Below are 281,413 nucleotides of genomic sequence, written 5' to 3' on the forward strand. Positions count from 1 at the left end.
AACCTCACAATCACTCTCCTCACCTCCAAGGGCGGAGAGATTAAGGGTCAAGAAGGGTCCCTTGATCCCACTGAGGTGTTAAGTTTTCATTGGATATGTGTAATTTCTTTGGGAATTTAATTAACTTGCCCATATGTAAGATGTATTCTTGCCCCAAAGAGCAGCAAAAATTACAGCACATTATCCTTCACAACTCATGCTTTTTCGTCTTCTTCTTTCCCAACTCGGGAAATCTCAATTGGGTTTGGCATAGTCTAAGTTCTTAGCTACATAATAGAAAATTTTCCCCCCAATTTTTATAAAATTATGCAGGTAAAAGAATTATACGTCATTGTGTTACTTAGTTGGACCTTGTGATTGAGAATCTTGTAAGAATATAACTTGTGTGTTTTTTTGGCAAGAAGAATTTAATTTGTGTTGTTGTGCATTCACTTGACATCCACAAAATATGAATATTGTTTGGGTCAATTGCAAACCCAATTATACGTTATGAATAGATTTCTACTTAACTACTTTATAAAATGTTTGGCATTTTGGTGTATTTTTTTTGCGGCATAATTGTAGATGATTATATGTTACTTAAACTCCTTTCTATTTGGCATTTCAGTGTATTTTTTCCAGATCATTAAGTACGAAAAAGAGAATTTATATTTTGTAGATAATTGACCCCACTGCAAGTAAATCCTGGCTCCGCCCCTGCTCACCTCACGAACAAAATATGCCGGAGTTCTAAACACTGAAAACAAATGTACCGGCCGGGATGGGTGAAAAATTATGCTTTGCAAGCACCAACTTACCCGAGAAATTTAAAGAATGAACTCTCCGTTTACCCAACGAAGCCCGGAAGCAGTCCAAGACTCTCCCAAAAAGATCCGCTTCCATTCTAGTAAAATCCAGGTTTGAACCCAAATAAATACCAGGTTTATCAACAATCTTGATTCCCAATACATTTGCTATAAACTACTTTTGCCACCCCGACATATTTGGACTTACTTAGAAGATCTCAGATTTGTTACCATTCACCCTCTGACCCGCAAACCGACAATAAGACTCAATAATCCCAAGGACTAAATAGCCCGAACTAGTTAATTCGGTGTTGAATAAGCACACACTCGGACTATCTTATCCCAAGGACTAAATAGCCCGTCTGCGCAGGACTATTTATTTATGGACCATATATGGCCACTTTCAACCTTGTCCATAGTTAGTCTTCCTATTCCAATTACCCAATTATCTCTCCCCGTCACCAAACTTGTATATCAAAAGGAACTTTGAAAGGGCAATATTTTTTGCACAATATCATCTACCTTAGTTTTATTTGCAAATGGAGTGGAGTGTAGTTAGTGTCTCCCTTGTACTTCCATGCAAGCACATGAATAGAATTCGATTCCCATAAGCATCCATCACTCTCCTCAAGTCCCCTAGGATAGAGTAGAATAGGATAAACGGATGGCAAAAAAAAAAACCAAGGTTTTATCCATCCACACAAACTATCAACCAAATCAAATATAAAATAATCTCCGTTCTTAATTAGGCCATGTTTTCCACTAACATTTTTCAGCAACAAATTAAGGCATTTTACCAAATTATTCAAACTAATCAACAAGTTATTGGGTAGAGAAAACAACTTGATATTTTTCAATAATTTTCACTCACATACTCATCTACAACTTAATGGTTAGTGAAAATAATTTGGCATTTTTCAACAACTTATTAATTAGTAAAAACAACTAACGACTTATCAACAACAACAAAATCTCCTCAACTTATTTCCTACGGGAAACACCACCTATCTCCCTCGCATATCCTCCTCTTCTTCACCCTTCTTATCTGATCTCTTAAAACTAGTCCGGCCAACAGACAGGCTCCATAGCTAATATAGTTCATGTATTATACAGACTATCATTTACTTTACATAAGAAGTGTTAAAGCATCCAATTCTAAACCGGCCAATTGGCAAAGAGTGGAGAGGCTGCTTAGGCAAAGATAATTAATCAATGTGGGATAAATCCCAACACTCTCCCGCACATGCGACTCCCGACTCGCACATGGAGAGGTAAACAAATTATCTATAACACAAGAGTGGAGAGGCTGCTTAGGCGGAGATAATTAATCAATGTGGGACAAATCCCGACACTCTCCCGCACATGCGACTCCCGACTCGCACACGGAGAGGTAAACAAATTATCTGTAACACTTGGATCACAACAAACAACAATGCACTTACGGCACAAATAAGGGGGAACAAATTCTCCGAAACCCTAACTCTGATACTATGTTAAAACATCTAACTCCAAAACAATTAGCAAAGAGTAGAGAGACCGCTTAAGCTCATATACTAGTTTTGAAAAAGATAATTAACTAATGTGGGACAAATCCCAACAAGAAGTAGGTAAGAATATCCATTACAGCGAATAAATTAATGAGCAACTTGTCATGACTTTAACTTTGGATAAACATAAATTTTGATTCCATAACTTGCATGAATCTTTCTATGGGTCTGGTGTGGCCCTGTGGGGCCGGGTAGGGCTGGAGATCGGCCCACATACATCCGTGCAATATGATTTGTGAGGCCTTCATATATGCCTCACGAATTTTTTAGGTCCGTTGAAATTGCCAATGAGCTTTAGCTCACTTGGCGTTTCCCTCAGCCTTCCTCTGTGGAGATGTGAGTTCGAGCCCCACGAGGGGCGCAGATGGGATTCAGGGCTATGAACAGCCTATAAGTTTTCTGTGATCTAACTTACTAACTCTACATAACACCCCGTTGATGTATAAACTTGTCCAAAAATAATAATTTTTTGCGGCACGGCCTTGGAAAGAGTTGTTTCTTTGAAGTTTTGCTACCAACAAATTAATGATATGTACATTTTACCCGTGACGATAAATAAACTGGGATGGAGGGAGTATTGAATTTCATTCCTCTTTAAAATACCATACCATGGTAATAACTCTCCAAACAATGGCAGATTCTCCAAACGAAATCACCATTGCGTTACTTGTTGAAAGTAAATTGAAATTATGTGGTTCAAGCACTAACCTTTTGATGCAGAATGGAAATAGTTTATTATTTAAAAAATAGATATTTAGTTTTATTATTTTGGTTGTAAATTATTTTTGAATATTCCGCTTTGAGTGTCATTTGTTTTGGCAAGTTTTCTTTTAATATTTAGTATTTTGAGATCAAATCTTTGATTTTGGTAATATTGAGTCAAATAGCGATTCACCGGGATTCAGCTTCCTGTTTTGCTGATTTCTTTTCGGTCTTTGGTTTTAGTATAAAATAAGTTGTAGGGTGACATTAAAATAGAGTTATTTTATGAATTATTAATGAAAATTGAGAATTTTCTCATTATCGTGTGTTCGAAGAGGGAGTACCTCTAGTTCGTACCCATTTGTGTTTATGTTTCAAAGAGAGAATCTTTAACATAAGCAAGTTCGTGATCTCTTCTTGCAAATAGTTTCGTAAAAGGAGGCTGCCCTGCATTAGTTGGTATCAGAGCTCTCGTTCCAATCCTGACTATGGCCGGAGGATGTGCTGGAGGTCGAGGTGGAAGAGGAGGTCATACAGCTAGTGTTGATGAAGTCTATGAGCGAGATGAGGTTGCTCGAGATGCTCGAATGGAGGAAAGGTTGCAGCAAGTCTTGGCAGCGAGTGGGCTGCTTACCCAACGCATGGAGGCTTTTGAAGTTGCAATCCCACCTCGCCATCGTCCAGTTCAACCTTTGTTTTCGAAAGAGGAGAAGGTGTCGATGATGTTTCTATCACCAAACCTTTGGCTGATAATCATCAGACGAGGGGGAGGACAATGGTGAATGAAGCTACTATTCAGTGGCCATTCACATCAAATATTATTTCAGATCCAGTAATGGATTGGAGTAAACCACCAGTTTTTTATGAAGAACCGGTGGAGAAAATTACAAATGGAGAAAATAACAAAATATTGCAGAAAAAAGTTGTTACGATGTTGGCATTGAAAATTGAATTTTTAGATCCTTTTTGGAAATTTATTGAAGACAAAGGAAGTAGGAGGTTGTGGATTTCGTTTTTAAAGAAGTAAATTGTCCCTTTCATTATTGATCAAGATTTTTTATTTGAAGCCAAGTTTGAAAAAATTAATTTGAGGTACAAGCTTGATGCAGACAAGGTTCGGCGTATTCAACTGTATAAACTCGAGGACGAGTTTCTTCAAGCCGGGGAGAATGATGCAGAATGGAAATGGTTTATTATTTAAGAAATAGATATTTAGTTTTATTATTTTGGTTATAAATTATTTTTGAATATTCCGCTTTGAGTGCCATTTGTTTTGGCAAGTTTTCTTTTAATAGTTAGTATTTTGAGATCAAATCTTTGATTTTGGTAATATTGAGTCAAATAGCGATTCACCGGGATTCAGCTTCCTGTTTTGCTGATTCCTTTTCGGTCTTTGGTTTTAGTATAAAATAAGTTGTAGGGTGATATTAAAATAGAGTTATTTTATGAATTATTAATGAAAATTGAGAGTTTTCTCATTATTGTGTGTTCGAAGAGGGAGTACCTCTAGTTCGTACCCATTTGTGTTTATGTTTCAAAGAGAGAATCTTTAACATAAGCAAGTTCGTGATCTCTTCTTGCAAATAGTTTCGTAAAAGGAGACTGCGCTACATCACCTTTAGTGGAAAGCAGACATTTTGTCCTTATTTAGTGTGCCAAATTTTTAAGAATTAATGATTCGTCTCGACGAGAGGAATCGGCCAAATAACTCTTCTTTAACATTTACCCAAATATACTTTGTAAATTGTTGATCATCTTGCCCACACAGCACATTAGCACACTGTTCACCAGCTATACTCAGGTGAAGGGGAATTGATTGATAAGTTTAATAGTTTTTTTTACTATTAAAAAAATTAAGTTTTGCAAATTTTTAACCAACTATATATATCCTCAGTATGATCTGGCTTTTGGATCAAGGGATTTATTTTCGACATCCAGTGGTCGATAAATTTTGGGCACTGATCCCTCCTGGGGCGGATTGAGGGGTGCAAGCGGGTCCGGCCGGGTCCCCGCACACCTCCTCAGTATTGCAATATTTTTATTACATTTTACGTTTTATTTGTAAAAATGATGAAGAAAAGGTTCCCTCAAAATTACATTATTATTATATGCGGATGATTTTTTGTTATTAATTTATGAATACATGTAGTTCGGCACCGCATCAAGAATTCTGCCTCAAAACCAGCTTGGGCCATGGTAGCTGAACCAGATCTAGTAATAATTACCACCGGATAAAAGGTCATATTGGATTTTGATTCCGTTTTAAAATAAAATAGCAAGAAGGTAGCTACATTCCTACGTTACTTGTTTCAAAAATTATTCAATATTTCCAGAGGTCATGAACAGTATACTCCCTGCTCTCATATAAAATATGGGTCCATCTAAAATTTACATGTCATATGAGAGGAGGGAGTCTACTGTACATATACTCCGGAAGTATTGAATAATTACTCTACTGGTTCAAGCTACGTGGTTCAAGCACTAAATATTGCTCCTTCAAAACTCAAAAGAACATACTGCAACAATTGAATGCCAAACATAGTAAATCTAGTTGACAAAGGGAAATGATTTTGCCACACCCTTTTTTGTTAACGTCACTTCCCTGCAAGTGTATTTTTGCACCAAAAATACACTTTCAGGGAAATAGCGTTAACAAAAAAGGGGATGACAAAATCAGCAGCCTTAACAAAAACTTTTACTTCACTACATTGTGGTCATTATCTACTACAACTCTCTCTCTCTCTCTCTCTCTCTCTCTCTCTCTCTCCGGCTACATTGCTTTAACAGCAATCCTCATTCCAGCTTTACAATGCCCAGGGAAAATATTGCACATGAAGAAGTGGTGTCCCTTGACAAGCTTGATGCGGTCATTGCCGGTGTGATACGCTGTGGCGTTAGGCGGGGCGTTACATGTGCGGTATTGAGCTTGGGTCACAACCACCACATCGTACTGCTCTGCGTCGTATTTGAACACTGCAACCGAATATTCAAAACAGGACGAAGAAACAATTTAAGTTGTTAGTCCATCTCCGACCGTCGGTCGAACGCATATAGCTAGCTATTTTAACGAATTCTAAGATACCGAATTCTTCTCCTGAGCAAGCGCAAGGGTTTCAGGTTTGGTCAAGTGGACGAGAGGGAAAAAGAACAAGTGTTTGTCCTCCATGAGTTCGCATGTTTAAATCTCACAGAGCCTAAATATTTCAAACTTTGGGACTGCAGAAGGTTTTTCTAGTCGCTTACTGCACGGAGACCTAATCAAGGTGCGCACAAAGCTAGCTCAGACATCCGATTATCGACAAAAAAAAGCTTGAAAATAGGGTGGGCATGTATAATGCACCATTCTATCCTTAAAAAAATGGTCCTAACTTCTGTCCTCGTAGTTTTAGTTTTTTTTTTTTTTTTTATCAGCGAGATTGGCATGATAGATAATAATTTCATAAAGCTAGTCCATACGGGACTTTACTCTGACTTTTATTACGGCCCCAGATAATGGATTATCAGATAAAAAAACGCTAGTAGATCATGAATTTATTCTATAAAATTAATCGAGATACATGTAAATTGGGCCGGCCGGTCACCCTATTTTAGGAAAAAAGTCTACTATATAAGAGAGGATCCCGCCAACCCATTGAAACACATTCCATAGCTATATATACTAACCAAGTGTGTCACCAGCCCTGAAGTTCTTCCCTTTCGGCCAGCGAACATAATTGCCATAAGTCCAGCCCTTGGCACCACCAACACTGTAGGCTTTTGCCTCAGCCGCCTCAAAATTAAGCACCGACGACAGGCACACCGCCAGGGCCACCACAGCGGCAACCAATGCACTGCCTCTTCTTCCCTGAGAAGGCATCCTTCAACTACAACGCCTATGGCAAAACAAAGAAAGTAGAAGAGTGTTTTTTTTTCCAGAGAGAGAGAGAGAGAGAGAGAGGGTGAGGTAATTTCTAGTGGAGCTAGGAAGCAGGCCAACTTATAGGGGTCCTTCATGTGTGGGTGGTCGTGTTGATCACATGGGCCACTGTTTGAAAATGGCTGGTTATTGAGGGTCCGGGATCAACGTGGTAACCGATGATTCGTCCCAAACATTACGACGAAAAACTGAATCTTTCATGACACGGTCAACATTCCGCCATTCTGTTTTGTTAAAAGATCGTGAGGGATCAAGGCTTCATAGTCAAAGTTAGGAGTGATTGGCAAAGATTAATTAATGAGCTGTCGAATAGATTATTTATACTATAAAGTTTTAGAAGCAGAATCAAGAAGTTGAATTTCGATTAGTAGCTATAGGCTAGGAGTATTTAATTCGTGCATTTAACTTGGGCGTCGTAACTCGCCTCTCTACGATCCGGGGACAGTGTTGTGCACTGGGTACACAACACCGTGTTCGGATCTTATCTTGGCAATGGACGATTGAGAACTGTTCATTTTCAAGATGAGATCCAAGCCGTTGGATACACGATCCGACAGTTCCGACCGTGCACTGCATGGTGCTGCACAGCATGGTCCACCATTCCCAGCTATCTGTGCACCCCATAGCCTTTGCAATATTATATTGGCCTATATGTTTTCTTATTTTTATTTTTCATAACTGAAGTGTTTCGGCCAACCTACGTGTACATTGACTAACCCTACGCAAAAACCAATCTCACCATCCACTTGCAGCTACAGGGTTCCCAATTACAATCAGTGCAAAGCTATATATGTATAAATGGACCCCAAAGAAGTTAATAACCTTAAGAGGTTTTGAACGTGAGACCTTATGAGGTAGCAAACTCCCAAGTCTCACATATTGACCACTAGGCCAATGTCTAGGGGTTTATATGCGCCTGTTTGTTAGCTGGACTATTTCACTGGGAATTGGGAGGGGCTGTAGTACGGTTGCCGTGTAGTGCGGCCGATTCGACCGTCCATCTTAGTATAAACGGCTTGGATTTAATCCAAACTTCTATTAATCCGAGCCGTCCATTGCCGAGATGGACCGTCGAATTGACCGCACTATACATGTAGTGGAAATGTGCACTACAACACTCCGGATCTGTTTGGTTGGATAGACTATTTGCACGGACTAGTTAGTTCGGTAAGCACACACTCGAGCTATCTTATCACGCAGACTAAATAGTCCGTCTGCCTTTTTATGGCCACTTTCAACTTTGTCCATAATTGGTCCTCCTATTCCAATTACCCATTTATCTCTCCCCACCACCAAATTAACTTGGATATCAAAAGTAACCTTGAAAGGGAAATATCACATTTTTTTCATCCTACCTAATCATATCCTCCTCTTCTTCACCCTTTTAAAAATCTCTCAAAACTATTCCGGCTAACTGACAGGCTCCATAGCTAATATAGCTGATGTATTATACAGACCCACATGTACATTAGGAGTAGGTAAGAATATCCATTAGAGCGAATAAATGAGCAACTTGTCACTTCTAACTTTGGATAAACATAAATTTGATTCCATACTTTGCATGAAATCTTTCTATGGGCCTGGTGTGGGGCCGGGTAGGGCTGGAGATCGGCCACTCGGCCCACATATATCCGTTCAATACTCTCTCTGTCCGGATTTAATAGTCATTTTTTAGAGTTCGTGTTATTTTTCAATCAATTATATCTTTCAATTTATAATGTTTTACGTGATTTCGAAAATATTGTATTATAGAATTAATCAAGATCTATCAAACAAGATCTATATTCGATATGAAATTCATTACGAATTTAAAGATATAACTCATTTTTTAGCCAGTTAGAATAAAACTAGAAACAATTAAATCCGAAGGGATGAAGTATTATTTATGAGGTTTTCGTAACACAGGTTCCTGGGCCAGCCTCACGAAATTTTTAGGCCTGTTGAAATTGCGGTGCAGCCTTGGAAAGAGTTGTTTGAAGTTTTGCTACCAATAAACTAATGGGTCGGATCCAGTCAAGTTTGGTCCATTTTTTCATCCCAGCTGTCGAAAAGTGTTTTAAACGGCTCAGATTTATTCAGAGTGTTTAGAACAATTCTGGACCGTCCAAACTTAAAATGTACGGTTTTACACATTATGATAAATAAATAAACTGGGACGGAGGGAGTATTGAATTTCATTGCATTACTTGTTGAAAGCGAAACTATGTGGTTCAAGCACTAATATCTCCCTTCAAAATACTACTAGTAAAATATTGCGACTATTGCATGCCAAACATAGCATCTGGTAAACAGAAGCTTTTATTTCCTTATTACACATACATATATAGTGCTCATTAATTCTACTCTCTCTCTCTCTCTCTCTCTCTCTCTCTAGATTGCATTAACAGCAATCTTCATTCCAGAATCGCAATGCCCAACGAAGCTGCAGATGAAGTAGTTCTGTCCCTTGACAAGCTTGATCTGATCGTTGCCGGAGGAATACACTTTGGCATTAGCCGGGGCTTTGCAACTGTCGTAGCCAGCTTTGTTCACAACCACCAGATTGTGAGCCTGTCGGCTGTAACTGAACGCTGCAACCACATTAATAAAACAGGAAGAAGAAACACTTTAACTTGTTAGTCCACCGCTAATGCTCCAACACAGCTTCACAAATTCTAAACATACAGAATTCCCTTTGAAAATAATCGGAGTGTCATTTCGTAGATTACTACAACAGAAGTGATCAAGAGGAGTTCCACTAAGCAAAAAGTGCAAAAATTGAGTTTTGTCCTTATTCAAAAAAAAATTCGCATTTGTTAGTTTTGTACCAAATTTTTGTTGATTTCGTCTTGACGAAAGGAATCGGAAAACCCAAAAATTACTACTTTCACCCAAATATTTTGAGAAATATTCACTTTAAAACTAAAAAGTGCCACTTTTTGCACGTTTTTAGCTTAAAAGTGGATATTCCCAAAAATATTGGGTAAAAGTAAGAAAAAAATTACTTTATCAATAATCCACAAAAGTATAACGCAAAATGCATGAACCTGATTTTTTTTAATAAGGACAAAACTTCCAAAAAAATCCTAAAAGTGAAGCGTAAGTATCTCTTGTACGGCCGCATTTTCTGTCCTAAGCACGAGAGTCATTAGTAGGCATGTAGAAAAGTAGAACGGTGCTATAATGCAACTTTAGAACTAAACCTCAGAAAAGCAAGATGCACCACATAACCAAAGGCAAGTAATAGAACTAATGAAAAAGATGCAAATCTAGTACTAACCAAAAGGAAAGATGCAAATCTAGAAATAATAAGAACAACTGAAAGCCCTTTGTGGTTTGAGCGAGGGGGTCATTATGCTAGAAAACCCCATAAGATTTGCCTGGTGGTTAAGGCCTGAAAGTTACAAGTTTGATCTCTCTTAAGTCTCAGGTTAAATGCTACCACCTTTATGAGGCTACTCTAGTACGGGACTTTGCTCTGACATTAGAGCCCCTACTAGTGGTTCTCAAGAATTAGTCGAGACGGACATAAGCTAGTCTAGTAAAACTGTGATTCGAAAAAAGAGAAGTCTAATAGACTAAGAGGAGCCAAACCTATTGAAACACATTCCATAGCTATACTCACCAAGTGTATCACCAGCCCTAAAGCGCTTCCCTCTCGGCCAGCCAACAACGTTAAAGGTCCAGCCGTTGGAACCACCAACCTTGTAGGTGGCTGCCTCAGCCACCTCAAAATTAAGCACCAACAACAGGCATACCACCGCTACTGCGGCGGCAACCACTGCACTGCCTCTTCCCTGATAAGACATACTCTCAACAACAACGCCTACAGCAAAACAAAGAAAGCACAGAGTGTGTTTTCTGGTGAGAGAGAGAGAGAGGGGGTGGTTGGTATATTTCTACTCAAGTAAACAGGGCAATTTATAGAGGTCCTCCCAGTTTGGTTGCTTGGCCAGATGAGTGCGACACGGGCCCACAGTTTGAAAATGGCTGGTCATTGAAGGGGCAGGGTCCATGTGGTTACTGAACTGGATCAGGCCTCTTAGGTGGTGTTCTACCTTCCCTTCTTAAATACTTATTTTATATTTTCACACTCAAATATAATGAAAAAATATCTCAATAAGATCTATTAAACAAATTCATATTGCTAAAAAAATTATTTGCGTAAACATATAATTTTTGAGTTTAAAATTGTCTTTTTAAAAAATAAGTACTTATTTCCGAATCTGGACGGGGCCTAATAAATCTAAAGTGAGAAAGAGAAGACTCATATGAGAAGAGTTTTGACTTCAGACAAAGCATTCAAGATTTATCATTTAAGTAGAAACAACCAACAACCCACCATCTGCACACGTAAAAAAAAATATAAAAAATTAACCCACCATTTATCACCGGCCCATTTGCTCATCAATTTGGACTTTTGTCATCACCTTTTGTTTAGTTATTTCCCAATGAAAATATACAGTATCTTTTTTCGAGACCAGGGGAGTTGGCTTTTGGATACTGTCATCTTACGTAATGCTAGAGTTTCCAGATTCAGTACTTTAGAGCTACAAATATTATTTTCTTTATTTTGCTCCTACAATTGCAAAAATATGTGGACAATGCGATGGAAGTGTGTTGGGTTTCCATGCTAAAACAAAAAATAAGAAATGAAATACAAAGATACTATTGCGAGACGAAACACGAGTAAAACCAAGACAGCGTGATCGGGACTCTACAACACCCTTACTAATTTAGTAGGTGAATTGTAGTGAAAGTTAGTCCTATGAATATTTTATGCAAGTTTTTGTTAGTATGGTAGACAAGACAAAGTGCAAGAAAGTCATTTGTTTGGACCAAATCCGGAGTGCAATGACTTCCATTGCCGAGGAAGTCCTTTCAAATTGGACCAAGAACATAACTTCAGGGCAAAAGATAAAATTTTTTTGAAGCCTATCATTTATTTTTCTTGTCTTTTTCCCTTCTTGCTGGTGTTTTGATTGTTGTTTCCTTTGATTTTTCAGTAGAAAGGCAAAGAAAAGGGGGAAAAAAATAAAAGGAATGAAATAACTTATACTACTTGCAAGCAACTAATTCAACAGAGGAAACCTTTTTCCCACAAAACCTCTTTCATCTTTTCTCTTTTTCCTAACCCCACCCAAAATAAACAATAGCAGTACTTATCCCACATTTTCTTCCAGTATTTCACACTATCTCTCTCTCCTCAATCCGTGGTCATTGGACTTGTGTACTTCAGCTTGAAATAGATACCAAGTTAGGACTTGTGATGGGGTCCACGAGTCTGAAGAGCTGGATATACCTCACATAGTGGATTGGAGAGAAACCTAGTCCATCACAATAATTCTGCATAGGGGGGACTAGGACTTCCTGATACCAGTAGAGGTGAAATCAATGGGAGAGCTGCTTTTACCCCCCCGGCCCCCCCCACCCCGTTCTTGCCAAGAAGACCAAAATGCCCCCAACTCCCACCCTTTTAACTGTTTTTTTAATTCCTTAATTCTATTATCTTATTTATTTAAGTCATTTATTTATTTTTAATTTGGTTTACTCAAGTAATATTTTCAACTATAATATGTTTTTTACATTTAAATTTGACTTTTATTTAAGGCTCCGTTCTCTTGAACTTAACTTAAATTTGGAAACTTTGTCCTTATTTGAATTTTTTTCGCATTTGTTAGTTTTACGTTATTAACTCATCTTGACGAGAAGAATTGAAGAAATAATTTTTTTTTTTACTTTTATCCAAGTATTTTGAGAAATAATCACCTTTTAGCAAAATACTTGAGTAAAAATTAAAAAAAATTTCTTTTCCGATTCTTCTCGTCGAGACGAATCAATAACCCACAAAAGTTTGGCGCAAAACTAACAAATGCAAAAAAAATTCAAATAAGGACAATTTTCATATTTAAGTTAAGTTCAAGAGAATGGGGCCTAAAAATTTTATATTATTTTAATTTGTCTTAACAATGAATAATAAATAAATAAAAATATACACCGTTTATCTATGAAAATTGGAACATTTCCGGAGACAATGGAGAGAAGGAAGACAATAGATGAAACCTCCCCTAGACAAGCCAGGGAAATTGCTTTTTGCAGCAACTGCCATTTATGATTGTTAGTCCATTTTTAGAAGCCTGAATACTATTTACTAGATGAAACCTCCCCTAGTGCAATTAGAACCAAATTTACCTAACATAGCTCATGTCCGAAAAGAGAGAGAAAGGCATGTAAAACATAAAGAAATACTATTAATGCAGCAAGTCCACATCCGCAATAGTGCACCCAAGTGCACACTCAAACATTTGATTTAGGAGGAGAAAAAAACGAGAGATTAAGCCAGTGTTGGATTGAAAATTTGCAGTACTTCCATAAGAAGTTAGTAGTTACCATTAATGGGCTAAGCCGAAAAGCCTAACCTTAATGCCTCATAGAGTTTGAACAACTGATTTCTTCCTTGATGATCTTTAAAGCTTCCCACACTCCATCCTGTAAAATAAAATTCAACTTCAGATATTCTGCGACTCCTGTAGTCATGTCAATAGTTCCCCACTTTTCATCACTACCAAATGCACCTATGTTTTATAGAATATAACAATTAGAACCTCATGAGAGAGTAACTCAGAAATCTCTGATGCACGTGCTTTCACTTCAGGAGCTAATGCGTAGTTGATGGCCCTCGCTAGCATATTCGCTGCTTCCATCACACATACGTCATCATTTTCATCTGGAAGCAAGTAGTTTCTTTTCAATGGTTCTGGAGCAATTCCAAGCCAAAACATCCTCTCAGCCCAATAGAACTGATCCAGCATAAAAGGACATATTACCTGCATCTCAAATATGTAAGTTGACATACAAGAGGAAGAGGAGAGTGGGGTAGTTTAGTTTTAGACTCTACTCCAGAAAGTTTTCCATCTGAATGAACTTATATTCTTATTGCTAAAAAACATGCAATAGATTTTCACAACTCACTCAAAACTAACAGTACAAAAGATTGACTTGTCTACATGAATCTAAAAGTAGTTACCAATGCTTCTGTTGAAATATACCAACTGCTAGCAGTAACTCTGCGCGCGCGCGCGTGTGTGTGAGAGAGAGAGAGAGAGAGAGAGAGAGCTCCACTTGGGTGATAAACCATGTAAAACTGGTTAACCAAATATTGCACCATGTCACAGGCAGTCTTATCAGGGTTCATTACAAGCGTTCATCTTCTTTCCGTTGCACTTCAGAATTTGTATTTTCTTCTTTTAATTTACCGAAGATGGGTTAGAGCTGATCATGGGAGCAGAAAAGGATTCCCTTATGACCTATTATATCTCTTTTTCTACTCCCATGTTTCCATTAGCCAACGAATTTTTAACATTCTTAATTTAATTTGAGGTTGCCCCTTAAGCAACACAACTTCGTATATCCATGGAATGTAAAAGTAGTCTTTGAATGAGAAAGATGGAAGTGAAGATAAAGAAAACTTAGACTTCAGTCTATAAAATCAACCTGTGGAATTCCTGCATGAAGTGCCGCAGCAGTGGATCCACTGTATTGCAGTGAGTCCAAGTGATAAAATCATATTAGCAGCATGGAAGGGTGGATATTATTCCTGTTAATCAAGTACTAATAGAAAATCAACTCTCACCTGCCCCCGTGATGAATTACAGCAGCACATCTCGGAAATAGCCACTTATAGGGTATAGAACTAATCATGTGAAGAAAAGACATCAAAATAAGATGTTAAATCTAGAGTACATTCCAAAACATAAGGTAACAAATCTGTGAACTTAAAGTATGATGATGAAATGGATGGATTTCAAACCACCCTCAGGGTATCATTCAAGAATATTTGTTCCCTTACAGTATTCAGATCCTTTCTCCACGTATTAGTTTTTTTTAGGTTGTCCAAGTATCAAAATATTGTTTGACCAAATGCCATCACCTCACTCAGCCACGTGCCACCCAGGTGACACCTGTCCACACTTGTTTAGTTACTCTTTAGTGGTTTCATAACGCGTCTCCTCCTAATTTGTTTCCACTTTCCAGACAAAGTTAACCAAGAACGCTCACCCAGAAAAGCAAAAAAGCCTCCCACCAAAGAGAAGGGTTCCGTCCTCACTGAACTGTTTTTGTTCTGAGCCTGATGATGCATCAGCAGCAATCTTCTGGATCGCAGCATCTAAAGGATCAAAGCCAGCAGAAAATAGGATGAATCTGTGACTTGTTATATCCACAGCTTTTTGAAGAACCCCAAGAAATGCGTGAGGGTTTCTCAAAAAACCCATGCTGCATGTAACAAAGACCATAACTTAGTAAAAACCTAGAATTAACAAATAAACATAAGACCGTAGGCTGTTGAACTGCACCATACCTTATGTGGAGAAAGAAACTAAGAAAGGAAGAAATAAGCCCATGCAAAAAATCAATTAACAGCTAAAAAGTCGGGTCACCTATGGTCCTATACACGTTCTAGCTATACCTGTTATGGATATAATCAAGGAGTAACCAGAAGCAGTGAGTACCGGAGTTCATGAACTTTGCTGAACTCTAGCCCCCTAACCCAACTTAGGCAGAAATACCGATAAAATGAATAATGGATAGAATGATGCTACAACAAAGTTCAGTTTGCAGAGACATTTATTTGAAAAAACATAAAAAGACGTCAAATGAGAAACTAGAATGCTCCAATATTGCTCATCTTGTTCATTTCAACCTTATCTGCCTAACACCTATCGATTAGTGACACGCTTCACCCAACAAGGTGGCGGTCAAGTACTGATGCTAGTAAAATATAGTACATCTCAAGGCAGTACAATTATAACAACAAACTTGCCTTCCAACAGTGCTCAGACCTATAAAAACAGGTGGCAACGATGCAGGAGTTTTCAGGAAAGACTGCAACTCTGCATGAGCTGAGCACATCATGTCCTTCGGGCTTAAATGGCCTGAAGACAACAAAGCTGAAATTTCTCCACACTTGTTGCACGAGAACTGCCATTCAAAAGGAAGAAACCAAAAGCCACAAGCCCGAACATTTGAAGGCCAATATCCTGTTATTGCACGAATGTTAATATATTCCTGGAAAGAGAACCAAATGGAGAACTTGTTTGTAAAGCATCAGATAAACTATCTTAACAAACACAGGAAATGGGGAAGCTTCCAAACATGAATCAGCAGTGAATAAAAATGTTTGTCTGTAAGCGCCACAGTTCCATTTCGACCTTATTTACTGTCTTTTTTCTCCATCAAAACCACACAAAAACTAAGATAAATTGCCTATGATAACCACTTCAACAGTTTCAAGCCCAATTTTGCCAAGTTCTGGGCTGTGTTGAACACTCCAATACAGATTCCTAATGCACCCAACAATTTGGCCCAGCCCTCTAAGAGATAAAAGGGAAATTTAGGACGTGAAAGGGGTTTATGCAGCTCCCTTCAAACAGATTTTCTCTGATATAGGAAAAAGTCAGTTGGGTGGTAACTTATTATTTAAGATAAAAATTGTGCTTTCAATTCAACAGTAATCCACCTTGCTGAAATTTCAACAAGACTTTGGTTATAACCAGTTATCTCAAGTGCGTACCACACTTTTACTCCACTCAGACTGACCTGTGAGACCTCCAAATCCAAGCAAAACCTACCCTCTTCTATCCAGACCTGATATTTCTCCAGTCTGTTTGATAGGTCAGTAAAAATTGATCTATATCTTAGACTCCAAGACCTGACTTGGTATTGAATACTGAACCTAAATACTGTTAGCAAATACATGAAATAAAATCCAAAATTAGTCCCACAGAAAAATGATTCCACAGCAATCCAAACCTGAACAAGGCTGGTATTATTCTCCACCAACCAAACTCACCCCTTTTGGAGAATCAGACACAGACACTAAGGGACCTCTCCTAGTTGACGAATACCACTCAGATAACAAGAGAACAGGTAAGCCAATCCACGCTCTGATTTGTATGACAACTGAAGCATCCAACAAATACGAAACCTCCAACGAATAAAGCATCCAATAAAAATTTAAACTAGGGCAAATATCAGTAGACATTGAGAAAAAAAATCTCACCCACATGCTTGGCATAGAGAAGACCCTTAAACAAAACAAAAAGGAAAAATATTAATTTGTGGAAGTTACCGTCCACTTTTTAACCTGGCATTCTACGAGTTAAGAGTTATCATGATCCAAGTGAACTATTTTCTTATCAAACTTTAGATAACTTAAATAACAAGAAATTCTTCCTTAATGTGTTAAAACAAGGTGCTAGAATTGATTCAAAACCAAAATATCCCGGACATACAACAAATTCTGAAGGTGGAAATAACATAAACTTACCAGGGCATTCAACTACTTCTTTGCTAAATCCATACCTATCACGCCAAAGTACCACAAAATCAGAAAATTATGGCAAAGACAACATAATATGATGCCAAAGATAATGCATCACATGACATTCATTTCCAACTCTTAATATTAAACAAGATTTGTTGGAGTTTGTCTCACACACTAGTATATGAGCCTGGGCGGCCTCTCCACTCATTGCCAATTGGTTTTGAGTTGGATGCTTTAACATGGTATCGGAGCACGGGTTTCAGAGAATTCGTTCCCCTTGTTTGTGCCATAACTGCACCGTTGTTTGTTGTGATCCATGTGTTACGGATCGTTTGTTTACCTCTCCACATGCGAGCCGGGGGTCACACGTGCGGGAAGTGTTGGAGTTTAGTATATGAGCCTGGGCGGCCTCTCCACTCATTGCCAATTGGTTTTGTGATGGATGCTTTGACAAAGATAAAGCTTTAGAATATCAAGATTCAAGACTTAATTTACAGCAAATTTGATGTCATAGGACATGAGTCAATCCACTCAAACTCATGTCCCCAAGACCTAACTTCAACATACATTTCACAAACTTGGTTGATTAACAGAGTAGGAAATCATGACAGGCTCAAGCACCAATCTATCAATGACCAACAACATTTTAAGATGGACTGTGAGATTAATCTAGTAAGTTGCTATTAATGGCGTAACCTTTCAGTGATGGACAATAAAATCTTACAATAGCAGGGGAGACGGAGATCTATCATGCCACAGTGGAAGGCCTGTAACTGGATCCTGGCAAATGAAGAATCTAGTTGACGAGGTCAAACAAACACAAAGAATCAAACATGGTATAAGTTTATTTGTTGATCACCCAAACATTTAAGTGATGCCTATATCAGTTATAAAATAAACGGCGAGATTTTAGTGGCCATGTTTTCTAACCGTAAAAGGATAGGGGCTTAGCTTCAACTGAACACTTCTCCACAATCCCCAATCCTCGGTAAAAAGTGGCCACATCCAGTGGGTAACATCTTTCCATCCAACCTAATTGGAGACAAAGTATAAGTTGTTGTTCAAATAGATCTATCAACCCTTCCACTGCAACTCCATTACCTGAATAAAAGGAAGGATTTTATATATTCAAATCGTAACTGCAAAATAATCCCCAATCGTGAAGAAACTTGTTACACAGCACAAAAGATAGGAGAAAACCAATAGCATAGGAAACTTTGATCAGAGTACTCCATAACTCGCCTTGTTAATCGGAGCTTCCTGAAGATATTCATATAAAAGTGGAAGCTCTTTCCTGAAGTAGCGCTCAAACGATGAAGGGGCACTGCAAAGAATTTGATAAAAGATTAATTAGATGAAGAAGAATTTGATAATACCGTAAATGCTGGTAATGAATGCTTCTCCTTGGTTTCACAAGAAACAATACAGACTAAGAGTTGAACAGAGAGAACTAGCAACAAAGTGATGCAGCCCATTTTAGAGTCTTCATTTCATTTCTAGTCCTCTAGAGTTAGGAGGGTCTTGAGTCTACAGGTAGGTTTGTGAGTCATTCATTTGGTAGCTTTGATTATCAAGAACATTGATATATATATATATATATATTTAGACGTAGTTTCTCTCTCAACCCTTAGGGGTTCATCCCCTTGAATGGGATTTGCTTATCTCTTTTGAATCTTTGATTCCATTCGGATATTTGATTGCATCAAAAAGGATGAGAGTCATGAGACGCTGTAAGAAAATATAACCACACCAATTAAAACCCAAGCCAGCACTCAATCAGAAACAAAGTTTCTATCCATCTCTCCATAAAACTGCCTTTATCTAAGCCCACACACCTGTCTACTTATTATGTAACCTGTGCATCTAAAAGAAACCTCATAACATGACCACAAGCCATATCCCCCACCTCAGAAAAACCAAAAAAAAAAAATGTCAAAAATTATTTCCCTTCATGCACCAAACTTAAGCAACTGCTGAGCACAGAGGAACAATGCAGATGAGTACATAATACAAGAAGTTTTATCACGTGCAGCAAACTGGAAGCTGTCGATTACCTGTAAGGGACAACGTAAGGAGCAGCAACAATACAAGGGACACAAAAAAGCTCTGCAAGGCTCCAACCTTCCTGGACCAAGCATGAAAAGGAAGTCATTCAGGAATTGCACTTCCACCCTTAACTTAAACTTTTAGTGGTTTCATGAGAGAAATACTAAAAAATAACACACTCATATGTCTTGGATTTAACAGATAGTTCAATGGAAGTTCTGCCAAACTATCAAACTCTGACCATTTTATCCTTCCACAGTTTACAAATTTACCAGACCCAAGCGACCCCAAAGTAAGAAAGAAGAAGTCACATTCTTTCTCCCTCTCCTGATCATTGATACCATTTGTCCCTCCTTCCCTCCCTCCCATCATGCTCATATATACATGAACAGGCATGTAGAACATTTTGATGTTGTTCCAATAAAATGGATAACCTCACAAAACCTCAAAAAAAAATTGAGTTTAAACATTACTCCGCAAAACTCCTAGAGTAATAATTTTCATCTACAAATTTTAGTTTTTCATTCTAATATATTTTTGACAGGATTAAATTTTAGGAAATGAACGTGGAAACTTCAAAAATCATATTACATCACTCTAAAATTCCCAAAGTGAGATCCATTAATATCAAGAAACAATGCCATGGTTTTTAGTCACAAAGTGCTCAAAGGTAACTTCATGTTGTTAGTAATTCGTAAAAAATACCAATGCAAAGAGATTTATCACGATCAAATCACCCTCCAAGCTCGGGCCATCGCCAAATATCCTTTCCACATTATGAATGCATTCTTGTCTATGTTGTCTTGTAATTTCACGCTTCTGGAGCAAAAACTTAGGCTGCAAGGTTCCTGGAAAGTGGAAAGATATAAGGAGCTATTAGAACTTTGAACGGGAAAAAAGAAGAAGAAGAAGGATGCTAACTTGTTTCAATAGGAATAGACAACTTCTCCCACACAAAATTCAATTTCTACAAAAATCCATCACATTAATTGGAATATGTTAAAGAGAAGGTCGACTGATGAAACCTTCAGGACCATCATCTTCATAAGGAGCAACAACAGCTGGTGTTGAAACTGGAAGACATTCCACGTTTTTTGTCGCCAAATGTACACTTAAATTCTGCCACTCAACCAAGAAGCCAAATTACTGAATTTTGCAAAAAAGTTTAGAATCAGATGACATTGTCAATTGCAATGAAAAGGAAAATCAGATTTGGAGGATATGGGCCTATGCAGGGTGAGGAAAATGCTGGAAGGATATTGAGAAGAATAAAAAGGAGAGAGAAACAAACAAGAGAGCCAGAACCTAATTCTCAAAGCAACTCTCAAGTCTGAACAATAGCAATTACAGAGCCTCCTATCTATAGGCTAACAACCGTCATCAAACTAAATGGAAACATTGAAGATGGTACGTAAAAATAAGTGACCAACTACCAAACACATTTCTTGGACCAAAAAGATTTTTTCAAAAGCGTTAGGCCCTTGGGCTTCACTTGAGACTTCCAAAGAGGGTAACAATGTTCTACCCAATCAAGCATTATGCCATCAGAACTTCATTATTTTGCTTGAGCCAAAAAAAAAATTGGTTGGTTTCCTGTTGAATAGTTGATTATGTAGTGTTCGATTTATTCTTCTTAAAAAGATATGGAAATTTTCTTCCCAACAATTGTCAAATCAAGTTTTGAAACCGATAAACAAACAAGTTTTCTGTGCTATCAATAAATAAATCCAGAAAAAAGATACCAAAAACAGTAACCAAACAGAGCCTTATAGTTTTGATTGAGTGCCTCCATCTTCTTAAAACAAGATGAAATAAGCCCAAGAATGAGGACAAAAGGTTAGAAAGAAACCTTTGAGAATAAAAGACATAAGATGAGTGAAACCTAAGTATGGAGGTTACATCCTCATGGACACCCTTACCATTCCCAGCACCAAAAAAACCAACTCTATGCAGTAACCTTTTCATCCAACAGCCCAAAGTGATTCATAAATGGTTCTCTTAATCAATTGACTAACCAATTGCAATATGTTACACTACTATATACAGCAGCAAAGAATAGAGATCAAGTTCAAAAGGATTTTTGGCTAAACCTTGTGAGCAGAATGAGTTATTAGAACCACACTATACTCCTCCTGATCACAAGCAAATGCAGCAGCAATGGCCTGCAAGTAATTGCCAATACAATAAGCAATACGAAAGACATATCAATGAAAAATAATAAATAAAGATATCTATTTTGTTAGGAAGAAGCAATGTTACCACAATGAAGTTCCATAATCGGTCATATGACTATGTTCAGTTAAAATCCCATCAGAAACCAATATACACGATAGCCAAAATGAGGCCCCATTACTTCTCAAGAACCAACTAAAAAGAAACCTATTTTTCAGTTGTGTTCTTCGTAATATCAATTTCCACGTATATTGTATGATAAACTTGAGCCCGTTGGCATGGAAGATACCAAGAGACAATATTGGCCCATAAAACCATAAATCTCAACTTTCAATTTAAAATACTTTGATTCTTTGAACCACCCAGTTTCAACCACCGATGCTCCTTTTTGCATTTAGAGAACCACGAACTAATAGCAGATACCTCAAAGTGACTGACCAAGTTCGTTAACTCATTAGCCTAACCTTTAAATACAAACAGGTGCAGGGATCCACAAAGATGATGTGTTTGTCAAGAGTCAAAATGGGAGGCAGTCTACGCCAAAAATGGGCATGCAGTTGTACATAGAGTTCAATGGAGTAGGACTTGGAACATCGCTTAGTGGGTTTTGCGACTCTATGAACATATTGCTGATATCACAAATATGCCACTGGACAATGTATCAAATATCCTCGATCCTGTATCTTCACTATTTATTTTAGTTTGCCACAAGTATGCTCAATTTCCTACAAAAGTTATATTACTAATTGGCAATGCGAGCTCAATTTAATAAGCTACATCAAGAGGGTACAAAATAGTTCTATACCGTTCTAAATTCTCTATAAACGAAATTCAGCATTTATAGCATACTCCGACAAATTGACCAGATCAAAGCACACTCAGACAAATTCATTTCTGGAATAAGAGTACCATCCCTCCAATTACAAAATAATACAAATCTTCCATCAACGCCGTATACATAATATGAAAAAGATGCTAAACATAAAAAACGGAAACCTTTTACAATCTTCTCTCCAATTGGACTTTCATGAGCCATCTTTTGGGGATGGCGTTGAATCTTTGTTCGAAAGATTCACACAGATGACTTGAGCAGAACTTGGGGTTTGGTAGACTGGTTTGATCATTTGAATAAATGTAGTAAAAATACCGACAGTAAGAACTGGCCGTGCTCGCATTAACAACTCGTAAACATAAATTTACATACAGATCAATATACATGTAGAGAGAGAGAGAGAGAGAGAGAGAGAGCTACAGCGATAGGGTGGACGTCGCCTTGGGTACCGAAGGCCATGAACAGGGCCACTGGTTTAGTCCTCGTTCTCTTTCCGTCCATCTCCATAGCTCCCATCATTTCGTTCGACTTGTTAGCTCATATACCATGGCCCGTATACGGGTGTACTAAGAACCTTTTGTGGTGAAATTAGAATCACTCCACGGGAAGAAATTCTCTTCGCACCTCTTCTTTTACACAGAAAAGCGTGGACCACAAACACGGTTGTTCTATTTGAGTTTTGGCCCGCAAGCTTTTCTCATGGACGCAAACTTTTGTTGGAAGTGGCCGCAACTTTTTCAAAGGGTGATCCGCAAACACGGTTCTATTTGAGTTTTTACCGCTAACTTTTGCTACCCCATTCACGCTTATATAAAAACGCGCCTAGGCAGCACGATGTCCCTCTCACGCCCTCACGTGATAACTTTGGTTAAGGTTGAAGTAAAAAAGTTTCTTTAGGCTACATATGGAAAAGAATAGAAAATAATTTTCCCTTCTTTGATTTGAGAGGAAACAAAAAGAAAAATAACAAAATATAAGGAAGAAATTTCCTCCCTACTTTCCTCTCCACTTTCAATTCTTTTCTTTTCTCTACGTTTCAAACAGGCCCTTAATTCGAGAAAAAGAACAACGGTATTTTAGGAAATGTGAATTCAGTACGTTGAGAACAAATTTAGTTAAAGTAATTGAGTAACTAATTGGGAATCAATTTATTTGTCTTTTCAGAATTTTTTCAATTTCGATCCGCACTTTTATGCTTTTTTTATTTCTCTCTTTGGTTCCAAATATTTATGAGGAAAGATTTTTTCCAACATAGTACCCATACTTTTTTTACACACTTAGGCCTTGTTTCTACTAAATTAAAATTTACAGTACTTTAACTTTTTTGGTTGTCTTTATTCAAAAAAAATTGCGTTTTTTTAAGTTTTGTGCCAAAATTGTATGGATTATTGGTTAATCTCGACATGAAAAATTAGAAAAATAAAAAATTATGACATTTATTCAAAAAAAATTGAAAATATACAAGAAAAATTAAAAAAAATTGTTTTTATGATTCTTTAGGACCTCTTTGTTCACTTTAGATCTCTAAAACCAACCCCTCTTTCTACGCATAGTCCTCAATAAGTTTTCTTTCCAATTATTCCTCTCATTTCTATACATATCTCTCTTCACTCATCACCCAAAAAATCTCTCTCAAAATCCAAACAAAACAAAGTCTTATGAATTTGAACATGATATTTTTCGTCCAAAATTATAACCCACACAATTTAATCGTATACTAAGAGTCAAAAAGAACTTGTTCTTATTTAACTCTCGAAAGGGGAAATAATTCTATCAGCATTTTAAATTATCAATAGGTATATTAAAAATTGAATTTCGATTTAGGAAATGGACTGCCATAAACAATTTAACTTTAAAATCTATGACCCTCCATTCCGTAAACCAAAATTCAAGTTTTTATATACCTATCAATATTCAATCAAGCTGATTTTTTTTCATGGGTATACTACTCTACGTGTTCTACAAGATGAACGGTTCAAATTGGAACAAAAAAAAAAGTTTTGTAAAGCCCACATGCAGTGGTAGAAAGTTAGAAACCATGGGGTTTCCACCTATATATGGGGGATAGACTTTACACTCTTCATCCATATGGATAAAGTGACTAATTGAACTTATTCTTATTACGTTTACATTACGTCCTGAACTGTACGTGCCACCATCTTGGAGATCGAGAGTCTTTCTACCATTATGAGAACCTGTTTGGAATCTCGCTCTCTCGAGTTTACATCAGTTACATTCTGGATATCCGATGCTTTCTATGTAAAATCTTAGGCTAGAGTTTAATTAAGCAACATTGTTTTTTTAATTAGTTCTTATCTGGAAAGAGGACGTAGAAGATATTCAGCCATCATACATATCATTTGCAATCCTTTGCATCTCAAGATTATAGCTTGAATTAGTGAACTGTTGTGGCTGTCCCGGAAATGTCTTCTGTTGGGGTACTGTGGGCACGCGCCCCCGGAAATTTCATTTGTAAAATCGGGTGCGGCCCTTTTTGTTTGGAAAGACGCGGCGAAATGCCTTGATTCAGAGTCGCCACTCGGGTTTTAGCGGTGAATGCACCCAAGGAACCGAACTCGAAAACGTTTTGCCACGTTTGTTTGATTTTGAAAAAGGCTTGTAGACTGGTCCGTCGTCACCTTCGATATCTGAGGTTCGGGAGCCATGTTACGAGAGGGGAAGGGTTTTATGGCACCCCTCTCGCCCAATCCGGAGATCGGTCTCTACTCAGGCATTTTTATAAAGCGTTTGCATTTTTCTCTCATTTAGTCATTTTTTAGCCAGTTAGGGCGGGGGAACAGCTAATGGGGATTAAAATACTGTAACAAGTCGTGATTTATAGCAAAATGTATATGAATGGTTTGATTGCGATGCTTAAATATAGATTGAGAACAAGCACTGAGTATCCCGAGCAAACTGCAGCACGCTGTCACAAGGTGACGTGAGCAGATTCTGCCAGCATGCACTGGTCGAGCCATTGCATGGTGATAAAACCTGCGCACGCCACATATAAACTGGCGTACTCCACTTTTTGGATATCTCAGTCTTTGTTTGCAACCCTCTGGGCTCTGGAAAAGGACCAGCGCACACCCAGGGCAAACCACGCAGTTTAATATAGCAGGACATGCACAAATACAGACAGAATGAGTGGCTTTAGGCCATAAAAGAAAGCAGAACACCCCGAAACAGTGTGGGGACAAAAGATGGGCCTAGATTGCGCTCAGATTCAAGGGCCAGCCACTGGACCCAAAAACTTAATGCCGTACGCCATTATGGTACTACCGCACGCCATTCAGCCCTCGATTCCAGTGTTTGGCTTTGCATCATCTGGGCTCTGGAATATGACCAGAAGGATCCCAGAGGCCTTTTATGACAGAAATGAAAAAAAAAGATAGGATATAACCGCTAAACAGTTCTAAATATGGAAAGCAGTAAACTGGTTATTTAGCATGCTAAGGTGACTGACAGGAATGAAACTTAGTAAAAGAGACGATCCATGATCCCCACGCCAGTATTGCACGTAACACCATAACTGGCGCACGGCATATAATTACTGGCGTGCGCCATGTTTTGTTTTAAACGACTGCTGTATTTTATCAGTTTAAGGCCAGGACTAGTATTGTCTACTAGCCTGGACCTTTCTGATCCCCCTCAGGAGATGAAAACAGAAGAGAACACAAAGGTGGTATACCTCTTAGTATGGTGGTTTTGTGGTGGTTTTTGAACTTGAGGGTTGAAGGTGGTGGCTTATATGGTGACTGGGTTGCAGCAGGAGATATGGGAGTGTATGGCCTTCTCTTATCTTTCAATGGATGAAAGAATAAGAAGTCTTGGAGAATGAAGAAAGGGAGAGATGGCACTTCTTAATGTTGCTAACCCCTTGCAAATGAATGCAAGGGGGGTATTTATAGGGGGGAATGGACTGAGACCAGTTAAGGCCAGGCTTTGTTTGGCTGGTCTTAGGTGCAAAATGGGCCTTCCATGCATTAAATGCATGGGACTAGGTGATGGGGAGTGTAGGAGAGAGAGGGGACGCCCCTGCCGAAAGCTATCATCAGGGACACTGTGGCCGACGTCAGGGTGGCACAAAAGTCCCGCCCAAGTGGCTGAATAAAGTTGATTTGACTGGGTTTGACTGGCGTGCGCCATTTCTTACTGGCGTGCGCCAGTATAAGCTGGACCACTGGTCGATGACTGACACGTGGCATCTTTCTGGCGTACGTCACCAAGACACTGGCGTATGCCAGTTGGGTTTTGCTGGGGCCGTTTGGCTCTGGTTTGAAGGGTTTGAAATGGGTTTTGGGCGCTCAAGGCTTAAGCACACCCTTGTCCTTGATCTGTTTTCGACTATAATCATCATTGGGGAAATAAAAGATCGACAAATAACGTTATCTGGACAGTCCAGAATGGGGTGTCTACAGAAGCCCCCCTTTGACGGCACTTGAAGCACCATTGACTGGAGACAAGTAACGTCAAAGGTTTTCTAGACACCCTCTTCAAGGCTATCCAGAATACGTAAATTTTTAAAGAACCTGTTTGATTTGAAGTTGGGGCGGACAGACCGCTGCTTTGTTGTCTTTGACGGATAGATCACACAATGCGGACTCCCCTGGGGAACAATCTTTTTTGCAACAGCATCGACTCTGTTGGGGAAAAAGACTATGGGACGGATAGATCGTCGTTGATTTGAAATTGGACGGGTGGACCGTCGTTGATCTGAATTTGGACGAGTGGATTGTCGTTGATTTGAATTTGGACAGGTGGATCGTCGTTGATTTGAATTTGGACAGGTGGATCGTCGTTGATTTGAATTTGGACGGATGGACCGTCGTTGATTTGGATTTGGACGAGTGGATCGTCGTTGATTTGATTTTGGACGGATGGACCGTCGTTGATTCGGATTTGGACGGGTGGACCGTCGTTGATTTGAATTTGGACAGGTGGATCGTCGTTGATTTGAATTTGGACGGATGGACCGTCGTTGATTTGGATTTGGACGAGTGGATCGTCGTTGATTTGATTTTGGACGGATGGACCGTCGTTGATTCGGATTTGGACGGGTGGACCGTCGTTGATTTGAAGTTGGACGGGCAAATCGTCGCTCGTTTGATTTGAAAGTGGACGGGCGAACCGTCGTTGAGTTGAGAGTTGGACGGGCAGACCGTCGTTGATTTGACTCTGCTTGGGGAAATGGTTTAATCGCGGAATGATGAACGTTGTTGGGGACCAAACCTTATCCGGCACACAAAGAACTCCAACAATCACGGGTAGGTCGCGTCAGGGAGGTTAAATTCCATCTGTTGGGAATCAGAGCCAATCTCCTTATCAAGGACCATCCGAGACAGAGCAATAGGACTGCTGGAAAATGTGCTCTAAGCTGGTCTGAAATAGAGGTAGTCATACAGAATGGATGGACCATCGTTGAACATGGATGATGGATCATCGTTGAGGATGACTCGGGAACTATCGTTGATTTGAGACGGTGGGTCATCGTTGAGGACGACTCGTTGAACCATCGTTGATTTGAGACGGTGGGTCATCACTGAAGGACGACTCGTTAAACCATCGTTGATTTGAGACGGTGGGTCATCACTGAAGGACGACTCGTTGAACCATCGTTGATTTGAGACGGTGGGTCATCACTGAAGGACGACTCGTTAAACCATCGTTGATTTGAGACGGTGGGTCATCACTGAAGGACGACTCGTTGAACCATCGTTGATTTGAGACGGTGGGTCATCACTGAAGGACGACTCGTTGAACCATCGTTGATTTGAGACGGTGGGTCATCACTGAAGGACGACTCGTTGAACCATCGTTGATTTGAGATGGTGGGTCATCGTTGAGGACGACTCGTTGAACCATCGTTGATTTGAGACGGTGGGTCATCGTTGAGGACGACTCGTTAAACCATCGTTGATTTGAGACGGTGGGTCATCGTTGAAGGACGACTCGTTAAACCATCGTTGATTTGAGACGGTGGGTCATCACTGAAGACGACTCGTTGAACCATCGTTGATTTGAGACGGTGGGTCATCACGGAAGGACGACTCGTTGAACCATCGTTGATTGATTGAAAAGACGATATTCTGATCATTGTTGATTGATTGAAAAGACGATAGGACGACATGGCTGATCGTCGTTGATTTGATTGAGAGGGACGACATGGCTGATCATCGTTGATTTGATTGAGAGGGACGACATGGCTGATCATCGTTGATTTGATTGAGAGGGACGACATGGCTGATCGCCGTTGATTTGATTGAGAGGGACGACATGGCTGATCGTCGTTGATTCGATTGAGAGGGACGACATGGCTGATCGTCCTTGATTTGATTTGAGAGGGACGACATGGCTGATCGTCGTTGATTTGATTGAGAAGGACGACATGGCTGATCGTCGTTGATTCGATTGAGAGGGACGACATGGCTGATCGTCGTTGATTCGATTGAGAGGGACGACATGGCTGATCATCGTTGATTTGATTGAGAGGGACGACATGGCTGATCGCCGTTGATTTGATTGAGAGGGACGACATGGCTGATCATCGTTGATTTGATTGAGAGGGACGACATGGCTGATCATCGTTGATTTGATTGAGAGGGACGACATGGCTGATCGCCGTTGATTTGATTGAGAGGGACGACATGGCTGATCGCCGTTGATTTGATTGAGAGGGACGACATGGCTGATCGTCGTTGATTTGATTTGGGAAGGGACGACATGGCTAATCGTCGTTGATTTGATTGAGAGGGACGACATGGCTGATCGCCGTTGATTTGATTGAGAGGGACGACATGGCTGATCGTCGTTGATTCGATTGAGAGGGACGACATGGCTGATCATCGTTGATTTGATTGAGAGGGACGACATGGCTGATCGCCGTTGATTTGATTGAGAGGGACGACATGGCTGATCATCGTTGATTTGATTGAGAGGGACGACATGGCTGATCGCCGTTGATTTGATTGAGAGGGACGACATGGCTGATCATCGTTGATTTGATTGAGAGGGACGACATGGCTGATCATCGTTGATTTGATTGAAATGGATAGCACAAGCCATTGCTGCTTTGAATTGTATTCTGATTGCCAAAGTGTGCTCCAAGTGCTAGTGGAGTGGGACAGTGAGGCTGTGTGCTTGACATTTGCCATGGAGAAATGGATAGGGAGAACAACATGTGGCACCCCCCTTACAATTGCACTTTCCCAGAGCAGCAGCTTCGGCTCCAGTTCCAGTAGTGACTAGATCCCAGGTATGAACCCCCAAAATCCTGATTACTTGCTGCTTTCGATACTGGACAGGCATGCTTTGACGCTGGATAGATTTTCCCTGTTTTCAACAGTTGATATACAATATGCAATGATATGTACGAAATTGAATGCATAAATTTGAAAATGCAAGGGCAGACTAGGGCGGCCTCTAGAGGATGGATGGCCTAGGATGGCCACATAAACAAGAGTTACAGAAAGTGGTACTGTCACCTTAGCCACAGCTCAGAGACACGAGAGCAATAGATAACCAGTGGCTAGAGGTGTGCAGTTGAAAGAAAAGCCCATAGAAAGGGTGGCTCGCGCCAAAGAGTTTTTTAGAGGCCCAGAGAGAGAAGTCTGAGAGATTAAGAGAGAGTGAGAGAGAAATAGTCCATCAGCGAAAGCCCCCTCAAAAGAGGCGGATGGGATAGGAGCCCCAGGTACTTCAAAGAGATCAAGAGTGACGACAACGACGAGAACGAGGCTGAGCTCTACCACTGAGGACTACCATTGAGCCTCTTTACTTCACTGTCCTTTGCTTCTGAGACGTTCTTCTAGATAGACGTTGAGCGGGCCAGCATGCCTCAGTTGACATTTAGGAGTGGCATTGGGTCGACGTACCCCTTTTCTTTGATGCTGGGGCGGATGAGCCCCATAGATAAGCTTTACTTGGCCTTGAGCCGACATGCCCTCGTTGCTCACAAGACTCCACTGCTTGTGGACCACAGATGGTAGAGTAGCAATGTAAATTGCATTTTTCAGTTTATTTGACTCTCTTTTGAGAATGTCTAAAAGAATGCATAAACCAATCACTAATATCTAATTTGCATTGACAAGCGAACTGAATCGACAAACACACACATATGTACAGACTTGCCTAGCTCAAATGAGAAAGGAAGAAGAGCCCCGGATATGTCACGGACTCCTAAACATATAGAAAACAATGAAATTTTGGGCATTAATGTGCCAAAATTCGCAGTATCCCTTAGACAGGTGAAACTGACACTTGCATAAGATCCAATAAATGTACATTGACCCGTACAAATCGGTAAAATTAGAAAAAACATCCCGATATGACAATGGATTGAGAAACTTGAAAAGTGTCGCAAAGATGGACAAAAGACACAAATGATGACTCATATAGGCCCGGACTGACACCGACACCCCTGTGCAGCCACATTAGGACCATATGACTCGCACAGCATGACAAGACTTGGTAAAAGCCCCTTCAACGAGATTTGAGGTGCTTTGAATTTGAAATGTGCCCCCGAGCGGCCAAAAATCTTTGTTAGGCGTGATGGCTGCCTACTGCTGTCTGATGCAGGAAATGAAGAAGCGCGCGCATGCTTGAGATCAACGCGCATCACTTTTGTACGAGTGCGTGTGAGCCTCAAACTAGCGCGCGAGATTGCAAAGCTGCTGCAGCCGCTTAAAATAAACGTTTGCTGAACTTAGAATAAACTGTGAGCCGTTAGGCCTCATAAGCATTTCGTTCTGTTTTTTATGCTTCAAAATATTTTAAGGCTTTTGCTCAGCTTTAAAATTGAAAACAGCAGTTTGCATTAAACTTGAAAGACGAATGGCATCCCCCTTCTGATTCTCCAATGAATCAATGGACTTCAGCCTACCAGTCAGCACTTCGGCTTGTCTTGTTCTCGACCTTTCTTGACCCTTGATGTGCACCAAAACGTCAACCTTGGATCCAATTGATAGAGTATGACCGAGCCTCGAAGAGAGACTGCCTACGTATCCCTTTCTGGGAATCAGGTCAAAACGTAGTTCAGGCAAAGGTTCACTCGTGTGTTCTACCTCTCCTTTTATGCTCTAACTTTTGCCTAGTACCGCCTTTTCAGGTTTTCGGTCTAGCGAGCTTTCGACTTTTTGCCAACTTTTGCCTAGACCGCCTTCATAGGTTTTCGGTCTAGCAGGCTGCTCTAACTTTTGCTTGGAACTGCCCACCCTTGGGGTTTTCAGTCCAACGAGCTTCTCTCAGGAAAAAGCAACACTTGTGTTGATCCATGTTGACCGAGGTATTGATGTGCTATCGTCAAGGTCGATGATCTTTGATTGTAGCCCCAGATAGAACGGCTTTGATAGTGAAAGGGTCATGACTGCTATAATTGGAAATGCCTCGCTCCAGGCCATTTTTGCACCCTTATAATGTGCGCTTGATGGAACGCTGCTGTTACTGTTTTGCGTATGGTACGAGGCCTGGAGCCTTCTGAGCTGCTGCTTTCTGGCTTGGCATCCAGTAGCCGGGAATTTGATATTTCTTTATCCCATGATCAACGCCAGGCATGTCTTTGTGAGACCATGCCAAGGTATTGTTGAATTCTTTGGACAAGTCTGAACGGGCGCAATACTCTTATGGGGATAGCGTTGAACCAATTTGAACCATCCGGGGGTCTGCCCCATCTTTCAAGTTTATTTGAAATTACTTCTTCTTTTTAGAGGCTAAGCATGCCTTTCGTCTTCCCTTTCGGCGAGGGAACACATTTCCTTGGGGATGATCCCATCGAAATCTATCCCTTCGTCGTCGGGGTCGACACGGTTTATTCAAAAGCCAGCAAAGTACTTAAAAGCAGGATAATGCATATCATAAGAACCCTCGGGGTTGCCAAGTACAGCAAAAAGACTCAAATTGAGAATAGAAGCGACGACATGGAGGGCCAAGAGGCACGAGCTCCGACTCAGAGCTAGACTTAGACGACTTGACAGACACTGCGTCAGACTCAGACTCGAAAATGTCAATGCAAAAGAGACGCGATTTGAAAATGCAACTTTTATAGTTACCCTTGACTTCCTCGCAGAGAGGTGGGAGCTAGAGGACAACAGGCTCAAGCAATAGCACTTCGGTTTCTTCAGCTTCTTCGTCCAAACCCACTTGAGAGAACTCCTTGAACAACAGCCCCAAATTCTCATGATTGAAGGATCCAAGCCAGTCCGTTTTCTCCTTTGATTGATTAAGCTTCCTCTTGAGTTCCTCCTTTGTAGACTGCTCATCACTGTCAACCCAGGTATCGGCGGTAAGGACCTCGATTGCACCTATGGCCATCAGGTTAACCTCGGGTTCGGATGGGGGAGACAAAATTGGCTTGGTTTGATTTTCTGGGCTAATGAAAAGGGTTGGGTTGAATATGGTGGAGCTAGGTTTGATTTGAGTGGAGCTTGAGTTGATTTGAGTAGAGTTGATGGATATCTGGTTAACACATGGGTTTGAACCGTGTTGGAGCATGAAGTTGGATATGACATTGGGCTTTGATGGGAGTGGAGCTTGAATGGTGCCATTGTCAATGAGATTTTGAATTTCATGTCGAAGGCGGAAGCAGGCATCGGTGAGATGGCCGGGCATTTGATGGAAAGCACAATAGGCGTTTGGGTTGTAAGATGCCGGAAATGTTCGAGGCGAAGGAGTTGGAAGGAGTGGCTTGAGGAAGCCAGCTTCGAGGAGCTTCTCATAAACCGAGGACAAAGGTGTGGAGAAGCGGGAGAAGGCCCTTGGTGGGTTCCGACGACCAGATTGAGGAACATGATGCACTCTTTTGCCTTTGGGATTGATTTCTTTGTCGCGCATATCCTCCCTTTCGGCGTTGGCTTTGAACAAGGATTCAACATTCCCCTTCGGGTGAGTCCTGGCTTCATGAAACTCAACCAGGTCTTTGAACATGTCCTTCGAGCACTGCTTGGTTCCGACTGCAGGAGTGTGGTAAGCTTGAGAGGATTCCTTGATTAGCCCCATATCTGGCTGCGGGGCTATGGTGGTAAAGAGGTCAACCAATCCCTGGACCATAGCCATTTGTTTGTCCATTTTCTGGTTCATTTCTTGAACAAACCTCTTCAGCTCAGCCAGCTCTGTTTGTGCTGCCATTTTGGATTGATGATTGAGGAGGGCGATATGGCTTTGGAAGTGACAGTGAAATAGCCCTGGCAGACGCTCCCAAGTAGGTTTGGCTCTCTCCTTCAGTGAAATGGCCTAGAGCTTTTGACAGTAAAGTAAATGAGAACTCAGTGGCGTTCCTGCAGCAAGATTTTGAAAGAATTTGAAGGAATGCAATGCGCATGTCATTGTCGTCGGTGTCCTCCTAGACTCTAGAACCAGAGGGAGTCTGCTTCACGACACTCGGACAGTTGCCATGGAATCCTCGGATTTTCTTTTTGACGGTGTATCCTTGATTGAATCGAATGTTACTAAGGGATGCCAAAACGGCCTAAGTCTTTGACTTCCTCCCCTCTCGAGGTTTCAAAGTTTGATTTTGGAACAACTCGGTGTAGATGTCATGATACCGTAACCGAAATGGCGTAAGCAGCACTGTGCCGGAGCCTGGTGTAAGTGATTAGCACTTTTAACCCGAGCGGTGTAAGCATCATGCCATTCTCTCCGTTGTTCCTAGTTTTTCGGTTTGAAACCTCGAGGGGGTTTGAGACAAGGACTTTAGGAAGTATCGATTTCCCGAAGTCTCATTTAAGGATTTGAAAATTCTGGTAACGTGCAACATCGAGATGCACGACTCGTCATCGGTCCAAGGCAAACGCCGAGTGGGCGCAAGACAGACTCGACAAAAGACATCCTAAAAGCCGCCCTAGCATGCTCCTACGCAAAACGATCATGAATGTATGTACAGGCATGCGATATGGAAAGCGGTAACACATAGACAGGATATGGGGTTAGAAGCAAGTAATCCTATCCTGCGGGTTCCTGTCTTAGGTTAAAAAGTGCTAATGCTTTGTACACGCTGTAGAGGCCGGTTTTGGCTTAAAGGGGTTCCTCTGACTAGAGCCGCGATATACCTCCCATTGCAATGCGTGGAGCAAAGCAAAGGTCGAACGGTAGTACGACTCATCATCGTCCAAGGTTGTTGGGCATTCGAGGACCCCGGGCTCCAGTAAACTGTGCCGGTTACCCAAAACACCTCAACGGGGCTGACCAACCATCGATACGAATGGAGAACGCCGAAGAATGATTAGATGAGAGAAAAGACATGCAACACTTTTTGAAAACAAACGCCTTTTGAAGCTTGGCTCACTTTTGTTAATTGATATTTTGGAGAAAACTACACAAGAGAACAATAGTAAAAGCCCCAGTTCGGATTGGTCGGATGCTGAGATCCTGTTACGTTACCATTCCGTTCTTCAGCAGCGCGAAGCGTATTGCTTTGACAAGCTTTTGAGAATTGTTCTATTATGTATTAATCACCAAATATCAATCAACGCAATGTTCCCCAGCAGAGTCGCCACTGTGGGCACGCGCCCCCGGAAATTTCATTTGTAAAATCGGGTGCGGCCCTTTTTGTTTGGAAAGACGCGGCGAAATGCCTTGATTCAGAGTCGCCACTCGGGTTTTAGCGGTGAATGCACCCAAGGAACCGAACTCGAAAACGTTTTGCCACGTTTGTTTGATTTTGAAAAAGGCTTGTAGACTGGTCCGTCGTCACCTTCGATATCTGAGGTTCGGGAGCCATGTTACGAGAGGGGAAGGGTTTTATGGCACCCCTCTCGCCCAATCCGGAGATCGGTCTCTACTCAGGCATTTTTATAAAGCGTTTGCATTTTTCTCTCATTTAGTCATTTTTTAGCCAGTTAGGGCGGGGGAACAGCTAATGGGGATTAAAATACTGTAACAAGTCGTGATTTATAGCAAAATGTATATGAATGGTTTGATTGCGATGCTTAAATATAGATTGAGAACAAGCACTGAGTATCCCGAGCAAACTGCAGCACGCTGTCACAAGGTGACGTGAGCAGATTCTGCCAGCATGCACTGGTCGAGCCATTGCATGGTGATAAAACCTGCGCACGCCACATATAAACTGGCGTACTCCACTTTTTGGATATCTCAGTCTTTGTTTGCAACCCTCTGGGCTCTGGAAAAGGACCAGCGCACACCCAGGGCAAACCACGCAGTTTAATATAGCAGGACATGCACAAATACAGACAGAATGAGTGGCTTTAGGCCATAAAAGAAAGCAGAACACCCCGAAACAGTGTGGGGACAAAAGATGGGCCTAGATTGCGCTCAGATTCAAGGGCCAGCCACTGGACCCAAAAACTTAATGCCGTACGCCATTATGGTACTACCGCACGCCATTCAGCCCTCGATTCCAGTGTTTGGCTTTGCATCATCTGGGCTCTGGAATATGACCAGAAGGATCCCAGAGGCCTTTTATGACAGAAATGAAAAAAAAAGATAGGATATAACCGCTAAACAGTTCTAAATATGGAAAGCAGTAAACTGGTTATTTAGCATGCTAAGGTGACTGACAGGAATGAAACTTAGTAAAAGAGACGATCCATGATCCCCACGCCAGTATTGCACGTAACACCATAACTGGCGCACGGCATATAATTACTGGCGTGCGCCATGTTTTGTTTTAAACGACTGCTGTATTTTATCAGTTTAAGGCCAGGACTAGTATTGTCTACTAGCCTGGACCTTTCTGATCCCCCTCAGGAGATGAAAACAGAAGAGAACACAAAGGTGGTATACCTCTTAGTATGGTGGTTTTGTGGTGGTTTTTGAACTTGAGGGTTGAAGGTGGTGGCTTATATAGTGACTGGGTTGCAGCAGGAGATATGGGAGTGTATGGCCTTCTCTTATCTTTCAATGGATGAAAGAATAAGAAGTCTTGGAGAATGAAGAAAGGGAGAGATGGCACTTCTTAATGTTGCTAACCCCTTGCAAATGAATGCAAGGGGGGTATTTATAGGGGGGGAATGGACTGAGACCAGTTAAGGCCAGGCTTTGTTTGGCTGGTCTTAGGTGCAAAATGGGCCTTTCATGCATTAAATGCATGGGACTAGGTGATGGGGAGTGTAGGAGAGAGAGGGGACGCCCCTGCCGAAAGCTATCATCAGGGACACTGTGGCCGACGTCAGGGTGGCACAAAAGTCCCGCCCAAGTGGCTGAATAAAGTTGATTTGACTGGGTTTGACTGGCGTGCGCCAGTATAAGCTGGACCACTGGTCGATGACTGACACGTGGCATCTTTCTGGCGTACGTCACCAAGACACTGGCGTATGCCAGTTGGGTTTTGCTGGGGCCGTTTGGCTCTGGTTTGAAGGGTTTGAAATGGGTTTTGGGCGCTCAAGGCTTAAGCACACCCTTGTCCTTGATCTGTTTTCGACTATAATCATCATTGGGGAAATAAAAGATCGACAAATAACGTTATCTGGACAGTCCAGAATGGGGTGTCTACAGGTACGCAAGGAAAGAGTCCGAGATAGTTCAAGAGTCATAAATGCATGTGGGGGACTCACTTTCTTTGGGCTTCTGTGGTTAGTTTCCTGAAGATGGAGCAAAATGGTTTGCGTGGAGTTACACACATAGGTGTTCAGACTCGGATTGTTCGACCTAGTGTCATAAATGGGTTGCTTCTTGCAGTTAAAATAATTGTCGTAGTTCCTTTAATTAGGTCATTAGGTCATGGCATGCAGCTTTTGGGATTGTTGTTCATAAATGCTTCAGTTTAGCTTATTTGTCGTTGCTACTTGGGACTTTGGTGATCGAAGTTACTGCTTCTCATGGTTTGGATTTCATAATGACTAGTAATTTTTTGGTTGATTTAAAGTTCTCTGTATACGTTCTTGAAAATATTCTTTCTACTTTTGTAGAGGGTTTATTAATTCGATCTTATTTTTTTTTTTTTTTTTTTGCGCATTTCTTTTTTCCATGCTTGGAAGTGGCCATGCCATGATAACAGTTGAAGTCATCACTGTTATTGGTTAAAAACTTGTGCCATGCTCGAGGCCCTCATCTGGCACTTAATTTCTATGGCAGATGAATCAGTAGATTTTTTATTTATTTATTGAGGTATAGGGTTTTTTATTTCTCTCTCATGTGGTTATTTGGGCCCTTGCTCAATATTTTTAGAGCTGCACTCTAATGTCTTGATGATCTATTTGTTTAAAATATACCTCTGGGTAAGAATCTTTTATTGTTTAATGCAGTAGGTAACCATAGATCCATATGTTAGAGAGGCATGCCGGCAAGTTTCTTACACCATGTCTGTCTTATTCCTTCAGGTCTAATTCCATTTTTAATGCGGCCCTTGATTTTGCTGCACAGGTGAAAATTGGTCTTCAAGTTCTTGCGCGTGTCCTGTGCCAGACCGATTGCCTACAATCTATCGAACACTTGGTGAGAACTATGATGAAAGAGTCTTGCCTTCATTTATCCAGGAAACTCTGTTAGCGGTGGTTGCTCAATACAATGCTAGCTAGCCAGCTCATTACTCAGACAGAGGTATTGATTTATCGTTTATTGCCACTTGCCAGTTTCGGGTTTAGATTTTTGGTTAAGGGTAGTAGCAACTGGGTAGTGTATAGAATCCATTATGGATCCTTGTCTCTCTCATTGACTGTAAACTGGATGTGTTACCATCCAAATTTTATAAGTAATGAATTCCAAATTTTTGGGTTGTTCGATATAAGTTCAAACAATTCCTGGTGTAACCTCTGTGTTTGTAGGCTGTCAGTAGGGAACTACGGAAGGTACTGACACAGAGAGCTGCAACTTTCAACATCGTGCTTGATGACGTCTCCATCACCAGCCTAACCTTCGGGAAGGAGTTTACTGCAGCAACAGAGGCCAAACGGGTGGCTGCTCAAGAAGCTGATGGGGCCAAATTTGTTGTTGAAAAGGCTGAGCAAGAAAAACAAAGTGCTATTATCCGGGCGCAGGTGAGATTCAGATTTCCATGTGTTTCTGAATACGAAAACGGTTTAACGCGTGAGATGGACAGTTGCTTTCCAAGTTTTGTTCTCTTTTTGGTTCTTAATTGTTCTTAAATACCTTTGGATTTGTTTTCTCCCCCTTCTATGACTGTACAAGCATCTTTAGACATTTTCTCAATGAACATGGAAGTTTGGTTTTGCTTTCATTGATGATGTGTTGCTTCTGTTGTCAATTGAAAACATTTGCTTTTTCTGTGTGGGTTGTAGGGAGAGGTAGAGAGTGCCAAGCTGATAGGTCAATCTATTGCCAATAATCCGGAATTTATTACTTCGAGGAAAATTGAAGCAGCAAGAGAAGTCGCACATATGCTGGCCAACCCAGCCAACAAGGACTTGCAGTCAATGGCGGCTCCAGGATTTTATAATAGGGTGTTCAAAAATTACCTGGACTCTAATAACTCTAGTAATAAATAACACCTTCACCAAATCTCATACTTTAGTATGGCTCCAGGGTTTTGTAATAGGATGTTCAAAAATTACCTTGACTCTAGTAATTTTAGTAACAAATAACACCTTCACCAAATCTCATACTTTAGTACAAATAGTGCGATAAAAAATCATAAGGTATACTTGCAATTTTACAATTGTTCTTGACTACTTTTCATATTTTGAGGCAAATAGAAGGCATCGATGCACAAATATCATTTCAAGAGAAATTATGGTGTGAATAAATTGAGAAAGGCCTATTTGGAGATATGCTCTCTTATTTTGTCCCTTATCATTATGTTGTTGTAGTCTTTCATCGAAATGAAGATTGTGAACTCAACAAGTTTTCGCTTAGAAAAACTTTGAGTGTTGCTATAAGCAAAAGTTTTCGTCAAAAAACTTGTTCATAATTCCATTAACTAAACAAACAAACATCGATAGTTAATTAATGTCCTAAATATTAAATTAGTAGATTTAGATTGAGGAAATGAGCATGGAGGCGATTGTCTTTTAGAGAAAATACAGAGCACGATATTGATATCATTAAATTTTTTTCTCTTCTAAACAATTTTTTTTTCTTTATGAGCGTAAGCTTTGTTTGGGATAATATATTGGGTGTTCAATTACGAGTCACTTGGACTAATGGGTGTTCAAAATATATAAATTAAGTGTTCAAAGAAACCTAAAATAAAATTACTACTAGTAAAAAAAAAAAAAATAGGGTGTTCAACTGCACACCCTTCCATGGGTGTGCAGCCGCCACTGCTTGCAGTTGAGAATTGAAGCAGCAAGAGAAATTGCGTGTAAACTCACCAACCTTGTTGAACATTTAAGGGCTCAATGACATTTTCTTCGGGCTCAAAATGCCATGGAGAAGGATGTTTCTTGTACGTGAGCCCAGTTGGTCCTCTATATTGCCTGCATAAGGCGCATGTAGGTGTTAACACATTATGGAACATTTTCAGCATATTGAAGGGAACGTACTTGTCCGTAGTAGCTACCAGTGCATGATATGTCCGTAGTAGCTACCAGTGGACGATTTGGACATGTCGCTCATGTGTTGAGTCCCACTCAAAATGTGATGCACATATTAGAAAACTCAACGATAGTGGCCTCAGGACACTACGCTCTAAGTATTGGGGAGAAAATTGAAACAAAACGGAAAAGGATTTGGGCAGGCACTTCAAGTAAATTCGCCTGGGGTAAAGGACAAATAATTCAAAGTTACATAATCTGTCTGTCTCAGTGCAGTAGAGAAACCCAATGAATCTGAGAACCTTCTATAATGCACGTGATCGAGATATAAGGAGAACAATTGATCGACCAGTGGAGGGAGGGAAAGGACAAGGTGGTTTTGGGCCTTTCCAAAGCTTTGGCGGGAGTAACATCTCCAACCCGACTCCATTTGAGAGAATTGAATTACTATTTTTCAATCAAAAAGTGGATGTAGAGAAGTTCACATTATTCATACAAATTCCAATCACAAACCTCTATATCTCTATATTTATTTCTATTTCAAAATTTTCTTCATTTTTCTTCCAATCATTATTCACTTTCAATGCAAATCTAATATTTTTTGCATTTTATATTTAAAAAGTGGTTTTGGAGCTTACTTCATTTCTTTTTCCCACACTCTATTTATGGAGTATTAAATTTGATCCTCCAAAATAGAGAAGGAAATAGAGGATGGATTGGAGTGAGGATTAATTTTCTCAACATGTTTACTTCCATTGTGTGTAAGTCAGATTTTCACAATAATTAAAATTTTGAATAGACCGAAACTCTGCAAGTACTATAGGTCGAAAGCATGGGAAGACTGCTTTTTTTTTTGCTCGGCTATGGGAAGACTGCTTGATTATTTCTACTACTAATTTAAAGCCGCAGTTATAGTTTTTTTTTCTAATTTTGCAGTAAAGATAATTTAGGTCCTGGATGTTTTTTTTTTTTTTTTTTCTAATTCTTCTAGGTTCGAGGATCGAATAGTTTTTTTTTTCTTCCTAATTGGCGAATAGACCAAAACTCCGCAAGTATTATAGATCGAAAGCATGGGAAGACTGCTCGATTATTTCTACTACTACTAATTTAAAGCCCCAGTTATATAGTTCTTATGTACAAATATTTAGTGATAAATCTGGACAATTCCCAAGAAGTAACAGTAGAAGACTCCCCAAAGAAAAAAGATTTCATACGGGAAGAAGCATTACGTATGATAAAGAAGTAGGAGTTAGAAAGTACAACTGGAAATTAGTGTATATGCATACGCAGACAGTGCATGCATTCATGCATGCTGTATGGTGAAAACATAAAAGAGTAAAAAAGGAAAAGCCTTTAAGAAAGAGAGAGAAGGGAAAGAGAGAGAAGGGAAAATAGAGGAGATTATTGAAGTTTGAGAAATTATATATTAAAAATATTTTAAATTTTTTATTGAGTTTGTATTAAGCAATAGATGATATTTGAACGATATGAAAAAAAATTCTTATTAAATTTTTCCTAGGATCAATGACTATTCATATTGCAATGCATCATTAATTTTATTTTTTTAGTATACATTTCACCATTGCAAAAATAAAATCCTGGCTCGCCCGTTGTCTTCAGGTAGAAGAGATCAAGAGACCACATGAAAAAGTCAGAGTGGCTCAGTTTATCCTTTCGCCCAGTAACCGTGCCATCCTTGAGTTCAGTTGCTAACTTGCTATCATCATATTTTGCAGGCTTGGGGAGTTTTAGAGCAGAGAGCTGGCTGGCAACTTATCAGCTGCTCGGAGACTATTTAGGGCTTCTCTGGACATAAATTCCCAAAGCTATGTTACGTGGATGACGAGGGCATCTTTGGAGGAAGATCAAGGAAATTCTATCCGTGCTGTCAGTGCTGAGGAGATTTGTAATCTCTATTTCCAGCAGGTATTTTCCACTCAATCTATTGCACTAAATGTGCTCATAATAGAACTCTCCAATATGAGATCATAATTACAGATGGTTGCTTCATGGATTGAAAAATTCTGTAGTGCAAGATCTTGCAACGCACCCTGTAAAACGCACACAGACCATCGATCTTGATAATAAATAATAGAGATATATTTTTTAATTATAACCGGTTTACTAGACATAATTAATTTTTAATTTGAACCGTTGATTAAAGAGATCGACGGCTGGGTGCCGTCCTACACGTGAACTACACAGGGTGCTGTATCCGTGCTTCATAACCTACGGAAATGAGGAAGGGGACAGAAACCAAAGCAATCACACAAGAATGCCAAAGGATGTACATGGTTGGCTTAAAGCCTAATCAACAGGCGAATATTAGCTGAGGAATTTCCCCATGGAAAAAGTCATCACAATGAGCCAACAATAAAACACAGTTTAAGACCTAGCGTTATTTAAGACCTAGCTCCTTCAGTTTTCTGCCAAGAATGAGCTGCAACAGCTGCGTTACCTACATTGGTTTGTGAAGTGATAGCTGCAGAGCTAGAAACTAGACTACAATTTCACTTCGTTATCTTCCGTGGCTTTTAGCGTTTCGTGAGACAGAGTTTAAGACCTAGTGTTATTTAAGACCTAGCTCATTCAGTTTTCTGCCAAGAATGAGCTGCAGCAACTGCGTTACCTACATTGGTTTGTGAGGTGATAGCTGCGGAGCTAGAAACTAGACTACAATTCCACTTTGTTATCTTCCGTGGGTTTCAGTGTTTGGTGAGACAGCATAAGATTAACTATTCTCCACTAGAAACTGTCTAAAACAGAATATATTGTCAGCTAATACGCTGATAAAATCTTCAATTTGAAGATGTGGGACAAGACTTTCTCGGCTTTCAATAATTTCGATGCATAGATGCAAGGGGCTCCTGCGTTATGCATGTTCTTCCAAATTGTGGATCGTACATTTACAAGATTGACGCTGTCCTATAAACCAAACATTAAATAGTAGAAAATGCAAATTACCATTGGATTGTAGACACTAGACATCATCAAATTCCTACACTCTCAGCTACAGGCGCTGGAAATAGACATAGTACTCCGCATGTTGACCATAGATCAAAGTCATAGAGGAACAAAGAACCAAACACAGACGATTAAGTTGTAGACCAAAAGTGCAACAAACTGATTTACAAGTGAAAAAACACAAGTGCATACTTAAAAGACACCGCACCCCAACCAGCTAAAGAAACTAGCAAATTGTAACCAAAATTCTTAGCAACAAAAGAAATAACCAATTCATCCTCAAACACGTTCGAAGTCAAGATTAGTAAGCTCACTGTTATGCTACTCTTGCGGCTACTTACGTTGCCCCTCGTGGAGGATAATGACTACCTTGTCCTCCTTCAGAACCTGGACAACATGTTCCTTTAGGGAGCGAATTTCATGCTTAAGCCCAGAAATCTCATCGATGGCATGCCTCCCGAGCTGAAGAACTGCTTGGAAGCGGGCTTCCTGAATCTCCTTTGCTTTTTCAGCATCTTTCATAATGCCTCCCTTCACCAAGGAGTACAACTCCGCAAAAGCTAAGCAGGCAGTCACTGTCAATCCAAAATTCTTGACCTGTTTTGTGGCATAGTTGTTCAATCCAATCATTATTCACTTTCAATGCAAATCTAATATTTTTTGCATTTTATATTTAAAAAGTGGTTTTGGAGCTTACTTCATTTCTTTTTTCCCACACTCTATTTATGGAGTATTAAATTTGATCCTCCAAAATAGAGGATGGATCGGAGTGAGGATTAATTTTCTCAACATGTTTACTTCCATTGTGTGCAAGTCGGACTTTCACAATATTTAAAAATTTGAATAGACCGAAACTCTGCAAGTACTATAGGTCGAAAGCATGGGAAGGCTGCTTGATTATTTCTACTACTAATTTAAAGCCGCAGTTATAGTTCTTTTTTCTAATTTTGCAGTAAAGCATGGGAAGACTGCTTGATTATTTCTTCTTCTTTTTTTTGAACAGAAGAAATGAAGATATGATTTCATTGATAAACAGAAGCATCATTACAGAAAGACATTGTACCGCTTGGTGAAGGAAGGCATTGTAAACGAAGCATCATTACAGAAAGACACGCAACGGTACAACTCCACAAAAGAAAGACACGCAGTCAGTCACCGTCAATCCTAATTTCCTGACCTGTTTGGTGCCAAAGTTGTTCACCAGACCTAAAACAAAAAAACAATTAGCTGTACAAAGGAATCGATCTTACTGATAGGAATGGTCACTGCTCTCCCTACTTAATTAACAAACAAACAAGCAAGACGGATTCATCGACATGGGATGAAACCGATCGATAAGTTATAAAACTAATATTCAATAATAAGCCACTATTCTGCTTACTTATGTTTAAAAAAATCAAGCTACTTGAGATTGGTAGCTTGGCTCGATGAAACCTCACTTAAATTGACTCATTTTATAAATAACATATTTTCAAATCTTGTTAAGTTTTATGAAATCAACTTAGAACGACTTACAAGTCAGATCAATCCCCTCATTTATCAACCCTCTTTCCAAGTTCTTCAAAAAAAATTGGTTCCATAATTAACTACCAATATCGGATATAGCCCAATAGAGTTAATCAAACCCCATACCAGATCTCTATGTAAAAATAAGGAACCCAATGTACTAGGTCTACAAAATCCCAATGTATTGCAGAAGAAGATGACCAATACACACCAAAAGTCCAAAAATACACACCGAATCCAAAATAATGTTGAAGAAGATTACCATCAATAGCGCCCTTGATCTTCTCTGTTTTGCCACCTGAAATGGAGAACGTCCTTCTGGTGCTAGCAGAGGCAAGAGATCGCAACATTGCTGGCTGCCTTAGATTGAAGAACTTGGAAGGGGCGGATGTTGTCCAGGTAATTGGACCATACTTTCAAGAACTCCAGCCCAATATGAAAATGCAAAACAGACTCACACTTTCCAACCGAGACTTGCAAGTAAAAAAAAAATGGGCCATGCTCCTTAAATGAGAATTAAGAGGCAGTTTTTGGGCTAGCCCGTAATTTATCCAAAATTTAGGGCGTAGTGTTTTACTCGAGGAGTACCCGAATCCGACCGACAAGTGTAATCGGATCCGTTCATTACGTCCGTTATCGGGTAGGATCAGGTTGTGTTTGTGGACAGCCTGTATTTTATTACTAAAAATATATGCTTACCATCACCCAGAAATTGAGATAAATTGAGATGGGGAAGATAGGTAATTGAGAGGTGTTTTTCCTAAAAAGTAAAAATTGGCCTAGGAACAACGAGTAGTGCAGTTCTAGGCCTGATTCGGGCGTGCCAGGACTGGATTGCAGTCCAAATTCGTATCAAGGCCTGGATGCCTCAAATATGACTTCTTCTAGAGCGATTGCGTACGACTTAAGGGGTGAGGCCGTATGTGGTTCGTTGTTTGCCTTGTCGGGATAAGGACTTAGAATTTCCTAACCGTTGTTGAAAATGGAAAGAAAAAGAAACAAGGTGCGATGAAATTAGAAGAACTTCATTAACGGTTTAACGAAGTTGATACAAAGAAATAAAACATCAACTAGGCATGGCTAGTGTGATGAAAGATAAAGACATTTGCTGGAAATGTAAAAATAATTTGAGTAAGCCATGGACTTATAGGTGCTGGGACCCTTTCTAAAGCCTTCAATTCTAGAATTTATAGGCAAAGTGTGGACTTATAGGTGCTAGGACCCTTTCTAAGGCCTTCAATTCTAGAATTTATAGGCAAAGTTCTAGGCCTTGGGCTGCTTTCACTTGCCTTTATGCATGGCTGCCACGTGTCCCAACCCTTGCTCTTTGCTCCAAACCTTCAGCTGCATTTTCAAGCCTAACAGCAACTTTTTCAGGCCTGAAATTGCCTCTTTTTTGCATAGATACTTGCTAAAAGAAGATTTTTGGGCACCTTTTAAGACTAAAAGCTGAAACTTTTCTATAAAAGAGAAGACTTTTCAGCCACTTTTTGTCCCTTCTGGGCCCTTGGAGGCTCTAAGTTGGTTCTTTATGTAAAAAGATTCAAGAAAAAAGGCATTTTTGAAACTTATGCCCTCTTTCCTCGTGCAACAAAGGCCAAACAAGCCTAAATGAGCTGCTTGTAAGCTACTTGTGTAAGCCTGATTGAGCTGCTTGCTAGGGAGAACCTTCTAGACCTTTGAGCTGCTTGTGAATAGCTTGCTTCTCAAGCATAATTAAATAGCTTATGGCCTTTTTGACTTTTCTATTTTAGGCCTGAATAAACCCAAAAAAATTGGGCGAAGACCTGAAAAATGAACCTTGGCCTAATTGGGCTAAATAGGCCTGAAAAACTAGTCCGAACTTTGATTAGTTAGGCCAAGGCTTGAACCTAATTTGGGCTTTAACTCCATTGAGCCAAACAAACCTAAGAATAGGCCCGCTATATATTCGACCAAAGGCCTAAATCAATTGAGTCCTAATTCAACCAAAGCCCAAAATAACATCTTGGGCCATTAATCCATTAACAAATTAATTTTTAAAATTTGGCCAAAAATGGGCGTAAACAAGAGGGGAGGAGTTCTTTCGGAGATCTAAAAGCAAGTGGAGGTGGGGAAGATAGGGAAAATTTTCGGAGGCATAAAAGAGAGACCTTTACATGAGAGAGATTTCTGAGGCCATGAATGAATTGAGAAAGGTCAAGGGTTATTCGTATAGAGAGGGAGGTTTGGTGGAGATGAAATTTCGAAGGGGGAGATGGGAATAGTTGAGAAAGACGAGAACTTTGTGGTTTTTAGCCAGCGAGTAGTCAAATCCGAAGTGGGTTGGCTCCTCCTGATCACGTGCTTTGCTTCGGGAAATAATATTACTCCCTCTGTCTCTATTTAATTGTTCACTACGATTTTGCGTGTACTTACTACAGTATTGAGTTCAAACACTCCCGGTACTGAAAATCATTAACCTTTAAGCCGACGAGTATTGTTTGACCCCTCCACTCATTGCCAATTGGTCTTGAGTTGAATGCTCTAACAAGAATAGCAACTCCGAGCATGGGGAATCATCCAAATTATGCATGGAGAGTGCCAGCCACCTTAGTTCGTAGGATTGGGAGGATTTTAGTTGCTACTAAGATTTGTGCATCTTTTCTTCTTGTTAAAGATTTTGATCAATAATACATTATAAGTTGTAATGTATTCTTGATCAAAAATACAACTTTTAGACACACAAGACTGGCCCGTATTTTTGCATGACCACAAAGATGAAAGCAAAAAAAACCATCTAAAAGTACAGATGCTGACACATACGGGCAATACTGCAGATTTCATCCCCTCTGTAAATCAAAAAAAAATAAAAATCGTACTAACAGAAACAAAACCTTTCCAGCAAGTTCCCGAAACATTTCCTATTCCCTAGCTAACAGAAACAATAGTTCCCAAAATGGAATTTTAAGCCTTGATCACTGGATACATAGAAAATTCGTACTCATTCCCACTTTGATGCAAAATGCAAAGAACTCCTCATCAATGAGTACTGGGATTGTGGACATGGTGCAACAGTTAATAGCCATGACCAGAACCGTCTCGCTCTGAGACATAACCAAATAAATTCATAACTTCTTCTGAGCCATAGTCAAGAGAGCAATGCATCAACAATCCTGTCATTTTTCAAATGATGATGCATTTCGTCATTATGTCCCAGTTCGAATGCAGCAACCTGATAATCCTTGTCATCCTGCCTGTGCGCAGGCAGTGCTCGTTTTATCCGCCTATCTCTCCTCACATTCGGTTGCAGACAACCACATCTAAGATCGGTTGGATATCTGTGGCAAAGAAACAGTTCAGCTAACCAAATGGTTAAATTCAGAAGGTGCCCGTTCAGTCAGGGAAAACCTTAGTAAACAGACTATAAAAATCAGCACTCGGCAAAGAGAAGGAAACGTGGCAGGAACAATGGGCCTAATTCATCTGACTTGAGGAAAAGGATTCATTACTTCTAGCACATACATCTCCACAATCTAAAGTGCTAAGAAGAATTGAGCAAGTACTACCGATATTTAGTTCATGATATTCAGGGAACATGAAGACAAATGAAAAGCATTCAGTACATGGAACCATTTTTAAATTTCAATGAGGAGATAACTCTCAAAAATTTGCCAGATCATCAAAATCCATCCAAAGAGACATCAAATTTAATGACCATTAAATGAATTTGTTAGAAAGACATGTATTGACCATTAAATTGGCAGAATAGAGATGCCATGTAGCCAGTTTGACAGCCACGTAGCCAGTTTGTTAAGCGTTCAGTTCTTTACGTGTTTCGAAATCCTAGACTGTAAGAATGAAAATTTTGCCACATTTTTTCTTCATACTGTAGAATACATTATATCATTAGTTATTAAGGTTTTAGACGTATACCTCAATTGTCTGTGAACCAACTCTTTTGGAAAATATACACATGGCATAACCAACTCAATGAAGAGTGGAATATATGAGTTGTGACCATTCACCGAGGAAGTGCTACATACACATTTAGTGCGTTTGTTGTACAACAATTATAGTCCCTAGCGTTACTGCAAACGTAATATTAGGGAGTAAGCAAGGACCTAAATAGGCTACATAATTCTTAAATCATAAGGTGAATCTCTAGAAGTCCAGCCCATTATATACGGAACCCATACTTCTCCAAATATTAGCATTTTCGGAAATAAGTAAAAAATATTTGAAACTTCATCACCACAGATTCCTTACATAGGGACGACAGAGGAGGATAAGGCCAAACCTTTACTGATGCGTTTTTACACCGGTTGCGCCTTTAGCCATGATGATTTTACCTAAACGGTAGATTACAATAATCCAAAATGACAACTCATCATCTTGAATTGGCTAGATTACTCTCAAGTATTTGAGAAAATTTTAAAGGTAAGTCTTAAAGACTCATGAGCCCATTTCTAAGAAACCTAGACTTCTCAGAAAAAGGCTTCGTCAAGAAAACAACTCAACATTTTCTTTGAAACAAATGACAGCAAAGAACTCACATAGGAAGGGGGAAATCATAACCACAATTAATATCCACCTATACTTGTTCTCCTACTTTGGAATCCCATCAATGTGGCATCGTTTCCTCGTCAAAGATTCTTCTAAATCTCATCAATGAGAAAGAGCCCCCGTTGTGTTTCTTTTGTTTTAGCTTCAAAAGAAAGCCCTTTCTTCTGTATAAAGCACTTGACTACTTCCTAAAAAATTTCCTTGTCTTGAAAGATGTTGATGGAAAATGCAATCAAAAGCAAGGAATTGAAGTTGGAATCTAAAGGTACGTCTATAAATCGCAGGAACAACACCTTAAAAATTTCCATTCTGAAGGTTCCTTTACAGAGTTTTCTTGAAAAAATGCCTCTTTTCTGGCTTTCCTAATGTTTTCAGATTTTTGTAGAACACTGCATATGTTCGAATTTAACTATCCATCGTTCTACTGATTTTGTGGAAGTTATCGCGAGCATTTGAGCCCTTCCCAAAATAAGCTTTAAGAAGAGGATCAATTTGCATGGGCAGAAGGGGACCATGTTTCCATTGTGGAATAGGCCGTGAGTATTTTGATCAATCTTCCTCCTTGCATGTCTTCTCTTGACTCATTTTAAAGTCTATATTTGTCAACCGGTGTATCTTCGCCATTTATGAAACTGAACGGTGATATTGATATGATGCTTAATCAAATGTCATTATGTGCTTCTTGGCTCTAACGAAGAATAAAGGCTTTGTGTCCATAACTGTCCTGATATGTAGTTTTTACTCGGTATGATTTGTATATATAATCAAAATGTGGGACGCATTGCTTCAGAATGTTTCTTTCACCAGTGGTGTTGGGAACATTGGTCTCTTAGTTGTTTACAGGGGGAAACAAGTTTTATTACGCGCCCAAAGTGTCTGTAAACGACCTTTGGTACGATTGTTAGTTCAAAAACTTTTTTTACGAGGGTAAACATTAAATTCATACATATTCACCTTGCCTTCTATTAACGAACATTCGGTAGGAAATATATGCTACTTGCCCCCTGGGCCCCCCTAAGGGGAAAAAGAAACAAAAAGAAATTGTCCAGGTATTCATTTATAATTCATTTACATGATTGTGACCATTTCAATTCCAATAAACGGACTCGCCTTACCATAAGCAAATGTTCATTACTTTCCCAAACATTAGTAAAGGTATTGGTGATGACAACAACAATTAATCTATTTCTTTATCTGAAAACTTTTACGTGTTGACTGTCTGCTACTAACGGACAACCCTCCTCCTTTGTCCAGGGTCTCTGGGCTTGAGACCAGTTCTGGGGTATTTAGACTTTAAGCACGACATAGGCAAAGTAATGGTTATTGGGCTTAAAATACAATACTTGTATGAGATCTCGAACATTATTCTCTACCTCTTGTACCTATATAGAAAAACAATTCACCCTTTGAACTGCCATTACAAACACAAATGTAGACCTAAAACTAACTAGATGGTATTATTTCATGCTTACATAGTATGGAAGTTAAATGTGACCGGTGCCATTACTATTTCGTTTCCACTATCGAATTGGTTGTCTAGACTCTAGAGCTGACAATGCGTCGATTGGTTTGGTGGTTCTATCGATTACACTTACAATTCTTGGAATATTAGACTTACAAATCCAAATAATTGTCATGGTAATGAACTTGCTTCCGTGGTAGCAATTTATTGAGAATATCTTTTTGTTTAATGTTTGTATCTATAAAAGAGTGGATTCTTTATTTTTTTCCGAGTTGTTTTCTTGTACTCGTATTTTCTCTCTCTCTCCCTCATCCAGATGTACAGATTATTTCTGCCACATAAGGGATGTTTATGTGCAGAGCCCGCCTAACCTATTGGCCACTCAGGCCTCTCCCTAAGGCCTCCACATTTAAAAGGTCTCATTTTTTTTTATTTTTCTTTAACATGTTTCCCTAGCCTTATGATAGAAGCATTTAAACGAAATGCATTCATAGTGTATTAGCTTTCTCCTCTCACACACTCCCTCTATACATCCACTTCTTTTTACTCTCAGTTGTTTGAAAAAATGAAAATCTTCCTCCTTCATGCGATTCATTTGGAAGAGGTAAGAAGTTGTGTACAAGTAAACAATTTAACCAATCAAAATATCAATAATAGTAATAGAGATATTTAAACACCACAAGGGCTCGTGTCAATTTTTGCCTTAAGCCCCCATAAGGGTTGGGCTGCCCTTGTTTACGTGCCCTTAAAGCTTCAAGTATTTACGTGGGTAGTGGCTCATAAGATGATACCCTTTGAATTCATGCCTTCGGCGTATGTCATAACTCATACGGTTGAGAAAGGATGCAAAATACTATTTTGCATCCATCCTTGAGTATTGTCCTTGTGGTAGAGAGTATGTCCTATCGTGGGGGTTGATAGGGTAATTCCATGTTGCTGAGAGCACTTCGCATGCATTGATTTCAGAGGATGAATGACAAACCATGATCTCTTCAAAGCTAGATGTATCGTTTGTGCAGTTTTACAGGTTTGGGCTTAGGAAGGGATGCAGCGGATTTTCATGAGAAAAATGAAGATTTAAAACCACTTGGATAATGAATTACCACTACTTGGATTGTTTTTGGTCTCTCTGTCTCCTTTTAAAGGGATATCATCAAACCATTATTTTTACTTCTATAGAATACAGGCCTTTCTGTAGCAGTGATGGCCTTTCTATCTCCTTTCTTCCATTTCCTTGGTGGACTTCTTGCCTCCTTGCCTTGTAACTTTTTACATTTACCTTCTTTTAAATTTTTTTCGATTTTTTGTTTCAACAAAAATGAAATTGGCAAACGGCAGGAGTTGGGCAATCCCTAGTCATGGTGCTTCTTCAATGTGGGGATCTTTAAATGAGCGAATGACAATCGAAAATACACTATGGCCAATCTATGTACAGATAGTAGATACATAAGCACATATACCGCCATTGCATGGAAAGTGAGTCAATTTTTATAGCTATTCCAAGAGAAACTCAATTGACATGTTAAATCTACTGTCCATAGAGACACCCTTGCCAAGCAGAGCAAAACTTGAGGAGCTCTTGATAAAGACAAAGGGATTGGTGATTGATGAAAAAATATGGCAGAGAAGATCAAAGAATTTAAGGACGTTAGTGGGACTGTGGGAGAACTAAGCCAGTCACAATAGAAGATTATGGGTAGATGTAGGTGAGTAGGTCTATGGCTAACAAGGAAACGAAGTTGAAAAGGTTACAAGCTCTAACCTCTATTACTTATGATGCTACAAAAGTGTGCTATAAGCTATAGCACTGTGGGATTTTCGACGTTGTAGGTAGTGAGACTTTAAGGAGAACAAAATTTCACGAAATGTAACAAACAATTAGTACTTTTTTCATTTTATCAACCAATTTAGGAGGCAATTTAAAGAGAAGCATCCAAAAATTACAACCAATGTCGTTTTAGCAAGGCTGGAGGAGACCAACGAATTCCACGTAGGATGCAGAAAAAGCACATTTTTTAATTGTGCCAAATTTTTAGGTACTTTTTGTTTTTGTTGTAGGGGGTTTTGGATTGTAGTTGGGTTTTGGATTGTCTTCTTTATTTTTCCGGTTTCCTTTTCCTCCTAATTGTAAATGGGTTATGCCCCCTCAGCACCTTTCTCTAATACATTTTTGTTGCTAGCCATGACAATTTCTTTAAGCTATTTATCTAAAAAGAAAACAAATGCATAAGTAAAAAATATTTTCACTTAGGGCTGCAATCAAGTTCCGAAACCCGGACTCATACTTATGCCTACTGCTTTGATACTTACCAATTCACAGGTGTGACTATATTGGCAAGCGAATCAGGCAGGTAACAGGGTCGTGTTACGAACGGGTTAAAATTCTCAATTTTCAACAAGTTGAAAGAGTTATTACCGGAGAAAACTAAAAATGATAAATATCGTGCCATTGGCACTCCTAGAGATGTGTGTGTGTGTCCTTATGGATACTGGCCCTAGGCTCCTTACCTTTGATGGTATGCCACAGGGAACCTTCCCCACCAGAAGTGGGATTGTATGCTTTTAGCGTAGAAAACAAAGCAAGAAGCTTGTGTATATTTGCTAACGTATTCCTTATTCCAAGTATACTAAAGTAGTATACTGTACTTGAGATCAATTTTAGTCTATTGTCATCTCTATGGAAATCTCTGCATTAATGTAAAGTTAGTTACCAAGTTTCTCATGTGCCTGTGTCCTCTTTATATCATATGGATCTAAGTTCTCTAAAAGGACTTAAGTTGTCAGCTATTTCACAATGTTATTTATACGCCTATCCATTTTTTTACATCCTAGTCTCAATGGTATATGAATATACATGTGTGTGTGTGTGTCAAAATTTATAAGCATTATATATGCAAAAACATGTCTGTCTGTATCAAAATATATAAGCATTATATATTCACAGATACACCACTATGGAGAAATGGACCACCAGAGAAGCCAGTATTGTGCAATGCATGCGGATCAAGATGGAGGATATGGCGGAATCTAGATGACTATATTCCCAAGCATGGCACTCGAGGCCCTCAACAAGGTAAATTACCTTCCCATCAGAGTCTATTTGCTGAATGTCAAAATATGGAGCTAAACTGCTAAAGTTCGTCAAATGTTCAGCTGACCTTGATGATGATGCGAACGATGGATCCGACTCAGGATCAGCACCACCATCCTCTGATAACTGCATTCAGTTGGAAAATATGAACGAAACAGAAACTTCAGGTAATTAACAATGTACTTAAATACTTTCCAGTTTAAGCGAATAAGTACAATGCATGTAATTTACCATTTGCTTTGTATTTCATTGCTAGCTCTCCTTTCTTAACCAGAGAAATTCTAGAGCAAACATGCTATAGCTCAACCATAATAACTGTTTGACACCGCCCTTATGTTTGACACACATCTATATATCAGGGAGACTTGGCCATTCTGTTTTCTATGGTAGCATAAGATAAATTTATCTTGAACAACAAGATCTTCATGTCAAGTGAATTGGTAAAACTATGAAAAACTAGGAAAAATCAAACCGTACAAACAAAAGAGACCTATAGAGTCAAAAGAACCTTACAAGTGCAAACAATTGACAAAAATCATCTAGCGGGGTTGCGGTTTTATTTTTTGGTCGTGATGTATTGGTCGGCTTCTTGCCTTCCTTTCGGGTTGATTCTCGGGTGGCGTATGCCAGTGTGCCCGTGATCCATTTAATCTTTGTTTTCAAGGATTCATAAAAATATTTTTTGCCCAAAAAAAATAAATCGTCTTCAGACCAACTTCAGGCCAATGTATGGGTAACCACCTCATTTTTCGTGCTCTCAACCACAGACATAAATCACCTCAAATTCTATGCGTGCTAACACCTCAGCAAGCACGAAGATCAGGCTAAGGGACTTTCATCCGGGGAGAAACAATCCCTTCTTGCCTTTTCCCAATGTGTTACCTCTTTTTCTTTCATTCCAACATCCATATTTTTTGTATGTTACAGTGTCCAACAGCTTAACTATAATAATTAAGGAGAAATTATAAGACTTCTCTTTTTTTTTTATCAGGAATAATTAATACTTCACTATCACTTATGATATCTCCAATCCATAATAGCTTCCATAATATCTCGACCATGTTACCAATGCAATGCAATGAACATACATAATGGCACATGACATAACAGAAGGACAAAGCAATATCTCTCTTTACAGACTTAAATAAAACCTATCTTTCAAACAAAACAACTGGTTCCGCTATTAATTCTCAACTTGGAACAATTGTTTACTCCTGACAAGTGCCCTTTACCTTTTTGTCTAGTAATCTAGCCCTTACAAGATCAGGCAACACTCACCTTTTGTTTCCTTCTGAAAAAGAATTATTGATATGATCTTTTTGATTTCCCCAGATACATCTTGCCTGGGTATATATTCATCCGTTAGTTCTCCAGTGGTTAATGGTAAATTTTAAATTCACCATTAGCGACTGAATGAGAAAATTAGTTTCAATAGAGCACAGATTACGAAATCTTTAAGAAGCATCCACGTAGCCGAAATATTTGCTGCTGCTTTGCCACCATCTCAGACGTACAATAATATAACTTAGGTCAAGGTCATTATGGTGTGGAAACGTCGTTTTTATGTCTGTACATGATTACATTTGTTGTCGAAGTATCGTTCTACTTTTTCACTGTTTGTGGCAATTTAACTTGCATTAAGTTCGTCTATCAGCTTTTACCCGATTTCGCTTGAACCAAGCCATCTAATGCCGTCTCAAAAAATACAGTAGTGTGTTTAAATGTTCCAGCTGCAACGATCAGGTACTCATGATTTGCAGGTTTAGTCGAACACAGCTTTTGGAATGCTCATGTTCCAAGAAGAAAGAGGTCAGTGCTTGAACAATACGTACTATCACCTATTGGATGGCTTCATAGACAACTTTACGACACTCTCCAAGAATTAGAATTCTCCAAGCAGTCTTCAGAACAAGAAGATGTGCTCATTTTTCAAAAGAGCCAAACATCATCTGCTGAAATTGGTCTTGGTTGTCTACTACTTAAACCAACTGCTTCTTCAAGAGAAGAGAGTAAAGAATCACATTCTTAAGATGAGGTTTCATGTTGGGTTGGATTCCAGAAGTTCCGTTCTTGACTGCGTATGTTCTTAGTACCCCAAGGTGGAGGGTCTGTATGTTGTCTTTTTCTATAAATGCTTAACAATTCCCAAGTCTTCTTGACTGCTTGTATGGGCTCAGTCCCACAAGGTGGAGGTCTTGGTGAAGGCTTCTATATGAACGCTAATAACAATCCCTGGGTCTTGATAATAATTCATCAATTGAGTTTGATGAACTCAAAAACCTTTGCAGTTGCTCTGTATCTTTGCATCATCTAGAAATTTATTAGCAAAGTTAATAGAATGATCAATAGGTAGAACTGTTTCTTGCTTCTTCCAGAGAAGATGGTAAAGAATCACACTTTCATTACGATACACTCGTATTTTAAGTACCAGAATTATTCTCTTTGTAAACCCATAGTCTAAGTCTAAGAAAGTTGAAGTGACTAATCAAAGTCGCAAACACGGACAGGTGGGACATAAGTTTTTGGTACTTGTGTTGTTCTGCTTCAACTTCAATAGTGTTGCTCTATTGGGCTACATGCAATAGCATGGGAGTCATGCAAATGTGAGAGCATGAAGCAAATAACAGGTATGAAAGATGTTGTATATGATCAGAAAATTTATTGCCAATTTTGTTCAGCACACTTCTTCAGGGGACACATTCATCCATTTGACTCCATTGTCTTGGAATATTATATACAGGAGGACAGAAGATTGAGATTGTGTTGAAGAAAATACCCCCCGCCACATGTGCATGATGTCTAGGTTGTGGGTATTCTTTCACATGATACTCTATTTCCACAAAGAGCATGCACCATGCATGAAAACATAAAGTTATGAAGGTGGGGCACAAAGGTCCTGCTTGAAATAGAGTTTGGGAGGGGTGAGGCAAATGAATACTTTTGCAATCTCACAAAGCTGCCTTTTACACTTGAACTTTGAAGTAGGTAGCAGGTGGGCAAAAACAATCATAGGGAAGCAACACCATATAGTGACTGAGCTTAGGTCAGTATGTATGGCACTGCAAAGCGAAATCCCATGTCGCCTAGGCACGAACGTAATGTGCAGTATATAAGCTTAAATGCACCCTCACACCAAAAAGATTTCGAGGTTGAGTTCTGCCCAGTACTATGTGACATCGTATCAGAGCCGAAATGCCAGATATGGGCAGCCATGTGTCCCTCACTTGCACACTACAAGTACCACCAAGTGAGCATGTTGCGCATGAAGGAGGGTATGAAATGAAGTCTCACATCACAAGGATCCGAAAATACAACAAAGTATATAAGTCTTCGAAAAAATAGCATTCAGGTTTGAGTTATATACCTAAGACCATGTAACAACATGAAGTTCGGTAATGGTTTGAACCTACACTAGCACTCTGAATGGACCCAAGCTGATGCCGGACGTGAAAAGTACGTTCAAGTTAAGCTCTGCATGTTCTAACTAGTCTCATGTCAGATCCTACTAATTGTCGAATTGCAGAACATTGGATTATAATATGACTTAAGAGTTGAAATACGATTCCTTAGGGTAGAAATTATCCACCATGTGAAGTCTTTCTATCTCCCATTTTGAATCCACTTGATGAGAAAGGCAACTACATTAGCTATTAGTTCAATATCTAGTATCGATGTCAATATACGTGTCACCACATTGGTGATAGTACTTCACCCTCCAACTTTCCATGATCTCCAAGAAAAAACAAACACCGTACTCTGCAGCCAATACAAACAGCATAACAATCCCTTCAATTAGACTTGTCCCACACCACTCACCTAAGCTACCCCAACTTGGTCACCATAAGCAAGATACTACTCCACCTATCAGAAATGGTTTTAGGTTGGATGTCTCCAAGAAATTTAACACTTGCCACTTCTAGAAGCTTATCATAGACAGCTAATCTATTTTCTTGGTTTGGGATACAGTGGACTGTGTCTAAAAATGTCGTGGAACTTCTAATCGCTTGGAGGGGAGTTAGAATGGGCAAAAGAAGGAAGAGTTTGTGGGCCATGATCCCACTTTGTTTGATGTGGGTCTTATGGCGTGAGAGAAATTCGAGAGTTTTTGAAGGGGTGGAAAGACCTCTGTCTAGGATAAAATCTTTTTTGCTGAATAGCTTGTATAGTTGGGACAAAGGAGAGTGTTAACATCCCTTGACCAATTTTTAGATTGGTTCGAGCTTTTCCATTCTCTTGGCAATGTATAGGGCCTTTTTTTTCTGTGGCCTTCTTTTGTATACGGGTGGCATGCCCTTTATGCCTTCTTTCTAATATAATTATTTACTTATCAAAAAAAAATAGACAGCTAATCTATGCTTAGTCAAATCAAAATCGCATCGTCTTACATATGCTTAAGGTATGATGGTTTGGAAACACAGAACGTTCTTGTCAAACAAATGCACCTAAATGCAAATACCAATACAATCAGACAATATGTCATCTGCATTAACACAACTACTTAGACAAATTTGTAAGGGGTAAAATCCAACATGCATCCAAACTGTACCTTATTAGCATTCAGTAGCTTGCATCTTTAATGTTACAACATTAACATTTTATTGCCTAAGATGGTTGTATACCGCAACATAAAAAAACAAAGCCTTTACGAGGTAAGCAAGGAGATTCCACATCCAAATGTGCTAGATAATTCTTGAGTCACAATGATTATATCCTCAAGGATCAAGCTCATGGACCTTCTTACAATAGGGCATAATACCACTAGACACTACATAAATTATAGAGCTCAAGAATCAATCTCTCCCCTTATTTTCCGGATAGTAAGCTAAAGAACCAGCCTTGGGCAATAGTTCTAAATACTGAAGAGAAGAACACACTCAAGAAATGTTGATCCCTCTAAATCACATCATTCCCATTTCCCAAAACTAAAGTAAAATGCTGGGAACATCTTATATACCAAATCTTGAACAACTTTATTCATACCTTTCAAAATCTTTCTCATGGATCCATTTTTAATATTCAAGAGCCCCGGTATGGCAGTATACCGATACCGCATGGGTTTTGAACTCAAATGTTCAATATTAGGCAGTAATTATATAGGATGTAGCGAAGCAAGCCGAGGCAAATTAAAGGGTTTGTTTGTTTGACCTGACTAACAGTGAAGAGATATACTACATATTTTCATTAAAAATGAAACATCTCATCAAATTAGAAGTACTCAGAATAATAACTCCACACCCCTATGGCACTATTGTAAAATATTTTACACCGTGGGATTATGCATTGCATCCGACAGATGTCTGATCCGGGCTCACAAAAAATTTACAAACACCGAATAGGTGGGTACCACGATATGTTAGTCCAATCTGATTCAGTCATTCTCATATGAGGTTAAACAAACAGGCCTCCAGTGCTACAACTGTATAAGTCCAAGAAAAACATATTACTAAATGAAACATCAAAATTCAAACATGCACATGAACGTCATCCACATTAAAAATGTCAACGTAAATACGAAATAATATAGATAGACAAAGTTAAACCAGATCAGCTAATCTTTACGAGATCTAATAAGTTCAACAAGATATACAATAGTAGTAATTCAGAGTACGTTGATGAACAGTGATTCAAAGATTACTTGAATGCCAATGGAAGACAGGAAGAGCGCTTTCCCATGTTGTGAATCTCTGTTCATTGCCTTTCAATTTTCAAATGGGTCGTCGGCTTATGGTTCACAAGCACAAATCTTGGACGTTCTTGGAAGGCTATAACCTTACGGGGTCAATCACTTGTAGGAAAAAAATTACATTGGATATCCAGTGTAATTTACGTTAGTTTGTAGCCGCAAGGATTAAAAGTATGGCTGGCGCCTGGCTGCAAGGTTTCTGTGTGTGGGGGTAAAGTTTGGTTAGTGGCCGCAATGTTGAGGCTTGTGGACGCGAGGTTACTGTTTGGCTAAATAATCCATTTGAGTTATTTTATTCTCATGTTTTTATTTGTCAATTTTTTATTTATGAATTATTGTTTCATAATGACGAGATTAATTTAAAAAGTAAAAAATTAACGTTGAAATTCAATTTTTTTGAATAAAGACCAAAACAAACTGCTTATTAGATATGGATCTTAAAAAAGAAAATGATTTTTCCTTAAAAAATACTCATACTCCGTATGTAATATAGTTTTTGATTGATAGATCAATCTCAATTAGTTCTGTTATTAAAAATTCGCAAAATCTTGAAATTATTATATATTGAAAGATATAAGTAATCAATAAAAAAAAATGACACAAATTTTAAAAATACAAATGGTGGTTAGTACGGAGTTCAATCTCTCATGTCTCAAAATTTTTTGTGCCTATATACCAAAGAGTTTTTCAGGGAAGAGGATCCTACTAATACTACTTTATTTCTCTCATCGCCAACATAAGTAGTAAAAATGAAATAAACACGAAAAGAGAGGAATTTAGAGAGAGAGAAATCGCCGCCAAAGAGAGAGAAAATCCGAATCCAGATTTGGGGAGGGGTCCTCTGCCTCGCTCACCCTCCTCCCCCCGCTCCTCCCCCTCTTCTCCCACCCACCTGACCTTCCTACCTTTGTTTCCCCCTTTCGTTCGTTTGATTCCGATATCTGTGTCTTCTCTGGTGGTTCAACACTTGTGATGGGTTCTGTCCTTTTTGCTCGGCGAATCTGGTGCAGCTCAGAGCTGAGTAGCGCGTGGTGTGTAGTGGTCCGGCAAACGGTGGGTGTCGGTATGGCTAATAAAGGTGAGGCTGGTAGTTTGGGGTTTTTATGTTGCTTTTCTTTTCCTTTTCGTGGCTATTTGGCCCGGTGGTTTTTTTCGGCTGGTTTTTCAGTCCGGCTTGTACTGGTCTAGTTTTTCTAGGTCTAGTGGGTGCTGGTGGTAGGTTAATAATTTTAGGTTTAGCGTCGGTTGGGTTGCTTGGCCGAAGTTTTCATTTGCGTTTGGGTTTCAGTGTGTCTGGGTTGTGCCGGCAGTTTGGTCGCGCGATTGGGCTGCAACCGGAGATTTCGGTGTTCATCCAAATTTCATATATGCTTTCTCGGGTTTGAGCTGGAGTCCGTTTGGATTTCTCTACTACCTGGACATAGATTGGTTTCTAATCTAGGTGTTTCATCGGTTTTGCTTCAGCGGGGTGCTTGTGTCGAAGTGTTGAAAGTTTTGGTTCATTCATGTATCATTTGACGAAATCTGTATGATAAAATCTGTATTGCCTTCGAATTTTAATATGAAATGAAATTGACATTTTAAAAAAAAAACATAAGTAGTAAATAACAAATCCAAGAAATTATTACTCGTAAAAATTAATTGAGGAGTGCTAAGTATAAAGAAAATCTATCCAAAAATTATCCCGAATGGACAAATCAACTGTACAGATACAATTCAAAGTAAATCTGTACAATTAATAATTTTCTATTTCGAAATAATTTTCGGGTTAATTTTCTTTCGAATTTCTCAAATTAATTTTGGCAAGACACCACCTCTTTCATACAACTGGACAAGAGTCAACATCACGCTAACTTCTCACCTTCTCGCAACTGCTTTCACACTCGCACACTCCTGTTATCAGTAACAGCTCCATCAAGTTCGCCGATCCCCTCTCTCTCTCTCTCTCTCTCTCTCTCTCTAGAATCGCTATTCTGTCGGCATGGGTTTGGTCCCCTGCTGCCTCATTTTCGCTCTCCTGATATCCGCCACTGGATCCGCCGACGCCTCTATCCACGTCTACGACCGAGATCCCTTCCGAGAAGTCGGCAATGCCTACCTTCTCTCCGGCGGCAGCGAAGGCATCGTCGCCTCTAGCACCGCCGCTCCTCTCCCCGCCGACAATGCCGCCCGCTCTTCCATCGACGACGGCCGCTCTTACATCCGGTACTGGCATCTCTCTTTCACATTTATTCCTGTTTACGGACGGTTTCAAACTAGATTTGAGATGTGAGTCGTGTGATTGGTGATACTGTGTCGGATCTGCTGCCACATTGCGGCGCACGCTTGAATTTCACGAATTCACGTGAGGGCCCTTCTACCAGTGATAAGCTCAGAGAAACACATACTCCAATGCACTTATTACTTTTTTCACTTTTTCTCACCCTTAACACACTTTTCACATATTCCAATACAGTTTTTAAACTTTAACAACAGTTTGTTTTTAGCATTTTCCTTCCCGTGATTTGCGATTCCGAGGCTTCTTAGACTGAACCAGAAGATAGTTTAATGGTACTCATGAGCGGTGGAAGTTTTCTGGTCCTTGGGTTTAGATTTCATCACAGTTTGTTTTCCCGCAGAACTAGTAGTGGAATTAACATGGGATTGCAATTTGTTAAGCTGAATACAAGCTCTCTCTCTCTGTCTCTCTCTAGATGTCTTTTACCTTCCAAATATAGGTGATTGTTCTACAGCCCATAATTCCTTTTCTATATTGATCAGTTCTCGTGACATATGTTCCATATACATATTCATTCCGTTATTATGCTGTTAAACTTGTGTTGGTTTTTTATAGGTATATTAGGCATTTAGGTTTGCTCTTTGCCTAATTCTGGTCACAAGAGAGATTAGAGAACTATGGGACTGCAGAGTATTTTTAGGAGAGCTTCACACTTGCGCATTCTAGTTTTGAGTTTTCTTTTTCTTGGCTTATGCTTTTGGTTAATCAACTTATATCACAAGTTTAGCTATGACAGAGATACATACTCGATGCTTTTGAGTAATCAACTTACATCACAAGTTTAGCTGCAAGTGGTCAACTTCTGCATGACATTGCAACCGGTGGATGCAAAGTATTGCGTGACCTGGAAAACTTGTAAGCATGAGCTGGAAAAATAATGACTTTAGGAGGCATTGGCATGCAATGACAAATGTCATAAGGGTTGAGCCAAAATAGATTATATTATTTTTATCATCATCTGATGCTACTTTTCAATACTATAAACTCGTACATTTTGGCTTCTTCTTTTACCAGCGACAAGGAGAGTAAAGTCCCAAAGACATGTTAGGTGGATTAATTGACTACGTAGTAGAGCCAGCAGCGACATCCGTGTCTTTGATTTGTAAGGTCAGAACTAGTAGTGGTAGAATTGGCCCGTGGCCACCAAATATGACAAGGGTAAGGGTAAACGAGGTGTCCAAGACTTGTACTATTAACACGCATGGGGATGCTTTTCTTTTTCTAATGATGCTTGAAGAAGAAGTATATCCCATTTGATAGAACAATAAATTGCATGTTGGCCGGTCTATAGTAATGGCCCCTTTCTTGCTCGCCAGCTCTTTGGCTTTCAATAAGGATGTAGGGGGGTTCCTAATAATTTATCATTGAGTATTTATTTGCTTTCACACTATCTAGCTGGCGCATAATGCCATATCCTAGATTGTGATTGCAGGGAGGTCTTATGGACTCACAGCTACACGTGGTAATCGTTCTCGAGCCCGTGTAACATTGGTCATGAGAGTTCCAGTTGTTTTGTGGAGTGTCCGTGGAATACGTATTAAGACTGGTTTCTCATTCTAGTGTCTTATCTTTGCCATATATATGATGGCAAGTGAAAATGTGGCTTTCCCTATTGGTTGGGTAAACATGGGGAGCGTGTGGGTGATTTAAATTAGAAGCATTAACATGAATTCTGCTGGTAAGGATGTATTTGCCACTATTTTTTAATTTTAACATCGGGCGCTCCAGCCTCCATTTAATGCTGTAGATTATTTCCACTTGAATGTTGTTTTTGTGGAGTCATGAAGTGTGTTTTTTTTTTCTTTTCTCTTCTCTTGCCCCTCTATTTTTGCATGTTGTTTGTACCCTATTGGCACCTTTTTGGTTTCTTTGTAAATTAGATTTTTGCCATCTGACAATTAAAATTGGATTAGATTTGACAATATCACATTTTGGAGGAGTAAAGATGCGGCTGACCAGCACCGAGAGATGGAACATAGCACCGGCTTGATCCAAGTAATAATATTTGAAGCCGTCGATCGTGATAACATTGGCGGTTCACCTTATGGTGGGCAGAGGTCTATCTGCTGCACTCCCGATCTTGCCAAGCTGGAAGGTTGTAAGCAAGGTGAAGTCATTAGAATACCTTCTGCGACCAATATTAACTGGCCTATCGTCTTAAATGTACAGTTCAATGGAAACTATCTGTCTACACATATGGATAATAAGGTGGTTTACATCAGTAAGACTGGGATGTACAACTTGTTCTTTATATCATGTGATCCCACACTCAAGGGACTGACGATGAGTGGCAAGACTATGTGGAAGAATCCAGATGGATACTTACCTGGTAGAATGGCCCCTTTAATGAAGTTCTATGTGATCATGGCTCTCGCCTACGTATTGCTTAGCCTCATCTGGTTCTCCCAGTATGTGAGATATTGGAAGGACATATTGCAACTTCAGCACTGCATCACTGCTGTTATTGCTCTTGGGTTATTTGAGACGACTCTTTGGTATTTTGAGTATGCGCACTTCAATAACACAGGAACTAGGCCGCTTGGAATTACAACTTGGGTTGTAACAGTTGGAGCCTTAAGGAGAACTCTTTCCCACCTTCTTATACTCTGTGTTTCGATGGGATATGGTGTGGTGCGTCCTACTCTTGGCGGTCTTACCATCAAGGTTCTGCTTCTTGGGGTAACTTATTTCTTGGCATCTGAGTTGCTAAATATTACCGAGTATGTGGGAACCATAAATGACGTAGCAGGAAGAGCGAGGGTCTTTCTAGTGCTTCCTGATGCATTATTGGATGCATTCTTAATATTATGGATTTTCACATCTCTTTCGAGGACACTAGATCAGCTACAGGTAACAATTTTCATGTTTTCTTATGGCACTTGAAATAGTGTCATAAAGCCAAATTTGCATGTTCTTTTCTATTACTCCATTACTCATAGAATTGGCATTTAGACACAAAATTTCTCTATATCCAGGCAAAAAGGAGTTCTGTCAAGTTGGACATTTATAGAAAGTTCTCAAACGCATTAGCAGTCACAGTGATTGCTTCGGTTGCTTGGATAGTATTTGAGGTATGCATCTTATCTGTAGAACATGCTTTGAGCCATTTTCCTTGCAGCTCCATTTCTTGATCTTTTCCCCTTGTAGTTAATTAAAGCGATTCTTGTGCCATCACCAAAATGAATTTGGGCTATTGTGCAATCAGTTGAGCATTATTTTCAGCCATTTTTACAATCCTTGTGAAAAAAGAGGTAAATCGATGGAGGAATCAGGTTTCTACCGTTGCTGCCTGGCATTACAGCCTTCATCTTGAAAATTTGGCCATTTACTCTCCTCTGTTAGATAGTGTCTTGAGTTCTTTTTGCCTTTTTATAAATTCCTGGCCTGTTGGGGATAAAAAAAAAATTGTATCACAGAACCTTCTACATTCTGTTGTTACATAACGAAAAGAACTTACTAAAGCTTGGCGGGAGTTCTGCAAACAAACCACACTGGGCTAAGTATTAGAATGAACGAGTTGAGTTCTTTGGTTCAACGATTTTCAAACTTGGCTCGAACTTGAGTCCAGCCAAGAACTCTATCCTGGAGTTTGGCTGGAACATGACTCGCCAAGCTCTCTAGCCAGCTTGGCTAGTTTTATCTACAGCTTAATGTGAATCTCAGTATCTTGCATGCTTCAATCCTGAGTCCCTGGCAACAACCACATGACCTCTTCTTAGCCAGCTTGGGGCATTACCAATGGCTACCATACAAGTAACAAGCTTAAATCCTGACCACAAACATCACGCTGTGACCAAGTTTCGGAGATTAGTTTTGATTCTCATTCTGAGTTCACTTAGGAGCAGTAGAGGGCTATGGCCTATGGGCCTGAAAATCTTTGCATTTCGATTTGTTTCCCTCTGCAGGTCTATTTCAAAGCAACAGATCCATTCAATGAGAGGTGGCAGGGTGCATGGATGATCAATGCTTTCTGGGATATTCTTGCATATGTATTGCTATGTGTTATATGTTATCTCTGGGCCCCATCGCAGAGCTCCCAACGGTATGTATTGAATGTTAAATAGCCATAAGTTGAACTGCACGTAATGTTTACCAAATCTTGCTACAGCATCTGCTCTGACTTTGTACCATTATCCAACTGTTACTGAAGCTTTTGCGGTTGTCAAATATGCAATAACTGAAACTTTGGTTGGGTTAATCCAAGTAGTACAGAGATGACTGGAAGGAGTGATGGTTATAAGGATGATCCTTTTTACAACAATGATCCTTTTTAGAACAAAGGAAAAGAAAGGAAACAATGATCCTTTTTAGAACAAAGGAAAAGAAAGGAAACAATGATCCTTTTTAGAACAAAGGAAAAGAAAGGAAAGATCACTGTTGAAATTTGGTCAGCTTCTTCTAAAGAAGTGTAGATGCTGTGTTTGGCAATCGTTCCCTTCTGTCAAACTTCTGCTCACCATGCGACCCTTCTGCTCAATACCTATTATTTGTGGATTTTATCTTGTAAAATCTGGTTTCTGCTGGGAAGACATAACCTCATTTTTGTGAGATGAACTGTTTGGTCTCTGAACTCTGGACCATATTCATACTGTAAACTAGTGATGGTGGGATAACCTTTTAACCTTGCTTGGTAGGAACAGCTGACGGACTCAACAACCCAACCCACCCTGAGTGCTCGTGGGCGCCTCCCGTCCTTATTTCTTGGTTCATTCAGTGAAGGTTTAATGTGTAAGATTGATTCTGCACAACATAGAGTGTCCCTAATTGGAAAAGCCGAAAGAAATGAAACAACGTGTTTTCAGATTGTCTCACTTTCTCAAATCACTTGAGGTTAACCAAAATGGGATGTTCCAACCTTTTTTCCTAACTTATGTAACTTCTGTACAGTTATGCCTACTCGGATGAAATGGGAGACGAGTCGGATGACGATGAAGCTCAATCCTTGTGCAAGGGATCTCCAAAAGGTGACATCAGTTTAGTCAAACAGGATAGAAAGGAGAAGAATGGCGAGAGTGCCGACGTTTCCGATCTTGAAGACGAGATGGAAGAGAATAAGAGAGAATGATATCTGCAGAGATCATTACAAAGGGAATTGTTTCACTTCAGTATAGTGGGAAAATAGCATTGCCTTCTTGATTTTGTGTAATTTTCTTCTGCTTTTCTTCACGATTTTGATTGTGTAACTGTACATGTGGGCAGTGGTTATTATCGCCTGGGAAACTCGCGGAAATCGAGATTGACAATGAAAAAGGGGCAGTCGATTAACCCAGAGCCAAAACCATCTAATTCAGCTTGGATTGACATTGTATTAACGACACCTTTGCTTTTTTCTCCTTTTAATGGTATATATTAATTAATCGTTTTTTCAGACTGGTTCTTTGTTTCCTTTTGCAGCTTTTGAACAACGGTTTTTAGGTTAAGCAGTGGTTTCGAATTCGAAAAGTACAAAAATATAAAATGAGGTTGAAATTGTACAGAAAAGATTAAAAAAAATTTGTAACTTGTCAACTATTTTTATTGTTCTGGATTTTAAGTTATAATCATTTATTTATAAAATTTCTGTCCCATGAATGATAAATCTAAAAAATTCCTATGATATAGAATTAAAAATATATATTAGAACTGAGATGATGCTCTTAATTTAGGACAAATGGTATTCCGCAATTGTTGGATTTGTTCCTCCTAATAGTTTTTGTTCATTATATTTAGCCAATTAACTTAACAAACATGATTTTCTTGACAAAGCTTGATGGGAATAAAAAGTGTGCAATTGTATCAAATGGTATCTGATCAACATGATTTTTGATGTGATCGATGTTTTCGGCGAGCTCCATCCATTGTTATGAGTTCGAAAAGGGTTCACAAATGGCCAAAACTAAACGGGACCGGAGGGGGAAGAAGATTGGATGGAAGCTCAGTCCCTCCTCTCGGTACCTATATATAGTAATATTATTCCATATTAAAGTCAAAAATTCAAACAGATTGGGACAGATAGGAGTCGAGGGGTCCCATCTTTTTTCTCTGATAATTGGTCAATTTTCAAAGTGGAATTAGACAGCGCAGAAAAACCAAACTAATCAACTTGTCTAATGATCTTGTGATTTACGATGTTAATGGTGAGTTTTTGCGTTGTGCGTGTGGAGCAATGGCGATTAAGTAGTTGATTTTGCTACTACAAACACACTGTACCAAGTTCCCAACCCCTCTCGCGTGGAGTGTGTGGGTCCTACTCATGGGTGGCGGGGTCCACACACATCCCATGCGAGAGATGAGAGTTTGTGGAAGTGTGTGGGGTTGTAGAGATCTTGTGGAGTAGTTTAGGGGCAATGAAATTCGTTTCTGCTATATATTTCATACATGTGATAGCTTTTGAGTTCTTGACTTTGTATTTGTTAGATAACGTTAACTGTTTTTGGTGCCATGTACAGGTTCCGGAAGGACAAATAGAGGAAAGCGATAGTGACTTTTCTGAGGTAGCGAAAAAGACTCGAGCAAAGGCCGGACTTATTAAGATTGGTTCCATCCCGTTGAGTGAGCTGTGGAAACTGAAAGCATATCTGTTGAACACTAAATCAGTCGGTCAGTTTTAACGAAATGGCAACATAGTTGAAATCGGGAAACTATGGACTAAAGTTTTTCTTTTGTTTTTGTTAATAACTACTATAAATATGGCCTATAGCCACTTAGCCAGTAAATCAAGAAGTGGCATCTTTATATTTCTGTTCACTGTGTTGGAATTGAAGGAGCATTTTTATGGTGTATGCCTTCACGACCACAAACTTGTGCTTGCTGAGCATATTTACCTTCTGTCTTTACAGGTATTTGGGATGTTTTGGCAGACGTTGTAGCAGGCAGCTCTGCAACATGTTGAAGGGTGTATCAAAAGGCAGTGGCTTCTTGATGCAGTGGAAATTAGCTGTGTAACACGTTATCCTTCCACGGTAGGGCTCAATTCTTTGTATATGTTATCATTTCATTTTGCTATTGATTGGTGCCATCCCAAGACTTTTGTCTGTTTGCTCTGTCACAGATGCATGATTATAGTCTTGTTAGATGTAATTTATTTTCAGCTGCTGAAAACACTATCGTAATGAAAAAATATTATACTTTTCTCTCCCTATGCTCTTGTCAATCTAATGGGATGGCAGAGTGCGAAAAATCTATTCTTCTGTTCACGTCACTGGAATGATATACCGAGAGTTGTATGGTGGTATAAATGTTAATGGCATGTCATAAGTTCTCTCTCTCTCTATCTCTCAGTGTCTAGTTACTAATACTATAAGTTGTTCCACAAAGTGGTTAGTTAACTTAGTTCAATGGGTAAGCATTTGGAGTTCGTCGCTCACTTCTAGGTTTCAAGTTTTCATTACTCCAGCCCCAACATAGGTGCAGTGGGTCCCTGCAGATGGCTATATGGTGTTGAGGGCAACAGTCCATAGCGGATGTGTAGACTTTTGCCTATCTGCATCTCCATTTTTGCACGAAAAGGAAATCATACTAACAGTTGTCGAAAACTTTTTGCTGCTTATCTTTGTCAGTAGGCTTACAACATTTTCTTTATGGGGCACTTGTGTAAAAGCAGTTTCTTTTTGTGGGGGGTTTACCTTCCCGATCCACATTTTTACAATAAATTAGCCGCTGCTTTTAACTAAAAGTTGTTGAAAACATTTTTGCGGCGTATATATCTGGAGACCTCCACACACTCAGTAGGCTTATATCAGTTTCTTTATGGGGCCCTTAAAACACAAACAACATTATACAGCAGTTTCATTTTGTGGGGGCTTATTTGCTCAAATTACATATTCACCAATAAATTTTCTTTTTAAGGTGTCGTTGATGTCTTTCTGATGGAAAACTAGGGTACATCAGAGGAATCCAAGTTGCAAACACAGTTATGGTGTATTTACTTATTATCTACTACTTCCTATCATACAAACTGTTAAATCTGGAAAAAGGGGACTGGTACCTACTAATCTCTAGGTCCTGAGTTCAAATCCTAGACACTTCTTGTATCAACCTAAGGTTACTTAGTTTGTATCCTGTCTACTGTCGTAGACACGCACTGATAGAAACCAACTACGCGCACTTTTTCTTGTGATATTTATTTTATGCTAGCACCTCAACTTCTATGCTCTTAAATTTATCCTGGTTCTCTTGCAGGCTCTGCAGTTTCTTGGTCTGCTCTGTGGTAGCTTCTCCTCCAAGTATTTGCCTCTCCTGGTTTTGGACCCAGTAACAGTGCTGCGTGATCTACGTACCAGTTACCCTCTCTTCTCTTTTATTGGATTACAGCAGCTGGGGGGTGGCTGCGGAGTCCCTGGTTTCTTATTTGTGGGCATCCACGGAGAGGATTTATGATCGGGAACGCGGTTTTGATACACCTACGCCGTATCCTCCTGTTTTCGTGTGATGCATTGTGCCTGTGTTTCTTTGAGAGCCTATTTGCCTCCTGAGAAGCAGCTTAAGCTTGCCAACTTGATGATACCTTCAAGTCAATTTTGAGAAACCCATGAGGCCATGCTCTGCATTAATTGTGTTCGTTTTCTTCATTTTGGTTTTTGTTGCTTTTCAACAAAAATAATAATAATAATAATACCCGCTCGTTAACTGTCATAGCTCTTTTGCTTTTCGCTAAATTATGTTTTTGGAAACTTGGATTTGTGTTATCTTTTGCTAAAATTTCCTCATTTTCTTCCCTTTTGATACTTCATTGGTCTGTCTTATGGGCCGAGTTGGATTTGCACTAGCCTAGACATAATGCCTACGGATACATACCGTCTACGAATTTACAGTCCGTCCCCATTAACCGCTTGGACATCGACCCAGAGAGAATCCGGCTTAGATCTATTGATAATCCATGATCAAGATCCTTTAGTAGTACCATATCCCTGTGGAAGTCAAATCTCGCTGCCTTCTGAACACTAGACAATAGGCGCATACTTGTCACGGATTAGGATCCGGATTCCACAAAGTTGAAAGGCAGCATAGGGCTTCTAGAAGAACCAAAAGAACCCAAGTATGAGCTTGTATTTTTGTTCGTGTTATATCCGCAAATTGAGCTTGAACTTTTTTCGTAAGGTTTGTTAAAATTTCAAATTAATCTCAAACAAGCTGTTACTCGACTAATTTGTTTGGTTTACGATATATCTAAAATTCAAATTATGTTAGATGGACTAACTCGTTCGGTCTATGATATATCAAAAATTCTAATTATGCGAGATCAACCCGGGTTTGGCTCGATAAAAAATTTGTTCGAGTCTAGATAGACTAGCCTCAAGTCAAGTTTTTTTACGAATGGTCCCCAATGTATTAGCAAAATTTCAATTTGGTCCCCAATTTACAAATTGCATCTATTGCATCCCAGCGTTTACAATGTGTATTTAAATGGTCCCTGAGACTAACTCCGTATGTGTTCACCGTTAAACACAAAGGGCATTTTCTACAATTCATCTTAACTAACATCACCCCACAACTTCGGCCCCGTTCTGATTTAACCCCTTAAAAAAATAAGTCTGTATTTACAATTTCCAAGCTTAAAAATAATAGACTTATTGAAATAAAAAATACACATTATGAATTTTGTTTGATAAATCTCAATGAAAAAATAAGTCTGTATTTGTAATTTTCAAACTTAAAAATAATAAATTTATTGAAATAAAAAATACACATTATGAATTTTGTTTGATACATCTGATCTATCAAATCCTAAAAAAAAAATTATTTTCGTAAATTTATTGTTTTTAAATTTGAAAACAAATCCTTATTTTTGTAAGTCTTTATTTGAGAATCTTGAAGGGAGGCTTTCATCATCATCCTCAAAACCTACCCCTATCAAACTCTTCAAACCCACCCAACCCACCCAACCCACCGTAGCCCTGTCAAACTCTTCAAAACAAACATCCCCCGCTCATATCCTCAAATGCTCAAACAAACTCTCCCTAATCCTACTGTCCCGCAAACTCCCTCATCGCACCACGGCGTGTTGTCGCACACCATCGCCGCCTTTTCTCGTTGAATCCCCGCTCCGACCCGCGCCCCCCCAGTGGGATTTTCAACGCCTAGTCTTCTAGACCTTCGAAACTATTTGGGTTTTTCCAGATCAGTCTCGATTGACGACTGCGTCGGCGCCGAGTCGGGAAGGACGAGTAAAGCCGAGAGGAGCTCTCAGGGTAGATTTCGCTCGGTAGATTGCTTTGATGATGGTGTTGATTGTTTTGGGGGGTGGTTGTTGATTTTGTTCTTGATCCTCCACCTAGTGAGGAAAACCCAGCCATTTTTCAAAGTTAAACCTCTGGTACCGACTAACCTCAGTCCATTACCCAGAAAAAGAAAAGCAAGCTACTGTTGAGCTAGCTATATCCCTAGTTTGGTTAATTGGTACCCGGAGCTGAAATTATGGGTCTTGTTGAACTCATTTCTGTAACTAGCTAGGCTTGGATCGTTCATAGGGGGAATGGTTATTTAATGAGGGTGCGTGGTTTGCTGCCACATTGCTAGTTTTATATTAAAAGCATGATTAATTACCTACTCGACTAGTTCGGCTATCACCTATAGGCAGCAGCAGCACTAGTTTGCGGCGAATCGCACTTCTCTCTTCTCAAAGAAGACATCCATTTGTGACATCGGAAAAACCAGACAGTTCTTCCGGTATTTCTTCGTTTCCCTATCTTCTCCTCTAATTGCTCTCGTATATTTTCCCTTTCAATCTCAGTAGAGCACCTCTTTGGTTTTTGCTTTTATTTTTGGCAGCAAATGAAGCGATCATTAATCAATCCAATTACCCAAATTCTTCCAACACCAACAAACTCCTTATTAAATTCTAAACCAATCCTCAGTCCCATTTTCACATCAAAGTTCTCGTTTTCTTCGTGGTCACCATCATCAAATTCATCTCTTCAAACCCAAACAACTTCTCTGACCAAATCAATCTCAAACCCACTTTACAGTTTCCTCCCTCCCACCCAAAACCCTAACAACATAGTTGATCTCATTTCCTCAAATCTTAAACAGCATAATACCCATATTTCTATTGCCCACAATGATTTACAGGGGCTTGTTCCTCACCTGGGTCCCAATGAAATCTCAAGGGTTTTATTGAGATGCCAATCTGATTCTTCAGCAGCTCTCACTTTCTTCAACTGGGTGAAAAATGACCTGGGTCTTGAACCCTCGACCCGTCATTACTGTATTATTGTTCACATTTTGGCATGGTCTCTGAACTTTTCGAAGGCAATGACGCTGTTGTCTGAGTTAGTTGAGTTGAATAGAGGGCTTGATGTTGATGTTTTTCGAAGCTTGGTTGTGTGTGTGGATGAGTGCAATTGGGTCCCGGTCACCTTTGATATGCTTGTTAAGGCTTATGTGAAAGCGGGTATGGTTCAAGAAGGTTTGAAAGCTTTTCGGGAGATGGTGAAGCTTGGATTTGTTCCTAATGTAGTTGCTTTGAATCGTCTTTTGGATGGACTGTTGAAGTCGAATTGTACTGATGAGTGTTGGGAGATCTATGAGGAAATGGGGAGAATTGGGATACACCCGAATACACATACTTTTAATATATTGACTCATGTCTTCTGTAAAGGTGGAGATGTGGACAAGGTGAATGATTTCTTGGAGAAGATTGAAGAAGAAGGGTTTGATCCTGATATTGTGACGTATAATACGTTGATTGATAGTTATTGTAAGAAGGGAAGGTTGAAAGACGCGTTTTATTTGTATAAGATTATGTATAGAAGGGGTGTGTTGCCGGATCTGGTTTCGTATACTGCCTTGATGAATGGACTTTGTAAAGAAGGCAAAGTGAGACAGGCTCATCAGTTGTTACATAGGATGGTTCATAGAGGATTGACTCCAGATTTAATGACATATAATACTCTTATATGTGGTTATAGCAAGGAGGGAATGATGCACGAATCTAGGTCATTGTTGCTTGAAATGGTTGGAAACAGGATTTGCCCCGACGATTTTACCAGTTGGATTCTCGTAGAAGGATATGCAAAAGAGGGTAGGTTGCTTTCTGCTCTGAATGTGATTGTGGAACTTCAAAGATTTGGGGTTTCAGTCTGTCGAGATATTTTTGATTACCTAATTGTTGCTTTGTGTAAGGAGAATCGGCCGTATGCGGCGAAGGAACTTCTGGAGAGAATGTCTCAATCTGGTCATGAGCCTAAAGACGAAATCTACAATGAGTTGATCTATTCTCTATGCATGTGCAATTTTGTTGAGGAGGCTTTACTATTGAAAGCTGAGATGGTTTGTAAGGATATGAAACCAAACTTAATTGCATATAAAGCTCTTATAAGCTGCTTGTGTAGATCAGATAGAAGTGTGGAGGGTGAGTTGTTAATGAGTGAAATGGTTGACTGTGGAATGAATCCAGATATTCAAATTTGCAGAGTTTTGGTATATGGGTTGTGCAAGGAAAGGAAACTCGATAAAGCAGAATCTCTAGTTGGTTTAATTGCCAAGGAATTTCAAATTTATGACACAGAATGTTGTAATGCGCTCCTCAAGGTTTTGTGTGAGGCCGGTGATGTTGGTAAGTTGATGGAGCTTCAGGATAGGATGCTGAAAGTAGGCTTTACCCCCAACAGCCAGACGTTCAAATATGTGATACATGGATTCTGTAAATCTAAGACATCAGAAAAGTGCATGATTCATGGGGAATGAAGAGAAGAAGGGAACAAGGATCAGAAGTTTGTTTCGGTTATGTTGTTTTGGTCGTTAAGAAAAGAAAATGTTTCGTACACATATTGGAAATGTTTTGAGATCACTCCAAATACGTAAGTTGCTGTTTTAAAAGGAATACTTCTCGGGTTAAGGTAAACTTTTGGCCATTGAGCTAGAAGATGAAGAGTCCAGTGACTCCGAACATTTCCAACTCATTTGTCTTTCACAACACATTGTTGAGCTGAGATGGCATTTGCAAATGGTTAATGCGGGCAACCCCCGGGGATTGCGGCAGTTGTAGTGACCCGGCAACCGGGGCCTCAAGAGGCCTTGGGCCGAGGGTTCGACTCCCACCCGCATGCTATGTGGTCATGGTCCTATTTAATACAAGGATTTTATATAGAGGTCAAGTATACCAAACTTTTGCTAAGTTACATTATATGTAGGGCTTAATATTTTTCCTTTGATTCTTCACTTTCATATTTTCCAGGATCAACCTTCACTATCAAGTTGTTTCTGTTTGAATTTTGGTTCTAATGATGGAACCAGTATCAACAATATGCACAATGTGCCAAAGATGTGAGCTTCTCAGCTGAGAGAATATGCTCTGTGGATTGTAGAAAGACGAAAGTCTTCGCTACCTATCTCTCAGTCTCAAGAGATCTTCCTTGCAGGTAAATGCTAGCAGTTCTTTAACAGAAGTTTTCGTTTGCAACAGGTGGATAGAATTTTTTTTTTCTGTGATTTTTGTTTTTGGAGTACTTGAGTTAATTTGCATCATACTAACTCTATCTTGTTATTTGGTATGTAGAAATGCCTTTGTTACTAAGTGCAATTGCTAGCGTTTTGGTCATGCACGATAAACTGGGGAGTTCAGCTGTAGATCTCTTGGCTGTTGTCAGCATTATGGATCCTAAGCTCGGAGTTCCATTGTTGCTAACAGTTTTGTACTACAATAACATATTGTCTGGTAAAGAGTGGTAATGAGTGGAGAGTTGCTAACAGTTTTGTTTGGTTTAAGTTTTAGAAAGTTATTTTTGAGAGTTGAGTGGTAATGAGTGGAGAGAGATAGAAAGAGAAATTTATTGAAAATTGTGCCGAGAGTTGAAAGTTACTCTCAAAGTTGGGAACCAAGCGGAGTGAATGATAGTAGCTTCCATAAAATGTTGCTAAGGTTTTAACACATTCTTTGTGTACTAATGATTTCGTGCTAACTTTTGAAGAAATTTTCACTTGTTAATGAAATTGGAAGTCTTTTTCTGCAAACTGTGCTGCAGCTAAAACTTTTGGGGATGCTTCCTTCACTTGCTTCACATCCTCTGATGATACCGCTCATAGTTCAGACTATTTTGCCCATGCTTCAAAAGGATGCAAAACCGTAGGTTACTCATGTCAATCAACTCTGTGTGTATAATTTTTTTTTTCGCTTATTGTGCATATACTCTTCTGATGCTGCTGTGTTGGCATTGTCGTTTCATTTTGCTGTAAATATGTTGTCAATTTGTATTCTGTTAGCCATTTATAGGATTCTGATGGTATGGCACTATGACTAGTAGTTATTATGCTTGGAGTGGTTTCCAAACAAGGTTTCGAGAATGTTCCCATTACACAGTGAAATGCTTGGAGCACACGGTGGGAACATGGTATACAGTAAACCTCTGTTTGAAAGTAATTGTAGCAATCGAAACGTTGTTTCTTATATATTTCTTTCGTGTTTTCAGTAAGAAGATTAAAAAGCAAATAAGAAATCAGTAAAATTGGAACTTGAATAAACTAGAACCTGGAAAGAATGGAGTTTTGGTAGGAGACTAGAGCAACTACAACTCATGTTTTACAGCTTGTGTTCTATATGATGCATATTACTTATTGTGTCTCTTTCTTTCTTTTTTTTGGTCAAACGGAATTATTTATTGTGTCTCTTTAATTGTGAACAAGAGTTACTGATTTGTTAGCATTCCACAAGGCGACACAAAATGGTAGGCAAAGGGCCAGCAAGCCTAAGCAATAGACTTGCAAGCTTGTGGGAAGAAGTACTTGTGTTGCTGACTATTCCTTGATATAGACGTCCAGCCATTTGGTGATTGCAGGAATCATAATGGCTGTTAAACCCTTATAATCACAAAAGGAAATAATAACAAGACTATTTACTAGACCGAAGGAGAACGCTAAGGTAATTATTGTAGCCAAGGTTGTGAGGCAAAGTGTGGCTAGATTCTTCCATAAGCGCGGTATCAGTTTATGGGTGTTGTGGAAACATGACTTCCAGACTGCATAAGGCAACTTTTGCACCTCAGTTCTGGAATGTCTTAGGAACTTGAGATGCACACCAAGGTTCATGTATGAGTCGTCATTGTTATACTGGAGCGGCGTGAGACACTTTCCCACCTGAACGGTCGTGTATTATATGATCTTATTGTTGCAAGAGGTGTGACCTGAACCTGCACAAGTAGTGCCATTGTGCAAACTTCAGTGGGGCCCTCAAGAGTACTGGTTTGCAACTGTTGTGACAGGCACTGTTATGAATGAGTAACATTTGCTTTTGTATGGGAAGGCTGATCTCTTTCTTTTTGCATTATTGCTGAACTAAATCGGCTTCACATCATTGAATTCTTTCCGGACTAAATGCAAACCCTCTGTGTTATTTGTAAGGTATATCTATTCGTTTCATAATGCTTTGGATGTAGGAAACTGCATAAAAATTCAAGCCAGTCAAGAGTCGGCTATCTAATTGACTTTTGCATTTTGCAAATGACTGTTTGGCATGGAAAACAGTGGACTTTAATGTTATGAATTGTCTGCCTCTCTACTCTTTTGGAATTGCACTTTGGTCTCAAATTTTTTATGATTTCAGTACGATGAATTTATTTCGTTGGTAAACACGTTATAGCTAATATCTTGTGAAGCTTATATATATTAGTTGGACTTTTGTCTTACTTTTCCAAGAATTCCTTCTTTTTGTAAAGATTCCATTACAAATCCTTCTTTTTGTGGATTGTTTTGGCCTTGATTTCTCAAACTTGTACGACTTATTTTAAAGAGCTATCAAAACCAGTCCTGTAATATTATATAGATGGACAATGAATGAGAAGATGAAGTACTTCCAATTGAATGAGATTGATTCAACCCTCAAAAGATAAATATCTTTTATCCAGCTTGATATAATTTCAAAAATTCAGACATGTTCAGATCAATGTCGATATTTTGCAGAATGCCAAAGAATGTGTGCTATGAGGGAGTACACGGTCAGGGATGTTTCAAGGTCTATTGATATTTCTTCCCATGATTTGTTATGACGGGATTTCGCAGTTCTCTCCCCTATTTAGCAGGAGAGAAGAGAAGTTTTGATAAGAGAAAATAGAGGAAAAGGAGAGCAGAGACACTAAAAGGATTTGATTCACTTTCTTTGTCTGAGAAGAAAAGTGAGAGTCGCTCAGAAAGATATCTAAAGCCACCTTTAGTGCTTCTACTTCTTCTTTTTTCACATCCCAATTGCCTCTCAAAGTATCCCTCCATTTCACTTATTGTAGTCATGGATAGTTTCTGTTGTGAAAGGAGAAGTTTCTATAACATTTCCTCCCCATACTTTCCCTGAAAGGAAGGAGTTATTATTGTTATCCTATCCTCTTCTCTCGCCTCCTAATGACAGAACCTACAGGTAAGCTTTTGGGTTATTCTCGAGGAAAGGTTATTTTTTAGGTGTTGCTTTGCAGTTTCTGAATGATGTAGGGGAAGAAATTCATAATGAAGATATGATTCTGATTTTCTGGGGATTATTACACGAGCTAAAAGCGTTGGATATTGAATTTGTTAGTTTAGTTTAGTTTTGGAGATGTCAAGCAGAAGCAGGTTTTTAAGGAACAAGCGAGCTTTTTTCTATGTTTGTTTTCAGTTCTGCTTATTTTGTGGAGGGAACTTCTTTCCCACCCTCTTCCTCCTCCAATCGTGTCTTTAACAAAAATAAACTTATCAAGCATGGGACTATCAAAGTACATGACATGTACTGTACTGTAAGCAAATCGCCATTGCAAAAATTTTACAATCGATGGTTGTGCTTTTAGGTTGCATCTTGTAGCAGAAGCACCCTTGTAAAAGGAGCTTGTGGAGTTGGATTGGGCTTTTCATGTCAGGATCTTCTTACCAGGTTTGAAGCTTCTGACAACTCCAACTTGGGAAAAGAAACGTGCAAGATCCAAGAAGTAGAAATACTAGGAAGAATTGTCAGGGTCTTATCTCAGATAATGTGCAAGTTATCTCCATCTTTGGTTGATCTTTTAGAAAGTGTATCTGTTTGTTTCCCACTGGCTACAGATGATACTGATCCATATTTAACAGCTGAATCGCTGGATGATAACTGTAGTGGTTTAGAGGAAGATATATGGGGTATTGCAGGGCTTGTCCTTGGTCTGGGGAGTTCTATTGGTGCTATATACAGGTCTGGGGCTCATCATGTTCATAAGATTAAAGCCTTCATCATATCATGGATTTCGAATTCTAATCCTTTAGTACAAAACTCTTTTGGCAGTGAAGCTTTGGATATAGTACTCTCTGTGGGATCTTGTCTCGCACTTCTCTCTGTAGTGGCATTTTTTTCCAGAGAGTGGAATTAATAAACAATACTGAACTCAACCAACTTGACTTGTGTATAAAATCTTCTGCTTTCAACATTTATTACTGAAAGACTTATTTTACTTTTAAACTAGACAAATGACCGCTATGAGTTCCCTCTACAACTAGATCTTGATGTAGAGAATGGAAAATATTTGTCGCCTGATGCAGATAGGACCGTTCGCAACTTGTATACTCTTCACTGGTATTTTCAGAAATGACTCAATGCACTATGAAGATTTTATTTGGAGATGTCAGGTTGCTTTTTAAATTCACTATCTAATAATCTTCTAATATGTCATATCATGGAGTGACTTAAAAGATGGCATGCACCTTATTTCTAACGTAGCTTATGCTTACCAAATGAAGCTCCCTTCCACCTTGTTTGGTGGGGAAGTGGCCAAAGTTATGATCATTGGATTTCCCTTGCTGGAAATAGTTTGGATAAGTTGCATCTTTGTACTATATTGGCCACGTATGTCAATCATATACTAGAACTCTGGCATTTTAACCCCTCATCCCAGCCAAAAAATTAGAATTAATAAAGATGTATCTTTTTGTTTCCAAGTATCAGTGGAGATTGCTTTATAATTCCTATTTGGGCTTTGTGTAATTCCACCCTCCAAATAGATGGTATTGTCCTGTGCCATCATTAGATTATGCAATCGGTATTCTGTTGTTGTCAAGTCATTGATGGCACATCATTAGATTATGCAATTGGTACCGGCCATGAACCACAAAACCAAAGCTCGTAGATCATGCAGCCTAAAAAGAAATTTAATTAAAACTCTCAAGCCTCCAAAATGACAATTATTATTATTATTTTTTATTCAGAACATTCCCAACCAATAACTTAAACCAACTGGATCCAATCAAAAGCATGAGGAATAAACATCCCATGAACCAATCAATATCTATGAAACAACAATAATAAAGAGGATCCAAATATTAGACAAAAATGTTTTCAAATGTGGAAGCAATAAAAAAAATACTAAGCTAGGATGAGACACCCTAAGGAGGTCAACAAACGGAATCCCCGAAATGCCGCCAGAGTCCTTGCCTAACTTCCCAACTTGCAGTGTTGTTGTCAAGTCATTGATGTTATCAATTTCTTGGATACATTACACAACCAATCATCCTTTACCAAAATCAATGAACATAACATCAAGATTTAAGAGTACTGTTTATCCAATTTCTCGATTGATGGCACATTATTAGATTATGCAATTGGTATCGTGTTGTTATCAAGTCATTGATGTTATCAATTTCTTGGATACATTATACAACTAATCATCCTTTACCAAAATCAATGAACATAACATCAAGATTCAAGAGTACTGTTTATCAAATTTCTCGATTGATCGAAATCAACGGAGATGATTAAAATGAGTGCAATGAGTGTTGGAATGTGGATGTGAAAAAATGGAGTTTGGTTCCTTACCATTTTTAGGACTTCTTTGGAAGTAAACAATGAAGTGGGTGAAATATGGAAGAAGAATAATAAATGAACTTTATTAATCTTCAAAATAGAAGTACAATTGACTAAGACAGTCGAGTGAACGATTACAAGTTATAACTACTCTTAGGAAAAGATAAAAAGATAAGCCGTTGAGCGATTGGATGTGTGTCTTACAATGAGGCCTAAAAAGGCTATTTATAGAAAAATAAAGATGTGCAGGAAAGAACTTTCTAACTTTTTCAATACTCTTCATTCTCCTTTGCTTCCACTTGTCCAAATTAACTTTCCACTAACATCAAAGTGTGTAGAAACATGCCAAGTATTCTTTTCAACCTCCAAGTGTGTAGGACAATGCCATGTGTCATTTAAACTTCCAAATGTGGAAGAGTAAACTAAGTATACTGCACTTCATTAAAATTGTAGCAGGCCGAGCAAAATGGCTCGTGCCATGCCGAACGAGATCCAGCTGTCCAATCTAGTCTAAATCGTTTTAACCTTGAGGTTCGACGTGTCGATGGTCCCACAGTCAAAGTTCTGTCAACAACAATTCGTGTAGTCGGCTCGGTCTCCGATCCTGTTACGGTCGTGAATCATGTTCGGCCAGAGACCCTTCGACGGTCGCACACCACGCTCGGTCCCGAACGAGCGTGGGGCCATCACTCCATCTCACCCACATGGGAATGACAACCTTGGCCACAATGATGAATGTGACGTCATCTGAACGGTTAAGGATAAGGATATGAGAGAACGTGAAGGTGCCAGCTCATCCTACAAACGGTTACAAAACCCTACCGTGACGTAAGGGTGACCTCAGCCAACACGTGTTGAGCGTAGGTGCAATCTTAGAGGCCAAGTCAGGAGCTCTCTATAAAGACCTCATTATGCCTTCTTCGAAGAGGTACGGACAACACAACCCTAAAAACCCTAGTTCTTGGTTCTTCGTTCCTTTCTACAAATATACTGATTCTTGTACCGGAGGGCCATTCCGAAGAACCTCCGGTGTGGTCTTTAGTCGTGCTTTGTTTTGCAGGGTGAGGAGAAGGCCAAGAGCAAATCTCGAACCCTAGGCCCAAAGGAGCGAACCATCTTAACAGGAGCCCTACAAAAATACAAGCAAATAAAGGAAATACTAAAACTAGTTATATTATTAATACGAATTAACAAAATAAAATATGAAGTATTCTCATAATCGCCACCTTCCGATCGATCATGTGGGCATGCGTGCCCCTTTTTCTTTCCTAGGAAGGGATTCCGTTCTCCTCCTAAAAGAGAAAAGTGCCGGTTCGCGGGAGCGCTTTCAGCTGGACGACAAGCGCTCGCAAAAATACAGAGTCGCCACTCCGGTTTGAAGGTCCGACACCCAAGGAACCGTATTTCGAAGCACTTGTCGCGCTGTTTGATTTGAAAAAGTTAAGGAACCAGTCCGTCATAACCATATCTGGGTTCGGGAGCCAGGTTACGAGAGGGGAAGGGTTTTATGGCACCCCTCTCGCCCAATCCGGAGATCGGTCTCTACTTAGGCATTTGCGAAAATGTTTGTTTGCGATTCTGTTTGATTAATCAATTTTTTAGCCAATTAGGACGGGGGAACAGTTAATCGAGGATTAATACTGTAACATGTTTGCAGGATGTGATAGATAGCATAGATGAGCAGTTAGTATAGGATGAGAACAGACTGCTGTGGGAGTTTAAACAAACTGGGAGGCCCCTGTTTTGGAGTGACGTGCGTAGGAAGAAACCAGCATGCACTGAACGAGTCACTGCATGCTGTTTACTCATGCGCGCACAACTCCAAGACACGCGCGCGCCGGTGAGCTCAAACCCACAGCTCTTATTCTCAAACCATCTGGGCTCTGGAAGGACCAATGCACACCCAGGACAAACCACGCAGTTTATAGGCAGCATAATATACAGTTTAAAAGTTGTAAAGCCCTATAAATTAATAAAACACCCCATAAACAGTGTGGGGACAAAATAATGACCTAAAACTAAGCTACCCGTGTAAGGCCACTCACTGGTCAGAGGCATACTATCGCGCGACAGAGCCAGTCTGGTGCGCGAGGATGCGCCCTGGCGCACTGTCGCGCGACTGAGTGAGTCTGGCGCGCGATGGTGCACTCTGGCGCACTGTCGCGCGATGGAGCCAGTCTAGCGCGTGATGGTGCACCCTGGCGCGGACCAGTATTTGGTTTACACATTTCTGGGTTCTGGGACAGGTCCAGAATGATCCCAGGGGTACTCCAAAACAGAAGACATGCAAATTGAACTACGACTAGCAATTTTTAACAAAGGAAAGCAGTAAGCTGGTTTTTAACATGCTTAACAGTGATCTATATACAAAATAAAGCATGAAACAGTAGGACACCAATCCCCACGCGGTCCATCGCATGCAGCACCGGAGTGTCGTGCGAGAGAGTGGGACCATCGCGCGCTGGTTCCTACCATGACGGTTTTTGAAACCTTGCTAGCTTTAGGGCCAGAACTGGTATTGATTACCAGCCTTGGCCCTGCCAGCCCCCCTCAGGGATCAGAACAGAAAACAGAACAAAGGAAAGCTATACCTTCGGTTTTGAGTTTGAAAGGTGTTTGAACTTTGATGTTTGAAGGCTTGATTGAGGAGTTTGAGTGGTAGAAGCAAAGAACAAGCTTTGTTCTTGGATGGTTGAAGTGTGAAAATGGAAGATTGTGAGTTTGGAAGAAAAGCACTAGAGCTTGTGCTTAGCCTTTCAATTTTTGGAACCCTTTGAATGAAAGACCCATGGGGGTATAAATAGGGAGAGGGGGTGAATCTGGCTGGAAAGAGAGGAGTTCAGGCAGTCCACGAGGTCTGGCTGAGAGTTGCATCGGTGGTCAACTGTCCTCCTCAGGAAAAGTTGGTGGCAGGTTTGACCGTCGCGCGACAGAGTGAGTCTGTCGCGCGATGATGCGCCCTGGCGCACAATCGCGCGATGGAGTGAGTCGGGCACGCGATGGTGCGCCCTGGCGCGGGATGGTTGCGCCCTGGCGCACATCAGTAGGGTTTTTGGTTTTTGAAGTGGCTTAGGCTAGGTTAGGTTCAAGGGTTTTGCAAACACTCAAAGCTCAAACACGCTATCATTCCCGGGGTGTTCTTGATCCATTTCATCATCGGGGAATCAAAAACCGTAAGTAAACTAATCTGAAAGCCCAGATTGAGGTGTCTACAGATCATTGATAGACGGTGAATATATGGTATAAACAAGTACATTGTAGACATTTGTAATATATTGCTTGTTTGCAGCATTTTCGTACACAGTGGTGGGGGCACAGTGGACATTATTATGCTTATATCTGACCAATCCTATCTGATTAGTGGTATTATGTTTGGTTTTATGTTTTGTTTATGATTTTTCATGGTTTGCATGTTGATCTCTCTTTACGAGCGGGAGCCAGATCCACCATTCTCCAACAGTTAGTGAGAATACTAAAGACAAGTGTGGCGAACGTGAGTATTTGTATTACACTTGGGCTCCGTTTGTTTCGATGTAAAATGTTTTACAATGTAAAATATTTTTCTTGTAAAATATTTTTTCAAAAAATAAATTTCAAACTTTTATTTTTCGGTGTTTGGTTGGCACTTGAAAATATTTCCAGAAATCAACAAAATAGTGTAGAGAGAGAGAGAGAGGGAACTTAAACGGTGGAGAGATATGAGATTATTGAAATTGAACACAGTGAGAATTACAATAGAAGGCAGCGAGTTTATTTCGAAAAATAACTTACGGAAGATTTAAGGGTAAGTCATTTTTATCCAATTGATGGAAAATGTTTTACATGTAAAATGTTTTCCTCATTTTTTACACAACCAAATACCGAAAAATAGGTAAAATATTTTATCAGAAAATATTTTACTTCCAAACAAACAAAGCCTTGAACTCCTTTTTTTTTTTGACTTGGTACAAAATAGCTAGAATCCATCCTCATACTATCCCATGGAAGGATCTAACACAAAGATATTTTTATACAAGAGATACACTTTGAGGTAATTCTAAAATTACATATGTGACTAATTCTCAAAAAAAAAAAACTCTAGTTCTAGATATTTAATTTAGAATTTCTAAAAACTAGATATTTATATCTTTTTCAATAATATCTTTCAATCTTTGAGTTTTGTGAATTGGAGTTTTGCCAATTGGATTTGTTTAGACCTGACTTTCTTGTGCAAAAATACTAAATTGAGTTTATGCTTCAACAACGTTAATCATAATTAATATACAACTAAAAAATAGATACACCTAATAACACCAACAAACTATGCTTACATTTCAAAAAAAAGTTTTTAAGATGCAAGATTTTTCCCCTTTCAAAAACAAAACCCATTTTGTAAGATTGGCTTATTCTTTGTTTTCTCCTGTAGCTTTTGACAAAAAAAAAAAATTGAGATTAAGCCATGGGGAGTGTTTGATTACCCTACTTTTTGGCTTCTGGCATTTTGATTTTTGGCTTTTTGAATTTTGGTCGGAAAGTGTTTTGAATATGGTAGAGTGTTTAGGAGATACGTGGAACTGCGCCTGGTTCATGCTTAGAGTCTTATCTTTATTTCTCATCCGGTCCCAAGCCCGGATAAAAGAGGAGGGTTGTGCGTTAGGTAATTGACAGCTGCTAGCACGTAAAAAAACCCGTCAGATCTTTATGACATGAATCCAAATATGGAGTAAACGGATTTATGTAACTGACCTCAAGTAATTGAGACGCAAGGCTCGATTTGCTATGGTTTAGGAGATATGTGCATAATGTATTTGCAACATTTAGGAGATAAATGCAAAACATATTATGTAGGTCTTTTTGTTGACTAAAATGAAAAAAGTGAAAAATGATTAGAAGCCAAAAAGCTCCTCTTCCCCTACTTCTTACTTCCATTCTCTAAACCCAAAAACCAAAATCTCATTTTCGCATAATAAGTTCTAGAATGAGGGAGCCAAACGGTCAAAACTAAAAAATGAGAATAAAAATATAAAAATTAGGTAACCAAACAGGCCTTGGTTTTGAATTTAAAAAAAAAAACTAAAATATAAAATGCAGCTGAAAAAGTTACGTAAGAATTTTTTTTTTGTAATTTTTGTTTTTACTGTTTGAATTTTTAACTATAATTTTTTTTTTTTAAATTTCTCTCGCATGGATGTTTTTTAATCTAAAACGCTCCTATGGCATAGAGAATTAGGAGTAAGATGATGCACTTAATTAACAATTGGTATTCCGCAATTGTTCGACTTATTCCTCCTAATAATTAGCCAATTAACTTAACAAACATGATTTTCTTGATGGAAAAAAAGTTTACAGTCATATCATACATTATCTTATCAACATGATTTCCTATGTGATTGATGTTTTCAGAGATCTTTTAAAAATAAACGGTTCCAACAATTGTTATAAGTTCGAGAATTTTTTTTGGATAATTATAAGTTCGAGAATGGCTCAAAAATAACCAAAAACTAAACCCTATCGGAGGGGGAAGAAGATTGGACAGAAGCTCAATTCCTCCTCTCAGTACCCAATAGTATTTCCCAGTAGAACTGACCCCGTTCAGTTGCCAGAAAAAGGACCAGAAAGGATGAGAAAACACACTTTTCCATAACTCTTTTCTAGTGTTCAGTTGTCTGGAACATAGTGGGACCACGTTTTTAAATTTCCTTGCAAAATTTATTTTTTTGTAAAAGTGATCCTGCTAAAAGTACATGATTTCACGTCACGGGAAAGTGTGCCGCCAAAATAATTGGCGTATAAGAAAAAAAGAGAATGACGCCAATTTGATTTATACAAACTAATTATCAATGGATTTTTTTTTTGCAACAAATAAACAACCAAACTTTAGCTTTCCTGCAAAATTCTTTTGTCAAATAAACACTCACGAAAAAACAAATTTATTTTTCTTTTACTGCACTTTTTTCTGAGAATAATTTTTCTGCACTACATTCCTAACGAAGTGAAACAAATCAAACAGATTGCGACAGAATGGGACTCGAGGGGCCCCCGTCTTTTTTATCAGATAATTGGTCTATTTTCTTAAATACCAAACTTCCGAGGGGGGTAAGTGTAAATAAACCCAAATAAAAACCTTGGTCTGAAATCTCGCCCTTCTGAAGAACTCTCATCACTCTACGCCCAAGAAGTAAACAATTGCTTCTCTCTCATCGGCCTTCGCCGTCTCTTTAATCAATCATCAAAATCAATGAAAGCAATCACTTCCTAAGTTTTTTCCCAATTGATTTGCTGCCGTAGAATCTCTCTCTCTCTCTCTCTCTCTCTCTCTCTCTCTCTCTCTCTCTCTCTCTCTCTCCAATCATCGTCTCCACATGGCAATGGCCAGCAGTGGTCAAGAAGAAGACGTGAACCAGTTAGCAGCTGAGCTGAGCAAAACCCTAAAAGACGGGGAGAGGATACTGGCGCCAACGCGGAGGCCGGATGGATCCCTCAGGAAGCCCATCCGAATTAGGGCTGGTTACGTCCCTCAGGATGAAGTCGCCAAGTACCAGTCGAAGGGTGCCCTGGTACGTATCTTTAAACATGTATCTGTATCTGTCTGTGTGTAGGCGTGTATGTGCGTACGTATGCGTTTACGGCTGTGCTGTTAATAATTTTGTTTGTGCGTGTTGAATGTTGATTTTGTGGTAGTGGAAGAAAGAGATGCAGTCGTTGCAGGAGGTTCCGCCGGGTTACGATCTGGATTCGGAACTGAAGCCCAAGACCAAAGCTGCTAAGAGGAACGAAAGAAAAAAGGAGAAGCGACAGCAGGTCTCTCTCTCTCCCTCTCTCCACAGATGCGTGTGCGCACGCGCTTATATATAGAAGATGCTCGGGCACACGCGATGGGTGTGCAGATTATATTATACGAAAGCAGAAATGTGAAAAATCTTCAATTGGACTGGCCTGTAATGAAATCTTGAGATGTGAAATTAGAAAAGACTCAGAGAGAGGAAAGAAGGAAATTAGGGTGGCAGCTTTTTCTTCTCTTGTTCGTTTTTTGGGTGGTTAAAGGGGTAGTTTAGGAAATTAAAAGTGTGAGATGGTTTCATAACTGCCGTTAAGGTGGCAGCTTTTTCTTCTCTTGTTCGTTTTTTGGGTGGTTAACGGGGTAGTTTAGGAAATTAAAAGTGTGAGATGGTTTCATAACTGCCGTTCACTCCAAGAGGAGTGTTCCCTTCATAATAGTAATAGATGATAGATAATAGGAGTATATATAGCTTGTAGCAGGCTAGCAACCAAAGTCGGGGATTGAGCTGGACTTTGGACGGCGAGGGAGCCGGCATATAGTGGATAGGAATCTATAATGTGCTATAATGCATCAATAAATTAAGCCTAAGGGAAAAGGAGTTATAAGTAGTCGATGAAGGAAACTCATAAAGTTTGATGGAGAAGATGCAGATTAACAAAATAAAGTTGGATGGTAAAGATGCAGATTTAAGAACAAAAGTGAGATTTACTTGCAAAAACTGCCTAAAATGCATGAGACCGAAATGCTAATTTGTAAATGTAGAAGCTCGAGTTTATTCTAGCCATCAATGCTTTGGGACCCTAACCATGGTTGAGATAGCACCCCCACATGGTCTCTTACGATTGACAATTTTATTGAGGGCCACATGACATAGCCATTATTTCTTCCGCTAGGAAAGCATGAGATATATTTGTCCATACCGATACCGATGCTCTGGACTATCAATGAAGGAAGCATGGTAATGTGCACATAAATTGATTTAGGTCTCTAGGCCTGCCCTCTCTGATGCCATTTGGCTTTGATTTGGGGGCATGGTTTTACAACAAAACGTCCTTGTAGCTGTAGGAAAGCATGAGATAATGGCATGGGCATTGCCACGATCAACCTCAACCACCACCGATAACTCATGCTTTCCTAGCGGAAAGAATAATGGCTATGTCATGTGGCCCTCAATAAAATTGTCAATGGTAAGAGACCATGTGGGGGTGCTATCTCAACCATGTCATGTGGCCCTCAATAACATTTGTGACTACGTTTTTTTGTTTAATTTGTTATCTTCTTCTGTGCATCAAGATATGTTGATAGTAGTTGAAGTTGTTGATTTTGCTCTTGAAGGAAAAATAACCACAAAGCAGAACTGGTTTTCCAGACTCAATTACCAATCCATTTGAATCCTTGTGTGCCCTATATTTCACATTTTAGCTTTCTCATCAAATGCATTACATTTTGCCAAGTTTGGCCATTAGTGGTGGAAAACACGGATATCCTAATGTACTAACAAGAAGATGAAGAAACCTTGGTTGTGCTATTTCCTTGGGGTTCATCTCTACATTCGTCCACTTCTTCATATAAGATCTTCCATAAATCTGTTTCCTTCTTGGCTTAATTGCATATAAACGGGGAACAAGCACACTTAGAGAGTTGACTGTTACGTTCAGGAAGGATGAATCACTTATGGGAAGGAATTTAACAATTTTATTTTGTTTGGTTGGACCATAGGTGTGATTGTTTGTTTCTCGTGCAAGGCTGAAATTGGAGGTAATAGCAATGTTTTTAAAACAGGACCAGTAAGCGAACTAGAAAAGGGACCGGGCGGTTGAACCGGAATTGAACTGTGATGTCATAATTATGTAAAAATATATATTAATAATATGTAACTAATTAAAATAAGCGTATAAAAGAATATAAGTGTAAAAAAGGTTGAACATTTACATTATTATGTCAAGTGAAAGGAGGAGGAATTTTCTTCAACTTTCTTTCAATCCCACATCGGTGGGAAACAAAACTTCAACCACAAGATAGGCTTATAAATCTTTTGACAATGCTTGAAGACCGAGTGTTGGGTTTGAGCCATTCAAAGGCATTTATTCCCTTCCCAAAGCATATTTGCACGCATGCAATTAAAGCGGTGGTAGTAATAAATTCTTATTCTAGTTCAAATTTTTTACTCCGGTTCAGTTAACCGGTACCGGTTATGACGGTTGAACGGTTTTCAGTATATAGGCCAGCTTTGATTTGATCGCGGTTTCTGGAATTGTCTGGACCGGAGCAACATCGAGTCGACAGTTCAACCGACCGGTCCGGTTTTTAGAACATTGGGTAATAGGTATAATGATGGTATGATCCAAGTTCAATGATGATTGAGGGGCTGGTGGCAGTGGTGTTGAAAGGTTCACCAATGTAGCTAAAATGCACGTTTGTGCGTGGCAGACTTGACTTCGATAATAAATGTATGGGGATTAGGCGTAGGAGTTTGTTCATCCGATGTAGAAGGCATGGCTGTTTATGGCAGTTTAAACTTTGATTGTAAATATCTTTGAAATTAGTTGTAGGAGTTTGTTCATCCACTTACATACTAACAAGTTAGCAAGAATCTTTCTTTTTTGTCTTATTTTAGTACCTTTTCTTTTGAGGGTTGCTATTTTTGTTGTTACACTATATTCAGTATGTTTCTGGTTACAGGCTGCTCTTGATAAGGGTAAGAACTCGGACAAAAATGAAGATTCAGCTGAAGATGCTAGTCAGGGGTCGGAACCAGTTGATTCAGTTGTGTCTCAGATGAATGGCCTTGCTATTTCTTCAAATTCTGCTGTGGTTACACCTCCATTAGACGTAACAGAAAGTTCAACTCCTTCAGATCATATTTCAGATATTGATAAAAGAATTAGAGCTCTTAAAAAGAAGGTATCATTTCTCAGGCTTCTTACATTTCAAGAGCATATTCACAAATCTACAATATTCCATATTCGGTTTCGTGTGCGACATAGATTGTTGTTAAAGGTGAACTGGCACCAAAAAGCAATGGGCTGGGAGACTTTATGCTAGGCATGACCCCCTCACTCAGGCCCACTTGGAGCCTTTACGCATTTTTAGCCGCCTCTAGGCTTAAGAAAGGCCTTCTTTAATGACTCAATCATACCTCTCCCCCTTTTTTCCATTAGTCACTGGTTGGCATGTCATATTCATGGTATTGTCTAGTCAATATTTGGGATTCTAGATTATGCCCTTGAGGCCTACTTGTTGAACTAGACCCTAGTGCTTTATTCTTGGTGCATAAAGCAATACTTATACGTAGGGTTCATGATTGTGGCGTTTTATTTCGTCAATTTGTTATGGTGTTTGGTTTCGTTGATGCATGATTGATTTCATGCATATCTATTTAGCTACACTCTTGGTCTTGGCTGATAATCTTTTGCCACACTGCTTCAAATGTTAAGTTGCTTTCAGTTGGAGTCTTTATATCATGCGTAATGACGTGGCTTTCTGTTAGGTTGTGGGGACCTTGGCACTTCAGTGCCCCTTGAGCCTTTTAGAGGCTGTATTTGGATGAAGGATTTCGGTAGCAAAAAGGAAAGGGGAAAACAGAAAACTTGGAGGATCTAACGGGTTCACAGCGGTTAGATCCTTCAGTGTTTCCATCTATTTCCTTTTCCTTTTCCTTTCCCAAATCTTTGATCCAAATACAGACTTAATAACCACGGTTTTAGGAACTTGATTTCATCTTAAACTTGTTTATGACTAAAAGGTTACTTTCCCATATTGCTGTTCTTGGAATTTTGGTTGGATAAAAATCCTTTTTTTTCTAGTTTTGCTACTCCATTTATCTTATCGAAGTTCCTATACTCTTGGCAGACTAGGAAACACCCAATTGAATATTTGTAGCAATGGAGTTCTAGTGGGAATTTGAATCACTTCATTTTACAGTTTTTGACACGACATCTAGGAACATTTGAGGAAAAATGCCGTTATTATTCTACATCTAAAAATAGAAATATAATTTATATGAGTAAGTTACATGAACTGGGGTACGGGTGTCGAGGGCATGTACAGGGGTCGCATCCATCTAAACCTATAATTGAAGGGTACGTAGAGTCAACAGGATAAGGTTCATGTTTTTGTTGGCATTTCTCTATTTCGTAGGAGAAGTTGATCAATCTTATGTATCTTTTTGCTTTTCTTTTCCAAATGGGGCTGATTTTAGAGTCTCAAAAAGTGTGCTCTACTCATTTTTTAGCATTTGTGAGATAGTACAAGTATATGAAAAGTGTCCGATGGGAAACCATCGGAAGCATTTCCCTCGTCCCTTTTCCGAATGCTATCAGAACCAGATTTATCTTCAAGAGTGCATGTAAATTAGTGTGTAAACAACTATTATGAGTCGTACTGTAGATGTTCAGCGTTCTATGAGCTAATAATTACAAGATGCCATTAAAGTGCACTAATGAACTCCCTTGTATTCGTTTATGCCAACAGATAAGGCTGTCGGAAGCTCAACAGCAGAAAACAATACAGCAAGAAATGAAGCCAGAACAAATGGAGAAGATGACCAAATTGGAAGGTTGGCGCAACGAACTGAAGCTCTTGGAAGATAGAAAAGCTGAGCTATTGACGTCGTAGATTGAGGTTTATTGTAGGGTTAAACAACCATGTAGCTTCTAATTATTGTTGTTTGATGGATTAGCAAACAACACATTTTCGAGCAGATTTTGCATTGGCATTCCTGCTATGAGGGAACCTCTTTAGTTTGTAAGACCCATTAGCTCCTACAGTTAGCTTATGAGGGAACCTCTTTAGTGAGCACAAAGAACTTATTCAAATACTCATTTCAGGTGATTGCTGCTAAAGCGAACTGTTCGGATGTGTTTTTTAGCACGGGACAGAATGCGAAACGTGGGCACAGCCAGGCCCCCTCGGAAGAGTCTAGTCTACTAAACATTCAGTCTCTAGTATTTGTCAAAGTGCTTGCCGTTAAAAAACTACTTTGGTTGGTTAAAATTTTCAGAATCTTTGTTCCGAATTCGGTTTTTCAAAAAGTTGAAAAACTTGTATGGCTAAAAAGTTTTGAAACTTGTTCTTAATTTTTACTAGTTTCTAAACAATGGTGCCTGTAACTAATCAAATGGTATTTCTAAGTTGACCTCGCACCTTTTTCTACACACCGACCTTCTCTCTCCACAGCGGTAGCTTTGTTCTTGTACGGAAAGATATATATAGAGTTTTCTACGGAGTCTGTTTTTTATTCCTCAAACTATCACCACTTTTTTTTTTTTAAACTTCGTACTTAAACTACCAAAATCACTCATTTCATCCTTAAACTAATACTGTATGCTTGAGGAAGTTTACTAATTATTGTCTCCAGATCCCTTCATTTTTGGACTCTAGGCCAATTTTCTGTTATTCTATTTGGTTGCTCATACCAAACGCAACTGCAACATTATCCCATTCTCTCACCACTTCTTTTGAACACGTCCAATATAAGTCACTCTCACCAAGTTACAGTTGAAATATCAAAAGAGTTCTTTCGTCGGCAATCCAAAAAATAGTTGGGCAATTCAGATATTCTTTTCTTGGAAAATATACCCTTCTCTTGGACATTAATCCTTTGGTATTATTAGAATTTAAGGTACAAGATTCTCATCACTGGTAGTCTCTCGAATAGGGTTTAAAACCGGTGACTAGTAAGATAAAATCTGAACGCAAAATTGGAGCCATAGTACAACAAGACCGACACTGAGAAATAGAATTATGCATTATCTGAGTTAAACAGCAGATATCCAGAAGAAAACTGAGATGCCCCTAAAATGCCGGTACTCTATTACTTGGCGAAGGCGTCATCGTTGTGGATCCTTGAACGAACATAACACTAGGAGGATTCAACATCTGAGTCATCATCTAGCCCTTCTTTATAAACTTCAAATCCCTCAGGGCTCCATCTGCAAACTAACCGCAGCCGGAAGGAGGCCATCTTGATACCAAGCAGACGCTGGATGATACATTCAAAAACTCTTTCATTCAAAAAACTTGCATGACTCTGCATACATCACAAAACCTTTATCCCCCCCACCCATACATGTGCAACTCCACAGCTAATGGTAAAAGTAATTACTGATATCAAATGGCAGTAGAACCAACACAAGAATATGAAGGTATTCATCTGTGACTTGAGTATACTAATGGTCCCGAAAAGTATTTGCTCCATGCCAATTAGTACTTGCTCTACAGTAATGGTCTCTAATATATAAGCATTGTGGTACTTTCTTTTCCAAGATAGCCTTGGTTCTGTTGGTGATTTTGAACAGTATTCCTGTAGTGACAACCTAAATCGAATTTCATGTTTACTCCATAAGTTGCCACAATAAAAAACCATTCTGTGGCAAAGTGCATCCATTGGGACCGCTCCTGTATTTGTCCTTTCTTAACACGAACTAAAAGAAAACGAACCAACAGTGCCATCCATCAAACCTATCAACAAATTTGAGCATTTCAACAATATACCCTGACCATTTGATAGCATCATCAGCTACTTCCACAATCCAATACCCAGAGCAAAAAGAACTAGATTGCTCTCATAGGACTTGGGCTGAAATGATCATGTGTGGTGCAGGATTTAACCACATACACATGCCCAATCTATCTGTTTCTAATGGTAACTATAACGAAATCTATCTGTTTCTAATAACTGTAATGAACAGGAAACTAAAAAAACATGCCAGACACAAATTCACATTTGGGAATAGAACGAACCAGTATGTGTGCTGACTCTGGAGACAATGGCTTCCCCTCTTCACAAACAACAAAGTCCGAAACTAGCTCCACCACTCCTGCTCAGCGTGAACCAAGTCCATTACATGAACTAACTAGCAAACGTGTGCGTGTGATGGGGGTGGGGGTGGGGGGAAGGGGATGACTCACCTTTATTCAACCTAACAGGCATCCCCAGCTTGCGCAGGAGGGGCTCCATCTCATGTGTGAACTGGTCCAGAGGACCTTCATTAAGCTCCACCTGCAAATTGGAAGGCGATAATATGAGCCTTTGTAGGAGTTAGGACACAGGAAATAGCAGATTAATGTAATACATACAATATATGTGAGTAACATCTAATACTCGGAACATTAATGAAACTCAGGATCAGGTGGCAAAATTGCGATATTTGCCACGTGTCAGAAGAAAGAACACACGTAACTACATAAGTGTCAAAGATATTTAATGCTGTAATTGTATAATCCTAAAGAAATCCTAGAGCAATGTAAACTCTCCAATACTAATTGGGGAAGTGAGCTTTAGTTGAGGTATGTTCAGTCAGTGAACTTAAGTGAAATAGTATGCAATTTGATGCGCCAAACAATAATGAGTCTGCTTTGGTCATTCACATTTGACCATGAAAATATACTACCTGAGGCCTGAACAGTACACTGGATATTTTGGACAGATATCTAGAATGGTTGAAATAAATCCTAAAATTCACCAATCCTCTCACTTAAGGCAATAACCTAATCTACTTTGATTGAGGTCTACCCCAGCACAACCACCAACAGATAACATGTACAGTAGTACAGCAACTCAAGTTCAAGGGAGCACAAACATGTGCAAAAGACAGAAAGTGGAACAATTGCCACACACCTTCTCTGTAGCAGTGCTACCAGTCCTCGCAAATTCATGTTCCTCATACTCGTTGAATAACCTGCAATAAAATATGTAAGAAAATAGCAATGTGTATGAAAAAACTAGGAGAAGTATTTACCCAAAAAACAAAGAAACAAATAAGCAACTAGCAAGGAAAGAAGGAAAATCATAAAAAATTAATTCGCAGGGAGCAACAAGAAGTACTCATGGATGAAAAGTCCACAATTAGGAGACAAAAATGGAGGCATAGCTGACATATCTTTTCTTCTAGAAAGAAGAGATTGTTATCATACATTTTCTGAAGAGACAGAAGAACAAACATTTTTAGCAGGACATCTTAACTTCTCCAACTTTCATTAAAGTGCTGTCAATTGTTATTGAACATCTCCCTATAGCCTCATTAAAAGCTTCGAAAACGTAAGGCACCTCTTACTTCAGCGTTAATTAACATTATGTACCATGTTTTAATTAATTAAAACTACTAAATCATGATTGAAAATTTGAAACCAAGATACCAAATGGTGGGAAAATATGAACCTCCCATCAACCGTTACAACCAAATAAATGTATCCTAGTATCGAAAACCACGGATGAATGGTGTGCTCTAAACATCCTCAGTCAAAGCTAGCAACTAGAAAGACATGCCATAGTGTGGATCCATAGCGGGAGAAACTGTTGTACATACTTTAAACTTTCAATTCCATGTCATTTGGAAGACCAGGGTGCTATACTCTGTGAAGCAAAACTTCGGGAACACAAATTAAGAAAAAAATGAAATCTCCGAGCACATTTCTGCATAACTCTGAATGCACTTTCATATTCCATTTCCATATGGGCTGCATGCAAAGAAGCGCTTAAATTGCATCCGAGATGCAGTACCTTTGGACCTCGTCATTTGGTAAATTGGTACAACAAAGACCAGAATCTCCATGTAGAAGCTGAATAGGAAAACAAATAAACAAAATGAGTAAAGAGCCTTTACATTAAAAAATCCAATTAAGATCAATGTTGGAACAGCAATATATTTCACCGACTAACATAGAGTGCAACCCTACCTTAGAAACTTTATGAAGGCCAGGTCTAATCTCATCGGCAACAGATCGACCAAGGGACACCTGCATGACTTTGTTTGATCCAAGGAAAAATCTGCCACAATAGAAAGATAGCAATATCAATTCTGACACTATGCTGATTGTATGGGGTTTTTTAATACTTTTTGCTGGGGGAAAGTCAGTAGTGTCAGTTGTAGTAGTGAGATTTGAACCCCGGTCATGTGCTGATTGCAAATTACATATCCAATGTAAGGCACAAATAACTCATCAAATTTCCAACGTTACAGATGAATCAAAAAGCCCTGCCACAAAGATCTCCACGCCCACCATCTACATATGCATTTGACTTCATATGAATTTTCAGGGAGCTAAGTTGTTCTTCTGTTATTGAATCGTTCTTACGTACTTATCTAAGGGATTGTATTCTATGGATGGAGGGATGGAGATTAACACTATCCCCAATAGATCAGTATGTTATGTATACATAATTGCAACTCCTTAATAGAATCAGTTATCCTATGAGGAATCGTTTTCCGTCAAAAGAAGTTTGATCTGGAGAATATTTCTGTTCACATCTGCGAAAGACTCATTTGCATTTGGAACTCATATAAAGTTAGACAACAAACTGGGCCTGCTGCTATTTGGTTGCTTAGATTGGAGAAGGGAAATCCAGGGGATGTAATGGTCCTGGGTAAAAGCTAGGGCTGCAAACAAATGGAACTGTTCTCAAGCAGCTCAAGGATCAGCTTGTTATGAGCTCAGCTCGACTCAATAGTAGAAGAGGCGAGCTCGAGTTAGTTGTAACGCAACTCGTTTATGAAATCTTGGCTTGTTTGGAGCTTCTCGGCTCGTTAAGTAAACGAGCACCGAACTCAGACACCTCGATACTACACGAGCGGAGCTCGAGCTTGATTATTTGCGCTCCATTTGAGCTCGAGCTCGACTAGTCTTGAACGGGCTGATCTTGAGCTATACTAGTTTTGAACGACCCAAGCTCGAACAATTCTAAGTTCCCCTCAGCTCTTTCGCAGCCCTAGTACTTACAACTCGAATGATACTTGAACGAAAAACACAAAACGCAACAACAAAATTCCAACTTTCGTTACGCTTGGACAATTTCTCCAAAGCAGCAAGACCGTGCGTTACCTGCTGGACGATTTGAGCTGTTCCCTGAACTCCTTGAACTTGAGATTCCTCATGTTCTCGAAAGTAAAGACGTAAACCGAACTGTACTTCTCTACAGCCTCCCTTATCGAATTTACAATAGACTCCTTGTGCTCCCTACCCTTTTTCTTCGTCTTCGATAACGTCACTGCAACTCACATACAAATTACAATCACTACAAACCCAAAACAATAAAATCACGCTTCATTTGACCGTTCCTGGTGTATTTCGCTGATTTCCCGATACAATTCGAATTGTGGGAGCCATCATTAAGTATAGTGGAATAATAAGAAGAAGAAGGCGAACCTGGTCTGTTGCGCTTGGACTTCGGCATCTCTGTGTTGAAGGCGAAGGTGGCGGCTCTCTCTCTCTCTCTGGTTCGCTGCCTCTCCTTTCTCTGCTCTTGTTTTTGTCTGTGTTCTGAAATCCCTTGAAATGGTTTGCTAGGGTTTAAGGGTCCCCGTAATCAGCTGAGTATGAAATATTGGGCCGAGCACCGCTCCGGTGCGTGGGCAGTTCTGGGCCAACTTGAAATGGGCCGGTGTTGATATTGAAGGAAGGGAAAATGACGGCCCAAATGACGTATTTTGATAATTAATACATTTTAAGGACATGATAAAAACATTTGTTAATGAATAAAATGTGAACACCGTCATTTTTCCTTGAAGGAATAACATAATCATAGGGATATTGATTTTCACGCATCACTTTTGTACGCAGACGCTCTACTTTGTACATAATCATAAGGATATTGATTTTGATGCTCCACTTTTGTACACGGGCGCTCTACTTTGTACATGAAGTTACTAGTAATTTCACGTTAAAAATGGAAGTGCTTGGGTACAAAAGTGGCTAGTAATTTGTTTCCAATTACTACTGTAATTTATAAATAAATTAAGGGGTGTTTCCGGTAGTGAAAAACTTGTATATTTTTATTTGTGGTTGAAAAGTTGTTAAGTGTTTCCGGTAGTGAATAAGTTGTTGATGAGTTTGTGAGTAGAGTTATTATAATAAAGAAAGTTTTTGTTGATAACTTTTTTATTAGTGGAAACGATATGGTAAAATGCTGAAATGTTTTTGTTAGTGAAAAGGGGATAGTAAAATGAGTTAAGTTTTTAGTATTTTTTGTTATTAGAAACGGGACCTTTAGTACATATAAAAAATTAACAATCATATGCTCCGTTCCAGAACTGAAAATAAGTAATTATTTATTAAGAAGGCAATTTCAAATTCAAAAATAATGTGTTTACACAAATAATTTTTCTAGCAATATGGATCTTGTTTTCATAGATCTTATCGAGATCTTTTATACGGTGCAAAAAAAAAAATTTCTTATTTACATTATTTTTGAGTTTGAAAAAATGAAATAAGTGCTTATTTTTTAAGAAGGTGTTCTGAAACGGGGCCTAGTAAATTGACTGACTTAAGCCTTTCTCGTAACTTAATGCTGTGTTTGGTTTGGTTTTTGAAATTTTTTTTGAAAAATTGTAGGGGTAATAAGTGGAAAGAGATAGAGATAGAAATATTGGAAGTAGGATGAATTTAAGGGGAATTTTTTGAAAAATTTCTTTTTGAAAAATAAAAAGAACAAGGCATTAACCAAATAATACAAAGTTAATTACATCTTCTATTTCTAATTTTCTATAGAAAGAAACGTATAATCAAATAGAATTGGAGTATCAAATAGCAAACTCGGAAAATCTGAGGGGTGAAGTGAAGTTTATAAAAGCTCGTTCCCTTCTCTCATACGCAAAAGGGGCAGAACCCCGACTTTGAATTTTTTCCAGCCTTGGCGCCCATTTGTACACTTCGCTCCTCTCTCTCTCTCTCTCCCCCCGCCACTGCCGCACCCATGGACTCCGACCCCGGCTCCTCCCTCCTCACCAAACTCCAATCCCCCGAGCTCCACCACATCCACCATCTCTTCTCCGATTACCTCCACCCCTTCACCGACCTAACTCCAAACCCCAAAAAGTCCAAAAAACCCTCCAACCTCGACCACACCACCTCCGTTCGCTCCCTCGCCAAAAGATTCCTCCCTTTCCTCAACCGCTCCCTCTCACTGATCCACAAACGCCTCTCCGAAACCCCCAAAATCGACGAAAAACTCGCCCTCCAATTGTTCAGCACGTATAAACTATGTTTGGACTGCCTGGACTGCGTTTCTTCGCAGTTGGAGTGCAAACCCTACGCCGTCTGTATCCAGAGGGTTCGGCTGATGCACTGCTTAGAGGCGTGGGGCCGGCACGGCGAGGCCCAGAGCGAGGGTTTTTTTGTGCTGGAGAGGCTGAGGGGGATTGAGATTGGCGGTGGTAACGGGCCGAAGAAGACGGCGAAGAAGAAGTGCCGGTACGTTCCGGTTTTGGGGGAAGAGAGCGGCGTGGATCGTGATTTCGCTGTGTTGGTTGTGGAGATTGTGGTGACGCTCGTGAATTGTGTTTACGTTAGCCAGAGTAAGCAGGAAGGAGAGTATCGGAGAGTAATTGTTTTGGTGGACGAGGCGGCACCGTGGTTTAGGTGTGGTTTTCTTTACTGTAATGTACACTTGAAATAATTGTGTATTGGTGAAATATATTGAACACGATGGAGCGAACGGATATAATTCTGCAATTAGCTTACCATTTTTTTGCGATGATATGGTTTGAGCCATTAGGCAAAGCTATTTTGTGGCTTCTTGAAGCAAATTTTCACCTTACTCCATGACGGGCGGTGGATCGGTTGAATAATTTAATAGGAATTTGGACTGAACAGGCCATTTCTTGTGCCAAATTTGGTTAGATACATGGCAAAGCCATTTTACTCAAGCCCGACCATTGTACCTTATTTTTTGAGACCTCATGCACGTAATAGATTTGGCTTGATAAATGACTTACCCTTGAAAATGTTCTTACCAGGTTATGTTTTTACTTTTGGGAGGGAGCATCACCCTATTGGATCCCTCAATTATAACTTCTTAAATCTGCAATGGGTAGTTTGCTCAGCAGCCAATGTATAGTAATTTTTTTGATAACTAAGATGATTTAATTAACTGACAAGGTTCTACACTATCCAATTACTACAGGGTCTTAGATGCAAGTGCATATGACAAGTTGCACAGGGTGCTTGTGACATATCTGAATAGATGCACTTTGTTTTTGGTTGGAGAGCTAATGACTTTCAACAATGATCTGGTGCGGGAGTTCTGCTCAGCAACATTTGCTGAGTATTCCAAGTCAGCCGTGAAAGATCAGCTGCAGAAGGTGAACCATTTCAATTATTGAGGGTTCTGGCTTGAGACTGTGCACGATAATGCTTACGGATTAATTTTTCCCTTATTTGAATTTTGTTGACAGTTAACTCGCAGGATATGCTCTTCCTTGTTCTCAGTACAAGGCAACCACTTGTCATCCATCATTGATATATTGACATGCGTTTTGGACTTTTTGGCCAGTGAATGTAAGGTAATCTTGTAAATTTGGGCACTGTAAAATTACAACATAAGTAAACCATCTGGAAAATACTAGCCAATAGGGTTACAATTTGTTTATGTCTTAAGTTTGATTTGCATTGCCGATAAAAAAAGAAGTTTGATTTGCATTGCCACGTTAAAGTTTTTGCCTATACAATAATGTGAACTCCGCATATATATGTCTTATAATCACGTGCAAGCACATAATTATGCTCATTAAGTTGAGGTTACACTGGAGTTCAGACTAAGGTTGAGCTTAACTGAATTCATCCAAGTCTTATTTCCATAATTCCACCATTCTTTATATTGTAGTAACGAGATTGGAATCTACTCCTCTAAGGAAATATACCATCTGCTCTTGTTGCTTCAAGCGCTGGAATTATGGTGTAGTTCTTGAGATTGATTGCTAATACTAACGATGCAATTAGTTGTGCTGCGCAGGTTGAAATGAAAAACACGATAATGGAATTCATTGAGCTTGTGGATTATTGTGCTAATAAATGTCGAACTGCGACAAGAACTTTGTGCAGTCCACTCGCAACATATGTAACTAAACTAGCAGGTGAATTCAGTCAGGTACTTTTTTGTGCACTCTATAATGAGTACCTCCAAATATGGCATTATGCACATCCCTTCACTCTTGTCCCTGTGTTTTGTGGAATATACGAATGTATGATAAAGTATAATGCAACACTTTCCGCAGGTTTTGCCTCCTTTGGATATGCTTCTGAGGCTTTTTGGTACTGGGTTGTTTGTAAGTGACTGCAATGACCAGTCAAGACAGGACAGCAGCATAACCACCAGAAGCATGAAGGATGGATCTGGGATTGCATTATTGCTTGATAAGGAAGATCTGCTCCATGATTTGTCAGCTTTGATTGGAAAATTGAAATGTTACTTTCCTGCTACCAGCAAAGCCATTAGTTTGCCCATTAGTGCAGAATTACAGTATACTGTAGGTTCTGTATGCCAAATAGATTCCCACATAAAACCAAATTATTACACCTCTAGAGTCTGCAAAGTGGAGAATGGGAAGCGGTATCTTCTGTCCTACTGTAATGCACTGAAATTCTTATGCCAGCCAATTGCTGATTTTGTAAATTCAGCAAAGAAAGAGATAGTTGTTGAGACTGAAGGTGCTTCCTTTCCCACCAAGCTAAGCCTTATCCAGGATGCACTCCATCAATTTATTGATGTGTATAATTTTTGCCACAGGTAGAACGAAGAACCAGTTAGTCCCTTGTCACTTATCAACATCTTCTTAACAAACCAGCCAACTGAAAGAGTTATAATAATAATAATCATAATAATAATAATAATAATAATAATAATAATAATAATAAGCGTGGCATGAATTTGTTTCCTTGATCACTTCTATCTTGGCCTATATTGCTGCTGGATAAGAATGGGTTGAGATTATTGGAGGGTGAATTGTTGCTGTTTGATATAGTTGTGTTACAAGTAAAAGTTTCTTCTTCTTTAGAGTTCTTCTTTTGCTTCTTTCAAGTACTTGTCAAGTGTCAGCAGAAGTTTACCCCCTGTGATGAATCTCATAAGTATATTTCAAGCACCCTTGATGAGTACTAATACAGGGCTATATTTTCTGAAGGCTCTGAATCTTCTAGGGAAATTGTTATCTGGATTATGAAGCTTATTTTTTGTGGTTTTTTTGGGTTACTTCACTACACAACTCAGAGAACCTGGGTTTCTTTTGTTTATGGATGCAGTGCATGTGAACGGGAGAGCAATGATTTTGATGATTACGAGAATACAATAGTCAGTGTAGCTGTGGCTGCCTTGACTCTCTCCTTCAGGACTAAACTTTACCTCAAGGTTCCCACGCTTAATTCATGAAATTCTATGATAGCAAGACTTTAATGTTCATTCGATATTAGTTACTATTCCAGTTCAATTGAATTTGTGCTGCTTGGTTTATCCATTACTCTAATTGCTGTCTTTGCTAACTGCAGGAGAGTATCAGTTTCGTTAAGCAAGTTATTTCAGTTGACTGGATTCAAGCTAATGATTTAAAATACATATTTGCCGCTCTTTACAATGTTGGTATTGCTCTGTACAGGAATAAGCAAGTGAAAGAGGTACTTCGGTCATGAACAATATTGCCTATTTCTTGCATAAGTGGCTTGGGCTTCCGTTTATATCATGAATGTTTCTTTGCAGGCTTCGGTGGCAGTGAAATTATGTTGTAGGGCATCGTGGACTTGTGTTTCATTTCTTTGCAAGTCTTTTGCAAACAAATCGAATAGGTTTCACACTGATGTGTCAGAAGATTCTGTCACGATTTCTGTCAGTGAAGCATGTGCCAAAAGTGCATTTCTTCTTGATTTACTTTATCAATGTAACAGTCATGATAAGCTGAGTAAAACAATGAGTTACTGTCTTGAAAACTGGTCTGCTGCTGAAAATCTATTCAATAAGCTGCCAAGTCCAGTAGCTTTGGTGAAGCAGTGGGTAAAGGTAGACATCTGAAACTTCTTGCTGTCTTTACTATGATTTGCATTCATGCTGTCTGTTTTTTGCTTGTTTTCCAGATAGAATGTAAACTTTGTAAGGAACCGAATACAGAGCACATTGCTACAACCTTGTATTCTTTGATGTCATCTTCTGAAAGGGTGTCAGTAAGGTCACTTGGCATAATTTTAGAGCAGGTTTGGGCTACCTTTGTTTGCCTGTAAATTTGCTTATAATCTTCCAATGATATTTGTTTATATCTCCCTGGGAGTTGTTATTTGCTTACTGATAAGACATATTTGTTTCCCTTTCATGCTTAAAATTCAGGAGCTGTTAGCATATCATGACATGAGTCCTCTGTACCCAAGGTTAAGTCAGAAGATGCAAATGGATATCATAGATGCCCTCGTAGAAAAGGTGTATGTTACAGATGATAACTGTTTGCAGAAATTTAAATTTCTTATTGCAAAAGGACGAGTATTAAGGGCCTCTGGAATTGAAGGTCTGAAGGGATGTATTCAGTGTTTATCAGATGTCATATCCATGATGGTGAGCTTGCTCTAGTTTCCTTTTTCTGATCTCTTTATTCTCCCAATCATGAAATGCTCTGTTGCATTGGAATTCCCCCTTTCTCCTTGCTCTGTTTCTCCTGACATTGGTTATGTAATGTTACCTGACTAGAATGTCATGAATGGCGGAGAAGTTCGACAGAGTGTAACAATTTGTCATCAGTTAGCTGTGGCATATTCCTTGCGTGCACTGTGTATCCAGGAGGCCGAACCAAACTCCAAGGTTTTCTTTGCTTAAAAGGCTAGTCCCAATTATTTTATTTTTTTGAGTAGTATGGAGTATGGACGGTGGTATATCTTCAGGTAGACTATTTACTACACAAATGTCATTTTTGTGTTTTCTTGGCTTCTTTTCCAAACAGCAACCTTTTGAAGATATTCAAGCTGCACTTAATCTATGGTTGAGGCCTGATTGCTGCCTCGTGGACAACCAGTGTGATATTGCTTTTGAAAATATGCTGATTTTGTTGTATCATGTAATTGATATCTTATCTATGAAGGTAATTCCTGTAAGGTTATCCTGCCTTTAGATTCTACATGGAATTATTCAGATAAAGTAGTTTTATTGGCTAATTAACTTTTTCTCTTTTGTACCTTCAGGGCTTTACAGAATTTCACGACCACCTGTATGAGTTGTTGATCAGATTGTTTAAAAGGAAGAATGTTCCACTGGAGAAGTGTTTGGCCTTGTTGTGGCAGTACAGAAGGCTTGGCCATGCCCTTTGTGCTTCACCTGTGAGTGAGGGATTCATTACAACTTTTTCAAAGCATTGTGGCGAAATTTCCAAATCTATAAATTTCTGGAAAAGTAGCATGAGTGGATCATTGCCACTGGAAGTGGGGTTTCAGCAGAGCTTCTCCTTCATTTTAAGTAACTTCTCCCATGGCTCTTGTAACACTGAATATCCTTTCCGACCCGAACTCAAAGTTGATGAAGTTAAGAAGGCTGCTTTGGATCTCACTTCAAAGGTAAGATTTTTCTAATAATTGGTATAGTTGGCTTTGCCCTATTTCAGTTTAACTGGAGATTTTTGCACCTCCTTAACTGAATGATTTTCTTATTTTAGGTTCCTCTTTGCACCAGTTCCATTTTTCTTGCCGCGCATCTCTATCATGATTTATGTGGAAGAATGGTTTTGACCGGAAGAATAATTGAGGTTACTTCTGTTACTTTTTTTCTCACTCAGTGCCAATTTTATATAAAGGTTACTCATGGACCTTGATTTACTTTATACCCTGACCAATCTGATCTCTAGAGTTATGGAGAGTTAGAGGGCCAGATTTCGGGGCTTTCAAATCAAACTAGAAGTTATTGGGAGGTCTATACCTATTACGGGACTGTTGGATGTTTGTGGATACCATCCAAAACTGAGCTAGAAATCCACACATAGATTAGTCTTTCCTGCCATTGTAAAGGACTGTTTTTTGTTAATGAATGCTTGTGGGACCGTGTATGTTTCTTTCCTTCCTCTCCTTCGAAGCATACAAAGTGCCTTGCTCGGATGGAGATTTGAAAATTTTTGGGTTTGGTTTTTGGGGTAATGAGTGGAGAGAGAAGTTAGGGTAATAATTAGAGATAGGGGTAATGAGTGGGGAGAGAAATGAGAGTAATGATTGGAAGTATGAGTAATGAGTGTTTTTGGAGTTGGAATTTTTTTTCCAAAAAGGCATCCGAACAAGGATTTTTTGCTTGTTGCTACTTTTCTGACAAGTTTTCCAACAATGTAGGCTCTTTCATATGCAAAAGAAGCACATCATTTACGCAGTAAACTCTTGAAAGAGAAATTTAGATACTCTGTGGAGCAGCAGACTGAAATTTATGATGAAAATGGGGCAATTATTCAGAAGCGTTGTTACTGTCTCAGTAGTTTTCATATGTATAGTACAGTAGCTACATCGGTTTGGGATCCGGATAATATTTCATCCGAAATGGAAGGCTGCCTTCTTACTCCATGGAATGTACTTCAGTGTTATCTAGAAAGCATTCTACAGGTTCTCTCTATTGTCTCTTTAATATTTTGGGTCACATAGGTGGTGTTCCAGTTTACCCCCTTAAAAAATAAGTACTTTTTGCAATTTTCAAGCTTAAAAATAATAGGCTTATTGAAATAAAAAAAAATTGTGATATCGGTCTTGTTTGATACATCTCGATGAGATCTATCAAACCCTGCAAAAAAAATTGAAAAATTATTTTCGTAAACTTATTATTTTTAAGTTTGAAAATAGGTCCTTATTTTTTAAGCCCTTATTTGAGAATCTGGAACGGGGCCATATTATTCTGATTGCTGTGCTTTGCCAATGGTGAAATTTAAGTAGTATGGTTGATACAGGTTGGCATCATATATGAGTTAATTGGTGATGGATCTGAGGCTGAAACTCTTTTACTGTGGGGGAAAAGCATATCCAGCTTTCAAGACTTGCCTCTTTTCAAAGTTGCATTTTCCTCTGTCTTAGGTATAGAAACCAACCTTTTCTTCTATTGTTTCAAATTTTATGCTAGTCTTTTGTCTGTGGATTGTCTTCCTATTCATGGAAATAGAGATGTAACTGTGAAATCTATTTTGTGCATCTGACCTTCTTCAGGAATTCTGTACCGCAAGCAACAGCTATGGGATTTGGCAGAAAAGGAACTTCACAGTGCAAAGCAAATATTAGCAGATTGCTGTGGTACCATTTCGTGCATCAAATGCAGATGGCTCTTTGAAGTTACTATTGACCTGCACTTGGGAGATTTAGTCAGAAGTCGCCATGATAAATATACAATAGAAAAGCGTTCTGTAGATGCAGAAACTCTTTACAAATCAGCTCTGGACAAGCTTAATCTTCCTGAGTGGAAAAATTCAGTGAGTAGTCCTGAGGATATTGGCTTCGAGAACATAACTGTTTGTGATGCTGTTGGAATGAATCATTCTCATGTTAATGAGTTCCCCTCCAAAGTTGATGAAGCAGAAATGAGAATTGAAGCCAAAAAGACCAGAAAGACTAAGAAAGCATTAAACCAACTGCAGGGACAATGTTCGGTGGCAGAGCAAAATTCAAGGATGACTCGGTCCAGATGTCGTTCCCAGAAAACTAATGATAACATTCCCTGTGACGTACAGGTAGGGCGTGCTAAGTATTCAAATAATGGGCACTGTTTTGCTCTCCCTGATGCCCTTAGTCAGGGAGGCCCACTCTCAAAAATTGAAAGTCCTGCTGCGGACTCTGGATGTGAAGTTGCATGCGTTTGCAACAAAATGAAGTGTTGGTATTGTCTTCCTATTAAAGTTATGGAATCTGGCTGTATAAATGATTTTGTGCACATGAAATGGGAGTTTGCCCGGAGGCGTCTTTTACTGAAACTCCTCACAGGCATAGGTATGGTGCTAAAAACATGTAAATCATTTTCTTTTCCCCGAAATTGGTTGTGCGTGCACTAACTATATTCTGTTGCATGATACATAATCTTGCCGCAAATATGTATAACTTAGTAGTTTTTGGGAAATCAAAGAGAAGAATTGTTGCCATGCAGGAAAATGTTTAGGTATTCGTGGTGAAACTCATGAAGCACGTGAATGGTTTTTGCAAAGCATATCTGTGCTGGTCAGCAGGAATCTCTTTTCTGCGAATTCTCGTGTTCCTCCCACTACCTTGCTTGACATGATTGGGGAGGAAATCCCAGGAGACCCTTTAGCAGTTGAACGTGCAACAGTACTTTACAACCTTTGTTGGTTTACATTAAAGAGTTATCCCTGCAAGGATACCAGGTATGCTTAAACAGCCTCTAAACATTTCCCTGTCCATGATACTCTGTAGTGCCTGTGTAAATGCGTCTGAAGACAAAATATTATCGATGTTGCCTGGGTTTTATTAATTGGCATTTCTCTCCTTTTGGTTTTAATGCTTCGCAGGATCAATTCTTGCACTGTTACCTGCATCCAGATACCAAGAATCATATCTTGGATGATGCTAGCCTTCGTTCTTTGTCGTGAAATTCCTGTTCTTGTCCAAAAGGTTTTAAATCTCTCTCTCTCTCTCTCTCTCTCTCTCTCTCTCTCTCTCTCTCTCTCTCTCTCTCTCTCTCTCTCTCTCTCTCTCATTTTGTGTTTCTTATTATTGACAATGAAAAGAGGCAGAATGAAAAATAAGGGGATGGAGGACCCCTCTGAAGTAGGCAAAACCATGCTAAACAATCGGTAAACTGTTGGGGATACTAATGTCCAAACCCACAAGCAAACACACACAATCGAAGAACAAACCAAGAACATTAATCTAAAGGAAGAAAAGAACAAGACACAGAGATTTATGTGGTTCTGACTTAAGCTGATTGCTTAATCGTACATCCACGGGATCTGGGGTGTTTCACTATGATGAAAGCATGAAAAAGTTACAATAGGAGGCAACCCTAGCTTTGCTTTTATAGTCCAAGCAAACTAGTATATCAGAAAACCCTAGAAAACGCGCATCTTGCATAATTCCACGTGTCCGCTCATCCGGACTAACTTGACCTTCGTCGGACGAGCGTCGCCTTCGTCCAGATGAACTCCACTCTGGTACGGACCAGTTTTCTAGAAGTTCCAATTCTTCAATTGCGTTCTCGCTCGTCCGGACCAGCCACACCTTTGTCCGGACGAGTTTTCCAGAAGCTTTACTTCTTCACAATCAACATAAACAATATTCACTAGTTAGTGCCAATCCCTTTACCAAAGTTGATAGATACTAACTCTAGAATTTGAACTAATTTAAGCCCCTACATTACCCTCTTTATGTACTTCGAAGGTTGGCAGACCTGGATAGCTGAGAAAGCCGTACCTTCAAATATGAGGAAGGTTTGAGATAATACCGTTAAAGTTGGAATTCTTCAAACAGACTTAAGGTTAATAGATGTCCATATTCCCTGAAACGATCGCGATCTTGGGCAATGTTTGACTACCTTGGGTTCACACTCAATCAAGCAAAAGTAAAAACTTATAATGTGGGCTTTGAAGGCTTTAAGGACAGCAGGATATGTCAGGCCTTATGGAAAATAGGTTTCCTTGCAAGTTGAAAATAATTTTTGTTTGCGAGTACTGCTTTTTTGTCATTGCCAGGTTTTACAAATGAAAAACAGAGATGATATTTCCTGAAAATGGTAAATAGACTACTTAAGCATTGGAGTCATTCTACTAAAGCTGTCTCTTTTTGAAAATATACTACTTAATTGTAATGATTAGTACTCCATATGTTCATTACGCAGTTGATAAATTTACAATGCTGTCAAGTGAGAGGAAGAATTGGTGATATCGCCATTGTTATCTTCCATAAACTGAGATATATTACTTACCATCTTTAAGATCCATGCCCATTTGTTGTTTTAAATCTGCCAGTGACTTACCAATAAACGTAAAATTTCATTTCCGCTCTTGTTTCACTGAGGTAATTGATCTTTGAAGGAGCCGAATATCTTTCTTCTTGGTAGAGATATATATCTTATGTTTGGGTTTCAACGAGCTTGTGGTGAAAGTAGACAATTCACATATGCTATGAGAATAGGCAGCATGCGTTTGAAGATTTTACTGATAGGTATACTGTTCGAGAACCTTACTTTTGCTGCCGTCGCTTGTTGGCTAAATCTTGCAGCTCCTTGTATGGGTCCCACACTTGGATTGACAGGGTGGAATTTGTTTAATTTGGTAGGGATTTATAAGTAGACACCACCGAGATTTTTTTGATTGTCAAATGGCTGGTTGATGTTGTGAGAGAAAGAAGGAAAAGTGTACAAGGTGTTGTGTTAACTAACCCTAACACAATCAACTCTTATTTAATAAATAATGGGAAATCATAAAGACTACATTAACCAATGTGAGACTAATAGCAATACTATATTCTAACATTCCCCCTCAAGTTGGAGACTCTCCAGCTTGTTACATATCAATCAACGAAACAATTACCTCAACTACTAACATCAATAACGAAAAACAATCAATTTGTTAAAAACAATGGAACAACTTTTAATAGCAACGACCAATGAACGAAACGACTTCAACAAATGAAACGGCTTCAACGACCAACCAACTTCAACGACTTCAACGAAATAATTTCAACGACCAATGAATCAACGAACAACGAACGATTTCAACGGCCAACGAATCAACAAACAAATTCAACGAAATAATTTTAACGACCAACAAAACCAATTTCAACGACCAATAACAACCAACTTCAATTACCAACCAACCACCAATTTCAACAAAATAGAAGACAAAACAAGATATGTCACCATGCTCACCAAAAGCATGGCCAAAAAACCCAACCACGATACCCTACAATATTCAACTGTATGATTGTTGCCGTACAATAAGTGCAATGGCGAAGAACACAACCACGACTACGACTGCGACCGACTTCACCCAGTATATGACCACCTCGACTAGAATCACGGCTAATATTAGGGCCACCATTACCAGACCTACGACGATCATCTCTTCTGGACTTCCAAAAACCATGACCGAAGCTGCGAGAGAAAGGACTACCCAAATGAGGAACTAGAAGCCATTCCAAATCAATCTCAACAATGCACCAACCAGCAGCTACTCCAACCATCAATGAACAAGACTAAAAACAACAAAGTGAACCAGAATACCAACATGTAGTGTTACCAGCGAGTCATAGCATGCAAGGGAGCAGACCATCGCGAGAGTAAACAGCACAGCAGACCAAACAAAGCCAGATCCGAGATCATATCAGCATCAGACCCAAATGAAGTGGCTGGAAAAGAACTGACGAAGGGTTTGGAGGCCTATTGGTAAGTGGGTTAGGGTTTTGGAGATCAGACGAGAGTGGGGGGATTTCTGGTACTGTTCACGACTGTGAGCACTGTTCACTACGACTATGATGATGGATATTCAGGTTAGGGTTAGGGTTTTCTGCTGGTCAATAAGGCGGCGGCAGCTAGCTATGGTGGTGACTAACTATGGCAGCTAGCGGTGGTGTCTATCGTGGGGTGCTCTGATACCATGTTGTGAGAGAAAGAAGGAAAAGTGTATAGGGAGTTGTGTTAACTAACCCTAACACAATCAACTCTTATTTATATAATGGGAAATCAGACTACATTAACCAATGTGGGACTAATAGCAATACTATATTCTAACCGTTGAATCATCAAAATATTTTTGTGGGTCATATTTGATTGACATTTGGCCATCCCTGATTTTATGACAGGTATCGAGATTGCTTGCTGCCATTTTTGTACTTTCTTCCTCAACTGAAATTTTTTCATCGTACATCTCTCCTTGCAAAGCACTCTCTGAAAGCCATTGGGCTTCCTATTTTCATCAAACTTCACTTGGTACACTCTCTGAAAGCCATTGGGCTTCCTATTTTCATCAAGCTTCACTTGGTACACATCTTAACCTCAAGCTATTATCTACTCTGACTGGGAAGCAAAAAGTCCAAGATCCTATCAATGTTGAGGTATGCTCTGGGCTTATGGTTTTGCCTTTCCTTGTTTGGTTATGTCTGAAACCAATCCTGGAACAGCAGTTCGCCCATGTTCTTTCTATTCAGTTGGGTTTTTTTTGTTTTTTTTTCCATTGATTTTATCTCCATTTTCTCATGTGTTTGTGTTTTGTTTTTGATATCCTTCCTGTTCCACAATGTTAGTTCTTTCAATTTGGGTTGTTCTAAAAGGCAAATCTTTTGTAATGTTTGGGAACTATCTTTAATCTTTTGCCTTTAAATGGTCAATGTTAGGGACTGTCCCTAACCACACAGACCAATAATTGTCTTTAATTCTTCTAAAGTTGTATCGTATAAGTTAGCCTGCTTTTGTCTTTCCTTCATATAAAGTTGCATTGTAAACGTTAACGTGGTCAGCAGGAGAGAGAGAGAGAGAGAGAGAGAGAGAGAGAGAGAGAGAGAGAGAGAGAGAGAGAGAGAGAGAGAGAGGATCTCACTGCGCCTAGTTCCCTACTTGACTGAGACTATGAGAAAATATTTGCACTACATTGTTGATGTGTACTTGTACTAGGGGAGAAAATATTTGCACTACATTGTTGATGTGTACTTGTACTAGGGTGGTTGTACAAGAGCAGCTCTAACTTTCACTGCAGAATATGCATCATGTTTAGCAGGAAACTTGTACGTATTAAACAAATCCAACTCTCCTCCTTTTGTGTATTTGTTGTTCTTCGGATTGACATCTTGAGAAGCCTTTCTGCTTTTTCCCCCTTCTCTTGGATACTTTGCCATTACTCAAGAAGTTTACGCTATAATTTCTTACTCAGGGGTTTTGCCTTCCTGGTTCGAGTTCTATTGCTTCAGAAACACTCAACTTACTCAGGTTTTGACTGCTCTTGATCAAAATGTAGCAAATTGGTTAAAAACACACTTGCAGCTTAATAACTGCCTTTTCCTTTACTCCTTTCTGCCTCCTTTGTGCTGCAGGCTTGCACCTGAATCGTTCCAAGATCTTGAAAAATATGTACTAAGATTTTTCCGAAATCTTCCTTGTACAACAATTGTCGGTCTTAGTCTGCTTGGAGGTGCTTTTGCCAGTTTATTGTCAGAACTGCTAGGATATCCTTCTCAAGCTCCTGCATGGATCCTATTATCTCGTTTGCATTCAGATTGTCAACCTGTTGTTTTACTTCTTCCGGTGGATTCTATTTTAGAAGGTAACTTTGCTTCCATAAAAAATTGGGTAATGAAAATGTAGTCCCTCCGTCACCTATTTTTGGTCCTTTCCACTTGTGGTGTCCCAAAATGTATGTAGTTTTTTGTTTTGTCAAAGGATATAAGTTTATTAGTTCCAATTCCAACATTATCCCTTAAACAAAAATGGGAATCAAAGGTTAATACTGGGGATAAATACTTTTCAATTTGAATCTGAGAATTAGTTCATCAAATTGTGCGTCCCCAAAAAAGTTGGAATCCCCAAGGAGGACCAACATTTTGGGACAGAGGGAGTGCAAAGTTTTGTGCTCATATTAAGATACAGCTTACTAAAGTACAAGGCGTAATGTGGACAGAAGCTACTGATGACTACATAAGGTCTGGCTCTGGGATCCTTTTTGAAGACAAATCTTTTGCGAAACGCTGGCACTGTCCTTGGGGTTCCAATGTGGTTGATGATTTAGCCCCAGAGTTTAAAAGGATATTGGAGGAGAATTTCTCATCATCTTCAATGCATCACTTAGAAGATACAAAAGATAACAGGTCATTATGGTGGGCGCAGAGAAATAGTCTTGATAAGCGCCTTAGCAAATTTTTGAGGTAGGTCTTCTCTATCTCAAAATGCTTCATACACTTCTTTTCTAGGCATCCAAAGGTCGTTACTGTACACCTTGGATTTGTCTCTTCTGCTGTTGTATAATTCTTCATTATTATCTGCACAAAATTATGTTGTGTAACAATTTTATGTGTTCATGACCCAGTGATTTAGAAGATTTGTGGTTTGGTCCTTGGAAATTTTTGCTTTTGGGGGAGTTCTCTAGAAGCAAGCAGCAGGAGTCAGTGCTACGGAAACTTGTGCATAATCTGAAGGTCAAATGTAACGTGGATGCACAAGAGGGTCTGGTTAAAGTTATTCTAGGAGGTGCCAAGCATGCACGTGAGCGTGAAGAATTTATTTTGCAGCTAATACTTGGCAAGGGGTGTTTCACTGGATACTCTAATCAAGAGAGGTGCAGTGCATCGTCTGATGCATGTCATGAGGACAAAAGTCTGTCCAAGAGGGTCTTCAAACTAACACTTGAAGCATCCCATGAAGTTGATGAGGGAGAGTGTCTAAACAGGGAACCAGTAATTCTAGTGCTAGATTTTGATGTGCAGGTGGGGCTTTGGATTTTCGTTCCTTACCCTTTTTATTTTTTAATGTGCCATATATACTGTTTTGGATGATTTTGGTATTGAATTTACTGTTTCAGTTTGAAACATTTTGAAGTTAGTGATCAAAGTGTTATTGCTTTCCCTTGTGAAAATGTTATTGAGGGTAAACTGTGTTTAATCTTGAAAGGAAGAATCGCATGTATGAAAGCTGTGGGTGTTATTAACTACAAGTTGCAATGAAGTCCAGCCCAATTGCTCACAACTACTCAAACACAAAATCTCTGGAACTGGAACACTTTGAGAATCGCGCCTTTTATATTCATGTACACACACACACACACCGACGTACATATACACACATATAAGAGTATATATTGTGCCCTTTGTTGAGATGCTTCCATTTCTTAATTTATAAGATGCCTGCTTATGCTTCTAAGCAACTTTGCCGCTAGAGAACACCTGTAGCATTTTTCGTTGTCTTCACTTTTTCCCATGGCACACTCCTCTTCCTTCAAAATATGCTAATGATTGGTTGACATGTGCAGATGCTTCCATGGGAGAATTTACCAGTTGTGAGGAGCCAGGAGGTTTACCGCATGCCTTCTATTGGCAGCATCTTTGCCACGCTTGATAGGTGCCGTCAATTCCAGGAGCATGATGTGAAGAATGCTGGTATCTTCCCATTTATAGATCCCCTGGATGGGTTTTATTTGTTGAATCCCAGTGGTGATCTCAGCGGCACACAGGATACATTTGAAGATTTTTTTAGAGAGAAAAACTTGGAGGTAATTCCATGGTATTGTTTCTTCTCGTAAGAATAAGGAAAGAAGCAGCCGGCTTCTGTTCTCCTATGTAAAGACTTGTTATTGTGCTTACTCAAGCGTTTAGCTCCCATCCATGCGTATACGTGCACCTCTTTAATCTCTTTGTAGGGCATTGTATTGAACATTGGAGTGCAACACTCGATTTCTAATTCTCTTTAAATGACTTCATTTTTCCGTGCAGGGGAAGGCAGGAACCGCACCCACAATTGAAGAGTTAGCTCTTGCCTTGAGAAGCCATGACCTATTTATTTATTTTGGTCATGGAAGTGGTATGTTTGATCAAAACCATTACCACTTCTCCTTTTTATTCTCTTCTCGTTTTATTGTTGTTGTGGGAAGTTAAGCCTTACTATTGAAACCAACCCAACACAAGCTAACCATTGATCCCAACCAGTTGGAAATAAAATGGAACGTGATTTGATCCATTTTTGTTCTATAGTTCGACATCTACTTATTCATTTAAACCATGATTTGTTCTAATGTACCAGTGTTGATGATTGATTGTCTAATTGTGATTCAGGGATGCAGTTTATTCCAGAGCAAGAAATTCAGAAGCTTCAAAATTGTGCTGCTACCCTCCTGATGGGTTGCAGCAGTGGATCTCTATCTCTAAATGGTAGTTACACTCCACAAGGTGCTCCTCTCTGCTATCTCTTAGCAGGTTCTCCCGTCATAGTTGCGAATTTGTGGGAAGTGACGGACAAGGACATCGATCGATTTGCCAAGGCCGTGTTTGATTTTTGCCTAGAAGAAAGAATAACTGATTCCATACGTTGTGTTCAATGCAATTTAGTTGCAGAAAAGTTCAACTCAATGCAGATAACTGGAACCAAGGGAAATGCTAAGAAGAAAACCTCGAGAAAAATTGAGCTGGAAAATTTTGACTCAAGCATCCATAATGACCGTTGTAACCACAGACCAAAGATTGGTTCTTTCATGGGTCAAGCTCGAGAAGCTTGCAAGCTCCCTTTTTTGATAGGGGCTTCACCGGTATGTTATGGTGTTCCAACAGGTATTCATAAAAAGAAAGATTTGTAGCATTACAGGCATTTCTCATGCCGCCTCAATTTGTTTGGAGAAGAATCTTCACGCCTTTTGCCTTCTCTGCCCAGTAGCAGTAAGAAAATACAAGATATCATAGCACTGGCCTACCATAAGTAGCAAAACTACTCATCTCTTGAGCCAGAGGCTAATGAATGGAGGCGAGGGAGCAACTGGACAAAATTGCATTCTTTAACTACTAGAGCCGCCTCAATTTGGCGCGACAAGAATCTTCATGCCTTTTGCCTACTCTGCCAGCAAAATTGCATTCTGTTACCTACTAGAGACTGTCAACATATGCAGCTTACCCTCCTGATTCCTAACAGTGAAATTGATTGATACTCCTTTTTCCTCTCCGAATTTCTGCAGTAGAAGGTAGCAGGCAACAATGCTCTGTAGCCTAAGTTATGACAAGTGGTTTTGTATGTTGTACGTAATGAAACATGGATTGTGGAATCTTCTAGTTCAGAGGACTAGCTTGTCCACAAATCATAGCGCACGTATTCATTGTAGTTTGTTGTATTGCCACTTGTTTTATCTTCCTCACAAAAGTATACAAATGATACGTTAGAACCATCTATTCTCCTGGAATCACATGCTTTAATAAGATTATTCTTTGTATGGTTGATTTTCAAATATACTCCGGTCCATGATTGTTCTTTTTTGTGTGTGTGTGGAGAAAGCGCTAGAAATGCATTGATATATGAGAGAACAATTTACAAGGGAAACATGAAACGAGCAACATAGATAATATATACAACAGAAACTACAAAAACAAAACACCGAGATCCGTAGTTGCCCTATTCCAAAAAGGTGTTCCCTGAGTAGCAGTTGATATACTAGAGGACGTTTGGCAAGATAATGAGCCGGGTGAGCGTCTTTGCGATCAATCTTGGATAACCTGCAAAAATCTAGTTTGGAGACTTCTTCACCAAGATTGCGCAAAACAAAAAATTTCTTCCTATGCTTCCGTGAATGGGATGGGTACTGTGCTTGTACTCATATATGCATGTGAAAGAACCACACCACAACATCTGCCAACCAATTATCCAATTCTTTAACAGGTGATATTTGGCGATTGGAGTGTCGAAACCAAGCCAACAATTGCAGCCTTGTCATGTACATGATGCAAATTGCAATCTGGAAATGATAAGCTGTGACAAACACTATGGAATCTCTGTTTGATGGCCTCCAGGCAGAAAATAACAGCTTCATCAATGAGGCAAAACCACAATCCTAAAATTAACCCATTCTTGAGCTTGTAAATTTGCCCTAGGGCTGCTGGGGGGTACATAACATAACAACAATTCAATTCAGTTAAGAACAAGGTGCCAAATATACACCGTAAAGGTCAGGCCAAATCAAGAGGTGCAAAGACCTAGACGCTCCTGATCTTTAAGTTCCATCTCTTTGTAGCTCCTGATTGATCTCTCTAATTTGGAATCTCTAGGCACCTTTCGTTGATTCATCTCCCGGTACATCGTCCTCATCATGATATATGTTCTCAGCCATCTGCCAGATCTGAAGTATGTTGTCTTCAGCCACGCTAGCAACTACCCAATCTTCACAAGGATTCCATGAGAAGTCTGAAATTTTACTAGTATGTCCACCGTGGATGAATAGCAACTCAGACGGGCCATCTTCAGCATCCTCTGGTGTCTGTTCTTCGTCAATCCTGGATAAGCAAGAAAACAAAAATGCAAAATTAGATAATCTAGGCAAGCGAATCATCTTTATTTGCACGCTTATAGGGATACATAGTTGGACTAATTAACTTCCTAATAATGCGGGTCCAAACATCCATACCACCAATGATACAAGAAGTCGGAAGCAAATTACACCACAAGGGAGAGAGAGAACTAATTGGTTTTATAAAGTCAAGTTTACAGGATCCACTTTAACGCATTTAAATCAGCCTTTTTATCTGGTTCATACAAACGACTAAAGTTAGTAAGTTAGTAACAAATAGCATGTATTATACTAGTATTTATTTAACTTATTTTCCGCATCTCTCAAGTCTTGTAAATAATCTGCTAGTTTCATTTGGTAATTATAGCCTTGATTTTGCATTTTTTGAGGGAGTTTCATGGCAATGATTACATTTAATGACCGATAAAATTTCAATCCAAACGCCACACCTTAGCAGCAAAAACAATACCAAGCTACTTGTATTTAAAGGGCAAACCTGCTTAGATCCCACACCATGAGCCTTCTCCCAAGACAACAAGAAGCTAGGATGGTCTCATTCTTTGGACTCCACCCTACTTGGAAAACCTCTTCTCTGTTTAACAAAACAATAATGAGTTCCATACTGACATCTTAAACAGTTAATCAATGCTTACAGACACATGCATAAAGATATCTAATTCTCTTACGAAGACAAATACTACTCAAATTTGCAAGAGTCCCAAGGGTGCATAGTTTGAAGTAAAACGCTAAGGAGAGAAGTCTCACTTGTGGCGATCAAAGGTATGGAGAGCAGTGGAGATCTTGCGGAGATCAAATAACTTCACAGTTTTATCCGTAGACCCGGTTGCCACGACCCATTCGTTGAAGGGATTGAAAGCTAAGCAGTTAACCTACCACAAGATCAGGAAATAGTAAGTATTTAATCCTCTTCATCCAGTATTAACCTTATAACCCTGTAGCAATAGCATAGATAAGATTGTTTCATTTCATATGACTCTTGCCAACATGACCAACATAATCATGTTATCAATCAGTAGGTAGGAAACCAAGATTCATACGTGATTTAACCACTGGGCTGGTGGGCCCTCACACAAAGTAGAAGCTATTTTTAAGGGCAAATTATTACTTCAAAGCAACAGCCCTTTGCTTCTGCTTTCCTCCAGTTTCGGGGAGTATGCAATACCATGGACCAAGACATAAAAGTCATCATACATCTAGTAGTCCATTCCCTTACCGTGCCCATCCAAACAAACAAGAGAAAGCACATAAATCCGTCTTCCCGTCCCTCCCACCTTCTCCCTCCTAGCATAGTACTCTAAGCAGTCATCAGGTATACACCAACTAGACTTCTGGTATGATTTAAATCAAACACTTCGAAGGTAAGTTAGTCTGTGCCATGAGAACTACAACCAGATTCGTACCAAGGACAGGAAGATAAATAAATGAAAAAGAATACATTTGTGCCATGTCCATGGTAAAGATCATCTGATGCTCTCATGCATCCCAGATATCTAGATGGCTAAAAGATTCACAGGAATTCCATCTAATTCCAATTGATAACTGCAATTACGTGACCTTTTTGTTGTCAGTGAAATATGATCCATGGATGAGATAGCTACCCTTGTCCGACCTAACCCTTCTTTTTAGAAGTAATCTTATCTAATCCAACAAACATTTGGCACCCATGACGAACACAGCATCGTAATCTTCTCATCCATGGCTAGGTACCAAACCAGACACCCTCAAAAGTCATCAAAGGGTGAAAAAAATATAAAATCTTTAAATTTATCCCGACTTCATATGTGTATGGGGCACCCAGGGCTACATGGATGGATCATGGATTTGTGTGCGCAAATATATGTACTCATGAATGCAAAAGGGACTTCTGAAATTCAAAGTATGGTTATCTACCTCGCTTTGATGAGCAACTACAGATTGGATTGGCTTTTCAGCTGATGGAGTCCGAAGATCCCATACATGCAGATATTGGTCATCCCCGACCGAACCAAATAAGTACTCATGCCTCAAATGCCATGCTACATCCTCTACAACACCTTCATGAACCTGTGCAGCAATTATCATTTGTCACATACCATGACAACTACAGAATTTCAATGGAACTGTACAACACATAATGCTCATGAATTCTGATTTATGCATGTTAGTATAAGAGAGAGCAAAACACACGCTTATTTATTTCCCCACGTATAACAACTCGGTCTAGGGGCAGAGCCAGGGTTTTTGAACGGTGGAGGCAGGCCCAATACCTAGAGTGCATTTGGCAATCGTAAAAAAGGCAGTTTTAATTCTAGTGAAGATCTTTCAAACATATTGTTTATATCTGTAGTGTCAGATGGATGATATCAATAAAAATGGTTAAGTTCCCAAAACCTAGATTGCGAGTTCAAATTATGAGTTCAATCATAAACAGCTCACTGTGAAATCACAAATCAGGTCTGCTGATTTGTAAGTCAGGTCTGCTGATTTGTAAGTATGCTAATATTCATTAATGCTATCGTACTTTTAGCTTATAAAAATGCTATGTGAAAGTGGCACGGGCACAAGTATGATAGATGCAACAAATCGGCATTAAGTACCCACCAGGAACATAGAAATGTACCTTAAATATTTGCATAGCATCAAGAGCCTTATTCTTAGGACTAGCATTGATGTCCCACAAGCATATTTGGGCATCGTCAGAACCACTCAACAAATGACCCTGCTTAAATTGGCTCCAAGATAAACCATACCCTTCGGTATTATGGCCCCTCAACCTCAAATCAGGATTGCAGGCGCCATCTAGTGGAGGCTTTGATGGATGTTTACTATAATCAAAAACATAAACTTCAGCACTGACGGTCTTGGTGGCAATAATAAATTGGTTTTGAGGCATGTAACGAGCTCTGTTAACTTCTCCTTCGTGATTTATTTGCTGGATTATTTGAACCTGTGACCAAAAAAAATTAAAAAACTGAAACTCAAGGATTCACAAAATAATAACAAAAGAATTTACAAGTTTACAAGCATTCATGAGACCGATTTAGCAACGAAACACTATTTAGTGGTTCTCAAAACCAAAGTTCCATAGTCACATCAAACTAAACCTAAAAGACTATTCGCCCTAAAATGGAATAACGTCTTTAGACCTTGTAGGCTACACAAATTGACTTATTCCATTTTTGATTGACTGATTATGATGTATTAAGTGGTAAATAAAACAATACCAAAAAAGGCCTAAAACATCGCAGCTGCACAACATAACATGTTTGGAATCTCCAAAAGAGATTGGATAGTTATATGCTTCAGAATATTCATTGCTTATGAAGTGGGCCAATTCAGATTTCTAGGACAAACAGGAGGGCTATCGATCCTTCCCTTTCTTCTATCCTTAATCACGATAAAATAGTATTCATAGTCCATACCAACAGAATAAGAGTTGAAAGAAAGGAAACAAGTTTTATGCTTTTGGCATTTTGAACCCGTCGGCTGTTCCTTCACAGCGTTGTCAACACCTCACCTTGCAGAGTGCCAAATGCTCACTCCAAGCTCCCATTTCTTCAGTACTAACACCAAGTTAAACAACTGATTCAGAAGTGGAAGCCCTGTTCGGAATGCCTAAAAACTCACAAGCCCTTTTCATGGCTATTCTGTCCGGCAAAGTGCCCTCCTAAGCGCAGGAAGGGGAATCAATGGCTGTTTCCCCAAAACGTTTCCTATGAAACTTTTTCGCCTTCTAGCCGTCTTCTATTTTTTATTTTACTTTACCGGCTTGCCTTTTCGAGGGGAACTTTAAAAACTACTAAGAACTTCATGTTGAATTGACATGCGAAAGAACCAATATTGTCGATCTCTTAGTCCCTAATCTTTAAATGAATGAGTTATGAGTCCAACTATTAATTCCGCTAAGTGATCTCTCAATTTCAAAACAAGAGGGAGTTGCAGGTACTAAAATGGAAATCAATTAAATTACGGCCTATGGGGGATTAGTCATTTACTTTTTACTTGATCCAAGATGTGTGACGTACATGCCATCCCGAAGCGATCTATTAATGGACTAAAAAGTCTTTCATGGCAGTTCTAGCCAAAAAAGAAACCTTTAAACACCGCATTCCTTCCATATTGTTATTCTCCTTTGATTCTTTTTCTTCCAAAAAAAAACAGAAAATAAACTTCAACTGGAAGTCCAAAAAACTTAAATTTCATGTAACATCCCAAACGAGATATTTTGCAAGTTACTATAGTCAATAATTACGACCCCTCTCTCTAAAACTTCCCCCTCTCTCTCTCTAACCTTTACAGTTGCCTAGGGTTTCAACTGGGGGCCGCCTCCCTCTCCTCCTCCTCCCTTTCCCCTATCTCTCCTCCTCTTCTATCTCTCTTCTCCTGCTCGTTTTTGCCACTCTCCGGCTTAAGAGATTCGAGGTTCGTAAGTCTCCGGCATCCAGGTTCTGGCTGACGGCTTGTGGCCTGGTTTTGGTTTGGCTCTCCCTTGCTCCTCAGATCTGGTTGACGTGGACGGCAGCGGGGTAATAAGGCGGAGGTTGAGTAGGTAGGGTTTTTTCCTTTTCTTCTTTTGCTGTTTCTTTCTGGCTCCACGGCTGGTTTCCCCATGCCAGTAGTTTCCCCTGGTCTGGTCTCCCCCATGCCGGTAGTTTCTCTGGTCTGGTCTCCCCTGATCTAGTGATTGGGTGGTGGTGGACTGGTGGGTTAATAATCTTAGGTTAGGGTTCTGTTGTTGTGGCTCTGTTTATCTTGTCTCACTGTGGCTCTGTTTTGCCGGCAATTTGTCAGCTCGTGGCCAGTGTTCGCCATGGCGGCGGGGCTCGCACTGGACGCATTGAGTTGCACATGACAGTGAGGACTATTCCATCACAGTTTGCTCGCCGGCGTTTTGTGCCCTTCTGACAGGGGCATGCCGGCGATTGACGTTCGTGGATAGCAAATCCACAGTTGGGATTTCCATCAGATTTTACTGTTATCTCTGATTTGGTTATGCGCCACCCTTAGGCAACTTGAGCATCTCCAATCTTGACCTATTTTAAGACCCAAATTTAAAATTTGGGCAAAACCCTAAAAAACCCATCTCCAATCATGACCCAAACCCTTCCCTATTTTTTGGGTTTTACCCATTTCTTTGCCCAAATCTGGGACAAAGCAAGCCTCTCCCCATTTTTTTCCCCATTTTCCAACAGCTACTTTCCCCTTTCCAACGGCTCTTTCTCCGGTAATAAAAGCCTTTCGTCCATGTTTGAACAAACTCCATTCAAGCTCCTTTGTTTTCATCTGAACTAACTCCATTCAAGGAAGAAAGTCTTTTATTACCCGCTCTTCTACATTCCCCTATCTCTTTAAATAGGCAGCTTTCAGAATCTCCTCATAAACTGGTACCCTTTTTTTTTCCGGTCAAACGGAAATTCCTATCTGGTATCAATTGTTTGAGGGAGATGAGGAGGGAAATGATCTCTCCAATAGAAATCTAGCAAGGGTTTGTCTTGGATAAAACAAAATTGACAAGGAAATTTGTTTGCAAAAAGGTAAAAAATGAGAGAGAAATAATATAGGAGGAGATGCGGGTGAAAAAAACAGGGAAACCAAAATGGAGGAAAATGTTCTCGAAAGCATAAAAAACAATATATTTGGGTAAGAGATCATTTTGCCATTGGAGTGAGCTTGACCCAAAATGGGTTTTTATCCAAAATTTGACCCAAATTTGGGTAAAAAATTGAGTCAGGGCTGGAGATCGGAGATAACAATCCGAATTTTATTGTTGGTATGGATAGAGTTTTGAGGCTCACATTTAAGATTTAAACATAAGTTCGTCTCTTTGTGTTTGTGTTTATTGGATATCGTTAGTCTATCATTCCTAATTCAATTTGTAAGTATACCCTAAACCAAAACCCCAAAAACTCAAAAAAACATGTACATAAATCACTGCACAAACATCTTTAAAAAAAAAAGAGAAATTATTCAATACTCTTAGGGCAAGGTTGAGCACAAATCTGGGGCACACATTGATGTGATGTCTAGACAATTGGGGTGAACCCCATACCAATGTGGTCCAGATTCATGCTTAATAGATCCCACATCGATGTGTGGTCCAGATTCGCGCTCAACTTGGCCCGACGGGCATTGAATATCTTCTCCTAAAAACACACAACAAACCCTATACCTTTCCGCTGCCGCAGCCAAACCCTCCAACATCGGCCCGGTCGTCGTCGTAGCGCCGCGCGTCGTTCTCGGCGTCTTCGAGCGGGAGCTGGACCTGGGCAAGCATGAGGTAATTGGGCTCGTTTTCGGAGGTGTGGGTCCCCAGGATCATCTTCTGGACGGAGTAGTCCTTCCCCGGGGGCTCGCCCCGGTCGGGGAGCCACTCCACGGTGAGCGACGGCCACTCGAGGGCGTGGGTTATGACCAGATCGTACAGGAAAGGGGTGTTCTTCTTCCAGATTTTGTACTCCTCGTTTATTAGCCTCTCCTCGATTTCTCCCCTCATTTCTTCGTCGTCCTTCCCCATTGATGAGAGAGCGACGCAGTCGGTGGAGACGGTGGTGGTGCTGGCGCCGCCGCCTCTGATGTCTCTCTCTCTCCGCGTAATTCAGTCTCTCTCTCTCTCCTAATCCCTGTGATGGAGGTTTTGGAGGGAACAAATTTTATGGGTAGCGGTTTTGGGGAGACAGAGAAGGAGGGTTTTTTTTCCAACGCGGGCACTTCAACTAAAATCCTCTCTCAACTCTTCGGTTTTCGCGTGTCATCCGAACCGAACCGAGCCCTACGTCCCAATCACTTGGAGTTGGCTTATGAATCTTGTTTTCCTCCATTGAGTTCTATCAAAGATCACTTGTTCATATAAAGCCATTATACTCATATTTTTTGCACGCTACAGTATCTAATATCAATTTTAGGGTCTACCTCTCCTCGTAACATTGCTACCTAAAGCTATTATATCTGCTCTTTTAATTTATTTTTTTGCACACCTCACCTTGATAATCGAAATTATGTCAATTATGTGATGAACAAACTCAATAACTAACCCGATTAACCGGAGGGTCTGAGGGAGGGTTTTCTTTATTCTTTTTCCTTTAGCATTTTCAAATTCAGTTACGAGCAATTATTTTGAAGGTAAAAGATTATGTTTTGATTGGAAAATAATCTTTCCGATAATTCGAGTTTTCTCACTATAATTTTTTTTGACCTTTCTCGACTCTTATATCTTTTTTAAATTACACTTTTGCCAATAAATACTGCCCCTTGTTATTGAGTTTCTTATTTTTTCACTATCAAATTTTCTATAAAAAAAAAAAAAAACTCTCTTAAATCTTTTTTAACCTCAGCAATAATTTTATATTCCAGAAACATCTTCTTTTTTTTCTACTTATAATGGTGATGGACAATTTTGATTTGCTTCTCAATCCTTTGAACTCATACACAATGCGTGGATAATTCGTTGGCAAGTGGTAAGGCTTAAAAAAATATAGATGACAATTTTTTTATGGTCAAAGATTTTAGTGGAGGCTGGCTCAACACTAGTACTGATGATGTGCAAGGGAATGACCAGAATAGAGCTCAAGATTAGAAACAAATTGGCATAAACGTAATATCCAAAAGAAAGTGGGTCAATTTGTTCATAAATTGTTAATGAGATAAAATAATCAAATAATCAAATTTGTGAAGTCCGCTGGGGTTCACACATGATGACTCTCCCTTCAAATTTGTAGAAAGATAGCAAAGTACTACAATTTTGATGATAATTTTTGTTATCTCAGCTGAAAATGTTATTAGAACCTTTTTTTAACCTTAACCCCAACGTTACAGGCCCGTTCGGATAAATAAGCCACAGTGGCTTATTTTTTGTCCTTATTCAAATTTTTTTCGTATCACTTGGCTTATTGTCATTTTTTTGGAGATTATTGCATCCTCACGACAAGAGGAATCTAAAAAGTAAAAAATTTTGACCGAAATCTAATTTTTTTTGAATAAAGACGAAAAAATTGGCTTATTGATCTACTTTCGTCTTTATTCAAAAAAAATTGGATTTCGGTCAAAATTTTTTACTTTTTAGATTCCTCTTGTCATGAGGATGCAATAATCCCCAAAAAAATGACAATAAGCCAAGTGATATGAAAAAAATTTGAATAAAGACAAAAAATAAGCCATTTTGGCTTATTTATCCGAACACCCCCGTAATCAATCATAAGTATCAAACTTCTCTCCGTAGGATTTGAATCCGCAACATAGCGCTGCAGTTTCACTAGGCTAATTGCCCTAGTTACCAAATGGGCTTTTTCGAGGAAAAATATCTTTAAGACATATCACAAACAACTAAATTTGCGAGATCGAAAATTAAAAGCAAGAGCGCAATCCAAAATTTTTGAACGAAAGCGCAAGATACATGAAAGATATACGTGAAATTATTCATAAAGACACATGAATAGTACAGATTCAGTAAAGTGAAAATCTAGACCGTTCATGTTTCTTTCACGTATCCTACTGTACTTTCCAGTTCCCTTTTACCAAAAATCGAAAATGCAGTAGTGCAACAGGCGGGAAAATTTTCGACAGCCAGAGAGAGAGAGAGAGCGCTCAAATCTCCTGAAATGAGGCCAACGGGAGCCGGCCGCCGCCGTCCAACAGACTCCACACAAGACCGCAAACCACCGCCCACCCCCACCGCCGCCGACCCATGGCAGTTCTCCACCAACCACCGCGACTCCGACGCCAGCTTCTGCAGCAGCCGCCCCTCCAACGCCTCCCTCTCCAACCGCCTCTCCACCGTCCCCATCACCGACAAGGCCTCCGCCATCCGCGCCATCAACAACTACCTCTCCTCTCACTCCTCCCAATTCTCCCTCAAACCCCCCCTCCCCTCCGCCAAGGACATCACCGAAACCCTAAAATTTATCCTGACTCGTTTGGAATTTCCTCCCGTCAAACTCGAAGACGACCTTTACGTAGTCCTTAAGCAGCTCAATTGCCCCATCAAACTCAACAAGTCCGCCCTTAAAGCCCCCGGGACCCCTCACGGGTGGCCGAGTCTTCTCGCGGTGATTCAGTGGTTACTCCAGATTGCTATGTATAACGATCACTTGAACGAGTCGTCCCAAGTGCAGTCGATTTTCGATGATAACAGTATGTTTGTTTATGCTATGAATAGTTACTTGCATTTTATTAGGGGTGATGATGATAGTGAGGAGATGCTGGATAGGGAGTTCATGGAGAAGTTGCAGCACGAGAAGGACTCGATGGAGGAGGGGGTGAACGCGGTGGAGGAGAGCGTTAGGGTTTTGGAGGAGAAGTTGGAGGTTTTGAAGACGGAGCCGTCGGCTGTTGAGGTGATTGAGAAGAGGAAGGGGTTGTTGGAAGAGGATGTGAGGAAGTTCCACGCGCTGATCGAGAGTTTGAACGGGCAGATAGGGACGCTGGAGAAGGCGTTGGAGGAGAAAGAGAAAGAGTTGGGGGCTAAGGCTGGGGAGAGCACGAGGATTTGTGAGGAGAACAAGGAGTTGAGGAAGAGGGTTGAGGCGCAGGGGATTAATTCGAGGGATGCGGAGAGGATGAAGAGGGAGTTGCAGGCGGTGGAGAGGGATATAGGGGATTCCGAGGTGGCAAGGAGCAAGTGGGAGGAGAAATCTTGGGAGATTGATGCTACGATAGGGCATAAGTTTGAGGAACTTGAGGCCCTTTCGATTGAGTGCAACCAAGCAATCAAGAGGTTTTTGTTCTGTCATATACTCTCTGGTGCTTAAGTTCATTATGGTTTTGAGTATTACTCTACTATTATTCTTGGAGTACATTATGTCTAGTTAATGTTACTTAACACAAAACACGACATCGTTGCCGGTGTTTGAAGTATCTTTTCAAACTATTGCTGGCATTTTGTGGTCTATTATTAGACATTGATGTTCCAATTCTGTTATTTTCTGATATGTCACCATGGGGCTAGCTATGTGAATGACGCTGAATTAGTGATTCTGGGAAAGAAGGTTAGTTGTTGTTCTAGCAAGTTAGACCAACCAGGTCCGGAATAGAAGTCATGTCCACATAGTATAGATGCTGACTGTGTTAAAAGTTCTGCTAATACACATCTGTCTAAAGAATATGCGTGGCATTTTCCGTTTCTTATTTACCTAGAATGAAATACGGAGTAACCAAGTGCTAAGATGGCATTCACTTGTGTTTCTATCACCAGGACTGTGTTGTATGCAATTATGCAGCTTTTGTAAATTTCCGAACCTTTAGGTTATAATGAACCAATGAATATCCAAGGTCAATTAAATTTGTACCCCTTTCTACCTTCACTTGCTTTTGGTAGCCTACTTTGGAGCAAAAACTAGGATTACCATTTCCTTCATACGTGTTTGCAAATGTTATGTAAGTTCCTCAATTTGTTAACTATTGTCTATTGTAGACAACCTGTGGCAGAGGCTTCACTTAACACCTTAGATAGGCAATGTGTTCTTTTATCATGTCCTTTTGTCTTCCAGTGATGTTTGACAGTTTCACGGAATCTCACCAAGTACAATTCTTAAAGCCTGACAAGATGGTTTCTCATTGAGTCTTTCCAGGTTAAAGCTTGGAAATGATTTCCAGTACAAGTTGACTGCCAAAGGATCCACACCTGCTGAGGTGCTGGGGATGGACTACAAATCAACACTAAAGCCTGCACTTGCCTCATTTGATGATGACATTAAGAAAAGCTCAATGGGAAAGTGGGAGGAGTTGATATCTCTTCAGCAACAATCACTTGAAATGGCTGCTAAGATTGAGGCAAAAAGAAACCGTATTGCAGCACTTCAGTCTTGCATTGATGATGTAAGTGGAAGGCTAGTGGCTCTTCCCGTAGATACACGACAGATTTGTTGAATCTGTAACACACATACTGATTGCTATAGTAATTAGTGCACTTATGCAGACCTCTCAACACTCATGAGTCATGCATCCACCAACGCTCCTTCTAGAAATACTTGTAAGCTTTATGGGAGTATTATTGTTTTGTAATATTTTTGAGGACACAAGCCTTTTTGAGGCACTTTGAGCTAACCAGCTAAGTTTTATCTTGGCTTAACCTGTTTACAACTTTACGTACTTGGGCAAAATTCGCTTTTGATGTTTATTATGGATTTCCTTTACTTTCTAGAAGCAAAAAGATCATTCAGGCACCACTCATATGTATCTTAAGGACGCTGCCAATATGTGCATGCACTCACAATCACAGAGAGATACCCTTGTGGATCTTAGGAGAAGCAAGGAAGATCCTGGTCCTAATAAACTAAACCTTTCTTCTCTATTTGTGCATACATGGATTTGGAACTCTACAAATTCCCTCCTTTATTTGGCATGTGACAAGACAAGCAACTGAGCTGTTCAAGTCACAGAACTATTCTTCATTCTTGTTTTTGGATCTCTCTCCAGATGTTAAGCATGAAGCCCTGGTTGCACTCGTTGACTGTCCTGTTTCAATTTTGTCCTAATATTTACACTGGATTGCTATAGTAATAGCTTCTGTTAGGAATGCTTGAGGTTGATCCTTCTTTCCACTGGTGATCAACTTGTCTAGGTCGAAGCTCAATTGAACTTGGTGCAAAGGGAAACACAAGAATATACTTCCCGATGTGTGGCAGAAGCTCAAAAGATGGCAGATACTATTGAAGCAGACACTCACAAATTGGAAATAGTTGAAAGGGAAGTAGCAGAGTTTCTGAAGGTATGGCCTTGTTTATTTTTATAATTCAAGTGGAAGTGGGCTTTTCAAAGCATAGAATGCTGTTGTAAGAGCAATATACCCCTAAAGTATAGTTTCCCCTACCTCCCACTTCCTTGTAGTATTAATCTCTTCTCTGGTTATTAATTTTACCTGTTTTTAGTTTAAAATTCTGGTTCATTTCTCATTAACTTTCTTTTTCCCTTCTGTTGTGCGAAGAATTCCAAACTGAAGTTGCAGGAAGCAATCATACAAGAAGAAGAACAAACTCAGATGTGTGCTCGCGAACTCTTGGCGCTGGTCGATTCAGTTGCAGAATATAAAGAGTATATGGCATCGAAAATTTCAGAGATGAACTGTTCTCTCTCCGAAACAGTTGGTTCTGTGTCAGATTTGCACAAGGGTTCCTTGACAGCAAAGATTGGTAGCATTTTAACACAAGCCTCGGATGCATAGTCTCACCAATGGGTAGATAAAAAATCTGTAACATTATCCCTTTTGCCTTGCTTAAGTGACTGCCAATAATTTCTTACCAATCCAAACTGTATTTTCTTTAGCTTGTTTACTGGTAGTTGCTTGGTGCTTTTGGCTATTTGTAAAAACCGAAGATTGGGTCGTCAATGTGTGTGTTCTGATATTTTTCATCTGTCAAGTAAGCTATTTATTTGTCACAGTTCGGTTTCTCTAGACCCTTGGCCATTTTCCCTGATCTGGAAACATGAAAAAGCAACTGGATGATTTCCCTTGTGATCATCTTGAACTCGTCATAAAGACTGGAGCAAATTTGAAGCTGGGTAATTTGGCAATTGACTGCCAACACATATCGTTGAAAATCTATACTTTTTTTTTTTCTTTTGAATTCCCACATTACGGCCTACATAAATCTTAATTCAGCTAGTTAATGATCAATCTTCTGTGGAGGAAAAAGAAAATTCGTGAGCTTTACGAGATAAAGTCTGCAAATTGATTTGAGCTCGGAATTCATCAGGTTTTGCTAACCATTTTTACGCAACCACTAGCAGGAGGATAAGATTAGGAATTGCCTCCCATGTTTTCTTCCAGTGTCCTGTGGACCAAATGGCCTTGATCAAGTTCGAAAGTTCCCTTTTCCCTGTTTCCTTGATAAAGATTGTAATTGAACAGAAGTACTCTTTTTGTGGGAATCATAAACAGCATTACTATTAATAGAAAACCACTATTCAAAGAGAAGAAAATCTAGATCAAAAAAGACGCATTTCCAAAAACAATTTGGAAAAAGAGGCTCAGCTGAACCTTTTGACTTCCATAAATAGCTTTCCGAAAAGTTTATGTGCGATGCAAGCATCACTATTCACTAGTCAAGAGCGAATGTAATTTTTTTTTTTTTTTGACAAGTCAAAATTAGCGAATGTAATTGTTTCCTAATAAACCAGTATCAAAAAACACAAGAACCATCACTAAAATGAGTCATGAAGACAGTAAAAAATGAGTGTGAAAACTTCAGCAGCCTCGTTCATCTCTCCCTGTAAAATCGAGAACAGCGGTGAGGTGAGTCGTATACGGGATAGAGGTGACCCCTAAATGTGTAACTTTAGGAAGAAAGGAAGTACGATGATCAACAAATATAAAATTGAGAACTTACTTCCTGGAATAAATTACTACTGCCATGTTTCATATTGCTCAGAGCAATCCTTAAAGAGGTAGAAGAAACAACATTTCTTTGCCCATTTGCAGATTTCACACTCATGCCATTCAAAATCATATGTAACGTGCGCACAACGCAGGGATCTCCAACGTGCACATGATCGTTTTAATCTCATTAAGGGAAAGATAGAACACTGATTCATTCTTTCCCTTTCTTTTACTACACCAATGTCGTTTTAGGAATTGGAAGATTCTTGAAACTCCTAGAATCAACTTTCCCCAATCCTTTCATACTTAATCTCGCAATCCGCTTGATACAACAATCATTGCAGTGAAAGCTACTCCAGAGCGTGTATGCGAGCGTGAAAAGCGTCTTTGAATCACGTTACAAACTACTCAAATCCGCGAGAACGGAGGGGATTGAAAGTGCGAGTATTAAAAGAGCACATGACATTTTGGAAGGACTATAGTGAAAGAGAATAAAATAAGGCTGCAAGATTCTTGCTACTTTAATTTTGCTCCTTTCATTTCTAGAGTGGCGGTGAAAGTATAAGTGTGAATAAGTGTGAAGTGATGTGCGTGGAAGAAAAAGTAGTAAAAATATTATGATTATGTTTTAATGTATGTGGTAAAGTTATTAGTACGTTTGAAGAACATGTGTGTTATGAAGTATGATGTAAACAATGACGTTGGCAAGGATTCCCCTCCTTATTTTCCTATAAAAGGAGGGCTCCTCCTCATTGTAAAGTCAAGTTAGTGTGTTCTCAATAATATATCAATTTGTTGTGTTCTCTCTATTGCTCTCTCTTCATCCTAGCTTTAAACCCTATACGCACTTAAAACTAAACCCTAGAACGCTGCGTATTTGCAAAAGAAAGACTGCAAATGCAGTTGACCTCCTGTCCTCCATGGCATTATATAGGTCTTGATATGTCGAAAATGTTAGAATTGTGGCTCATATGTTAAGTATGAAAAGATACTAAGGAGCTCTAGAAAGAATGTCCCGTAATATGATATGGTATAGTACAAGAGTATATTTTTGGGATACAGGCCAAACCTAGTTAAGGTTAGATTAGAATAGGTATAAATACTCTATGTTGTAAACCCTATTCCATATTGTAATAATAAAGAACAGCAGCCGCTCTCGCATCCTATTCCATACTGTGATAATAAAGAACAGCAGCCGCTCTTGCTCTCATGGACGTATCCGATTTTGAGGAACCACATATATCTATGTTGGTTTTTTTACTGTTTATACTCGTATATCGTGCGTGTGTTTGTACTCGTATATCGTGCGTGTGTGTCGATCCTAACACGAAATATGGATATATATGTGGGCTTAATTTGTGGAATTTGATTGAGGGAAGAGATAGTTCCATAAAAACACGATATGATTAGATAATTTTGATTTGATTTCTCTTTTCAAATCTCTCCGCCCCGCCCCACCCACCCCCCCCCCCCCCCCCCCCCCCCGCTGTGTATATGTATTAAGTATCATATAGTAGTGGAGTTGGAATTTTTTAAGACCTGTTTTTTTATTTTAAATTTATTTTGAGTTTTTATGGGAGAGAAAAATGAAGAGAAAAATATTTGAAAAATTAGAAGAGAGAGAATAAACATGGGTTTTACAAAAACTAAAGATGAAAACATAAGTTAGTATAGTATGATCTAAACTTAAGAAAAACTAAAAAAAAAAAAATACTAACTATTATTTGAGAAATTCTTAATCGCACTGTTCGCACACAATATACTGGAACAATCGAACTCATTGAGAAAATACACCTCCAGTTGTGCTGCTCAATAATATGTACAATCACACACTCATGATTCCCACATCCTTTACGCCAATACAAGGTAATTATGAGATTGTGCGCGAGCGTGTACGGTTACACAGACACAGACCACAAATATTACACTGTAACGATCAATATTCAAGACCTGTCCACCATAAGCTTAGACAAAATCAACTCCTCTGCGAGAACAAGAAGATGTGTGTTTCCTTGTAGATGATCCCTGCATAGTAAATTAGACTTAGAACTGTATAACAAATTACAACCACCGACGGAGCCAAATTCAATCAATGGAATAGCCATGTCGATGTCACAAAGGATATGTCAAGAAACTAGCTTCAGGAGTGAAATAATGGACTGTGTAGGCTGAGTTAACGGGGATGCATGAAACTGATAGGTGATGCCTTTTAGGAACTACTGCGCCCAATAAGTATCACTACCAATTCCCAATTCTCCCCAACGCGCACACTCAGATAGAAGAAAACAAATTCACGCATTAAAATGCTTCTATAGTTCCAAGATACTGAACTTTCAAGTCATGAATGTTGAATCTCGCTCTTCCAACCTTTGATCCAACAAATCAGATGAAGTATAATATCTCCATCTGCCACCTCATTCCAACTGCGATGGTGCTAAGGTAAATGATGCCGAACACTAGGAAACGTACTCAAAATAAGAAACGCCATATACCTTGATATCACGACCAAAAGTCAGTCAAAGTTTCAAGCCCTTGTGCCATTACGGTACGGAGATGGGGGCACCGATGAACTTGACAGTCGTCTCTTTACAAAGGGATGGTCCAATAGTTGAGCAGCAGTAGGCCGATCATCTGGGATAACTTGCAAGCATTTGTAGATAAAATCTTGGGCATCAACTGATAAGGAACTAGGAATAAGAGGAAGTTCACCCTTGCCAATCCGAAATAATGCTTGCATCTGCCATCGAAAAGAAGATACATCCTTAGTACCACAACCAACATCAGAGATCCAAACTACCAATTTTAAGTCCAAACTATGATGCCTTTTCTGTATTTTCCTGTGATTTATCGGTATCGACCTCAAATCAACGAGATATATTAATCAGATTTCAGATTTATAGTTAAAGACGACTTATCTATCTTATTGAACCAATCAAAACATATTGCACCCATCACGTTCCAATCACAATTAATGCCACACCCAAAAATCCAGACAGCTTTTCAAGAAATTCACCTTTTGATTTCCTACATTAGAGACTCAAACCACTTCTTGGCCAACCATTTTAATTTACGTCACTAATTTAGATGTACGGCAAACTAAAAGTATTACATCATGTGGTAATGAAGTTAGATAAAAGCAAATAAATGGTGAATTCCATACAAATTTCATCGTACCACTTCCAAGTGAGAATAAGGAATTTTGCAGGTTAACATTTCTAACACTGTGCATCCAAGACTCCATATATCAGCTGCAAGCCCATATCCCTGGTTCTTCATATTAACAACCTGACAATACATAGCTTATCGAATTATTGAACACCAAACGGATGCAAGGATGCAGGAATGATTGTAACCCTCATCATGCCCATGTCAAAGTAACATTCCTCAAGAAAATAATAGAATACGTAAATAACTGCACCGCCATATTCTGAAAGCAAAGAAACATATGATTGGAAAAACAGACTTGACAACAATCTCAAGAATATCAATTTGTACTGTTGGTGTGCAAAATTGATAACGTAACCGAAAGATTTAGGCATCCAAGCTTAAATGGGGCTGGAAAGAAGATAAAGTTGATTGATATGAACTTGTCAAAAAAAAAAGTTGATTGATATGTGACTAATCAAAACTTATCCAGATAACCTCTCATAGTCTTCCTTTGATTTCATTTCAGTAGGACTTTGTAAGACAAAATATAGTGCTATCATTTTATTATGTACAACAGCCTTAAATTAACTTCACGAGAAGAATACAAAACTAAAAACTGATGACATGTAGAATAACTCTCTCTCTCTCTCTCTCTCTCTCTCTCTCTCTCTCTCTCTCTCTCTCTCTCTCTCTTCATACATATAAGATATGTATGTAATTATATATCTATTCATTTTCTCCTCCTCTGCTCTTTATCTTCTCTGCGTCTATGTTTATCCTTCCTTCTATTATCTATTCTCACACATCTTCCTAGTCTGCTTCTTTTCCGTGTCTCACATCTTATACTTCTCTGTTCTCTTCATATATAAGTATCCTCTTTTTCAGCTCGTCTTTGCTCCGGTATCTCTCTTTTTTCTTCAATCCTTTTCGCCTTTATAAGACGAGAATGGTTCAACAAGTGTTATTTGCCTGGGGAGGGGTATATAAATACCATTTTACAATCAATGTATTATGCTTGTCACGTGTAGAAAACACAGCTTCTCTGGCCAGCTACTAGACAAAAATTCTAATGATATTTGTACCAGTACTCATCTCTCCCATACTAAATTCTGCTAACCATGCAACTTTAACCCATTTACTTCAAAGGCCATTTCCAAATGCTGGTCCCTATAGTTGAGGGTAGTGGGAGGGGTGAACTGAACTCAAACCTGACCCCTATTATGGACAAAGTAGCTTCTGTCAGACTTGAATCCGAGCTCCCATGCTTGCAGCCTGAGTATTTCACCAACCTCTGAGCTGTGGTCCGTTACACGCTTGAATACCAGAGGTAAAGGTTCTGAAAACTAGAGGATACTGGAAAAAAAGAGCAATAGTTGTATGATGAGATATTGTGCATACCGATGCTCTGGACTATTAATGAAAGAAGCATGGTAATGTGCACATACATTGATTTGGGTCTCTAGTCGTGCCCTCTCTGATGCCATTTGGCTTTGATTTGGGGGCATGGTTTTACAACAAAACGTCCTTGTAGCTCCTCGGTTCTTGGAGGTTTAGGGGGGGCACTGTTTTAGTGGTATTCTGAGAGCAGCCACTTTGTGCATATATTGCCAAAGGTTAGGTCTGTCTCCAATCATCCCCCGCCCATACCCCCAATGATAGGGGACTAGATGGGTTATGTTATGTTGTTGTTGTTGTTGTAGTTGTCTGACGAGGTTTAAACCAAGCTTATCATGCCTGAGTACATAGGCAAGGCTTCTTTCCATAACAGCCCTAACGAATTCATCTGATTACTTGATAATCAGAATATCCCACAACAGTTGATGAACTCGAGTTGTCACCCTAACAGCTACAACTATCAACGCGAAGATGCCATATTAGGCTTTTCTACCCGGGTGTCATACTTCAAACCAATATTTAATATCGATTATATCAGTTCTTTTGAGGCTGCATTTCCTTCATGCAAAATGAGGGCTAGACACTATTTGCAAGGATGATGAATAAGAATTTAGAAAATTCTACAAGAAGTGATGTATAAAAATTAGCATTGACCAGACTACCTAGTACCCACATAAACTTGAAGAATTAAATTTCTAGAGTCAACATTGTGTTTTTGGCAACTAATATCAACATTATTTAACTATTTTTGTACAGTAATGGCACTTCTAAGCCAGTATAGTTAAACCCCACAAATAAGCCATAGACCTCAGAAAAATTAGAGGCAAACCTCTGGCGCCATCCAGAAAGCAGTCCCTTTGGATGATTTTATGTCATTTAGTTTGGTAGCCTGGTGAATACACAAGATAATAATTATGTATTTCAAACTCTAAAAGCCATAAGAGGGAAAAAAGACCATGTTCAACTGAAAGAAATAACCTTTGCCAATCCAAAATCTGCAAGTTTTACAGATCCACTTGCATCCACCAATATGTTAGCACACTTGATATCCCTTACAGATGAGAAAGAAAGACAAATCTTAGAACAAAGGGAAGCCACAATTACACACTATGACACGTGATTATATTTTGAGCTTCAAAAAGAAAAAGAAAAAATGTTGATCCAACAGAATCTCCCACTCCCAGTTGCCAATATTTCCCCACCTATGGCATCATGCAATCATGCATAAATACTTCAACAGTAAGTCAATTTCCAACATTCTGGCTTCCCCGAGATTGCAAAACCACAGCACAGGAAAGACAATAACATCTTTCTGGCACTCGATACCCTTTAACAGAACTAAATTCCAAATAAACATCTCGAACAGGAAAGACCATATACGTAGAAGGAAGAAGACCATTTCTAAAAAAAAGACCAAAACCCATTAGAACTACTAAAAAAGACCATTTCTATCACCTGTGAACCACATTACGGCAATGAAGATAATTCAAGCCATTCAAAATCTGTCTTGTGTACGCTGAGACTTGGGAATCCCGTAGCTGATACTTTTGGTAGAGATTTGCAAGCGAACCTTTGGTTACAAGTTCTAGAAAGATGTAGAGTTTGCTATCATCCTGCAAAGATCATTTACACATTCCAAAAGAAGAAAAACAACGACATTGTCTCCAATCTTGATAACTTAGTAAGAGAATCAGAACACATATAACCAAAGTAGAATAGGATATTTTAGTCATTTACCAACCAAAAAAAGTGATGACATAACAATGTCTATATTGTTGTATTGCCTTTGCACACAAGACATAGTCACGCAAGAGGGTGGCAGTGTTAGAAACTTGGAAATATTGGTGGACCCCTTTTCAACACTTTGAACTTATAAGATAAATGGTGATCTGACATAATCTTGGTACATTTACTCTTCAATTTGTTGTCTAGCCAATTGGAACCAGAGGCATTGCTAAGGTAATGTGAATGTTCTTTATTATGCTTGAGAGTATTGGTTCAAAGTTTGGGGTTGCGGGTGGAAAAATAGCCAACCCACCAAGTGCAGGTAGGTTACAAATTTATCCCCTTACCCTGCTAAACCAACCCGTGCACATCCCTATTTGGGGATAACCACATGTCAAATAACACATTTTGGCGCTTCCTACACGCAATTGGCATGGAGAACATCGAAACAACACATAAGCACTTCTTTTGTACTGTGGTTCAACCAGGACAAAAGCAAAAGTAGGCATCAGTAGGTTTGTACCAAAAAAAATGTTCCTCACACTAGGATTGTGGATGGCCATATATTTGTGGGACATATTGGCTGGGGAAAATAACTCAAGATTAAGTCATAACATGTTCATAGACTTTTGCCGGAGTTGCAGCTTCCTGTTTCAATACAAGAATGTCGGCATGGAAAAGAACATCAGATTTCAGCAACAAAAGCATTTTTAAGTGCGCAATCAATGAAAAGGTTGGTAAGACGAAGTTGATATCCCACAACAATAGAAAGCAAAGAGGAATAGGAGGAATCAAACCCATTCAAAAGATAGAAAGCATACCTTGTCGGTACCAAGATATTGAACTATGTTCTCATGTTCGAACTGGCTTAAGAGGGAAATCTCCTGAATCAATTAGCAACAGATCAGAAAAAAGGATGCCATGCAACCAAATTTAGCAATGAACTGTATATAAGGATTACTGGACCATGAGAAATTTCCTTTACCTGTTCAAGTTGAAAAATGCTTTGCTTTCCCTGGCTTCCTTGATCAAGCAAAGACACCTCCTTCACAGCAAAGAAAAACCCTCCGCTGCAGAAAACATAAACTGCACAATGAGGACAGAAACAAAGCTAGGTGGGGCATGCACGGAAAAGAATGTGGTCTGCTAAACGACAGAAAAACAGAAGACGAGTAAGAAGAGCTCCACTAGAAGAATACGTAGATGATAAAGAGATAAAAAAAAAATGTTTATATATAAAAAGCCGCAACCATTCGCCGCGATAAAGGTGACCGGAAAAAACAGCAGTGATATTAAAAAGTGCATGCCATTCTGTGGGCTTCAAAATTCTTCCTTCAAAACTAAAAGGAGCCCAACCTAGAACATGAAGAAATCACTAATTATGCACAACAACCAGAAACGCCAATAGTTACTTGCATTTTGACAACCTAACCAATAACATCGGCATAGAGCAGTTTACAACGAAACCTTCAAGGTCCAAACTGCGCATTCATCAGTCCTTGGTAAAAGCGCTACCCCACTAGCACTTGCACTTTGATGATTCACAGCATCAAATTTAGAAAAACCCGAATCACGTCACGATATGATCCCCATGCATGTTACCTCAGCTTCTCGATACAGACCCATCCATCAATATTCAAAACTCGGGGTGTTAGCTTCAGACAAACTCCGATCCATTCCTACTGACAAACAATTAAGTTTTCAGGATAATTGGTGTTCTAGCATAGTGTTAAAGCTGGATTTAAGTATTGTTAACCATTACTCCGATCAATGTGCATTTTGTTATGCGTGTATCCTTGCACCTTGAGTATTTTGTCTCTCTATGTGCGAGGCAGGTCATAAGTGACGGGAGTGTTACCTTGACATGCATTGCAGGTTAGAGTAGCCATTATCTAACAGCCTTACTTCAGGCACCAACCGTGATATAACTTTACCAAAAAATCTTAAAACAGTCCAACTATGACGAAGCAAAGACTGGCCATGCACTTCCAACACTTAAATAGTTATGCAACACTAGCTTAGAAAGCTAACGAAAATATCTCTTGTTCTTATGGAAATGAAATTTGAGCAGAGTTTCCACCTTAGTTGCAGGAACCTTCAACTATGTCCACGTTTCTTCGACGGAAAAGCGTTTCCGCCTTCCCGTCGAAGGAAACTCCAAGAAACTCGTCCCAATGACGACGGGAACTCGTTCCTTACCTGTACGGGACCTTACACCCAAAAAACGGTTAAGAGACTTACCATTCAAGCTGCAATTGGTACCTTTAGAGTTATTTTGTTCTTGTTGGTGTGCACATCTGATATTAACCTTCTAGAGTCATACTAATGCCTTTAACTTTTATGCCTACTTAATATGCACAAGAGCTCTATTGTGTAATCATGTGCTACAATTAAAATGTTGAAATATAACTAGAAACTTATAATTTTAATAGTAATATTTTATGTTGTAGAATAATATTTTTATATTGACATTTAACAATATAAAATTCTAAAATATATTTATAATTTTAATAATTTTTCCTAACCGCTCCCAATGGCGCTCCCACACTTCTATGATCATCCGCTCCCCCGTCCCTGCCCCCGCTCCCGCTTCGTGTAACTAAGGTTTCCACTCATGACTTTGCAGCATTGTGGCACTGAATAGCCCATAGAAATGGAGAAAATGCAACGGTCCACAGGATTCTGAGGTTCTGTATCTTCCGATATCAAATCCAAGCGACCAACTTTTTCAAGTTATTAAAATACAAGGACAAACCTTCCCAAGCTAAAGTTTAACCTACCAAAAAGAAACCAACCCAATAAAGGTTGAGAGGCATCAAAATCAACAAGTGAACGCTCTCATCATTGTCGGTAACTGAAACGTTTGCAAACACCTATAGTATTCATGGAACCCAGAATTCCAGTTTTTTTTTTTTTTTTTGGTAAATTGCTTCATTGACAACCAACCAAAAAACAGGATCTAAGGGGCATACCCCATAACCAACAAACTCAAGCCAAAAGGGAGAGACAAAGCACAACACTCTAGCAGAGAAACTAACCCTGAGCCAAATGAGCACCAATACAGTGGGCCTAAACAAAGACTGGGATCAACACAAGGATTAGCTATTTAGCTTCTTTCTAACAGTGTCCCTTAGCACTATATTCCCAGCTCAGCCTATTGCAGTTTGAAAGTAATCCCTTGCGGCTATTGAGAATGCTAAGGTCTATGTATAAGGTGGATATGGGTCCTGCCTAAGCGCTTGTGGTTTCTCTTTTTTTAAGCTTAACTGGGTGACGTGAATTGCCGAAAGATGACCAGTTGTAGTGGTTTGAAACCCGAGTTGGGCCCTCAAGGGTTGATCGCATCATACAACGAATTGTTTTCCCCAACCAATAGTAAGGGTCAGAGGTTTTTCTATTTCTAAAGATCACAAAGAAGGTTCCTGGAATCTTATTTTGTTGGCTTAGCATTCAACAAACTGGTAGACTTATTAATGAATTCTTTGAGCCAGCTTTGTTATTCCTACTGATTCTAGCCAGTCCAGCAGGAGCTTCATATGGGGGTTTAGATCCAGTCGATACAAATAGGTGTGTCTTCCCTCACCCACCGGTAGAGTGCTGGTAGTGTGGATTTAGCAATTCCTACCCTTTTCAATCAGAGAAAGAAAGCCTTCGGATATCTATCCTTACCCTACCAACAGGAACAAAAAAGAACCCAGCCACAAGAAGACAGGCATAGTGGTGGGGCAATGGTACCAGATGTTAAGGAGAGAGAACTGAGTTGGTCTCAATGAGAGCCCAGGCAAGGTTGCTTAAAGCCGGCCGACCGATAGGCGAAAGAGAATCAACTAGTTTAGTTCTGATCTGAGTAGGCCCATAATAGGGAAAATCCTACCCCTGTTTTCAGATCTACAACGATCCCATCTTGAGACCAAGAATCCTACGTCAATTTACTAAACTTAGGGAAGTGTACGACGACATTCGGACAAAAAAGTGGCACAGCAAGGGACCTTCACTTTGGATTACTCCAGCTTAGATTACACAGTCAAGAACTTGTTCTGCTGAAGAAATTGTTGCTTCAAATGCCGAAGCCAATTCCCTATCGTTTCTGTCAATTATGGCATATGAAACAACTTATGCACAACCACATACTAAAGATAGTTACTTGTGTTCACATATAGCAGTTCTCCTATATCTCCTTTCCCTCAACTTCTATAAGCTGTGCCAATTACCTCTTTCCTTAATAGCAGCTGTGAGGATATTTTGAAATTTAAAGAGAGTAATCCACATATTTCCTATTCATACTCACATAATCACACGGTATCCACATATTGGTCAACACTCAAACCTCGAATATAATGATCCTGAGCATTTGGTTGTCGCGTTGAAATACTTGGTAATTTCCATATGGTCATGTCAACTAAAATGCAAAGGATGTGGTCAAGATGTAATTAACCTGCTAAATAACAGAATTGTGTGTGTATCATCAGTCGAAACACAAGATAAATGCAGCAGTTTTACTCCAGTATGCATTGTGTCAATCATTTTTACTGATAACTCATGATGATCATGAAAATTACTTGCTTCTGATGCTCCAACCAAATCATGCTTCAAAAGGTACTTAGAAGGGGTAATGCACGCCAATTTCAGTGTATGAAGCCAACAGCAAGTTCTAATAAATACAGAGTCAATTTTCCTGTTAATTGCTGATTGTCGTAGTAACTTGCATAAATTTCCACCACCTGTTGTCCAATTCCAAGAAAAACAGAAACGGCAAGACCTCCATCTCATGAATAACGTTAACCAATCACAATACATTGTGACAGAATTGACACAAAAGAATCTAATTCAAAGAACAACGATAGAGCATGTTTTTAAACAAACTGTTATCCATTATAACCAGGTCTAGAGGGGGGAATACTTACTCGGTGAAGCCTTCATACACTGTTCCAAAAGACCCTCTCCCAAGAAAGTCGCCCTTCTGCCAACACTTGATGCTGCGCTCAAACTCCCCATTAGGAGAAATAGAATTCAAAGGTTCCCTAGTCATCGCATTAGAGGATACCTCATCCTTACCATCATTTGATGTATCCGGACAAGATTCCAAACTAACACTATCATCTCTTACCAACACCCTATCGATATCTAATTCGCCCACAATTTCGCCATCAACTCCCTCGACGTCTTCTTCAATTCCCCTATCCTCTTCTTTCGACATTACGCTAGTCGTAATCCCTAACCCTTCTGTTGAACACAACTCCTCGTCGTCTTGAGGTCCAAAAGACCTCAACAAATCCCAAGTTGAGCTAACATGGTCCACTACAGGTTGCGTAATTGCCGGCGGAGGAACAAGTAATGGCGGCCGATCACCCTTGATTCCACATCCACCTACCCTACTGCATCTCACACTAACCCGAGACTCGTTGTCATCATGTCTAACTTCATCAATCTTTCTAACCCTAGCTTGTACCTCTGCTGGATTTTTTAAACCATTCTTTAACCGAGAACACTTGTCTCCAACTCGAATCTGAGCTTGAAAAGCATCTGATAAAGCATCTTCAACGAATCCACTAACACCGAGTCTCTCCAAATTATGACTAGTACCACCAGAACTAGGGCTAAGCAAATGGCAAGAGCGAGACTTACGAGCCTCCCAATCCGCAGCCGGAATAGCGAAATCGTCGGGTCCAGAAAGCCCCAAGAAGGTGCAAATTCGATCGAACTCGCCGTCGGTTCCTCGGATGCGGAGACTACCCCGGTCTAGGTCGTCGAGCGATTTCGCCCGGAATTGAGGCGGAGGCCATTCGCACGCGTAACAGGACGGCTCGTAGTCTACGTTCTTGATCGCGTTTCGTCTTTCGAGCCTTCGCTTCTGCTGCTGCTGCTTCCGGTTAGAGCTCATCTCTCTCTCTCTCTCTCTCTTAAACTGTCACCATACTGGAAGAAATTCCTCCCTCTCTCTCTCTCTCTCTCTCTCTCTCTGGTATTTTTGGAGTCTTTTTTGAGTTGAAAAGCACAGGGAGGGAGAGGGAACCGGGGAAGTGGTAAAAGCGCGACGCGGTGCCACGTGGCCGGGTACAACGGAATGGTGAAGACTGAAGAGTGCAGTCGCGCCAAAATGGCCAAGGACAAACTAATCCATCACTTTCCCCCGTCAACTGCTCGATCCCATCCAAACGTGTCCTCCACGGACTCCGAGTCCCCGCAGTGCTCTAAAAAGACTGCAATTTGCGGCTAGACCTAGGTAACAGGTCGTATCGGATCGTGTTCGTATCGTCTCAGTCGGTTAGTGTCACAAACCACCTAATCCGAATTCGATCCATTTAGAATTCGTATTTCTCGAGTCGTGTCATTTTCGTGTTTCGTGTCAGAAATGCTCAACCCTAACCCGTTAACTTCGTGTCCAGTTTGTATCGTGTTATTGTATCTGTTGTCCGACTCTATATAGAATTACAGATATACCATATATTATATATATATGTTCATGTTAATGGGTGACACAGGTTAGTAACCGTGTTGATCGTGTCAATTTCGTGTTTCGATCGTTCAACCCGAACCAGACCCATTTAGAATTCGTATTCTCGAGTCGTGTCATTTTCGTGTTTCGTGTCAGAAATGTTCAACCCTAACGCGTTAACTTCATGTCCGATTCGTGTCGTGTTATCGTATTTCGTATCCGTTGCTCAACTCTATTTGCAGCCCCATCAAACGACACGTTTTGGACCAAGTTGAGATATTACTGTACTCCCATTTTCACAACACAGACTCGCACATACTCTCTCTCTCTCTCTCTCTCCCCTTCGTCCTCTTCTTTGATTTCTTCTGCAATTTTTCTTTCTCCACTTCACCCTTTCATCTTTGTCCAGTCTTCACCCTTTCTAAAAGGCATACATGAGCAGTTATAATAAATGGTAATACCCAAAGAGGAACAAGAATAATTTGAGTAAAGCTTTGATGAAATTGATTTGGGTTTTTTCTATCGGTTCTTGTGATTCACTCTAGTTTGCTAGAGATTTTGAACCAGAATACAAAACTCCATGGATAAAGAGTTAGTTACTTGGTTCTCTCTTCTCTTCCAGAATTTCTAGATTTTATGAATTGTTTCCTTCTCAAATTAAGTTTTTAGTTGGGAGCATTTTTTCCCATATATGATTTAGAATTCAAGTCTTCTAAGTTTTAAAAAATTTGTTTGATGATCAAAACTGGTCGGAAATTATAGATTTTTAGTTTGGAGTACTCCATCTCTTGGAGAAGAAAACAAGAAACGAGGACAAAATGGGTTTGAGAGAGAGAGAGAGAGAGAGAGAGAGAATGTGCGTGTCTGACCAATGGAAAGAGCTTCTGTGTAATATCTCAACTTGGCCCAAAAAGGTGGGGCTGCAAGTTTCAGTCTTTTCAGAGAGCTGCAGGGACTCGGAGCCCGTCTTCCACGCGGGATCAACTGTTGCGGCTGTTTGTTAGTTGTCGTAGACGTTGCGTGAGAAATAAAATTCACTTGAAATGTTAAAGCCTAGTGCTCCGTTTCGGAACGTAAAATAAGTATTTATTTTAAAAAAAATTAATTTCAAGCTTAAAAATAATGTGTTTACGTAAATAATTTTTCTACCAATATGAATTTTGTTTGATAGATTTTATCAAGATCTTTAATACAGTACAAAAAAATTAAAAAATTATTTTTTATTTACATTATTTTTGAGTTTGAAAATATGAAATAAACTGCTTATTTTTTAAAAAGGTTTCTGGAACGGAAGCTACGTGAAGTAAAAGAACGGAATAAATTACTATATATTTTTGTGTGTTTTCTTAATAAGAATTCTTGCAGAAAACTGAAATTCATTCATTTTGATAAGATCTATTTTTCACGAAAAGTGTTTTTCATTGGTTTAAAACTGTTGGTTCCACAATTTTTTTGGGTAGTCGAACGCACAAAGTTATAGGAAAATTTAAATTTATTTATTTATTTTTGTGCAACTGAGCAAGACCTTACAACAAATACAATCCACAGTACTCCATATTTGATAGTACTAGTATCTAGTTTTTTTCCTCGTATCTGTTTTGAATTTTCTATTCCACCTTTGAATTTCTTGTTTTTGAATTTTCTACTCCACCTTTGAATTTCTTGTTTTTGAATTTTCTATTCCACCTTTGAATTTCTTGTGTAGAGTATCCTGGGTGGAGAAATCTAACTATTTTGGAGGGTTATGAGACACTTCGTGTCACTATTCATATCCAATAATGTGAAATAGAAAGAAAAAAATGTGAAATAGAGAATGGGTTAGAGCTGCTCTTCGATTATATTTGAACAAATAGGTGGTGGGTTGAAGATGCTATTAGGCCTTTGCTTCGCCTTCAAACCTCACCTTCAAATTTAAGGTTGAAAACCCCAAGCGTAGGATTAGGTCGTCGGTAGCATAATAACCGAAAAGTCCGGGATCGTACCCACAGAGAATCGAAAATAGCTTAATCGGATTGTAGGTTTTTTATGGTGGATTGTGGCGTTTAAGACGGGCAACTTGGTTTTGCTTTAAACGGTGAAAAGGCTGAAGTAACAGATTAGATAAGAGCTTAATAAAGTAAAAGAGGCAAGTCTAGGGATCGTCTAAACTTTGACTTAAGCCGTTACCGGTTTTCAATTATAACTCAAGTGAGAGTCACGACTGCGCGCTTATATTCGGAAGATTTAGCTTTAAAAGACTATGTTTATCGAAAGATGTAATTAACCGGAATTAAATCAATATATTCTTGCTAATGCATCTAACACGTAGGAGGCCACGAGCCTTCAATATGTCGCTTGCCAAGACCGCTTGACTAAACGACATACTAAGGAGTTAACACCCATCGCTTAGACCAAAATGACTAGGTTAATGAAATTCCGAAAACCATGATTTTAAGTCCGAAGGTTTGAGAACCAAATAACCACCTAAGTCATTTGGAAAAAGTAGCCAAAAACTTAGCCAAGAGACTACTCACACATATTGAAAAGACTAGAAATTATGCTATGAAATGAAAACATGATTAACCGATAGAAACGGAAATAAACTTGATTTATATGAAGATCCAACTAGTATCTACAACATTAATAAGTAAGAAATTAACATAAGACAAATACTTACTTGAGTTCTTAAGGAAATAACTTGAAAAACTTGAAAGACTAACAATGGAAAAACCTAGAGAGAAAACTAAAAACTTAAGCCTAAAATTACATATATGAGAGAGAAAGACTTACAACCTATTTATACAAATAAATCCACTCTCTACAAAAATATCCTAAAAACATACCAAAAGTAGCAACTATTCCATTAATAGAAAGTCCAAAAAGCAGCAAATATCTGGCCGAGAGCTCCCCGTATCGATACAGATTATGCAAAGTATCGATACCACATCGCTAAGCTGAAGAGACCAATTTCCCCGTAACGCTCCCGTATCGATACGGTTTATGGCCGTATCGATACGGAACTCTCTGCCTGCCCAATTAACCAACGCGTATCGATACGGCCCTTAATCCGTATCGATACGCAGAGCTTATCTCCAGTCTTCAGGCCAGACTCCAAGACTTGGCACCCGACGGCCCCGGAGCTCCACAACATCTTATTTTCATTCTCTAAAGTTAAGTAAAGACTACATTTTAAACCTTTCTTTACTTTTCTTTATTTAATGAAAATAAGAAAGTACCCCCCATTTGAAAATAATGGCATTACCAAAATTTCAAGATTCTATTTAAATCAAAATGTCAACCCCCCACTTTTAGTGTAAAATGGAAAACTGCACATTTTTCTCAAGAGAAAACGGCTCAAAACATGACCTTACTCTTCAAATAAAACCTTGAAACTTTGTAGTTACTCTTATAAAATTTCAAGGATCAATTACCGCCATTTTTAATCTCGAGAATCGATACTTTTTCAGAAAGTCATTTTTTCATACTTAGACAAATTTTAAGGGGCCGACAGGGTCTTCGGGTACTTGGAAGCATCCGGAGCATTTCTTGGCGTTCAAACGTGCCTTATTTGCACGGTTTACCTGAAAACACAAAAAACACACCTTACGTGCAATATCATTATAAAAGCTAAACAAACGCAAGTTAAAGCAACATAAAACGGGACTAGTCACACCAAATATCTACAATATTGAATGCTCATCAGCCTTATCCGCCAAACCCCTCCAAATTCCAAAATTTAGGGCCTCATAATGGGTCCACAACAAAAATTCAAACTGGTTACATTATACTTCTCGTTGATAACAACAATGTTGAAAAATTCAGTTTGATAGGTCATTCATAAAAACATTAAAACTAGAAGGGCACAGAAAACTGCTACACTTCCAACAATAAAAATACAAAAAAAGAGCTAATATCAAAAAGGGGAATGTGAAAATCACTCCTCTACCATAATCAATTTTTCAGATAACACTCCAAGCACTTTTACAAATTCATAATTTTATCTGCATATATCATCAACACTTTCACAGATTCACAATCCACATATTTTGGTTACAATCCAAAACTTATACTCCAACTCACAATCCATAGTTTTGAAAGATTAGCTCCCAAACACCCTCCCCACCTTTTTCCCTCCTCATCACTCTCTTTCTTTCCCAATTTCCAAACAGACCCTTTGGGTGCTGAACTTTCAGGTGGATCAGAGACCCAACCTGATAGTATTACAACAAGTTGGGCTTATGACAACTCTAGGTGGGCCCTAGTATTACATGTAGTTGGGCGTATGACAACTCTAGTTGGGCTTATGTCGAAGCCCATAAAGCCCCAGTATTACATGTAGTTGGGCTTATGGCAACACAAGGTGGGCCATAGTCTTACTCATAAGCTCTTTCCCCTTCTATTGGTCCAACGCCCAGCCCATTTTCTTCCTTGAATTATGTCCCAGGGCAAGGCCCCATTCATTTGAGTTCTTGAATAGGTGGATGAAAATGAAATGAAATAATGCCTGGTGTGACATTTGAGTTCTACTAGTTATTTATCTCCTATTGGTTGCACACGAAACAACAAAAATAAACAAACAATTACTCATCCTGTTTGTTAGGAAACCGCTATTTCAGTGATAAAACTTTATAAAAATAAGTCGCTTTGTGCATTTATTGCCGTATGTAAGACCTATTTCTAGTCTTTTCCCGTACCTACTGCCATCGATTGGGTTACACGGTCACGTAAAATGTTATTACGATGAATCAACGATTTTGACTGATTCACCTGGAGGGTGAAGATTTAGATTTTGTTTTACTAGCAAGGATAAAGAAGATAATGTGTATATAAATATTTGAAACATCAAACTTAAATGGAGGGGATGAGAACTTAAATTTTGATTACAAAAGTGGAAGGGGAGGCCTATGTTTGTTGGAAGGCAATCAATACATTTGCATAGGAAGTAGATTTCAGAATTTTTAAGGGTAGTGTTAGCCCCTCTTAATTACCACCTATACATTTACTATTCTAGTGATAAGTATATGAGAATTCTCTCTGATAAGTCTCACGTTCGAATCTTAAAGGGTGGACCGATAATTAGTTTTTTTACTTATAGTTTTCCCACGAGATTGCTAGTAGGTTCAGTAACTACCTGGTATACAGGAGTCCGGGACGGAGAGCATGTACCTGGGAGATTTATCGAAGCGAAACTCAAAACAGTACTTTCCCAGGGAAAAAATTCGAAAAACGATAGTACTACACAGCTACACAAGAAAAAAAAGATTGTGAGCTAAAGCCGATAATAAAGACCATGGTTTTAGTCAATGTAGGCTTTGGCTTATGTGGGGATGAAGTTAATTATATTTTTAAATACTGCAGCTACTAGTCTCATAAATCATAATCATAGGGCCAACCCAAGTACAGCCGAATGTGTGCGTGCGTGTGTTTTTTTTTGTTTTTCCTGATGCTGGGTGTCTCGGGCCAACTTGAGCGTACATTGGATTAATCCCTACAGTCTTTTTACATGCTCATGAGCAGAGTAAGGTGGCTGCAAGAGTTCATGGTAAGGAGAATTGAAATTAAGATTTTAGGAGGAAGCAGATTCCTAAGTCTCAGGCTAAAACCGCTCAGCCAACCCGGATTCCGAATGTGTCATTTTAGAGTCTACATATGGTTAAACCATATACTAAGTATATTAATAATGTGGATCTGTATTTGGGAGGTGGAGTGGAGGAGGTCAAGTTATAGGAAATTAGAGAAACCAATGTCAGAGGTCAACTCTAAGAACTCAGTTGTTATTTGGCGCCATCCCCAAGAGGATCGAGATTGGTCCTCGATTGCCCCAAATTATAAAATTAACACATATTTATTTATTATTATTAAAAAAATACAATGAAGTAGTAGTCAATTAAACTACTTTTAGCTCAAATTGATCAATCTTTATCATATAACGCCCATTGATGTCACTGTCATTAAGAAACCAATCATAGCTTATCGATCGGGCAGTAATAATCTCCTGTTGCTTGGATTTTAGTCACATAATTCTTCAAAACGCCATGCGTTTGTTCTCTAAACATTTGCATTGCGTTTGCGCTCTCAATCCTCCGGCCCTCTCATAAATTTTAGTAGTTTAGGTGTGATTCAAAGACCCTTTTCCGCTCTCACTTATACACCCACACGCGAATTATGTAACTTTTAGTTCCGGACATGACAGAAGCGTGACCTAGTAAGGGGCTTAGATGTCAATGTATTTCGTCAATGGTTGCAATTCTTACTAAAATAAATTAACGCGTCTAAAAATGAACTTACATAAACAAATACGACATGTGAATTATATTATTTTCTTTGATGCATATTAAAAGTATTTTCTACGGGTTTGATCGTTTAGTTTTTCCACCATAAACTACTACTACTTTATTTTCAACAAGCTAGTACTTTTAATATTTTTCTACAAATTAGTCATTTGAATTTCTGCTAATACAATTTTTTTTGATAATATTGTTGCAAATTTCTTGAGTTCTACATTTTTAGAGTACTTTCAGCACATAACTCCAGCCCACGCACCGAAACAAATGTTGGTTTTTAATTTATTTCAAAAAATTATTTCATTTTCTTTGATGCATATATATTCGAGAACTAGGAGATTCATACAATTGAGAAGTTTTTTTGGTGCAAATTGGGTATCACATGGCGTTCCCAGCGCACATCCAAGCCGTTTAAATGTGTTTTGGACGATCTAGATCAAAACACTCTCCCTCCTCTCCCCCTCAGCCGACCACTCTCTCCTCTCTCTCTCTCAAATCCTTGGAAAGGTTGGCAAGGAGGGATTCGAACCCCCGACACTGTGGTTCATAGCCACGTGCTCTAATTAATCCTCTGAGCTAACAGGCCCCACGCTGTCTTGAAAAGGGTGCCCAACCTACAGAAACTGTTCGACTAAGGGGAGAAGAGAGAGTGTTCGGATCTGGGCGGTCCAAAACACGTTTGGACGGCTCGGATGTGCGCTCGGGTACCACGTGGACTATACCCTATTCGCACCCCAAAAACTTCTCCATGCAACTGCTTTCATGGAATACCCTTCTCTCTCTCTCTCTTCTTTTTTTTTTTGGGAATCACCATGGGTTACCTTATTTGAAAATGAATATAAGACAGCGAGGCTGTTAATTCTGATTGTCGTCATTGAGACAAAAAGCTTGCCGAAAGACTAGGAAGATTAAGTCATGTGATCATGTTGAGGGCGTGCAATCCAAGTTGACTAGAATTGCATAAATGCCTAGAAAAATACAAGAGGATTGGTAGAAAATTGCAATAAAAATATAGACAATTGGTATAAAACACACATCACCATATTGATTTCTTCTTAGTTTTGTAATGGTGAGAGAAAAATAAAAAAAGTATTGCTATTGGTTTAGGACTTGGTATACCCTCAACCTCAAGAGTCCTTTCTCAAATGATCTTAGAGAGGCTTCAAAAAAATTTAAAATTTTCTAGGCGTGACCGTGGACCGAATTTTTTTTCCGATTTGAACGTAACCAGTCTTACGATTGGTGATTTTAAGATGCGGATCCATCCGCGAAACTCGTATATTCAGACCAGTCAAAGTATATTGGACTGAGGTTCGGGTTTTGAGTTCAAACTACGTTTCAATTTTTAAGTTAAAGTAACTCTTAACAATCTATGTAAAGCCTTTGAATTTGCAAAAATTATATTGAAACTTATTTTTTAAAACCAATTCGATCCATTAAAATCAGCGAAAGTCGCCAAAATCTATTAGAAAGTCATCTCTATCGCTCAAGTTGATATAAATATATATCAGTACAGATCAAAACGTACCACTAGCATAAATTCAAGGACCATATATGCCATTTGATTTGATTTTTTAATTTCCAAACCGAGACCAAACCACAGTATTAAAAAATTTGAATCAAACTAACTGTTTTGGACGTCTTTCGGACTACATTAATTTTCACAATTTGGGGATTTTTTTCTCACCTCTAGAATTTTTTTATAGCCACCTCTGATGTTTTTATCCAATAAATGTATTTGCTAGAAGACTTTAAATATTGAGATGTATTTTATTAGTAACAAAGAGATTATTGAAGGTGAAATAGGACAGGGGTCACCTTTTAACTTATAGTATTTTACTAGAATTTATGCATGATAAAATAGTGCATTTCCTGCTTTAATTTATGGCTCAAAATAAGTTAAACAAGTTGATAATATGAGAAAGCTTTGTTTGATGATTCTGAATTCTACTTCTACCAATAAGTTATTTGAGTGCTGCTATTGGTACATATAATGTACATATAGATTTTGTGGGGCCCAATTCGGGTCTCACAAAAATGATCCGAACCGCTCATTATTTTTAAAACATCTTTTTATGGAGCTCTGTAAAAAATCAGCTCAACCCGATATCAGTAAGGATTTTTTCTGAATTTGTAGGGGCGAAACTAAGCAGTTAAGTAGTTTCGCCTCCACAAATTAAGAAAAAATCCTTACCGATATCGGGTTGTGCTGGTTTTTTTACAGGACTCCATAAAAAAATGTTTGAAAAATAATGGGCAGTTTGAATCATCTTTGTGGGACCCGAGGTGGGCCCCACAAAATTGATATGTACATAATATGTACATTTCATATGTACCCCTAGCATTTTTGAAGTTATTTATATAGTATTTAAATAAAAGAGGAGAGTATGGGGCATTTTGCGGTAGCCGCTTCAATATTAGCCGCAGAAATATATAGTTTTTAAATTATAATTTTAAAAATTCTGTTTTAGATTATAGATTTTAAATTTTAAATTCTAGTAGAAGAGAGTGAACTTATTTACTATATATTTTGAAACTATGATTAAATTGTATCAATAATTGATCCAGTTTGCTGCAAAGCCAAAAAACCGCTTTCAAATTACTTGGAAATCCAAAATCTGGTCTTAAAAGCACCCAATTTCTTTAGAATTACTCCAGATTTGAAGCTATTTTCAGCTTCTAAAAATTCCTAAAAATCTCATTATATTTCTTTTGATTAATTTTGGTGTTGCCAAACACTAACAACTTCGTTTTACAATTTAATTAATAGAGCACCAAAATTTGATCATAGAATTGTTTTCGTAAACAAGATTGAGCTGATTACCATCGAGAACTCAATCTTCATTAAATTTTTAACCACCAACTCATCAAAAAGCTTAAGTTGTTAGAGGGGGTAACTTTATTAGTTAATTCTCGACACGCTCTCTCACGTGTCGCCAAAGTTCTTTTCCATAAGCAGGTTAACCACGTCCAAGTATTTTAATTATCAGGTAGACGGTGAGATGCGAATACGAGATATTCTACTGCATACCATATTAGATTTTTAACCCTCAACTCATCTAAAAACTTAAACCGTTTGTGAGAGAGGTGCAACTTGATTACTTAATCCTCCACAACCCTCGACACCCAAATGAAAAGCATAAAGAAATTCCTACATGATGTTACCGAAAAAAGTCAAGGCAGTTAATTTAAGGAAGGTAATATGTCCAAATCCAATGTGGATAATATTACACCTTCGTAAAGTACACCTAGATTCAGTGTTATTTGAGTATATATTCTCTTTCTTTCTTAAACGATTTGGCATTTAATACAAGTCTTGTTTCTTTTTTTGGTAATGCATGGCGTCCCGGGCTAGTTTGCACGCATCTCGATCGGACTAATCTCTACAGTTTCTCCTACAACCGTTTCACACGTTTACGCGAGGGGTGAGATGGCTCCAAGAGTTATTATCAAGTAGAATCGAACTTGAGGGCTTAGGATGGAACAAATACCTAAGTCCCAGGCCAAAACCACTTGGCAAACCCCTCGGATTGCATTTAATATAAGTTGACTCTAATTAAGAACAAATGGCTCAATTTCTTATTTGTTTTGAAGCAAGAATCCATACCATTAATGGGTATCAGACCTTAGTCAATGTGGAGGGTATTCGAGATGTATTGAGGTTAAGAAACATAGAATATCGGATTCAAGAGCCAAAAAGAAAGGAGGGGTGTAGTTTATCTAAACATACACACATATATATGATTGATATATCTATATATCCTCTTTGCCTAGGGTGAAAGTCCTCCAATCTACCCATTAGGAAAGGAGAGCTCATTTGTGTGAGAGACCAAACACTTGCATCTTGAATTTACTTGTTGACTTGAGGGTATGTATTCTTTTTAATGATCTGGGGTTCGAACCAACTTAGGCTCACATTGATTAACTTTTTTTCTATGATCAGCAAAGAAAATTTTCATTCATCACAAGGGAAAAAAAATGAAATCGGTACAATTAAAAAAGAAAAGCATTGTTAGAGTCTCGGAGAGTGCATAATACCCTCCTACTACTGCTACACTAGTGCTACTCAACCTATCTCTCAGCCTCTTGAATTTTTTAGAATAAAAGGGAAAAAAGGTAAGCAAAGAGCAAGAAAATGCTTGAGCCACTACCAACCCGCCCATTGCTGCCATCATCATTCTCAAACGACCAACCGCTACTTTTGCTCTTTGTCGATGCCTCATCTAAACACCCCATGCCGCTACCTCCTCAAAAAATACTAAACAGCCCCAACCACCTCGACTAATTTTTAAATTAGCGACGATGAAGCAAATCTCTAATGACTCCATGAATTTCTTCAGCATAGGTGAAAGTTGAACCCTTGAGTACTTCGAGCATAGAAGTCCCCGTTTAATTACTTGATAATCCTTCCCAACTAACCCTTTGGGGTTGGCTTTATGATGGTTATCTGAGGAGGTTTTACTTCCACATACCATGGATCACACGATTAAATTTATTGGTAATTGCATATTTTTTGATAGGATCCAAATTCATGAATTATTTAATATTTATTGAGTATCTTTTATTCAAGAATTCAACTCTTTTCAATAAGATTTGTTCAAGTATCTTCTATTCAAGAATTCAACTCCTTTTTATAAACATCATCCTATACACTGTGATCCACCCAATGTGGTATTGATTCTATATTCAAAAAAAAAAAACCCAACTGAAATCTTGTTAATTAAAGGCTTGAATCTATCACTCACATATACATATTAGTAAACTTTTCCAAGCAAATAAATATTTTATTCTTTTGAACTAGATATCAAAACGTACCAGCTTAATTACTCATCACACCAGCACTAATTTCAGGAGGACCAATGCCATCGAGTACTTGGGGGAACCTATTTAAATTCAGAAAAAAGCACCTTGGAGACTAACGCCATCAAGAGTTGATAGAGCCAAAGAGAACTAGAAGAGCAAAAACTCTCAAGAATTAGACGTAAATCACCATGCCTACTTGCAGCAAGAAAGGGGAGGAAAATTTAGGGTTGATGAATAAGTCAATGGTTTTGATTTCCTCATTGATGATGAGTATCTCAAATCAAGACAGATGAAGTCACAGAAATTCCTTCATTTCTTGTTTTTACGAAAGCCTTATAATCCTCGCGGATTTTTGGCCTGATAATCCTCGCAGATTTTTATTTGTCTTTATTCAAAAAATAATTACATTTGTTATTTTTGCGTCATTTTTTTGGATATTTGGTCGTCTCAATGAGAGATGTCTAAAAAGTAATATTTTTAGATAAAGACAAAAAAATCCAAAAAATCAAACTGTTTTTTATTATTTTTTCTTTCTTAAAAAAAGTTTAATTTTGGACATAAGTTAAGTTTTTACTTTATACATTTCTCCCATCAAGATGAACAAATAATTCAAAAAAAAAAAAAGACTCAAAATTTATAAATGCAGTTTTTTTAAAATAAAGACAAAATATAAATCCCCAAGAATTATTAGGCCAAAACATATCCCATCTTCTCGTAAGTGCCTTGAGCAAACACTATATTCCTAGTGAGGGTTCACCCTCCTGATGGGTGTAATTCCTTCATCCGTGATGACTTTTCTCCTTTCAATAATCCCTCAAATTCATTGAGGGTTTTCTTTCCCGATCTCAGATTTGAGAGTTTTGTTGTGTTCCTTCTTTTTCTTTCTTCTCGTCTTCCCATTCATTACTGAGGTGACGGTTCAAATTTTAACAATTGTGGTGGTGATGGTTCTATGACGAAAGAAGGTAATGGTAAATATGGTCCAATGATGAATCAGATCGATAGGGTTACTGACCGCGCTGCTACGGGTGCTTGAATTTTTAATTAGTGTGATATTCTTTCATGCATATGAGTGCGAATTGGCCTGGTGGCCCATTCTTTGGCTAGGAGATGTAGTAGTAGTTTGGGTGCCTGTACTTTGCTATCCTCCTTTGTCACATGTTTGAATTTTACGGAAGTTAAATATTCTAAATTTTGGAGCCAATAGATGATTTGCCAGTAGTTAACTTCACAGTCCTGAGTTCACCAAAAAAAAACTCCATAGTTCTGAAATTAATTGAGTGCACACAAATTGGCTCAGACATCCGATTTATTAGAAAAAATAAATGAAATCGGTATAATCAGAGCCGACTGGAGCACAAGGCCGGTAAAGCCTTTATTTTAGGCCCCGTCTTCTGAAGATGTTTTATATATAGTAATAATAAGTACAAGTCTAACTCCATGTTAGTCGATGGCAGCCAACGGACTTGTAACTCAATAACACTTTCTCACATCTTTCACATGAAAGGTGAGGGTTCGTTTTTCGCCAGAAGCGTGAGTGTTCGATGTGGTTGTTGATCCTCTTTAGACTTGCCCCGCCTGTATGCCGCTTAGCAGTACCCCATCTATGTCTTCTTAGGAATAGGCTAGACATGTATCAAGTAACAAAAAAAAATTCCATATTATATTATCCTTGCACGAAAAAAAAAGCCTATTATATATAATAATAAAATCAATACATATAGGCCATACTTTTTCCACAATTTGAAAAGAATCAAAACATAATCACTCACAATAATGATATCTATTTTGTGAGACTTGCAACTAATTCTATTGAAGAATTAAGTTCTTCAAAGATATGTTTGACTACTAAAGATGCAGTGAATTAATTGGCTATACTGTCAAATCAAAGAGACTTGGAATTAGCAAAATAATACCTCAAAAGGCTGAAACAACTAATTTTTAAATGAAAAAAATTCTGCTACGTACAACATTAAAAAATATACATGAGAAGTCTAATTTCACATTGTTGCTTTACGCCTCACATCGTCTTGAGCGGCCGGCAGGCATAAATGATAGTAAAATGTAGGAAAAATGACAGCTCAGAACGTGTTTTGATAATTAATATCTATCAAGGACATGCTAAGAACATTTGTTAATACTGAAAATATCATTGACGGGTATTAATTATCAAAATATGTCGTTGGCCGTCATTTTCCCTAAAATGTAGTGGTGACTCCAGAAATATTGTTTTAAATGGGTCAAATATTTTTCAATTTTTTTGGGTGGAAGAAAAGATGGAGAAAAAAATTAATCAACTTTACGATGTGACCGCGAGAAGTGTATTTTGTCACAAGTCGAAAAATAGCTAGTATGTAAGTGACAAGAACAGAGAAAAATGTGGGTCATTAATAACCTGGAAAAACAGAACATGTTTAAAACAATCTTAGTGAAGACCCACTTGTTTTTTTTTTTATCGACAACAAAATTTATTATAAAATTCGACAAAGAGTACATTCGAGGATTTAGAAACCATACACAAGCCTCAACAAGAAGTGAAGACCCACTTGCTATTTAATTTCGGATAAAAGATGTATGATTAGATTAGTTATAATTTGCACATTTACATAGATTGATACACTATATCTCATGTGAAATACATCACTCTCACAACTATTTTTTCCAATATCAATCGACACGTCTGACCGTGATTTTTCGAGGGTCTAAAGTGAAGATCGATCAAATGTGAGGCCCTTTAGGTGTGTTAAATTTTATGTATAATTGTTTCTAAAATTTTACAATGGGAAGGTGTCCCCATAATTTGCATAAAATTGGAAGTCTAAAGCGGTCGGACTTCAGGCTTTAGCTCAGGGCTAGGGCTAGCGCTATCAATTGATATGACAAATCAAAATACTAAGATTTTTTTGGCCCTATCCAATGGTCTCAAGGTAACCCAAAATTGAACATATTAATTTATACTTACTAAAGGTCTTTGTTTGTACCATAAAAAAAAGGGTCTTTGTTAATACCAGGTTACATGTACTTGACAAAAATACCTATGTCACCCTGATAAGACGTTCTTAATTAGTATCATGATATCATCACCCTCTAATTAATAATAATAAATTTACGAACCTGTTAGAATGTCACTATATATATGCATTGTTGACAATCTAAAATCTCTATCAATCCACCTTAATAGGTCTTTAACCAACTTGTTGGAAAACTATAATTCACCCCTTTAGCAAGCTTTTCATGAAACATATATATATATATATATATATATATATATATACACACACACGCGCGCGCGCGCAGTTCATCTCCCGTAAGGACCACCTCATTTTAATAAAATGCGGACCTCACTTTTTCGATCGAATTTCGATGATCCGAGCCGCTCAATGTGTTCTGAACGTGATTTTAAGGGTACCCTCGAGAAATCAGTAAAAAAAATGACCGGAAAGGGCTTCATCCGAGTAGTTTTTGTATGTTTTTTATCGAACGGTTCAAACAAAAACTACTCGGATGAAGCCCTTTCCGGTCATTTTTTTTGCCGATTTCTCGCGGGTACCCTTAAAATCACGTTCTGAACACATTGAACGGCCCAGATCATCGAAATTCGATCTAAAAAATGAGAAAAATTAGGAGGTCCGCATTTTAACTAAAATAAGGACTCCCTCATTTGAGACTAAGGCTCCGTTCCGGAATCTTTCTTAAAAAATAAGTACTTATTTTGCCACTTCTAATTCAAAAATAAGAAGGAGCATTCCATAAAATTCTTCTTAAAAAGTTTATTTCACATTTTTAAACTCAAAAATAATGTAAATGAAAAAAAAAATTCAATTTTTTTTTGCACCGTATTAAAGATCTCAATGAGATCTATCAAACAAGATCCATAGTAGTAGGAAAATTATTTGCGTAAACACATGATTTTTGAACTTGAAGTTGCCTCATACAAAAAAAAAGACTGTTGCTATGATAATAGGCGCCGACGGAGGGAAATCGTACCGGCGACCGCGCCAGGCCGTCTCCGGCATCATATATACACGGAAAAGGGATGCTCGGATCAAGCACCCTACACACGTCGGATGCCATTGATTCCCACGTCGGCCCCTTTGATTTTTTTTTATAGAATTTTTGGACGGCTCAGATCGGCCGTCCGGTGGTCGGAGACGGCCCGACGCTGCCGCCGGTACGATTTCCCTCCCATCGCCCATTGGTACCTATATAAATTCTACCAAAATAATTACTCTCCTTCTTATTTTCCGGAACAACCCTTCTTATTCAACAAAAAATAAGTTCTTTTTTTGTTTCTGGAACCCAGCCTAACTATATAAATATATGTATGTATGTATAGACACACACACACACACACAATATTTATAATCCATGTGTCTGATCCAGCTTACGCGCACTTCGACTAATCTTGAAGGACCAATTCCACCACACACGGGAGTCAAATTAGAGCCAGAGTTGCATGAAATGTATTTCCAACTATATATACTCCCTCCATTCCATAATTTTGGTTCCATAAGAAACTACATGTAATATTTAAACTTAAAAATAATGGATATATTATTTTTAAGTTTGAAAATTGCACGTAGCTAGTTTCGAAGGGAATGAAAATAATGGGACGAAGGGAGTAACTGCTAAATCCAACACGAATTTGCTTCTTTTCTTTTTACAATAATAACAAGGTGCATAGGTTAGGTTACGTTCACATTAACAAATTCTAGGACCCTAAAAATTAACGATCAAACAAATTTTCAATGTCCTAAGGGTTCTTTTACTGGAAGGCGATGGGAGTCGAACCTGGCAACTCCGGAGAGTTTAAGCCAAGTCGAGATGCTCCCACAAATTCGTAACCGTAACTTTAACCAAAACTATTTGTGATTTACTATACCATTGACAATATGATATAGAGATGATTTATTCAGTTGTTAATTTCTCAGTGAATGGGTATTATTTGATCATCCTGTCCTATAGCCTAATTTCATTCTTGTAAACTTAATTATCTTATTTTTGTTGTTTTGTGTGTTTTGTTAGACTTTTCTGAATTTTTGTTAGATTCAAGTGATATTTTTTGAATTAATCATCCGTCTCGACGAGGGGAGTCTAAAAAGTACGAAATAATAAACGAAAGCAAAAAAAAGTTCACTAAAGACTTAAAAAATATCAAACAACTGTCTTATTTTTCTAAAGTGTCATCTTATTTGAATTTTTTCAACATCGGTTCATAATTTTATACTTTTTCGATTCGCCTCCGTGAGATGAACGATTAACCCAAAAAATTTCGAAGAAAAGCTAAACAAAAGGTAACGAAAAATAAAAAATACCGAAATAAGTTTCAGACTTATAAGTTTACAAAAACGCGACACTATCACACGCACACAAAATTAGCTAGCTAGTTTTTGTTTTTTTGTTTTTGGAATCGGCTAGCTAGTAACTCTGTACGTAGGAGGACAGGACCCTTCCACCTAATTTTGGACTAGACATTGGCTTAATTAATGGTTGACTCTATGCAAATTAAGCCTAATAATAGTTAACACCTATAGAATTAGTAGAAGGTGTACGTTAATTAATTTTATCAAAAAACACTGAAAAAGGACTGCTAATTAGAATAGAAAAAAGACTAGATTCCGGGCTAAAACGAAAAAGATAGATAGTATTAATATTAAGCATTCTAAATTAGGTGCGGTTCTGACATAACCATAATAATTAATCAATAAAGTTGGCCTATGGCCGATGACTATATGACTTAGGGCTACATCTCTAAATACCATAACCTAATGGCCCTTTTTTTTGGTTCAAAGTAATTAAGGGCAAATGATATTTATTTATTTTTTGAACGGAAAAAATGATATTTACTTAATTTGTAGATATTTTAGCTTCTCGCTCTCTCTTTTTCTTCCTTGAAAGGCTAAAAATGAAAGGTGGATATCATTGTGACAACTCTGACAGGTACTTCTGGATACAGTTTGGTGCAATAAAATATTATAAATAACGATTACCAGTCACGCCCCGCCCCGCAAACGACACCCAAAGTGGGCCCGAGTCGGCACGACCACGTGGCATTCCCCAAAGAAGACCAAACCACACAACATAACCAGACAGAATAAACACCCAGCGGAAGACTTATCACCTAAAAATGTAAAAGTGTCAACGTATAACCTCAAATAGAACGTCGGCATCAACTAAACTTAATTACAACATATACAATTTAGAAGCTCCAAATATCCTTAGCTGCAACTTTTTTATGAACAAGTTCTGCACCAGCTAAGACACTCCACAACAACGTAATCAAACCCCACTCGACGCTAGTGAAACACCACCAACGTTGACCAGTAGTGGACTCACTTTAAGCAACTTGCTACCTGGCAAACCAAAAAGAAAGCCAGAGTGTGTGAAACATAGAAATGCTCGATAAGATATCACAATGCCCGAAGGAATATCGGCATAAATATAAAACTCCAGCATAACAGAAACACTCGAATGTATACAACAGTTATATCCATCACATGCTCTAAACATAGCAGTATCATCCCATAAACAACCACATAATAATAATTGAATCAACAACAGCATGATTATAAAATAACATAAGCATGCAGTGGCACGTCTGCCACAATCCCATGTACCCAAGGCATTGTGTCCCTCAAACCATGCTTTCAGCCTCCGTTAATTAGACGGAATGGCATACGACATGGCGTGACTCACTCCACAATCCTTTCGCGAGTACAATCAACATCTAACAAGAATGCATACCATTAGCTAAAACAATAAATAGCATGATATACAATCTCCATCACATATATCCATATCAATAGCTAAACCTCGGTTAGCATGATATCATTGATATACAATCCCGTTCAGTGCATTATCTATTTAACGATAATCATATCAAAATCTAAAATACCATTAGCAAGGTATACACTTACCACCATAGCAATATCTTATTGAGAAGAATTATATCAAACACACTCACCTTCGATTCGATTGGAGTATGCCAAACTTACGGTTTCGACACCTCCCATTAGACCAGCCTGCTACCTAGTCACAGGCTAACTCATATTAGCATACTTCTCCATTGGAATGATCAAACAAAATGTATGATAACACTCCATAACATTTTACCATGCTAATACATGCCCAAAGATTAACAAGGTCACCAAACGTCCATTAATCCATTTTACAACCATCTGATATCAAGTTATAGAGCTAACAAGGTATTAAACGGTATCCAATGAATTTAAACATGACATCTCAAAAGACCTCTAAGTGTCCCCAAGCAAACATAACGCTTAACATAACATAACCCCAAAATCAGTAAAGAATTCAACGACTATTCCAACATATTCTGACCATAACTTCTTTTAGGATTATAATTAGGTCATGAAACTACCACCATTAAAAAGTACGTATTTAGTACATCAATTTCGATATATAATTTGCCCAAAAAGGAGTCCGGATGAAAAAGATATGATCGTCCGAAGTTTCACAATAGTTGCTGAAAATTACCCGAGAGGTACAGGTACCACAAAAACTCAGTACAGATACCCACCCAAAATCGACCCAAATGTTTCAATTATGATCTGCCGGTACAGGTACCACCAAAAAGTGGTACAGGTACCGACTGAGTTTTCAGCGAAAATTTAGCTTGTTCATCCTCCGATTCCCAACCTTTTCTCAACTTAAATCTCATCTAAAACTCACCAAAACTTCACAAAATCATACTCAAACTCATACATAACAAAGAGCTACTCAAGAACATCAAAACCCACGAATCAAATCAAGTTCTAAACACCAAATTCAAGAGATTTAAGACTAGGTTCTCAATTTCTCCAAGAACTCCAACCCACATCCAAATTAACCCAAAACCATGTATTCTAGGCACGAATTCAACCTCCAAACATATGAACTAAACATAATAAACATGAAATCAAATACAAGAAAGCATGAATTACCATGTTAGGACTTCAATTCTAGGAAAGAATGATCATCCCCAAACAAATCCCTTTCTCTTCTCTTCTTCTCTCTCTTCTCTCTTCTCTCTTCTCTCTCTCTCTCTCTCTCTCTCTCTCTCTCTCTCCGTAAAATGATAAGAGTGAGGGAGAAAATATCTCCCTGGATATTTATTTGGTCCAAAGGAAAATTATCGTATGCAAACGAAACCATGTACAGCTTATACTCCAACTTGCAAATCACATATAAAGCCCTCGAGCTTCTACTATATGCAGGTTAACCCCAGAAACATATAATTCAATTAAAACATGAATTTAAAATACTTAAATATCGAGAACGGGTATTACAATTACCATGTGATAGTATCGTGAATGAAAAATCTGAATTATCCTTAACTAATTAATATTACATGGTTTGGTTGATGCCATTTCGAGATTGTCCACTAAATCTTATTTGAAGTTCTATATTACTGGACAATCATGCAAGATAATGTCTCTATTGTATATGCTATATTGGAGTTGTGAACCCTATGATTTTTGATTAATTTGCAACTTCACAGACTATGATGGAATTCGGAGGCGATGCCCCATAAACGTAAATTAACAAGGATACTACGGTAATTGGTGATGTAAAACTTTATTATATAGATCTCGCTACATACACCGACCGACGTATTCTATACTACTCTCTTCTCTATCTTGATACATAGTGAAAAACTAGTATGAACCATCTATTCAAAATGCCGGTAGACTACAGGGGGTAGGAGATTCAACACTACAAGGGGTAGACTCACTCTCATGAATTCTTCTCTTAACAGCCTACCTATTTACTTCTTGTCCATATTCAAAATGTCGGTATCAGTTGCAAAGGTGATAGAAAAGATCCAGCGACAATTTTTCTGGGGTGATACGATGGAAAAGAGAAAGATCCATTTGGGGAAATGGGATATGATCACCAAAAAGAAAGATTTCGGAGGGCTAAGGGTAAAGAATTTGATGATCCAAAACCTTGCTCTTTTGGCCAAGTGGTGGTGGCGTTTTAGCAAGGATCGAGATTCTTTGTGGGTGAGGGTAATCAAAAGCAAGTACAATTTGGAGCAACAATCCTAGTTACCTTCCTTGCCATTTTCTGGTAAGGTCTCAAACTTGTGGAGAGATATTTGTTTGGTAGGGGATATGTCCTCGGGCATCGGTTCCATTATTCAAGAGGGGTTTAGGTTGGTGGTTCAATCTGGCCAAGAGATATCCTTCTGGAATCAAGTTTGGCTAGGGGACTCAACTCTTAAGGAGGAGTTTCCTCGCCTTTTCCTAATCTCTACTCAAAAAGAAAGGATGATCAGTGAATTAAAAGATGCAAGTGGTGATGAAAGGTGGAATATTCTTTTCCAGAGAAGGCTCCGGCCCTGGGAAGATCAACAATTTGAAGACTTGCTTCTGAAATTACAGGCAGTGCAGTTGGATCAATCAAAACGGGATGAGTTTAGTTGGAAATGGGCTTCTGGCAATTGTTTTTCAGTAAAATCAGTCTATCATAAATGGGAGCAATTGGGCTTCGCTAGCAACTTGGTTTTGGGATTGATTTGGAAGAATATTAGCCCCCCGAAGGTGGAAATTTTCTCGTGGTTGGCTCTTCAGGATAGAGTGGCTTCGAGAACGGTACTTCTCTATAGAAATTTGATTCCTAAGGGGCAATCGGCTATGTGCCCTCGCTGCTCATTACACTTGGAATCGCCGGAGCACCTATTTTTACATTGCCAATTTTCTTGGGACGTTTGGTCTTTGATTTTGGATTGGTGGCATGTCCAGTGGGTGTGCCCTGCCTCCCTATTAGATTTGTTTACTTGGTGGCTCGGTATGGGTTTTAAAAATCTAGAGAAGTTTTTATGGGAAACAACCTTCCATGCCACGACTTGGTCGTTATGGTTGGTAAGGAATGATATTGTATTCAACAATGCGTCATGGTGGGTGGAGGATCTTGGGGAGTTAATTAAAACCAGGGTAGCAATGTGGGTTAAGGTGAAGTTTGATATTAAGATATACTCGGTGGAGGATTTTAAGGATTATCTTGATGGTATGAGGAAGGTCAAAGTGTAATTGATTTTGTGTGGGTGCTGCGGTTCAACTTTCGGTTGGACAGTTTCTTTGTTTTCTCCTTGTTCTAAGCTTGAGTGCTTAGCGAGTTTTCTTTGATGTACCCCTTTCGAGTTAATAAAATCTTCTTTTGCCGAGCAAAAAAAAACCATCTGTGCATGTACTGATAAGCACCCAATAATGCATATTCTTGGTGCTTAAGTCCTCTAGTATGTTGTGTTTGTACATATATGTTGTTGTTTTTATGCGATATTGCACGTAAGGTATTTTTGTATGTGTTTTAGGTAAAACGTGCTAATAAGGCCATTTTTTACGCCAAGAGACGTTCTGGAATGATACCAAGAGTTCAAGTGCCCGGCGGCATATGGTCATTGTCACCGGAGCCTAATGGTGTTGCAAGAAGCTTCAGTGGACGGCCGGTGGTTAATAATGTCACGAAGCATGCTAAGGTTTTGGAAAGAAGGCAAATGCATCGGGCATGGCCCTCGAGGGTATCCAAGAGACCAATGCCACATGGCACACTTCCGCCAAGTCCCGTTGATCGAGTCTCGAAGTATTGGAAGGCTGTCGAGACATCACAAGAGCTCCAAGGCCAAGCTGCCATGTTTTGCAGTTTTGTAGACAATGGTACCGGTACCTTGGTGCTGAATAGAAGACAGTTGGATTGGTACCAATACCTCATTTTTGAGGTACCGGTACCAATGCCCTTCGACCAACACTTTTTTGCTGAATTTTTCAACCTTCCATATATGGAAAGTTTCTACTTCTAGTATGTTTTTGAGATATTTTGGGAGCCTTTTTGTCTATTGTAAGGCTGATTTTATAAGCCCTATAAATAGGCTTGTATGCCATTTATGGAAAGGATGTCCATTAGTTAGTTTTTAGGCCTAAGTTTTCTAGTTTTTGCTCTAGGTTTCTCCATAGCTTTGTTTCAAGCTTTTCTTGTTACTTCCTTCAAGAACACTTCTAGGTATTGGTTGTATGTTTAATTTTCAAGTATTAAAGTTGTTCATATGGTTTGAATCTTCTTATAAATCAAATATATTTTCGTTTTCATCGGTGAATCATGTTTTCAATGTTTAACTCTTTTTCTAGTCTTTTTGCTATGAGTGAGTAGTATATAGGTTTGGTCATGGGGTGAGGTTCACTCTATGACTTAATCGTTTAAATGGTTTCTCTTAACTTTATTTGATCATGGGGTTGGTGGCTTCTTTGATCAATGAAGTTTATCGCCTCGTGTTACGAGCTTGATAATTCTACGCGTGCGAACGATTCTTTTTCGTCTCTCACCTGCGTTAAATGAGTTCAATTTGAATCAGAACTTTGAGTTAAGTTATAAGTAGTCTTCAGTTCTTAATTCTTCTAGTAGAATCCGGACGGTTTCGGTCCACTCTTGGGTTAGATGAAGGAATCGTTTGACGGCTAAGTCGTGGGTAATCGATCCCTTTGACTTGACTATCTCTAATCTAGTTTAATTTCAAGTTTAAATTTTGTTATTCAAATCAAATACCAAAGTTGGCCGCTTGAATGTCACAACTCTCTACGCAACATCTAATCCAAATTCGCTAAAGAAGATTTCTCTGTGGAAACGATTCCGGTCTTACCGGTTATTATGCTTTCAACGACCTAACCCTACGCTTGGGGTGTGAACCTTTCCAAAAGGTTAGTTTGCGACAAAGCATGTATCCAGATGAAAAAACCACGTATTTGTTTTTTGGCACTAATGCTTTCTTCGTGAATTTGACTTCATTATTCTTGCGATTACATGTGTGATTTCGGGTCGAATCCACTCAACACACCACCTCATGCCACTTGAAGTCTTGAACATGTCCAAGGGTACCCACTCTTAATCCCATGATACTAGCTGTAACATTATCACCCACGGACATATATATTCAATCTCTCTCTCTTTTTTGTTGAAACGACAAAAATATTATTAAGGAGAAACTCGATAATGGGTATAGATATTCAACCTCTTGGCGTGAAGAAATGATCAAAGAGTCAATTAGTTAGCATCATAATTACTTTTGTTGATCAATCTTTTAATTAGTCTTCTAATAATTAAGTTAACATTGTCTATGGGGTTGAGGATCAATTAATTAATTAAAAATAGGGTTTTGAAGCATGAAGAGTGGAAAATGGGGTGGCATGAGGGTGAGAGGGTCTTGTAGTTGACATTTTCTCAAGATCGATCTGATCCCAAGGCTCTCTCTCTCTCTCTCGTTTTGGGATTTCGTATGGGGCTCATATTCCATGAGGAGATGATGTCAGATTTTAAAACTAATTAATCTTAATTAATCTTTTGTAGAAGAAATTAATTGTGCATTAGTCAGAATAGCTATAGCCAAATTAAATAAGTCTTTTTTTCAATGAGGATGGTATTAAGGGTGCCCAAATTAATTGTGCACTCTTATTTTATCCATTCAAACTCTTTTTTTGTCCTTTGCGTAAACTAATTAGGACACGTTTAATCTTCTTACTGTTTTGTCACACTTGAAATCATCAGGCGTTTAACATGAATAAAATAAAATAAAATGAAAAAGAGAGCTTACGGTGATATATAAAAAAGAGAGTGCAAAAATCATTAGTCGACATGGGGCAATGTCGTCATATCAGCAGATGGTGGTCCCCATGTGAAAAACGGAATGAAAAAGAATGAGTATTCATCAGACCTCATACAAAATCTCTGGTGAAAAATAAAGGACCGGCCTTGCTAATAATTTAAAGTCAAAACTGAGATGCGTCCTTGTGTCTCTAATTTCTATTTACTTGTCTTTGAGACGGGGGAATTGACTTCGGTGCCTCAAAAGCAACAGAGGGAGAGAGAGAGAGAGAGCTAGAGAGAGAGAGAGCTGCAAGTTTTTTGCATTCATGGGTGCGGGTAGAGATGAAAGCAGTGAAATGGAGATTGACCTGTCCCTTAAACTAGATACCCAGAAAGATGGTTCATCAAAGGCAGGCGACGATCAACAAGTTTCGAACGATCCGAACCCAAAACAGGCAGAGAATAATAAAGAAGGAGAAGCAGAAGAAGAAGTACTCGAAGATGATGCATCAGTTGACATGTCTTTGCAAGAAAATTCCAACACAGAAGAGGTATGAATACACCTATGCCAAAACTTCTCTCTCTCTCTCTCTCTCTCAACAAAATTCCAACACAGAAGAGGTATGAATACACCTATGCCAAAACTTCTCTCTCTCTCTCTCACACACACACACCCCCCTATACACATGGCCTTTAGCTGCAAAGAACCAAGGCCCGGCCGTTGCAGGATTCTAATAACCGGTTCAAATCGTTTTACCAATACGAGTGTCATATATCAAGGAAACAAAAGTTATGCGAATATTTTTTTTGAGAGAGAGAGCTCTTACATATACACACATGGCCTTTAGCTCCATAGGAAAGACCCAAAGCCAGTCTCAAGGTTTCAATAAACGGTTCAAATCGTTTTACCAATACGAGTGTTATACATCAAGAAAACAAACTTTATGCAAGTATGTAGAGAGAGAGAGAGAGAGAGAGATATGGGTTATTGATGCATCTAGATGTTTATATTTGGATATAACTAACATATTTTGATGATTTTGATTTGATGACTGAATACTGATGAAGGAATTGTGTTACACTCTTAGGTATCTGTGTTGCAGATGGAGATGAACAAAATGAAAGAAGAGAACAAGATGTTGAGGGAGGCAGTGGACCAGGCAATGAAAAACTACTACGATTTGCAGATGAAAATCGCGGTTATCCAACAAAATAACAAAAAAAAGGTAGCACCGAAAATTAATATAGCTGATATATGCAATTATTTTTCTTATATATAGTCTATGGCCCTTCTATTTAAGTCTTCCAAATGATGACTTTTTCCTTGACTAATCATCAGTTTTTTGGTGTCTTCAACATTTCATCATGTGATCTAGGACCCTAAATTCTTCCTCTCGCTCATCGGAAACGACAATATCGATGAGGCGAACAGAAGTCCAAGAACTTTGGACATGAATAGCCAGACACCGTCAACGCCTTCGCAAGAAGATGATCCCAGAGAGAGTGAACTAGGGTTATCTTTGGGAATTCAGACTAGTGCAAGGCAAGATCAAGAAATCAGAGAAGAAGATCATAGTAATAAAGAAGAGAGCAAGGAATTAGACGCGGCGAGGTTTTCGCAAAGTAAGCTACAGCGCAGCGAGTTGGCCGGAGTTACAAATGTCGCTTCTCCACCCAACAGAAAAGCTAGGGTTTCAGTCAGAGCAAGATGCCAAACAGCCACTGTGAGTTCATCAATATTCAGTACTAACAATATTGTTACTAGTACCATATATATACGAGTAGATGAAATTCAAACTAACGCAAAACTTTATTCTAGATGAACGACGGTTGCCAATGGAGGAAATACGGACAGAAGATATCGAAAGGAAATCCCTGCCCTCGAGCCTACTATCGTTGCACGGTAGCTCCCGGATGCCCGGTTAGAAAACAGGTACGAAAGTAATTGAAGTATATAATTTTCCTCTCGTCAACGCATGATATGTGCTCGGAGAACTTGTTTGGATCATTTGATTAATTGTAAGGGCGAAACTACTTTTCGCACGACACAAACGTAAATTCATGATCCAAATAGAGCCTTATAAGTCTTCTTAAATGCTCAATTAATTAGCTATTCTATATGGGTGTTTTTTTCTTTGATGATAGGTGCAAAGGTGTTTAGAGGACATGTCAATACTCATCACAACCTATGAAGGGACCCACAACCACCCACTCCCAGTTGGGGCAACAGCCATGGCCTCCACAACCTCCACAGCTGCTGCCTCCTTCATGCTGGTGGACTCAAGCAACCCTCTCTCCAATGGCATGAGCAATGCAAGCTTCAACCAGTTGCCATCTTTTCCATACCACAACCCTCACATGATGAACCCTCTCTCTCCCTACACAACAAGCATTAGGAACCTAAACCCTAATGACCCTTCCAAAGGGATTGTCCTTGACCTCACCAACAACAACCCTTGCGACATGCCGCAATTCCACGCGGCGGCGGCGGCCAGTTCCTCTGGCTCGGCGACTCAATTAGGGTTTCCTTGGATGTTCAACAAACCGGGCAACCATATGGGCAGCTACGCCGCGGCCAACAGTCTTTTCGGTAATTCCAAAGGCACGGGCGATCAGGGCGGTTGGAGGTCGGGAGGAGAGGAGAGCAAGTCGTTGGCCGAGAACGTGAGCGCGATCGCTTCCGATCCCAAGTTCAGGGTCGCTGTCGCGGCCGCCATCTCGTCGCTCATCAGTACGGAAGCCCTAACGGGTAATCATCCGGCCGCGGGGCCTTCTTTAGGTGCCAACGATGGGGAAGGCGGCAACAACTGGGTGCTTGAATCTTTTCCGGCAAATGGAAAACGGAAGGGGAGTTCGCCTTGAAGGAAAAAGAAAATTGTTGTAGCTATATGGAAAATACCTGTAGAGTACATGAACTAGGCTAGGAGGCTGCTAGCTTTCTGTTCTAGATTTGGAAAAAATTGGTTTGGTAACGTAAAAGTTGAAATTAACATTGCTTTTGGATTAATGTTGGATCATTTTACCATGTAATAAGTTGTATTTTGGTTCTGTTTGAATGGATTCCACCGCGTTGTTCGATCTTGCAGTCAGGGGCGGAGGCAAGAAGTGGGCGGAGGTGGCATGTGCCAGCCCCGGTCCGACGAAAACAAATTGATTTTAACAGAGCACTTGTATTGTTTTGGATATTAAGTACATAGATGGGTTAATATATTAACCTACGAAAAATAGAGATGGTGTTTTGATTTCGAGGTTAGGCGGGTACGTGGTGTTTTGATTTTTTCGATTTTGCTCGGTGGTGTTTTGGTTTAGGTTGTTTCTTTTGATCGTGGAAATTGATCGATAATAGGAAAAATAGAGGTGTAGTCTGTTACGAAGGTCTCGGTGGATTTTGTTTTTGTGTCTGCTTGGCTTTTTGGGTGATTGATGATGGGGGTTTTGCATAGGGTATGTAGGATCGTTTTGGGTTTTATTGTATGTTTTAGGTTGAGGTTGTGTGGTTTTGTTATGGTGATCAGTTGGTGTCTTGTCATCTTTAGATCTCGGGTGGCTTTTTGCTGATGTGTTCTTGATTCTTTTAATCTTTGTAATCATTTATAAAGATTCATAAATTCTTTTTGGTTAGCAAAAAAAATATTAACCTATGAAAATGTGTACTTGTTTGAGTGTTATGAATAGTTAACCTTTTTGAGGGAGGGCAAGAGGGTAATTTCACCTACCAAACTCACCTAGGCAATTGCTAACTAGGGAGAGGTAGAGTGAACCCTTTAAACACACACACACAAACCCAAACTCCCGATGTGGGTTTGAATAGTTAACCTTAGAACACAACAAAACGTCGTATTTTTTTGGATATTAGGTATGCTGATGGATAATTTACCTATGAAAATGTGTACTTATTTAGTATTACGAATAATTAATCTTAGAACACGTGTATCTTTTTTTTATATAGAATTATATCTATTTTGGGTGCCACCTCCAAATTGAAATCCATGCTCTACCACTGATTTGTAGTAAAACTCAACAAAATGAAATTACAATTGCAAGGTGATATTACTGTGTTTGGTTGATAGTTTTGGAGTGAAAATTTTGAGTTAAAATGTAAAAACACTTGATTGGATGCGAGATCTCAAAGATGAGTGGGTCCCCTTGACTCTCTCATCAGAAGGGGAAAAAAAAAACTCACTCCAATTACTCACTGGTTGCCCCAAGTTTTCAAAAATCTATTCAATTACTTACGGATTGCTCCAAGTTTTCAAAAGTCTGTTCCCAACCTCACTTTTTTAAAGCAAATAGTTTCAGACCAATTTTGGAGAAGAAAAAGAGAGTCTAACCAATTTCAGAGGAGAGAGAGAGAGAGAAGAGAGAGACGGGACCCCCTTACTTTTCAAGGCACCCACTACTTTTTGATTCTTTTACTTTACAAAAAGTTTGCATTCAAAATTAACTTTCTGAAATAGAAGTTCAAAAAGATAAACCAAACTCAGTGATTAAAACTTATTAATTATTTTTTCGTCGATCCAGAAAAAAAATATTCGATAATTTGAAACAAACTTGTATCGAAATGACTCCAAAAGGTGAATCATTCATGGGGAATGATGTGTAGCGTGTTTGGAATTCAAGCCTGTTATTACTGATTAGGCTTGTGAAAGTCGTAGGAGGAACAAGAATGCCAACCTTTCCCATTTGATATTTGGCTCGCTTTGCGAGTCGATGAGATTTGTGCCTGCCGATCTAGTTGGGATATTATCGATGATGCTTTTGACGCTAATTTCCTTTTAATTCATTGCACTTTGTGTTTTCAAGTTAATAAAATAAATTTATGTCACTCAGAAGAAAGAAAAAAAACTGCGAGTGCAGCGGAAGAAATTGTCCAATACATATTCTGGGGGAACACTCACGACATGATGAGCCCTACCGATAGTGACATAAGAAGTCATGTACCCGCCTTGTCCTCTTTCTTCTCGACAAAAACAAATGAATGATCCATTCGATGGAAGACACCACGTGACCGTATCCACAACAGATTAAATTATTTCTAGTGTGACATGCAGCCTATGGCAATTGCTCGACTGCCTATACACAAATACCTCTAGGGTGAAGGATTCATGTCCTAATTGCTATCCATTTCATCGGAATGTATGAAATGAGTCCATTTTTCTCTTCACATCCATCAAAGAAAGAAATGAGTCCAGTTTTGGGCTCTTGGATTGGGCCAGGCCCATGTGGTTATTACGACTGTATTGTTTAGGGTCTGGCCCTTAGGGTGTGTTTGGGCTTAGTACTTACAGCAAGTTTTTTCTTTTTATTTCATCCAATTCTTGGACCTTGATTAGATTCCCCTCTCCTCCCCCAATTTGATGTACCCTGGTTAAGATTTTCTTAATAAAATGTTACTTCTGCTGATTAAAAAAAAGAAAGAAACCAGGCATCCAACTAAGAAAATTATACATTTAACACTTCTGTTAGAGGGCTTTTTGTTTTTGGTCCTTTTTATTCTTGTTTTGCTCGAGCATGTGTGTTTCTCTGTGTTCGAGCCCCTTGATGTAACCTTTTTCAAGGTTTTTATAAAAGTTTCGTATTGCCGAGGAAAAAAAAACACTTGTCCATTATCTTACTTGTCGAAAGCTACCATTCGTATGGCTGATGAAGTTATCAGCCTAGAAAGAAACTTCGAAGTTGATTTTGAAAAAGAATGTAAATCTAAAATACGAATGTATGAAAACATATTTATATACTGGATAATTCAAATAACTTGTTTGTTTTGGGTCTCAAAATCTTTGCACACGGTCCGTAATAAATTTTCTCTATTTATTTTTCTCCACTTATTATTCTTAAAAACCTCCCTAAAAATCCAAACCAAACAGGGTAAGATCTTGAGCCGGTATTACCACTTAGCGATAATTTCCTAGATAAAATGAGAGAGAGAGAGAGAGGATGTTAAAGAAGTGATCCAACCCCAAACAGTAAGTATAACTTATAGGCCATTTGGGTTTCTCTGTGTTGGGCTTCCTTCCCAGCATTCCATCAGACCTGTGGATGTTGGGCCTTTATTCACAAATGGGCTGGGTGTTTCTAACCTAGGCCCAATATTGAAAGCATTTGTATTTGTACCTCAATTCGGGTGAGTTTTCATATTTCCGTTTGATCAAAAAAAAAATTCGGATGAGCTTTTCTAATTTTTTTTTCTCTTCAAACTTATAGTATTAGTTAAGTTATTTCTACTAAAGGGTATTTGTGTAAGAATTTAATGAGTAAAATTCATTGGAGTGTGCGTAATAAATTATGGATACGTAAAGTAGAAAAGCTTTCAATCAAATTTTAATGAAGTTCGATAAGGCAAAAAATACTTGCATTGCCATAATTAGTATTTTTTTATTGTACTAATAATTAGAGTCGGGTTAGTTTACGCGCCTCTCGAATTTGGAGAGGTATAGAGATTTGGTAAAGAGCTCGAGACTAAGGCCCCGTTTCAGAAATCTTTTTAAAAAATAAGCAGCTTATTTCACATTTTCAAACTCAAAAATAATGTAAATAAAGAATAATTTTTTAATTTTTTTTGCACCGTATTAACAATCTTGATGAGATCTATTAAACAAGATTCATATTGGTAGAAAAATTATTTATATAAACACATTATTTTTAAGCTTAAAATTATTTTTTTAAAAAATAAGTATTTATTTTCGGAACGAGCCTAAATAAATCTAGTCGTAGGCAGACAGGCAGTCAAGGGTTTTCGCAGACATTTGCGGTAGAGAGCTTTATTTGCTGCTGCTGCTTCCGTCATAAACCCCCGTGCAAAAATAATGGGTAGCGCCGCTGTGGAGAAGACCGAGGAAGAGCTTCGAAAGGAGATCGAAGAACTCAACCGCCAAAGATGGGAGGTCCCCTCTCTCTCTATCTCTCTCTCCCACTTTGTGTGTGTGTACTTATCGTCTCGTGTATCAATCCGTTTTGTATTCACTGGTACAGATAACGGAGCGGCTTCGCGATCCAAGGGGTCTCCGCCGCGGAGGCTTATCTGGACCCACTGGTCCTCGGAATTTCGCTGCCAACGGCGGCCGTCAGCGAGGATTTGTCAGACCTGTAAACTCTCTCTCTCTCTCTCTCTCTCTCTCCCCCCCCCCCCCCCCCCCCCCCCCCCCCCCTCTCCCTTGCATATATGTGTTGTGTGTGCGCGGGCGAGTGCTACACCCCGGGCACATGCGATTCTTGTGCAAATCGTATATGCGAAAAAAGATGGGAAGATGGAAATCTTGAATTTTGAGAGTAATCTGTAATGAAATACTGTGAAATTAGTAAATATAGGAGAGGAAATTTGGGTTAGTTTTTTTTTTCCCCTCCTTCTTGACAGTTTCTTTGGATTGTTGAAGGGGTGTAGTCTGGGAAAAAAGATGTGTGAGCCAGCCTCAATATCGACGGTCACATGGGTGTTCCTTTTTTAATAGGAAGAGATATACTAGATTCCTGGGCACATGCGACGCGTGAGAAATCGTATTATGCAGAAGAATGAAAGAGGAAAATCTTCAATTGAGATTAATCTCTAATGAAATGTTAGATGTGCAAGTAGAAGAAAGGGTGAAGAAAATTAGGGTGGCAGTTTCTTTAGGCAGTTAAAGGCTATTTTAGGAAACTAAAAAGTGAGCCAGTCTACAGACGTTCACACCAAAAGGGTTTTCCCTTTGTAGCAGTGGTAGCTATGTCTTTGTTTGTGTGCATGCAACTATGGTTTTGCATGTATGAGCAGAGTGCTTGATTGATTTCAGGCTGAAAGAAATGATGTCGAAGAGCAACCCCCAGCAAAAAGGCGACTCTCTTCAGCTATAGTGAAGGTAATCAAAACCCTAATATTCCTTTTTAACTGTTCTGTTCTCTTTTGGGTTTTCATTGAATTTTTACTATGCTTGTGAATTGCGATTGGAGTGAAGGCGGCTGAAGATGGAGAGATTCATGAGGATGCTTCTGCCGTGGCTGAAAATAATGCAAAGAGGAAGGATTTAGCTGTGGAAGTTGGTAGTGGTGGTGGGACAGTCACTGCGAACCTGAGTGAGAGAAAGCCATCTGCTTGGTCAAGGAGGGATGGCAATCAAAGGCCAATGAAGATGGTAAATGTTTGAGTTTCTTTCTTTTCTTTGTTACTAATCTACAACAAGACTTTTAGTGCTCTATTGAATTGTAAGATTGGATCATTATTGACTGTTTTTTTCGTGTGTGTGTGTCCTTAGGACTTTGATATTCCCCCAACGGAGCACGTTCCGAGGGTATTGCCGAAGGATGAGGACCCAAGTTTGGTTAAAAGAAACAAAAGAATGCTCGGACAGCTTTTGGGGACCTTGGAGGTGCTCTTTAAATTTCTTCCTGTTCGTTACTGCTTAGAATTGGCACTTCTTGCTTTAGATGTATGTACAGATATGTGCTTCACGATAACTGTACTTAGGTTTGAACTGTTGGATGACTGCCTTTTGTTGGGAAAAATTTAGAAGTCTCTTGGGAATTTGCATTGAATCCTTAGCTAGTGGTTCGTTGTTATTTCAGCCTGGATATGTGCAGGGCATAGGCAGGTGCTATCCAGAATGAAGCAATTTTCTCAATCCTTTATTTGTGCTAACATTTAGCTTCGTTAAGGGAATCAATGGCTGCGATATGTTTGTCCATCTGTCGTATTTACCATTTTAGTTGGAAAGATTAGTTCTTATGTTTGGGCAATGCGCTGCAGTGAAAATGGAACGGTACTGATACAAAAATACTCTTCAAAACACAATGGCGACATTGTGCCTTCCTTCTCATTTTCTCAATATGTATCCACATAGGTGGCATATTAGGTTACTGTTTGTCAAATGATTGAGAAGGATGGATTATGTGCTATCGTATAATAGTTGGATTAAGTTTATGCGACTGCTCCTTGTGCCTAGATTTAGTATAGTTGTATATCTAGCATGACTTGTTTCAGTTTTCAATTTTTGTTCTTAAATAGAAAGTAGGGGTATGACAATTTCCTTGAATGATGTTTCTGCATACAAAGAAAGCATGATATGTTGGCTATTCTACATGTTTTTAGGAGACCTTGTTAACAAGCCCAAGATTGCCCTCACTCACTAGGGGGTGAAGCAGAACCAACATGCCTGTGTGAAATAACTTGAAGTACTTGGGTTGCTTTCCTAGTGTCAACATTTGTAGTAGTCATAAAAGACTAAAAGTTGTCAATGACACCCCAATACTTCTTTATGTTTGATATCAATTTTTATGAGTTTTCTTTTAAGTATTTGTCTCTCTCCTTTGACATGGATATATCTGTTGATGGATGTATTTCAATTTGGAAAGCATACTCAGACATGTTTGACATGTGGCTGGATAGTGCTGTATAAAATGTATTGTTGCCTTGTTGGAAACTTGGAACTGTTAGGTGCTTGAGCATTTTTATTAGAGACTCTCTCTTTGTTACAGAGTTAGATGCCAATAGGAGGCATAGGAGTCACTTTGTTTGTGAAAGTCACTAGAGCCATTGTGAATGAAAGTTTGACGTGCCTTCCATGGGGGAGTGGAAAGACGGAAAGGCTTTTGAGGAAGTGGATGAGATGATGTTAGTGATAGAAAATCAATTAATCTTCTCTTGAACTCAGCCAATACAATGTTGAAAGTGCCTTAAAGCTTTCAGATTCATAAACAAAAATAAGAGATATTTCAGCCCTTGCTCCCATAAGTTTCAATTTTTTAATCTATCTAAATAAACTCTTAAAGCACAACAATGCCTTGAAGTACTTCACACCAAAGTGCGAACACATAGTAAATCAACCAAAAGATACAATAATTACAAGTGTTCATATACTTCATATGTCTGTCTCTCGGTCTAATGTCCTTATGATCATGTCACATTGTCACTATTGTGCAGAAGTCATCGGTTTTATCCGCAGCTCCATTATCTAAAGTTTATTCTGTTATTTTCTGGGTTAAAAAAATATAGCCCTACTAAGTTGTTGTTGTTGTTGTTTTTTCCTGAAATGGCAATAGCCACACTAAGTTGATTGGAACATCAGGCTAGGTTTGGTTTGATTTGGTTTTTTTTGGATGGTGTATTTTTTCTTCTATTTTCAATGTCATCTTTGTTTTCTTGATAGTGTATTTTGTGGTTCTCCATGTGTTCTACAGTCTTGGCTATTCTTCTCATTTGTCTAAGCATGTTCCAGAAATTCAGGAAAGAAGACATGCAACTTGCAGGAACAGAGGCGTATATGCGGAGGTCGGATTCTTTGCAAAGAGTGAGTACTTTTAGCTCTTGGAGTTAGATTCCTCTGGAATTTAATTCTACTTTCATCACCAAAGAAAAGCAGCTATAATGTCATGCGGAGATATGATAGCTGGATGGCTTAGGAAGCGATTGTTGTTGCTAAGGATTATCTTGTGGTTTGGAACTTTAAAATAAAGCAAGATGTTGTAATTCATTTGGGATTAAACTTCAATGTTCCATTGCTGGTTTTGGATCGCGGACAAACAAATTTGCCTCATTACCACAAGTCCAATATTTGGTGGCTTAGAAAGTAGTGTGAAGTGTTATGTAGATACGCTTGTTTGTCTAGCCTCTGAGAGTTGCTTTGGTTAATTTTCCTGGTTGCTTGTTTGTTTGCTTCTTTTTCAAAATAATAAATTTATGTGTTTGCAAATATCTTGAAAATGTCATGTAGGCCGAGCAAAGGTCACGCGAGGAAAGTGAAAGGCTAAGGCAGCAGGAACGTGAACAAATTGCGGAGAAACGGAGAAGAGATTTGGTTTGTTGTCTTTATGGAACTTTGTGTTCCTGTGAATTAAGCTGAATCCTTTTATACGAGGTATCAATCCAACTTCTCTTATCGAGTCTTTTGTATTGAATCCTTGATTTATATCAGACTCTACGCGCACGTGTTGCTGCCAAGGCTGAGGAAAAGAAGTTAGAGTTGCTATTTCTTCGGTGGAGTGAGCACCACAGAAAACTTGGCAACTTTCAAAGGTGCAATCTTATGGCGTTGTCTGTATTCTAGACGGGCATTCTTCTTATCAAAAGAAACTATTCTATGTTGGGATTCTTTCTTCTTGGGATCTTACTATGTTTTTTCTGGCACAGGTTATTTCTAATTTTGGTCCGCAAGTGTCCATATTCACAATTTTATTGAGCCAAAGATAAGTTTCTGTTCATGTGCATAGTGTTCGAGCAGCTGGATGAGCCAAAATTATCTGCGTTGCAGGATTGTAGGTTGATCAAACATAGTTTTCCATTAAATGTTCATGACTCATTTTTTTCATTTGCTGTGGGTTGTATTTCTTCCAGGACTAAGGCAGAGCCTTCAATATATTATTCGTTTTCTAAGCCGATGGATGTTGATGCAACGCTGATTGAGCAGCAGAAGGAACAAGTGAGTTTCTATCTTTCTTTTTCTCTGCCTCCAAATTGTACTTTTATTTAATGCTTTGGTTGAATCTCCTCCCCCTCCCCTCTCTTTTTCCTTCTCCTAGAGAATACTAATTGGGGGAAGTTGGACTTCATAGAATGGGTGAGCTATTCTTTTTAAAGATTCTGTAAATATTTCATGAGTCAATATACCTTTACTATATGATTATAATCGAAGTTATAGGAGCAATCTCCTTATATCATGAAAGAAAAAGAAAGGGCGATGCCCCTCTAGAAAATGAGCTTTGTCTTCCAGGGCCTGAGATAGGAATGCCTAAACGAAGAGATCACCCCTTGATGCCCTATCCGTGGAATGGAGAGGCCGGGGCCGCACCAAAATTGGGATCTGCCTTCCCACAAAGTCCATTATGAAAAGCCAGGATATAACTAGAAATTGAGCTAACCTTACTTGGATCTTTCTTCCAAAGCACTTGCTTGCGCCTGGCTCTCCCACCCAAGGTTTTTGCTTTTGCGCCCATGCTCGCAGGATCATTTATAGTTGGACAGAGGAGGTAGACATCTCCCCGCTTTAATTGCTCAGAATCCTGCTCTTGTTCCTGTCAAACTGATTCTCTGTATAACTCTGATGGTTGGGTCGGCAAGAACTCCATTTTTGGATTATAGACAGTGTTGACTCGGAAAGACCAAAACCCAAAAAATGATGCCTACCGAATTCAGAAGGGAATTGCACCTTAAGTGAGGTACAACCTTCGTAGCATTTGAAAATGCAGTAGTTGTTAGGAGGGATTAAACCACCGAATGGAGACTATAAACAGCTTGGTCGTCTACCACCATCCTATGTACGATTTTGCGTAGTAATGTTGTTCTTTTATGCATACACCCAAAGAAGCCCAAAATGAAATTTGCTTGGTATTGTTTGTGGTTTGCAAAAGAAATTGTAGATGGAAACCTCGAAACCGTTTGCACTCTCTCCATTGTTGATGGCTCGGATTTTAACGTATTTTTGTATTGATGTAAATACTTAATGATCACCATTTTGCATATCTAGAATTTTCAAGAGTGGAAGGCAGCAAGGAGAGAGGAACTGTCTGAATATCAGAAGCAAATTGGGGAGCAGCATCTTGCTAACGTCGAAAAGGAGCTGGAGAGGTGGCAAAATGCAAGAAGAGCTAGGAAGCCAAACAACGATATGTTGAACTTACAAGAGACAATGGACAAAGAACTGGAGACCCACAGGCTAGAGCATGGCCCCAAGACACGGAAGATCCCTGGCAGAGGAGAAAACGAAGATGAAGATGACGTGGAAGACATCAATGTTGGGGAGGATGACTTGATGGATGATGTGCTCGGTGTTGGTAGGGGTGACGAAGCAGCCAAGGCAGAAGCAGGTAATGTGGACTAGTGAGTGTTTGCAGCATTCTAATTACGCCTTTTGCTTATGCTATCTTTTGTGTAGCCGTTTGGTTTGTAGCTGTAACCATTATTTGCATTTGGGAGTTTTTTTTTTTTTTTTTTTACTTTGGCTGTAGAATCTTCAAGTTATTTGGGGTTGTTAGTGACTACTCCAGTTTTCTGAATCTCCTTTTTTTTTTTCTTTTTTTTTTTTTTGTGGCATTGTTTGGATTTTCATATATGTATATTGTCCGCCATTGTGGGGGGGACGATGATATATTTCTGGGTTTTGTTTCGCATTAAGTTATTATCTGAGTTGTTATTTTGGTATGGTAGTCTTATACCATTGTAAAACTAGACAGTGAATTCCAATTTCCAGCCAAAATGGTACGACAGTCGCCTTCTTTTAGAAATTGTTACTACATCGATATAGGCATTTATAAGTTGAATTGTAAGACTCGATATTGTTTATGTACATCATTCTGTATGGTACACAAGTTTTATGGATTAACTTTTCAGTTCAAATATTATACGTAGTAACGCGGTCGTATATGGTGGCGTTGATCATTCAATGATTAGGGTCTAGTAAAGGTGGATAGTATTGGCTTATTTCAGTTGCTTAGTATTGGCTTATTTCAGTTGCTCTCTCTCTCTCTCTCTCTCTCTCCACAGTTGCTCCAACGTGCTCCCCATGTGTGTGTGTGTGTGTGTGTGTGTGAGAGAGAGAGAGAGAGAGAGAGAGAGAGAGAGAGAGAGAGGCGTTTGTGTTTCTACCCCACATGTTTTTATGGTTTTTATGGATGTTTGCATTCCCCTTCCTTTTTCTTCTCGGACTGGTTGATGAAAAGAGGACTGACTACATACACTTTTAGTTGTGACAGAAATTAACATTGTGACATGCATTTGCCTAACCATCATTCATTAGTGATTGTTTTGGCTCGTTACTGCTACTCTTTTTGCAATACCAACCTCCACTTTGAAAGAAATGCTACTCATTTTGAACTTCCCACTGCTCACAATGCAAATGCGAAGGGCTAAAATTACAGTGCTAAATATATTTGAGTTGTGCAGTATATTAGACGAGAGGTTCCTGGGCGCATTATAGGAGTGTAATGCACAATTCGAGCAGTCCATCTCGGGTATCAATGGTTTAGATATCTTCCCGGCAATGGATGACTCAGATTGGCAAGAGTCGAGATGAAATCTGGATCAATGACTATGAAGATGGCCGACTCAGATCGTGCATTAAACTATTGTAGTTCACCTATGCAGTATAGGTACCCATCCATATGGTGGTCCCCCAAATGTTCATTCATTCATGAGAGAGGTGATTGGGAAAAAATTAGGCTGTTTTGGATAATTAAAAGAGTAATACTCCAATAATGCTAGTTAATGACCCATAAATCTTTCTTTCTGTCCAATATCCGAGTTATTGTTATCATAATCAATTTTCTGAATTACGTTACGCACTGTTAAATCTTGCCTTGTCTAATCGCTTGACTATTTCATAAATCTCCCCACTTATTATATTTCAATTCTTCCTTTTTTTCTTTTCAACTAATTCGCTTAGTAAAAATCAAGAAAATAAAAGTGCAACTTTATTTAGATGTAATCTCCCACAGTCCCACGCCATGCCCAATATTAAATTCTACCATTAAATTTCTTTTCTAGTGTGAGACCTCATTCTGCTAATTAAAATAAATATTTGTTTTTTGAATAAGTATTTACTTTTGAATTAAAGATGATATATAGCGAGAGAATAACATGTTTCATAAAACGAAAAATAAATATTTAAAAAATAAAACCTTAGCAAAACGGGACATGATTCGCTTACTAGTTCCTAGTGGTTTTTTCCCCTGTTAATAGTACTCATGATATGACGAGAATGGTAATATGATGATACTTCCATTGTCATTTATATTTATTATACTGTCAGTTCTTTTGAATTTTTTTTTTTAGGTACAGTAAAACAAAGTAAAACATCCAGGTATGCGCATAGCTCTCTAAAAAATGTTTTCCGACAGATAAACGTGACTAATAATCAATTAGGGTTTTGAAAGAGTATTAGAGATAATGGGTGTAGAGAGATAAAAAGATGATAGTAAATTAGTAATAGATGAATAGAAACCGTGACAAAGAAAGGGTAAAAAGATTTTGAGACCGGAGAGATCACTTCTCTCCTGTCCACTTTTCTATTACATACGTGGTGTTAGGCTCGTGTTTCTGGTTTTGTCGGGAAAACATTTGTCAAAGATTTTTAGCTACAACTACACCGGCACCGATTCCATACCCTTTATTTTTTACCTTTTTCATTTGTCAAGCAAAGGTCCCCACGCCACAAGGTCACCCTCACTTCACTATACTCTCTCTCTCTCTCGAAGCAAAAACACATAAACCAGAGATAGAGAGAGAGAGAGAGAATTAGGTGGGGGCTTTTAGCTTTATCAAATCATTTCCCCCACCTAGCTAGCCGGCGCACAATACCACCAGCATGGCCCCCAGAGCTAACATGAACGGTGACCACCCATCACACAACCAACAACCACCCCCACCACCACAGCCCCAAACACCGCCGCCGCCGCCGCCCAACCGCCGCCACAACCACCACTACTACCCACCGCCGCCACGATACTCCTCCTCCGCCTCCTTGAAAGGCTGCTGCTGCTGGCTCTTCCTTCTCTTCTCCTTCCTCCTCCTCCTCTGCCTCGCCGTTGTCCTCGTCGTCGTCCTCGCCGTCAAGCCCAAAAAACCCCAATTCGACCTCCAACAAGTCGCCGTCCAGTACGTCGGCATCACCCCCAACCCCCCCTCCACCACCGCCTCCACCGACCCAACCCTAACCACCCCAACACCAACCTCCTCCGCCTCGGTCTCCCTCTCTATACGGATGCTCTTCACGGCGGCCAACGACAACAAGGTGGGCATCAAGTACGGCGAGTCGAGGTTCACGGTGATGTACAGGGGGATCCCGCTGGGTAAAGGGACGGTGCCGGGGTTCTTCCAGGCGGCGCACAGCGTGAGGCAGGTGGAGACCACGGTGGCGGTGGACAGGGTGAACCTGATGCAGGCGGACGCGGCGGATTTGGTGAGGGACGCGTCGGTTAATGACCGGGTGGAGCTGAGGGTTTTGGGGGATGTCGGGGCGAAGATCCGGATTCTGGGGGTCACTTCCCCCGGCGTGCAGGTTAGCATTCCTGCTCCCGCCCCATACATACTTTACTCCCACTTTCGCTTTCGTCTCTGCAATTGCTAGCTTACAACACACGCACTGCACACTCACTCTCTCTCTCTCTCTCTCTCTCTCTGTAATTTGGGCACGTTACTACGCTAGCGGTGATCAATCGACCAATTGAACAGACGCCAAGCTGGTCTGAATATCCGGTTATTAAATATATTATGGAACAAACACATAACCCGTTAGCATAATTCAATTGTGTGGTGATCAATCGGACAATTGAACAGACACAAACTGGTCCTAATATTCGGTCATTAAATATACTCCATTACACAATAGAACAAACACATAACCCGTTAGCGTAATTCAATTGTGTGATTGAGTACATTCATGACTCGGCTCGCACTCCGTGTGTACATGTGTGTTTACACGGCATATGTATCTGCGGAGGCAGGGCTGCGGCGGTGGTTGCGGCCTCTGCTAAATCCACTGCTGCTTGTCTGCATTCTTCCGGGGGGTGGGTGCTAACGTGAGCTAGTGAAGGCCAGTCGGTGCTAACGTGGGCCTGATACTTGGGTCTTTGATGTGGATTGTGGACTAACCGCTTTCTTTTAACTTTGGGGAGAAAATATTTTTTGAAAGTTCTTTTAGTAAATATATGAAAATTAGTGAAAGTAATTTGGCTTAAATTAACTAGTTTTTGTCAAGTTTTGAAAATTGATCGTTTGTCTAGAAGGAAACAAAAAAAATTCTATGCTGATTGGAAATTTTTTTTTTTTACATTGAAAAAAGGCTCTTCTTTTTAGTATTATTGCCCGAATTGAAACTCGAAAGTGGCCAATTTGGCTACGAGAAATAATTTTTGCTCTCTACTTTTTCAGACATGCACTTTACATTTTCTCTTCTAGTACTAAAATTACAAGGGCTAATTTATATATTAGACTAGAATACAAATTTAAGAGTGTGGATGATTGCAAAAATCGTTTTTTCTTTAATTTTTTTTTTTAAGAAATGGCTACTAGTGTTATAGAAAAGTTAGAAAAAAATCTGGGCAAAATGGTACACAATGCATTTTGGGTAGCGGTCATCATCCTCGTTGCGTTAAAGCTCCAATCAGCTGGGACCCACAAACTTTTTGTGATATTTAAAACTAATAATGGGTTGCGTAATTTTCACTTGCAAACCACCCATGTTGTCTCCCAGATTTGTCTTCTTTTTCCACTTTCTTCGGTCCCTCTCACCAAAACTAAAGTTATAAAGGGGGAGAGAGAGAGAGAGAATAGTAAAACTTCGGGCTGGTTCTAGTGTTCTAAAATGACACCGAGTCTGGACAGAGTAGATACACGTACGCATTTAGGGTGAGTTTTTCCTAAAAAGTTTGTTTGTAGCTTAAGGACTTTAGACGGGCGGCTTCCGTTATGTAGATTTTTAGTTGATATATGTGAATGAGAATGTGTTTTTGTGAATTTTATCATGTTTAGTCTGTTAAGACGGTAGGGAAATCCGGCCTTATTTTAATTTTTTTTGGTGCCGCTGTTGTCAGTAGTAGGGGTGTTAGGAGAGGGAGAATGGGTTGGTCCGATCTTGTACGGTTTGACCTATTCTGTTTATTATGAGTTGATTCCAGATCTACGAAATTAAACCATTGAGTAATTACATTCCAAATAACCTAATAGTAGATCCGAAGAATGTGATGGTTTTGTTGGTTTCAATTGGAGAAAATTTATGATTTACGAATTACGTTACTAGCAGTACATTTCTAACGCTGTGATATCTGCACTCTTTATGGTATGGAAGAAGTTGTATTTTCTATTGTAACGAGTGTTACGTTTCATGAAAGCTCGTGTACTGTAATTTTTTGAAAGTTTGAACCGTGCCTGGGTATTTTGAAATGCTCTCCATGCGTGTAATTAGTCTCTGTTGAACTTGACGTTAACTTGGATGATGTGCATGTAGTCATGGACCTGAACCGTGCATACTTTAAGGTTTGTCTGCTTCAATTCCAGATGAGCTTGGTCCCAACAAAAATGGACTTGTGTTCACATGAAAACCGAACCAAACTGGTCCATGCATCGGTGGTGAATAGCCCAATTGACAGAATAGATTTGGCTTTTTCTAGACCAATTTCAATTGATAATTAGACTACTATTATAGTATTATTCATTGAAATACCAGCAGAGATTTTGATTTCATTTTGTGGTGGGGGTGGTGGTGGCAGGTATCCGTGGATTGTGCAATCGTGATAAGTCCAAGGAAGCAAGCTCTCACATACAAGCAGTGTGGATTCGATGGCCTAAGCGTCTGACCCTTTCAAAGATTTTCCTCATTTCGTCTCTTTCTTCCCGCGACGGAATCCTCTCTTTTTCTCTCTCTATAAAAAAAAAACAGAGGTGAGAGAATTTGAGGCGGAGAAAAAGGCAAAGGTATAAAGCTAGTTCTAATTTGGAAGAGATTTTTATTTTCTTCACGTTCTTTTAGAATTTTTGGCAAAATTTTTGTTCCTCGTGTAAAGTTTGGACTGATATAGTGTCCTCTACTCTACGGTTCTGTCCATTTCCCCCACTTGCCACTTCTCTCTCTCTCTCTCTCTCTCTCTCTCTAAAAGAAGAAATGGATAGAGAGAGAGAGAGTAGTAGGAGTATTTATTTGATGCCTTGCCTTGAGGATTAGACTTTGGCCCATTAAAAATGTGAGGTGTGTCAGAGTTGTGGAGCTAGCTACTTGAATCAAGATTTAACTGTATACATGGTCGTGAAATGAGAAAAACAGAGATTTAAGTATTTGCAGATTTTTTTATGAACTGATATTTGCAGAGTTTTCTTGGTTGGAATATTAAGCATGTGCAGGCGCTGGAATGTACTTCCGTTCCTATTTGATTGTCCGTTTTTAAAGTTTGTGTCACTTTTCCAATTGTTTATATCTCGTAATAGGCTCGTAATATATCGTCCTTGAACTCTACCAAACAAGATTTATGTTGCATATAAAATTCATTACCGACTTAAAGATATAACTCATTTTTAATCCGGTTAAAATGGAATGAAACGAGATACCGATAAATGGGACAAGAGGGAGTAGTAGTGTGTGGTATTCTAAGGTTTGTTTCCCGGTTTACCTAGGGCCTAGGCAGTAGTATGTTTGTTTTCTTCTTATGACAGCGCCAGAAATAACGGAGGAACCATTTTACAATTCACGTGGGTTAGGTTTGGCCGAGTTCTACTAAGATTTTTGGGCTTCTTGTTTTGTTTTTATTTAAAAAAAAATCACGTTTGTTAATTTTGTGCCTAACTTTTATAGATTATTGATTCGTTTCGTCAGGACAAATTGAAAAAATAAAAAATTATGACTTTTATCAAAATATTTTTTGAAACATCTAAGATAAAGCTCAAAAAGCCGGCGATGCCAGAAATCGCTTTGATATGAGTTTTCATTTACCGAAATTTTCTGGATTAGATATAGAAGGTATTTTCGTCCAATGTTTAAATGGACAAAAAGACGTCACTGGCATTCAAAACTTCTCACTTTGGCCTTGATGTACACGAGTACTACAATTCCTTTGCTTCTTTTTGGTAAGGGAAATGTACTCAAGCACCTCAGCCGGGAGTATCGTCTTGTCAAATTACACCACACTACTACCTGTAAGAAATCTTATTGGCATTTATATCAAGACCGAAATTAAAGTCTCATCACGTATGAATGATATTAGAAGTATATCGAGACCGAAGCTAAAGTCTTATAAAACTCAAACCCGGGCCCTTGCTTCTTTTGGTATTACGCTTTCCCCACTTTGGCCTGTCTATACACTGTGTCACATGGCACTTTCTCTTGGTTAAAAGCATGGCGGTGATCTACACTAGTGGAGTACAGTAGTATTTTTTTCCCGTCTTTGACTCTTTGAATTGGACGGTGATTTCGACCATAGAAATTAACCTCCGTCAATTTATTTGCCCAATCTTAAAACTCCAACTTATCATGAAAGACAAAAAAAATAATTACCGTGGTAAAGCTTTACATTTTCAGAGTGCATGTTTTCCAATGCGTAATAGAGAGGAAATTAATGCAATATTTCAAAGGCAATTTAAATTTAAACAAACTTTTTGGAACATTGTGTAGTAAAAAATGAGACAAATAAGCAGGGACAGAGGCTTATACGTATGCTTCATTTTAAGGTTTCTGGTTTAAAACTTTTCAAGTGCTATCAACTCTTTTGGGATAAATCATACGGGTTTTAAATGGGCTCTTCCCAAGTAGACGGTGAGATTAGTTGATGTGCGCCTAGACACCTTGAGTTATAAAGAAAAAGTGGGTAGTAAACAATCTACTATATATATAGCACTAGAATATACATTATAATTACTTGCACATGAGTATTATTTAGAGCAAGTTTATCAGTTGAAAGGTAATTAAAAATGCTAGTAATAAACAGTGCATTTTTTTTATTTTACCTACTTATATCTCTTTTAACACTACATCAATACTTTCTATTACTTTCTATTTTACCTATCATTTATTAGAATACTAATTCTTTTTTGGAGAGAGAGAGAGAGAGAGGAGAGAGAAAAGAAATAATATTTTAATGAATGCATTGTGAATCATGGTTCGGTACATTTACCTAACATTTTTCACAAAGACAAACTAGCTTTTTCTTTGCCGAAGCTAGTGTAAGCTAATTTTGGTGTCTTAATTAGGTAAAATAGCTTCAAAGGCTTGTCTTACAATAAACTTGCTCTTATACACATGACGAAAGAGTGTGTGTTATCTCATTACAATTTTTTTTCCGGTTAAGTATGGGTTTTTTCTTTGGTTTTTTTTCCCACGAAATGAAAAGTGGATTGCGTTGTTTAATAATTTCTTATTCTAATGAAGTGGGTTTTGGAAACTTTATCGAGACATATTTTATGAACATGTGTCCAAACCGAGATCATCACTAAATATGAGACTCCCTTATTATAATATTATCGATGTGTAAAAATGCAATATGTACACTAACTGATCTCCAATAAAAAGTGTTATTAGAAATCACCCTCGGAGATAAGGATGGATGGAGCCAAGAAAAAACAAGTCATGACGTAGGTCGCTGCTCAAGAAATCAATTAATAATCCGTCGCCACCGAAGTTGGTAGCCTAGGGGTAGATACAAGATAGCTTATTCCCAAGCGATTCGGGCTCAAGAGGTCATGGGTTTGAGGATTCCGTAAGGTGCTCCCCACCTTCTCTTGCAAGTCCTGATGTGATTCATTGATTTTTGTTATATTAAACCCCGTATAAAAAAAATTCAAATGTTGTAGTATATATACCATTTTAAGATCAAACAGAATGTTAGACTACAACGATAGGCACTAGCCACTAACTCTCATCTCATCTCAACGAATTATAAGTTTTTGTCATTAAATTGCGATTCCTTTCTTGAAATTTGTTTAGTCGTTAACTTCGATCAGCATTTGGAGATTGACAGATGTGAATGTAAATTCGTCGAATACCCAATTAGTATAAAATTCCCATGATAAAAAAGAAAAGAAAAGAAAAGACAGTGGCCATGGCTGGGCACATGCAGTACTCTTGTTCTACTCTTGTGCTGCCAATTTGTTGTTACTTCTTTCCAGTATAGTTTTCAAGAAAGCATTCTCATGGCCGCCGATCAAAAACTAGAAAGCATTCTCATGTAGCTGGAAAAGTATGGCTACTGGGGGATTACTTTTCAACTTTTCCGATAATCCTTTGCTAAATTAATTAAGCTAATCATAAAAGTGTTTAGATCTGTTCTCATCCAATCGGTATCCCAAAGCCCTAATTAACAAGAAATTAAGAATGATCTCCTGACTCCTCCTCTCAGCCCCATTTTGGCTTATACTCAGCTACCTAGGTTACTTTCTTTGTTGTGCTCATCCACTCAGAGGCCGAACCAAAATTTTGATTTGAGGGGAGATCGGGTTGAGAGAAATGAATTCATTGAAAAATGTAATCATTCTATCGTGTATGTTTTGCTGTACAATAATGGTACAATTTACGTGAAACCATTTTGTTTTTCTGTTTACAATTGCTAGGTCCATGCAGGCTTAGTTTTGTCCATGAAAGAAATTGGAAGATTTTAAATGAGAAAAAGAAAAGAACTTTTAATTTCTAGCTAGATAGATAAAAACAAAATCATTTTAAATGACAAATGTAAAAAATAACTATTGGGCTAATGGGGGGTGCGGTTGGATCCAGCCCAATGGGCCGAGTAGCGCTCCAAGTCGAAAGCCACAATAGTAATAAGCACCAGGCGGAAGAAGTGACTGAACGTCTCGGCGAAGGAAGCTCGTGGAGTGGTTCCAATGGATTTCTCTCCTCTCAGCGACGCCGTGGCCTCCAAATCGTACCAGAAAATCGCCTCCATCTGCGACGACCTCATGCTTCAGGCACGCAATTCTATTCTCTTCTCCTCTTGCATATTACCAATCTCTCAATCTTTACTCGTCAAAACCTAATTAGCTTTCTCTCTCTCTCTAGGCTGCAACGCAAGGGATTGCTTTCCACGACGAATGGCCCTACCCGATTCATCTTCTAGGGCACCTTTACGTCGACGACATGTGAGTTCGTCTATTGTGTTCATCGAATTTGATTGATAGGGTTTATGTGTTTTAGCGCGGTTTAGGGTTTGGTGCCTCTTAGATTGGTGAGATTTAAGTATATTTTGCTGCAGTATTTTGACATTGGGAGTTCTTTTTGTATTAACGATTAGGGTTTATGAGTGTGGTGTTTTGGGGTTTTTGCTTGCTTTAGGGTTTGGTACGTATAATGAGGAGATTTATGTTCATTTGTGATGAGTAACAGTGCTCCGTTTTGACATTGGAGATATGTATATTTTTTGCTATTATCAAAATTGATTGATAGGGTTTATGAGTTTTAATTTTTGGTGTTTTATCGCGGTTGAGGGTATGATGAAATTTAAGTATATTTTGCTGCAGTATGTTGACATTGGGAGTTCGTTTTGTGTGTTTATTAACTTTGGATAGTTAGGGTTTATGACTCTAGTTTATTGGGGTTTTAGCGTGGTTTAAGGTATGGTATGTAGAATGAGGAGATTTATGTACATTTGTGAATGCAGTAATACTGCTCGATTTTTGTGGAAGTCAATACCTTCTTCGATCAAGGAAACCTCGCCGGAACTGGTGGCTGTCTGGAAAATCGGTCAGCTGTTGTGGATGCGGGATTATGCAGGTGTGCATGAGGCCATTCGTGGGTTCAATTGGAGCCAAGAAGTTCGAGATCTTGTTGCTGCATTCTCAGGTGACTTTTCAATCCTAGGCTTACACATTTGGATGTTCCTGACTTAGCACCATTTGGGTCCAGAAAGTGAATAGATGGAGTGGAAGATTATGGGACTTCTGAACTTAATTCGACCACCCTAGAGGATCAGTTTTTCATTATAATGTTTGATGCTGGTAAATGACACAGTTGCTGCCATAGCTCTATGACCCGAAAGTCTCTATTTGGTTGTAGTGACTAGGTTCTTTGAGTTTTTGTATCTCATTTATTTTCCTAGCATAATGGTTGTGAGAGTATGAGAAAACACAATTCGAGAAGCCCATGTTTTTGTCTCCCAAAAATTCCTCATGCCAAACAAGTTTTTTTTTTGTTTCCTGTAGAGAAATTTAGGGGGAAAATACTATAAATTGCAACTAAACAGGGCAAAAAGGGTTGAACGTTAATTGTTCAAGTGTGTCAAAAATTGAAGCTGGAGTATTTGCTTCTGATGTAGATGCGATTCTAGGAAAAGGGCTTCTTTTCATAGTCTAATATACTAAAATCTGACCTCGAGTACAATTGAACATTTTGTTAGTCATCAAAGGGCTTAAGTGAATTAGATGGAATGTTAACCTACTGGTGAGGTTAAAATTCGGATGGCTGAATAGCGTTGTGAGTCGTCATTTGTTGTGAACACCTTAAGGTGGGAGAAAACTTACTAATGCTATTGTTAGTGTCATGGTTTTGGAGTTTTTAGCCATGTCAGTCGTGAAGTGGAAAATATTACGAGAATGGTCTAGGATACTTATGCTGGGGAGTGGGGACTGTTTTGGAGTCAAATGAGCGGTTGGTGCCCGGCAAACACACATTGTCTCAAGGGGAACCTTGGGGTTGGTTGGGAGAGGATTGTGCTACTTTTTTTCCGTGCATTGTTCTGAATTATTGGAGGCTGATTATTCATCAGTCCTATTGGCAGATTTCTTACCGTATTTCCTTCCATTATCAGTATTTTTCTTTTGAATTGTTTTTCCATTGCAGATCTTTACACTAAAAAGATGTTTGAGCTATTGCTGTCAGCTTATTCAACAATTAGCATTCAAGATACCGCACTTTTCTTGGGAATGAACGAGGATGATGCTACAAACTGTAAGTTTCTAGCCTCCAGTGTCTTTTGGCTCATGACTTCAAAAGTTACCCGAATAGCAATCTGTGTGTAACGTGGAAACCGTTGAATACGCTATACTAAAGTGCATGTGGTAAAGGAGGTGTACTTCTTTAGGGTTTAGGGAAGTAATTCTGGTATTATATTGGAGTTTCCCTGTTACGGGATGGATAGGCTTTGAAATCAAATGTTCATCAACTTTGTTTCTCTACAATCCCAACCCTCAAATGGTAATGGGAGCTGAGCTAGTTGATACAAATGGTAATGGGAGCTGAGCTTTGGTTGTGCCTTGTGCAGATGTGCTGCAACACGGTTGGAGTGTGGACCCAGACTCCCGAATGCTAACTGTTAAAAAGCAGCCTGTTGTGAAGGAGCAGAAAATAGATCCCAACAAATTGCAGCGCCTCACGGAATATGTGTTCCATCTTGAGCATTAATCAGATCTTGAAGAATCCCATACATGACCAGTTTACTAGATCGCCTCCTCCTTTGTTTACGATGGATGGGGGTACAGGAACTCATACTGATATTTGTTCCATTTTCTTTGTTATATAATCTTGAGCATCTGCTTGTACCCCAACTTTTGGCCTGATTCTTTTTGCGCAAACGCAGGGGGATGTGAGAGAACGACTTGGGGGTCCTGGAAGTGAATATCATGGTTGATTGAATTTGATTGCTGTGTTTTTTTACCCTCCCCCCAAAAAGAGAGGGATTACATTTTGTTTGGTATGAAATTATGCAGTTTGCAATACTTAAGCTTCATCGTTGGAAAGAACTTCGATGAAATCTTTTGCCTTTTATTTGAATCTAATTGGTTTCTGGTGAATTGGTTGGCAATGAATTCCCTCGGTTGCGGAAGTTCAGTTGATTGTATGGTCTTGTCTCAGCACTCCCTCCATCGAACTTCTTTATGATTTAAATTTGCTTGGGCATATTATTTTCTCAGAATGGTTGCCAGAAAAAGAACCCATTTTTCTGATTAATTCCAAATTATGGGTGCCTCCCACAGAAAGAAACCTCAAAAAACAAGTTTGGAAGAATGTACTTAAAAATGTTCTGTGGTGGAGAGTTGTGCTAGGAGATGGGTGAGGAGGTTTTGATTAGTTCTGATTCCAATAGTTCTGCTTATTAGTTATTCTTACATCTACTCTTTAAGAGCTTCTGATTTCCCATAAATAAGTAGTAAATAAAGTGCTGCCGATTTGCAACTATAGAATCTGTGATTATGAATGGTAATGGATGGAGAGAGATAGATAGAGAAAGTTATTGAGAATCATGCAGGGAGAAAAATATATTTCTCAAAGATGGGAAAAGAACAAAGGAGAAATCTCTCTGATTTTGGGGATTTTTACAGATCAAATTGCTTGTCTCCCTCCTTTATTCCCCTTTCATGCAAAGTCGTATTGTTACTTAAGAGCCAATTTGTGGGGATTTGATATGAACATTGTTTCTTATAACCGGATGTCCAGGTTAGGTTGCGCACACCTCGATTAATTCCGGAGCCCTAAAAACAACAACCGGATATAACTCTTAGTGGCCCTAAGATTTAGAATGTTTAACCTCTGGGAAAATGAAACATGTGACCTCATGAGAGGGACACGTAGATTTGATATGAACATTTGATTACAAGTCTGCACTATATATTCAAAAGATTTAAATAAAATTCATACAATCCCAATCAAACAACCGTCAATTATATAATCTTACAAAGAGCAACATAGAAAAATTGATATGATCTTCTACTATGAACCACTCCGGTCTCCAATAATTTCTCTCTTTACTTATTACTCTCATCTTTCTATCTCTCTTTCTCTCTCTTCACTTATTACTTCAAAAAACCTCTGCAAGAAGTTCCATGGATGGAGGGATTGCTGAGGTAAGACCAAAGAACCTCTGTAAAAGTCCAGTAAAAAAGAAAAGGTCCTCGTACCCTCAAGACATCTTTCAACACGTAGAAGTACATGGTAAAACCAAAGAACCTCTGTAATAAGTCTCCAGTAAAAAAGAAAAGGTCCTCGTACCCTCGGGACATCTTTCAACACGTATAAGTACATGGTAAACAAAATTACAAAATCAAGGACAATGCCACTATTTAACATGAGATTGAAGACGAAAGGAAGCACCAGCTTTGCCGGGTGCTTGGCAGCATCCCGTTCTTCTACGCACACTATGTTTATGTATTACCAGCCAATAATCGAAAGCACTGTTTACATGGAATGAAGAAGATATTTACAGATACATATAGAATACTATAAGCTAGGAATCAATTGACTTTGTAATTCCGAAAGCAAAATAGTACAACTACAAGTAACCTATTACAAATCGACGATGTTCGAAGGCTTGGTTTTTTGACAACTTTCGGGGGTTAGCTTACACACTCCTCTACTAATCCCGTGAACCGTTCAAAGGATTGGTGATCGTATAAATATCAATCAGAGACCGGAACTTCCTCTTTCTTCTTCTGCACAAAAAATCCGCTAAACAACATTCCTCCTCCATAAAATCCCCTTCCCCTTCTTCCATATAAGAACTAGACAAACCTCTCCTGTTGCTTTTGCTTCGTCCTCCTCCTCCACCACCTCCTCCTTGTTTTGCTTCGCTTTCTCTTTCTTGATCCGCTCGTGTTTCCATGGCAACAGCAGAAGATGCATCTGTTACATAACTCGCCTCGCTAATATTACTACCGCTTTCTTGTCGTCCGCCTCCTTCGCCTTCTTCTTCGGAGAGATGCAGCAACTGCTCTGCTGCCTTCATTTCGTTCTGGATTCCTCTTCTAATCTGAGCCCCAGTACTGCTTGGCAATAACTTTCTCTTCCTTTCTCTGAACGATCCGTTCCTCCTTTGGCCGATCTTCTTAATCGAAGAGGGCGATGGAGATGATGCATACGCAGCAGCAGCAGTAGAACCGTCCTCCCTTTCTTCTTCTTCTTCTAGTTTGAATTTTCCGATGGTTGCGTCGCGTCGTCGGGAACCGGAGGAGATCAGTTGAATCAGTTGTAGAGCGGCTTCTATCTCTTCGTTTGTCAAACTCGAACCTTCCATCGGGAAAAATTTTGAAATTCGAACACACGAAAACCATATATCGAAGGGAGTGCTGAGGAGGCTTTATATAGGGGACAGAGGGAGTGGGGAAGAAGCATCAAGCCAAGACAATTTCGCCAGGGAGAATGGCGGTGGATTTTTGTGGGGCCCACGTCGTCCCATTGATTAGTCGGGTAAGCACTTCGAAATAGGAAAAACAACCTGAATTCGGGGAAGAAAAAAAAATTAGCGGTTGCTCTTGCGGTCACGTGTTGCTCTTCTTTGCAAAATATTTTTTGGAATTTCACACGATCCCAGATATACAATAAATGTTGGGGCACTGCGTAACGATATCTCGAAACCACTGGATAATTGCTCATGAGTTCGAGAGATTGTTTAGTGCCTCTCACGATTGCCGAGACCTCTTTTACACACTACATTTCGGTAAGTTCATAAATATTATGGCTTCAACGCATCACAATATAAGATAAACGCACCACATGACAGTGCTTCGGGAACTACCTCTACTACTATTTCCATAATTTCTTTTTTTCTTTTTCTTTTTTAAATGACAGAATTTCATTTGTTTGTTTCCTTTCTATTCCATGGAAATTATTGCTAAGGCCCGTTCTACTAAATTTTTTATTTTTTAAATACTTATTTTCTGCTTTACGAGACAGGTTATTCTCTCACAATACATCACCTTGAAAAATAAATACGTATTTCTCTCAACGGAACGGGGCCTAAGCCTGCGCTAGCTATCACGTGACTCGACCATGTGATTAGGCCAAATACCGATGTAATGTGGTAGATAGATTATAGAGAGAAGCACCGTGCTGCAGTGCATAAAACCACACGTATTTGCATAAGGTAATTTGCTTTCGCATTCTCTTTTTTAACAATCGCACTCCATTTTTATAAGGTTAACTACGCATGCGTATGCTTATTTTTGTGTTTGTTTACAAAATTGAGTTTGGATCATAATTTTTTACATTTCCTATTTCTCTCGCCAAAAAAACAAGCTGGTTGTCAAGCCAAACCAGGCCTGAGCCTACTGATAAGCCGATACCATCAAATTAGTTACCCAAGAAGCCCACGAAGCCCAGCCCATAGATTATAAGGCTTGAGCATGTTACGTGGGCTGAAGGATAAGGCTTGGACACCTTTTAGAAGCCCGATTGAAACTATAACTGGGTTCGAACATTACTGCAAGAGAAATTGTGCAACCCTGGTCCCTATAAGTGCTAGGAAAAGTTGGGCTGCAATCTCAATGGACACACTTTAAAAATGGAAAGTACAGTAATGCTCTTATAGACGGGTTGGGCTAAAGTTTCGAATAGCGTAAACTCCCTCCGTCCCCATTTGTTGGTCTCAATTACTTCCTCCGTCCCATTTTGATTGTCTACTATTTGTCTTGTTTTAATTGTGTCTATTGCGTATATATTTTACTCTAGAACGTTTTTCATGATTTCGACAATTTTATATTATAGAACAAATTATGTTTTTTTGATCCGCTAATGGAATTCTATTTAATGGCATATATATTGACCTAGTAGGCTAGTAGTATAAATACTACTCCCTCTGTCCCACTTTAAAATGCCCACTGGGTAGAGGATGTCAATAATTTCAAACAAGTTTGAATATCAATGTATATCTCACGGATATTAAATACACTTTCACAAATATCAGTACAGCTTTCTTGGACATCAATGCACCTTTTACTATTATCTTATGGGGAACGGTATGGGAAAATACTAGAAATGAAGTGTTTCTTTGAGGGTTTTTTTTGTGCCAATCGTATGAAAGATTATTACATTATATATGAAGTACAAAGTACAAATCACGGGATACTACATCCATTGTGTGAGAGACCACGAGATAATCAAACTCAACAATTGAATCAACAGGATAAATGAGCCCATCAAATGGATCACAATCACTAGCTAAACTCAACTGTAAGTCCATTAATGGGAGAGATAACTCCAACAAATACAAAGGAAAGAACACCCATACGCAGGTGGGAAGACTCGAACTCCTAACCTCTTAGTGATATACAAGAACCCTGGGCAACTGAACTAGTCCCAGTTAGGGCTGCAATCGAGCCGAGCCGAGCCGAGTTTCGGCATGTTCGGGCTCGGCTCGCCTCGCCTCAAAAACAATGAGCTCTAGCTCGGCTCGAGCTCGTGACGAGCTCCATTTGCTAGGCTCGAGCTCGGCTCGAAAATTAATTTCTAGGCTCGAGCTCAGCTCGAAATGGCTCGTAAGGCATTAGGTAGAGCCCAGCCCAGCAACGAAGAAATCTGCTGTGGCCCTCCCTCTATTTATAGTGTGGTCTCCGTTGCTCCCTTGTGTAAAGTGTCCGATGTGGGACTAGAAGAGAAGGGAGAAAACACTTTGGCTTTGTTCTTCATTTCTCCCACATCGGGAAAACATGCTTGAGAGGCCTTCTTTGGGTCTATAAATCTAACTGGTGGGCTACATGGTTACACGTGCTCCCATGCGTGGAAAACGCTGTGCTCCCATGTTGATAGCAATCATATTTACCAAAAAATATTAAGTATTAAAAATATTATATATATATATATATATTATATTCGGCTCGCGAGCCAGCTCGAGCCGAGCTTTGGCAAGCTCGAGCTCGGCTCGTTTATAAATCGAGCTAAATAATTCAGCTCGAGTTCGTTCTTTTATCTTTCGAGTCGAGTTCGAACGAGCTACTAACGAGTCGAGTTGCGAGCCGCTCGCGAGCGGCTCGGTTCGTTTGCAGCCCTAGTCCCAGTTGGTCGTATTTCTTTGAGTTATCTTGGCTGTTGGAGCATATTTTGCTCTCTCATCACTTAATTCCCGTGGTCAATTTCCTTTATCATTTCCTTTAATCTGAGTGACAGAGACATTTTCAGTATTAACAAATGTTCTCAGCATATTTTCAGCGGATATTAATTATCAAAATACGTCTTGGGCCATTATTTTCCCTTATAATGCTCGGTTTTTGGGCCTGTGATTTGGGTTGGCTCCCATATCAAAGAGCTTGGATTAAGTATGTGCATGTGTGTTTAAGAAAGTTCTCATACCCCTCCCTAGCCAGTAATAGCCTTGTGGAGGTGGTAAATGAGATTACTCTCTTGTTCTTTCGTGTTTAAAAAAAAAACTGATGATATCCTATGAAAAACAAAAACGACATCCACCGTCGATGCCGCAGCCGGCCGCAAATTCAACGGGCGAGATTCGTCCTTATGACCGACAGGCAAACAGCTCTTTTCAACGCCCTTATTTTGCGGATAAAAAAAAAACGCCCTTATTTTGTCTTCTTCCAGGGGAAGGTCTAATAAAATACCGAAAAAAAAAAGAAAAAGACCTCTTTGAATAGCACAAAAGGCCTGGTGCTGGGGAAATATCAAATCAAACTGTTCCACTTTTTCAAATATTGGGTTTTTGAAAAGGATGGTAAATTTTAAGCCCAAAAATTATGTGTTTACGCAAATAATTTTTATACCAATATGAATATTGTTTGATAAATTTCATTAAGATCTTTTATACGGTGTAAAAAAAAATCAAAAAATTATTTTTTATTTTCATTATATTTAAGTTTGAAAATTGAAGAAAAAAAACTTTTATAAAAAGAAAGGTTAGTGGAACACCCTCACCCGTCCCATTTTATTTGGTCTTTTCGATATTCGCATTATTTTTTAAACTCTTATATCTCTTAATTTATAATAATTTTTATAATTTTGTATTATAGATTTAATCGAGAACTATCAAATAAAATTTATATTGCATATTTTAAAAATTCATACTGAAAGATAAAAGAGTTTTAAAAATTTCACGAATATAAAAAAATCCAAAAAAAAAAGGACAGAGGAAGTATTACTAGAGTAACTAGACTAGATAGTGACTGAGTTTGTGTTTGATTTTGTGCGATCTGGTCGTGCCGTGAACTAAGCCGGCTGCTCCCCTGGAAGAAACCGACAAATTGAAAAGAAAAAAATAATAATGATATTGCCACTTCTTTTTATACCAATAGCACTTAGATCTCGTTCTAGAAACCTTCTTAAAAAATAAGAAGCTTATTTCATATTTTCAAACTTAAAAATAAAATAAATGAGAAATAATTTTTTAATTTTTTTTACATTGTATAAAAGATCTCATCAAGATCTTTCAAATAAAATCCATATTGCATATTTTTAGATTTCAATAAATTCATAATTTTTTAGCATGAAATTGCCTTTTTAATAAATAAGGACTTATTTTTTATTCCAGAACGGAGTCTACTTTTTTGTATTGTAGTGTGTTAATTTACAAAATGGTACATGCATTTTGTGAATGTTGATTGCATTCTAATTAAAAGACAAAAGGAAAGTGTCACTGGTAAAAAGAGGAGCGACAATATCATTTTCAAAAAAAAATAATAATAATAAAAACATTGATTTTGGCACTTTACATTTAGTCATTGACACATTATTTTATTTTTGTCTTTCTATTTGAAATTATAATAATATTTTTCTATGTGTGAGAAAGTAGATGAACACTAATTAAAAAAAGAATAATTTGATAATTTCACATATTTTTTTTGAGCAGGATAATTTTACACATGAAAAAGGCGAAAAAGTAAAGCGCCAATAACTATAAGGGAATTGGCTTTTACACTCTTTTTTTTACTATATACATTCTATTTTTTGTCCTTATTCATGTGAATTTACCTATTTACTCTTTCATAAGTTCATTATTTTACACATTAAGGGGCAATAGAGTAAATTCACTCCAAATAAAGACAAAAAAAGTAGTGAGTGTGATAAAAAAGGGAGTGTAGAAGTCAATTTCTAACTAAATGAGGAGTGTCAATAATCACTTTTAAAAAACAACAATGCTACTTACACAACCTCTCACATGCATGTGAGGTCTACACATAGCAGTGTGTGTGGAGCCCACAATATACGAGAGGTTGTATAAAATGTTGTGTTTGAATTATTATTTGAGTATCATTTTTTTTACCGTAAAAAACAAAACAAAAATGGCAAATCCTAAATTTAAGATGCCGCGTGGACTTTTTTCCCATTTCGGGTTTGGTACTTTGGTGTCGGCAGGCACTCGATTTTACAGCGCGTGAAGAGCGTACTCGTATTGGTGACTTTGGCGGTGCTTTTGCCCTATACTCCAGTAATTTGTAGCTTGGGGTCCACTGAAACCGCGGAGCACAGCCCGTTTCAGAAATTTTCCTTAAAAAATTAAGCAGTTTATTTCATATTTTTAAATTAAAAAATAATATAAATAAAAAATAATTTTTTAATTTTTTTTTTATCATATAAAAGATCTTGATGGATCTATCAAATAAGATTCACATTGATAGAAAAATTATTTGAGTAAACACATTATTTTTGAACTTGAAATTGCCTTCTTAAAAAATAAGTACTTATTTAAGGTTGCGGAACGGAGATATACGTCTAGAGATATACTTCCTCCGTCCGGATTTAATTGTCCATAGTTCTATTATAACCGGCTAAAAAATAGGTTATATTTTTTAATCTGTAATGATTTTCATATCGAATATGGATCTTGTTTGACAGATCACGATTAGTTCTATAATCCAATATTTTTCGAAGTCACGTGTAAAACATTATAAATTAGAAGATTTAATCGATTGAAAAATGACACGAACTCCAAAAAATGACTATTAAATCCGAACGGAGGGAGTAAGTCGTTGAAAATGCATGCAAAATTGTAGTGTACAATTAAATAGGGACGGAGGGAGTATAATACATGCACTGTGAATCTGAATTGGGCATTTTTATTTTTATGGATATTTGTATGGACTGAGGGATTGTGCTGTGCAGCTTCACGTTGCTTAATGTGCTGCGCATCCTCCGGCGAGGCTTTTCAGGTATCGGTTCGACGATCGGAGACGTTCACCGCGTAGAGCACTTAACGATATTTGATCGAGCTAATTTTTGGTGTGCTCTACGTGATGAACGTCTCCGATCATTGAACCGATGCCGGAAAAGCTTTACTCGAGGCTCTGCAGCATGAAGCTGCACAGCACAGTCCTCCAGTCCTATTTGTATGTATCGAGAGTCATTTATTCTAGTATCATTTTTGTTCTTTCTTTTGAGACCATTTTCTATGCCGGCACTTTTTTTTATATTTATATCCCATACTTTATACATCAACGGGGGTTGGTGAAGTTAACAAGTTAGTCTACTTAGATCCAAAGATTGTCCATAGTTCCAAACTCACAAACGCCTATTACAGGACTCTAACTCTTGTGTTCCCGGAAGGGAGGATGACCAGGTGTTACCATTGGACAACAAGTCCATTTGGTCCTCCAAGTTCATTTACGACAAGCAAACAAAGGTTTGGAATTGGGGTTGAAAACGAGTAGAGCCGAGCTACGTAGTGTTCGAGTTCTGCTCGTCTGCTAAATGAGTCTAAGACTCTAGCTCCAGTTGGGCTCGTTTATAAACGAGCCAAGCCTCGTTAATTTACTTAATGAGCTTTTTTAAATAAGTCGAGTCTATCCAAATGAGTCAAGTTTTTACAAGCCGAAACTGAGCTTTTTAGCACGAAAACAAGCATAAAACTCCAGCTCGAACTTGGTTCCAGTATTGTTTTATGAAATCAATTATTGCTTTCATATTTTGGCGCCATCGAGGTCTACAAACCTCTAGCCAGTCTTTAAATACAAATTAAGTACATCTTATGGGTCTCGATCGTATGACTTATATATAATATTGAATCATTAATCATTGGAAGTTTCATGAGCCGCGATCCACAGTGTCCACTTTATTAATCTCAATTTTTTTTAAGAAAAATGATAATGTCAAAATGTTTTTGTTGGTGCCAAAACTCCAATGCATAAAAAAATTATACGATGTCAAATATACATTTTTTTTATGCATTGAAATTTTGCCACCAACAAAAATAATTTTGACATTATCACTAACATCTCATATTAGTACATGGTCAAAATTCAAAAACATTGAATTAAATCTAATTTTTTGGAAGAAGCAAAAGAGCGATGTATATAACATATAGTACGTTATTCATTGTTGTGGGCCCAACGAGCCCATCTACCTTTCACAAATATCTCCACAAATATCTTCCACTAGCCTTCCCAATTCTACTATCCACACATGACGATGAGAATTAAGGGTCGTTCGGCTAAATAAGCCTTTTCATTTTTGTTTTATTATATATACAGAGACATCTTGATCATCCGTCTTAGCAATTAATAGTTCAGATCTCATTTCGGTATTGGACAACTTATATTTGGAGAAGCTCGAAGCTGAGATGAAATTCGAATCATTGCCGAACATACGGTTCGGATATCACACTACATACGGATGGAGGTTGTTGCTGCACTACACTGTATATGGTACAACATTGCTAAGAGATACAACATTGCTACTCTTATCGACAAATTATACTGCACTCGTGTGGGGTCCATTCCGGATTTCACAAATACAGAAAAATCCATAAATTTTAACATAATATTCTATGGGGTCATGTCAAAATCAGCTTCAACGAATATCGATAAGTATTTTTTTTGAATTCGTAAAAAAACTGTTGAGTAGTTAAACAGTTTCACCCTACAAATTCAGTAAAAGTATTTACCGATATCTGTTAGACCTAATTTTTATAGTTAGAGCTGATCTTTACAAAGCCCCATAAAAAGATTTTTTTTAAAATTTATTAACATTTTTATGTATTTTTCTAAGACTCGGAGAGAGTCCCACCCACGTGCAGATATAAATGTGCGATAAAATTTGGGAATTGATATTCGCGCTTCAAGATTTACTGCAGGCGCTCCACCTTTTTGTTTTTACACTGTGATGTTGCCACAGTGTAAAAACAAAAAGGTGGTGTCACAGTATAAAAATAAAAAGGTGGTGTTACAGTATAAAAACAAAAAGGTGAAGCGCCTGCAGTAAATTTTAGAGCGCAAAAATCAATTCTCTAAAATTTTGTCGGTAAGATTAGACCTTCTGGTGGTAGTGGTACGTAGTACTACATAAAAGCTCGCTTGCGGCAGACTGGCAGTAGCGTAAATTCGTCAATGAATTGGCATATATACCCACCTCTCGCAGCGAGCTCATTTTCCTCTCACCTAAACCTTTCACGCGAACCGGTAAAAAACTGAACTTCACGACACCACCTCTCTCTCTCTCTGCTTCCCTCTATTTCTCTGTCTCTCTCTCTCCACACTCAACCTCTCCCCTAAACCCACGCTCTCTCGCACTACAATCTCTCAACATTTGCCACCCCACTCCGTTCCGATCCCCAGCTGAGACCCTACTATTCAGCCGCACGACAGCAGAGAGAGAGAGAGAGAGATTGTGAGATTCGGGTCAAAACCCCCCCAAAAATCTCTCGAAACCCTAGGAACTCTGGTGGGTTCACATGGCATCATCGAAGGTGATGATGGCCTCTTCCACGTCACCGTCCAATCCGGATCTGCCGCGCCAGCATCCGTCCTCGTCCTCTATACATTCCCTCTCCCTCGCCGAAGGTTCCATGAACATGGACGACATCCTCAGAAACATCTACGCCGACGACGACGCCCAAACCCCATTTCCGGACGAACCTCCCTCCTCCGCCGCCGTCCAGAACGGCGGCGTTTCAAGCAAGACGGTGGACGAGGTGTGGAAGGAGATCGTTGCGGGAGGGGGAGGGACGAGTCGCGAGCAGCAGCCGGAGATGACGCTGGAGGATTTCCTGACCAAGGCCGGCGCCGTGACGGAGGATGACGTCAGAATTACGGCGTCTCAGTTTCAGGCTCAGCCTGTGGGGTACGGGGTTGATTCGGCGGGGTTTCGAAACGGAATTGAGGGGGCAATGGTGGCGGTTGGGGGAGGAGGAGGGGGCAGGGGGAAGAGGAGGGCGGTGGAGGAGCCGCCGGTGGACAGGGCGACGCAGCAGAAGCAGAGGCGGATGATTAAGAACAGGGAGTCGGCGGCGAGGTCAAGGGAGCGGAAGCAGGTTAGGTTATGTGGGATTTTTGGCTGAGGTGAATTTTGGGATTTGTTTGTGTTTTGGGGTTATGGTTTAATGGTTGCATGTTGTGGAATTTATGTGTTTTCAGGCTTATACTGTGGAGCTGGAGTCTTTGGTGACGCAGTTGGAGGAGGAGAACTCGAGGCTTTTGAGAGAAGAGGTATTTTTTTGGGCATAATTCAGTTTTTTTTTTTTGGGGGGGGCCATACGGTACTGACGATAGTATGTTTTATTACTAAAAGGGGCTGATCGCTGCTCCATTAGCTCGAACCCACGACCTCACTCTTAGGACTCAAGTCTTAAGTCACATAAGGCGCTTCCGTGTGCACGAGCACGTGTGTGAAAGCGTCTTCTAATCACATCTCAAACAACTAAAATCCACAAGAGTGAGGATTGAGAATGCGAGCACAGTGCAAGGATTGAGAGCGTAGGACATTTTGAAGGATTATGTGACTAAGCTCAAGTCACTCACTCAAACCCGAGGGGAAAGACCATTGAGCCAATGCCCAAGGTCAAACCCAAGGCCCAAGGGCATAATTCAGTTCAGGGTTACTTCATTTTTTTATAGTTGATTTCGATGTCGTAATTTTATAAATTAAGTTCGTAAAATGGGAATTTAGGGTGAAATTTATGGTTGTTACGAAGATGTCTAACTTGTCTATTATGTGCTGAATGCACAAAACCGATAAGGTTTCTGTCCATTTTTTTATTGAATATTGGTTTCTGTTATTGTTGATGGCTACACTTTTCCTCCATCGCTTAGATGGAAATTTTTCTAAGGAAGGGTGTATGAGTCATATGTCTTTTGTTTTGGAGGTTGGAAGCTGAAATTTAGTCACTCTTCAACTGTTTAATCTGTGCTGTGAATCTTAATTTCCACATCTACTTCAAACTGTTGAATTTATGCAAGATGGCCGTGGTTATGGTTATGAAATGTAGAAATCAAGTCTGTTAAAGAATTCCTGGATCTTGTTTGTCATTAATTTCCTTTTTATTTTTTTCATTCTCTTCTGCTTAGCTCTTCGACAGGTTAATTTATGCCGCCATAATTTATCCAGCTTACTGGGTACTTACATATTGGGGGGGGGGAGGGGGGGAATGCTATCTGCATAGAGATATAAACTATGAAATGTTCAAACCTTTGTTTGAGTATTTTATTTGCAATGGAAATAGGAAGATGACATTGAGGCCAACATTTACACAGTTGCACACTCGTATTTGTTTCTGCTTTTCAATAGTTTGTTAAGGTTCTCTAAAAAGGAGCTTTTATTTGCAGGCCGAGCAGTCAAAGGAGAGGTTTAAGCAGGTATGTTTTGACATCTCTCATAGTTCAACGAGCTATATTAATCACATGGTGAGATATTTCTTCATTGTTGACGGGTGGTAGAAACACTCTCCGAGTTTTGTCTGTAGGAAATACATACAATTAGTGATCTTTATGAATACAACAAGATGGTGGATCAGTTAAGGAAATCTTGTGCTTCTTTTACGTTCGGAAAATGGTTGGGGAAGGGTTTGGACTTCACCAGATTTTAGATTTCTTCGTCTACTGTAATTTATGGGAATCCTGATGGTATTTCTTTGGAGTTGGTGTTCTTCTAGATGATTGCATGGAAGCAATTGTTTCACGCCAAAAAGGTTGTGTTTTGGTTTTTGATGGGATGAGTAGCCAAAGCTCTAGTGGCGTTGCTCATTTGAAAGTTTGATATGATCGACCAAGCTTTGATAGGTTTTTTTTTATTTTTTTATGGAAAAATCCATGTGAAATGGAATTATGGAGGCAAGGCTAAGTTCTATTTAGTACAGATGGGAATTGGGAGATTTTTGTATATTTAATATTAGGTCAAAATATTTTATCTGTATGAACTAGTTGGAAGGCATAAGAAAAGGATACGAGTGTGTTCCCTAAGTACATTCACCAGATGGCATGAGATGGTTATGGTGATCTTTTTGCACCATATTTGGGGCGGGATGTCCACTTTCAGGACTGGTTTCTCTTCTCCTTAGAATTGCAGTAAATAGATTACCTGAATGGAAATATTTTTCCTAGTGAGGATTTACTTTCATGTTCCTGATGATTGTTTCGTCATATTAGTTGTGGCTGGGCTTGCGAACACGGAACTACTTCATTGCTCTTGCCATTTCCTCTAGACTCCACTCGAATACCAGACCATTGCCTCTCTGCCCTCTGGTGGAACTAGTTCATTGCTCTTGCCATTCCCTCTAGACTCCACTCGAATACCAGACCATTGCCTCTCTGCCCTCTGGTTACAATTTCCAAGTACTTAAAAACTGTACTTTTAGTGGTTCCATTTTCTTGTACTCAAATATTGTACTTTGTGTGAGTGCTATTCAACGAAATCAATTGGTCTGTGCCCCACTACATTTTCAAATGACATTTCAATGAGATAATCTCATTCGCTTGACATCAGATGCAGGTCTAACATCCGAATTTGTGTTTTATACTGCAGCTCATGGACAACCTGATTCCAGTAGTAGAGCAGAGAAGACCACCACGATCTCTCCGACGAATAAACTCGATGTGCTGGTAGTAGGTGTTTCTACCTTATGGTTGACAACAATAAAAGCGGAAGAAACTTGTTTTCTCTTGCACGTCCATTAAGCTACACCCTCACATGAAGCACAAAGACTTTATACAAAAGAAGAATGAAAGAAAGACAGGTTTAGGGTCCGATGTTCCTCTATCACTTGCTCTGGTGGATGACTTAGGTTTGGGTTGGATGTTCCTCTCTCGCTTGCTCTGGTGGATTACTATATCTCGGTTTATCTAACTGTAGGTACCTGTTTGAGGCATACCTACTTGTGAGCGTAATCTAAGAAGCCATGGACTTCTAACAATCAAACATGTGAGAACATTAGATGGTGTTGTTTCATTTCCTCGTCTTGTGGAAGGTTTCTGCGATGGGGCTAGTTAGGTGTTGTATAGAAACAAATTACTGTCTTACTTACCATTCAGTTTCCTCTCTTTGTGATGTTGAAAAGGGAGACTGATAAACCTAGACTAATACTAGGTATACTTAAAACATAGCAATAAAACTTTTTGAGAATAAAGTAATTAGGCCTATGAACTGCTGTTCTCCAGTTATAGATTCTGGTAAATATCCACATATTAGTGGTTGTATGAATTATGCTTGCGAAGATGCTGTACTTTTTTTTATTAAAAAAATATCATTGGCTCTGTTGAAAATATACGATTTTAAAATATGGCGGGTGGCTTTTGATGCCTTTCTATGGTTGCGGAAACAAAGAAAATTCACCTGGGTTTTACTAATGTTTTAGCTTCATGATAGTCCACCCGTTCAATGTACTGGGGCTCGACTGAAGGCATGAAAGCACTTTGGATCGTTTGTCTTCAAACTTGTCGTCCCATTTCACTCCAGGAAAGCACTTTGGATTGTTTGTCTTCAAACTTGTCGTCCCATTTTGCTCCAGCATTGTCATAATCGACTCAAGACACTGGCCTTTGTTGTTAATTCAAGTATGGGAAATTTTGGCCATGTCACGAACTCGAATCTTCTGTACTGAAAAATCCTTTGTACCTCTATTTTTGTGCATTCGATTGAAAATGCACGGAAACAAATGGGCATGTCACAGCAGTAGAAAAATGGGATTTTGGTCGTAACGACTGGCTACTTGACCAAATAACTTCGACAAAGAGTGTGCTACCATGGCCCCAAAAGTTGAGTTCAAATTACCTGTAATAACCGACTCATGTTCATTTACACCTCTGTTATCTTTCTTAACAAATGAACCCGATCTTAAGCAACATTTATCTGGATATCAAAATTTTTGAGCCTCCGATGGCTGAGTTTGTGTATAGGTTTTTTCTTTTTTGATCTCAAGTTTGTACTATATGGTTACTCAATAAATCTTTGCCTCGACGGAGAGCACGAGAACAAACCCCCCTCATCGTGGTTTGAGCAAGATAACAGATTCTTGATCATTGCGCAGGAAAAGATAGTGAAGCAGAATTCCATGCATCCTCTACTTCCCTTTTATGTTTACAAAAATTTCCTCACACTTATGATGCAAAGTTTCCAACGCAATACAAATAATTGAAGTGGAAATCTTCTTGTGTTGGTGGACCTGTCCAACAGCTTCCGAAGCCCTGTTTTTGAATTGGCAATTCCCACCACCCAACTGGCAACTACCAACATATGCGGGCTAACAATAACACCAAACCAAATTGGCACGGCACAAGACGGGCCCGTGCCCAACAAATACTAAGGGGAAAATGACGGGCCAGAATGTGTTTTGATAATTAATACCCGCTAAGGACATGCTGAGAACATTTGTTAATGCTGAAAATGTCATTGGCAGGTATTAATTATCAAAACACGTCATTGGCCGTCATTTTTCCATTACTAAGTTGTTAGAGCATCCACAGTGGAATAATCAAAACTATAAGCTTGGCTTGTTCGGTTAACTGTTTAGTTTAGTTTTTAATCATTACCCTATTTCTTTCTCCAATCATTACCTTATTTTTTCAATTATTACTTTCTTATCTCTTTCTATCTCTCTCCAATCATTACCCATATCTCCAATCATTATTCTATTTCTCTCTCTACCAACTATCAAAACTAAACTAAACTAAATTCTCAACCAAACACATGGTTGCTGAAGTTAGCAATATTCTTTCAAAAAAGTGCTCACAGTAGCATAACCAAACTTAACAACCTCTTAGCAACTCATCAAATTTTGACTAAACAAAACTAGCAACCTTCTGCCAATAACCAAAACCTTCTCTCTCTCAACAATGTTTCTAAGAAAAATATTTTTAAAAGAAGTTTTCTTTTTTGCAAAAATAGTTAAACTGTTTTTTTAAATCTGTCTTCTTTTTTTTTTTTCAAAAACTGTTTTTTAAAACTTTTTTGGAAAAGTGTTTTTTCAAAATAAAAGTTTTCAAAAAATTATTTTCTATTTCTAATAACCTGTTTTTATTAGTTTAAAAATTATTTTTTAAAAAAATGTTTTATATTGTGACAATTTTTAGATTTTTACAAGTTGAAAATGTGATTTGACAAGTTTTGATTATTCAATATTGATTATACCACTGTAGATATCAACATGGCTAACCTCAGTAACCCTTAAATAGATAATCAAAAGGTGATGTGATAATTTTTGATTATCTAATTTTGATTAGTCCACTGTGGATGCTCTTAGTTGTTACACAAATTCTTTTTTTTTTTTCCCCCAAAGAAATGCGGTTGGAGATGGGCTGACACGGCATGACACCGTTAAAAAATGGCATGACACAATGAGTAAAGGGGTCGGCACGACACGATTACAAAAATGACATGGCACAACACGAAGCACGGTTGGCATGGACCCGGCCCGTTTGACACCTCTCCATCTATCGGGATCGAGTAAAATAATACAATTGTCCAAAATCCAAGAGGGCATTCATGAACCACATATTAGGAACATCAATTCCACTGCTCACAACTACAGTCTCAGTGCCAGCTCTGCACCAGTGAATTCCTCGCTGGAACTGATTAAAGCTCTTTGGAAAAGCATTTAATATGTGAAAGCAAAAGAGAAACCACCCTTTTCTGTCATCCCAACGAAATGAAATTCCAGCAAATAAAAAGGGCAAACAGTTTTTGAATAGATAGACAAGACACCCCCCTGGCATTGCAAAACCATTTCATATCCAATAACACACATTGAACTCATGGCCTTCACGATTTCCTTTCACAAATCCTGATCCCACCCAAGATCAATGAGCCACACACGACCGTAATGAAAGTGGCAGATGCAGGAGGTTAACAAAGATGGGTCTAAATGCAAAATATTTTGAGTTTGGAATAATTGGTAGAAAATAAATAATATTTTGAGGGTACTGAAGTAGTATGATTATTATCAAGATTTTGAAAGGGCAACAACACTGAGCTGTACGGTAAATACCATAATGTACATTGACAACTTGAGATCACTCCAAAGTTTAGCCCGCCTGCAGCAGCTTCAGGCCGGCACAGATGATGAACAAGGAATGAAAAATATCCTGCCCTAACAAGGGAGCATAATCACCTGATTTACTCCCATTACACTGCCATGAAATGAGAAAATGGTTCCAATGGGATAAGCTAAAGAATGAGGACAACTTATGAAGTTTCATAGTGGTTATTGCAAGGAAATCATCCCTAAGCAAATGGAGTAACAAACCCAGAACCAGTGAAACATAGACTTGAATCTCGCACCCTAAACATTTCCCCCTTCTGGTGTTTTTTCCTTCCCCAAGTTAACTACGGAAAGCCCGGCATATGACTACTCCAAAAATCCCTTCATCCATTTAGACATTGTTAGCTAAGTAAGATCTACCTAAAGTTCATTGGCACATTCTTCAACTGCAATGTAAGTTCAATCAGACCTCCAATGGGCGGAGGAAATCAATGGATTCAGACAATGAAAGAATATATATGTGTGATTACAACACAAAAGAATGAGAAGGAAATATATATGTGTGACCAGACAAGAAACGAATTTCAGGAATATAGCAAGAAAACAGAAAGAAAAAGGAAACTGTATACAACCCCAAAGCAAGTCTGACAGCAGTTTCATAAAATAGGAAAATACAACAAACTTTTTGTGTTCTCTAAATATGGTCTACCAACAAGATGTTTACCTGCCAAATCGTTTTATTCTTGCTAAACATCTGAGTCCTTCCTTCCATAGAATAAGCATGCGGAAAGCTGAAATAACACCACATCCGCGATTTCTTTACATTTGATCCTTCGCAGCTGTTTCCCGACATGAAATTTACCCAGAAGTGTTCCCCCTGCTCAATAACTCAAGCCCCTCAGTTCGGCAACTCATGATCTTCCGGAACACTTCCCTCACTTCCCGTTCCAACGGATTCAGTCCATTCTTACAAGCATCGAAAACCATCCCTAGTTCGTTCACACCCTTTTCAACTTCTTCCCTCTGTTCCTCAGTCAATGGAAATTGAATTGAATCTACCAAGTCTGTCATCTGACGAATGCATTTCTCCATCTGATAAATCTCCTTCAACAACCCATTGGAATTCCGGCGCTCGCGCTTCTTAGATTCGTCCATAATCCGATCGTGAAGCAAAAGCAATGGACTCCCCCATGAATATTGCCGGGGGAATGTAAAGTGGATTTGGAGGCCTCGATCCTGACAAGGGATCGCTGCAACCAGAGTCCACAGCACAAACATCAGCAAATAGTTCATCGTAAAAGTGGGGACTGCAAGCCCACTGGTAGCTGCAATCTCATTCCCACGCGGAGGGACCAGATTGTTCGAAATAGACTGGAGCTGTTTGGCTGCGGACCAAGAACGCGATACACTCCAAGAGAGTGAACGTGAATGCCCCGGTTGGCGATGGTGGTGATCCTTGCTTGTGTTGTGACGTCCAAATGACCGGTTTCTTTGGGAAAAGACAGATCCGGTTTCCTTCTCATCTAACATCACAAGTGCCAAATCCATTAAAGCTTTTCTTGCTCGACGGAACTGACCTTCACCAATCGTCCTCTGACGAGAATTCAAGGCAGAAAGAACAATTTCCAAGTGCTTCTGCCATAGTCGTATTTTCTCAATCCCATCACGAATTGCGTTACATATATCAAGGGCCTTAATGCTCTTCTCAAAGAATTCAGCAATGAGCTTATCTAGAGGGGGTTTTGAGAGATGTGCTCTATTGTTGCACAAAATAACCCTAAACTCTTCTTGACAACTAAGGAAAGCGTTCAATACCTTTTGTATCCATGCAGCGGAAAGAAATTCATCAGCAGTTACGGCTGAGAGATCGTGAAATCGACTGCAGACCTGCTTTTGAAAAGACTCAAGCTCTGAGTCACGGGCATCAGAATCGTGGTTTGGTTCCATTGAATGCACCTGATCACTCCTAAGACTTAAAATTGGGCGACGAAACGAGGCAAAAGGCACAGAAGAGCCCTGATGATCCGTAGAAGGCATTGTGATGTGACAAAACCTCCTCAGAATCACCAAGACAATACAACTCACGCAGTTGCCATGAACCTACCAATGATCCAAAAGAACTCTGAAAATACAGAAAAGTCACTAATAATGAAACCTCCTAGAACCTTCAATACCAAACAACTTATTAGATGAACACCAAACCAGAAACTAATCTTCAAATCCACCTATGCCGCTACAATGAATCGATACGCGCCACTGGCATATGAACTTTTACAACCCCAAATCAACAATTCAACCAAATTCATTAGAAACAACACCCAAAGCCATGAACTTTTACAACCCCAGACACAAACCCACCATTAGTCAAGCAACTCCACCCAATAATAAACCAAAATCAGACCTTTTTTAGAAAACCCAGATCAATGAATCTTCATACGCGAATCATAATTGGAGAGATTAAAGCCCAACAAAGCCTAGGAATTTTCCCAACCTAAACATAAGAACACACAAAACCCAGATCAGCAATTGCTTAGAATCGATTGTTTTGCATTAGGACAATCAAAACACAGGGAGATCTGCAAATGACAAAACTTTCCAAATTCCAACACATTAAGGAATGAAACAAAATGGCAATTAAATGTCGAGAAAATCCATTCAGCTGTTAAAACAAAAAAACCCCCCGATGAATACGAAGAATCAAAGGGGCGTGAAAGATGAAACGATTACATACGCACGTAATATATGGACGAGAAAGCGGAACCCTCGCGAAGGACCCGCCTTTGGTCTGAAATATTCAAGACGAGAGAGAGAGAGAGAGAGAGAGAGAGAGAGATACAAGTACCACATACCAAAAGGCAAAAGCGGAATATATATGCAGAATTAGAAAACATACATGAAATATTATTGTAATTAAAATATTTCCACTGTCGGTACCATATTTTTGTCTATTTATGTTTCTGCCCCCTTTTTGTCTCAACCTTAGTCACACGATCCTTCAAAATGTTCCGCGCTTCTGATTTCAATTTTCGCACTGCGCTTGTGCTCTTGCAAATTTTAGTAGGTTGAGATGTGTTTCAAAAACGCTTTCACACTCCCGCTCTCGTAAATGCACGCGCACGCAAATTTTGTGACTTAGGTCTTCACCTCCATACCCACCATGAATTCCATTTTCCATTTCCATTATGTTAATTTTGTTTGTTTACTTGAAACAAAATACGGTAGGTATACTTTCTTAAGATTGCAAACGACACGTGTCAAAATATAAGCTCAATTTTTAAAATGTAACGAGTTCAACAATGCATTTCAATTTTATCTCATTCGTATTTTAGAGAAGAACTTGAAAAATTTTGCAGTTGAGTTGATCCCAAGTTGAGTGTGAATAAATTGGTCTTTATATCGTTCTAAAGTTCACATAAAGCTTACAAACCGAGCTCGTCAAAGAAACTTATCAAGTTTTACATGCATTATATTATTTAATTGTTTACATAATATATACTAGTAGTTGATTTTAAGTTATCGAGCTTTTGACAAGCTTAATGTGCATCAAACTCCAAAAAAATTGATTTATTTTGTTGATTTTAATATCATATTTAGTACCCGCCATTAGATCAACAAGTTCAAGAAATTAGGTCTTTAATGCAATTTCTTAGGCTATAGCCTCAACAGAATTCAAGAACCAATTTTTTTTCTCTCCTCCTTTCTAGGTTTTTGTGTAACGACCCGCTTCATCTTTGTACAATATTGTCCATTTTGGACGCCCAAAGCCCATAGACTTCCAAGTAGGTCACCCATCCCTGAACTACCCTAGGATGAACATGCTTAACTGTGAAGTTCCTATGCGTTTTGGCCCGCTTTCACAGCTTTAAAAAGCTTTGTACAAGTAGGATGTATCTTTTCTTATAAACCATGACTTGTCCCCTCCCGTCCGGACGAATCCTGCTATCCTGCAGCACCACCGGCCACCGAAAAGCGGGATGTCACATTTTGTGCCTTTCATTTTCCTCTCTAGGTTTCTGTGTTGTCACGTTAACCATTTAAGCAATCTTGATTCTATATGCCCAATGCTAGATTTCACTTCATGCACGAGAGGAGAAACCTAAGCCTCACCTTGCTTTTTACCAAAGTTAAAGAGAACAAAAGGGCACAAAAGCAAATATTTAAAGTGAACCGAATGAGCATTTACATGATGAAAAAGAAGAAATCTTGGCACTTATTTTATTAAATTCAAACAACTTCCTTGAAAATTGCTACTTTTTTTTCTTTCCGGCATATCCCTGTAAAGCGGTGGAGAGCGGCTGATTTAGCCGTTCATCTCGGCATGGATGACTCGAATTAAATCTGAGCGCATACAGATATGCACCGTCCATTGTTCAGTTAAGATCCGAGCTATCGATTATCGAGATGAGCGGCCGAATTTTTTGGCTTTGCAGGGGTGCATGCTTGGTTCTGACCTCTCCCTATCAAATACACAGAGATGATCGGATGGACTTTGCATGTGTATTCACTATCATTGTCTTAATTTTATTATTGACAACTTAGTGATTAAAGTAGCATTTCTTTTTGTTATTATGGTGTCAGCATCCAATATGGTTATTTAGAAGTGGGAATGTCATTTGGCAGATTTTGTTGGTTTCACACGCAAGTTTCTAATATTCTATCATTTCATTGTGTAGTTAAATTCGCTTATCTCTTAATTACACGAAATTATTATTCTTAACAACCAACAACTATTCTATAATTATCCTATTATTATTTTGCTAAGACAAACTCTTCTAGACCAGCCCTGAAAAACAGAAGAAAGAATTCACTTTAATCATATAGTTTCAAAGTTGACCCCTACTTCATAACAAGAGAGAGAGAGAGAGAGAGAGAGAGAGAGAGAGAGAGAGCTAAATGCAATCTTGAGAGAGAGAGGGAGAGAGCTAAATACAATCTTGAAAATAATGCCTATGGTTCCTTGCGCATGCTAACAGTAGCTTTCGGACCGATTTTAAAATCTATTTCTTTTTTAGTATTTTTGATACGTCGGAAATTCATATTTTAAAATCTATTGTGTCGGAAAGTTGTTTCAGTGTTTGCTAAACTCATGCTTCCGCTTTTGTTTTTGGGGCAAAAAACAAATTCTAAATACCATTTTTTGCTGGTTTGACAAACACTCCCCAGTTTTTTAAGTTTTCACTGTTTGCTCCCTACATATCCAATCGTCGAAAAATTCCATGGCTCTACAAATCTCCATGCACTAACGAAATTGGGATTGGATTTCCTAAGGTTATGGTATTAGTAAAACTTTGTTTGGTTTTCAAAATTGGTCCGAATTGGTAGTCCCATGAAATGAACAATCCAGCCTATGGGGGGTATTAGCAATATCTCTTGGGACTTAGTATTCGTAGTCAAATCTCAACCCCTTCTCATTACCAATTTCTTCTATCAATCCAATCCTGTCATCAAATTCCATCTCAAACAAACATGATATTAATAATCTTATCATCTAATCTCATCCCAAACAAATATACTCATTATCAATCCCTTCTCATTACTAATCTCAATCATAATCTCATCTCCTTACAAATTCCATCTATCTATCACTGTTATCAAATGGGGCCAAGTGGTTTACGCTTCGCTACATCCATAATCTCGAGACGAATTCAAAGACTTCTCCTTTCTATTTTCTTTTCCTCCACAAATTCAAGATTCAAACAGAAATGAAGATATCGAAACCAATTGTGACATCTGTGATGTAAACCCTCCACCTAATTTGATTCCTTCTACCCATGTATGGGCTGGCTATGTTCAAGCATCATTCAAGCTCCTCCCCTTTTGCCTTATCCTTATGGTAGCCCTCTTGAGTCTTGACAGTGGACCTACCTTGTTCTATCCATGGCCAGCCCTGCCATTAGGTTACCAAACCTAATTGATTGTGAGCATTGAACTTCCCTCACCGGCTCACCTCACCAGAAAACCCAGCTCAAAAACATGCAATATGGGTCAGGTCATAATGCATGCATTGCTGTAGAAAGCAAACAGTAATCCTATAGACCTAGAAAATTCTGAAAAATGTGCCAAGTTCACAATAGGAGCTGATAAATGCAGAATGTTGTGGTCTGGACAGTGCCTGGAAGCGCCAACTCCAGGCCTACTTTGCGAGTTGGTTTGTCGAAGGAACAGGTCAGACTTCCCCTGGTCTCCATGATACACTGCATCAAGGACCCACGACCCGATTCATTATGGAAGACCTAGTCTCCACGACCCAGTCTTCCCCCGGTCTCCATGAGCCACCACTTCAAGGACCCACGACCCGATTCACTATGGAAGACCCAGTCATAACCCAGGCAAAAGGAAAAATAATCTGCGTACACCGCATCACCAAAGAATCGTCTTGTGGATTTCTGTGCGAAAGAAGACGCGTCAAGAGGGGACCACAGGACGATGAGTCCCAGGAATAAGAGGGTGAGCAGCATTGCGTAGTAAGGAAACTACATCTTTTCTTCCTCCTCCTTTTCTTCTTCTACAAACCCTGGTGTCTTGACTTTCTCGTCTGAGGGTCCTTGAAGACACCCCAGTGTCCTTCCAACCCTTTCATTTCTCAAAACCATCTACTAGACCAAATTTGGACATCACCAGGAACTATTTCGTGAATCAACTTTTGAGGTTTGCATCCTTTTTTTCAAAACCAAGAGCTAAACCAACTTATCCTGTCCTAGAAGGAAGAAGTTTCACTCGTACACTAACAAATCGAAAATGGACAATGCAGAATGGGATGATGCCGGCTCCCAAACTCGCACATTCAAAAGACTTTGAAATGACCCCTTTGCAAGGGTACCTACTAAAAGACATGGCAATATTCATCCAATGCAAGAGAGCCCATAATTTGCTCTGGATTTTTTGGAACTCACTCCAATTCAGATTATACTAATACAGAGTAAAGGCACATATTGGAAAGATTGAGAGTGAGAGAGAGAAAAGGAACTACGATCGAGTTTTACAATGATATGAGCCAAATTATCCCAATATCACAATGATATGAGCCAAGGTATTGTGAGCTTCACAGCATCACGATGACATTGACACCAATCTCCTAATCCTAAATTCCATGAAAAGGAGAAGAAAATTAACATTAAGGCACAACTTCCAATGCTCTTTTTGTGCCATTTTCTGACCACTCTATTGGTTAATTTTCATACGTTCACTTCTATTCACAAGCCAGCTTTGTGTCAAAGCTGCTCAAGCAAATCGCAAAAGCCTGAAATGCAGATAAGGGATATCGATAATCCATCGTAAACATGTCCTTTCCAACCTTACCAAACTGCAGAATAATCTTGTCGTGCTCTGATTGGGTCGGCGGCTGAGAACCCGTGGGTGCACCACTGGCAGAAGGAGGCGGCGGCGGCGGCGGCGGTTGTGTGGCAGCAATCAACTGAAAGTTCTTCACAGAGGCAACCGTCACCCGCCCACGAAAATTCAAGCACCAGCACTGCAACTGTTCATGCCACCGTGGGGCCTTGTTTTTTAGAATCAAAGGTTTCGCCTTACCATCTTCTTCCTCATTACTCGTACTGCCAGCAACTATCTCAGAGAATCGGGAGCTGCTGAATTCGGTGGAAAAGGAAATGCTCCGGAATGAGTCCTCGAGGGAGCGGGGAAGGAGTTCTGGTTGCCCAGGAACCGTGCCCCCAGCCTCTAACGAGGCGGCGGGGATCGAGTGCATGATGCAGTGCATCCTTCGTGGTCCCCGCGTTCCTAGCACATTCAGCTCATAGGTGATCTGGGCTATGTTGTAGCTGCCTGTTGCGGGGACTTTAGGGGATACTTTTTTGGAGAATCTGCGGCTGGTTCGTCCAGGTGGGGGAACGTGGGCCCCTGTATGTGGGGGCTGAGTGTCATACATGATGAATTTAGTGCCAAGAAAATTTGACCTGAAACAAGCAAATATAGTTCAATCAATACTAAAAGCATCAACGATTAAAAAAAGTAGCTATTTTGAAAACAAAAGGCGATTTGCACCTAAATAATTGGTAGAGAAGCAGTTGGACAACATAATCTGAAGTGTGCATAAGTACTTTGACGGCAGATAAAATAACAAACACCCAAAGAAATTTTGTAAGTTACATATCGTAACGAATATGCATCATTTAGAGGAATGAACACAGGTATCTTGTTAGATCATTCGGAAAAATTTAACATTTTTTCGGTCATTAAAATAGACAATCTGGAAGTGATGCTTCAAATTGCTCTTCATAAAAAAAGAAACGAAAAGAAAAGCGATACTTCAAATTGACTAACACACCAACTACCATTTTGCGTTTCTCCTTCCATAAACATGCCTTCACAAGGCAAACAGATCACTTCTTCCTTAAACAGAGTTCCTCTAAAAGGAATAGGAACATTTATTTTATCTAGCCGCACCATGCCATCCAAATTTTCTGTTTAACTAAAGGAATACTGCTATGGTTGCATGTTAGAAAGCATGAAACCAAAGAAGTACAAAACAAAAGAATCCCTTTATTATTACCTCAGCTTTCCAATGTACGTGCTGCTAGATCTTGAAATATTATCAGCATCCATTGAAATAACATATTCGGTGCATGTAGTTCGTCGAGTTCTCTTAGCAGAAAGAAGGAATTTCCCATTTTCAACAAGCAAAGCTGCAAAGATTGGAAACACAATACACATAAAAATCTCAAGGCTCTCAATTTACAAATCAACAGCCCCCCAATAGATTTGACAGAAATGAAAAAGAAAGATTAGTAGCATTAGAGGTGGAAAATCCCCAGTAAACAGAAACATACTCGGGTTTATACTGATTTTCAACCACCCCTAAAGGATGTCTATTTGCTTCTTTAGAGTAACATAACCAATATATCCCACTTGCAAATATTTGGTTACGTCTTCTCTCCAGTCAGCAATAATCACATTTGATTAAGGTGTAGTTAGATTTAAGGTATGACTTGTAAACTTACATTAATCTAGTGAAATCAAAATCAATCAACTACTGAACTCAATATGCAAAAAGTAACGATCATTTGCGAAAAACAGAAACCAGGACAAGCACTCGAGATAAGAATGCCAGAAACTTGGATTAATTAAACCATGTATAAATGCAGCTTACTTGTCAAACTATTTCCACACAAACTAGTAAAAGTTGTATAACAAATACGTAAAAGCCACTCAATTTCAGTAAAACCGAGCCCTAACAAAGAGTCCAAACAGAATGCTTACCATTGCTAAGACATAGGTAAAGGAGGTATGTTAAGTTAGATTTATCCCTTTTGATGAAGCACTGAATAGTTCCATCACGAGATCCCGGCTGGAGATGGAAACAAGGATAAGACATTAGGATCTATTGATCACCAACATTGTATAACATCTTATTTCACCACTTTGGTTGAAACACAACCTCAATGCACACTTGCAGGACAAACATACAACTTCAAGGTTAGCTAAATGAAAAAACCAAAAAAAACTAGCTACCTGCTTCAGGGAAACAGGAAAAGTGAGCTTCCCACAAAGCTCCGGACTTCTAACAATTTCTTTGCACATACTCCTCCATGACCTACAAACGGCAGCACATGCAACAACGTGCTTTCTAGCAGGCCATGTACTCTCGCTCTCCTCCAATCGTTTAATTACATCACAAAGTAGCTCCGGAGGAAGGTTGGCCCACCGACTGCTTTGAACTACCAATGGCTGGTCATGCAAGTCATGAAACGAACCGTGGGATTTCCCCCTGTGGTGACCCGGAAGCCTGACATCAAAACTCCTCCTTGATAAGCTCCCAAATCCATCTCTTACATCACGAACTATGCTACGGAACGACATTTGACCCTTTAATTGATACGCAGCAATGCAGACACCGGTATAAATTTATCTCTTAGTCCGATATCTCCTGATGAATTAGATTCCTCTTATCGTGTAGATATGGCTGAAAAAGAACAAAAGGCAAATCAGCTTCTGACACGAAGAAAACTAGCCAGGGATAAAAGAAAAGGAAGAAAAGAGTAAAGGCAACCAAAGTAAATAAAAGGTAAAGAAAAGGAAAGTAGAAAAAAGACAGCTTCACATGGACCTTAAAGTGGCCTAGATTACCAACTTTTGTTAAGTTCAACTTTGTTAGGTTTCTAATATCTGACTCTCAACCATGTCAAATTTAGCTCCAACAATCACGTTCACAGTTGAAAATATTCACAAAGCATATAGCAAAAATTAAGTCTATTTGGGAGAAGAATCCTAAGGAAAAACCAAGAGGGATAATGAAGAATCCTCAAAGCTACACAAAATCCACACTAAATTTTAATATCTGAGAATGGAGAATAAAGCAAAACGATTCTTTCATTATGTAGCTCTCCATTGGAATAAGGGTTATCCATGCTTCAGAAACCTTTTGACTTTACACTAGTGCCTCACCCAAAGCAACAAAAAAGATCACCCTCAGCACAATCCTATAAAGGCAAAACGTTCCTACTTAAAATTATCAAGGCCTAATTTCAAAGCATGCCCACATCTAAAATTCTTATAAACATGCAGAGTAAAAACCGACAACAATCCCAAAAAAACAAAAAAAAGACCCAAGGTATCTACTTCTTGCTAGAAAGAGGCTTACAAAGGATTCGGCCATTGGAACTTCAATTGCGGGTGTGATCCTTGTAATTAGAATTTAGTTTAGTCCAATTTCTTCCCTCGTCAATTTCATTTTCTTCTGTATTTTTTGTTAATCTTGTTATTAATCTATATATTGTGAAAGTCTGAAGACTGAATGGGTGTGTTATCATACAATATGTATGGAACAAAGGCATAAGTGTGCAAGCTGATCAAAGCTAACCTATGCCCAGAAAATAAGAGCAATGAATAAGGGCAATAAGCTGATCAAAGCTCCATAGCTTCCTCAAAGACCTGCAACAACACCAACAAATGAATTCTTCTAAAGATCTGTTTTTTTCTACAAAATCAGAGCTTACAAATCAGAAAGGTAACAAATAGGGAAAAAATTACACAAAAATTTCTCCGCAAAACCCAGAAAAAGAAAAATCAGGAAAAACAAAACCCATGTGGATAAAGAGAGGTATTCTCAAAATTACCATATGTAAACAAATCTACTTGTGAAAGCAAGAAATGGAACAGTTCTAGCTTGATATACATGAGATAAACAAAGGAACATATTTACCCATATATACCCCAAGATTTGGAGGATTAGAGAGTGAGATCCAAGATCTATACCTCAGGCTACAGAATCTGCAAATCCAGGCCACTGATTGTATCTATCTGTGTACTGTATAAGGGTAAGTGTATATTCAGAGGGATCTTTCAACTTTCACAGCAAAAAGTGTATAAACAGATCAGAAAAAGATGGGTCAGAAACAACATAAATCACCGTCTTCTTTCTTTTCTCTCTCTCTTTCTCTCTCTCTATCTTTTCTAGCACTTTCTCTCTCATCCGGACTCCAACCGAACCTTTAAATCTAGTTCAACGAACCAGGGAGGAAGAAGGAGGAAAGGGGTGCCTGTATTAAATTATTATTTCTCCCATAGGATAAAGGGTAGAGTAGAATTTAGTTATTGGTGTATTTTAATGCAGGATTTACATGATCAAGCCATGGGGGTAAATATAAAATATAGTAGAAAGCAAAAGCAGACATGAGACAACCCACAACAACCAAAGATGGCTCCGTTTGACTTTTCCTTCCTGGGTTTTCGCTTCTCTCTGTCTGACTAAATAACGGAAACGGAAATTGCAGGAGAGAGAGAGACTTCCAGTTCCATGAACTACAGTGATCAGTTGCAGTTATAAAGGCAAATAAAAATGGTGATATGTTTTTTATACTTTCATTTCCATGGCCATATATGTTTGATTTTGTATTAGCTTTATTTTGGGTAATAGTGGAAAAAATAAATTATCTTTGTATAACCACAAAAAGATCTAAGAGCATATCCAGCCTTGACCCATTTTAAGACTCAAATTTAAAAATGGGGCAAAAATTGCAAAAATTTCTCTCCAATCTTTGACCCAAACCCTTCCCCATTTTGGGTTTTATCCATTTTTTTGCCCAAATCTGAGACAACTTTCGCCTTGACCCATTTCTCCAACTGCTAGTTAGAGGGAGAGAGAAAGAGGGAGATGTGTAAAATTTGGGTTTGATGGTTGAAGATATGTCTATCCAAAATGGATTTTTACCCAAAATTTGACTCAAATTTGAAGAAAAATATGGGTGAAGGTTGAAGATGCTCTAAGGGGGTGTATTTGGCCTAACTTTGTTATGTTGTCTTATTTTTAGTATTTTGTACAGTTTTATTATTTTTCTATTAAATTTTTTGAATTAAGCATTCATCTTGGATATTGAAGAGGGAAATTTTTAAAAATTGTAAATTTGCGATTAAATTTAAAAAAAAGTTATTGTAGCAAAATAATTCAGAATAGGCACATTTTATCATTTTTAGTCATTTTATCTGAATTTTCAAGTTTTGTTTATATTTTTACTTTTTTATTTCTTGTTAAGAGGAATTGATCGATTAAATATTTTAACAAATGACTAAAAAAAAACCACCACCAACAAAAGTAAGTCACTACTTTAAAAAATACGCTAAGTTAGTCCAAACTCTGTTAATTGATACTATTATTCATCCTCCATTTAGGTTGTTACCCAAAAAATTATACTACTCGTATGTTACAATTATTTTGTATAATTAAGACCTTACGAAAAGGATATGATGTACTAAAGACAGTAACATTCTCAATTTTTTGTGACATTTAATTCACTTATAAATGAATGGATAACAGAGGGCGTCACATCAGTGCAATTTTTGTATGTAGTGTATGATTGCATTCATATTTTGGTTAATAAAGTAATACACCAATTTGGAAAATAAACTACTAGTAAACATATTCAGAGCATATTAATTCATCATCTTCTATTCCGGTTCATTTCAAGTTCTACGATCGCAAAAACAATCATAAAATCTCATATAAACATTTTCTTTGTCGTCGATTTTTTTTGACAAATTGAAATTTAAAAACTCAAATATATGTATAATTGGGAGGTTATGGAGGTCAATTAATTTTTCTATTTAACATTTTAGGTTCCATGGATTTTTTTCATTTAGCTGGAAATTATCTTACAAAAGTTATAAAAATATAAAGGAAACATAAAATTATTTTGCTCGTGCTATAAATTCTGTGGACAGGGGTGCTACCGAGCAACCCCTGCAAAGTGGGTGCTAAGCGGTCGATCCGGTCGTTCATTTTGGTACGGATGGCTCGGATTGAATCGGAGCGCATACAAATATGAACTTTTCATTGCTCGATTAAGATTCGACCCATCGATTGTCGAGATGAATAGTCGGATCTGTTGCTTTGCACCCGCTTTCCAAGGGATGCTGTCACCCCATTAAAGGAGAGGGTAAAACGCTACAACATGATAGATGAGTCAACATTCTCCTGTCGTGAACCGCCTTCCAGGCTGATCAGCCAAACAGGGACAATTCAATTTTTGCTGCAAATTGCCCGTTTTCAGGTGTAGAAAAGCGAACAACTGGTCTGACTTTTTGACCCTCTCCCAACGGGAAATTCTTGGGACAACGCGGTTTCCTAAGACCACCATTTTCCACAACACATTTTTGCGGGTTACTGGGTTCTGTACAGGCACTCCAAGATTATGCAATAATTTTTCCTTCCAATAGGCCACAAAAATAAAATTCCGAAAAAATACGCAGCCTTTGGATACATGTACGTGGTCATGTATAGCATATGGTTACGCACAATCGTGATGAGATTGAGAATTGAAAGTCTACAATCATACAGAATTTGAGCAAATACTTACATATTTTTGTGGGATCTGCACACACTCGAATCAAAACCCGATTTAGAAATGGCTCGGGGCCTCTGGCTTTTCCGATGATTTAAGGAGCCTTCGTTTGAGCGGACAAAAGTATCAAAGCAGATTATATATTCCTTCCACGAGTTAGGTTTCTAATGCCCAATTCCGTTAAATTTCTTATTTTTTAAATACTTATTTTTTATTTTACAAGACAGATCATTCTTTCACAATACGTCATCTTTAATTTAAAATATAAGTATTTATTTGAAATTTCCCTTAGCGGTACGAGGCCTAATTGAGTACTACTTCCATCCCAAAATGTTTGTCCGATCCGCAAAACGAGGACTCAAAAATAATCCATTTCTTTCAAGAAAGAATTCAAACTTTTTTCATAAATTAAAAGAACTCATCGATATCTAGTGAATTGTTGAAAAAAATTTAAATTTTTCTTGCAAAAATGTATTATTTTATGTCATCATTTTGCGTACCGAACAAACATTTTGGAAGGGAGGAAATATTTTATTTTGGATTCGATTTTCGTCGGAAATATAATCTCGTGTGGAATATCGATATTGTGAGAGCATAGTATGCCTAATTTCATCACTACTATTAATTTAATAAGATTGCAATAACTTATGGAACTATATATCTTTTCGTGCTCCAAGAAAGATGGGTCCTTAATTATATTTGGATCCAATGTTTACGTTTGGTAGATCACAGAGTCGTGACTACTGGTACTGGTTTCTCATTTTTCCACAATTCAAAGAGAGGTGGGTGGGTGGGTGGGTAGGCGTGGCGTGTTTGCAGGTGAGTAGAATTATGGCCCATTGCATGCTAGTAATGGACTTTCTTTGCTTTGTAATCATGAAAAAGGTTTGACCCCTTTTTGGTTTTTCAAAATTTAGGTGTTCGGTCTAACATACGCGAACCTCGACCAGTCATGGGGTTTAATTCCACCGCCCGCTCCCAATAAGCCTTGTTAAAGTTGGAGCAAATTTCCATATAGACTGGTTCCAAAAGAGTTGATAACATCTGTTAAATTTCAAACCTGAGATCTTAGGAGTGAACAGAACAGTAAATAAGCAAGTTTAAAATGCAAAATTCAAGAGGCTAGATCCCTTTTTTATGGAACCTCAAATGACAATACTGCCCTTTTTACACTACGTGCGACCATGGTTTAAAGATGGTGTTCGTTTCCAAAATTTTGAAGTTCAATTCAAAAGTATCAAAATTGTTTGTTTCTCAGAATTAATATTTGAGCTTCAAAAATTTTATTTAGTTCAAAATAAAGGAGCAGTTATAACAATACACTATAAAAATTTATATTTACGGAAGCATTACTGCAAGAGATATAAAAAATCAGCTTTGAAGGCATCAAAAGCTTCAAATCACCCGAATTCCGGCTTCGGCGGGATGAAGAACGAAGGGGGATGAGTTCATCTTGGAAAAGAATTGGCAGCCAAACGAAGCCAAAGCTGTCACCTCAACCACTCATCCGCCCACGTTAGCTATTTCTCCCTTCTTATGCAGCATCCAATCGGGCCGTAAAGAACTATAAAAAACACTCCAATAAGACCGGGACATACTTTGTGCACACAATTCCATTCAAAGTTTGACAAGACTACAAAGGACATTTTACCAAAAAATTCGACATGGTATTGAGATTGAGTTAAGACTTTACGTTAGAAGTTAGTAGTATATATATTTTTTAAAAATTTTATAATCGGTGAAGTTATAACTTGTAGCAATAACAATTATTCGGGTTAACATTTGATTTGAGCAGTATATCATATTATCAAAAACTTAATGGAATAAATTCTCTATTTTCTCTCTCCATAATCTTATAATAGTACTGAGATCCTTGTCCACTGAGTTGTACCATAAGAAATTTATTGCTCGTAGTCTCAATTTATTTAAAGGACATTCTACCAATACTAACTTCAGCCGATAAAAAAATTATTGAAAGGATTATTGTTAAACTTGCCTCACCCAAATAGGAAGTTAAAGAGACCAACATTTGGAGTCTTGGACCACGAGGAAAATACAGAAAGTAGAAGTGAAATTAAAACCAGTAACAGAGAACCAACTAAAAGACTAAAAATTAAATTTCAAGATTTTGTTATCAAATTTAACTTAAAATATTGGTCTGATTCGATTTTTAGATTTTGAGAAAACAAAGAAACCAGTTCGGTTTTGACCTTGGCACAATTAGAACCGGTAAAACCAAAAACTGAACCGATTTTAGATCAAATGCCTCTGTTTTAAGTTTAAACCCGAACCGTCTACGTGTCCACCGACCCTAACCCTATCCCACCAGTTCTCCGTCCCACTTCTCAATTTTCACTCATGCCTTTCCATTCTCCCTCTACTCCATGCGATACGAGGAAAAGAACCACTTGTATCAAATTCAAAAACAAATTGGTAATATATTTTGAACCCATATATATCATTCCTTCAAAGATTATAAACTTTAATTAACATCCAATAATCAAAACTGCATTCAAAGTCTAGAGGGTCACAGTAGGGTTTTCCCCCTTCGTTATTCTGCATTGACCACATGCTTGGCTCAAAAGTCTCTTCCTTCTTCACCTTAGATGTCCTTCAACTTCAAGGCCTGTGCAAGTAAACAGAAATCACCAAAAAAACGTAGAAGTGGATTAAAACCAACGAAGTCTCCGTGTTTTTTTTTTTTTTTGGTTCCACAATCAGGAATGTCAAGATTAGATTACGCGGACGTTGACTAATTACCTCACTGGTCCGATCAAAAGCGGTTGATTGATGAAATCCCTACTGTTTGAATCTGTACTATTTCGTTCTATAAAGTAGTGGATCACAAATATTCTTGGAAAAAGGGGTCAGTGTAATTTAAGAAGCACACAAATAGTAGTTTTAGGGCTTGTTTGGTTCACCAACGCACCTACTTACTGTTTCACTCATTTCTTGAACTTAAATAGATAAGCAAGTAAAACACAGAATAAGCAAACTTCTGTTTAGTTCCTCTTAAGGTTATGAATATCGTACTGGATAAGATACTGGTTTTGTTAATAGTATAATACGTACCGGTACCGGTATAATACCGGGTACCGTTTCGGATTGCTTGTTATAATATTTTCTAAAAGATAAATTGTATATATGTACGTAAAAATAAAAGAGAAAAATAGGTATATTGTGTTGTACCCTATCAAATCTCTAAAAAATTAGAGTCCCAGTACAAATTTTCTTCTTCCAAAGTCCTACTTCCACCCTCCCTTTCCTCCTTCCCCATAAACCTTTTCTCTTTTCGGTGCTTTTTTTTTTTGTTGTTGAATTATTTCAAAAACACTGCAATAATAAGTCCAAAAAGTCCTTGACACAATGTCCCAAAACACGTGGCAAATACTAATTGGACCACCAGAACTAAACCACTAGTTTCTTCCAAATACTACTCCCTCCGTCCCAAATTGGATGACAATTTTTGAAATTTGTGCCATTTTTTTTATTGCTTATATCTTTCAATTTATAATGTTTTTCACGAATTTGAAAATTTTGTATAATAGAACTAATCGAGAACTATCAAACAAGATCCATACTGCATATTTTTTGAGATTCATATTGAAAGATATAAGAAATTGAAATTGGCATAGATTTCAAAAATTGTCATCCAATTTGGGACGGAGAGAGTACTACCAAAGGTAAAAGCAGAGAGAAACTTCAGATGCGATGAGAGAGATAGAGGCCCGAGTATTTGGAAGGTCGCCGGAGACGAGAGTACTTGGAAGGACGTCCGAGGCGTGAGAACGTGGACGGTCGCCGGAGATAGACGAATAAGGAGAGACGAGAGGTAAGGACAGGGCCAGCCAGGGGTAAGTCCCGCAAGCCGGCCGGCTCGTGGCAACCCCCGGCAAGGGGCAACAAAAAAAAAAAAATTTGTATGTATACAAAAATAAAATAGAAATCCAGCAAAAAATATATTTAGGGGCATCATCCAAAAAATTTTGTACAAATTTTAAAAAAAAAGTAAATATGTATGGTTTCCACCTACTTTAAAAAATTATGATACTTGAGAAAATTAGGAGGGTAAAAGAGAGGTTTTTACATACCTTGGGTAAATAACAGATAAAAAAAAATAGGAGGGCAAATTATTAAGAGAGAAAATTAGGAGGGCTATCAGATAAGAAGAAAAAAAAAAAGAGATGCTATAGCCAAAACGAGAAGGGACGGATGATGTAATTCAAGCTAAATGAACAATATAATCTTTTTTTTGTTCTTTTTTTGTTGTTGCTTGTATGTCTTTTTTTTTTTATACTTAGCACTTGTAGCGACCCGGATTTTTGCCCTATTTTTTTTTAATACAAATTTGAAATGTTAAAACTAATTCAATAATTAGTTAGATTTATTAATTAAATTACATTATTATGTGTATATTTGATATTAAAAAAAAAAAAAAAACCTATTCGAAATATATTATACTTTAGAGATATACATTCATCCATTGTCTTTCGTATCTAAACACTAATTAGAATTCTATTGAAACTATATCTCTCTCTCCTCCCGAATTCCACCACCTCTATACTTCTCCTCTATAAATACCTCTCTCATCTCTCACAATACAACACTCCTAGTCCTCTACAAAAACAAAAAAAGAAGAAAAGAGGGATTCGATTTTCGTCCATATCACATCTCTCTATTCACGGCCTATTTCCTCGTAGTTGCTGTCGTTTTTAGGCCTAAGTTTCTTCACGAAAGTTGTAGAGGGCGTCGAGAGCTTCAATTTCGACCCAAGAATCACCCAAAACGGTCAAGAATTGATAGAGTTATCGCCATTCAAAGTTAGGTAAAATTCTCGGATTCTGATTTCCAGGCAGATTTAGCGATCCTTCTAAACTTCCATTTTTCTACTACTTAGAGTGGTTTTCGGGCTTAGACTTCTTCATGAAAGTCGTAGAGCGTTTCAAGATCTTCTCGAGAGACACAAGAATCATCCAAAACGGCAGATGTTTGGTCAAGTTATTTCAGCCCTAAGTTGCTGTTAGAATATCAATCTTTCGCCACCGAACGAAAACCCACCGGACTCCACCGAATCGCCTTGTCTGGATTAAAGGTATTATAATCCCTCCCCTGCCTTCCCTGAGTATATTAAGGTACTACGATGTTAGTTTTTATGATTAGAATCGAAAAGAATCGAACGTGCACTGTTCACTGTTCACACCACTTTTTTGGGGTTACTGTTCATACCCGCTGGAAGTAAAAAAATGGCAAAACAATTACAGTTATTCCCCTGAACTTCTTGAATTTATAATTTTGGCCACAAGAGATGTGTTTGGGTGGTTTTAAATTACGTGTTATATATAAACGATAATGAAACTAAATGAGTTGCCTTGGTTTAGTGTTAATTGAATATGATTCTTATAATAAATAAATAGAATGATGAAGGATCACTAGTTAAATTATTTGTTTGATAAAATTTCTCATTTATTTAATAAATTAAGGGTATTGGCCCAATTATAAAACTCTACGTGCTTTACTTACTCGCACAGTACCAATTGCTATGTTTGCTTTCCCATTAAAATATATCATGTTTACTGATTATGTTATTATGGATTCATGATTGTTGTATTGTTGAGTCGGACTTAGATTCGTTTGGTGATTTCAATGAGAAATTATGTAGACGTTGTTATGGTTAATGAAAAAGAAAAAATAGATGAAAGTTGTAGGCTTAGCAGGACCTCTGGGGTAGCCTAGCAGGACCTCAGGTATTGAGGGTAGCCTGGCAGGACCTTAAGGGTAGCCTGAAAGACCTGGTGTAGCTAGGGTGGCCAAGCAGGACCTTAGGGGTAGCCTGACAGGACCTCAGGTATTGAGGGTAGCCTAGCAGGACCTTGACGGCAGCCTGATGGACCTAGAATTGTGAGGGTGGCCAAGCAGGACCTTAGGGGTAGCCTGACAGGACCTCAGGTATTGAGAGTAGCCAAGCAGGACCTTGAGGGCAGCCTGATAAACCTATAATTGTGAGGGTGGCCAAGCAGGACCTCAAGGGTAGCCTGACAGGACCTCAGGTATTGAGGGTAGCCTAGCAGGACCTTGAGGGCAGCCTGATGGACCAAGAATTGTGTGGATAGTCTACTAATACCCCGTGATATTGAAGGTAGCTGAACGTTTGAAATATGTTCAACGGAATTTTGAGTTTGAAAAAGTGATGGATACTATGGTGTAGGTATGATTATGAAATGTGAGATTCAAAAGAAATTAAATTAAAGGTTTGCTAATGGATTTATTTATTTAATGCTTGTCGTTCTATTATGAAATTTTCATATGAATTGTGATAAAGCTGCTTAGCTGTAAAGTAAGGGGTTGGTAAGGTTAGGCTTATTCTACTGAGTGAATTATCACTCACGGATACGTTTGTATCCTGGTAAATCGGTTGCTTCGGCGATCAATTTGCTAGAGTATGCAGGATTCAATGGTGGAGCAGTTTGACACAAGAAGAATACGAGGGGCGGAGATCGAGTATGCTTGGGATCTGTATCAAGACTAGAGTTGCTCTGAAGTTATTTCAATAAATTGCCAGATTTTATTAAGGTTAAATAAAATTTTTTTTTTAGTCAGTATCTTCTATGAGAAGTTGGCTCAATGCTTGTTAGACCAATGTTTACCTTTGAATAAAAGTTTTGTATTTTCAATTTGAGTGGAAATAAAGAAATCCCTATGTTGATACTTCCGTGTTTATTTGGTTAACTAAAGAAATCTTTTTCGAAAAATAATAATTTATGCTGCCAATATTCGTTTAAAATATCGGGGCGTTATAACACTAGTGGGTAACGAGCCCTGTTATTCGCAATAAAGATTTGCAGACAACCACATAAGGAAAAACTCGTTTGGGCCCATTCTAGGTCCCACAAAAATTTAAAAAAATATCCATAAAATTTTTAATATTATTTTATGGGACCTGTAAAAAATCAGCTCCAACGGACATTAGTAAATGTTACTTTTGAATTCATATGGGCGAATTGAGCAGTTTCGCCTCAACGAATCCAAAAGTAATACTTACCGATCGATATTCCTTGGAGCCGATTTTTACAGGGCCCCATAAAATAATATTCAAAATTTTTTGGATATTTTTCTAGATTTTTGTGAGACCCGGAATGAGCCTAAATGCATTTTTTCTTGCGTGGTTCTTTGCAAATCTTTCTTGCGATTATAATTTTCGAGTGGGCAACTAAGCTGAAGGTCGGACTTGGGCAACTCAAATGTCGGGGCCGGCACTGGGTAAGGACGACAGGTACGTGTGAGAATCAAGGCTTTTGCAAAATTCCGGCCGAAAATCGCCGGTAACATCATCTCGGCCGGTATTGTCTGGAATTTCCGGTACTGACCGGTAAGGCTAGGTATTGAGGCCGGAACGGTATTATAGAGTTAGAGTACCTTTTTCTCACCAAACCGGTATATACTGGCCGGTACGGAACAGTATTCACAACCTTGGTTCCTCCATCGACTTCTGTTTTTATCAGAGTTGATAGTTATGCAAAATGAATTAATTTTGGCACTCTAATTTTTACCATCCACATCATTTTCTATTCCTATTTTTATGTGAATTTACAACGTTAGTCTTTCCACGATATAGTCAATAAAAAGATAATCTTTGTAAATTTCGTGAATGTGAAAAAAAAATGAGAATGGAAATATACTAAAAATCAAGGAAAAAGTGAATATCTCTACTCAAATTAAGTTGCCAATAGCCCAACCAAGGTATGCTATTTGCTTATTCCTTGAAAATGAGAAAAAAAAATTAAGGTAGTGCACCAAACTATATAAGTCCTAAAGATATGAGCTTGGGAATGACCTGGATTGCATTTTATTTGGCACTTGCGGTCACACCGCTGATAAAGCCTCGCTGAAAAAAAATGACAAATGAAAAGAACGTAAGATCTTGATACCAATTTAAGTGTGCACAAAAATAACATTACCCTATTAATCCTCAATGGATGAGAAAACGTAACGTATATATGGGTATCAAACCTACCGTCCGGTTGTTAGACTGAATATGAGTATCATATTAAATTAGATTACTTATATCGTGAACAAACATTCCCCCTTTCCTTGAAATGTTTATGGCTCTAATGGACATTTTTCGGATATAATTCCAACCAAGGTGTGAGATATAAAATATCATGAGATCTCTGTCGAATTATATATGTAAACCAAACCAAATCAAACCGAGCCTTAAGTCCCAATCACTTTCTTCCATTGAATCATTTTCCTCCATTGAGCTCTGTCAAGAGCTATTTATTCACACAAATCTACTATACTTATATCATTGTGTACCACAATATCTAATGTCAATTTAGGTCTACCCCTCCCCGTAGCATTGCTACCCAAAACTATCATATCCGCTCTCTTAACTACTGTATCTCCTAATCTACGGTAGATATGCCCAAACTATCTTAGCCTATTTTTCCTCAACTTCTCTTTTATGGGTGCTACACCTACCATCTCATGAACCGTTTTATTTCTAATCCTGTCTCTTCTAGTCTTACCACACATCCACCTCAACATTCTCATTTCTGCTACACTCATCTTGTTTACCTGTTGTTGCTTAATAGGCTAGCATTCTGTCCCGTAAAGCATCGTAGATCTAATGGCATTTCCATATAATTTTCCCTTCAATTTTATGGGTACCCTCTTGTCACACAGTACACCAGTAGTGCTCATCTACTTGAGCCACTCCATTTGAATCCTATGGGTTACATCATCTGCAATCTCTCCATCTCTACTAATGAGTGATCCTAAGTATCTAAAATGATACCTCTTAAGAATCTCCTGGTCTTGGAACATCACTCTTTCTTCGTGCGTACTGCTAGTACCACTAAATTTGCACACCATATTCATCCACTATTAGTATTTAGTAAAATATATTCATCCACTATTAGTCTCGTCAAAACAATCAACTGATCAAAGTACTAGGACCATAGGAATAAAAACCAGATCAAAGTACGGCCAACGGGAATAACAACCGACCAGTACTGATCCAAAATCCCCCAATCAAATACAGTGGGTGGTCACACAAATCCAAAGCTGAAACAAGTGTACCCTTTGAACAAGAGAGTTGAAGAACAGAAAAAATCACAAATTAACATAGTGGGTCACTGTAACTAAATATTGAGGACGATACTATAAGATGATCCGAATACCTGAGTTATACAAATTAAATGATATCGAGGAGAGTATATATACTTACTACTTAATCCGACACAACCGGTGTTGCAAGCATCGTAACAGTTGACCCCCTGCGACTCGACCCCTTCCATATGCGACAGCGAGATTATAAACAACAGAACCAAAGATAAAACCACGATCTTCTTCTTCATCATCATCTTCCTTTCCCCTGTATTTGCCTCTTTGAACTACTAGCTTTTAGATTGTTTCTCCTCTGCGTTATTTTGGTTGTTTATATGGAGGTTTTTTGGATGGGCCTGCGGCTTTATTTTGGACATTTCTACGAACAGGGCACGTGCGTATGGGCCAACACTTGTCCAATCGCCCACCAAGTTTGATTTTTTTGGGTTTGGGGCGGGGACTTCGGGTTGGTGAGATGGACACTACCGTGCTACGCACTGTCGAATTGCGCATTCGATGATTCGAATCTCATCTTGACAATCAACAATTGAGAGCTATTCATTACCGAAATGAGATCCGAACTGTTAGATACACGATCCAACAATTCGAATGTGCTCAGCACTGTGTGCTGTGCACATCACCATCCTCACATCGCCATCCCCAATTCATTGGGTGGGATAGATGGTCTGTCCATGTTTGACCCATAAAGTCACTTTATGACTTATGATACACTATGAACTAAGTCAGCTGGACACCTGCCATGCCATATCATAAAAGAGAATCTTCTACCCACGGACCGTGAATAGTTATTTACTGAATCAATTGCAATTGTTTAAAAGTATTTTGAACAATTTAAGTGTTAATAAATTTTTTTTGGAGAAGAGTTTATTTTCAGGGAAGAGTGAACCCCGATAAAGTTTCATTAAATTTCGAATCATCCAAAATATTTTTGGACGATCGTAATTGATTACTATTGTAAAGAACTTGTTTACGGCTGAACTGTAAATAAGTTTCTCTCATCATAAAAATCGTATTTGAAACACATAAAAAATGCTTAATAATGAGCAAGGGTGACAACATCATGAATACTAGTTATGCGACTATTAAGGTCATGAATACCTGTGACTACTCGAGAGCAAAGGAGAAAATTGAAAGCGCAAGCACAGTACATTTGAAATAATTAATACACATTTGTACAATTTGATTGGAGGATTAAAAAACTTTATAGATATTGTACTCCTTTCGTTTCGAAAGATTATCCATTTTCACTATTAATTTAGACATTTTAAAAATGTTATCTACATTTCGTAGGTTATAGTATCTTCCTATGATTCTACAAATTTTATTTAACAAAATTATGTGACCTTATATCCTTGTTTGCTTCAAATTTATTTTTAACTCGGATTAAGCTTCAACTTGATAGATAATCCTACAAGTTACTATCAAATCGTGTTCCGTAGTATACGATCCGGCGGAATGAACGACTTCATAGCCTTATTATTAGAAAAAAAAGGGGAGTCTTTTTTTCATAGTTAGAAAAATACTAGTGAAAAGCAAGGAGCTTTGATGCTACTCAACAACATAGGCGGCTCCACATAGAGCCAAGGGTATTCAAACACCACTGCTCAACAACTACAAGGGTGCTTGCTGGTTGAATAAAATGTGGTATTATTTGTTGCTACAATCTTGTGATAATGTCCTTACAAAGTTATACGTCTATTTACTGTTAGTCCCGTCAAATAAACGGTCCTAACTCCTAAGGGTTATATTTTTATACTTAGTTTTCAATTACGTGCAAAGCTATGCTTAACCTCCGTAAAAAGATAGTAGATATTTCTCAGACTTGTGATCAAAGTTAACCCCCTCCAAACCAAAAAAAATAGCATAAGCTAAAAAGTTGTCACCTTTATGAATTAACATTCGAAAAATTCACAGAACCTATAGATACAAAAATTTTAAAGAACAACAAATAAACATAACTAACGTACCTATATATATACTGTCTATATCATCTTCAACCAACCCTAGCAAAAAAATGCCCCAATTCAGGGGACATTTCCATGACTGTACTAAAACCTATGTTCCTTCAATTTTATTAATTACACTATTATACTATAGTAAGTGCTCGCTCCTGCGTTTAGACTTTTGGCGCCGTGGCCTTCGAATTATCTCCTTTTCCTTTGTCGTCGTAGTTGGCATCTTCTTGTTCTCCCTCTTTTTCATCATCTTCTTCTTCTTCCTTAGCCTTATTCGTTTCCGACACGTCGTCATCTAAAGCATCGTCTAAAGTGTAGGCCATTGAAACGTCATTTGGAATCACCACCAATATGCTGCTTCTACTGCTACTATTAATGTTAATGCTATTTTCTGCCGAAGAACTTATGATGATTTCGATGCGTTCGGATTCCCTAGAGCTCTTTGATGGCATCAACTGAGTGATCCTCTTCAACTCTTTGCCCTTTCCCCATAAAACTGTGTACAATCCGCACACTATCACCACAGCTCCCAACACGCTGTAATTTACACACAACAAGAAAATCAAAATATATAGCAGCAACCTTTTAGCAAGATACGTACATTTGATATACATGCATACACGAATAACCTGATCTCGTTAGTACTGTGTTGAGGGGACGAGCATGAGCATAATTCATTGCTATTTCCCTAAAGAATTGGTTACAATAACATGCGGAAATGTTATGCTAGATTTATGTATTTTGAAACGACTATTGGATTTTTAAAAGAAGTGTCCGATCATCTGCCCTTCCGTGCATTTGATTTTGTAATCTAGAATTCCTTTCTTGGAAGGAAGAGACATACCATAGATGATAAGATAAGAACGAGACAGAACTTCAAGTTTTAACGTGACTCTTAAAATCATAAAATTCGAAATTGTTTTGAACTAGAAATTGATACTAATAGTAGCTTGGTTTATGTTGAATGATCACAAAAGAAATACTTACGTCCCTAAGTGTAGCTTCTCATCCAACACCAAGGACCCAGCAAGGGCCACAAGCACAAGCATCAAAGGGTTGAAAACAGATACATATAGTGGACCCCTCATTTGTACACACCAGGCCATGAAGGTGAACATAGCTCCAGAGGCCACAATCCCCTACAAAACAAACCATACCAACACATATACAGCTTGATTAAAAAAGGGGAGAAAAAAACACAAATAATATAACCACTCTCATGATCGTATTGATACGGTAGCGAAGGAATATATATATATACCGTGTAAGAAACTGTGAGGAGTTTGATGTCCCACCCCAATTCCCATTGACTCCAATCTTTCTCCATGCATAGAGCGAATACGGTGGCCTGGATTGCTCCGAATGTGATCATTATAGCAGTACTAGAGTAGGGGCAAGGGTAGTGCCGCATCATCTTAGCTTGAATAATCAAACCCATTGCGAGAGAGAAACAACAGCACACAGCCAACAAAGCTCCCAGCACGGGATTACCAGCTTTTTGGTGGGATGCCGCCACGTGTCCGCCGTGATTCGGGCCCTTGTGCAGAAGGTCAACGCTAGTTGACCAGATGTTGATCTCTGCGCCTTTGTAGAAGGTGAGTAGCATGGCCCCACCTATGCATAGCAACGTCCCCGCCACCTTGGCCTTGCCTGCCCATGTACCGAATCCCAGCCTCTCCATCCTGTACCCCATCATAGCCAATCAGACGCTGTCTTCCAAATATCATTTGTAGTGTTGTTTTAAGACTTATTTATATTCGAATTTTTGACGTACCCAAAAAAAAAAAAACTAAGAAAGAAAGACTTATTTATACAAAAATGCTAGAGGCATATCATCTCAATTAACCACACACCTCTCACATACAGGTGGGTCTCACTGAAACAGGCCCCAATGTATATGAAAGAGGTGTGGTTGAGGTGATGTGCCCTTAGCACCTCTCTTATTTATATTCGATTCTGCAAATAGGCGCCCCATACGCAATAGACTTATAGATGCAATATTTTGTATACGTTTCTCTGACGGATTTTTTGGTTTTACATAGGAAATATTGAGAGAGAGAGAGAGAGAGAGAGAGAGAGAGAGAGAGAGAGAGAGAGAGAGAGAGAGAGAGAGAGAGAGAGAGAGAGAGAGAGAGAGAGAGAGTACCCGAAAGAGAGGGCTAAAATGAAGGTGATGGCAGGGACGAGATTGGTCATAGCAGCGGCAAAGGTGGCCGAGGTTAATACCAAACTCTCTGCGTATAAATTTTGAGCCAGGGATCCTCTGCAAAAAAAAAAAAAAATTCAAAGTCAAAAACAAAATCACGAGAATCATATTTTACAGCTAAAAGTGCCAAGGAAAAAAAAAATTCAACTGTTTGAAATTAATGGAGGGATCGAGAGGTTATTAGAAATTGGTTGGGGACTTGGGGTACTTCGGTAGATAGAAATTACACAGATTGCCGTAATCAAATTACTGGGAGCCAAGAAGACGCCAGGTGTCACGTAATTAACAGGGCAAAAACATATGGCCAATATTTGAGACACTACCTAGCTATTTTGCTAGGAATATGTACAGAATATTGGGAAATAGGAGTGATAATTGCTTGCTTGCTTGGTGTGCACTCAAATCATATGCAGAGCGTGAAAAGGTAGTTCATCTTCCACGGCTCTTTTTTGTTCATACCATGCATGTCCACGATCATATCTATACATCGAACCGGAAATCCTGTAGTGGAGGGGTGCACTACAGATCAGAACTGTCCAAAAATATTTTTAAGATTCAGATTTTCTAAAAGTATAACATAGGGTCCCGTGTCCCATATATATGTGGGCAAATATTCCATATACACATACCTACATATATACGAGGATTACGTTCCATGCACCGATGATGCACGTACAATTCAAAATTGTGTATTTTAGAGTAATAAATATTCTGAATGCACAGAAATGATCAGTATTTTTTCAACTAATTAGGGCCTTTGGAATAGCTTACGCACACGTGACAAAGTTTTTGGAGCTCAATAAGAATTGAGGCAAAACTCCGTATGAACTGATCCCGATTATTGATGTTTTGTAGAAAGAAATATTAAGTATGCCTGGTTGCGGTGGTTCAATGGCAAATTTTATAAAGAAAAAATTAAAATTTGTTCAAAAAGCAAGTTCAAAAGTGTCACGAGAGAGAAACAACGTGGAGGCTTGATCTATAGCTATTTGCAGTTTAAAAAAAAAAAAAAAAAAGCGACTTACCCAAGCAAACCACAAAGAAAAGCTTGGCAGACTACCACCCGTGTTAGCTTTGGCCTGCTCTTCCTGTAATCAGTGAAAAAATCAAGTTTTAGTACGTCAGTAAAAGCTTACGTTTGTTTAATTAATTTACAGTATAAACACCAGTCTAAAAAACCATATACACGTAATTTAATTTAATTTTGATCAGGATTCTCTTCTTTTTTTCTTTTCTGGGATTTCTAAAATCTACTTAAAAGGCTTAATTTTCTCCATAAACTACTGAAAAGGGACAAAAAAAGAAAAAAAACTACTGAAAGAGGCGACTCTTTTATGACTGCAATTTCGCCAATCTCGATCATGTGAACACTCAACTGTGATGCCTACTCATAAAAGGAACGAACATGTAATCTGTTAAAAGGTTAAAATATTGGGTTTTACGGAGTAACAAATAACAATTTTTTTTTGAGAAATACAGGGTGTCCTGAGCCAGCTTGCACTCACTTTAGATTAGTCTCTACAACCCGTGAAATTATACAATAGTTTGAAAGTATTGCCACGTGGTACTTCGGATCACTTTACGACCATACACTCCTCTAGGATCTATTACAAAGTGTACGAACTCCACAGAAACGTGTGGTTGTAAACTTTGATCGCTTGGCCGGTCCGTTAGGGTTACAAACACTGTATACATTGTGGGTCGAAATTACCGCAAATAGACCATTTCCTCTTTCTCTAAGAATTAATATCATGTCTTTTCCGATAACAAAAGAAGGTTCACCATTTACCCAGACCCAACTAGTAAAAATGACTCAAATAAATCCCAGCAGAAAATACTGAATTTTTTTTTCCAGATTGGCTACTATATATATATATATATATAAATGATTAATATGAACTAGTAATATATGTTTGGTTGTAAAACCTTTCGACGACAAGAGCGAGGGGGACAATAAAGGCAGCGGCGAATATGAACCGGTAGGCGATCAAAACCCTCAAGCTCATTCCGAGATTGCCAGCCAGTTTGTAGAAGATATTCACTCCTGCCAACGCCGCCTGCACCGTCACCATCATCATCGCCGGCTTCAACCCTTGTATCGTGTCCGATATCCTCCCCATCTCGCTAATGCCACTCGTCTCTCCTTCTTCAATATTTATGAACAGTGAGGATATATATATATATATATATATATAGAGAGAGAGAGAGAGAGAGAGAGAGAGAGAGAGAGAGAGAGAGAGAGAGAGAGAGACGTGCGTATGTATGTAGAGTTCTGGAGAGGTAGTAAAAAAGAACAAGCAAGAAGATCAAAGATGTCTTCTCGCTTGTTTCTTTGGACCAAAGACCGAAATGAGAAAAAGGTTGAGGGAAAATGCACGAACTGGACGCCTTATTTATATGTAGAGAGAGAGAGAGAGAGAGAGAGAGAGGAGAAGGAGAAGGAGGAGGAGAGAGCGAGTCAGGTGGGTTGTTCTTGAAAGAAGTAGTGACAGAGAGAGGAGAGAGAGTAGGAGGTGAAATGTGGTGGGAAAAGGGTGAGGGAGAGGGATGGGTATTTATGGAGAAATTTTGGTTACCGGAGGGGGGATGGGGAAGTGCTATTTCCCCACGTCACCGCTTGCAGGCAGTTAAGACTCAAATCGCAAGTGTAAGGTCCTGGGTTGACACTTCAAATGTGTTTCGTGGAGGAAATTTTGGGTGCCCAGTGGATACCACGTCGCGGCTTAGATTTATTAATTCTTTCTCTTTTTATTTGATCACTTTCTCTTCTCTTTTTTTCTTTTTAAAATTTAAACCGTTCAAAATTCTTTTGCGCGTTTAGAATCGCAGACTAAATATCACGTGTGTGGTACTCACTCAGCACTCAAAAGCTTCATTGTAGTCGTGGACGTCCAAGGCACGGCTTCACCTTTTGCATGGCCGCTGTAATATTACAGGGACGTCACCCCTTGCGCCTTACTCCACTATACTAGATCAGATGTGTTGGTACTTGGTAGACTAGTTTGCACAGAAGAAAGCACGTGAGTGACGTGCCAGATATATGGGAGAAAAGAATAACTTATTTACTGCAGCGAACAATTTTATCTCTTCGTTTCGATAATTAATGGTTCGAATTTTAAAATAACTCTACCAGGTAAGAGTTTAAGAAGAGTTTTTTTTTTAAAAAATCCGTACACTTTTGGACACGCAAGATTGAACGCTGTAAAATTTAGTTTATGAAGCCACTTGAATAAGTTTTTTTCCGGAATTTTCGAAGCTTGTTAGTGCCTTTCTTGTTGAAAGTCAAATATAAGAAGGGGAAAAAACCGAAATTCCGTTGTGTACGTGTCATATAATATTTGTATGATTTTAATTATTTTCTTTACCAAACGGTAGGAGGATTACATTAAAGGATGAGGTGGGCTGTAGTTCGGGTGGAATTTAAAATAAAAATAATATATATATATATACACACACTAGTATTTGTCTGTGTCTGAAGACACGACTCGAACGCTCAATTAAAGTTCTACCATATATGAGTTTTACTTCCGTAACAAATAAAATCAATATGGATTGTGTCGATTATCATGTATATATCAATTAAAGTTTTGCTTCTATAACAAATAAAATCAATTCAAAATCATTACTTTTAAATAAGTAAGTGTTTGGGAAATTGATCTTGACTGTTGGTAGCAAAACATGAATGATTTAGACTTATAGAAACTCTTAACACTTGTTAATCATAGGATTTAGAAATGAAGGGTCTAGATTTATAAAAAGATTCAAAAAATGAGCTTCGTTATTATGTAGATACAGTCCCCTTCTACTAAAGGCATCATTAACTTGCTAAGTTAATAATTTCATGAGTTTGATATTGTTTCCAATCAAATTTTGATAATCCAAACCGTTTAATGTATGCAGAACGTGATTTTAAGGATACGTTCGAAAAAATCTGCAAAAAATATGATTGGGAAGGACTTGATCCGAGCAATTTTTCATAAAAATGCTATAAATGCATTTTTATGAAAAACTATTCAGATCAAACCATTTCTGGTCATATTTTTTGCTGATTTCTCATATGTATCATTAAAATCACGTTCTGCACACATTGAACTGTTCGGATCATTAAAATTTGATTTGGAAAGAGGAAGTCCTTAACCTAACAAGTTAATGGCACTCTTAGTAGAAGCTTGGTGGTGTACATATATATATGAAATTTTTTTAGTTCAATAAATTCTAGCCCACCTCATTTTACATGTAAAAGTTTAGAATTAGAACTTGTTGAAGATATCGACTTAGATTCGATAATAAATGATTTATACTCTCTAAAACAACATATGGCACAACTTAAGTAGAGCACAACTTCAATAGTGCATATTTTTTTTATGTACTCTTCTTTTCTTTATTTTTGAGCATTTACGTATTTATACACAAATTTGTTGGACATTAATTATAAAACTCTTTTTTTGTTTATATATATATTAAATTTTAGGTTAGCCGGAACAGATTAAAGTGTGTGGTTCTGCTCTTGATTCTTTTTACAAGTTTGACATACAGGCTTTTCTTCACAGACACGGAATGGACATGCACCAGCTGCCATTAGTACACTGATGGTTATGATATTCAGAGCTAGCCTTCGTTTACGAAGAGAAGGGGAATTAATGCGGAATGGCATGCACGTGGACGGCGGTGATGGCTGGATGGGGATAGCAGGTTTGGCGGTTCGTCGTCCCCGGTGTTAGTGGGAAGTGATGCGGACAATGAAGACTCTCTGAAGAAGAAGAAATTAAGGAGGAGAAATTTTTTACTGCCAGGTGGTCACGGGCCACGTGGTGTCGAGCGCGTATTTTAGCCATCCAAACGTGTTTGAAATGGTTCAAATCTGTTTAGGCTTAAGGGGGTGTTTTGGTAATTTCATATTAAAAAATCACCCAAACAAGTTTGTACTGTCTAAAACACGTTTGAATGACCGAAATGATGCTCAGCACCACGTGGCCTTGCCCACCCAGGCGCTGAAAAACTTCTCAAGAAGAAGAGGTGTCAAAACACTTTTCTCCTGCTTCAAAGCCGGCGTTAGTCAAACTTGTGTATTGGAAACACGCCAGTGTCAGTGTAACAGAATCCATGATTATTATTATTATATGCAGTGGCGCCCGGCACAAGTACAGAAGTACTCTACATATTTGCCAGTGCCAGTGTAACAAAATCCATTATTATTATACACGGGATTTACGTATAAGTGAAAGATTGTGTTTGATATTGTATTCGGATGGTCATCTATACAGCATTTTTTATGTACTTGTACAACACATTATATTTTATTTGGTTACGTAGAAATACATTTCATTTGGCCCTCGCTTCGCTTAGTTCAAATCTTGCGTCCGCCACTCCTCCTACGGTGCAGGTACTTCACATGTCCATCACTTTTCAATATAAAACTTTAACTGGCACTTTATTTCCCTACGATACACTGAATCCCATTTTAGAAAATTGCTCTCAAGGTTGTGATCTCATTTTTACTCTTGAGATCTCTCCAATGTGATCATCATGAGAAAAGCGTTAATCACCGTATTCCCATTTTGACTACAATAATTCTACAACACACCTATACACAATAATTTTATGTACGTGATCATCATGTGCATTTGTTTTTGTATTTTTGTGTGGTTATAGCAATAGTGTGTTTTGACTATCTTACTGTTCATAATTTCATTGATCACCGCATTCCCATTTTGACTACAATAATTCTATAACACACATATACACAGTAATTTTATGTACGTGATCATCATGTGCATTTGTTTTTGTATTTTTGTGTGGTTATAGCAATAGTGTGTTTTGACTATCCTACTGTTCATAATTTCATTGATCACCGCATTCCCATTTTGACTACAATAATTCTATAACACACCTATACATAGTAATTTTATGTACGTGATCATCATGTGCATTTGTTTTTGTATTTTTGTGTGGTTATAGCAATAGTGTGTTTTGACTATCCTACTGTTCATAATTTCATTGTATATAAATTTTATATTCATAAAATTAGTTTATCGGATATCGATACTCAAATACTTGGTCGAATTATATTTTCTTTCGACTGATCAGGTAGAAAGTCATAATCTATATGTGTGTATGGTGGGTTTCTCCTAGAAAATTTTGTCTATAGTTTAAGAATTTTTTTTTGAACGGCAATTCATTTAGATAAGTAGTAATTTTTGTAAAATGAAGTTTTAATTGATGCATGTGATAAAAATGAACGGTCTCAAAATCCGTATTTTTGCGAGCTTTAGCTTGTTTAGACAATAGAAAAAACCCAACCACAACATCAATCACAAGTTCGAAACACATGCTATAATTCATTTAGATGACTTAGGCTCCGTTCCGGAACGTAAAAAAAGCCCTTTTTTTTAAGAAGGTAATTTCAAGCTAAAAAATTATGGATTTATTGAAATATAAAAATATGCAATATGGATCTTGTTTGAAAGATCTCATCGAGATCTTTTATACAATGCAAAAAAAATTAAAAAAATATATATTTTTTACTTTATTTTTGAGTTTAAAAATGTGAAATAAGCTGCTTATTTTTTAAAAAGATTTCTGGAACGGAGCCTTAACATTGTCTAAATATATATATCAACCCCTTAAAAATAGTGGTTTGAAATATCAAAACAAAATCTTGAACAGTCTATTTCATCACCTGAAAGACCACCACCACCAGACCAGGGCATTGTTTGTGGGTCTTGTAGCATCAACAATGACTAGCATCATCAATGACATCAAAAGTGACGCCCAAATTTTCATTTTTCTGCACATCAAAACAAAATCTTGAGCAGTCTATTTCATCCTCTGTTTTCTTCAACTAGACAAAGGGACGGAGACCAAATGATCATTGTCGAAGAAAGAGATCACTTTCAGTAGTGGGGAGGTTCCTATTCTGGCTATTCAGGTGTTTGTAGAAACGTGTACTTCACGAGACTTAAAAAGGAAATCTTGATCCTAACCCAAAATTCCAAAAGGCACAGACAAATAAAATAAAATAAAATAAGTTATTTTTTTGAATTAAAGAGAATCAATCTATTGTGAGAGAATAACATGTCTCGTAAAACAGAAAATAAGTATTTTAAAAACAAGAATCTTAACGGGACGGGGCTTAATATGAATTGGATTTGGCATGATTTTGTTGCGATCATATCTTCCAAACCTATATTGATCTTAACAGGACGGGGCTTAAGTATTCTTGCGATCATATCTTCCAAACCAATGCTTCCATGATTTTGTTTTTTTTCCACCCCCCCCTCTATCTGAAGTTCTTCCACTCGAGGCATTTGTATCAACTTGATCATGAGATTAATAGACTAATTCGGCTCCGTACGTACACAATGAAATCGTGTGATTAGTGAAACCAAGGAATTTTCAGCGATTAGTGTTATCGTTTTGTGCATTTGGTGGCGCGGGTTTTTTTTTTCTTCATAACTCAAGTGTCTGGTCAGCTTACACACGTCTCGAATAATCCTTAGGAACCAATCCTATCGCACAATAAAAAAGGAGCAAAGTCCCATATAAATTTGAGTGTATTTGGCATACGTTATACCGACTATACCAGACTCCTTTTTGAATAGTACATAAGTTTGTGCTACTACCCAATGTAATATATATTGCAAAAATTGTGAAATATACAAATACAGCCTTAGCTTAAGGCACGGGGGCGCTATTTCGCAAAAACTGTGAATATGTAGCAAATTCAAATCACATTAATAGAGAAATTTAATTTTATTTACGCGTAATTATACAGATCCATATTCATTAGGTTTCAAAGTTTGTATATATGATCTCTATTTTATACTATTGCATCGAAAAGAACAGAAAAGAAAAGGTTCTCAACAATTAGGAGAGCGAGCAGAAAACACAAAAAGAGTACACATGATCTCTGCTAGGGAAAGTTCTCTACATAAACGAATACAAGATCAGATAGATTAAAGAAATATTTTTGGGCACGTTTGATTGTCGGATTTCTTATTTTCTTTGATAACCATTCATGATTTCAATAATGACTTCATATATAGGAATCCATGATATATCAATGGGAATACAAAGAGGATAACAAGAAAAATGTCCCGGCCGGAGATTTTTTTTCCCCTTACCAATATTGTATGTATATATTAGCAGGATGTTAGTAGGTTAGTCTACAGGAGGTTTCAGAGGCTATATATTCAAGGTTTGAATCCCAAATATCCACGACGGGGCTCGAACCCTGGCCTCGTACATGAGAAAGACAGGAGTTACCAACTGGGATACGCCAAAAATTGCCTTTGCCGGCGGTTTTTTTACCGGCGGTAATTTAACCATCGGAAAAGGGTGCTATTACCGGCAGTAATGACAAACTGCTGCAAAAGGTAATTATAAACGCCGTTTATTAACGGCATTAGTAAAACCGCCGGTAAAAGTAACTATTACCGGCGGTAATATAAAACCGCTAGTAAAAGTAACTATTAACGGCGGTAAGCAAAACTGTCGGTAATAATACATTATAATATAAATATTATTATTTTTCTAATAAAACACATAATCTTATGTAGCTTAGTGAGTAAGTGCTCGGGTATTAATCAACAGGTCGCGGGTTCGAATCTCGGCAATGTCATTTTTTTTCCCGAAACTATTAGCGGCGTTATCAAAACCGCCGTTAATAGTTTGAAACCTTTACCAGCGGTAATTTACCGCCGTTTTTGTATTCCCGACAATTGTTTTGCCGACGGCGGTTTTGAGACTATTACCGGCAGTTTTTTAATGCCGCTAAAGGAAAAATTTGGCGTAGTGTAGGGCTGTAAACGAACTGAATCGAGCCGAACCCTGTTAAGTTTGGCTCGGGTTCGTTAAGGTATGAGTTTGGCTCGAGTTCGATTCGAGCCTGAACAACTTGGCTCAAGTTCGGCTGGTTAAAATTTTTCAAGGCTCGAGTTTGGCTCGGTTGGATTCGTTAAGATACTAGTCTGGGTCGAGTTTGGCTCGGATTTGGCTTGAGTTCGATTCAACCTTGAACATCTTGGCTCGAGTTTGGCTTGTTAAACTCAAATGAATCTAGCCGAGCCGAATCTAAGCTCGAATTGAGCTCGTCAAGACTTAAGTTTGATTTGACTCAGCTCATTAAACTCAAGCGAACCCAAACTCTCTCATTGATCGTATAGAATTTGGGAGAAAAATAAGTATTGAATTATATATACAACTTTAAAATTTTTTACATTTACAAATAGACCCCTATTGAATTATTAATTAAATTTAAGTATAGGTTCGCGAACCTAACCGAGCCCAATACCGTTAGGCTCAGGTTTGACTCATTTACGGAAAGAGCCTAAAATTGAGGTTCAGGTTCAGTTCATTTAGCAGACGAATTGAACTCGAACAAACTCTTACCGAACCGAGCTTCGAATAGTTTGCGAATGGCTCGGTTCATTTATAGCCCTAGCGTAGTGGCAGTCGGAAACATTTATAAAGAGAAAGAAAAGAAATTACAAGCAGCCGTGCCGAAAATAAATGCTCACATTTTGTCTGGTGCCCATCCACCAATTCGATCTCCTTTACACCTAACCCAACAGCCATCAAAATGTAGAAATTCTTTTGACTATTATGCAATTAATCAGGGCCGTGGGTGATGCAACTGAGTGAGGACTAACTAGAAACAAGACAAAAAGCCTAGCTACTAAAATGAATGGTCTCCAACAAAATATAGGAAAATTCCGAAAGTTTTGTAAAAAGAAATAAAGGAGCACTAGTTTATTTGTCGTTTGTAAAAAGTAAAACAAGAAATTAACAAGAAAAAGAAAAACAGTGGATCCGCATGTCCGAAAGAAGTACTTCCCCGTTTCACTTTTTTCTTCTTAATTAAAAAATAAGTACTTATTTTTAACTTTCAAACTTAAAAATAATGTATTTGCGAAAATAATTTTTTAATTTTTTTTACATTGTTCAAAAAATTTCATCGAAATTTATCAAACAAGATCTATATTGCATATTTTTTGATTTCGGCAAGCTCATTATTTTTAAGCTTAAAAATAAGTACTTAAAAAATTTGGAAATTGAAACGGGGCAAGTAGTCAATACATAATTTATATAGAACATCAGATTTTTTTTTTAAAGAAACATGTACTAACTAGTAGGAGTAATTAGTGAAACGGCTGTGTGAAAGACTGCAGAGATTAGTCTGAGGTACACGCAAACGAATTTGCGGACCACAGGGTTGGCAGGGGTGTTGCCTTGAGAAAAACGGCACCCTTTATTGATTTTTATGGGCCCATTTCACGTCCTTCAAATTGAGATGATTCAAACAGCTTGTTATTTCTATTTTTTTTTATTGTTCTTGAAAAAATTAGTTCAATCCAATATGGTTCATGATTCAAGCTGCTCGTTATTCCTATTATGGTCTATTGGTTCTGGTCCACGATCTTAATTTTTCATTCACTCTATTAAACAGAAACTACGTACGTGCTTTCACAGCTCAGTTTCTTCTGATTTTTCTTTATTTTCTTATCCTCTTCCGACCTTTTTCATTTCTCTTTACAAAATAGAAATGTGAAACTGGTGCATGCACAGTTGCTTTTGCTCAGATATTCCAATGCTTTTTCCTCTTTTACCTTTGCAATTGATAGAGATATGGGTACTTTGGGCACCTTTCGCATCCATCTCGAGTCTCACGAAGATGATCAGAGTTGCTTATATTGTTTTAAATTTTTGTAAAAAATCAGATATTTTGTTCTTGCTCAATCAGATTTTTTGTTTGTTCTAGGTGCGATCAACTCTTGTAGGCTAAGTTGGACAATATATTGATCACAAGAAGTTAGTTAAGGCTTGTGTGCGCTACCACAGCCCCGGGTGGATCGGGGCGGCTTGAAAAAGTATTGTTTTTTGAAAAATTGAGGAGTCGCCATCCGGATTTGAGGTTTGCTACCCGAGATTTTAATTGAAAATGATTTTTGAATTTGAAAACTAGAGATCATTTGGGTTCGGAAGCCATGTTACAAGAGAGGAATGATTTTACGGCACCCTTCTCGTCCGACACGAGGTCGGTCTCTACTCAAAGCTTGTGGGATTTTGTTAAAAATATTTTGTTTCATTAAAATAGCTAGCAGGTATCCACTTTTATATCAAGTAAAGAGTGCATGCATGTGTGTACAGTATATATCAATGAAATGGCATGAAGTGAATAATAACAGAAAAAATGAACATTTGCCATTGGAATCACTCTTGAGTGTTCAGGAGTGGTCTAAGCGCTCAGGAGTATTGCTTAACCACCCTGCAAATTTTGGTTGGAGAACAGGTGCATGCAATATGATACCCAAAACAGGAATGCAAAACTGTTTAAGCATTGAAAGTGCTTAGCAGAGGGTTTGGATGGCAAGAGACAAGCTCTGATCATCAAAACCATTCCTCCTTGCTACTGAAAAATGAATCTAACTGGACTTTTGAAGGACCGGTGCACATTCAATACTTAAAAGATTACAGAAATGATAATATACAAAAGAAAGCGAGGTGCAGTAATGAGCAGCACTCTTGAGCGCTCGGAGTACTGCACACCTTGTTTGACTTTAAGCAGAAAACGGACCCATTTTGACATGTTGATGTTTTCATTCTGTTTTCCGAAAACATGGTACTCTAATAATAGCAAAAGATTTGTTCTTGAATAGACGTTGGAGAAAATGAGTTTTTACCCTTAGAAAACAGATTATATACGTTAACATGTCATAACGGAACCATTTTATTTGCAAAAACACCAAATTTTCCTACTGGATATTCACGGAAAATGCAGATAAATGAGATTGAAGATAGTCCGGTGGCTGGCTCCCACATCGGGAGTTTGGGTTTGGGTGTGTATTTAAAGGGTTTACTCTACTTCTCCCTAATCAGCAAATACTTAGGTGAGTTGGTAGGTAAAATTACCCTCCTGACCTTCATAAAAAAAAAAAACTAAGTTGTTCTTACCCATTATGGTGGTGACCGACCTCTGGTGTAGGCCCCTTGGGCCGGCCTGTCGTAGTGCTGCGATCCGCGGCGAGGCTCTTGGGCTTGCGTCAGTTGGGCTGGCTCCCACATCGGGAGTTTGGGTTTGGGTGTGTGTATTTAAAGGGTTCACTCTACTTCTCCCTAGTCAGCAATTGCCTAGGTGAGTTGGTAGGTAAAATTACCCTCTTGACCTTCATAAAAAAAAAAGAAAAAGAACACAGTCCTAAGCACTCAAGAGTGTTTCCAGCTGACTGGAAACTTATTTTGTGATATTTTTGCTCTTGTTTTTACACTAAGATCACTCAACCTCATGCCCAGTATGAAGAACTGGAGTTGGCTGAGTGGCCTCCCTCAGAAGGAAAACAGCCCTGAAGAACTGGAGTTGGCTGAGTGGCCTCCCTCAGAAGGAAAACAGCCCGTTGCTAGGAGAGAAAAGTATTTTTACCTTTATGATTAGAACCTTGCTTCTTGGATGAGTTTGGAAGATGAGTTTGGAAGACAAGGCTCCGTTCCACAACGCAAAAAAAACTCTTATTTTTTAAGAAGACAATTTTAAGCTCAAAAATTATGAATTTATTGAAATGTAAAAATATGTAATATGGATCTTGTTTGAAATATCTCATTGAGATCTTTTATATGATGTAAAAAAAATTGAAAATTTATTTTTCATTTACATTATTTTTTAGTTTGAAAATGTGAAATAAGCTGCTTATTTTTTAAAAAGATTTCTGGAACGGGACCTAAAAGAGCATAAAAATGCAAGAAATCAGAACCAGAGATAGTTCTAAACTTCCTGAATTTTTCTAGATGTTCTTGATATTTTTGGAAATTTATTTTGTGAAGAACTTTGAAAAATATGAGTGATGGAAATGTTGTGCTTAGAGAAAGTAGGAGGCTTAGAGAGGAAAATATTTCGTGGTCCCCTTTCCTGCAGAATATGGGGTATATATAGGGGAGAAATAGAATATGCTTTATTTTGAAATAAAAATAAAAATAAAATAAAATGAGTTTTGGTTGGGGGGAAAATCTTCACGATTTGATTCTCTGCATATTCTGGTTGAGTGTGGCATAGGTAAAGGCCGGCGTTGAACGGCTGTGATGATGGTCTTGGGGGAAAGTGGAAGGCTCAAGCATCCATTGAGCACAGTGGTCTTGAGTGCTCTGATATCACCACTCTCGAGCGCTTAAGAGTTCCTTCAAACAGGGATTTTTGGAAAAGATCTTGTGCGCTCAAAAGTGGTCTTAAGCTCTCAAAAGTGGTCTTGAGCGCCTGAGATTGGTTTTCCGCAAATTGTTTTGATTTTTTGAAGGTCCAAGAAGCAATGTCCTAATTTATATGAGGCATGTTTTAATTCAAATTCATCATTGGGAGCCTCAAATCCACAAATTAAAGAATTTCAAGAGGTCCAAATAGAGATGTTTACAGCTTGTTGCGTAAAGCTAATACGGACCTCCTAAATTATTAAAAAAAGCTTCAATCCACAGCGACATTTAAAACTAGACAAAGCCAACCCTTGGTTAGTCTTATTGTGTAACTCCTTTAACTAAGGCAAATATGTTTTAATCCAATTTTATTTTCCTGATCATTAATCAAGTTTGCAAAAAATTAAGAAGATGAATTCTTATTGTGTAACTCCTTTCACTAAGGCAAATATGTTTTAATCCAATTCTATTTTCCTGATCATTAATCAAGTATTCCATTGAGAGAGAGAGAGAGAGAGAGAGAGAGAGAGAGAGAGAGAGAGAGAGAGAGAGAGAGAGAGAGAGAGAGAGAGAGAGAGAGAGATCCATTGAAAGGCAAACGCAAAAAATTAAGAAGATGAATTTAATTAACACTCACTGTGTCTTTGGAACAATAGAATAAAATCCAGAATTTCCAAATAGCAATCACAAAATGAAAATCAAACTAAAACACAAATTTATGTTACACATTTCAATCAACTCCATCTATCCCTTGCTTTCAAAACATCAATTTTCCAATAGAAGCCAATCCCCCAGTTTTTTTTTTTTTTTTTTAATTTTACCTGAAACCATTTTTTGCGACCAAATTAAGGCTTCATTTCTAAGCCTTGGTTTCCGGTTCCTTCTCCTTCTCCTCAACACTGCGGACTACTGCCTCTGCTTCCGGAGCGACGGTTGTCTCAGGTTCTGGTGTCTCCTTTGGTGCTTCACTCTGTTATTAGCACAATCAACAAATTAACACAAGTTTAATGGAATGGAAATTTATCATTACGTACAATCATTATCTCCCAAATGAGAGTTGCTTCAGACAACCTTGAGATTTGGTCTAATGGTCGTGTAGCGCTCATTTGAGCGTAAGTTCTAGGGTTCGGCTTTTATTGATATTGGCTAGCCTTAGTTGTAATTTAACAAATACTAACATATTAACATCGTATTGAAAATTAATTTATTGTTCCCGACTCCATTTTTCAGTTTCGGTTTCATCCCAACCCTAAATATTGTTCCCAAATCTGGATAGGATCAGTTATTTCTTTAATGATTTTTTTGCCCTTAGAGAGAAAGTCACGACTGAAAGAGAGAGAAGGTGATCAACCGGAACACCGCCGATAATGGCCTCGTCGATTAAAGATCCAATCTTGTGCACTTTCTTCCTAGTTGATTAGGAGTGTTATAAATTTACCTAGTTGATTAAAGATCCAAGAGATTGGCCACTTTCTTCCTCCTTTACTTCTCCTTGTGCACACAGTAAGGTTCCCAATTAACCCCTCATAATTTTCCGAATTCCCAACTATGTAACAAACTTGAAAATGAATTTATGAATTTTACCTTACTGTAATTGTAATACTTTACCTAAATCATAAAATTGCATCAACTATGTTAGTTGAGTCGTAGAAATTTAGAATTACCCTAATTATCTACCCGAATAATAAAGTTTACATGAACAATTTCATAATCAGAAACGCAAAGAATCTGTTCAACAGCAGGACGTAGGTCAATAAATAAATAATAATCATAAAACTGCTCTTGTATATTTAAAAAGGCATCTCCGGCCAATACCATAGTCAACGAGTCTATAATTTATCACTCTCCAAATTTAAAGGTTGTCAGGACTTTTTGTTATGCTAATTTCATATCTCATCAATGAATTCTATACCATATAACATTTATTACCTTAGGAAAATAATTATTCATCAGGATTTCAGGTAAGATTTTGATTTAACTAACCACGATTTCGGATGCCTCTCCAGCGGGGACCTCCTTCTCGGTTATAACTGCCTCTTCCACCACTACCGTGGTGGTTGTTTCCTCGGTTGGTTGCTCTGGTGGTGGCGCTGCCGCGCCAGCATCACCGCCTCTCATTGCCTTGGCCACGCTAGCACAGGCTCCCATCTCTTTAACAATCTCCAAGATCTCCCCTTTTCCTCTCTTTCTCCTAATAGTAAAAAATCTCCTCTCTCTCTCTCTCTCTCTCTCTCTCTCTAGGAAGTGAGGGAAAGATGATGATGAAGAAGAAAACAATGATAAGGAGGAGAGAAGCTAGGCTGGTGGGGAGTGATTATATGGGCTTCTTCAGGGGCTTTGCTGGCTGCTTCAACATTCTCTACAAGGCACAGATATATTTAAGGAATGTAATGGTTGGCATCACAACACATTACACCAACACTATTTTGTATATATTTGCGTATAAATAAATGATAATTACTTAATTAATGTTTGGAATCTAATTCCAGTTGGAATGTTGCCAATCACAGGCTGTAATCATTTATTAAAAAAATCAAGCAATCAACCCATTTCCTTTGGTTATCCGATATAAAAATGGAAACTGATCCGACTTCCAATTATGGAGGTTTGGGCTTCGAGAGATGCTATTGCTAGGTAAAAAAAATTTTTATTCCGAAAGTGCCCCCAAAAAAGCAATCAGTGGTTGAGATTCGTTTTGATGATTGGGTCTCGCACATCAAAATAAATCTCAATCATTAGTTGCTCTTTTTGGGGAGTTTTCTTTGTCCCTATCATTTTTCGTTGGGCCTCACTAAGTACCCCTTTGTTTATCTGTATTTACCTTAATTACCTGTCGTTTTGGCAGAGTTTTTCTGAAGGAAGTAGTACAAGAATACAAGTGTATGTATCTAGTAGTCCACAATCACATTAAAATCCAACTTATAGCCGAACCCGGGGGGCGTTGTTGTCTCTACATTGGCGTTGTCTCCTTCCGGGCAATTCCATTTCGACAATAGACGACTCAAATTTTATTTTAGTAATAAACGGATAGATGGCTGAAATTTGTTCGGTTGAGATTTCATCTGTCGTGTACAATGAACTCTCATTCAAGAGAAGAGATAATCAATCTCTACTTTTGACTAGAAATGACAAATTGGGTTAATCTCAATTTGTTAAAAGACCGAGATCATGTCACTTGAAAACCGACTGATATGAAATAATAATGCATTAACCAATGATAGGATCGATCCCTTTAATCAGCATTTTATAGGAGTTCAATCCATCTGTCACCTTTTGCTCCAAAAAAATATATCCATCTGTCACTTTCGCTTAAATTTCGGGCCAAACAATCATTTTGCTTTTTTTTTTTTTCTTTTTTTCTCTTCCCCAATAGTATTCCGCGACTTTATTTTTATTTTTATTTTTATCGGAATAGTATACTGCTGACTTGGACGAAGATTTGCATTTCACAATACTTAGAGGGGTTTCCGGTAGTGAAAAATTTGTAGATTTTTATTTGTGGTTGAGAAGTTGTTAGGTGTTTTCGGTAGTGAATAAGTTGTTGAGAAATGCCAAGTTGTTTCCGGTAGTGAATAAGTTAATAGGTTTGTGAGTAGAGTTACTGTAGCAAAAAAAGTTTTTGTTGATAATTTTTTTGTTAGTGGAAACAAGATGGTAAAATGCTGAAATTTTTTTGTTAAGAGAAACGAGATGGTAAAATGCGTTAAGTTTTTAGCGTTTTTTGTTAGCGAAAACACCCCCTAACTCGGGATATCTAGATCAGCGTACGTGCATCTCAATCTACTTCTTGGAAAACAGTCTCACAATGATCAGCTAGTGGAGGCCGCCCAATTAAAGATGTTCCAAAATTTCATTTGAACTAAACCCGAAAGAGTTACTATGAGATTTCGAACACAAACTTTTAGAAGAAGTATAAACTACTGACTCAAATCTTAACCTGACCAAAAAGTCCTTAATTGGGGTTACATTTCACTACATTACTTGCATCCCAAGAGCATTGTCGTGAGCGGACTCGTTGTTTTTTCACACTGTTGATGGTTTTATGAGGCTTATTTGGTTTAGTTTTTCTGTTGTTTCTTGTATCTTCGGATTGTTAGATTCCTTTGTATTTGTGCTTGTACTTGGCTTTTTATGTCTTCAATATATGTGTTTCGTGTTCAAAAAAAAAAAAAAGGAGCACTGTCTAATTTTCTTTCACTTTCCTTTCAAACCTCCAAATTGTTACCTATGATATTTTTTTGGGCCAAATTATGTAAGCAACTCTTGATATAATTATTAACTCAATTGTCATTGCAAACAAAAATTTCTTATTCAATGCAGAGGGAGACAATACAGGAGCCGGCTGGTCAAATAAGTATTGATGAACAATGGACACAGTGTCCGGGCTAGGCTTCGGGGCCCGGATTTGAGCAAGGATAAGGGGTCAAGTCCTTGGAAGAATGACTAGTCGCGGTAGGTTCAGGGGTGGAGCCAGAAATCTCGGACAGTGAGGTTATTACTTAATACCTTGAAACTTACTTTCATCTTCTTTGTATTTGCTAATTAAAAAAATGAATGTCTATTACTAACAGAAAATCATTAGCGGTTGACCGCCTTCGCAGCAATGGTTGATGGGCAAAAAGTGTTTCAATATTCATAAAATATGCAAAAAAAAGTTTGTGAATTTTTATTTGTAAGTTAAAAATGTGCATTGGAAATCAAAGTTTTAAACGACCATTATCCACACTTATTGATTGATGATCAAAATTCTTGTGTTAAAAGGACGACAAAGTTATAATTTGGCCAACGGGTTGCTTTATGCTTGGGGGAATTTCTTAAGAATTGTGACGTCAAATTCACTAGATGAAGTACAAATTTGATCTTATTGGTGAAAAAATATCCAAATTAGAGTGGGAGGGGTCAAGTGACCCCACTTGACCACATGTAGCTCCGTCCTTAGATAAGTCAACCTATCAATAACTTAGAAAGGACACTGGGTAGAAGATTGTCAAATGACGTACTAGTGAGTCAAATCCTCCGCTCTTGCTCTTAATTCTCGCTCTTGCAAATTTAAATAGTTTGTTAGGAGCATATATATTTTCAAAATACCTTTTCATGCTCACACTTCTGCTAGCGCATGTGCGTGAACAATATTATTGGACTTAGACTTGAAAACATGGGACATAATTAAGAGAGCTCGTGGTTTAGGCATGTGCATGTAACGAAAATCCTTTTGCAAGAAATTTCTCTCTACATCTTGGCTATCGACGTTGGGGAAGCGGCCGATAATAGATTGATATATGTAGCACGAACTGTCCCATAATGAAAACAAGTCATTGTTGCTATCTGTTTCTGACTTTCCTTTTCTAGGACGCCAACGTGTAGGACGAAGATATAGCCGGGACTTATGGTGAATGCGGTCATAAATCCATATAGATTCGAACTCCAATGTTGGAATTGATATCTAGTTTGTCAGTGATACATGCGACGTGTTTAGTGTTGGCTATGACCTGTGAGTCTTGGAGGCCAACACAACCACTGGGATAAAGCAAGAAGTTACATTTTTCATTCCATTCTCAGAATTACAACAATGAATTCATTTTACTTCACCCTCTTCGGAGTTGAGCATCGGAGTGTCCTTCAAGCCAACCCCGGTGATCAAGTCCAGATCCGGAGGGAGAGGGGAGAATAGACCAAGTTCGGAGAACTAGATCTCTAGCGCCGGTTTCACCCCTGCACATACATGTAACTCTCTGCAACAAAATCTAATTCTAAAAGGAACAAGACTTCAAAATCTAAAACTAATGGACTTATAGCTGTTTAGAAGGTATCAGATCACATGTGAGATCTCTATTAATCAAATACTATAACACCAGTAATGCAACCCTGGCCTACCCCTAAAAAGTAACCAAAACCATAAACAAGGTAGTGTTGAGGCGATTGGCTAAACTGGATATGCATTTACCTAATCAGGCAACAGCTTTGGCATCAAATCATGCAAAGCTGTAAGCTTTGAATCTTTTGGTAAGATAGTGACAATGGAGAAAGTTGGATCATGATCAATTGTATCTTTTGTAACATTGGAGTTGTAATCCTTCAGGTTTGGGAGATCACAAGCCTAAAATCTCGAGATTACTTCGCAGAGTATTCGAAGAATTTACTTTCTTTCAATCTTGAGCGTTATGCGCTTTTGTTTCTTCAGTACGTGGCAGCATAGAGTGCTTTAATTTCCTCGATGTCATCATAGCTGCCGAGAAATATAGGGGACCGGTCATGTATCATAGTGGGAAGCAACTCGAGTGCCTGACCAAATCAACCACTTCACCATGTTAACAACTTGGACTGTATGAAATTAGAGATTCAACCAACATGTGTTATGAATTTAAGTTGGTTCGGTTTTGTATGTCCGAAGTGAATTGTTATAGCATCTATTTGGTCCGTTATCACTGGCAAGAATCTGATACGGAAATGTAAGTTTTGTAAAGACATAGAAGTCCATACGCATTGCTTGCCAGTAAAGGCTTGACCGCCTGCTTGCTCCATCAAGTAAGACATCGGAAGCACCTCATAAAGAACACTGTCTCGCGCATCCAATTCAAGTTAGGAAATGGCATTGATGTCAGAGAAGGGAATGTGATTCGTAATGGTATATAGCAGTTGTATTGGAAAGATAGATCAATCTTGTAGTTAAAGGCGACATACCGTAGTTTCCCATTTGGGCTTTTCTTATCAGCAGGGTATAAAAAGATTCCTCCGTAGAGCAATGTTCGATGAACATCTGCCACCATACTACAAGAAGTGAAGCAGTAAAAACTTTACAATTCCCAGATAATGAAAAGATTGCAGATAGGATTTGGGGAACAAAATTTAGAAGAAACAATGGGGGAATTCATCTAAGGCTCCTTTGCTGAGGACAAGAATCGATACCTCCAGAAGGTCCTAGTTTTGGTTTTACTAAAATCTTACTGTAATTCTGAAAAAAACCATACCTCCCGATGTATCTAAGGGACTTTGGCAAAGAACCATCCTTAGGAAACTTGCAGCTTTCAACATACCTGAAAATGAACACGTGAACGAGATATCAATAGCCATTGCATGGCTAAAAGCAAGATGGTGATCGTCTAACTTGAGAGTCTGACAAATTTTGTGGCATTCTTTAAGACCCATACTGAAGCAAATATTTCATTTCCTTTTGACACAATGATGAAATGGACCTATTTGACGCTGCAGTTGATTTTGATGCCATTCTTATGCTTAGCTTTGTGTATCGTTATTTTTTCGAAAATTTGATCATGTCTCCTTGGGTTGTACTATGGAACTCGTAAGTAGTGAAGTATCATATATCAGTGACAGTGAGGTTCTTTTTGTTTCAAAGAGAGAAGAAAAAGACAAAAAAGTTTAACTACACATACTTTGCAGTTGGTTCATCCCAATATTTGGCATTTCCTTCATTTATTGAATAGATCTTTCCTTTACTTGGAACCTGCTCACTTAGGAAGTCAACAAAGCACAGACTGGCAAACTACATAGTACAATACAGAGCTTTCAAATGTCTTACAATGAATAGAGAAAGGGAGTTATAAGTTGAAACATACTGAAAGATCGACCAGTAACATTTTGCCCCCCAAGTTCCATTCATTTTATCCTTCTCATGCAGTATGGAAACAACAACAACCGGAGGTTTATATTATGTACCTTAATGTCTGGGTGCGTTAAGATGAACTCCCCAATAGATGGATCGAGCGTGAAGCCATTGACACCATTTCCAGTGCTAAGGACTAACTACAACACAATGAAATGTCGAATTAATCATGTTGTTACAACGAAAAAAAGTAAAAGAATCATTCTGTGCTAGAAGCTGGAGAACTATTACTCTGATGAACAAAATAATAATAAAAGTAAATTAGAATAATAAACAGAAACTCCATCTTCCAAAGATAAAATCGAAACCCGAACTTTTCCATAGCAAAAAATTGAGGACATCATTTGAACATTGACAAATCATCTACAATAGAGCTATACCATGCAAGAGCTTCCATATATGCAGTAACCTGCTGCCAACATATTCTTCCCAGATTGCAATACATCATCAAGAGTTGGATTCTCCTTATCTTTCGCCATGTAAATACCAAATATCTATATCCAACAAGTAACATTTCAAAATATCATTTTCATTGTCTGTTTCAGTCTCAAAATGGGTACTTCAAATAGGAAGGGAAAACCATAAATCGGGTGCCTAATAGATGTCAAATGAAAGAATGTGAAGGCCAAAGCTATATATCTTCCATAAAGGGGCCATACAGTCCCTACTGAAATGCCGCAGTCAATGTTTGAGGACCCGTCCAGTGGATCAAAAACCACACAGTATCTGCAGTATGGCGAAAAAATTTAGAGAGAAAACGTTGGAAACTTTTGGACTATACAAAAGCGTCATAGATACTTGATTCAAAAAAAGTATGTGAGCAGAAACCTTCCTCGCTTCGGTGGATCCACAACTATAGCGTCTTCGTTCTCTTCAGATGCAAGAACACACTAGAAAGACAAGGGGGGAGAAGTTACAGTAACAAAAAAACATGGGTATGTTTCTTGGCGAAAAGTAGTGTTAAAGAGAGTAGACTAATGACAACATTGATTCCAGATAAAACAAGGGGTTTTCTTTCTACTTTTGAAGGAAATGTCTGCTGATTTTACCATTTCCCTTCAGATGGTATCAGTTCTCCAAGAAAACTCTTGAAAGTAGTTTGTGTTGTATTTTACTGGTTTTGTGAAGGAGTCGGATCCTCTTCAGTCTTTCAAATGGACTGAAGGGTCAAGTTTAGGCTGTTTGTGGGCCCTTCCCTAGTCTTTTGCGAATACTATAAACATCGAAGAAAGAAGATAAAACAATGAAATTACAAACTCACTGTTCGTCCACTGCTTATCAAAGCCTTGACAAAAACTTCATTGGAAAGTACATCCAGTTTCTTTTGTGCTTCACCCTGAAAATTTTACAACCCAGTTCATGTAATTTAACAACTAACTATCACAGATAGACTTGCATTGAGCAGAAAACAAAAGCAATTCAAGAAACATGAAGCCACCATAATGATCAACTTTTCCGAGGTCAAAAAGAAAAAGTTCACCTGAACATTTGTCACTCCAGCAAGTCCAAGGAGTTTTGCTAGACCTGCCTGCAAAAGGGTGATTGTTAGAATTATGAATGAAACGAAAGATTTTAGAAAAGAATGAAGAAAAAATAGTATTTCTTCCTATTATATTGTTGTAATTTGATAGGACTTCTAAATCCTTGATCTACTACCTAGAGCAGCTCCAAACGGAGCCTTCAAATCCAACGTGACACAATCAACGGTCTATTTTGAATCCAACGCCAACTCTAAGTGGCCTGCCATTTGAAATGCCATATCTCATGTGAATTTGGCATGGCCTTCACTGTTGCCATTTCTTTAGGCAAAGAGGCTTTATGTCAGATTTTCTTTGTTTGAAAAAATAGGTGTTTGAGTATTAATTTTGTGACCCTTTGGGACTTTTTCAAGCTAAAGACACCAGAATACATTACATATTTGACCCAATAGTAGGAGAGGGAAGATTAGTGAATGTAAAATTGTCAACTAAGCCTCCAAAGAAATTGACATCTACAAATTTGAAGCATGTTGGAGATGCTCTTTATTTGTTTTTTTAACAGCTCCAAATATTCACAACCTTTACAAAGGTGATTTCAGGCTAAAATATTTATGTGTACTGAATTAAACAACATAGGAACTAAGAAAGAGAGGACCTTCTGAACGGCGTTGCAGACGAATTTGCAGCCGAGGACAATATGATTGAGCAAGATGGTGAAGTCGCCATGAGCTTCCGGGTGCTTGGACTGCTCATTAAGAACGTGACGAGTAATCGTCATTAGGTCTGTTCTTTGAGCTTCAGCTGCATGATCCATGCCAAAAAATTCCCCCTTTCTGTGTATCAAGAACAAGAACAATGAAAGCAATTCAAGGAGTAGCAATGTTGTACAGTCTGCAGTACTACGCATATGTGTGTGTTAATATGGGTGAAAAAAGAAAAGAGCATACAGCACCTTCCAAAGGAATGGATTCCAAAGAAGTGAAGGTGGAGTGAATATATTCCAACCCCCACATTCAGGAAGACAAGGTGGAGCAAAGAATTTACAACTTCATTGGTACAAAACTTTGGTAGGACCACTAACAAGTTTTTTCTTTCTTGGGCAACGGATGAACATTCCTACAACCAATTCACTATATGGACCCGATTGTGCAACCCAAACTTCCGAGAGAGTTAGCTTGGCCATACCAGTCACGCCCCCCCCACTTACTACACAGTACTCACTCGTGGGGCTCATTCCAAGCCCATTCCGCCGCACTTTTCCACCGCTCTAGGTAGGGCTCATTCTAGACCCCACAAAAATACAAAAAAAAAATCTTAAATTTTAAAATATTTTTTATGGGGCCCTATAAAATCAAGCTCAATCGCATTTAATTTTGCTTGGTTTTCCCTTTTTTCTTTTTCGAGTGGGAAAAAAAAAAAACCAACACTCCCGCCCTAGGCCTGATAAGGTGTGGGCTTAAGAAGCCCTAGAATTGGCCCAATCCACAATCTGGATCAGAGACTTTCTACTACTGGCTTTTTTCAACGGCAGGGGCGCTGCCCTACGCAGTACGCACCGAGCGTTAAGCTTAACAATCGTCTTCCTCGATTTCATTCACAATTTGCTCCCTCCGTGACTGGAGATTACGCCCACAAAGGTAACCTCCGTCTCTTCACTTCTCTATTTCCCCCCAGTTCTATCGCTCGATTTCGCATTTCTTCATCCCGATCTGTATATCCCGATTACGCTGATTTAGGGCACTCCACACACCCATAGATTATTAGTACATACATATACGCTCATTTGTTTCATATATTGGTTGACTACGATGAGATTCGTAGAGTATTAATGGTTTGGTCGCTGCTCGTTTCGTCGATTTGATCCTTGGACTCTCGAGAATCTGTTTTCGTAATCACTAGTAGTGTTTATTTGAATTTTCGTGAAATTGGTTGTTTTCAGGTGACTTGAGCCGAGTTCTGTTGCTGTTAACAGATCGTCTTCTCTTCAATTGCCATGTGAGTATTAAGTTTAAGCCTTTTTTTCCCTTGGTTTTTTGGGAGATTATTGATGTTTAACGTGTTTTAGGCATTTCTGGATTGGGAAAAGTTGAAAATGTATCTTTTACATTAGGCCTTATAGTAGGAAATTATGCGAGCGCATGAGCTTTGGTGCATCTGTTGTGACTTATCAGAGATCCTCTCCGTTGGTTTCTCTTTCGACGAGGTGATAAGTATTGATTCTAGTGGTGGCACCACTGTATATGGGGGTACTAGCGAATTGAAATCTGCAAATAAGACTAGGTGAGTAGGTGGACACCAGTGTTTCCAAGTAATGCTCCTTATTGTGGTCCCAATGTTGTTGTGACTTGTGAGTACACTGAGTTGTCTCATTGGGTGGAGAAAAGTGACACTTGCAAGTGAATCCCCATTTGTTTGAGGCTTTAACTTTAAACCATGGCTGGTCTGTATGCTTTTGTGTTTATGACGCAAGTTGGGTTCTTGGATTTGTTCTGGGCTTGTTGTATTTTACTTCTTTAGTTTCTCATTTGACATTTTATTGGCTTTCTGTAGTGGTGTTAACTAGTTTTCCCTGATAATAGGTCGGACGAGGAACCTGTTGATCCTAAGAAGGAACTTGAAGAGGCTTGCAAGCCCAAGTGTGTGAAAAGTTTGATCGATTATAAGGTGCTTAACTTAAGAATATTGCAAATTTTACATTGTTAAAGTGCATGAACATGCATTTCTGCTTTGTTATTCTGAAGGTTCTTGGTCGTTATAATGTTTTCCTTTCATTATACAGTTCTTCTGACTGAATCAGTCGTCATCATACTTTCATGATTGCTGCAGTGTGTTGAATAAGCAGGTTACTCCTCCAAAAGGCAGGCATTTATTGTGTCTATTACAGAATGGTTTTAGAAAGAAAGATATAGGATTTTTTAGTTTTTACATAATTAATGGAAACAGCCATACTGATGAAGCCACAGAATGAATGGTATTTCAAGCAAGTTTTAGCCATGGACCCGAAGAGAATCATTTTAGTATAATTCGCATAGAAGAGAATGCCCTCCTTCATGGCATTTTCAGTATTGCTTTTATATTTTGCTATGTCAAATTGGTATAAAGTTGACAAAAGTTTTGATTATGTGGCCCTATGGCTCAGTTTCAACCATACTGAATGCTTCCTTTTAGTCCTGGAATGGTAGTCATGTTTAAACTATGGTACATGGTCAAGGTGGGACACCTAAATGACTAGATGTTTGCATGTCATTAAGGTATTGGCGTGACGCTATAAAACCCGGCAAACAAAAGTAAGAATTCAATGCTGCCGGCCCACAGTTTTCCTCACCGTCATTTTCAATAACATTTATCTTTCTATTTGGTAAGTATTGCAGTTGATAGCTTCAATTTAGAGGGGTCATTATCACAAAATGAATCATTAGTGTTGCCCTGGGATGAACGATATCTGAAGATGAGGTTGCATTCAAAATAAGAAGTTTGTATTCAATACAAAACAAAAAAATACAGGAGATTAAACAGCTATAAGTCAGAAATTTGCATTTAAGTTTTACCTTGATTTGAAACCAAGGGGTTTGCCTGGTGGTCAAGGCATGACCCTTAAAATATTTTTTTTCCCTCCGAGGTCTTATGTTTGAAACCTCTTAGGTGCTCTCAACTCTTGTGGGGCCAGTCCATGGACTCAATACGGGACTTTACCCCCACTTTTAATTGGGCCCCCCTGCTAATGGATGCTAGAAGCCTAGAATTGATTCCCAGCAAGCATAACAGGAGGATAAACAAGTAGGCCTTGTGTGCGTAAGCTAGTCCAGAGACCCTGAGTTTGTAGAAAAAGTGGTACCTTAATTTGTCATCTTCTACAGTATATTGTCATAGGTATGTGGTGCAGTTATTAGGTGCTTTGAGGACATCCACTGAATGACCGAGTGGTTATGAAACTTAATAAATTTTACCACTGCGTAATTTGTGGGTGACCTGAACGCATTTTGAAGGACGAAATGGTCATTAGGTCTTAATTATCACACAATTACCTATTAGCGTTGTGTTACCAACTTAGATGGAGCCAAGCCTGGACCCTGGTATTGGCCAAAGATTAAAGGCCTTTTTATCTTCAATTGTGATAATCTGTTCAGAGGGGAAGCAAATCAAGGTTGTGGCACACAAGTGAGGATCAAAATAAACCTAAATTGATGTTGTGCAATTATCGGCCTTGAAGCTTCATATGCTGATAGCCTTTATATTCAGTTGACAGGGAGAACTAGGTTAGATTTCTTGGGAGAGATTGGCTTTAGCTTGTTTTCTAATTTATTTCTTGGCTTGCTTTTTCCCCCTTTCTTTTCTTCCTTCCTGTCTTCTCTTTTTGATGTTTTCTATTGCTTTCATTTGTACATCTTTTGTTCATGGGTTCATTCACTCCCTTCTATTTGTTTTATCAAGACAAAATTGGTTCATAAATCAACAAGCTTCGTAATCCAGACCAAGCTTGCTCCCTAGTTCATTAACACGTGGGTTGACTATTACTGATTTAGTACACATTCTTGAACGCACAAGAGTTCATTTGCTTCTAATGAAGTGTAAGAGCCCTATGGTGATAAGGTGATGTTGCAGCCTGCGGATTAGTTTTCTTTGTCTGCCTCTAATATAGTTGGTATAGAACCAAGGATTTGGTTACGAGTCTATGAGCTTTATCCTAGTTGTCAAACACCAGCCCAATCTCATCTTGCTAGTTTTTAGCATTGTTTCCGAGTATTTGATTATGAGTTTTTAGTGTGATTATGTCAACGTTACTGGCTAGAGAGTTTTTAGTAATCAAGAACGTTTGTAATCGGAAGCTGTCTCATTTTCTACAGAAATGTGTTGAACGGATCCAAGGTGATGAATCTGGGCACAAGCACTGCACCGGACAATATTTCGATTTCTGGGGTTGTATTGACAAATGTGTAAGCCGCCTCTTCTTCTTCTTCTTCTTCTTCTTCTTCTTCTTTCCCCACTCTATTCTTCATTAACTTAGAAAGTTTAGTATAAAGTTGTATAAAAGTCAAGTTAGATGTATCTGATTTCTTGTGTTTGACGTTATACTGAATCCAATGCAGGTTGCACCCAAGCTTTTCGTGAAACTAAAGTAACGTGGGGAATAGCTCTGTCATCGCGCTGCTATGTCGTTTTTCGACCAGGCATATCATTGATTTTGTCTTCGCTGCACTCTGTGTTTGTATGAAAAGTTGGGTGCTTTTCATATGCTATGTGGACTTCTTCTTCTTCTTTTTTAATGTTGGAGTTCTTGACTTAAGCCAATAATAGAGCATTTATGGACTAAATTTTGATTTACTCGTTAGATCAAGGGCAGTCTTGGTGTCAAATCTGAAGTACGGACGAATAATGAATAGAGCATTTATGGACTAAATTTTGATTTACTCGTTAGATCAAGGGCAGTCTTGGTGTCAAATCTGAAGTACGGACGAATAATGAGTTAACTCTCCATTCTTGCAAACTTGTTGGTACAACTTGTTTTATGCTTGTTCTCTTTTATGGCCCGATTATATGACCGCATTTAACATTGAATTAGACTCGATTCAAGAGATCGCATATCTAGTGTTTGGTTAAAAATCTCACTGCTTGGATAAAACATGCTTCGGATGTATAGTTTCATCCGACAAAATGTGGGATTACGGGGATGAGATATTCTGCAATCCGGTTTCATGTCTAGTTTGGCCAAACGATCAGGCCCTTATAGAAGTAGACTCGCATATTATCTCACCCATTACATGCAAAAAAACACTAGGTGGTCCTTGCCGGCTCGCAAACTGAAAGAAAATTATTTACCACCTTTTTCATTTATCTTTTTTCGAAGTTCCAAACTCATTCTGAATCACTGTGGTTGTGACTCTGAAGATAGTCACAATAAGAAACAAATGCCATGCTGATGACTTTTTGTAATGTTTCTTTACTCAGCTTATCAAATGCTTTTACAAAGTGAAACTACATGCAACCCACATCAAAAGAAATCCACACAATTATCATCAGTCACAAGTTTCAAAACCACCACCCTAGCATCGTGGTTCATGGTTAATTACCAAAGTGGTTTGGTGTCCAGTGGTTCAATTTCGAGTCGTGCGATGCTCTTTCAAACTTTGCCCTCTTGCATAGTAGTATTCTCTTCGTTTGCGTTTGTTAGTCCACAAGCATGCTTTTTTAAGTCTCGTAAAGATTGTTCATGTAGTCACATTAATGTGCAAAAAAGAGAGGAAATTTCCTTTCTTACCCTTCCTTTTTTGTGTAGTCACATCAATATTTCAAATCTCACTTTTGAGCCAAATTTTTAATTGAAGGGCAAAAGAGAAAATTTATCTTACAAAAGCACATTATTTTGTCCTCTTAATAAGTTGGATTCTCCAAAATGGACCAAAAAAAAGTGGACGGAGGGAGTAATAGTATTCTATTAGTCTTTGATGGGCGTTACAAGCTATGGCTCATTGATTTCGTTCGAGTCATCCGTTAAAAGCCTTGGCTCTTTGATACCGTCAGATCCACCATGGCTCATTGATTTCGTTCGAGTCATCCGTTAAAAGCCATGGCTCTTTGATACCGTCAGATCCACCGTGAATCTATAGCTCTTATGGCCGCGCTCAAGAGATGGTTGTTGCTCCTCCCACCCTTACTCATCTCCGGAAAAAAAGTTCCATAAATTACTTTTTTCATCCATAATTGAAAATGGAATTCCACAATTTACCTCCAATCCAAACATTCCCAAAAATCAACCCACAAACGTATAAATACTGCATCTTTTAGTTCACCCAACCATTTTTCCTCCTTAAACCCCAAATTCCCTTCTTTTTTTTTTCTTTTCGAATCTGAACACAAATTCCCAATTACTCAAAACATAAACAAAACCCAAAATCACAACTCCAAAGATGTCCACTGTAAAACCCTAGAATCCCTATCATCTCCTAATTCCCCCCCACCACACACGATGATTTCCGACCCCACCGAGTCTCCTCGCAAGCGACTCCTCGCCGATCCCAAGCCCAAACACGGCTCCTCCTCCTCCTCCGCCCCGGCCGCCGCCCCACCGTTCGATTTACCGGACCGAAAGAAGACCAGAGACCTCCCCAACTTGTCCGATTGCCACAGCTGCGGGCTCCACACCGACAGCACCAACCCTAGAGTCAGGCTCCAAACCCTACCCAGCTTCTGGCGCGTCGTCCTCCTCTGCCGGCCCTGCTTGAACCGCGTCGAATCGGCCAACCTGTGCTCGTACTGCTTCTCCTCCGTGGCCGATTCCGACTGCCACCGGTGCCGGGACTGCGATCGCCGCGTCCACAAGGACTGCGTCGTCAGGTATAACTGTTCTGCGCCTTGGTCTTATTGTTGTGGTCCTGAATTAGGGCCTTTTAGGGTTTGTGTTGACTGTTGGGTCCCGAAATCGTTGAAAAATTCGAGTAGGGTTTGTAAAAGGAGGAGGAGGAGGAGTAAAACTCAATTAGGGTTTGAGAATTCGAGGAAATCTGGGGGCCTGGAGGTTGTGGTGAACGATGCGAAAAGGGTGGTGGAGAGGAAAGCTAGGGTTGCGGTTAAGACAAAAGAGAAGGCCTTGAGAAAAGCTGTTGTGGCTAGGAGGGCTGCGGAATTGGCGAATGGGTTTTTGGATCTCGTTGCTAGGAAAGATGGCGGTGAGTGTTCGGTGAGCGTTAGTAGTAGTGGTTCTGAAACGACTGCTGCGACTACGACCACCGGTGTTGATGCGGAACTGGCGTTTTGGTTGCATCGTGCTATGAACAGCTCACCGAGGATTTCGAGGAACTTGTGCTTGGTGAATTCGAGTTGTTTGCCTGTTCCAAGATTACAGAAAGGTATAGGAAATTCATCAGGGTCAAGGGGGAGTCGTAATGCTATTGTCGGTGGGAAGATGGAGGAATGCCGCAGTCGTAAGTTGATTGAGGATACTGATGCAAGTGTGGGTTCAAGGGGGAGTCCTGATCCTAGTGTCAGTGGAAAGATTGAGGAATGCCCTAGTCATAGGTTGAATGAAACCAATGACGTAAGGGTTTCACAACCTGAAGTCAAAGTGGTGTATGTAAGGCGTTCAGGTAGTGGTCGTACTAATTCGTGTAATTTAAAGCGGGGCAGATTGGTTTACACAAGGAGGTGTAAAAAGGATAAGGGATGTCAGGAAAAAGGTGGAGTGGTGGTTGGAAATCGCAATACTTGTGATGACAGTAGCCTGATATTTGAGCCTCAGACTCGCCATAAACAAGATGAGGCGGAGTTTGAGTTGCATCTAGATGAGTCTAGGAACCCAAATCAACAGAATTGCGAGGGAAATGGTCCGATGCTGAATGTTGAAAGATACAATGGGAAAACGGATCGCTATCTGTTGAAGTACAGCAAGAGGCCACATAAGGAGTTGGAGTATGCGTTGCATCCAGATGACACTAGGAACCAAAATCATGTGAGTTGCAATGGAAATGGTAATATGCCACTTGACGAATGTTGCAATGGGAAATGGGATCGGTATATGATAAAGTACACTAAGAGGCGTGTTGTGTTGAAAGCAATTTTGGACGATGAGACGAATTTTCATTGTGACGATTCTAGTGTTGAAAGCGAGGATAGAGCTGTGGGAGTGGGTCTCTATCCGAATTGGTCCGGGGAATACAGGACATTATCTGATGCTTCCTTTCAGTCTTCCACTGTTTCTCTGGAAGCTTCAGCTTGTGCACATGTTTTATCAGAAGACCTATCATGAGGCAAAGAGGTAACAATACAGTCAGCATAAATTGGTACTTTTCATTTGAGTCGCTACTTATTGCAGTAGACAGCTTCCATCATCAAATAGCCATCTTATTTTATGAGAAGAAACACTGCGTCTCTTCTGTAGGCACTCACACCCGTCCTACAACCATGTCCATTATCTCTTTTAAGTTTTAACAACAAAAAGGACTGGCATCAATGCTGTCCATGGTGTAATTTGTTTTTTATGTTTTACTGTCCATTACATTCCCCAACATTTGACAGTGAATAATTGTAGACCAAATAGTTTACATGGATCTCTTAGGGTCAGCTTTGTAATCTTAGTCATTTGCAGTATAATATGTTCTTCATTATGTGTTTTGGTATTACTGGATGGTTACCCATCACAAGGAATGTGGTCACTCTTTTCCAAGACTAGAGTTGCCCCATTTCACTATCTCTATGGAATTCTGCTAATGGCATTGAATTTTGTCTACATTGGTAGTTTTTTTTGGATGATGTGTACATTGGTTGTTACATAGAATGTAGAGGGTAGGAGGTATGAAATTGTTAGTATACTGGCAAGATTCTAACAACTGATTACCTACTAGACTCAGGTGATTGTACTCGGTCTTGTATGTGCAAACAAGATGTAGAGTTGGTTGGTCTCCTTCTCATCGATGACCATGATTGTTTTTGGTTAGGGAGTTGTGTGGGTCGATACTCTCTTTGTCTGCGGTGGTTTGGGTGTTACCTCACAAAATGGAGGACCTCTTGCAGAGGAGTCAAGGTAGGAAGTGCAGACAGCATGGTTGGCTTTGGACTCTTCGCCTTATGTGAATTACAGGGGAAGCCAATATTATAGTATTTGGGCTATGGAGGTGTAGGTGCCTTTGTATTGATTGAAGAGTTAGTTTTGGACACTTGTATAGCTGGTTCACGAGGAAGGCCTACCCTATCCTTGAGCATGTTTTTTGGTTGTGGAGCTTTTTCATATGGAGGCATATGATATGGGCTGTTCCTTTTCCATTTTATTCTCCTTTTCAAAAGTTTGGTGTCCCTTCTGGATGCCCTCTGATTGGGAAAACATTCTAAAAGAAAAACTAAGACTAGAAAGGCTCGAGGAATGAAGATTTTTGTTTTTTCGATAGGTCCCCGTTGCCATGCTACACTTGATTATAATATGACTGGGAAGATTCAAGAGTCGTCGTACTTCAAACCGGAGTAGAATCCTAGAGTGTCCTATGCTCAATGTGTAATACTTGGAAATTTGTCGCTGCTGAGTTAGCATGTTCTATAATAGGCGATCGTAGATATTTAGGGCATAACATCCCGCAGTATGAACCTAGTTAGAGTCTAGACTAATAACATGGAGAATGGGGAAGCGCTATTGAGATTAAGATAGAAACTCGGCTGGGAGGATTTGATATATTACAGTGAGATTAGGACAACAAAGTATGCTGTAGGATTGGATATACTGCAGTGGCGATTATCACTTGCACAAATGAAGGCCATTTAATGAAGGCACACCATGACATAGGCTGTCAGTAACGATGAAAATGGTGTTAGGAATAAATAATATGGGCCATATGCCCTTATTGAGAAGGGTGAGCAAGGTCTATGTTGCTCTGAATGATACTAAAATCTTAAGTTTGAATTGGAAAAGGGGCAGAAATTATGTAGCAGATGTTACATGCTTTTTCCACCCATCCTAGGCAGAAGGAATAAATTTCCAAGCTCTCTATCAAGGGTTGTGTTCTTCTCTTAATCTGCTGGATTTTGAATTGCGAAGCAGATTTGTTTTTAACCCGCGAATCCTGATTTTTCTGAGCGCAGACTCTTAACTTAAAACCAGGAATCTGTATTAACCCTCAAGAATGAGGAGTTGCTACAGACTTCTTTTGTTTGTTTTTTTCTTGGCGGAAGCTAGCATTGTTAGATGTAGTTAGCGAGGTTTGAACCTCTGTCAAATGCATGGGAGTACATTGTGCCTACCACTTAGCTACTAGTCCACTTGCAGAGTTGCTACAGACTTGCAAATGCAAGATCCTCTCTATTTTCTGTCAACCAAATTACAGTAGAGGGGTAACTGGCGAACTTACTTCATTACCTCATCATCGGCACTCTGCATGTTCTGTCAATCTGGAAACAACTTGCAATTTAATCAATATTCAAACCCAGGCTATTTCCTTTGCTACGTTGATACTGATTACTAGCGCTCCCGGTCTGACTTTGTGCTCTAAGCAATTACACCTCCAGCCTACTTTATTTTTGCAGATGAAGTTATGATTTTGCCTCTTGTTTAAAGTTTTGGTTTTTCTTACCCGCTAGAGTTCCTATTGAACCAATCCTGTAAATCACTTTGTATAGTAGCAGCAGAATGTAATCATTCTGCTTTAGAGAGGAACCAAGCTCCTCTGCTTATCAAATTCTGTAGCTTTTCACCCCCAAATTGATTCCTCGATTACATTGCTGGGTGATGTGTCTCATGAGCAGTTGTAGTCTGTATAGGCACCAAATTACAGATACTTTGGAGTTAAGAAATGCTAATTATTCTATTCAAAGGGGTTAAGAAATGCTAATTATTCTATTCAAAGGAAGAAAAAGGTGGAATTTAGAGGCCCATCACTTTAGTGCTGCTTTGATTTGGGTTCCAGTTGTTGCTGAGGTACCCTGGGGTTAGATATTTAAAATTTCTGCTTTATTCTGTCTCGGACTCTCGGGTAACTGGAGGAGAATTGTTCTCATCTTTTACTTCCCACTTTTTGCACCTTCTCTCCTCTTCTTTCTTTCTTGATCTCTCTTCCCCTATGATGCACGGACACGGACACGGAGACATGGGAATTCTTAAAAAAATGGGGATACGGACACGGTGGGGGACACGCCACGTGTATATTTATTTATTTATATATTTTTTCAAAATTTTTCCAAATTTAAATGGACAAAACGAAAATTCCATAGTTCCAATACCATTTAAACAAAACAAGACATCCATAAGTTCAATACAACCCTATTAAAAATTTACAGTTTAACCCCTGAATTTTTTTTAAAATTTACATTTTGACCCCAAAATTTTAAAAAATTACAGTTTGACCCCAATTTTTTTTAAAAAACTACACTTTGACCCTTGCTGTGTCCCCATCGGTGTCTCCAGCTGTGTCCCCCTCAAAAATTTATATTAATTTATGGGACACGCCATGTGTCCCCAAGGTGTTCCCTTGTCTAGACACTGCGAAACGTCGACCCCTAGAGGTGTCGGTGCTTCATAGCTCTTCCCCTTTCACCCCCTTATTTATGTGACATACTTCCCAATTAAATGAAGGTTATAATGTAGAATTGCTCCTTTTCCAGATGAGGTAAAATGGAATGAATGTCTGCCAGTTGCGGTAAACATCCACTGGCTCATATTGCTGTGACGCTCAACAGAGAAATGGCTCAAATTGTGCTCTGTTGGATCTCTCCCCAGCAACAAATATGATGATGATAGTTTAAGAAACCCAGGATTCTATCACGTGAGAACTAGGTTCATAGGTTCGTGGTACACCAGAAGTATGTAGGATACTGTATTGTGCTATTTCTGAGTGTATTGAACAGTACCACTTCTCAATCGAATCTAACTTTGAACATGAACTAAGTTGTATGGCTTTCCAGTTTCTCTTAATCCAAAGTAAAGGATTGATACACACACACACACACACACACACTCCATTGCACATGGTATAAATCTTCTCAAGCGTATGGGTAAGATTGAAAAATCAAAATTGGGATATTGCAGCTGGTTGGGCTTTGGAGGGAATTTTCTCTTTTTATTGATTTCTTCTCTGCTTTTCTATAGATGTATTGGGAATCAAATTGGCAGGACCGGTCAGTGTGTCGTGTTGGTATTCAAAACCTATGTCAATTATTGTTCTAAAACCTGATGTGACTATATTGGTTCAAAAAGTTGTCCTCTTTTGATGTTTGGATTGGAGTCTCACTACTGCTTTCCTTGAGCCATTTTCCACTAACATTTCTTAAAGAAAATTTAGTCATAAGAAACTTAAAAGGATTCCCAACCAATTATCCAGAGAAAGGGGTATTATGGGCTATGGCATAATACGATGGTTTAGATCAATCTTAACCAGATGGTTATGCCATCATTTTAACGTCAAAGTAGTCGACACACGACTAGAAAATCAAGGAAATTATGCAAAAGCAGCTTTCCAGGGTTATATTGACCGATTGTTGAAAGGCTTGAAAGAGAATGTTGTTCTGTGGTTCTAGTTAGACTGCTTTTCAATACAATCTCTTGAATGCATATCGATTAGCGACACTGAGAAAAGCAAACAGTAACACCTCAAAAACTTGTTTATTGCTTTAGTGGAGACGTTGAAAGGATCAAAGTGAAACACATTGGTGGGGTGGCCTTTTTGTGTGCACTCCACACTCCCTCAAATAGAGTAATGATGTCTCATCCTACTTTTATGTGGAATCCACACTCCCTCCCAATTTATATTATTATCGTCCAACCTGATAAGATCCCCTTGTTTGTTGCGTGTGTAGTGCAATCCTATTCGGCAGACCATCTTCCTAAGGTGGTGATTGTCGGTCACTTGCTCACATAATCCTTCAAAATGACATGTGCTCCCGCTTTCAGTCCTCACACTGCACTTGCGCTTTCAACGCTCGCACTCTCGAATAGTAGTTTGAGATGTGTTTCAAAGATGAATAGTAGTTTGAGATGTGTTTCAAAGATGTTTTAACGCACGCGCACGCAAATTATGTGACTTAGGTCTGTTCGGATGTTCTAAACCTGTTGCAGTAAGCAAAAAAAAAAAACATTCGATGCCAAAAGGTGGGAGAATAACGTTCACATAATCACACTAGTAAGATCTTACATTAAACATGTGAGTCCGCAACAACTAAACTAAACTAAGCCCCTTACAAGAAACACCTCTGAGTTGAGAATGTCTGAATGAGCATTAATAAGCAGCACTTGCTTGATAGAAGCTTTGACTCCTGTGGTTACACATAAATGATATGGTTTTGCAAGTTATCTACACTTTTCCTTTGAATTTGCTTGGAAATGCCATAATTTACAGAGTTGAAGGGAAGTACAATATGCTGGGGAATGACTTGGAACACTACCAGATGTGCCTACCACGGCAGTGTTGGATGCCATGGTAGTTTGCTCTTTTATCCATGTTTTGAAGGAGAAGTAACACTTGCATAATTTACATGTCAAGCAGCACGGTTCAGCAGCTTAGCTTTTGGATTTGAGTCTTGCAGATTATGGAAGAGAAATTTCTCAGAATAAAGGAATGGAGATCCTCTCATGTGACGAAAAATGGAACTTACCATGGTGTTATTCGACGATCTGACGAAAAATGGAACTTACCATGGTGTTATTCGACGATCTGATTCGTAGGCCTCAATGTATGTCATTCATGTGGAAAGTAAAGTTCATTAGACATTACTCCTCCGTTCTTTTTTAAGTGTCCTAATTTGTAATTCCAACTTATTAAAAAGACATCATTATTACACATTTCACATCAACTTTTATCCCATTTTCCCTCCTTACCATCTATGGAAATATCATTATTACATTTTTACTCACTAATTTTTCAAAATAGAATCTACTTTTAGGGGCAAAATGAAAAATTCACTAACTTGTACCCACTAACTTTACAAATTGGACACTTATTAAGGGACAATCCAAAATGAAATACTGGACTGTAAAAAAAGGAGTAGTATCTATTTGAACGAATGATATTTATCTAAAGAGAGATTAACGGAGCCCGGCCATCCATTGCTTTAAAACCATTGCTTTTAATATAAATCTAATTCAACCAAACCATATACCATTGGATTTTGTCATCTTTTGCATGCATGATCCGCACATCGTGGTCTACAAAATGATCGGCTCAGGTTGTCAAAAGAAATCGCGGTGGGTCTTCTTTTGCATCACTTGACTACTTGAGGGATCACACAAGAAATTATCACATGAGAGGATCCTTTACTTTAATGATCACATTGCCTCTTGTACTTTTTTCGCTTAATCCACAGTAAAGCTGCAAGTATTTAACTTCATGGACACAAAATTAATTACAGTAGTTATTTTATTTTATTGCATGCTGTTATCAGAGCCATATTGTATAATTCGATTTGGTACACCAAGATGGTATCTATGGGTGGACTGAGAGAAGGAGAAAAAGTTAAACATTCACGATATATATCTTACCATTCAATACGCCCAAAAAGATTCATTTTACCAGCACGTTCACTTGCAAAAGGAATTATTTGAAGCCATCAAATGAGATGTTTGAAAAAGTGTGGCAATTTAAGTACTGAAAACCTTTTGATGAGGGTACAGGTTCAAAAAATTCATTATTCATCCCTTTGGTGAAGATAAAAGTACCAAATTTGACCAATTCGGATTGGGAGATGCTGCCAAGCAGAGGTGCTTGGCAGCGGTGCCGAGCGCATCTCGGCCGTCCAAAAGTGTTTTGGATGGCCCGGATGTAAAGGTACCGAACGGATTTAAAAAAAAAGAAAAAGAAAAGGAAAAAGATGTTTCGATTCGGGCCGTTGATTCCGAGATGAACGGCCGGATTGGCCGCTCGGCACCCGCTCGGCAGGGGTGCCGCTCGGCAGGGTCCCCGGGTCCGACCAATTCACAGTAAGGAAGAAGAAGCTTTGGATTCTTGAGTAGTGCACAAGACACGTAGCCAAAGGTGGATAGTACTTTTGTCATCGATCGCGCTAAGTTACACATTTGATTTCTCATTAAACAATACCCACCATGGATGAAGATCTTGTGCCTTCTCCACTTTGCTACAATGGAAATACTAATGGACACCACTATCACCACTGTCTATATTAGTATTTTTATCATTCTCTATATATATCCTTCTCAAGAGGAGTGTGTCTCCCACAAGCAACCACTTTTCCTCCAGCTTTCCTTCCCCAGTGTTGGCTAACTAACTTTGTTCTGTGTTTGTTTTTTTTCTCATGGCTGCCTCAAATGAAGTCCATATTACTATTCCTAAGAACGAAACTGACCCAGATTGCAAGATAACTGATTACTCTCAAAGGGCACAATGGCTTCGAGCCGCTGTGCTGGGAGCCAACGATGGTTTGGTTTCGATCGCGTCCCTAATGATGGGAGTCGGGGCTGTCAAAACAGATGTCAAAGCCATGATCGTCATCGGATTTGCAGGACTAGTTGCTGGGGCTAGCAGTATGGCCATAGGAGAGTTTGTCTCTGTGTACTCCCAGAGGGACATAGAGGTAGCTCAAATGGAGAGAGAGAACGGTGGAGGGGAGGAGGAGGAGAGAGAGAAAGAACAGCTGCCGAATCCAGTGCAGGCGGCTGCAGCATCGGCCCTTGCCTTCACAATAGGCGCGATAGTGCCACTACTCGCAGCTGCTTTCATCAGAAACCATAAGGTGAGGCTAGGTGTGGTTGTGGCGGCAGTGAGCATGGCGCTGGCGGCGTTTGGAGGGGTTGGAGCGGTGTTGGGGAAGACTTCTGTGGTGAGGTCTGGTACTAGGGTGGTGGTTGGAGGGTGGATGGCCATGGCCATCACCTTTGGACTGACCAAGTTGATTGGCTCAAATGGACTGCAAATGTGATCCCTTGTTTCGTACTGTTTTCTGTTCATGTTGGTGTATGGAATGGAAGATCTCTTCCATCACCTGTAGAGGGATGGCAAACCAAATATTGAAAGCTATCTCAAAGTGTAAATTGTCAAGGCCTAGTAAATGATGCACTTATTCCTAATCCAACTATAAGAATCAAGAGTGAATTAAGCAAGCAAATATAGACAGAAAATTAAATCTAATAAATCAAAGTAACTGTGTGAATCCATGATTATTGGAAATATTGATGGAACCATTCCTAAAATTGAAACAGAGAGATCAGTCAAACAACATGACACGGGTTGGTAGGTTCGTAACGTTCGCTTCCCACAATTGATGGGGGTTCGATTTTTGGGGTCGTGCCGTCAAAACCAAAAATAATTTCTTGTGAATCCCCCAGTCCCATAATGGATGACCAGCCTTTGACTAGACCGGAGAGGGAATTAGTCGAGGTGCTCGTAAGGTGGCCCGGATATCTTACATGCACCTCGACTAATCTAACGTAAATTAGTCAAGGTGCGCGTAAAATTGTTAGATTCCTTCCCAAAAAGTACTGATTAGTTGAGGTGCGCGTAAGGTGGTCCGAATTCCTCATCATTTGTAGTGTATTCGTCTTCGCTAGATATTTAGATTTCTTTATGCAAGCAAATATAGACAGAGAATAAGGGTTCGGTCACCTTACCGAGCAACGGTGAACCAAGGTCCCAAGAGGGAACCAGCTCATGACTTAAAGGCTTAGGAAGGGTCTGGTACAATGCTCGGTCAATTGGTCGGGGATAAAACCTGGCAGAGGCTTCGGGGGAATCTAAGAGCATGGAGCACATCCGGTCCAGAGCTCCCGAAGCCGCCTGAAAGAAGGTAGTTATGCCGGGGGGACTCTTGAGGATTGTGCAACAAGCGTAATCATTGGGGATCTGACTGGCCATGTGCTCCATAACCGTCTTATCCCTTACGTCATATATGACATCACCCAAGGCGGTTACCCGAGCGTCTCCTCTAGCTTGGAGGCCAAGCAAACCAAGGTCTATAAATACTAACCTAAAGAGGTATGCCATTCTACCTTAACCCTAGATCTATACACTTCTCCTTACATCTTACTTGATCGTCGGAGGGTTATTGGGCGGCGATCGCCCTAGTGACTTGTTGCAGATCCGGCGAAGCGTGCACGGAGTAGTGGAAGAAGGATCCTAACTCGAGTCACGGTTAAGATCCCGCCAAATTGAACCCCTACAAAATCTAATGAATCAAAGTAACTGTGTGAATCCATGATTATTCGAAATATTGATGGAACCATTCCTAAACTCGAAACAGAGAGACCAGTCAGAGAACATTAAATTAAGCCCTACGACGGGTTATGTTACGGCCTAGCATTTTCATTTATTAAATCAATTATATTGCCGTTATTATTTGATATTATGATTGGGTCCCAACTAATTATTTTGTGCATGCTATGTATATTATTGACACAATTGTAATATTTGGGGTATGAGATTGATTTTGGGTAAAGTAGTGATACGAGATGGTAATTTTATAAGTTGTGTTACTTGCTATCTAATTCTGATTAACTAATTAGCTACAAATTAGGGGTATTACATTAGTGTGGGTAGTTTTAAAAAGTTAATCGTTAGAGATATTTTATTGGAGTAGGGTTTTTATTTGGAGAGATCGTCTGAGATAAGAAGTTTAAGAGAAAAAGAGAGAGAACCGCAGTCAAGGTTTGGCGGTTTGGCGATCAATCGGGTAAGTGATCTCGTTTCTTTATTCTTGTTTCCCCTTGCATTTTCCTTACTTTATGTGGGTTTGGAGTAGAAGTTTGTTGTTGATTGGATGATTTTGGACAGTGGTGTAGCCGTGTTGGTGAGAGGATAATTGGCTTTTATTTTTGGGTTCCGCACGAGTTCGCAGGTAAGGATTATTTACTTTTCATGCTATTGGACCATGAGGGCTGGAGGTGATTTGAGTCTTATAGTGTGTGTGTTGTGCGTGGTGGTGGCGGTGTGCGCCATGGAGATTATCGGCCAAGTGTACGTGGGGTTATGGTTTTGATATTAACAGTTTGTAGAAGGAAACAAATGATCTTGGGTTTTGATCTTATGTTGTACGTACAAGTGGTGTACATATAGTTATGCTTGTGTGAATCAAGTCCTTGTGGTAAAGTTGAACAATGGAGAGCAGATGGCTGGCTACGTAGGAGACCCGTGCTTTGGAATTGACAATCAAAGTTTGGGTGTTATGGTTTTGGTTCGGTTCGGTTCTGACCGAGTTAGAAACCTAAATTGGAGATTGGGTAGTTTATTCATATATTATTCCCTAGCTAGTTTTATGGTCAGCGTAATTTGCAGATTAGATGATCAGTTCGTATTGTTCTTTTGTTCAGGTTAACTTCATTTCGCATTGTTCGGTATATTACCTTTGGATCCAGGTGAGTAGTTAAGTATGTTAAGTATTTTTGAACTTCCCCGTGTCCCTTAAATTATTGTTTAGAAGATTTTATGATTGGAATTGGAAACTTGCAACTGTTTATTTGGTTACTTAATAATCAAATAAATCCTCTATGTGCGGGTGACTCTGGCCATTAGAGAAAGAACGTACTTTGTGGTAAAACATTTGGTGAAATCCTTTATCGTCCTAATAATCTTTTTGGTGAGAACTTTGTGGATATCGATGGGAACATATTTTGGAAAGTCCAGGGAAATTAATCCTCTATGTGCGGGTGACTCTGGCCATTAGAGAAGAGACCGGGTTAGGCCGGTGACTCTAGTGCTCAACGGCTTTCTTTTGCCAGATCATTCTTAGGGAAAAGTTCCACGGGCTGCCTACTCGTGGTGACTCTAAGTTTTGATATTGGATCCAATTTTGAGATATTTATTCACTGGCACTTGGTACTATTGATTTTGGTTGTGGTTCCCCATTGTTGTTGGAGGTTGTATTGTGATCACTATTAAGACATTGGTTGAATTGTTCATTGGTTTGGTTTATATTTTGTTGTTCACTGCAGATGCCAAATTATGTTTAATGGTAAATTATTTTCATCCCCGTTTTCAACTTTATTTAATATACATACTTGCTACTCACTGAGCTCGTCAGCTGACGGATTTATTCCAACTTCTTTTTCAGGCAAGTTGGGGAGTTAGGAAATGACTCTGGCGGCATCTCGGGAATTTATTTTGGTTGACCTCCTTAGAGTGTCTCATTCTAATTTTATTTTAAAAATCGCTTCTGCATTGAAAACAATTGTCAGATAATAATTTTTTTTATTATTGTTGGATCACTGGATATTTTTTGGTTCATGGGATGATTGTACCCCATGTTTATGATTGAGACACATTTGGCTTTGGATTTGATTAATAACAAAAAAGCGATCATTTGATTTTCGGTAAATTTGATTTATTCAGGCTGCGTGTCTCATGAGTTAGCCTCATGGTTCACGGCCGGTCACTTCTCATTTTTGGGGTGTGACAGGTTAGTCCAGTTAGTTGGTAGATTTGCTTTCCACAATTGACTGGGGGTTCGATCTTTGGAGTCAAGTCGCAAAAAAATAGTAATTTGTGGTGAATCTCCTAGTCCCGGTGTTGATGATCTGCCTTCGACCGAATCAGAGAAAGGATAAATTAAGATGCGCGTAAGCTGACCCGGATACCAAAAAAACATCAAATTAAACAAGGAAACAGTTATATACGGAACGGAAGATTTCTTCCATTAACATGGCTATCTATTGATGGTGCTGTTGTTGGTCATGATTTTTAATGGCTTTCTCATGATGTTTTGAACCCTCTAAAAATGTTGCCTTCTTCTTCTTGTGATATTTATTGCTCGTGCGAGAAGATTTTGTACCTATTATTGAGAAGCCATTAATAGTTAACTGCTGCAGGTGGTGCTCGCAAAACGTCCAGTGGATTCTTCTTTTGCAGACTGCGTCTTCTTCTCAAACCGTAGCGGAACAGAAGCAAATGAAGCTGCTACCAAGTTTGCGAGAAAATTCCTAAGGTCTTCAAATCCGGACGCGAAACAGCCGCCTGCAGAGTTTATTTCATTTAGTAACAGCTTTCCATGGGAGGACCATATATGGGTGCTCTTGCCTTGACTAGCAAAGAGCATTACAGGACACCTTCTGCAGTAGAACTGATTCGATCCGGAAAGACTGCTGCGGTATTTGTGGAACCCAGCCAAGGTGAAGGTGGCATATACACTGCCACCAAGGAGTTTTCGCAAGCCCTTCGTAGCGCTTGTGATGATCGATGCTGGCTCTCTCCTGGTTTACGACGAGGTAAGCTGCTACCTTTCGGAGATGATATATTGGTATACATACACGTGCTGGGTTGTGCGTTCCAGTCGTCAAGATGTTCTACCATTACAATGATAATGGACTTGATTGATTTTGTTATATTGAACCTGCTGAGTTGCGCGTTCAAGTCTTCAAGTTCGAGATGTTACTTGATCTCCTATTTCAGTGGTATAATGTGAAGCAAGTTTCTTCGGGGTGAAAGTAGGAGATTTGCGATGCATTGGACCGATGCTCTCGGGAAAACTTCGTAGGGCCACTCTGATCTAAGGTTGTCCAAAAAAAATTGAAAACCGTGAAACCGGTCCGGACCGAATCGATCCGTGCCTTTGGGATTTTGTCCGTAGATTAATGGTTCGGACACGGATTTGAAAATTAAAAAACTGTGAGATACGGATTAGGATTGGATTTTTATTTCAAAACCGTGGATTAACCGAACCGAACCGTGAGATATTTAAAAAATAATATGTGTGTGTGTGTAATATTTATAAATAATTATAATTCTACTACTTGTTATAATTTTTTTTTAACAATTTTACATTGAGTGCTTAATTTGTATGCAAGATTGGTTGCGTGCTACTCCATTGCCATTTGAAGTGGAAGAGAATATTGAAGAAATGCAAGAGCTTAAATTAGGTAATATTTATTTTATTGTGCTAATTGTATTTCACTTCCATAGCTTAGTTAATTTTTGTGCAAGAGTTTCATTTTATTATGATCTAACTTAGCTTCATTCATATCATTGTAGCTCTACAAAATGTTTCTCTCAATCCAATTCAAGACTGATGGAATCTGGTTGATGGAACGATGAAACCTGGACTTGAATGATGTAACGCAATGTTTGTAACTGTAATGTTGCAGTTTGTAGCTTATTGCAATGTAATGTTTCTCTTATTGCTGGTCACTTGAACTGGAAATTTGCCAATCAGAACTGTAATGTTTTCTCTTATTGCTCATCACTTGAACTAGAAATTTGGAATAATATGTAATTCAGTAGTTGAAGTAATTTTGCATTTTTTTAGTGTTTATGGAAGGAAATCCGTGGATAAAATCGGGACCGAACCGTGAGACTTTTAGATTATGATTGGATTGCATTTTCTAAAAACCGTGAGATACGAATTAGGATTGGATTCATACAAATCCGATCCGATCCGGACCGTAGATAGCCCTACTCTGATCATAATACCACCTCCACATTGTAGCATGTGAAATCACAAGCCTACTTACTTGTGTCTACTTGATTTTACTGTTGTGCTTTATGGGAGTCACACAATATATGAGAGGAAAAAATTCCGACTTTGTATTAATCGACTCAAATACAAATCATGAAAACCCTCTCTCAGACAAATCTAGTTCTCTTTGATCTCTGTCTCAGTTCCACACCTTTCTACTCCTACACATACATGTATATATACAAGAAAGGTGAAACGAAAGTTCAAAGCCATTTAAGGCTCAGACACGCAAGAATCAAATTGCTGGAATCCTGCGCCTAAAATCTCAGCAGTTGGTGGCTAAGATCTTTGACTTTGGGGCTGGGGTCACTCTCAATTGGTACCCCTCTCATCAATGGGTAAAATCTAAAAATCACCCCCTTTTACTCAATGAGAGAATCTTCCACCCCTCGACTAGATAACTGCATCCCATGAACCAGAGTTTGTCATTCTAAACCCACACCTTCAACCAAAGGTGTCCGCACCCCCTCACCAGAGTGCCCGCACCCCCACAACGGGGTGCCGTGCAAAGTCATCGCCTTGCAACCTGTGATTCTACCTCCCCCAATCTTGCAGGAATTTTTTCGAAGGTATATCCGTAACTGATTAAATTCGGAGCAAATGAGATTCTCCTAGTCGTCAGGGTCACTGGCGCTGTACAGCTTTTCAAACACGACTTCAACCCATTGCTCTGAGCTTCCCTGTGAACTTCTCGGAACCCTTGCACACCTTTGGATCCGACTATTTGTGTGTTGGAGAATCGACTTGGGCCCTACGACTCTTCCTGCACCTGTTCCGTGTGCGTCTGTGCGACCGTCTCACTCCCTATCCACTATTCTTGAATCCTGTACCGCTGAACTCATGTTTGACAGTAGCTCCTCCTGTCACAACATCTCCCTCCAGCTTGTATAGGTCACCAACTCTCTTTGCTTGCAACACTTCCCAGTTTTCCTTGAAAACCTTTAGAACACCCCCTTCAGCCGAGAACTTGCAACCTCTCGCATTAATCTTTCCAAAAGAAAACAAGATTCTTTCTCAATCCGGGAACATGTCGAACCTATGTGAGCTTCACCCTCCTTCCGTCTGGCATGCGAAACTGGACTGTCCCTTTGCCAACAATTTTTCTAGTTGTTCCGTTGGCCATCTTGACACCCCCTCCATCGCATGTCTCGTACTCCTCAAAGCTCTTCTTGTCCGCCCACATGTGTACTGAGCTTCCTGAGTCTAACACCCAGTATTGTTCCTTTGCTAAATTGGGAGCTGACCAAATAGATGAGTTTGTGTTTATTTTGGACTTGTCCATTGCTATGAGAGAATTTGTTCTAAGAGAGAGCCTGCACATTAGGCAAGTGTTAGACTAGTGCTAGGTTTTCTCCCTAATCTTTAAGACTATTATCTATGTATGTACTCCTAAAGTTGTACTTTGTTTCGTAACCTTTTATGAATTTTCGTTCGACCAACAAAAGAGACAAAAGAAACACATGCAGTCTACGAGTCCCAATGGAAAAAGAAGTCCTCCCTCCATGAATATCCAAGAGTACGTTGCTCCTTGTTACAAAACCCTTCCCATGCATTCTGCAACCAAAATTCCAATTAAAAAGACCCCAAAAAAAAACCCAGCAATAATGCTACGTTCCATCATCACTCAAGCCCAAACTTCACAATGGGCAACACAAGCTCAACAGAAACCCAACAAGAACAACCCCCAGTACCCAACGCCCCCGAACCCGACGCTCCCTTCACCTGTGAAATATGCATCGAACCCATGTTATCAAACAACAGATTCCGCAACAATAACCTCTGCATCCACCCGTTCTGCATCGACTGCATAACCAAGTACGTACAGGTTTACAACATGAAATCGAAGACGATGGAGTCGCCCAAATCAAGGGCCCCGGATTAAACTGTGACCAGTTGCTGGACCCACTTTGCTGCCAGACCCTGATACGTCCCGAAGCGTTTGACAAGTGGTGCGACCTGCCATGCGA

General features: G+C 38.8%; 25 protein-coding genes, 1 long non-coding RNA gene, 2 other non-coding genes and 1 pseudogene across 46 annotated transcripts; 16 read left to right on the forward strand and 13 right to left on the reverse strand.

Annotated features, from left to right (window-relative positions):
• Positions 1-5,504: 5,504 nt before the first annotated feature.
• On the reverse strand, positions 5,505-6,986 carry LOC131308819 (basic blue protein-like). The gene is made up of 2 exons (XM_058335844.1): positions 6,698-6,986; positions 5,505-6,007 (listed from the first exon to the last, which is right to left on the reverse strand). The coding sequence occupies exons 1-2, from the start codon at positions 6,888-6,890 to the stop codon at positions 5,805-5,807; spliced, it is 396 nt and encodes a 131-aa protein (XP_058191827.1). The 5' UTR covers positions 6,891-6,986; the 3' UTR covers positions 5,505-5,804.
• A 2,129-nt stretch (positions 6,987-9,115) lies between these two features.
• On the reverse strand, positions 9,116-10,916 carry LOC131308820 (basic blue protein-like). The gene is made up of 2 exons (XM_058335845.1): positions 10,555-10,916; positions 9,116-9,520 (listed from the first exon to the last, which is right to left on the reverse strand). The coding sequence occupies exons 1-2, from the start codon at positions 10,736-10,738 to the stop codon at positions 9,321-9,323; spliced, it is 384 nt and encodes a 127-aa protein (XP_058191828.1). The 5' UTR covers positions 10,739-10,916; the 3' UTR covers positions 9,116-9,320.
• A 1,496-nt stretch (positions 10,917-12,412) lies between these two features.
• Positions 12,413-22,935, reverse strand: LOC131308821 (sterol 3-beta-glucosyltransferase UGT80A2). The gene is made up of 15 exons (XM_058335846.1): positions 22,724-22,935; positions 21,390-21,461; positions 20,325-20,418; positions 20,005-20,147; positions 19,308-19,378; positions 18,496-18,577; positions 18,184-18,285; positions 17,978-18,033; positions 17,257-17,291; positions 15,751-15,967; positions 14,988-15,203; positions 14,563-14,622; positions 14,424-14,463; positions 13,535-13,756; positions 12,413-13,418 (listed from the first exon to the last, which is right to left on the reverse strand). The coding sequence occupies exons 1-15, from the start codon at positions 22,820-22,822 to the stop codon at positions 13,350-13,352; spliced, it is 1,578 nt and encodes a 525-aa protein (XP_058191829.1). The 5' UTR covers positions 22,823-22,935; the 3' UTR covers positions 12,413-13,349.
• Positions 22,936-36,736: 13,801 nt separating this feature from the next.
• LOC131307101 (prohibitin-1, mitochondrial-like) lies at positions 36,737-38,700 on the forward strand (annotated as a pseudogene).
• Positions 38,701-46,938: 8,238 nt separating this feature from the next.
• LOC131308822 (uncharacterized) lies at positions 46,939-59,093 on the reverse strand. 5 transcript variants are annotated; one of them, XR_009194575.1, is made up of 4 exons: positions 58,870-59,093; positions 53,226-53,360; positions 48,416-48,467; positions 46,939-47,456 (listed from the first exon to the last, which is right to left on the reverse strand). XR_009194575.1 is itself a non-coding variant. In XM_058335847.1 (3 exons), exons 1-3 carry the CDS (start codon positions 58,924-58,926, stop codon positions 47,267-47,269), a joined length of 306 nt encoding a protein of 101 aa, XP_058191830.1. In that variant the 5' UTR covers positions 58,927-59,035; the 3' UTR covers positions 46,939-47,266. The 5 variants fall into 5 exon arrangements, 3 of the variants coding, with proteins under 3 accessions (XP_058191830.1, XP_058191832.1, XP_058191831.1); XR_009194574.1 differs by lacking the exon at positions 48,416-48,467 and having other exon boundaries at positions 58,870-59,082; XM_058335847.1 differs by lacking the exon at positions 48,416-48,467 and having other exon boundaries at positions 53,302-53,360; positions 58,870-59,035.
• Positions 59,094-60,743: 1,650 nt separating this feature from the next.
• Positions 60,744-66,563, forward strand: LOC131308824 (uncharacterized). The gene is made up of 5 exons (XM_058335850.1): positions 60,744-61,122; positions 63,109-64,045; positions 64,171-64,266; positions 65,101-65,237; positions 66,083-66,563. Exons 1-5 carry the CDS (start codon positions 60,899-60,901, stop codon positions 66,258-66,260), a joined length of 1,572 nt encoding a protein of 523 aa, XP_058191833.1. The 5' UTR covers positions 60,744-60,898; the 3' UTR covers positions 66,261-66,563.
• Positions 66,564-71,010: 4,447 nt separating this feature from the next.
• On the forward strand, positions 71,011-78,363 carry LOC131308825 (pentatricopeptide repeat-containing protein At5g40400-like). Of its 2 annotated transcripts, none has more exons than XM_058335852.1 (3): positions 71,011-74,535; positions 75,139-75,239; positions 77,920-78,363. In XM_058335852.1, the coding sequence occupies exon 1, from the start codon at positions 71,948-71,950 to the stop codon at positions 73,859-73,861; it is 1,914 nt and encodes a 637-aa protein (XP_058191835.1). In that variant the 5' UTR covers positions 71,011-71,947; the 3' UTR covers positions 73,862-74,535; positions 75,139-75,239; positions 77,920-78,363. The 2 variants fall into 2 exon arrangements, with proteins under 2 accessions (XP_058191835.1, XP_058191834.1); XM_058335851.1 differs by lacking the exons at positions 75,139-75,239; positions 77,920-78,363 and adding an exon at positions 74,673-75,042 and having other exon boundaries at positions 71,011-74,266; positions 74,352-74,535.
• Positions 78,364-86,009: 7,646 nt separating this feature from the next.
• LOC131308826 (partner of Y14 and mago) lies at positions 86,010-91,499 on the forward strand. The gene is made up of 4 exons (XM_058335853.1): positions 86,010-86,431; positions 86,556-86,675; positions 89,338-89,559; positions 91,129-91,499. Exons 1-4 carry the CDS (start codon positions 86,237-86,239, stop codon positions 91,270-91,272), a joined length of 681 nt encoding a protein of 226 aa, XP_058191836.1. The 5' UTR covers positions 86,010-86,236; the 3' UTR covers positions 91,273-91,499.
• LOC131309021 (small nucleolar RNA snoR100) lies at positions 87,598-87,705 on the forward strand. Its single transcript, XR_009194694.1, has one exon. It is a non-coding gene; the product is annotated as a small nucleolar RNA snoR100 (small nucleolar RNA).
• A 718-nt stretch (positions 91,500-92,217) lies between the features above and the next one.
• On the reverse strand, positions 92,218-96,960 carry LOC131308827 (uncharacterized). Its single transcript, XM_058335854.1, has 8 exons — positions 96,802-96,960; positions 96,478-96,643; positions 95,335-95,425; positions 95,159-95,217; positions 94,277-94,337; positions 93,568-93,658; positions 93,400-93,476; positions 92,218-92,638 (listed from the first exon to the last, which is right to left on the reverse strand). The coding sequence occupies exons 1-8, from the start codon at positions 96,827-96,829 to the stop codon at positions 92,519-92,521; spliced, it is 693 nt and encodes a 230-aa protein (XP_058191837.1). The 5' UTR covers positions 96,830-96,960; the 3' UTR covers positions 92,218-92,518.
• A 1,325-nt stretch (positions 96,961-98,285) lies between these two features.
• Positions 98,286-115,223, forward strand: LOC131308829 (separase). 2 transcript variants are annotated; one of them, XM_058335855.1, is made up of 27 exons: positions 98,286-99,012; positions 99,557-99,734; positions 99,828-99,935; positions 100,385-100,519; positions 100,647-101,158; positions 101,671-101,776; positions 101,914-102,039; positions 102,122-102,418; positions 102,493-102,609; positions 102,740-102,961; positions 103,094-103,204; positions 103,344-103,481; positions 103,582-103,950; positions 104,049-104,138; positions 104,710-104,973; positions 105,312-105,435; positions 105,565-106,338; positions 106,493-106,727; positions 106,872-106,974; positions 110,161-110,412; positions 111,225-111,280; positions 111,385-111,614; positions 111,969-112,212; positions 112,374-112,770; positions 113,313-113,552; positions 113,773-113,860; positions 114,112-115,223. In XM_058335855.1, the coding sequence occupies exons 1-27, from the start codon at positions 98,348-98,350 to the stop codon at positions 114,627-114,629; spliced, it is 6,699 nt and encodes a 2,232-aa protein (XP_058191838.1). In that variant the 5' UTR covers positions 98,286-98,347; the 3' UTR covers positions 114,630-115,223. The 2 variants fall into 2 exon arrangements, with proteins under 2 accessions (XP_058191838.1, XP_058191839.1); XM_058335856.1 differs by having other exon boundaries at positions 111,972-112,212.
• A 556-nt stretch (positions 115,224-115,779) lies between these two features.
• Positions 115,780-123,031, reverse strand: LOC131308830 (WD-40 repeat-containing protein MSI1-like). Its single transcript, XM_058335857.1, has 6 exons — positions 122,491-123,031; positions 118,942-119,268; positions 118,233-118,385; positions 117,087-117,211; positions 116,818-116,913; positions 115,780-116,307 (listed from the first exon to the last, which is right to left on the reverse strand). The coding sequence occupies exons 1-6, from the start codon at positions 122,833-122,835 to the stop codon at positions 116,079-116,081; spliced, it is 1,275 nt and encodes a 424-aa protein (XP_058191840.1). The 5' UTR covers positions 122,836-123,031; the 3' UTR covers positions 115,780-116,078.
• A 1,788-nt stretch (positions 123,032-124,819) lies between these two features.
• Positions 124,820-128,656, forward strand: LOC131308831 (kinetochore protein NDC80 homolog). The gene is made up of 4 exons (XM_058335858.1): positions 124,820-126,030; positions 126,884-127,130; positions 127,876-128,022; positions 128,239-128,656. Exons 1-4 carry the CDS (start codon positions 124,916-124,918, stop codon positions 128,473-128,475), a joined length of 1,746 nt encoding a protein of 581 aa, XP_058191841.1. The 5' UTR covers positions 124,820-124,915; the 3' UTR covers positions 128,476-128,656.
• A 2,677-nt stretch (positions 128,657-131,333) lies between these two features.
• On the reverse strand, positions 131,334-142,083 carry LOC131308832 (mitogen-activated protein kinase kinase kinase 1-like). 2 transcript variants are annotated; one of them, XM_058335860.1, is made up of 9 exons: positions 140,802-142,083; positions 136,883-136,967; positions 136,719-136,781; positions 135,628-135,785; positions 135,151-135,223; positions 135,002-135,061; positions 132,805-132,915; positions 132,123-132,367; positions 131,334-131,655 (listed from the first exon to the last, which is right to left on the reverse strand). In XM_058335860.1, exons 1-8 carry the CDS (start codon positions 141,776-141,778, stop codon positions 132,155-132,157), a joined length of 1,740 nt encoding a protein of 579 aa, XP_058191843.1. In that variant the 5' UTR covers positions 141,779-142,083; the 3' UTR covers positions 131,334-131,655; positions 132,123-132,154. The 2 variants fall into 2 exon arrangements, with proteins under 2 accessions (XP_058191843.1, XP_058191842.1); XM_058335859.1 differs by having other exon boundaries at positions 131,334-132,053; positions 140,802-142,073.
• LOC131309052 (small nucleolar RNA snoR100) lies at positions 134,192-134,299 on the forward strand. The gene has a single exon (XR_009194726.1). It is a non-coding gene; the product is annotated as a small nucleolar RNA snoR100 (small nucleolar RNA).
• Positions 142,084-166,164: 24,081 nt separating the features above from the next.
• LOC131308833 (probable WRKY transcription factor 9) lies at positions 166,165-169,053 on the forward strand. 2 transcript variants are annotated; one of them, XM_058335861.1, is made up of 5 exons: positions 166,165-166,526; positions 167,064-167,201; positions 167,352-167,699; positions 167,795-167,908; positions 168,121-169,053. In XM_058335861.1, exons 1-5 carry the CDS (start codon positions 166,302-166,304, stop codon positions 168,835-168,837), a joined length of 1,542 nt encoding a protein of 513 aa, XP_058191844.1. In that variant the 5' UTR covers positions 166,165-166,301; the 3' UTR covers positions 168,838-169,053. The 2 variants fall into 2 exon arrangements, with proteins under 2 accessions (XP_058191844.1, XP_058191845.1); XM_058335862.1 differs by having other exon boundaries at positions 166,188-166,526; positions 167,079-167,201.
• A 3,636-nt stretch (positions 169,054-172,689) lies between these two features.
• On the forward strand, positions 172,690-178,929 carry LOC131308835 (uncharacterized). 2 transcript variants are annotated; one of them, XM_058335864.1, is made up of 10 exons: positions 172,690-172,856; positions 172,945-173,058; positions 173,739-173,804; positions 173,901-174,077; positions 174,198-174,311; positions 176,157-176,228; positions 176,652-176,735; positions 176,853-176,953; positions 177,272-177,356; positions 178,401-178,929. In XM_058335864.1, exons 1-10 carry the CDS (start codon positions 172,779-172,781, stop codon positions 178,752-178,754), a joined length of 1,245 nt encoding a protein of 414 aa, XP_058191847.1. In that variant the 5' UTR covers positions 172,690-172,778; the 3' UTR covers positions 178,755-178,929. The 2 variants fall into 2 exon arrangements, with proteins under 2 accessions (XP_058191847.1, XP_058191846.1); XM_058335863.1 differs by having other exon boundaries at positions 172,696-172,856; positions 173,901-174,083.
• A 2,116-nt stretch (positions 178,930-181,045) lies between these two features.
• On the forward strand, positions 181,046-184,699 carry LOC131308836 (NDR1/HIN1-like protein 6). The gene is made up of 2 exons (XM_058335865.1): positions 181,046-181,928; positions 184,138-184,699. Exons 1-2 carry the CDS (start codon positions 181,236-181,238, stop codon positions 184,222-184,224), a joined length of 780 nt encoding a protein of 259 aa, XP_058191848.1. The 5' UTR covers positions 181,046-181,235; the 3' UTR covers positions 184,225-184,699.
• Positions 184,700-188,156: 3,457 nt separating this feature from the next.
• Positions 188,157-191,142, forward strand: LOC131308837 (COP9 signalosome complex subunit 8). Its single transcript, XM_058335866.1, has 5 exons — positions 188,157-188,314; positions 188,406-188,485; positions 189,004-189,185; positions 190,182-190,289; positions 190,603-191,142. Exons 1-5 carry the CDS (start codon positions 188,231-188,233, stop codon positions 190,740-190,742), a joined length of 594 nt encoding a protein of 197 aa, XP_058191849.1. The 5' UTR covers positions 188,157-188,230; the 3' UTR covers positions 190,743-191,142.
• Positions 191,143-201,412: 10,270 nt separating this feature from the next.
• Positions 201,413-205,400, forward strand: LOC131308838 (bZIP transcription factor 12-like). Of its 2 annotated transcripts, none has more exons than XM_058335868.1 (4): positions 201,413-202,296; positions 202,400-202,471; positions 203,588-203,617; positions 204,783-205,400. In XM_058335868.1, exons 1-4 carry the CDS (start codon positions 201,718-201,720, stop codon positions 204,861-204,863), a joined length of 762 nt encoding a protein of 253 aa, XP_058191851.1. In that variant the 5' UTR covers positions 201,413-201,717; the 3' UTR covers positions 204,864-205,400. The 2 variants fall into 2 exon arrangements, with proteins under 2 accessions (XP_058191851.1, XP_058191850.1); XM_058335867.1 differs by having other exon boundaries at positions 201,417-202,296; positions 203,588-203,665.
• A 3,439-nt stretch (positions 205,401-208,839) lies between these two features.
• On the reverse strand, positions 208,840-211,109 carry LOC131308839 (protein ROH1A-like). 2 transcript variants are annotated; one of them, XM_058335869.1, is made up of 2 exons: positions 210,965-211,109; positions 208,840-210,724 (listed from the first exon to the last, which is right to left on the reverse strand). In XM_058335869.1, exon 2 carries the CDS (start codon positions 210,268-210,270, stop codon positions 209,092-209,094), a length of 1,179 nt encoding a protein of 392 aa, XP_058191852.1. In that variant the 5' UTR covers positions 210,271-210,724; positions 210,965-211,109; the 3' UTR covers positions 208,840-209,091. The 2 variants fall into 2 exon arrangements, with proteins under 2 accessions (XP_058191852.1, XP_058191853.1); XM_058335870.1 differs by having other exon boundaries at positions 210,969-211,096.
• A 4,249-nt stretch (positions 211,110-215,358) lies between these two features.
• On the reverse strand, positions 215,359-220,032 carry LOC131308841 (tubby-like F-box protein 8). Of its 3 annotated transcripts, none has more exons than XM_058335871.1 (6): positions 219,445-220,032; positions 219,050-219,120; positions 217,702-218,152; positions 217,450-217,537; positions 216,743-216,875; positions 215,359-216,146 (listed from the first exon to the last, which is right to left on the reverse strand). In XM_058335871.1, exons 3-6 carry the CDS (start codon positions 218,047-218,049, stop codon positions 215,423-215,425), a joined length of 1,293 nt encoding a protein of 430 aa, XP_058191854.1. In that variant the 5' UTR covers positions 218,050-218,152; positions 219,050-219,120; positions 219,445-220,032; the 3' UTR covers positions 215,359-215,422. The 3 variants fall into 3 exon arrangements, with proteins under 3 accessions (XP_058191854.1, XP_058191855.1, XP_058191856.1); XM_058335872.1 differs by having other exon boundaries at positions 219,392-220,003; XM_058335873.1 differs by lacking the exon at positions 219,050-219,120 and having other exon boundaries at positions 219,445-220,003.
• A 4,433-nt stretch (positions 220,033-224,465) lies between these two features.
• On the reverse strand, positions 224,466-231,465 carry LOC131308842 (uncharacterized). The gene is made up of 3 exons (XR_009194580.1): positions 231,253-231,465; positions 229,858-229,908; positions 224,466-224,652 (listed from the first exon to the last, which is right to left on the reverse strand). It is a non-coding gene; the product is annotated as an uncharacterized LOC131308842 (long non-coding RNA).
• Positions 231,466-232,771: 1,306 nt separating this feature from the next.
• LOC131308843 (WAT1-related protein At1g25270-like) lies at positions 232,772-237,826 on the reverse strand. Of its 2 annotated transcripts, XR_009194581.1 has the most exons (7): positions 237,240-237,820; positions 236,339-236,401; positions 235,254-235,370; positions 234,369-234,789; positions 234,095-234,246; positions 233,151-233,644; positions 232,772-232,887 (listed from the first exon to the last, which is right to left on the reverse strand). XR_009194581.1 is itself a non-coding variant. In XM_058335874.1 (6 exons), exons 1-6 carry the CDS (start codon positions 237,431-237,433, stop codon positions 233,269-233,271), a joined length of 1,323 nt encoding a protein of 440 aa, XP_058191857.1. In that variant the 5' UTR covers positions 237,434-237,826; the 3' UTR covers positions 233,017-233,268. The 2 variants fall into 2 exon arrangements, 1 of the variants encoding a protein (XP_058191857.1); XM_058335874.1 differs by lacking the exon at positions 232,772-232,887 and having other exon boundaries at positions 233,017-233,644; positions 237,240-237,826.
• An 11,271-nt stretch (positions 237,827-249,097) lies between these two features.
• LOC131308844 (uncharacterized) lies at positions 249,098-250,888 on the reverse strand. Its single transcript, XM_058335875.1, has 2 exons — positions 250,473-250,888; positions 249,098-249,459 (listed from the first exon to the last, which is right to left on the reverse strand). Exons 1-2 carry the CDS (start codon positions 250,635-250,637, stop codon positions 249,349-249,351), a joined length of 276 nt encoding a protein of 91 aa, XP_058191858.1. The 5' UTR covers positions 250,638-250,888; the 3' UTR covers positions 249,098-249,348.
• Positions 250,889-254,147: 3,259 nt separating this feature from the next.
• Positions 254,148-258,510, reverse strand: LOC131308845 (fructose-1,6-bisphosphatase, cytosolic-like). Of its 3 annotated transcripts, none has more exons than XM_058335876.1 (12): positions 258,244-258,510; positions 257,591-257,638; positions 257,372-257,446; positions 256,939-257,000; positions 256,770-256,836; positions 256,491-256,604; positions 256,164-256,250; positions 255,881-255,951; positions 255,458-255,523; positions 255,171-255,257; positions 254,970-255,045; positions 254,148-254,771 (listed from the first exon to the last, which is right to left on the reverse strand). In XM_058335876.1, exons 1-12 carry the CDS (start codon positions 258,493-258,495, stop codon positions 254,667-254,669), a joined length of 1,110 nt encoding a protein of 369 aa, XP_058191859.1. In that variant the 5' UTR covers positions 258,496-258,510; the 3' UTR covers positions 254,148-254,666. The 3 variants fall into 3 exon arrangements, 2 of the variants coding, with proteins under 2 accessions (XP_058191859.1, XP_058191860.1); XR_009194582.1 differs by having other exon boundaries at positions 254,708-254,771; positions 255,171-255,246; XM_058335877.1 differs by lacking the exons at positions 256,770-256,836; positions 256,939-257,000 and having other exon boundaries at positions 254,191-254,771.
• A 457-nt stretch (positions 258,511-258,967) lies between these two features.
• LOC131308847 (cytochrome b-c1 complex subunit 6-1, mitochondrial) lies at positions 258,968-262,900 on the forward strand. Its single transcript, XM_058335878.1, has 5 exons — positions 258,968-259,225; positions 259,528-259,583; positions 260,168-260,252; positions 262,433-262,522; positions 262,676-262,900. Coding segments are annotated over exons 2-5 (210 nt in total). The 5' UTR covers positions 258,968-259,225; positions 259,528-259,581; the 3' UTR covers positions 262,709-262,900.
• Positions 262,901-264,387: 1,487 nt separating this feature from the next.
• LOC131308848 (uncharacterized) lies at positions 264,388-271,847 on the forward strand. Of its 3 annotated transcripts, none has more exons than XM_058335879.1 (2): positions 264,388-266,337; positions 269,664-269,938. In XM_058335879.1, the coding sequence occupies exon 1, from the start codon at positions 264,553-264,555 to the stop codon at positions 266,326-266,328; it is 1,776 nt and encodes a 591-aa protein (XP_058191862.1). In that variant the 5' UTR covers positions 264,388-264,552; the 3' UTR covers positions 266,329-266,337; positions 269,664-269,938. The 3 variants fall into 3 exon arrangements, with proteins under 3 accessions (XP_058191862.1, XP_058191864.1, XP_058191863.1); XM_058335881.1 differs by lacking the exon at positions 269,664-269,938 and adding an exon at positions 271,394-271,847 and having other exon boundaries at positions 264,399-266,337; XM_058335880.1 differs by having other exon boundaries at positions 264,399-266,362.
• Positions 271,848-273,199: 1,352 nt separating this feature from the next.
• LOC131308849 (vacuolar iron transporter homolog 4-like) lies at positions 273,200-274,079 on the forward strand. The gene has a single exon (XM_058335882.1). The coding sequence runs from the start codon at positions 273,303-273,305 to the stop codon at positions 273,924-273,926; it is 624 nt and encodes a 207-aa protein (XP_058191865.1). The 5' UTR covers positions 273,200-273,302; the 3' UTR covers positions 273,927-274,079.
• Positions 274,080-281,413: the final 7,334 nt, after the last annotated feature.

The sequence above is a fragment of the Rhododendron vialii genome, chromosome 11a (genome assembly GCF_030253575.1).
Source record: "Rhododendron vialii isolate Sample 1 chromosome 11a, ASM3025357v1".
Taxonomy (NCBI): domain Eukaryota; kingdom Viridiplantae; phylum Streptophyta; class Magnoliopsida; order Ericales; family Ericaceae; genus Rhododendron; species Rhododendron vialii.

Bases quoted from the DNA above. Each gene is read 5' to 3' on its own strand.
- LOC131308819 (XM_058335844.1), bottom strand. From the start codon at position 6,890: ATGCCTTCTCAGGGAAGAAGAGGCAGTGCATTGGTTGCCGCTGTGGTG. The intron at 6,008-6,697 runs GTTAGTATATAT...ATTCGGTTGCAG, and splicing joins CAGGGCTGGTGACACACTTG to TGTTCAAATACGACGCAGAG.
- LOC131308820 (XM_058335845.1), bottom strand. From the start codon at position 10,738: ATGTCTTATCAGGGAAGAGGCAGTGCAGTGGTTGCCGCCGCAGTAGCG. The intron at 9,521-10,554 runs GTGAGTATAGCT...ATGTGGTTGCAG, and splicing joins TAGGGCTGGTGATACACTTG to CGTTCAGTTACAGCCGACAG.
- LOC131308821 (XM_058335846.1), bottom strand. From the start codon at position 22,822: ATGATGGGAGCTATGGAGATGGACGGAAAGAGAACGAGGACTAAACCA. The intron at 17,292-17,977 runs GTAAGATTTTAT...TTGGCGTGATAG, and splicing joins TCTCCGTCTCCCCTGCTATT to GTATGGATTTAGCAAAGAAG. The intron at 14,623-14,987 runs GTGAGCGTTCTT...TCACATGATTAG, and splicing joins AGGCTTTTTTGCTTTTCTGG to TTCTATACCCTATAAGTGGC.
- LOC131308822 (XM_058335847.1), bottom strand. From the start codon at position 58,926: ATGAACAGAGATTCACAACATGGGAAAGCGCTCTTCCTGTCTTCCATT. The intron at 53,361-58,869 runs GTAATCTTTGAA...AACTGAATGCAG, and splicing joins TGTCTTCCATTGGCATTCAA to TTATCAGAGGATGGTGGTGC. The intron at 47,457-53,301 runs GTCAGCTGAACA...TCTTTGCCACAG, and splicing joins TCGTTCGCATCATCATCAAG to ATATCCAACCGATCTTAGAT.
- LOC131308824 (XM_058335850.1), top strand. From the start codon at position 60,899: ATGGGTTTGGTCCCCTGCTGCCTCATTTTCGCTCTCCTGATATCCGCC. The intron at 64,046-64,170 runs GTAACAATTTTC...CTCTATATCCAG, and splicing joins GGACACTAGATCAGCTACAG to GCAAAAAGGAGTTCTGTCAA. The intron at 65,238-66,082 runs GTATGTATTGAA...ACTTCTGTACAG, and splicing joins CCATCGCAGAGCTCCCAACG to TTATGCCTACTCGGATGAAA.
- LOC131308825 (XM_058335852.1), top strand. From the start codon at position 71,948: ATGAAGCGATCATTAATCAATCCAATTACCCAAATTCTTCCAACACCA.
- LOC131308826 (XM_058335853.1), top strand. From the start codon at position 86,237: ATGGCAATGGCCAGCAGTGGTCAAGAAGAAGACGTGAACCAGTTAGCA. The intron at 86,676-89,337 runs GTCTCTCTCTCT...TTCTGGTTACAG, and splicing joins AAAAGGAGAAGCGACAGCAG to GCTGCTCTTGATAAGGGTAA. The intron at 89,560-91,128 runs GTATCATTTCTC...TTATGCCAACAG, and splicing joins TTAGAGCTCTTAAAAAGAAG to ATAAGGCTGTCGGAAGCTCA.
- LOC131308827 (XM_058335854.1), bottom strand. From the start codon at position 96,829: ATGCCGAAGTCCAAGCGCAACAGACCAG. The intron at 96,644-96,801 runs GTTCGCCTTCTT...TGTGAGTTGCAG, and splicing joins GTCCAAGCGCAACAGACCAG to TGACGTTATCGAAGACGAAG. The intron at 93,477-93,567 runs GTGAGTCATCCC...CACGCTGAGCAG, and splicing joins GCCTGTTAGGTTGAATAAAG to GAGTGGTGGAGCTAGTTTCG.
- LOC131308829 (XM_058335855.1), top strand. From the start codon at position 98,348: ATGGACTCCGACCCCGGCTCCTCCCTCCTCACCAAACTCCAATCCCCC. The intron at 112,213-112,373 runs GTAGGTCTTCTC...TTCATGACCCAG, and splicing joins CGCCTTAGCAAATTTTTGAG to TGATTTAGAAGATTTGTGGT. The intron at 113,861-114,111 runs GTATGTTTGATC...ATTGTGATTCAG, and splicing joins TTATTTTGGTCATGGAAGTG to GGATGCAGTTTATTCCAGAG.
- LOC131308830 (XM_058335857.1), bottom strand. From the start codon at position 122,835: ATGGGGAAGGACGACGAAGAAATGAGGGGAGAAATCGAGGAGAGGCTA. The intron at 119,269-122,490 runs GTATAGGGTTTG...TTTTGGTCACAG, and splicing joins TTGGCTGCGGCAGCGGAAAG to GTTCAAATAATCCAGCAAAT. The intron at 116,308-116,817 runs GTTTGCCCTTTA...TTGCTTATCCAG, and splicing joins ATGGTGTGGGATCTAAGCAG to GATTGACGAAGAACAGACAC.
- LOC131308831 (XM_058335858.1), top strand. From the start codon at position 124,916: ATGAGGCCAACGGGAGCCGGCCGCCGCCGTCCAACAGACTCCACACAA. The intron at 126,031-126,883 runs GTTTTTGTTCTG...GAGTCTTTCCAG, and splicing joins TGCAACCAAGCAATCAAGAG to GTTAAAGCTTGGAAATGATT. The intron at 128,023-128,238 runs GTATGGCCTTGT...TGTTGTGCGAAG, and splicing joins AAGTAGCAGAGTTTCTGAAG to AATTCCAAACTGAAGTTGCA.
- LOC131308832 (XM_058335860.1), bottom strand. From the start codon at position 141,778: ATGAGCTCTAACCGGAAGCAGCAGCAGCAGAAGCGAAGGCTCGAAAGA. The intron at 136,782-136,882 runs GTAAAGGAAATT...TAATTGATTCAG, and splicing joins GCATTTTTCAACTTGAACAG to GAGATTTCCCTCTTAAGCCA. The intron at 132,916-135,001 runs GTTTGCCTCTAA...ATGTATTGTCAG, and splicing joins CTTTCTGGATGGCGCCAGAG to GTTGTTAATATGAAGAACCA.
- LOC131308833 (XM_058335861.1), top strand. From the start codon at position 166,302: ATGGGTGCGGGTAGAGATGAAAGCAGTGAAATGGAGATTGACCTGTCC. The intron at 166,527-167,063 runs GTATGAATACAC...TTACACTCTTAG, and splicing joins AAAATTCCAACACAGAAGAG to GTATCTGTGTTGCAGATGGA. The intron at 167,909-168,120 runs GTACGAAAGTAA...CTTTGATGATAG, and splicing joins GATGCCCGGTTAGAAAACAG to GTGCAAAGGTGTTTAGAGGA.
- LOC131308835 (XM_058335863.1), top strand. From the start codon at position 172,779: ATGGGTAGCGCCGCTGTGGAGAAGACCGAGGAAGAGCTTCGAAAGGAG. The intron at 174,084-174,197 runs GTTTGAGTTTCT...GTGTGTCCTTAG, and splicing joins GGCCAATGAAGATGGTAAAT to GACTTTGATATTCCCCCAAC. The intron at 176,954-177,271 runs GTGCAATCTTAT...TATTTCTTCCAG, and splicing joins AAACTTGGCAACTTTCAAAG to GACTAAGGCAGAGCCTTCAA.
- LOC131308836 (XM_058335865.1), top strand. From the start codon at position 181,236: ATGGCCCCCAGAGCTAACATGAACGGTGACCACCCATCACACAACCAA. The intron at 181,929-184,137 runs GTTAGCATTCCT...TGGTGGTGGCAG, and splicing joins TCACTTCCCCCGGCGTGCAG to GTATCCGTGGATTGTGCAAT.
- LOC131308837 (XM_058335866.1), top strand. From the start codon at position 188,231: ATGGATTTCTCTCCTCTCAGCGACGCCGTGGCCTCCAAATCGTACCAG. The intron at 188,486-189,003 runs GTGAGTTCGTCT...TTGTGAATGCAG, and splicing joins CACCTTTACGTCGACGACAT to TAATACTGCTCGATTTTTGT. The intron at 190,290-190,602 runs GTAAGTTTCTAG...TGCCTTGTGCAG, and splicing joins CGAGGATGATGCTACAAACT to ATGTGCTGCAACACGGTTGG.
- LOC131308838 (XM_058335867.1), top strand. From the start codon at position 201,718: ATGGCATCATCGAAGGTGATGATGGCCTCTTCCACGTCACCGTCCAAT. The intron at 202,472-203,587 runs GTATTTTTTTGG...TTTTATTTGCAG, and splicing joins CGAGGCTTTTGAGAGAAGAG to GCCGAGCAGTCAAAGGAGAG. The intron at 203,666-204,782 runs GTGAGATATTTC...TTTATACTGCAG, and splicing joins CGAGCTATATTAATCACATG to CTCATGGACAACCTGATTCC.
- LOC131308839 (XM_058335869.1), bottom strand. From the start codon at position 210,270: ATGCCTTCTACGGATCATCAGGGCTCTTCTGTGCCTTTTGCCTCGTTT.
- LOC131308841 (XM_058335871.1), bottom strand. From the start codon at position 218,049: ATGTCGTTCCGTAGCATAGTTCGTGATGTAAGAGATGGATTTGGGAGC. The intron at 216,876-217,449 runs GTAAGCATTCTG...CAATCTTTGCAG, and splicing joins TTACCTATGTCTTAGCAATG to CTTTGCTTGTTGAAAATGGG. The intron at 216,147-216,742 runs GTAATAATAAAG...TGCTTGTTTCAG, and splicing joins ACGTACATTGGAAAGCTGAG to GTCAAATTTTCTTGGCACTA.
- LOC131308843 (XM_058335874.1), bottom strand. From the start codon at position 237,433: ATGGGGAGGATATCGGACACGATACAAGGGTTGAAGCCGGCGATGATG. The intron at 235,371-236,338 runs GTAAGTCGCTTT...TTTTTTTTGCAG, and splicing joins TTTCTTTGTGGTTTGCTTGG to AGGATCCCTGGCTCAAAATT. The intron at 234,247-234,368 runs GTATATATATAT...TTTGTTTTGTAG, and splicing joins TCCTCACAGTTTCTTACACG to GGGATTGTGGCCTCTGGAGC.
- LOC131308844 (XM_058335875.1), bottom strand. From the start codon at position 250,637: ATGGGAGCCTGTGCTAGCGTGGCCAAGGCAATGAGAGGCGGTGATGCT. The intron at 249,460-250,472 runs GTTAGTTAAATC...TGCTAATAACAG, and splicing joins GAGAGGCATCCGAAATCGTG to AGTGAAGCACCAAAGGAGAC.
- LOC131308845 (XM_058335876.1), bottom strand. From the start codon at position 258,495: ATGCGTAGTACTGCAGACTGTACAACATTGCTACTCCTTGAATTGCTT. The intron at 256,837-256,938 runs GTTTCTGCTCAC...GCCATACTGCAG, and splicing joins GATCCACCGAAGCGAGGAAG to ATACTGTGTGGTTTTTGATC. The intron at 255,524-255,880 runs GTATGTGTAGTT...GTTCATTTTCAG, and splicing joins TGGGATGAACCAACTGCAAA to GTATGTTGAAAGCTGCAAGT.
- LOC131308847 (XM_058335878.1), top strand. The intron at 260,253-262,432 runs GTGCTTAACTTA...CATTTTCTACAG, and splicing joins AAAGTTTGATCGATTATAAG to AAATGTGTTGAACGGATCCA. The intron at 262,523-262,675 runs GTAAGCCGCCTC...AATCCAATGCAG, and splicing joins GGGGTTGTATTGACAAATGT to GTTGCACCCAAGCTTTTCGT.
- LOC131308848 (XM_058335879.1), top strand. From the start codon at position 264,553: ATGATTTCCGACCCCACCGAGTCTCCTCGCAAGCGACTCCTCGCCGAT.
- LOC131308849 (XM_058335882.1), top strand. From the start codon at position 273,303: ATGGCTGCCTCAAATGAAGTCCATATTACTATTCCTAAGAACGAAACT.